This window comes from Fusarium sambucinum, chromosome II (assembly GCF_050947815.1).
Source record: "Fusarium sambucinum isolate potato_lamoka chromosome II, whole genome shotgun sequence".
In the NCBI taxonomy this organism is placed as follows: domain Eukaryota; kingdom Fungi; phylum Ascomycota; class Sordariomycetes; order Hypocreales; family Nectriaceae; genus Fusarium; species Fusarium sambucinum.
The window spans coordinates 8,711,740-8,982,201 of record NC_139293.1 but is presented as its reverse complement, the minus strand read 5'-3'; the positions used below and the strand labels follow the sequence as shown (position 1 = coordinate 8,982,201).

The 270,462-nt window shown below is 44.6% G+C and overlaps 93 protein-coding genes across 93 annotated transcripts; 35 read left to right on the top strand and 58 right to left on the bottom strand.

Annotated features, from left to right (window-relative positions):
* Window positions 1–584: 584 nt before the first annotated feature.
* FSST1_009886 (uncharacterized protein) lies at window positions 585–1,268 on the top strand (the record flags this gene model as incomplete). The annotated part of the gene is made up of 1 exon (XM_083226900.1): window positions 585–1,268. One exon carries the CDS (start codon window positions 585–587, stop codon window positions 1,266–1,268), a length of 684 nt encoding a protein of 227 aa, XP_083085847.1.
* Window positions 1,269–1,548: 280 nt separating this feature from the next.
* On the bottom strand, window positions 1,549–1,985 carry FSST1_009885 (uncharacterized protein; the record flags this gene model as incomplete). The annotated part of the gene is made up of 4 exons (XM_083226899.1): window positions 1,549–1,595; window positions 1,649–1,685; window positions 1,738–1,805; window positions 1,853–1,985. The coding sequence occupies 4 exons, from the start codon at window positions 1,983–1,985 to the stop codon at window positions 1,549–1,551; spliced, it is 285 nt and encodes a 94-aa protein (XP_083085846.1).
* Window positions 1,986–3,053: 1,068 nt separating this feature from the next.
* On the bottom strand, window positions 3,054–3,833 carry FSST1_009884 (uncharacterized protein; the record flags this gene model as incomplete). Its single annotated transcript, XM_083226898.1, has 1 exon — window positions 3,054–3,833. One exon carries the CDS (start codon window positions 3,831–3,833, stop codon window positions 3,054–3,056), a length of 780 nt encoding a protein of 259 aa, XP_083085845.1.
* A 933-nt stretch (window positions 3,834–4,766) lies between these two features.
* Window positions 4,767–5,342, bottom strand: FSST1_009883 (uncharacterized protein; the record flags this gene model as incomplete). The annotated part of the gene is made up of 1 exon (XM_083226897.1): window positions 4,767–5,342. The coding sequence occupies one exon, from the start codon at window positions 5,340–5,342 to the stop codon at window positions 4,767–4,769; it is 576 nt and encodes a 191-aa protein (XP_083085844.1).
* Window positions 5,343–6,043: 701 nt separating this feature from the next.
* FSST1_009882 (uncharacterized protein) lies at window positions 6,044–6,616 on the bottom strand (the record flags this gene model as incomplete). The annotated part of the gene is made up of 1 exon (XM_083226896.1): window positions 6,044–6,616. One exon carries the CDS (start codon window positions 6,614–6,616, stop codon window positions 6,044–6,046), a length of 573 nt encoding a protein of 190 aa, XP_083085843.1.
* A 1,266-nt stretch (window positions 6,617–7,882) lies between these two features.
* On the bottom strand, window positions 7,883–9,260 carry FSST1_009881 (HET domain-containing protein; the record flags this gene model as incomplete). The annotated part of the gene is made up of 2 exons (XM_083226895.1): window positions 7,883–8,997; window positions 9,062–9,260. 2 exons carry the CDS (start codon window positions 9,258–9,260, stop codon window positions 7,883–7,885), a joined length of 1,314 nt encoding a protein of 437 aa, XP_083085842.1.
* Window positions 9,261–9,850: 590 nt separating this feature from the next.
* FSST1_009880 (uncharacterized protein) lies at window positions 9,851–10,417 on the bottom strand (the record flags this gene model as incomplete). The annotated part of the gene is made up of 1 exon (XM_083226893.1): window positions 9,851–10,417. The coding sequence occupies one exon, from the start codon at window positions 10,415–10,417 to the stop codon at window positions 9,851–9,853; it is 567 nt and encodes a 188-aa protein (XP_083085841.1).
* A 265-nt stretch (window positions 10,418–10,682) lies between these two features.
* Window positions 10,683–11,521, bottom strand: FSST1_009879 (uncharacterized protein; the record flags this gene model as incomplete). The annotated part of the gene is made up of 2 exons (XM_083226892.1): window positions 10,683–11,203; window positions 11,254–11,521. The coding sequence occupies 2 exons, from the start codon at window positions 11,519–11,521 to the stop codon at window positions 10,683–10,685; spliced, it is 789 nt and encodes a 262-aa protein (XP_083085840.1).
* A 4,797-nt stretch (window positions 11,522–16,318) lies between these two features.
* On the top strand, window positions 16,319–18,845 carry FSST1_009878 (uncharacterized protein; the record flags this gene model as incomplete). The annotated part of the gene is made up of 3 exons (XM_083226891.1): window positions 16,319–16,818; window positions 16,867–17,087; window positions 17,140–18,845. 3 exons carry the CDS (start codon window positions 16,319–16,321, stop codon window positions 18,843–18,845), a joined length of 2,427 nt encoding a protein of 808 aa, XP_083085839.1.
* Window positions 18,846–19,149: 304 nt separating this feature from the next.
* FSST1_009877 (uncharacterized protein) lies at window positions 19,150–20,256 on the top strand (the record flags this gene model as incomplete). The annotated part of the gene is made up of 5 exons (XM_083226890.1): window positions 19,150–19,258; window positions 19,372–19,578; window positions 19,634–19,745; window positions 19,793–19,884; window positions 19,973–20,256. The coding sequence occupies 5 exons, from the start codon at window positions 19,150–19,152 to the stop codon at window positions 20,254–20,256; spliced, it is 804 nt and encodes a 267-aa protein (XP_083085838.1).
* A 730-nt stretch (window positions 20,257–20,986) lies between these two features.
* Window positions 20,987–25,610, top strand: FSST1_009876 (uncharacterized protein; the record flags this gene model as incomplete). Its single annotated transcript, XM_083226889.1, has 2 exons — window positions 20,987–21,945; window positions 21,998–25,610. 2 exons carry the CDS (start codon window positions 20,987–20,989, stop codon window positions 25,608–25,610), a joined length of 4,572 nt encoding a protein of 1,523 aa, XP_083085837.1.
* Window positions 25,611–25,747: 137 nt separating this feature from the next.
* FSST1_009875 (ferric reductase like transmembrane component-domain-containing protein) lies at window positions 25,748–28,233 on the bottom strand (the record flags this gene model as incomplete). Its single annotated transcript, XM_083226888.1, has 7 exons — window positions 25,748–26,729; window positions 26,775–26,896; window positions 26,946–27,007; window positions 27,058–27,287; window positions 27,344–27,649; window positions 27,698–27,738; window positions 27,787–28,233. 7 exons carry the CDS (start codon window positions 28,231–28,233, stop codon window positions 25,748–25,750), a joined length of 2,190 nt encoding a protein of 729 aa, XP_083085836.1.
* A 365-nt stretch (window positions 28,234–28,598) lies between these two features.
* On the bottom strand, window positions 28,599–29,261 carry FSST1_009874 (alkaline foam protein A precursor; the record flags this gene model as incomplete). Its single annotated transcript, XM_083226887.1, has 2 exons — window positions 28,599–28,876; window positions 28,931–29,261. 2 exons carry the CDS (start codon window positions 29,259–29,261, stop codon window positions 28,599–28,601), a joined length of 609 nt encoding a protein of 202 aa, XP_083085835.1.
* Window positions 29,262–30,226: 965 nt separating this feature from the next.
* On the bottom strand, window positions 30,227–31,168 carry FSST1_009873 (uncharacterized protein; the record flags this gene model as incomplete). The annotated part of the gene is made up of 1 exon (XM_083226886.1): window positions 30,227–31,168. One exon carries the CDS (start codon window positions 31,166–31,168, stop codon window positions 30,227–30,229), a length of 942 nt encoding a protein of 313 aa, XP_083085834.1.
* Window positions 31,169–33,281: 2,113 nt separating this feature from the next.
* On the bottom strand, window positions 33,282–35,009 carry FSST1_009872 (general substrate transporter; the record flags this gene model as incomplete). The annotated part of the gene is made up of 2 exons (XM_083226885.1): window positions 33,282–34,469; window positions 34,518–35,009. 2 exons carry the CDS (start codon window positions 35,007–35,009, stop codon window positions 33,282–33,284), a joined length of 1,680 nt encoding a protein of 559 aa, XP_083085833.1.
* Window positions 35,010–40,384: 5,375 nt separating this feature from the next.
* On the top strand, window positions 40,385–41,401 carry FSST1_009871 (NAD(P)-dependent alcohol dehydrogenase; the record flags this gene model as incomplete). Its single annotated transcript, XM_083226884.1, has 1 exon — window positions 40,385–41,401. The coding sequence occupies one exon, from the start codon at window positions 40,385–40,387 to the stop codon at window positions 41,399–41,401; it is 1,017 nt and encodes a 338-aa protein (XP_083085832.1).
* Window positions 41,402–41,890: 489 nt separating this feature from the next.
* FSST1_009870 (actin family protein) lies at window positions 41,891–43,266 on the bottom strand (the record flags this gene model as incomplete). The annotated part of the gene is made up of 2 exons (XM_083226882.1): window positions 41,891–42,789; window positions 42,834–43,266. 2 exons carry the CDS (start codon window positions 43,264–43,266, stop codon window positions 41,891–41,893), a joined length of 1,332 nt encoding a protein of 443 aa, XP_083085831.1.
* Window positions 43,267–44,200: 934 nt separating this feature from the next.
* FSST1_009869 (uncharacterized protein) lies at window positions 44,201–46,246 on the bottom strand (the record flags this gene model as incomplete). The annotated part of the gene is made up of 1 exon (XM_083226881.1): window positions 44,201–46,246. One exon carries the CDS (start codon window positions 46,244–46,246, stop codon window positions 44,201–44,203), a length of 2,046 nt encoding a protein of 681 aa, XP_083085830.1.
* Window positions 46,247–49,954: 3,708 nt separating this feature from the next.
* Window positions 49,955–52,432, bottom strand: FSST1_009868 (HET domain-containing protein; the record flags this gene model as incomplete). Its single annotated transcript, XM_083226880.1, has 1 exon — window positions 49,955–52,432. The coding sequence occupies one exon, from the start codon at window positions 52,430–52,432 to the stop codon at window positions 49,955–49,957; it is 2,478 nt and encodes an 825-aa protein (XP_083085829.1).
* Window positions 52,433–74,549: 22,117 nt separating this feature from the next.
* On the bottom strand, window positions 74,550–76,354 carry FSST1_009867 (glucosidase II beta subunit-like protein-domain-containing protein; the record flags this gene model as incomplete). The annotated part of the gene is made up of 3 exons (XM_083226879.1): window positions 74,550–75,214; window positions 75,262–76,212; window positions 76,261–76,354. 3 exons carry the CDS (start codon window positions 76,352–76,354, stop codon window positions 74,550–74,552), a joined length of 1,710 nt encoding a protein of 569 aa, XP_083085828.1.
* Window positions 76,355–76,673: 319 nt separating this feature from the next.
* FSST1_009866 (uncharacterized protein) lies at window positions 76,674–77,774 on the top strand (the record flags this gene model as incomplete). Its single annotated transcript, XM_083226878.1, has 1 exon — window positions 76,674–77,774. One exon carries the CDS (start codon window positions 76,674–76,676, stop codon window positions 77,772–77,774), a length of 1,101 nt encoding a protein of 366 aa, XP_083085827.1.
* A 243-nt stretch (window positions 77,775–78,017) lies between these two features.
* On the bottom strand, window positions 78,018–80,563 carry FSST1_009865 (uncharacterized protein; the record flags this gene model as incomplete). The annotated part of the gene is made up of 2 exons (XM_083226877.1): window positions 78,018–80,132; window positions 80,183–80,563. The coding sequence occupies 2 exons, from the start codon at window positions 80,561–80,563 to the stop codon at window positions 78,018–78,020; spliced, it is 2,496 nt and encodes an 831-aa protein (XP_083085826.1).
* Window positions 80,564–82,186: 1,623 nt separating this feature from the next.
* FSST1_009864 (uncharacterized protein) lies at window positions 82,187–84,412 on the bottom strand (the record flags this gene model as incomplete). The annotated part of the gene is made up of 1 exon (XM_083226876.1): window positions 82,187–84,412. One exon carries the CDS (start codon window positions 84,410–84,412, stop codon window positions 82,187–82,189), a length of 2,226 nt encoding a protein of 741 aa, XP_083085825.1.
* A 2,148-nt stretch (window positions 84,413–86,560) lies between these two features.
* On the top strand, window positions 86,561–87,881 carry FSST1_009863 (uncharacterized protein; the record flags this gene model as incomplete). The annotated part of the gene is made up of 2 exons (XM_083226875.1): window positions 86,561–86,874; window positions 86,945–87,881. The coding sequence occupies 2 exons, from the start codon at window positions 86,561–86,563 to the stop codon at window positions 87,879–87,881; spliced, it is 1,251 nt and encodes a 416-aa protein (XP_083085824.1).
* An 883-nt stretch (window positions 87,882–88,764) lies between these two features.
* On the top strand, window positions 88,765–89,928 carry FSST1_009862 (Aldo/keto reductase family-domain-containing protein; the record flags this gene model as incomplete). The annotated part of the gene is made up of 1 exon (XM_083226874.1): window positions 88,765–89,928. One exon carries the CDS (start codon window positions 88,765–88,767, stop codon window positions 89,926–89,928), a length of 1,164 nt encoding a protein of 387 aa, XP_083085823.1.
* A 1,155-nt stretch (window positions 89,929–91,083) lies between these two features.
* Window positions 91,084–92,042, bottom strand: FSST1_009861 (uncharacterized protein; the record flags this gene model as incomplete). The annotated part of the gene is made up of 2 exons (XM_083226873.1): window positions 91,084–91,469; window positions 91,973–92,042. The coding sequence occupies 2 exons, from the start codon at window positions 92,040–92,042 to the stop codon at window positions 91,084–91,086; spliced, it is 456 nt and encodes a 151-aa protein (XP_083085822.1).
* Window positions 92,043–92,083: 41 nt separating this feature from the next.
* On the top strand, window positions 92,084–94,256 carry FSST1_009860 (uncharacterized protein; the record flags this gene model as incomplete). The annotated part of the gene is made up of 2 exons (XM_083226870.1): window positions 92,084–92,906; window positions 92,956–94,256. 2 exons carry the CDS (start codon window positions 92,084–92,086, stop codon window positions 94,254–94,256), a joined length of 2,124 nt encoding a protein of 707 aa, XP_083085821.1.
* A 719-nt stretch (window positions 94,257–94,975) lies between these two features.
* FSST1_009859 (serine hydrolase domain-containing protein) lies at window positions 94,976–96,445 on the top strand (the record flags this gene model as incomplete). Its single annotated transcript, XM_083226869.1, has 4 exons — window positions 94,976–95,456; window positions 95,501–95,619; window positions 95,673–95,926; window positions 95,974–96,445. The coding sequence occupies 4 exons, from the start codon at window positions 94,976–94,978 to the stop codon at window positions 96,443–96,445; spliced, it is 1,326 nt and encodes a 441-aa protein (XP_083085820.1).
* A 679-nt stretch (window positions 96,446–97,124) lies between these two features.
* FSST1_009858 (armadillo-type protein) lies at window positions 97,125–104,549 on the bottom strand (the record flags this gene model as incomplete). The annotated part of the gene is made up of 4 exons (XM_083226868.1): window positions 97,125–97,559; window positions 97,612–102,087; window positions 102,136–104,425; window positions 104,485–104,549. The coding sequence occupies 4 exons, from the start codon at window positions 104,547–104,549 to the stop codon at window positions 97,125–97,127; spliced, it is 7,266 nt and encodes a 2,421-aa protein (XP_083085819.1).
* Window positions 104,550–105,260: 711 nt separating this feature from the next.
* FSST1_009857 (Rtf2 RING-finger-domain-containing protein) lies at window positions 105,261–106,037 on the top strand (the record flags this gene model as incomplete). The annotated part of the gene is made up of 1 exon (XM_083226867.1): window positions 105,261–106,037. The coding sequence occupies one exon, from the start codon at window positions 105,261–105,263 to the stop codon at window positions 106,035–106,037; it is 777 nt and encodes a 258-aa protein (XP_083085818.1).
* Window positions 106,038–106,272: 235 nt separating this feature from the next.
* FSST1_009856 (HAD family hydrolase) lies at window positions 106,273–107,004 on the bottom strand (the record flags this gene model as incomplete). The annotated part of the gene is made up of 1 exon (XM_083226866.1): window positions 106,273–107,004. One exon carries the CDS (start codon window positions 107,002–107,004, stop codon window positions 106,273–106,275), a length of 732 nt encoding a protein of 243 aa, XP_083085817.1.
* Window positions 107,005–110,201: 3,197 nt separating this feature from the next.
* Window positions 110,202–112,135, bottom strand: FSST1_009855 (uncharacterized protein; the record flags this gene model as incomplete). The annotated part of the gene is made up of 3 exons (XM_083226865.1): window positions 110,202–111,925; window positions 111,977–111,999; window positions 112,050–112,135. 3 exons carry the CDS (start codon window positions 112,133–112,135, stop codon window positions 110,202–110,204), a joined length of 1,833 nt encoding a protein of 610 aa, XP_083085816.1.
* Window positions 112,136–113,221: 1,086 nt separating this feature from the next.
* Window positions 113,222–115,163, top strand: FSST1_009854 (beta-lactamase/transpeptidase-like protein; the record flags this gene model as incomplete). The annotated part of the gene is made up of 3 exons (XM_083226864.1): window positions 113,222–113,723; window positions 113,776–114,157; window positions 114,203–115,163. 3 exons carry the CDS (start codon window positions 113,222–113,224, stop codon window positions 115,161–115,163), a joined length of 1,845 nt encoding a protein of 614 aa, XP_083085815.1.
* Window positions 115,164–115,345: 182 nt separating this feature from the next.
* Window positions 115,346–117,730, bottom strand: FSST1_009853 (transcription factor domain-containing protein; the record flags this gene model as incomplete). Its single annotated transcript, XM_083226863.1, has 5 exons — window positions 115,346–115,572; window positions 115,635–116,554; window positions 116,632–117,017; window positions 117,326–117,505; window positions 117,554–117,730. 5 exons carry the CDS (start codon window positions 117,728–117,730, stop codon window positions 115,346–115,348), a joined length of 1,890 nt encoding a protein of 629 aa, XP_083085814.1.
* A 303-nt stretch (window positions 117,731–118,033) lies between these two features.
* Window positions 118,034–118,909, bottom strand: FSST1_009852 (class I glutamine amidotransferase-like protein; the record flags this gene model as incomplete). The annotated part of the gene is made up of 1 exon (XM_083226862.1): window positions 118,034–118,909. The coding sequence occupies one exon, from the start codon at window positions 118,907–118,909 to the stop codon at window positions 118,034–118,036; it is 876 nt and encodes a 291-aa protein (XP_083085813.1).
* Window positions 118,910–119,733: 824 nt separating this feature from the next.
* Window positions 119,734–121,893, bottom strand: FSST1_009851 (uncharacterized protein; the record flags this gene model as incomplete). The annotated part of the gene is made up of 4 exons (XM_083226861.1): window positions 119,734–120,386; window positions 120,436–120,722; window positions 120,773–121,339; window positions 121,388–121,893. The coding sequence occupies 4 exons, from the start codon at window positions 121,891–121,893 to the stop codon at window positions 119,734–119,736; spliced, it is 2,013 nt and encodes a 670-aa protein (XP_083085812.1).
* A 982-nt stretch (window positions 121,894–122,875) lies between these two features.
* On the bottom strand, window positions 122,876–124,814 carry FSST1_009850 (amidase; the record flags this gene model as incomplete). Its single annotated transcript, XM_083226859.1, has 7 exons — window positions 122,876–122,994; window positions 123,052–123,340; window positions 123,390–123,527; window positions 123,579–123,628; window positions 123,684–124,326; window positions 124,379–124,501; window positions 124,551–124,814. The coding sequence occupies 7 exons, from the start codon at window positions 124,812–124,814 to the stop codon at window positions 122,876–122,878; spliced, it is 1,626 nt and encodes a 541-aa protein (XP_083085811.1).
* A 381-nt stretch (window positions 124,815–125,195) lies between these two features.
* Window positions 125,196–129,688, bottom strand: FSST1_009849 (uncharacterized protein; the record flags this gene model as incomplete). The annotated part of the gene is made up of 9 exons (XM_083226858.1): window positions 125,196–125,908; window positions 125,956–126,627; window positions 126,679–127,001; window positions 127,057–127,164; window positions 127,214–127,811; window positions 127,866–128,545; window positions 128,603–129,014; window positions 129,076–129,346; window positions 129,407–129,688. The coding sequence occupies 9 exons, from the start codon at window positions 129,686–129,688 to the stop codon at window positions 125,196–125,198; spliced, it is 4,059 nt and encodes a 1,352-aa protein (XP_083085810.1).
* A 1,256-nt stretch (window positions 129,689–130,944) lies between these two features.
* Window positions 130,945–132,948, top strand: FSST1_009848 (HET domain-containing protein; the record flags this gene model as incomplete). Its single annotated transcript, XM_083226857.1, has 1 exon — window positions 130,945–132,948. The coding sequence occupies one exon, from the start codon at window positions 130,945–130,947 to the stop codon at window positions 132,946–132,948; it is 2,004 nt and encodes a 667-aa protein (XP_083085809.1).
* A 478-nt stretch (window positions 132,949–133,426) lies between these two features.
* Window positions 133,427–133,912, top strand: FSST1_009847 (DUF1203 domain-containing protein; the record flags this gene model as incomplete). The annotated part of the gene is made up of 1 exon (XM_083226856.1): window positions 133,427–133,912. The coding sequence occupies one exon, from the start codon at window positions 133,427–133,429 to the stop codon at window positions 133,910–133,912; it is 486 nt and encodes a 161-aa protein (XP_083085808.1).
* Window positions 133,913–134,863: 951 nt separating this feature from the next.
* On the top strand, window positions 134,864–138,067 carry FSST1_009846 (uncharacterized protein; the record flags this gene model as incomplete). Its single annotated transcript, XM_083226855.1, has 5 exons — window positions 134,999–135,087; window positions 135,135–135,419; window positions 135,479–136,089; window positions 136,141–137,971; window positions 138,025–138,067. 5 exons carry the CDS (start codon window positions 134,999–135,001, stop codon window positions 138,065–138,067), a joined length of 2,859 nt encoding a protein of 952 aa, XP_083085807.1.
* Window positions 138,068–138,641: 574 nt separating this feature from the next.
* Window positions 138,642–141,060, bottom strand: FSST1_009845 (M28 family metallopeptidase; the record flags this gene model as incomplete). The annotated part of the gene is made up of 6 exons (XM_083226854.1): window positions 138,642–139,256; window positions 139,305–139,626; window positions 139,676–140,192; window positions 140,239–140,326; window positions 140,376–140,493; window positions 140,546–141,060. The coding sequence occupies 6 exons, from the start codon at window positions 141,058–141,060 to the stop codon at window positions 138,642–138,644; spliced, it is 2,175 nt and encodes a 724-aa protein (XP_083085806.1).
* A 1,881-nt stretch (window positions 141,061–142,941) lies between these two features.
* On the top strand, window positions 142,942–144,471 carry FSST1_009844 (Zn(II)2Cys6 transcription factor; the record flags this gene model as incomplete). Its single annotated transcript, XM_083226853.1, has 2 exons — window positions 142,942–144,279; window positions 144,355–144,471. The coding sequence occupies 2 exons, from the start codon at window positions 142,942–142,944 to the stop codon at window positions 144,469–144,471; spliced, it is 1,455 nt and encodes a 484-aa protein (XP_083085805.1).
* Window positions 144,472–146,842: 2,371 nt separating this feature from the next.
* FSST1_009843 (uncharacterized protein) lies at window positions 146,843–148,240 on the top strand (the record flags this gene model as incomplete). Its single annotated transcript, XM_083226852.1, has 2 exons — window positions 146,843–147,003; window positions 147,052–148,240. The coding sequence occupies 2 exons, from the start codon at window positions 146,843–146,845 to the stop codon at window positions 148,238–148,240; spliced, it is 1,350 nt and encodes a 449-aa protein (XP_083085804.1).
* A 501-nt stretch (window positions 148,241–148,741) lies between these two features.
* FSST1_009842 (general substrate transporter) lies at window positions 148,742–150,591 on the top strand (the record flags this gene model as incomplete). The annotated part of the gene is made up of 7 exons (XM_083226851.1): window positions 148,742–148,882; window positions 148,935–148,992; window positions 149,046–149,454; window positions 149,515–149,702; window positions 149,749–150,210; window positions 150,268–150,304; window positions 150,354–150,591. The coding sequence occupies 7 exons, from the start codon at window positions 148,742–148,744 to the stop codon at window positions 150,589–150,591; spliced, it is 1,533 nt and encodes a 510-aa protein (XP_083085803.1).
* A 290-nt stretch (window positions 150,592–150,881) lies between these two features.
* FSST1_009841 (uncharacterized protein) lies at window positions 150,882–151,869 on the bottom strand (the record flags this gene model as incomplete). Its single annotated transcript, XM_083226850.1, has 2 exons — window positions 150,882–151,166; window positions 151,216–151,869. 2 exons carry the CDS (start codon window positions 151,867–151,869, stop codon window positions 150,882–150,884), a joined length of 939 nt encoding a protein of 312 aa, XP_083085802.1.
* A 466-nt stretch (window positions 151,870–152,335) lies between these two features.
* FSST1_009840 (Isochorismatase-like protein) lies at window positions 152,336–152,953 on the bottom strand (the record flags this gene model as incomplete). Its single annotated transcript, XM_083226848.1, has 1 exon — window positions 152,336–152,953. One exon carries the CDS (start codon window positions 152,951–152,953, stop codon window positions 152,336–152,338), a length of 618 nt encoding a protein of 205 aa, XP_083085801.1.
* A 1,514-nt stretch (window positions 152,954–154,467) lies between these two features.
* On the bottom strand, window positions 154,468–155,053 carry FSST1_009839 (retropepsin-like aspartic protease; the record flags this gene model as incomplete). Its single annotated transcript, XM_083226847.1, has 2 exons — window positions 154,468–154,574; window positions 154,630–155,053. The coding sequence occupies 2 exons, from the start codon at window positions 155,051–155,053 to the stop codon at window positions 154,468–154,470; spliced, it is 531 nt and encodes a 176-aa protein (XP_083085800.1).
* A 1,882-nt stretch (window positions 155,054–156,935) lies between these two features.
* On the bottom strand, window positions 156,936–157,382 carry FSST1_009838 (uncharacterized protein; the record flags this gene model as incomplete). Its single annotated transcript, XM_083226846.1, has 1 exon — window positions 156,936–157,382. One exon carries the CDS (start codon window positions 157,380–157,382, stop codon window positions 156,936–156,938), a length of 447 nt encoding a protein of 148 aa, XP_083085799.1.
* Window positions 157,383–158,744: 1,362 nt separating this feature from the next.
* Window positions 158,745–159,751, bottom strand: FSST1_009837 (uncharacterized protein; the record flags this gene model as incomplete). Its single annotated transcript, XM_083226845.1, has 2 exons — window positions 158,745–159,601; window positions 159,655–159,751. The coding sequence occupies 2 exons, from the start codon at window positions 159,749–159,751 to the stop codon at window positions 158,745–158,747; spliced, it is 954 nt and encodes a 317-aa protein (XP_083085798.1).
* A 288-nt stretch (window positions 159,752–160,039) lies between these two features.
* FSST1_009836 (uncharacterized protein) lies at window positions 160,040–160,710 on the bottom strand (the record flags this gene model as incomplete). Its single annotated transcript, XM_083226844.1, has 3 exons — window positions 160,040–160,233; window positions 160,286–160,606; window positions 160,647–160,710. 3 exons carry the CDS (start codon window positions 160,708–160,710, stop codon window positions 160,040–160,042), a joined length of 579 nt encoding a protein of 192 aa, XP_083085797.1.
* Window positions 160,711–164,894: 4,184 nt separating this feature from the next.
* Window positions 164,895–166,161, bottom strand: FSST1_009835 (uncharacterized protein; the record flags this gene model as incomplete). Its single annotated transcript, XM_083226843.1, has 7 exons — window positions 164,895–165,075; window positions 165,129–165,420; window positions 165,478–165,729; window positions 165,779–165,869; window positions 165,951–165,976; window positions 166,032–166,075; window positions 166,145–166,161. 7 exons carry the CDS (start codon window positions 166,159–166,161, stop codon window positions 164,895–164,897), a joined length of 903 nt encoding a protein of 300 aa, XP_083085796.1.
* Window positions 166,162–169,073: 2,912 nt separating this feature from the next.
* On the bottom strand, window positions 169,074–170,842 carry FSST1_009834 (CFEM domain-containing protein; the record flags this gene model as incomplete). The annotated part of the gene is made up of 8 exons (XM_083226842.1): window positions 169,074–169,459; window positions 169,501–169,568; window positions 169,617–170,002; window positions 170,047–170,114; window positions 170,170–170,206; window positions 170,257–170,438; window positions 170,539–170,674; window positions 170,726–170,842. 8 exons carry the CDS (start codon window positions 170,840–170,842, stop codon window positions 169,074–169,076), a joined length of 1,380 nt encoding a protein of 459 aa, XP_083085795.1.
* A 1,052-nt stretch (window positions 170,843–171,894) lies between these two features.
* On the bottom strand, window positions 171,895–173,340 carry FSST1_009833 (uncharacterized protein; the record flags this gene model as incomplete). The annotated part of the gene is made up of 4 exons (XM_083226841.1): window positions 171,895–172,926; window positions 172,974–173,027; window positions 173,074–173,217; window positions 173,269–173,340. 4 exons carry the CDS (start codon window positions 173,338–173,340, stop codon window positions 171,895–171,897), a joined length of 1,302 nt encoding a protein of 433 aa, XP_083085794.1.
* Window positions 173,341–173,848: 508 nt separating this feature from the next.
* On the bottom strand, window positions 173,849–177,185 carry FSST1_009832 (E1-E2 ATPase-domain-containing protein; the record flags this gene model as incomplete). Its single annotated transcript, XM_083226840.1, has 2 exons — window positions 173,849–177,005; window positions 177,070–177,185. The coding sequence occupies 2 exons, from the start codon at window positions 177,183–177,185 to the stop codon at window positions 173,849–173,851; spliced, it is 3,273 nt and encodes a 1,090-aa protein (XP_083085793.1).
* A 1,036-nt stretch (window positions 177,186–178,221) lies between these two features.
* FSST1_009831 (cytochrome P450) lies at window positions 178,222–179,998 on the top strand (the record flags this gene model as incomplete). Its single annotated transcript, XM_083226839.1, has 6 exons — window positions 178,222–178,452; window positions 178,505–178,624; window positions 178,683–178,785; window positions 178,844–178,909; window positions 178,964–179,533; window positions 179,589–179,998. 6 exons carry the CDS (start codon window positions 178,222–178,224, stop codon window positions 179,996–179,998), a joined length of 1,500 nt encoding a protein of 499 aa, XP_083085792.1.
* Window positions 179,999–181,017: 1,019 nt separating this feature from the next.
* Window positions 181,018–182,875, top strand: FSST1_009830 (cytochrome P450; the record flags this gene model as incomplete). The annotated part of the gene is made up of 6 exons (XM_083226837.1): window positions 181,018–181,261; window positions 181,313–181,399; window positions 181,465–181,827; window positions 181,884–182,146; window positions 182,202–182,629; window positions 182,710–182,875. The coding sequence occupies 6 exons, from the start codon at window positions 181,018–181,020 to the stop codon at window positions 182,873–182,875; spliced, it is 1,551 nt and encodes a 516-aa protein (XP_083085791.1).
* An 834-nt stretch (window positions 182,876–183,709) lies between these two features.
* Window positions 183,710–185,266, bottom strand: FSST1_009829 (Pyoverdine/dityrosine biosynthesis protein-domain-containing protein; the record flags this gene model as incomplete). The annotated part of the gene is made up of 3 exons (XM_083226836.1): window positions 183,710–184,066; window positions 184,129–184,514; window positions 184,594–185,266. 3 exons carry the CDS (start codon window positions 185,264–185,266, stop codon window positions 183,710–183,712), a joined length of 1,416 nt encoding a protein of 471 aa, XP_083085790.1.
* Window positions 185,267–186,124: 858 nt separating this feature from the next.
* Window positions 186,125–190,127, bottom strand: FSST1_009828 (uncharacterized protein; the record flags this gene model as incomplete). Its single annotated transcript, XM_083226835.1, has 6 exons — window positions 186,125–188,380; window positions 188,448–188,866; window positions 188,938–189,160; window positions 189,231–189,659; window positions 189,724–189,776; window positions 189,881–190,127. 6 exons carry the CDS (start codon window positions 190,125–190,127, stop codon window positions 186,125–186,127), a joined length of 3,627 nt encoding a protein of 1,208 aa, XP_083085789.1.
* Window positions 190,128–191,288: 1,161 nt separating this feature from the next.
* FSST1_009827 (cytochrome P450) lies at window positions 191,289–193,216 on the bottom strand (the record flags this gene model as incomplete). The annotated part of the gene is made up of 4 exons (XM_083226834.1): window positions 191,289–191,522; window positions 191,582–192,056; window positions 192,105–192,886; window positions 192,950–193,216. 4 exons carry the CDS (start codon window positions 193,214–193,216, stop codon window positions 191,289–191,291), a joined length of 1,758 nt encoding a protein of 585 aa, XP_083085788.1.
* A 903-nt stretch (window positions 193,217–194,119) lies between these two features.
* On the bottom strand, window positions 194,120–195,855 carry FSST1_009826 (Zn(II)2Cys6 transcription factor domain-containing protein; the record flags this gene model as incomplete). Its single annotated transcript, XM_083226833.1, has 2 exons — window positions 194,120–195,598; window positions 195,730–195,855. The coding sequence occupies 2 exons, from the start codon at window positions 195,853–195,855 to the stop codon at window positions 194,120–194,122; spliced, it is 1,605 nt and encodes a 534-aa protein (XP_083085787.1).
* Window positions 195,856–197,204: 1,349 nt separating this feature from the next.
* On the top strand, window positions 197,205–198,469 carry FSST1_009825 (isoprenoid synthase domain-containing protein; the record flags this gene model as incomplete). Its single annotated transcript, XM_083226832.1, has 2 exons — window positions 197,205–197,464; window positions 197,524–198,469. The coding sequence occupies 2 exons, from the start codon at window positions 197,205–197,207 to the stop codon at window positions 198,467–198,469; spliced, it is 1,206 nt and encodes a 401-aa protein (XP_083085786.1).
* A 297-nt stretch (window positions 198,470–198,766) lies between these two features.
* On the bottom strand, window positions 198,767–199,177 carry FSST1_009824 (uncharacterized protein; the record flags this gene model as incomplete). Its single annotated transcript, XM_083226831.1, has 2 exons — window positions 198,767–198,994; window positions 199,046–199,177. The coding sequence occupies 2 exons, from the start codon at window positions 199,175–199,177 to the stop codon at window positions 198,767–198,769; spliced, it is 360 nt and encodes a 119-aa protein (XP_083085785.1).
* Window positions 199,178–199,549: 372 nt separating this feature from the next.
* Window positions 199,550–201,039, bottom strand: FSST1_009823 (uncharacterized protein; the record flags this gene model as incomplete). Its single annotated transcript, XM_083226830.1, has 3 exons — window positions 199,550–200,332; window positions 200,384–200,784; window positions 200,838–201,039. The coding sequence occupies 3 exons, from the start codon at window positions 201,037–201,039 to the stop codon at window positions 199,550–199,552; spliced, it is 1,386 nt and encodes a 461-aa protein (XP_083085784.1).
* A 2,235-nt stretch (window positions 201,040–203,274) lies between these two features.
* FSST1_009822 (transporter YIP1) lies at window positions 203,275–204,293 on the top strand (the record flags this gene model as incomplete). Its single annotated transcript, XM_083226829.1, has 2 exons — window positions 203,275–203,631; window positions 203,682–204,293. 2 exons carry the CDS (start codon window positions 203,275–203,277, stop codon window positions 204,291–204,293), a joined length of 969 nt encoding a protein of 322 aa, XP_083085783.1.
* Window positions 204,294–204,891: 598 nt separating this feature from the next.
* FSST1_009821 (regulator of chromosome condensation 1/beta-lactamase-inhibitor protein II) lies at window positions 204,892–206,737 on the bottom strand (the record flags this gene model as incomplete). The annotated part of the gene is made up of 2 exons (XM_083226828.1): window positions 204,892–205,169; window positions 205,225–206,737. 2 exons carry the CDS (start codon window positions 206,735–206,737, stop codon window positions 204,892–204,894), a joined length of 1,791 nt encoding a protein of 596 aa, XP_083085782.1.
* Window positions 206,738–207,554: 817 nt separating this feature from the next.
* FSST1_009820 (uncharacterized protein) lies at window positions 207,555–208,006 on the bottom strand (the record flags this gene model as incomplete). Its single annotated transcript, XM_083226826.1, has 3 exons — window positions 207,555–207,631; window positions 207,697–207,894; window positions 207,949–208,006. 3 exons carry the CDS (start codon window positions 208,004–208,006, stop codon window positions 207,555–207,557), a joined length of 333 nt encoding a protein of 110 aa, XP_083085781.1.
* Window positions 208,007–209,169: 1,163 nt separating this feature from the next.
* FSST1_009819 (uncharacterized protein) lies at window positions 209,170–210,441 on the bottom strand (the record flags this gene model as incomplete). Its single annotated transcript, XM_083226825.1, has 2 exons — window positions 209,170–209,287; window positions 209,348–210,441. 2 exons carry the CDS (start codon window positions 210,439–210,441, stop codon window positions 209,170–209,172), a joined length of 1,212 nt encoding a protein of 403 aa, XP_083085780.1.
* An 859-nt stretch (window positions 210,442–211,300) lies between these two features.
* On the top strand, window positions 211,301–212,535 carry FSST1_009818 (FAD-dependent oxidoreductase; the record flags this gene model as incomplete). Its single annotated transcript, XM_083226824.1, has 3 exons — window positions 211,301–211,353; window positions 211,405–212,030; window positions 212,078–212,535. 3 exons carry the CDS (start codon window positions 211,301–211,303, stop codon window positions 212,533–212,535), a joined length of 1,137 nt encoding a protein of 378 aa, XP_083085779.1.
* A 710-nt stretch (window positions 212,536–213,245) lies between these two features.
* Window positions 213,246–214,761, top strand: FSST1_009817 (class II fumarate hydratase; the record flags this gene model as incomplete). Its single annotated transcript, XM_083226823.1, has 2 exons — window positions 213,246–214,149; window positions 214,184–214,761. 2 exons carry the CDS (start codon window positions 213,246–213,248, stop codon window positions 214,759–214,761), a joined length of 1,482 nt encoding a protein of 493 aa, XP_083085778.1.
* A 190-nt stretch (window positions 214,762–214,951) lies between these two features.
* FSST1_009816 (uncharacterized protein) lies at window positions 214,952–215,789 on the bottom strand (the record flags this gene model as incomplete). Its single annotated transcript, XM_083226822.1, has 3 exons — window positions 214,952–215,422; window positions 215,482–215,518; window positions 215,575–215,789. The coding sequence occupies 3 exons, from the start codon at window positions 215,787–215,789 to the stop codon at window positions 214,952–214,954; spliced, it is 723 nt and encodes a 240-aa protein (XP_083085777.1).
* Window positions 215,790–216,133: 344 nt separating this feature from the next.
* Window positions 216,134–218,904, bottom strand: FSST1_009815 (uncharacterized protein; the record flags this gene model as incomplete). The annotated part of the gene is made up of 2 exons (XM_083226821.1): window positions 216,134–218,007; window positions 218,091–218,904. The coding sequence occupies 2 exons, from the start codon at window positions 218,902–218,904 to the stop codon at window positions 216,134–216,136; spliced, it is 2,688 nt and encodes an 895-aa protein (XP_083085776.1).
* A 375-nt stretch (window positions 218,905–219,279) lies between these two features.
* FSST1_009814 (uncharacterized protein) lies at window positions 219,280–219,544 on the top strand (the record flags this gene model as incomplete). Its single annotated transcript, XM_083226820.1, has 2 exons — window positions 219,280–219,348; window positions 219,404–219,544. The coding sequence occupies 2 exons, from the start codon at window positions 219,280–219,282 to the stop codon at window positions 219,542–219,544; spliced, it is 210 nt and encodes a 69-aa protein (XP_083085775.1).
* Window positions 219,545–220,592: 1,048 nt separating this feature from the next.
* FSST1_009813 (uncharacterized protein) lies at window positions 220,593–221,768 on the top strand (the record flags this gene model as incomplete). Its single annotated transcript, XM_083226819.1, has 1 exon — window positions 220,593–221,768. One exon carries the CDS (start codon window positions 220,593–220,595, stop codon window positions 221,766–221,768), a length of 1,176 nt encoding a protein of 391 aa, XP_083085774.1.
* Window positions 221,769–222,239: 471 nt separating this feature from the next.
* FSST1_009812 (uncharacterized protein) lies at window positions 222,240–223,759 on the bottom strand (the record flags this gene model as incomplete). The annotated part of the gene is made up of 2 exons (XM_083226818.1): window positions 222,240–223,444; window positions 223,519–223,759. 2 exons carry the CDS (start codon window positions 223,757–223,759, stop codon window positions 222,240–222,242), a joined length of 1,446 nt encoding a protein of 481 aa, XP_083085773.1.
* A 920-nt stretch (window positions 223,760–224,679) lies between these two features.
* On the top strand, window positions 224,680–224,941 carry FSST1_009811 (uncharacterized protein; the record flags this gene model as incomplete). The annotated part of the gene is made up of 2 exons (XM_083226817.1): window positions 224,680–224,708; window positions 224,761–224,941. The coding sequence occupies 2 exons, from the start codon at window positions 224,680–224,682 to the stop codon at window positions 224,939–224,941; spliced, it is 210 nt and encodes a 69-aa protein (XP_083085772.1).
* A 754-nt stretch (window positions 224,942–225,695) lies between these two features.
* On the top strand, window positions 225,696–227,312 carry FSST1_009810 (uncharacterized protein; the record flags this gene model as incomplete). Its single annotated transcript, XM_083226815.1, has 3 exons — window positions 225,696–225,858; window positions 225,931–227,196; window positions 227,272–227,312. The coding sequence occupies 3 exons, from the start codon at window positions 225,696–225,698 to the stop codon at window positions 227,310–227,312; spliced, it is 1,470 nt and encodes a 489-aa protein (XP_083085771.1).
* A 2,551-nt stretch (window positions 227,313–229,863) lies between these two features.
* FSST1_009809 (uncharacterized protein) lies at window positions 229,864–230,268 on the top strand (the record flags this gene model as incomplete). The annotated part of the gene is made up of 2 exons (XM_083226814.1): window positions 229,864–230,110; window positions 230,159–230,268. The coding sequence occupies 2 exons, from the start codon at window positions 229,864–229,866 to the stop codon at window positions 230,266–230,268; spliced, it is 357 nt and encodes a 118-aa protein (XP_083085770.1).
* A 462-nt stretch (window positions 230,269–230,730) lies between these two features.
* FSST1_009808 (uncharacterized protein) lies at window positions 230,731–232,782 on the bottom strand (the record flags this gene model as incomplete). The annotated part of the gene is made up of 1 exon (XM_083226813.1): window positions 230,731–232,782. The coding sequence occupies one exon, from the start codon at window positions 232,780–232,782 to the stop codon at window positions 230,731–230,733; it is 2,052 nt and encodes a 683-aa protein (XP_083085769.1).
* Window positions 232,783–233,337: 555 nt separating this feature from the next.
* On the bottom strand, window positions 233,338–234,606 carry FSST1_009807 (uncharacterized protein; the record flags this gene model as incomplete). Its single annotated transcript, XM_083226812.1, has 5 exons — window positions 233,338–233,782; window positions 233,838–233,998; window positions 234,054–234,121; window positions 234,175–234,405; window positions 234,453–234,606. 5 exons carry the CDS (start codon window positions 234,604–234,606, stop codon window positions 233,338–233,340), a joined length of 1,059 nt encoding a protein of 352 aa, XP_083085768.1.
* A 5,112-nt stretch (window positions 234,607–239,718) lies between these two features.
* FSST1_009806 (uncharacterized protein) lies at window positions 239,719–240,661 on the bottom strand (the record flags this gene model as incomplete). The annotated part of the gene is made up of 3 exons (XM_083226811.1): window positions 239,719–240,058; window positions 240,111–240,560; window positions 240,636–240,661. 3 exons carry the CDS (start codon window positions 240,659–240,661, stop codon window positions 239,719–239,721), a joined length of 816 nt encoding a protein of 271 aa, XP_083085767.1.
* An 874-nt stretch (window positions 240,662–241,535) lies between these two features.
* On the top strand, window positions 241,536–243,427 carry FSST1_009805 (uncharacterized protein; the record flags this gene model as incomplete). Its single annotated transcript, XM_083226810.1, has 6 exons — window positions 241,536–241,761; window positions 241,821–242,000; window positions 242,058–242,155; window positions 242,206–242,959; window positions 243,014–243,244; window positions 243,303–243,427. The coding sequence occupies 6 exons, from the start codon at window positions 241,536–241,538 to the stop codon at window positions 243,425–243,427; spliced, it is 1,614 nt and encodes a 537-aa protein (XP_083085766.1).
* A 1,126-nt stretch (window positions 243,428–244,553) lies between these two features.
* FSST1_009804 (uncharacterized protein) lies at window positions 244,554–245,559 on the top strand (the record flags this gene model as incomplete). The annotated part of the gene is made up of 3 exons (XM_083226809.1): window positions 244,554–244,606; window positions 244,656–245,387; window positions 245,532–245,559. The coding sequence occupies 3 exons, from the start codon at window positions 244,554–244,556 to the stop codon at window positions 245,557–245,559; spliced, it is 813 nt and encodes a 270-aa protein (XP_083085765.1).
* A 1,523-nt stretch (window positions 245,560–247,082) lies between these two features.
* FSST1_009803 (uncharacterized protein) lies at window positions 247,083–248,309 on the top strand (the record flags this gene model as incomplete). The annotated part of the gene is made up of 2 exons (XM_083226808.1): window positions 247,083–247,826; window positions 247,887–248,309. The coding sequence occupies 2 exons, from the start codon at window positions 247,083–247,085 to the stop codon at window positions 248,307–248,309; spliced, it is 1,167 nt and encodes a 388-aa protein (XP_083085764.1).
* Window positions 248,310–248,720: 411 nt separating this feature from the next.
* Window positions 248,721–249,233, top strand: FSST1_009802 (uncharacterized protein; the record flags this gene model as incomplete). The annotated part of the gene is made up of 1 exon (XM_083226807.1): window positions 248,721–249,233. The coding sequence occupies one exon, from the start codon at window positions 248,721–248,723 to the stop codon at window positions 249,231–249,233; it is 513 nt and encodes a 170-aa protein (XP_083085763.1).
* Window positions 249,234–249,413: 180 nt separating this feature from the next.
* FSST1_009801 (major facilitator superfamily domain-containing protein) lies at window positions 249,414–251,653 on the bottom strand (the record flags this gene model as incomplete). The annotated part of the gene is made up of 10 exons (XM_083226806.1): window positions 249,414–249,536; window positions 249,584–250,136; window positions 250,189–250,530; window positions 250,584–250,793; window positions 250,850–250,923; window positions 250,978–251,003; window positions 251,056–251,092; window positions 251,145–251,158; window positions 251,204–251,263; window positions 251,572–251,653. 10 exons carry the CDS (start codon window positions 251,651–251,653, stop codon window positions 249,414–249,416), a joined length of 1,521 nt encoding a protein of 506 aa, XP_083085762.1.
* Window positions 251,654–253,225: 1,572 nt separating this feature from the next.
* On the bottom strand, window positions 253,226–254,641 carry FSST1_009800 (uncharacterized protein; the record flags this gene model as incomplete). The annotated part of the gene is made up of 1 exon (XM_083226804.1): window positions 253,226–254,641. One exon carries the CDS (start codon window positions 254,639–254,641, stop codon window positions 253,226–253,228), a length of 1,416 nt encoding a protein of 471 aa, XP_083085761.1.
* Window positions 254,642–255,218: 577 nt separating this feature from the next.
* Window positions 255,219–256,556, top strand: FSST1_009799 (uncharacterized protein; the record flags this gene model as incomplete). The annotated part of the gene is made up of 1 exon (XM_083226803.1): window positions 255,219–256,556. One exon carries the CDS (start codon window positions 255,219–255,221, stop codon window positions 256,554–256,556), a length of 1,338 nt encoding a protein of 445 aa, XP_083085760.1.
* Window positions 256,557–257,053: 497 nt separating this feature from the next.
* On the top strand, window positions 257,054–257,392 carry FSST1_009798 (uncharacterized protein; the record flags this gene model as incomplete). The annotated part of the gene is made up of 1 exon (XM_083226802.1): window positions 257,054–257,392. One exon carries the CDS (start codon window positions 257,054–257,056, stop codon window positions 257,390–257,392), a length of 339 nt encoding a protein of 112 aa, XP_083085759.1.
* Window positions 257,393–262,065: 4,673 nt separating this feature from the next.
* On the bottom strand, window positions 262,066–263,343 carry FSST1_009797 (uncharacterized protein; the record flags this gene model as incomplete). The annotated part of the gene is made up of 1 exon (XM_083226801.1): window positions 262,066–263,343. One exon carries the CDS (start codon window positions 263,341–263,343, stop codon window positions 262,066–262,068), a length of 1,278 nt encoding a protein of 425 aa, XP_083085758.1.
* Window positions 263,344–264,459: 1,116 nt separating this feature from the next.
* On the bottom strand, window positions 264,460–266,803 carry FSST1_009796 (uncharacterized protein; the record flags this gene model as incomplete). The annotated part of the gene is made up of 3 exons (XM_083223902.1): window positions 264,460–264,741; window positions 264,790–265,507; window positions 265,572–266,803. 3 exons carry the CDS (start codon window positions 266,801–266,803, stop codon window positions 264,460–264,462), a joined length of 2,232 nt encoding a protein of 743 aa, XP_083085757.1.
* Window positions 266,804–266,968: 165 nt separating this feature from the next.
* FSST1_009795 (Endoribonuclease L-PSP/chorismate mutase-like protein) lies at window positions 266,969–267,448 on the bottom strand (the record flags this gene model as incomplete). Its single annotated transcript, XM_083226800.1, has 2 exons — window positions 266,969–267,282; window positions 267,337–267,448. 2 exons carry the CDS (start codon window positions 267,446–267,448, stop codon window positions 266,969–266,971), a joined length of 426 nt encoding a protein of 141 aa, XP_083085756.1.
* Window positions 267,449–268,179: 731 nt separating this feature from the next.
* On the bottom strand, window positions 268,180–269,554 carry FSST1_009794 (uncharacterized protein; the record flags this gene model as incomplete). The annotated part of the gene is made up of 3 exons (XM_083226799.1): window positions 268,180–268,712; window positions 268,757–269,266; window positions 269,326–269,554. The coding sequence occupies 3 exons, from the start codon at window positions 269,552–269,554 to the stop codon at window positions 268,180–268,182; spliced, it is 1,272 nt and encodes a 423-aa protein (XP_083085755.1).
* Between the last annotated feature and the right edge of the window lie 908 nt (window positions 269,555–270,462).

The following is a 270,462-nucleotide window of genomic DNA, read 5'->3' as shown; positions in this document are numbered from 1 at the left end:
TCCAAGGCGTTTATATATTCACCCACGACAAAAGCTAAATCCTGCCAACTCGCTCTTCAATAATGCGAATACTTCGGTCATTTGCTCAGCCATCGGTCTTTTTGCAAAAATCCCTCCATCTTACATGATCAATTGCGAGGTTTGCAACTAAGGATGCCGCTCGAATCCGACCTAACCAATCATCTTCTCATGTTATCGGCCGTGTCACTCCACCCGGCCGGTATAGTAGCGTCTCGGCCGATAGAGTATGGCACTGCCTCTCATGCGATTGGCTAAGGCATCGTAAGTATACACGCTTTACCAAAGTCATGCTAGTGCTGATTCCTAAGCCTCAGTGTGATTACTCATTGACCATATCATCTGTCCGGCCGATATGTCGGGTCCAGTCATATCGGCCGATACTTTGGGACAGAACGAAGAGGAGGTTTGCTATAAAGACAGTCACCACAAGTCCAGATGTTTTCCTTACTATCAATCCATTCTCACACATACACACTCCAATCAAGACTTCCAAAGTTCCAACAGTTAATTCTTTACAACAATACTCAGATACTTCACCCATAAACAACAATTTTACAATCACAATGCATTTCCTCATCATTGGCGCAACAGGCCGAAATGGCTCTTTGGCTGTCCAAGAAGCCCTCGCTCGAGGTCACACAGTCACAGCTCTCGTCCGCAACACAACAACCGCCAAACTTCCCTCTCACACAAATCTCACTCTTGTTCAAGGTGCTCCAACTTCAGAGTCAGACATTACCAAGGCCCTCACAACTCCTCAACCACCTCAAGTTGTCATCACTGCACTTGCACAAGTCCGCGTTACGGAGTCGCCTTTCGCTGCACTGCGTCCTGATACTACACCTGATTTTATGGCTGTCAGCATGACTGCTCTTATTGCTGCCATCAACAACTCGGTGTCGTCCACCAAGCCCAAGATTGTCGTTAATTCGGCACAGGGCGCTGGCTCTTCATGGCGTTCTATGAACCTTCCCGGAAAGATGCTGTTTAGCCATGGTAGTATGGGAATGGGGCTCAGTGATCACAACGAAGTCGATCGCCTTGTCAGGGAAAGTGGATTAGTGTTTGTCCTTTCACGACCGGTCATGCTTGCAGAGGGTGAGGCTCGACCAGTCAGGGTCTGGCCTGATGATGGAAAGGGTTGTGCTTGGATGCCCAAGATTACAAGGGAGAGTGTAGGAAACTGGCTCGTCGATGCAGCTGAGAGCAGCGAGTGGGATGGACGAGCACCTGTTCTTAGCAATTAGAACTGATGCGTAACCGCATCACGACGACTGTATGGGACATATAGAGTCTACGATGGAAGCTCATATAAGTATGTTTTGAAGAAACGAATCCTAACTTTTCTCTCATGACACGGTGCTAAGATAAATATAAGTGCAAGCACTGCAGGACAATAACCTGACTGTAAGATAAAAAATCCTACATAGCTATAGTTTAAAAAGAATTCTATGGCCCTCGGAATTTCCAGTTTCATGTATTAAATATCATTCGTAGTAATCCTAAATCCACTTGTTTTCCACTCTCCTACCAACAGTCGATTCTGTTGTAAGGAGGGCCCTGCCATTGACAATCTAGATACATTTATTAGTAAACATGATAAGACAGTAGTAGAACTTTTACTCACGTCCATTAGCAATACCTCCTTGGGCATTGGTCCAGTACTATAATAGCGGTCAGAAAACAAGATATAATGAGCATACGTGTATTACTCACAGCACATTCTGTACCCTGCTCGCGGGCATCTTCGGTGTTTCTCCATGTGCAAGACTCATGGGCAGTCCCTAGAATTGTTAGTTCTTGTTACGGATAAGTTTAATTCCACACATACAGCCAGTTCGGTATAGGTAGTGATATTCGTTGTTGGCAACCCAAGTTCCGTCGCCAGACTGGGCCCAGGCGCTAGTACCAACAGCGAGGGACAAGGCAGTGGCCAGAACCGAGAGAGTAGAACTGAATTGCATTTTGTATAGGGAGTTCGCAATGAGCTTTGTAAAGGTTGAGATTGTAGGCAATGAAGGTGAATGTGTTTGACATATGAAAAGAGAAGGTTGCTTATTTATATTTCTTACAGAACTTCGGTGGCAAGGAGAATAAAACTCACAACAGTTAGACTCGTTTTTAAGCGTGAGTTACTGACATGCTTAAACGGGTGTGTTCCGACATTCCTCTTTCAAGGATTATTCGAGTTTACTATTCGTGATTGCTAGACGTACTTTTGCAAATCGGAAGGATTCGAAATAGCCCGACAGAGAGCCACATTTCACGTAAATAGCGCGTATTCATTCTACAACGCTACCCTTTTCCATATAGCAAAACTACATCCGAGATTAATTTGAGCTAACACTAAGCCCATTAAGCATATATACATGGCAGAGAAACAAAAGAGCCGAGGTGGAAACCGTCTGGCTAAACTAGATATATCGATTTTCCCGTCGGGTAGGATCCAGTATCCCTGCAATCTGCATGCACCACAATAGATTTTTCGATGTCACGGTGTTTCTGATTGGCCCGGAACATATGTACCTTGCATCATTCACCGCCCGGTTCCTCCTAAGGATTCAATCGACTAGTCCAAGCCTCGGAAGGATTCTAAACCCTACGACCGTTTACCAGCTTACTATTCTGAACTAGAGAATCAGAGTCTAGATTCTCGAAAGGTGACATTCATCGCCACCGTCATTAGAATTATACCTTGCAATCATTTCGTCTAGTAACTCTACCTAGTGTAACGTCTCATGGAAAAATCCCTCTCGTTGCTTTCACTATAAACACCTGTCCTTAGCAACTAGAAATTACATGTGGGATATAATAAATTTAGGATAAAGGTTACACAGATAAAAACTGAAATTTTCGCTACCTACAGATCTTCCTTCTATTGAGCCCGCTCAAAGGACGGAAATCACATAAAACAAAAACAGAAAAGCCTGCCCAGTACTAAAAGTATATGAAAACTCCAAAATCTCAATCATGGCCCCCTTTTGCTCAGTTCGTCCTTCTCAGCCTCCCTCAAAATTGCTCCAGGATCCATGTTACACAGGTCTTGTCGTGCTTGCATCGTCGACGTCTGCTTCTCGCCTGTCTCGATTCTTTCGAATATGGATCTGACTGAGCTCCTGCACATGGTTATCAAGATAGTGAATCCTGATTCGTTCTGGATCAGCCAACTGGTTTCGGGTATCCCAGAACAATGGGGATATAGAACTCTTCCATGCCCAAACATGAACATAGAACCCAGCATTTGCCGCTGACCGCACAGCAGGAATCATGTCTGCGTCGCTTGATATAACTACAAAGACACACTGACCTGGAAAACTTTGAGCGTAGTTGGTCTGTAAGAACCTCCGGCTGTAGTTGTCTCTCAGAAAAGAATGAGTGTCGCTGACTCGGGCTTGCATGTCGGCGGTGAGTTGAGTGTCAGCTTCTTTCTCTTTGCCATTACCATTGCGTGGGCATTCAAAAACACTACGAATCTCACCTTTTTTGCAAAAGAGTTCGATCTGTGTATTGTTTTTGAGATCTGCACCGTAGATGTTGAGAAGTACCGACCCAAGGTTTGCAGTACCAATCAAGTCGAGATTCTGCATGATCATGTGACGAAGTGCTTTGATATCATAGTGCCACGGTCGCAAATGCCCCATGTCGTGATACTGGCAGAACGTATCGCCTCCAATAGTGAGGTTGGAGTGGTCGATGTAGACGTGTATGGGGTCCCCAGGGGACAAGTTTGGATGTCCAGCCGACATTGTGACGGTTGCTGGGGCAAAGAGTTCTCTTTCTGCTCGAGCTGTTGATCTGAGGTAATACTTCATGGCGTTTGTTTGTAGGTGGTGTTTCTGAATTGGATGAGATCAGATGGGAGAGGGGGAATATGCTGGATTTATATACTCATAAATTGACAAGGGAGTCTTCCCGCCAGGATTAGGATATCATTGGTATTGGAAGGCCTCCACCTTTTGTTAGACGAAACTTTAGATGTTTTGATCCTTTGCTGGTTTCAGATGTCTAACAATGCAGATTTCACGACAACGCCCCAAGACGTCTTTGTGTATCAATCGTCTAACCCAGCGTCAAAGGCTAGAACAATGGCTTTTTCCTTCTTGTGCTTAGATGGCCAAGACTACAATGGAGATTGTAAAGTGGCTTATCAATACATTTAAGAGCAGTAAGTGAGATGGATAATCACCTATACTTAGCAAGTAGACATTATGCGCGATTTATCATCGGTTTTAATCTTGAATTGTCGAATGTCTAATAGCTATAATATTGATTCTAATGACGCTATATAATTTGTTTCAAGTTACAGTGACAGCACTTGGGCCTATGTACTGATGCTATCGAACTGTGGGCAATCGACGGCATCACGCAAAGACGAGTCATAATTAGTAAGAGGTCTATCATACATTTAAAACGTGAGATACGATTCCGATGATTAAGCCTATTCAAAAAGAAAACTCGCCCAATTAAATTAAGCTGCCGCTCAGTAACAAAACTTCTCAGAAACTCCAAACTCCTCGATACAAACTACTTTCTCCTCACTCGTCGGATGCTCACAAGCATGAGTCATTTCCCTTCAAAGGTCATGGAATAGCATAATTTAAGACTCCCATCTCAACCCCATAACCAATCTAGCCAGTAAATCATTTCTACAATGCTTCCCATGTTTGCATAGCCGATTTCCGTATCTAACACGCCACAGACCTTTGCTGACCGTCAACATGACCTTGTCAAACAACCGCAAAGGTCTACTGCTTGAGTCGGTACAGGTACAAATCAAGCTCAAAAATCTTGACACGCCTCTCCTGTCGTGCGAGAATTCGAAACTCACTCGAGAGACGCTTCGACCAAGACCACACATGAACATGGAACCCACACTCTACTGCTTGCTTCACAGCGGGTATCATATCAGAATCTCCTGATACCAAAACAAAGACACACTTACCTTGCGAAGCAACAGTGGCCATGGCTTTCACAACCATATCGACACAGAGTTTAGTGTCGACTTGTTTCTCTTGGCCCATGGAGTTTCGTGAACAACGAAAGACAGTAACATTGCTCCGATTCTCTTGATCAAGATTCTCGATTTGTGGATTGCGGTGAAGAAATGAACCATAGAAATGAAGGTGTGGCGACTCAAAATTCACAGTTCCCCTCCGGTTAAGCTTTTGCATGATGATGCGGTGCAGTTCATTGACGTCGTATATCCAAAAATTGCGTGACCAAAGACAAACGGAGTTGTGCTCCTTTTTTCCTCCTTTAACCAGGTTTGAATCGTCAATGTAAATATGCACAGGGCAGAGAGCTTCGTTTTGGGAAGACATCGTGAGGTTGGTGGTCTGGATCTAGAGTGATCCTGCTGTTCTGATGGGAGATCTGATAGAGTATGTTGATGTCGAAGTAGAATTGTTCAATGTGGTGATAATTCCTCTACAGTACCCTTGAGATAGGACGGGAAATGTTGAATATATATACCAAGGCGTTGACAAGGATATATTCTAGCTAGGATCAGGATTAAATTGTTGTTCAAAGGGAACTGCGTCTCGTGTAAAAAACCTGTAAGCCATTTCACGAATCCGTCTAAGGTTCTTTTTAAAAATGAATATGCAATGCACTCTTGGGGACAATGCTTTCAGAATCCTTCATTCATCCACCCCTGACACTGTATCAAAGACTACAATAATAGTTCCATTTTCTTTCGAGACAATAATAAAGAGTCGTCCAGTTGCCTTTGCTAATACCGATGAGCTCAAAAATCTCCCGCTTGCCTCTTAGTATAAGCACCAAGCCACGAGAAACTGTATACAAAATACACAATTTTTAGGATAGAGGCTATGCAGACAAGAATCACAATTTTCACTATCTAAAGGCTGTTTTTCTGTCTATCAAGCCCGCTCGAATAACAGAAATCGCCAATAAAGAAACTAAAGAAAAAAACGCCGCCTGGTACACAAACTCCCAAAACTCCCGGATCTCAACACTGATCCAAATTCCGCTTGACTCGTACATGCTACAGCATTGCGACCTACATAGGAGATCTGGTGAGCTGATCCAGCCACGTGTCCAGTTCGTGAATCCTGATCTGCCCTACCCCATACAATGGTCTGTTCTCCAAATGTTCTTCGAGACGTCTGAAGCTCTGGGAGAGGGAACTCCGCCAAGACCAAATATGAACGTTGGATCCCAACTCTAGAGCCTTCACTGCAGCAGGGAAGAAATCGCCATCTCCTGAAACCAAGACGATGTCGCATGGCATTCCGGCATCAGACCAGATCTTGGCATGTGCGGTCATGTCGATAGCGAGTGTGACATCAGCTTCTTTCTCTCGTCCACGACTGTTCCGTGGACAATCATAGCCGTAAACGACATTTTCTGCTCGAAAATGGTTCAGCTGATCGTTACGGCGAAGATTAGCACCATAGACGTAGAATCTACGTGCTCCGAATATGTTGAAACCGCATTGTTTCATGATGATGCGGTTCAGTTCAGTGATGTCGTAGCTCCAGTCAACACAAGTCGTAGCGGCCAGACGATTGTGCAACTTCGTTCCTCCAATGGCAAGGTTGGAGTCGTCAATGTAAATGTTTTTGACAGACATTGTGGCGGTTGATGGTTGGGGAATAGAATGATCTTACCGTGTTTGTTGAGGGTTTGATGTGGTAATTCGAGGGATCGATAGAGTGTGTTTGTGAAGAATCTTCTGTAGTACACAAGTCCAAACAGGGAATGGTGGGAATGCTATATATACTCAGCCATGAACAGGGGCATACTCTAGCTGAGTTTAGGATCTCAGTAGTGTTGAAAGACCTCTATGTCTTGTGTAAGGCAACAACTAAAAGTTCCATGAATCCTTTGCTGGTTTCAGATGGTATTTAATGCATATTTAGAGGCAATGCCTTTAAGAGCCTTTGTCTATTCACCCCCTGATCCTGTGTCAAAGACTGTAACAATGGCCTTCACTTCCACTCGCGTCAACGACAAAGGATCAAGTTACCTTTGATGATACTTACAAGCTTCCTGTATACGTTGACTTACGAGGAAAAAAGCTGTGTTACTTGTTATTGCTATGCATGAACGGCTGTTGTTCTTGTAGTTGAAAGAAGAGTTCATGTGTCTCCCAAACAATTCCCCAAAATGTCCTTGCGAAATGAACTGTTTAGTCCAATTCCCGACCTTGTGTACTCTGCATTTAATAAGCACTAGGTACTAAAAAGGTTCTCGTTCTGGAACTATACTATCTCATGAAGAACCTCTTGTTGAAAGACCATGCGTTGGCACAACAGAAAAGAGTCAGATTGCGGACAAATTTGTCAGATTACATATTAAACAAGAATAACATTAGCTATCCAGTTCTCCAAAATACAAGGATCTAAAAATTCAAGCTCCTCTTTAATATCCTCCTGTCTGGAGGAAAATACACCAATTCGCTGATATACATTGTCACCATCCATGAACGACCTTGTCACTACAAGTCCTTCCAACCACGGGATATTTGTTCCGCTTTCGCGATCCTCGCGCACGAATAACAAAAATGAACCTTTCAGATATACAAGGTCAGACTTAGAATGGTCAAGGGAAATAGAAAAACATCTTCCACGCCATATGGGGCTATCCGAGTAAACCCCAAACAATGTCCCTTCCCAACCGGGCGTGTCGAAAATCTTTTCAAGTGGTAACGATATTAGAGGTGCTGTGATATGAATTTGTCGGTTTGTCCTTTTTGTGAAGTTTGGTATCTTGTTGTCCGATGGAAATCCGCGAATACATCTCATACACGGAGTCGAGTTCTGGTTGTCAAGAAATGGAATGTGGAAAATTCCCTGTGCTGAGGCCCAGGACCAACTGGGGAAGTCCTCAATCTTGGTTAGTTCGCCACCTTGCGGATCTTTCTTCCAAAGTAGGCTATCCGTGCATTATACTCGAATATTCCTGCCAAATAACGTACTTTATGGCGGTTCGATAGATATGTTGCAATTCCCTGGATAGCAGCCAGTCGATCCCTAGAGTTTGTGAGATTCATTTGGTTGTAGCAATAAATGAGGCGACTCCAGTGATAGCCAAGGGCCTCATCCTTGCTCGAGTCCAAGATCTGCCAGATTTCTGTCGATGTGTTGGGAGAGAAATTCATCTCGAAAGGACATTCACTATTAATACTATTAATGGTGGTCCCTTCTCTTTGGCAACCAGGGATAACAGGTTCATCATCATGCAAGACCTTCTGGCCCTCCCAGAAGAATCCTTTCTTGCACTCCCAAATCAAACCATTCCTGGTCCAGTGTAGTATTCGAGGAGATAAGATCCATTCTTGAAGACACCAGGCTCGCTCGAGCAGAGGATTTCGAAAGAGCCTCTGGGCATTATGTGGACACCCAAGGAGTTTGCCGCCAGGGTTGCTCCATTCTCTAAATGGAAAGTTGGCCACTGGTCGTTCGACCAGTATTCCTTCTGAGCTATCCTCTGCACTTGACGCTGCGATGCAGCAATAGGCATTGGAATAGTAATCACACATGTTGGCGGATTCTTTCAGCCAGTCTTCCGTTCCTCTGTCGTTGTCTGGTTGAATGATACATACTGCATCCACCCAAAGATACCGAATCTTCATTCGTCTTGTAATTCCAATGGCATCTTTTATAGTCCTGGGAAGTTCCTGTATAGACATCTGTGTCTTTCTCTGTTGAAAATTGTTTTGTGTTGTTCGTGCACTTCGGTTCCCATTTCCCCAACGATAGCTCAATATCAGGTACAGGGGCTTCATCTCATTCCTTAGATAGATTTTCTGGGACTCAACGAGTCGGGTAATGTCTTCAACATGTGTACCGACATCTATCAGTCGAGTTGGTAAGGCTGATGTACTAGATGTACACGATTCCAGTGAAATGCATTCCTCATGTTTCCCGGACATGGTACAGGCCGTCAGCCATTGATTGATGTTTTCGAAAAGGACATTAAGGTCATTTTCTATGGTATCTAGGGCTAGCCCTGTAACGTTCAGTCAGTATGAGTTCATCGCCAGTAATACCATCCTTTTTAAGGTATGCCATACGATTCACAGTTGGGAGTCTTTGTGCTGGCGGCTGTATGTTGCTATCCTCCAACAGGTCATACGTGCGACTCTTTTTATAACCGTATTTCTCCGATCCAAGCTCAATAAAATTAAATCGTGAGAGCTTCCAATGCATGGGGTCGTCGTTTGCAAAATCTACACCGTCGTAGATAAACACAACCCGCAAATTCTGACACATTGGGCATCCTTGGTCGCATGACCTCTCGAGTTAAGCAAATGTCCTGTGATGGTTAAATACAAAGTCCCCAATAATAAATTTATGAGTGTCGAATATATCCCAAGGTATCCCCCGGCACTTCTTGCAAAGCACTTCGCTAGGGGATCTCTTAGTCAGTGGAAGTTGGGAAGGAGTGAGAGACATTGCAAATCAAAATTGGCACATAAGACACCAGACTATTTAGGAAGTTGAGGATTCTGCAAAGGTTAAGGGACATTGAGAGATATATAAGATACACTCGCTATGCTACAGCATAGCCTCAAGACGATCACAACGTCAGCCTGCATATTCGCCCCACCCTGTGTGCCTGATCGTTGGTATAAAGCCCCCCAAGTACGTGGAGACATGAGGCAGAATTGTGGATTTTATCTTCATACAAATATGGTCTCTCGATTATCTGCCACGCATTTTAAACCTGAACAATCATTTGATAGATAGAACAGAAATTGGTTAATAAGATCGTATTCTGCAGCTTCTTTCACACAGCATACACTGGGCACTTCAAAGACCCTTTAAGCATTCTTTCACCTTGGCCTTGTTCATTACCCAAGTTACTCGACCTCGAACTGGACTGGCTCGACCGGACCAAGTCTAATTGGTGGACCACTTGCATCTTCGCAACCATGCCTCGCTTCACTCTGCCCAGGAGGTGCCATGACATCCTCCTTCTTTCCATAACGCCACCATTTAACCTCCTCATCCTCGCGAACTTCCAGTCGATACTTATGGCCTGGTGTAAAGGCTTTGTCACCCTCAATCGCATGCTCCCTCAGAAATCTATGCGAAATAGTTACGGGCGTTTCTGGTTCCAGGGTAACATAGTACTCGTCATCAGGGCCGCCGAGTTCGCAACTGAAGCCTGGTCGCTTTGGACCCTTTGTGACATCCATCTGAATAGGCGAATCTGTCGTGAGATCTGTGCATGAAAAGTTCTTGCGTCTCTGGGCTAGTGCCAAGTTGAAAACAGTATGCCAGGTAAATATGGTGATGGGTGAGGAAGCATGAGAAGTTACTGTGATTGAGAGAGTGGGTGGTGATTCAGAACGTCTTGTGAATTTTGGTGGGTCAATAGACATGCTGATCGAAAGCGTCGGGGGTCTGGAGGTAGGATCAGACATTTTGTAGAGTGAAAAGTAAGAAATAGATGAAAGGTAACAGTGAAATTTGGAGGGAGGTATAGGTGTGCGGCGTGGTCTTATATATCATGTTTGGTGACTCAGCCTTGTTACATGACATCATTCACGCTTATTGATCGTTCACATGTACACCTCGACGACAGTCCATAGGAGGAAATAACATGTATTGTCATAGAATGTAAAGATGTATGAATGCGAAAAACAGAACCCGAGAGATGACAACGTCCTTACCATTTATATACCCCATCTAAGCCTTTCGCTTCGAATCTGCCTTAGTAGGCGCATCAAAACTCTTTCCACAGATGATGGTCCAATGTAACTCATTAGCAAACCACGAATAATTATCCGCATTATCCAGCTTGTCCTCCCGGCTCAACTGCTGACTGTCATAAGGACCATAAGCATGGTCATCAGTCCCCAGTTTCGAAAGAATGCCCTTGACCAGATTATCATAGTGGGTATACTCGTGGATGAGAATGGATCCAAGACTCTCCATCTTGGATGATACACGATCATCAAACTTGTCGCACCTGACTGGGTCTACGCCATCGTAGCCCTTGCCGATTCCGCCGCTCTTAAAACCTTTGGGACACATGATGATCTCGGGGTTTTCACCACCTGCGTCTCGGGTTTCGGCTTGGGTATCGCCGTCGCACGAGAATTCACCGTCATCGGGATCCTGGTAGTCGGGCATAATCTTGAGCTTTCCGAGAAGTGCATTACCCTTTCCATCTTCATGGTCATCTCCCAGAATTGCATCAAAAACCTCTGCTCGGGTAATCAGCTAGTTTCACAGCCAAACTAATGGTATTACTTACTGTTGACAGTATCTCTATCGTCAGGATGAAACCACTTTGCAAAGATCTCATCGGAGATAGCACTTGGAGTCAAGGCATAGTACGCAAGCTGAAGTGCATCACGAGCTCCCTCGCTAGCTTGCTTCTTCTCTTGTTCTGAGAAGGCACCGTCGATGATTGGGGGGTCACGCTTGTCCAGGAACTTGGCAAAGGACTTGGAAGATCGAGGAGCCGGTGAGGCCAGAGCGAGTAGCCCGGTGGAAAGAAGAAGAAGAGCCGATTGCAACATCTTGGAGAGATTTGTGAGTTACTTGGAGAACTGAGAGCCGTCGATGCTATGATTTGATGATCCAAACAGAGGGCATTTTGGTCCTTTTTATAGATACGACTTTCACTTGTTTCCTCTCTATTCTTCATATGCAACATACCGTTGCTTCATGTTTCCTCACTTAGAATTCCACGGCACGTCTGACCATCGAGATCTCAGAATTACAGACGAGCAACTAGATCGTCATAACTGCTCGGTCCTTTGGATATCTCTGCTGACAGGATTCCGTTCCTCTATCTAAACGACGTCGTATCTTACCCATCCGATCCTTCCTAACCCGCAATATGTTTCACCTAATAGCCAGTCACGATGCGATTCATAAACAGCGCACGGAATATGCATGAGCCCGGTGCCGAAGGCTAAGTCTTGTGTGAGTGGGCTGGTTGGTTATGCTTATGAACAGCCTTGTGGAACAAATGCAGCGCATTGCTGCCAAGTAGAATTACCGGATTTTTTCAGCTTTGGGTGATCCTTTTCAAGACATTTCGGCGTATTCAATTGGGGGCTGATGATCTTTTGCCGAGATCTAATGTAGATCATTCCTGTTGGGCGCACCTGTAGGGATCTTTTGTTCCCAGGAAGGCTCAGTTTTGAAAAATGTTACCTTATTGATTCATAGACCCCACTACGATGGAGTGTCAGATGATATGAGTCTACCTACTTGTAACAAATATCAGACTTGTCAGCAAGGCAGAATGCGAGATGCAGAGATCGCCAGTCATGCGCCTAGTCGTAGCGCCCGAAAGTGGTGTCACGGGCCGCCAGGAACAAAACGCCCGGATCCAACGCTGTAACCTGTCAGCATGATATAAATCATCCGATAGGATCTCTTTGGAGCCTACAAAGGGTTGTTTCAGTTTCTATTGGTCTAAATCGATTAAATTTAAGGTATCTCTATTTAACACTTAAGAGTATATATAAATTATCCCTATTCGAAAGAAATTAAGGCTATACTATTAGGAATATTACGCCATGCTAATTATATCCTTATAGGTAGGTCTTGAAATTACTTACATGCTGGCCCTAGTAACTGGTCTTATAATAGAAGTAATGCAGATAGTTAGAAAATTAAGTATGATTTATTTACCCGATATCTTAGCCGCTTAAAACTAACATTCCAACTCCTACAAAGTTTAAACAACCCCTGCATTACTAACAATCCTGATAAGCTACATATAATAAGATGAAACACATCCTATTTTCTTCGGAGCTGCATCTTGACAGTTATGACTACCTCGTTTTCTCAGCAAATAGAGACTGCGCTTACCCCGACATTTACCACTTTACTCACATCATGAACTGCTTTGCTTGCAATTTAACTATTGACTCATCTAAGGTCCAATATCATGATTGTAGCTACGCTGAAATAAGTCTAGCTGCCGGAATCAATTGCTCGAGGTGTTCCGTTGTGTTTCAATGCATTAGAACTGTTGACGTCCGTGTCTCGGAGATTACAAAGGTTCGGGTATGGGCAGACTATTATTGCAAGCTGTACTTGCGAAAAGCCCTAGTTGATAACATCACGAATCTCTCACGATAGAAGCAGCGTTATTTAGTCAATTAACTAGATAATCTACACCAAGCCTTTAGCTTCAGGCTTCTTTATCTAGACTTCTTCTAGTCGCATATTTATAGTCTTAGGCTATAACTAGCATAATCTCTATAACTTAAAGGCTTTAGCTGCTATTATTACCTGCCTCTCTAACTAATTAAATTACTTATTATATAAGATAATTAGCTTATTAAATGCCTTAAGGAATTTATTTTACTATTTAAATAATTTAACCTTTTCTTTTAAGGTAATCTTTTTAAGCTATTATATTTCCTTTAACCTTTTTTTTATTTTAATTTTCTTTTTTTTTTCTTTTTACTTATCCTTTTTATATAAAATTAAGAGATTTAATTTATAAATAAAGGCTATTAATTTAACCTTTATAAAAATATCCTTTTTCTTTATTATATAAAGGTTTATTATCTTTATATATAGCTTAATATCTCTATTATAATTAACTATAGTCTTAATTATATTAAAATATAAGCTATTAAGGTAATAATTAAAATTAATAGCCTTTAGCTTAATAATTAATATTATATATAAGAATTATAATAAGTTAATTATATATAATAAGAGACTAGGATTAATTAACTTTAATTTTACTTAATTAAGTAATAATAAATAAATATTTTTAACTTTTAGCTTATTAATTAATTAAAACTATAAGAGAAAAAAGTTATTATTATCTTTAATATAATAAAAGTTTCCTTTATAACCTTTATTATAAGGTTTATATTAAAAAAGTTATATTATAGAAAAAACCTTATTTTAAGAGAACCTTAGATTTAATTATTATTAAAAATTTAATTTATATAAATAGATTAACCTTTATTAAAAACCTAGAGGAAATTAAGAAGGCCTAGGCAAAAGCTTAAGGATTATAAAAATAATAGTACTTGCAAAAAGGGTCTACCAGTCTAGACATATTCACTGAAAATGGTAAGTCATTTGGCATTCTACACATATACACTATGTCGCTGTTAAGCGTACCTCCACTATACCTTCCCATTTCTGACCTTCCCGATTGTTAATATTATACTAATAGTCAATTCTGCATTTGGAGATGGCAGTTTTCCATATAGTGACCGAATTAGAAGTCATGTCCCTAGAGCAACGGACTCTGATACCACTTTTGCAACGATCTAGTCATGAATTACGGAGTGTACAACCACTCATGATGCATCCCATCGTCAGATTCAACATGCCCATCATCCAGTTATGTACCCAAAAAGACTACTTGATCGTAACGGAGAAACTATCATCCTGCGAGAGAATATTCAGCCCGCCCTCTATGTTTGTTTGAGCCATTGCTGGGGAATCAACGTGGACGTGGCCAAGGCAACAACAAATAATGTGAATGACTTGAAGACAGACATTCCTTGGAAACAGCTCACAGCAACCTTTCGAGATGTCATAATGATCTACCGCCGTTTAGGAATCTTTTACCTGTGGATAGACTCTTCATGCATTATCTAGGACAGCAAGGATGACTGGAAGGACCAGGCTTCAAGTATAGCCGACATTTATGAGAATGCTCTCATTACAATCGCTGCTACCAAGTCTAAAACAGCACCGAAGACTGCTTTGCACAATGCGATCAAAAGTATTTAGCAAAGGTAGTACCAGGTCATCAAGGTATTTACGTCCGTCAAAGGCCCCCATTATTCCCGTCCCATTGGATTGAACTGGATCGGAGTCCCGACTGGCCGTTGATTAACCGCGCTTGGATCTACCAAGAGATGAGGCTATCACAAAGGGTTTTACATTTCTGTGCCAATGAAGTAGTATGGCGATGCCAGACAGTACATCAAAGCCAAAACAGAAGTCATGTCCAATATTTCGATGATAGTAGGAGAGCCAGAAATATATCGCACGAGCATGTACTGTACTTAAATCTCCAGGAGAATCCCAGATACCTCTGGTATCGCACTGTTCAAGAATATTCGCGCCTGCAACTAACCTTCGAAAGCGATACAATGACTGCCCCGGCCGGCCTATTAAACGCATAGAAATTATACGGCCCGGTGACCGGTATCTGGCTGGTTTGTGGGAGAAGACTCCTGTTCGACCTACTTTGGAGGGTCTGGCCGAGTCCAACATCCGGAAAACAAAGGAGTCTCCCATTTCCCTCGTGGTCCTGGGCCTCGGTTGGCTCTCAGGTTATGTGGCCTTGCCGTGTCGATGTAACCCTTGACTTTGTGCAGGTGGAGGAAGTTCAATGCATCACCACTGGTCCAAGCCATTTGGGCGAATTTTCAGAAGCCACTATCACCATACAAGCGCCTCTTATCGATGCAAAACTTGCTGTTGTCGCCGTGGAGAACGGCACCGGTTGATCTCAGCAACAAAGATATTATAAGGGTAGATCAACTCTATGTTCATAACTATATAGCCGACCGCCTCCCATATGGCGTGTCTGCATTAGATTTTAAGCCTGACCTATCTGGTTTCGTTGTCCCCATAGGCGTTAACACAGCCGAAGACTTCTTTGTCGCTATTTATGACCGGCAGAGACCTGGCAGTGAACAGTATGATAGAATTGGGTACGTATAGATAAGCCATTTATCCAAGAAGCGTCGATCGGAGGCCGTATGTAACCGTGACTGTGAGTTGTGGGCTCAGGTGTATAGAGATAGTGTCTATGTGAAGGAGCTACTTGAGGGCTTATCCACTTCTATAATAGTACTGGTTTAAGTTGCCAGAAACTTATATTCTCTTAAAGTAACTTTCCAATAATAATAAGTTCACCTTGTTATTGATAATTTTCGCGATGAATAAACCAGATAAACAGGGGATCGGCATATCTTACCTTTTATCTTGGCACCTGATTATCAGGATTCAGCTTAACTATCCAATTATCGTAATACAGGGCAAGAGTTCACTGTGAGGCCTCTAGGGGCTATGCTATGAATGAATGTTGAAAGCAGTGGACGATTCTCACTCCACGCTAGTGATGTGGCTGCTTACCCTCATACAGGTAACCTCCTTCTTGGATAAACTTGCAGTTTCAACTTCGCCGCAGGCTAAGGACCAACTAAGTAAGATCAGGCTCGGAGCCTGATTTTGAGAAGTCGGCCGCAACAGCAAGACATGAGGCCATTTTCTCACTTTTTCATGCTAGACTGCTAATCAAGACATAAACTTTAAATTCACTTACCAGTTGAAGACACAGCGTATACCTTGATCTGGCCCACTTCAACGATATGGCAACTCAACAAGGTTCAGCAAATGGCCGCCCTATTGCCGGCACAAAGTCTAAATCGTCCAAGACCCTGAAGCCTTGGATATACAAACAGCTTGAACTTTGGAGAGATGTATTGAACACTTTTCTGAGGGCCATCGGTCTTAGAATCATTTCTTTCCTTCTCAGACTTAACGCGGACGAGAAGCCTAAAGTTCTTATAAAGAACTCTCGATGGATTGCACTGGCGCGATGCGCTGTTCACGTCGTCCCAGCTTTACTGACTGTTGGACTGAGCGCTTTAAACTTCGTTGGGTTCTTCGTCGGCGGAGAGCTCCATGGTGCTCAAAATGATGATGAGTCCAAGTTGGGGGCGTTGCAAGTGGCGACCAAAGTCCAAGAACTTCTTATAGTAGCGAGTCTCAGTACTGTCATCTTCCATGCGTTAAGGTCGGAGGTCATTTTCGGTCCGGGTTTACCACTAGGCCTGCTTGTTTCAGGCTTTTCGTTCTCTTCTATCTCGTGAGTTCTCACATAGGTCACCCTAGTTAGCTTCTACTAACTAGTGAGATATGTCTTCTCGCCTGAGTTTCTGGGAGGGGTATGGCGGAGCTGGAAACAGATGCGTAACACTACGAATGAAGTTGGCACAAAGGTCAGAAGATATGGGCTTATTGCGTTACTTCTGGTTGGGTCTCTGCTCGCACTTGCGGCAGCTCCAGCCACAGCCGTTCTCATGATCCCCCGAGTAAAGGACTGGGAGGTAGGAGGCGGGGTCCATTGGCTCATAGGTGCGTATTTCCCCTTCGAAGCATGAGAACAGAGTTCTAAAACTTGAATCAGGAAATGATGAGTCTCTATGGCCCACGAACCTGACAGCGAGCCACTACCAAGGCATTAACTGCACAGAAGGTGCAGATCCATTCGTTAACCCAAGATGCCCCTCAACTGGTTTCAAGACCTTATTTAATCACTTCGAGAATCTCTGGCGTCTGCACGGAGACCACTTCAACAACGACCTACGCGATCCCTTTATCCGGAAAACTCTCTACTCTAAACCCGCACTTCACCGAGATGCCGACACCTGGGTTTTTACAACACATCATGCAACAGCTGTTCTATTGGACGCCGTGCGTGGAATTCACCTCAAGGCCCTTGACTATTTGTATAACTTCCATCCACTTTTAAACCCATGGCCTCAATACCTTGTCCTGGCGTCACGACAGCGATATGAGGTAGAGACCATGGTCCCAGCTGCAAGAGTGCTATGCAATCCGCATAGCATAATGGACTTGGAAGGGCGCAATATCACTGTTGGGTTCCCTCATTTCGACTTGATCAGCTCGTACATCAAAACGAATTTCACAATTGATGGTGGACCGTTCCCGGCTTTGGTTACATTGAATGTCACTAGACATATCACCAAACACCTGGTTCACAGAGGAATACTCAACAAAGAAAGTGATCCATTGAACAACTCGATCTTTACCGATACTCGCTCGATTATTGCCGCTCCGGTAGACCTATGGCCTAGCACCAATAGCTCCCTTGGTGTTGTAATTCTCCTAAAGGACGTTTGGAATCCTGCAGAAGGATTGAATCACAATGTTCTTGCCTGTTCGATCGACGCACGTTGGGTTAAGAGTAAAGCCGTTATATCCAGCATTTGGGGGGTCTGGATGCCACACGAGTACTACTTCGGTCGGGTTGTTAACCTGGTCGAGACAGAGTTAGAGGTCCAAGCCCAAATAGGTTCTTTGCCTTACGATCCACCTAAGAACGAAACATTGAGACCTATCAGGATGAGCACGGACTGGTACGATATGCTCTCGCCGACGATACCTGACCAATTACCTGCGAATGTATCCCAGCTTCCCTTTATTGGATCAAAGATGACCACGCTTGAAGCGTTTTTCAAGATCCAATATCATATAAACTTCTGGCGAAGGCAGTCTTTCGAAGTGGTCATCGCAACTGCGATAGTTGAAGGTCTTTCTCGTTGCGGCTTGGCAACAAATGATCGTAAGATTGACATTATTGATGGTGTGGAAACTGAAACCCTGGCTAGGCAGCTGGTCCATGCAGGTGGTCCCAAAGAGCCTTTTCAAAAACCAGATGTGTCGGAAAAGCTGAAGCCAATGAACGTTAAGGCCATCTTTAGAGGCTACGTTATGACCTGTGAGGGATGGTTCGATTGGTTGTCTAACATAGCACTACTTATCTATGCTGCTATCGCGCTTACACATTCTGCCTATGTCATATGCAAGGGCCAGACAAGTAATGCTTGGGACTCAGTCTTAGAGATGCTGGTCTTATGTCAGAGATCGCATCCACCTGCTACACTCAGTCTATCCAATACTTCAGTGGGTGTCGAGTCCTTCCAAACAGTCGAGACTTTAGTCTGGGTTGACTTTGTGGAAGATAGTTCAAACACGAGCACTGCCAATCAGATCGCTAGGGGCGAGTTACAGCTTAAGGTCGGGGATAACCTGGGTCCTAGGGATAATAGGTTGAAGCCGACGGCTGGTGTTATATATGGAACTATCTAGGCTCTACCTAGATCACTAGAATTCCGGCTTGATTATTTATCTATCATAGTACTATTTAGACGCTAGCCTTGAAGTTTAAGGCAGCAATATATTAAGACTACTATTTACTATATTTATTAATAGATAATAGTCAAAATTAAATTTCAAATAGATTTCCCGCGCCTCATCCATATGATATGACACATACAGTGTCAGCGCGGTAAACCATAGGATAAAAAGAGATGATATTTTTACACAGTGGCCTAATAGGCAGGCTTGGGCCTTTGCTGTTGGTTGCTTGCATGTCCTGAAACATATAGTGGCCATGTCCCTTGTAAATGTTGAACCAACATGCATAAACCCAAACCAACACAGGTCAGAGAGACCAGCACTGGGATCAGGCTGCAAGTCGACAAGGATCAGAATGGACAACTGTAAGTAGCCGACTATCTCCTCATGAATAGAGCCGGAAGACTGACAATGTTTACCAGTGGCACTGGAGTAGGAACCCACAAACTAAATAATACTTGACACTAACGCTGTACAGCTCAATACAACGCATGGTGTCTAAGAAATGGTGACCATCAAACCCCGAAACGCGGACACGAGAATTGGAATGCCAAAATCATCTGGAAAATGCGTATGGAACTTGAAGGTCAATGGGACCTCGTCGAAGAAGAAGTGCCAGAAGCTTTCGCAGCCATTTCTGATCGTGTCAATGACCTTTTGAACTCGTTCAAAATCAGTTTACATGGTAAGTTTGCACTACGGAGAGTATTTGAGACTGGCTGACATGATTTCTTTGACAGATTTACTACCTCAACGGCTTTCGGACGCCATTATCCAAACTGTTGACTTGCAGGTTGGTAACCTTGAGTACATGATGAGCAGAGAAGAAAGAAAATTCTTGGCGGAAATAAGGTAGGATCAGTCGGCAATTCTGTTACAAAATGCTAATATGGTTAAAGAGCTATACGTAGATACGCTTCCGAGTCGAATTACAACTCATACATCCTTCAAGATATGGTGCCTGTGTACCGATCTGCCGCTAGTGAATCCGGTAAGTACACTCCTTCCCCTATCCTTTGTCAATTGCAATCGGCTAAACTGAACAGGTACGGGTAAAGCGGCGCGTCAACGGTCTATAGTTCAAGGGCACATTGAACAAGGAGTCATCTTTCCAAAAATGGGCATCAACATCGCTGAAAGTATGGAATCTCTGATCAAAGCAACATCAAAGAGTCTCAAAATGATACTCACAGGTGCTATAGCTACAGTCCGGACGGATGTAGATATTGCATTGAGATCCCACTCCAGGTCGAGAGAACCTCTTGATAAGTTGAGACATGAGAGAATGAGAGAATTTGCGGACGAGATTAAGTCTTTGAGGGAGGGACATAAACGACTGCTACAGAGCGTTGAGGCAATTTGATCCATAGTACGTCAGTAGTTCCAGGGCTAGTTACATCATCATACCTTTCGATATCAATACTTCTATCGTTATTCACTCGGGCTCACAAATTAAAGTGAAGCTATTGTATTGGTTTAAGTCTCTCGAGATTCACCCGAGCATCAAGTTAGCTTACATGTACCACTTCCCGACAGCGCACAGTCATCGTTCGATTTCCCAGGGCTGTATATTATAGCCAGATGCCATAGTAATCGGGCGACCAATTACAATACCACAAAATGATTTCTATGCAGTGGGTAGACAGAATTGCGAATCTTGAGTGAACGTAAGCGCTGTGGTTTGAAACGAGACCTGAAACAAGACCGTACGCTTCTGCCTATTTCACTCATTCTGTACAGCCATAGCAAAGATCGTCCAAATATTCAACGTTATTGGTGGGCGTGGAGTAAGCCAAGCTTAGGCCAACCAACATGCATGCCAGCAGGCATTGATAAAGGCAAATATTCGCTCTGCCTACTGGAGCTTCCTACGTGAGCACTTCGTTTGGCCAGAGTAATTTGCCTTGTCATTCTAGCCGTGCTCCAAAGACCTATGTCGTTCCTCATTCCCCCTCCTCCAACCTTTGTCTGTACGCACGTCACTTGAACCAAGGACTAGCAACTCACTCTATTCAGCAGCCCTACATTATTTCACGAAATAAAAAAGAAGGACCCAAGTCAACCAGGCCGGCTGCCTTGTCTCACTCGCAGCCATGTCAGCACTCAGCGACCCACAAAGTTCGCTCCGTGCGAAGATAGATGCACAACTCAACAAATACGAATTAGGAGAAGAAGAGAAAGCCCAAGATACCTTCTTAGCTGATATTTGGCCAAAGCTCAAAGATGATTATGAGGGAATGGTTGAGAAGATGAAAACAAAATACGACAAGCTTCTCAAACTGGAAGACATTGATGGCATGATTGAAGGACGTGTCAAGTCCAATGATTCTATCAGAAAATCGATGATCCGCCGGAAAAATCAAAGGAAAGACAACTGGGACAGCTTCAGGGAGATGATGGACGAAGTGCATGACCTCGCAGCTATTCGCATAATAGTTGACTATCCGCATGATCTCACCAGGATCTCTCGCATCATCTCTGACTCTGCAACATTGTATCCCAAGGCAGAACCGAACCTTTTCCTGGCAGACCGCCCAGTTGGCACCTACTGGGCGGCTTGGTTTGGGGCACACGAATGCGAAAACCATCATGTCGAAGCACACTATCCTGATGATGATCCAGTCCGATATTACAACGAAGTTACCTTTGAGATCCAAATCACATGCCTCCCAGCTCACTTGCATAACAAAATTGCCCATTCCCTACAGTACAAGGGACAAGGCGGAAGACTTTCACGCGGAGACGAAATAGTCATTGATCTAACTCGAGGTCTTGGGCTATGTTATTCTCTATGCCTCTACTACAAGTCTGAAAAGCTACTTTCAGACAGGGACCAGTTGATGAATGAGCCGGTCTCAATTCTTGATCAACAGGCGCCCGGAACTGGCTTCGGACCCATGCCAATGAAACTTCCCAACATTCCTGGATTGAACGATCTCAATGTCAAAGAGCTTCCTTCACGGCTCTTTCGAGAGGCTATCAAGAATTCCTCCGCCATATCAGGGCAAGATACTTCCGTTACAATATGGGATTCTCTTGTCAACGAGCTAAGGTCATATTCCGTGTTTGTTCTCTCCTATACATTTAGCTGACAAGCGATGCAGTCGTGCAATTACAGATCGACAGAAGCAGCCTAGTCTTCCTTCAACAGAGGAACAACAACTCCTGGACAGTGTTATCTCGAAGTTACCATTTGAAAGAATGGGAGATCGGGAAGGGAACATCGAATGTGCCCTGGAAAGTACCTGCTCCTGGCTTCTCGACAATCCCACATACCGAGAATGGCTAATGGCCGAGGTCAGCACTGAACCTCGTCCTTTCTTTTGGATCAAGGGGAAGGCTGGTTCGGGCAAGTCAGTTATGATGAAGTTTCTGACAGAAAAGATGAAAGAGATATCGCAAGAAGACAATGTCATGTCGTTCTTCTTCAGTGCTCGTGGTGAAGAAAGAACAACTCAAGAGCTCTATCGCTCAATCCTGCACGACCTCTTCGAGTCCGAGCCTGACCTCAAGAAGAACGTCGACAGTTTAGGACATCAGAATCTGAAAAGAATCAGTCAATCGGGATGGGATATCAGAGACCTGAAACGAGTTCTCTCATGTTCGCTTACTAATCGACAGGCAAATGGTCGCCTGTATCTTCTTATCGACGCTTTGGATGAGTGTGACGAAGATGAGATACGAGACATGTTTAGATTCTTTGGGGCTCAGAAACCAGATACGCTTCGTATATGTCTTGCAAGCCGCCCATACCCCGAAATAGGTCTGGCAGGTTGTCATCACCTTGTATTAGAAGAGCAACAATATCACACTTCAGATATAAGGGCCTATATACACGATCAGCTCAAAATATTCGACATTTCGGAATCTGAAGCACAGTCAGTTAAAGACAAGGTTCTAAAGAAGTGTTCTGGGATCTTTCTTTGGGTAGTTTTGGTGATACCTCTACTTCAGAAGGTGACAGATAAAGGCGAGGGCGATTCGGTAATCTCATTGATGGAAGCGCTTGAACAGACTCCTAATGGCTTGAATGAGCTCTTTCGAGACATGATTCAAAGAGATGGCCAAGACCTCTCCACAGTTTGTTTGACCCTCCGATGGATACTATTTTCTCGTGGGCCCCTACATCCACAGGAGTTACGAACCGCTGTTCTCTTAGGCAAAGGCGAAGAACCTCAAAACGGCAACCCTGAGGTTCTGAGAAAATTTGTCTTGGGCGCATCAAGAGGCCTGGCAGAGATAACAAAGTCCTCGCGACCTACGGTGCAGTTTATTCATGAATCAGTCAGAGAGTTTCTTCTCAGGAACCACCACCTGTATAGTCAATCGTTGGAGGGCAGCTTTGAGGGCCAAAGCCATGACATTCTAGCAAATATTTGTTCATCGCAAATTCGGCAGTCAATTGGAAATGTCGAGAACCCAGCCGATCTTCCACCGGTATGGTACGCCAATCGTCCACTATTATGGTACGCCATGACATTCGTCTTCCGTCATGCCAATTTTGCACAGCAATTTGGTGTGAGACAAGACAAATTCTTGTCAGAGTTCCCCTTGCGATCCTGGATAGAGAGGACGGATTCTGCACCAGACACTACCCTCCTCTATATTCTTGCAGAACATGGAGCTGAACATCTTATTTCTATTCACCCTGACAGAGCCCGTCACCTCAAGGTGAAAGGTGGCAAGTATCATTACCCCTTCTTTGCAGCAGTGAACAGTTCCTTCACACTTGAATCAGCGAATGCCCTGTTTGGACTTCCCTCTGGTTTCAAGCAGCATCCAGTCAAATTGTTTGTAAAGGCGGATCTGATCTTATCCGACGGGTGTTGTTGCCCTATCATGCACTTCATCAGATTCGCGCAGTATCCACTACTTCGTCACATCCTGGAGTCACATGAATACGAAGCGCCTTGCTCTAAGCATGGATTAGAAACTGGCCTCTTTACCCGCAAAGTGCATGAGGAGGAGTTGATGTTAATTTGCTGTGAATTCGCAGAGAAACTCAACTTCTTGGGACGATATTTGCGTTTCAACACGGCTCATGACCTAAGCCCGACACCAAAGACACAGGAACACTCCTATTATCAATCCTTTTATAATGATGTTGAACAGAGTGACGTAATAAAGACAAGTGGTTATACTACAGAACAAAACTCAAAACCTAGGTTGTCACAGAATCTTCAACAGTCACTCAAATCTTCTCTCGATGTATTGCGCAGAACTTTCCGGAGAAGTGCATCATCCGAGCCGACCAGTTGTTTCCAGCACCATGTCCCAGAGATAAAAGGCTTGGGACAATTTCAACGAGTGGTCAGCCTCTATCCTGAGATCTTATACACCCCTCTAAAGTCCAGCGCAACGTTTCTCGATCTCGCAATCGAAATGGAGTTCCCCACATTGATCTCACTTATCATCTCTATGATTATTAATACAAAGAATGGCCGCGGAGCAATGAGTGCTGCAGTTTCTGCTGTGACTGCTCGGACTATTATTTTTGAATGGAGGTGCAACATTGTCCGCCGACTTGTCGATGCATCATTCAACCTTGATCTTCAAATACTCTTACAACACGCAAGTCAACCCTTACGTACATCAAAGTGTATGAACATGGACGACTGGAGAATGATGGAATTTCTTGTCAATGGCTTTGAAGTCCTTGAGATTGGTTCGAAAGTTAACGAGGAACAAACAACTCTTAACAGCCCTACCAAAGGAAAAGTAACTCGTGATTCCAGTACCATCGCACAACTGATGAAACATGGATTAAAGCTTTGCGACATTGATGGAAACGAATCAACTATCCTACACGTGCTCACGGATATAGAGCTACTTGCTCACATACTTGCCACGTATGACATCGATATCAATGCCAAGGATAGGAGGGGATATACAGCAATATTAGTTGCCGCCACGATGAAAGCCTTCGATCGAGTTACTGTGTTTCTTGATGCTGGAGCAGACATCAACGCTACCGATAACGATGGATCCACGCTTCTACATCATTGCATTGAAAACGAAGCCATCCTTGGTCGCATGCTTGACAAAAACATAGTTGACGTAAACGCTAAGAATCAACTCGGTAACACAGCATTGTACACGGCAGTCAAAGCAAAAGCATGCGGCATAGTCAAACGGCTTCTCAACGCCGGGGCATGCTCAAATATCAGGGACGTGGTTATGGCAATCAAGGTCGAATCTTACGAATGCATCGAGGCTCTCATTGGAAGCATTGGTCACACAGACAAAACACCGCTGCTTGTACACAGCATCGACAATTTGAAAGAAAAGATGTTTGACAAACTTCTTGCCGATGACACGTTGATGGAATCTACAAAGGAGGAGTTGGATGAACTTCTCAAAACTGTGGTAATTCGAGGCAACGTTCAGTTCGTGAAGAGAATAGTGAACTATCGCAGTATCACGATTGATCCGTCTTGGCTAAGGCCATTAGTGTCCTTGGAACCACAGCACTATTATTACAATTATCGCTCATGTGAAATACTACGGCACTGCCTCAATGAGATGAAAACGAGCATGAATGGAAAACTGCCCAGAAGCGGCCTCATTCCTCTTCAACTCGCCAGAGAACACAGAAGGCACGACATGGTGTTTCTGATGGAAGCATTTTTGCGAGATGAGCCTCTAACAAAAGCGGCAACTATAAAGGGGCTTAATAAGCTTGACCAGATCAGCAACCAAAAACGTTTTACATACTAGAGATGAGAAATGAAGAGGAATGTCCAATAAAATAACAAACACAAGCTCAATCCTTATACTCTCATGCTTGCAACCAGCAGACCCTTACAATATGCATATATAAACTGAATTCTAGATCTATCATACTGACGTCTATATCACCACTGAAAACTCTCCTCAAAATACTCCACCCCCCTAACTCCCCTATTCAACAATTCATACACTGTCCTTCTAGCATCATCAGCCATCTTCGCAGGTCCACAAGCGACAACCGCAAGACTCTCCCCATCCACGACATCGCTAGCCCTCGTCACCACCGCCGCAGCATCTATCCTTCCTCTCCGAAGAGTAACCTGCGACGGCCACTCCTGTAGTTCATCCTGAGGAGTATGCGTCGTGAGATGAATCTCTACACTCAGGTTTGCGCTACCCAAGGCATCTGCTATATCTGTCTTCAACACGTCCAGTGCGAATGCGGGTTCGCGGACGGCCCAGTGGATTTTGACTTTTCGTGGTGATGAAGGACTACTTGTCAAGAGTTGGAGGTATGATAGTGGGACGACGATACCACTGCCTCCAACGACAAATATGACGTTGTCGAATAGATGAAGAGGTTGAGTATGCCCGTACGGTCCGTCGACTAGGACGCGCTGGAGACTATTCTTCGGCCACACTGCAGAAGCTGTATCTCTTAGTCTTGACGTAAACCCATCATAAGGGCGAATCAAGAAGGTCATAGTCCTCGAATCAGAGAACATCTCTTGTGAAACGTCTGCATCAGAAGTCTGTTCAGAAGCACCCTCAAGAAGAGGAACCTGTTCCCCAAGAACCTTTGCCCCTCTCTGTCCTTCATCCGTCACTGCTGCAACGGTAAAAGGATGACTTTCCCAGCAACGCGGGCCATTCAAAACGTGGATATAATAAAACGTCCCTGGGGCTGGTTTGTAAAGACTATTCGACCATGGAATAACTAGTCGCACAATGTTGGAAGTAGGGTGGTAAATGGATGTGGCCCAGGTATCCCACAGCTTGGGGTTGAAAGCTGCGATGCGCAGAGCGCGTATGACACGGTCGGCCACCCAGATGAAGCAGGGTACCCAGAAGAAGACGTCGTATTCGCCTTGGAAGATTGAGACGTGACTGGTCTGTTAGTGGGTGCTGTTGGGAGCGGAAGACTGGACTTACGCGAGCATTGTGACGAGAAGGAAAATTGACATGATGATATGGACGACAAGGAACAGTTCGTATTGTTGACGACGGATCCAGTAAAATGAAGCGCCGACGAGAAGCGACATGACAATGGTTGCCTAAGACGTTCGTTAGTGGTTATAACATCACAGCTTTGATGGTACTCACAAGTTCACCAACCCACCAAAACATGTAGGACCACCAAAAGACATATTGCTCCCATCCACCCTCTACTAACGGTCAGTATTTAATCGTACTATTTCACAGAACAGGTACATACCAAGGTAAACCAAGATAGAATAACCGATAGAGTGAAGAATCGCTTGAACGGTAGCAATCCGAGCAACCCATCGATGAAAGTTGTTATACGTTCCAAAGTCCCAACCCGTCAACCACATGAGAAGGTTATTCCTCATTCCAAAAAGCCAGATAAGTGGAAAGTTGGCAAATGAGATGATGCCTGTTCTATCGGAGAAGTAGCGAAAGATTTGTTCTGCGGTGGATGGGAAACTACAAGGTATCAGCATGTCACTTTATCGTGGGGGAAAGTGAGGTCAGGCCCTTACTACATATTTATCGGCACGATCCTGTATCCGTGAATACTCAAGACAATATTGAGGATGAGAAACGCAAAGAGCGTAAGGGATTGTATCCTTGGGGGAACCGTTCCCCATCCAACTTTCTGAGAACATCGGCCTCCAAATGTAGCCGGAATTGCTATTCGGTTCAGAGTAGAAGTGTAGAGATTCCATAGTCGTCCTCCTGATTTGGATGAATGGTCGCGGACTATTTGTGAGTTGGCGATTTGTTGCATTAGATGGTTCAAGACGCCAATGGCGATGACGACGATCCAGAAGATGATCATGGCACGGCTGACAAATATTAGCAGTCTTCTCATCCTAAATGAGAGTCTTACTTACCCGTATAGATCATGGTGTGTATATGTATAAGCAACAGAGTCCTAAACACAATCAGTATCATCTTCCATTCGGTCATCAGTCCTTCTTACCATAGTATCCCACCACATCCCAAACCAAGTCTCGGAAGGAATAACAACCTCTCCAAAAGTGAAAGAGCTTTCCACCTCATTTCGTTCCAGTCGATGAATTTTTTCTTTATCCTCGGTTGTGTAATTCGAGATGATGCTAAAAGGCGGTAGAACAATATGCGCCTGTTCGACACACGTCTCATTCAACGGACCCAAGCCTGCCTCTCTAGCCTCAACCATACAATAAATATCGAGACATAAATACAACGAGAGAATAGCCTTGGGACTATAACATGTTTTCGTCATGAAATTCGTTTGGTTGTGCAGCATATCATCGAACTGCACCGCCTTTAGAGACGATGCGCATGAGTCGTAGCATACTCCCTCGGGAGATCTGTCTTCGGCTTGGGTGGATGGGGCGCATAATGAGAGTATTGTGAGCAAAGAGCTCAGAGATGTGATCCTCATGATGGCTGGTTGCCAAAGAGTGAAGGTGAAGAGGAACTCGTCGTGTGGCAGGCGGAGAGCCGGGGCCCAGGGGTTGGGTCGAGCTTTGGTCTTGTGAGAGATTTTTATCAGATGATCAGATAAGAATTGATGAGTCAAGATCAGTCACGTGCTATATAAGAGCTAACCAATCAATTGTTTGATCATGTTCCCTGTCAAATTGACCGATTGAGTCTAGCATAAGCCTGACCTTGTTGGGGATGGACTGGTCACAGTGGGTAGCAAAAATTAAAGAATAAAAGTGAAGAATTAATTGACAATGCTATTTACATGAATATCGTAATCTAAGCTGAAACAAATCATATGTACAGTGCAAACTCTATCTTTTAGTTGCTGTACTGAGAGTAAGTGCAGCTAACAGGCTTCTTAATCTCAACAACGCGGGCGCTGAAACCAAGGCACTCCTTCTCATTCCAACCAGGGTGCGAGGTACCGGTGGAGACCCAGACGCTCCAAGGGTCGCTGTCCTTCTGGCCGGGGCAGGCCACGAAAGAAGCGTTGTTGTTGCTGAAGACGAGGTTTCCAGACTTGTCAACCTTCCAGCCCTTGGTCTCTGAGTTGCGACCGTAGGAACCGGAGTCAGTGTATTGGAAAACACCTTGGCCTGGTACTTGTTAGCAGGGATTCCCCGGTTTTTAGTTAATTGTGATAAACTTACCCATTCCTGATCGGTCAGTGTAGGCAATCTGCTGCTTCTTGCCAGTGTTGTAGAGAACAAGCTCAGAAGCCTTGCTCAGGCGGAAAGTAGCAGTATCCTCCTTCTTGCCGCCAGCACACTTGGCGCCCTGCTTGCCCTTGGGCAGAAGGAGCTCAAAGCCGCTCTCAGTAGCGCTGATGCTGGCGAAGTGGATAGGGCTGGCGGAGCGGAGGGCCATGAGGCCGAAGGTCTTGGGGACGGGAGAGCTCTCGGTCTTGGCTTCGCTGGTCTTGCTGGGGGCAGCGACAGCGAGACCGCTGAGAGAGGCAATGAGAAGAGTCTTGAACTGCATGTTGATGGTTGGTGGTTGGTGAGTTGATAGAGTAATTAAGTGATTGTTGTTTGGTTGGTTGAGTGTTTGAGATGAGAGTGAATTGAATGTTGATGATGATTTAGAAAATGAGTGGTATATTCCAGATATTATATATTCTTGAATACGAGCTTCAAATAGATCGTCATGTTGATCAGTTGGGAAATGAGTTCTATCCCTGACATCATTTGCATGAAACTACAGGGTCCCCGCACTAAATGGTCTCTCTTTTCACAGCCTCCTATTGACGATTCTAGACTTCAAGACCCAGAATGGTCCATGGAATATTCTTAGATCTTGCTTGTCCCGCTCCCGGTCTGCCGAGGCTCCCGTTCTTCGCCACGTCCGAGCACAGCCTCTTTCTCCCTCCGGCTACCGTGACATAGTAAGAATGGGCTTGTAGCTGAAAGCTGAACAGAATACGAGACCTGAGTAGGTATCTTATGCACGTGGCTCAAATCAATACGGGCAGATCGACTGCCGACACCCGATTTCCATCCCTGCATAGAAACAATGTCCGCGAACAGGATAAATTGACCTTGTCTATTGTCCCAGTCATATAGTATCCACTTGACGTAGGCCCAGAGTCAATGCAACTGATTCTCCACAACAGCTCAGGCGAGTGCGATTGAAACTGATCATCCTCTCGTTATTGTAACGTTGCTAATAAGTAACAATTATTACACAGTAGTATCGTTCTGTCTAATTCGACTCGGCATAAAATTTCCATTTCGTCTATTCAGTTCCTCAAACTCAAAAAAAAAAAATACGAGGCGTAAATCTAGATGTCGATAGACCAGCCACGTCATTGCGCCAACTACCGATATGTACAGCTCAGACTAAAAATAGAATTGTTTATGAATTTCTAGACCCTCAATGACCTTCGTATTTTCTCAACCTATGTCTTTGACGTGTCTCAACCGCGACAAACAACTATTCTTTGACCGCTAGTTCTTGACAAACTCCTCAATAGTCTTTTCAAAAGCCTCAGGTTCTCTTCCCAAAAGTTCTTTCAACGTCGTCGTCACACCAGCCGTCTCTCCAGCCCGAATCGCTTCCCAAGCAGTAGCCCACGTTGTCGCCTTTTCCTCTGTTCCAAAATACTCCTTGATCTGAGGCAGATTGATATACTCTTCAACGCTGATCTCTTGAATCTCAAAGTCCTTGCCCGCAGCGCGCGAAAGGATCGCAACCGTATCAGTCAATGTAACCGACCTTGTTCCTGTCAAGGTGACAATCTTGTTGATATACCCAAATGACGAGGGAGATTCCACATATGAAGCGATCAATCGCGCAGTACCTTCTCCTAATTCATCTCTCTTGACCCAACTAACACCCGGTCCACTTCCATCGTGAGGAATAAGAACCTTGGAAGGCGGATTCTTCAAGTCGAGGAATGAAGTGTAGATAGGGAATGACTCGCTGTAAAGACCCTCACGAACACTCGTAAACGTAAACCCAGATTCCTTCTGCGCAAGCTCCTTCAAGTGCTTCTCACTATCAAGATGCGCACCCATGACTACCGCCTTGGTAGTTTCCTCTCCAATCGACGCAAACCCCAAAGATGAGTAGAATACGTGCTTTACTCCAGCTGTGACCGCCGCGTCGATGGCTTTGGTGTGTACTTTTGTTCTGTATTGGTGGACATGGCTAGGATACGAGATGAGGAAAAGTACATCGACACCGGAAAAGGCCGCCTCGAGATCTTCGGCGCTAGACTCGTATGAAGCTCGACGAACAGTCGTCCCCTTCTCGGTGTACTTCTTAGGTACTTTTTCGGGATAGCGGTTGATGAGGGTGACTTTGTCGTTGGGAACTTGAGACAAGAGATGAGTGTATGTGCTTGTGCCTAGAGCACCTGAAGCGGGGAAGATGCCGATTTGCGTCATGGTAGATTTCGATACGAGGTTTTCGTTCTTGGCTGTGGCGATTGATGGTGATGAAGTTGAGAGACAATACTTGGCGATTTTATGTATTATCTATGATGTTCCGTGGAGTTTTGTCCTTAGTAATCCGTCTTGACATGACGTGATGATATCTCCACTCCGGAAACTCCTTCAGTATCTTATCGTGACTCCGATAGCTCCTTTTCCCTCTGATTGGGCAATCCGAACTTGATTCCCAGCGTCAACATTTTGACTCTCGTCAGTCCTTTACATACCCTAAACAGACGCAAAACACAACTGAGGAGTGGGCATGGTTTATCATGGAATAAATCACTCAACACTATTCTTTTTACCGACACTGCAACTTCTTTACTACAGGAAGTCAAATCCTTGTGAATCCCTATTGTACGGTTTGAGCATGTGTAACTTAGTGCCGAGAGTCTAGAAAAGGATAAACATTAAGCTGACATCTCTACCTCCCGATCTAGATCCACTGCTTTTGAGGCTGATAAGGGAAGCTGAAAAACTGAGAAGGCTACAGGGGCTGTGTTGATGGCTTGCAGTAGCCCATCTGACCATTTCTATATTAAGCATCCTAATCGGATCTCGGTATCTGGACTACATCTCGGGCTAGGTCTATTGCAGGTAGCTCGGAATGCAAGGCATACCCTGCTTACAGTCGACAGCAGATGCAAAGTTCTCTGTGCCATAACCATTGCATGCAAATGCATCTCCCATTACTCTCGTTATCTTGGCTCTCATTGATTTCATCACAGTTCTTCAGACTACATCTCTGATTCATCTTCTCTGCCGTATCTTGGCGTTGTGTTCTCTCCCACTTGAGTTGATCCCTATCTTAGAAGCTTTGTGCAAAAACATGACAGTAATCACAGAAATATACACACATAGAATACCTTCGGACCACTTACTTACGAAGAGGATCATAGATATAGCATGCACCTCAGCTTAAAACAGCCCCAGCATCTAATCTAGAACCTTAGATGGAGAGATTACACACTTAAAAGGCAACCAAAATAACGACGACTGGGAAAATAAGACGGTTTCTCATTGCTCAAACTCATTCCGGTTTACCAAAAGAAGAGGTTTCATCCGCACTAAAAAGAGCCAAGTCTTCTGTCAAAACTGTCAACTTCACCAGTGAATAAAAGCCATCCGGTTGCAAGAACGATAGCATCACAAAATGAAGTCAAACCCCAGCACTGAACCATCACAGCCAAGATTAGATCAAGGTTTCAGTGACACTACACCATAATCTCTAATCAAGCATGACACTTGAAGCTCCTCTATGGCCAGATCTATCCGACACATCCGCACTCAAACCTTCCCAACCTTATCTCGTCCCAATCCACTGGATAAATCTTATTTTCACTTCAGTCTTTAAGCTTCACTTTAAACTGCATGTCTATCCGTTGGAGTCTATTTAAAAATTCTCTCCTTAGAATCTCAAACACGGTTATGCTCCTAGGGAGAAAACCCTCTGCTGTATCTATACTTTCAGTCAAAAGGCTCTCTGTATTAAAGTTTCAATTACAACCTCCTCTTTCAATATTAATTCTTGGAAATTTGAACGTTTAAATTAGACACTGAAAGAAAAGAATAAGACTTCTCTTGTGAATCTTGTTTCTCGTACCACTGGCGAGTGTCCAGCTGTCGGTCTGGACATCATTGCGGTAAGAGCAAATTTCTTGCGGGTACCAGTGATACTGGATTTGTCAAGTTAATTAGATTCCTTTCCCTTGGGCAATTGAAACATGTTAAATAATTAGCGTAATTAATTGAGCGCGCTGAATGCGTCTCATAGGTGAGCGTTGAGTATTGAGTGTGCCGACATTGGGCACTGTCTGCCAGCGGCATGGTCAATATCCAAGTCCAACCCAATGCACAAAAGAAAGTCAACAGTCACAGTAGAAGAGGCAGTGATTTAGATAACTTGTTCGTTTCATTCTGACTGAGATATATACACATTATTCTCATATACTTCCGCGTTCTCATCATCTTAGATCATAACACCATGACCTTCAAAACATTCAGGTATAATTAAAATAGAAAACTTTCCTCCACATCAAACAAATAACAAGACTGTGTGCAGACAAGCTTAGACGTGGTCGTCGTGCTCGGTCTTGGGGACGATCTTAACATCACCAGCACCCATGGTGTTGGCAAAGGTCTGATGAGGTCTCCACTTGGCAGAGGTTCGGGGAGTGGTCTCCTCCATCATCTTATCAACCTGCTCCAGAGACAGACCCTTGGTCTCGGGAACGAGGAAGTAAGTGTAGACGAAGGCGCAGGTGCAGAGACCACCCCAGATGAAGAAGACAGAGGACTTGAGGTTGCCTCGGTTCTCGCCGACCATGTAGGGGGTGATGACAGCAATGATGGTGTTCCAGAGCCAGTTGGAGGCGGTGGAGAGACCGACACCACGAGATCGGATGGGGATGGGGAAGATCTCGCCGATGACGATCCAGGCACCAGGGCCCCAGGTGGAGGCGAACCAGAAGATGAAGATGGCAATGAAAGCAATCTGGGCGTTGACAGCGCTGATGTTGTTGGCAATCATACGGTCGGGGTCGGCCTCAGTGGGGGAAGCGTGGGTGTGGTTGAAACCGACGGTAACACCAATGATGGCGACGAGGAACTGGCAGACAAGCATACCAAGGGCACCGATGAGGAGGATGGATCGGCGACCGAATCGCTCAACAGTCCAGAAAGACAGAGGAGTAGAGCAGACGTTGACGAGGGTAAAGACGAGAGAGATGAGGAAGACGTTGTCAATAGCACCGGTGGACTTGAGGAAGGGAGTAGAGTAGTAGAAGATGAAGTTGACACCAGTCCACTGCTGCATCATCTGCATAGAAGTACCGAGAATGGTTCGGCGGAGGTTGGACTTGCCATCCCAGAGAGAACCCTTGAAGCAGTTGGCCCAAGAGCCGAACCAAGAAGTGGAGGGAATGATTTGGCGCTCGTACTCCTCGTTGGCGATAATCTCGGCAATCTCAGACTGGACGTACTTGGAGTCCTTGGGTTGACCACGGACACGGGCGAGAGCGTCGACAGCCTTTTCGATTTGACCGCGCTTGACAAAGTATCGGGGAGAGTCGGGGAGGAAGAAGAGACCGACAGCGAGGATGACAGCCCAGGGGAACTGGATACCGATGGGGATCTGGTAAGACTTCATGGAGTCCATGTTCTCGGTTCCGTAGACGATGCAGGCGGCAAGGAGGAGACCGATGGTAATACAGAATTGGTAACCGGCGACGAGAGCACCACGGACACTCTTGGGGCACTAGACGCTGTTAGAATTGAGACGTGAGTAATTGAGGATGTGACTTACAATCTCGGACATGTAGAGAATGACGATGGCGGACTCGAAACCAACACCGAGACCAGCAACGAGACGACCAACGACGATACAGGCAAGGGGATCACCGTGACCAGTGATCATCTGGATGGCGACACCGATAGAGTAGATAGCACAGCCCATAATGACAGTCCACTTGCGACCCATGCGGTCGGCAAGATCACCAGCGATCAGGGCACCGAAGAAGGTACCGCAAGAGAGAATAGAGACGATGAGAGACTGGTTGCTCTCGGAGAGCTTGGTAGCATTGGCACCCTCGACCTGTCTGATGAAGTAGCTGGAGCCGTTGACACCGTTGATGTAACCGGAATCATAACCGAAGAAGATACCACCGAAAGAAGCGAAGGCGCACAGGAGGTAAGCCTTCCAGGTGATGGGAGCCTCGATCTGCTCGACATTTTCGGCAGTTTGGAGAGCGACAGAGCCGTGTCGCTCGTCGGCGTGGTGGGAGTCTTCAACACCCATTTTGTTGGTTGTTATTGTTGTTGTGTGGCTGGTTTGTTTTAGTTCTGGCCAGGCAGAAGGGGGTAATAAATAGTTGTTGTTGATGTGAGGAGAGAGAGGGGAGGGGAAGAGAGAAGAGAGATTGTTGTGATGAGATGGAATGAAACAGTTGTACGAGGAGGGGGCAGAAGAGGTCTATTTAATCTCTGACGAGAAAAAGAAGAAACCCAGAGTCTGATCGTGTGCAAAGTCTAGTCTGATTTTGGTTTGTGTCTATTACCGATGGCATGAGTTAGCATGGGTAGAGGGAGCATGGGGCAAGGTTCGGAAGCTGCAGCCAAAAGCATTTTGTTACCAACTGGTTGACGGTGTCAAAGGACTAAACTAAGCCAATATTGACTCAAGTGGTACACTTGCAAGCTTTTTGATTTGCTAACAAGGTTACAGATTTACCTACTTAGCTACTCTGGTACACCCTCTCTCTGTCTATTCACGAGCAATTCCAGATGCAGACAGTAACAACTTTTGGGAGTGTTGTTCTGCCTCTCTGCCTCGGAGCATGCAAAAGTTGTTAGTGCTTGGACCCGTTATTTTGGCCCCTAGCAATAAGTCCCCGGGGGCCCATGGGGCACGGTAAATGGGGTAGCAGGGATGCTTTGGGGAGGCCATGGGACCTTTTTAGACAAGACACGCCCTCTGCTAAAGTGCGGAGGAGGCCGTAGAGACAGGGTGTGAAGGTAATAAAATAAAACATGGCAAAACACGATGGTGATGGAGACAAGTGACGGCCATGACCGTTGAATAGCATTCCCATTCATGAATAGATGCATTTCAGTACTCTGTATTGTCATCAATATTCACTGTATACTACATATTGACACGGCAACAGAAATAACAACATTTATTCTCTGTACAACAGTGATAATATGCAGTCTCCCATTCCCAAATGAATCACTTGTCCAAAGACTCCTTCAATCAATGATGATTCCTTTCTGATTTCTAATTAAAAAGAAAAACTTGCACTCGCACGCGCCCAGCCTAGAATCTCTCACATCTGGGGAAGAATCGCGTCTAGATCCATCGGCCCCCTCCAGCTCGTCTTTTACTACGAAGTAAGGCCGAAGCAAATAAAAGAGCTGGAGCTCAGTTAGTGGGCAGGCGTTGGTCCCATAACGGTCTGAACCGGGGGTGTGGTGGTGGGGAAAGGTGAACAGCCCAGAATGGGACATGTCCCAGAGAAGCGCCGCAAGTAAGGCCGGCCGTTTATTTCCTTTGGTTCTGCACGGGACTTGCAGAGTGTACTGACTTTTATTCCATCAAGAGTTCTAGAGGACTCTAATTCGAGTCAAGGTCTGACGGACGGATACGGGAACGAGAACCCAAGCTGACGGTTTACTTGTTAATGAATTATTGAACTAATTAGTCAATGAATCACTGAGTACTCAGTAAATGGATCTTGAACATCACCTCGTAAGTTCCAGATTGGGTATGCATGCGTTGTGCTGATCTGTGGTAGCATCAGAAATGCCATGCCATTTCCAGTAAGCATACACATACTATTCATCCCGCATTTTAACCAGACTCGTTAACATACTGCATTCAGCCAGTCACGAGCAATTCCTTCACTCCAACTTTTTTGGCCGACGCGGGGAAATAAAGACAAGACAGACAATACGTGGAGTGTTAGTAGTCAACCCCTTTGCTGGATCCTCCTAATGGCACATTCTCGGTGATACTTTGCAAACGGTAGCGCTACGCCCCTGTTGAAAAGGGAGACATGGGTCGTAATTGACCGAGTTCAACACCGTCAACTCTGGAGACTTTTGGTCTTTGGGGTAATAGTCTCTTCCTCATTGACCTCTCTTCCGGGGAAACTAGGGAAACCCGGTTGTTCATCACCTGTCAGTTCAACAACACCAGACGCTCTCCTCTTTCCCCTCCCCCAGAATATACCAACAGAGTGACTCCGAGTCAACCACCGAGGAATGTTTCTGCTCCCCAGAGTACTCCGGATTTTCCAACAACGCGGGGGAAAAGACGAGAGAAAGGCCGAGTTGGATTTATTTGACCGAAAATAATGTCGCTGATTGATTTGAACTTCCAATTGTGGTTATTTGATGATATCGCCAACTTCAATCCTCAACCAACAAGTAAATACTGATTGACTGCCTGTAAGCCACCATCGTCACGACCACCGCGAATCGCATCGCATTTCTTGTCATGCATAATTTCCGGGCCGAAACGTCAGGGGCCTGCCAGCCTGGTAATTCAGTCCCAGCCCAAAAGCCAAGGCCTGGCCTGTGTGTGACACCACTTGACGATGAATCAATTACTACACACGATTACCGGGAATTGGTCTAGTCTCTGGGCGCATGCACTTACCTTACGGATACTCGGATACTCACAGAATGGATTTCTTGGTAAAAAAAAAACGCCGTTTCCGTAGCTTAGCCGCTGGGTAACGTCTTTGCTGAACCAACAGTCAAAACGGATACAAACGGGTTCTTATAAATTAATTACGTGAAGGATTCCTTCTGCTGACTTGACTAATCTCCGTGCTGAGCATGAGAGTCACAAATAAAAAGTAAAGCGTTTCGGAAAGGGGCGCCTATGTTGCACAGAATTGGTAACACATATCATCTTGTACGTGTGACTCTAGACTCATGTGTACGACTCTCTAAAAATAATACGATTTATCGTCGCCAATGTTTTGGTCTATCGGATCAGCAGTCACAGATCGGATATCGCCTTTTTTTTTTCTCCCCTTTTCTCGCCACCGGGTGCACGTCCTGAACCACGGTCCCGGAATCGATCCATTCTATCAGGTAGTATGGAAGACTCCGGAGTGGCCATGGTCACGAGGATGTCTGACTCTACGGATATTCGCTACTGTATTTGAGATAGAGTAATGAACAAAGTTGTCAAGCCATGACCAAGCAGACCATTGTGGTTCCTCTATTGCTTAGCCGAACTGTACCCAGATTCTTGACTCTCTGGACAGACAAAAGACACACACCCCCAGCTTCCCCTTACCTTACCCGTAGACTGCTGACTCTAATTGGTTCTCGTGGTAAGGTGGTTTGCAGAAACGGATTGAGAACCAAGTGGGTCTCGGCCGGACTCACTCTGAAGCCATCGTGTCAGAAAAATACGCCTAAACCGGGGGTGTAACTGTACTCGTGATGATCCTGAGAAGAAAACTCTTCGGCCGAGATTCAGCTCCTTTTCCTTTTCTTTTTTACAAATTTTATGACAAGCCGTGTTCCGAGAATACACGCGTTGAAACGGATGACAACTTCCAAATGCAGTTGTCCTTCCGTTGTCGTTGATGATCGGATCTTGAATGTGGTAGCATTCCAGTATGTCACCAGATGAAGGGAGTCCTACTGTTCTCGGTCGGACTATCAATTTGCCTCTTACCTGCAGACCGTAGGCATGCTAGATGTAGTCTTTCGTCTACAGGTCATGATTTGCGTCTCGGTCCCAAGCTCAAGCTTACCTTTTCGCTGATCATCCATCCCACCACAAAGATGGTTCCCCGCATGCAACAATCGCCAATGAAACGTCCATTCTTGGATAGCAACGTTGTTTATTCACACACAAAGTTCAATGCCAAGAAGATCAATTAATACACACACATGATCATTCTGAGCTTGATTGGTATCTCAGCCGTAGTCAAATCATAATTGATCTTGACATTAAATGTAAACATCAGAGGCTTTTGTTGCCAAGGCGCCAAGATCATCATGTAACGATCGCTGCAGTCAGCTTTGGTGGTTGATGAGCATGGTTTACCCTCTTTTTGATGTGTGTCTTGTGATGCTTTTCTTCTCTTTATGGTTTGGTCAAAAATAAGGATAAAGTGTAACTTTGACTTTAATAACGGCGATCACTTCATAGCCCAAGCTCATCGTGTGTTTATTTTGTTTACTTGCTTGGTGGTATTCGCTTTCGTTTACGTGTTGGTCAATCACAACCGACATTTTGAACAATGGCATGATTAAACATGGCCATTCAATTACTACGACATCCCATGACTCAACATGCGATGCTTACAAAAAGACAACAAATCATCAGTCTCTAGTCGTGATGATTGAACGCGACGAGTTAATTGCATGGAATCTACCCTAGATCATTCACTGATTACCACTGGGCTCCAATTTATTAGTGCGCTCACTCCAGCATCCATCCAAAACTCCATACCCCAGAATTTGCGTCAAGCGAGAGACGATCCATATCATGGACCACCGACAGGGACGGGACTCCAGTAAAATAATAACACCGAGATCTTTCACAGAACCCTTTTTTTATCAGATCTCTGACATGTCTGACCCGACAGTTTGTTCACCCACCGAGATCATGCCGAACGTCTGTGGTTTAAAGTTGACGAGCCCCGCGTTGATCAATCAATGGGTCTGAGATGGGACGAGATGAGATGGGTTTATCTGGGGAGATGTGAGTTGATCAAGGGATAACAGATAACGATTGCGATAATAGGCCGAGTATCAACAGCCATTCAGTTATGGTAAATCGACTATCCACATCGACTACCGCTCTCCCCCTCGAAAACACGCCCATCCACTGAAGCCATCGTCAGATGACGTGACTCTCAGCAAACCTGCGCTCCAGACGCGTCTACAGTTAAAGTACCATCGGCCGAATTGACGCGACAACGGAGAACATACGCGCGACAACTCCTCGGCCGACAAAGAGTGCTTGACAAGTGTCAACTCAATATCCTTCAATCGCGGGCGCAACCTCTTTTGCAAGACAACTCCGGGCGCATTGATCAGCTATTGCGACCTAGACAGTTACATCCAAGCTTGACTCGCCGATACCGATACCACCCTGCGTTACGAGTTTATTGATGAGCCCAAATTGATGAACGCATTGGAAAATAAGAGACATGTCTTCAAGTGAAGGCATGTGTCAATTGAAACTGGTCGGAATGGGGTATCTACGCGACAAGATTGAGACATGGCACGTCATGACAGCCTCAATGATGACATTCAACAAATGGACTTTAACGAATGCAACCGGTCGAGATAATAATTGATGGGTTCGGCGTCAAAGTATGATGGTTTTTGTTCGAGAAAATATTAATAAAAATGTTATAATCACAAGAAATCGGCAGTTCAATTGACGCCGGAAAACACTGCTCATTCTGGTCTGTTCGGCACGTATCTCGGTGTCTCCACCGCATTCGCAATTTTTCGCCTCTTTTTTTCTTCCCGTATTCCAAGACGTCATTAGCGATTTTCCATTGATATCATTGTCTAATTCCCATGTGAATTTGTTTCATTGACTTTACAAACTCATCGTCGACATAACTTGACCACTACATCAAATCCTACACTCAATACCACACAGAATCTGTACTACTACACCACCGCAACATGGCTGAACAAATGCAAGCCTGGCAAGCCGCCAGCCCAGGAACTTTCGAATCCGTCTTCAAACACCACACCACAATCCCTAAACCAACTCCCGAATCCCTCAAACCAGGCCAAATCCTCGTTCAAGTCTCCCGCGCAGCTCTCAACCCTGCAGACTACAAGATCGTCGAACTAGGCCTTGCCTCGCGCGCAATCACATCCTACCCCAAGACTCCAGGCATGGATCTTAGCGGTCGCGTTGTAGCTGTCGCATCAGATGTCGCCGACACCAAAGAGGGCGATTATGTTCTTGCGCGCGCAAACCCGCTCAAGGCATTTGGATCCCTATCCCAATTCACGGTCGTCGATAAGGAAGGATACAGCGTTATTCCTCAAGATATGGACTTGGATCAAGCTTCTGGTGTGGGAACTGCGGGATTGACTGCGTATCAAACCATTCAGCCGTATGTCAAGAGCGGCGACAAGCTCTTTATAAATGGTGGTTCAGGCGGTGTTGGACTTTGGGGTATTCAGATTGGCAAAGCGCTAGGATGCCATGTTACTGTCTCTTGCTCAACAGGTAAAGCAGATCTGTGCAAGAGTCTGGGTGCCGACGATATCATCGATTACAAGACAAGCGACGTCATGGCCGAACTACGCAAGCGCGGACAAGTCTTCAGTCTCTGCGTCGACAACGTAGGAAACTCACCACCCAACTTATACGGAGCGTCAAACGATTACCTCCTCCCTGGAAGCAGCTACGTTTTCGTCGGCGGACACGTCTCAGCTCAGAGTGTCCTTAGTCTGACTGCTGGTATCGTGCGTCCTGCGTTCTTGGGCGGTGTCAAGGCCAAGTTTGTGAGTTACATGACTGTGAACAAGACAAAGGACCTAAACCAGTTGAGGGATTGGTTGGCGGAGGGTAAAGTCAAGACTGTTATTGATTCGACGTTTGGGTTGAAGGAGGCGGATAAGGCGTTTGAGAGCTTGAAGAAGGGGTCTAGTGGGGGTAAGATTATTGTCAGGGTTGAGGAGTAAATTAATTGTGATACCTATTGATGAGGTGGTGTCTATGTAGTATACATCTCTCTAATAATTGAAGTTGATACAAATGCCGTTTGTCCTGTGATGTACTCGAAGCAGTTGCCGTACTTGTCGCAGCCTCTTGACGCCCATTGATAGGTAAACACCAATACAAAAGGCTTGGACAAGACAAGGTGTAATGTGCGGGATCGGACCGGTCCGAATGCTCATCGCACGTCCATGAGTTGACATCCCGTGTATACGTGGCGCATACTGCCGACACTCAAATCTTGCGCAGGCCGGGTCGGGCCATTTGATGTACGCCGTACCTGACCTTGTTCCTGGATGACGTGAGCCGGGGGCTTTACGCCCGAGAGCAAATGTGTATCTCAAGCACCAGTCAACAACCTGCCGAGCCCGTGAAACATGTTGTCGTATCGCGCAGAGAACTTTTGTCCCAGCCCCGTCAGTCTGATAAGAGATCCTTCCAATCTCACCTTCGACTCACGTCCCCAACCCAGTAACAAACTTCCGAGCAACCCACGCAGCACCATGTTCCTCATACTCCTTCTTTGTAACCGCCAACCTCTCAATGTGTGGATGACTTGCCAGATTGGCACCGCCGTACCACGTCTGTGTAATCGGGTCTGCAGGTCTAGCGACTCTCACTATACAATCGTCCGGAACGCGCTGCACGACTTCTTTCTGGACTCGCTGGATAAACCCATCAAAGAGCGAGTTTCCACCCACAACGACAATGTTGGCCAAGAGACTGGGCCAAAGACCGATGGGGAGTTCGTTGAGGGATTCCTGAACCAATTCAGCCAGACCGGGTTGCCTAATCCCGATATCTGATGGATTGAAGAGTATTTCAGGAACCGTGAATCTCTCGTTTCGTAACGTTATAACGTCTTCTTCGGATTGGTTGGCTATCTTCTTCGCTTTCGAATGTCGCGAGGGTTCGTAGTCGCATAATCTTCCCTTGAAATGGGTATGAAAGTCGGGTAGGATGTAATCTTTGGCGATACCACCTCCAGATAAATAATCCGGTCGTCGATCACCTCTTGCGCCCTTCCATGACTTTTCTAGATCGGTCTTAAAGTCGGGTGAAATGTAGCAAGAAAGCTCCTTCATCTCGTTTACGATGTATGTGTCGTTACGCATATCGAAATGGCGAAGGGAGATTAATCGTGTTAGGTAGTTGGTGAGGACCTTGCCGCCGACGTCTAATCGCTTGACGGCCGAGTGTAGAGGTTGGCCGCGGAGGAGTGGTGTGATGGTCGTGTGCGAGTATCCGGAATCGATCACCATGACGGCTTCGGCGGGGGTATTACTCGCGGTAGGGTCATCTTGGGGAGTTCGGAAGATGTTTTGGATGTCGTGGTATGCATTGAACGTTGGTCCTGTCCGGTCAGTGGTGAAGTGTAGACAAGCCAAAGCGACTCACCTATGCCGCGATAATAACTCTCAAACCCGTACTCTTCAAAAACAATCTGATCGCAATTGTTCTGGAGTATAGGCAATCCATTTGGCGGTTCAGCGAGTATTAATCTCGACTCAGCTGGATCAATCCCAAAAGCCTTATTCTCAAAAATCTCACGATCCCAAATCTCTTTTTGCGCCTCCCAATTGACTATGAACCCCTTCTCCATGGGCCGTCGGAATTGTATCTCTCCGAAATCGCGACATTTCTCAATCTCGGAAGCGACGTAGACTTTGCGGGCGCGGTCGCGGGCGATGACGTTTGGGATGATGCGAGGATCGTCGAACTTGCCGTCGCGTACGATACCGGCTTTGATGGTAGAGGCACCGTTGTCGAGAACGAGTGTTGATGGTGGGCCTTTGGGAGGCGCGGGTTTGGGTTTGCGTCCTCCGGCCATGGCGGGTTTATGGGTGTGATTGAGAAAATGGGTGATGATTTTTGGAGGTTTAGCTGTGATGTGATTTCAGGTGGGGATGTGTTATGTAAGCCATCATGAATTGTGGTCATGATACGAATACAGACCGAATGGCAGTTGCCGTATGTCATGGAGTCCCAAGATCATGAATGCAGTTGTTTACTATACTCAATCGCCTTGTCATGATGTTGATCTGAATAGATATCTTGGGGGGTATTGTTCCAAGTCGTGTCTCCTTTGAAGCTCCATGTTTGACTCAACCCAAGCCCCTCACCCTGTACTCATCTTATCATGGGCCATGAGCTTCACTCTGCCAGGGGGTGAAGCAACAGAGATAAAGGGGCGTAGAGACTTGCACTGCAATTTTAACCTCTCCCCAGGCACTGCAACAAAGGAAACATTCTGACTCTTGGAGCAATGGGAATGTAGGGAGTGTCGTATGGTGTCCACTCACTACGGCCTCCAATGACCTCACGAATCAACAACCCAGCATTGTCGACGACTCGTGCTTATACTGCAAATTTAACCCTCCCAACATGTATTGCAAGTCTTCAACAAAGAACATACTATCCCCCATCAAGCAATGGGGACCAACGTCAACTGCTGCGCCCACCATCATCACCACCCTCACCGCAGTTTTCACCTTTCACTGCAAATTTAACGCCCTCCGGAACGTTGACGAATGCACTAGACATGTATCTAGAACAGGGATCCGTGAATTTTGCACTGCAATTTTAACCTCCTCAACAACATATAGTGGCCATACCAAAGTCCCAACCGCCTTTCACTGCAATTTTAATACCAATGGAGGAATTCTTATAGCTGCCTATCAGTCATGCTGACATAGTGGAACTCCATTATTCTTCACTGCAAACTGACTCCCTTTGAGGTGTATCTAAACACTAATACCTTGTACCTAAACTAGCTCAATTGTCCTAACATCCTTTACCTTGGACCAATATTGATCATACGGAAGACTTACAATCCCAATGCGTTTATATTCTTCAAACTCACCATAACAACGTCCACAATGTTCCAATACACATGCAACCCCCATTTTGACTTTATGCCAAGGATTGAGTCCTGATTCCACGTCATATATTGTCCCAATTAAGAGACAAAGTCGAGGGTGAGTGCTAATCGGGTTGGTAGGCTTTGGGCCATCCAATCTGACATCATGCTCATACTTGTGGGTGTCTTGGTGGTTGGATCCCTCCGTGGTGTGCTTATTGTGAGGGTATCTCAGATTCAACTGAGACAAGTCTACCATTCTAAACAAGCCCTTGAGAGTTAAGCGTGCTTCTATGATCTGACCAGAAGTCTCTGATCCTTTTGATCTCGAATGGAAGTTTTCAACTTGTATCATTGATTCCCAGGGGCTTCGTTGGAAAAGTAAATCTACGAGGCCGTTGTTAGACGCCCAGGACCAAGAGGGTAGAACTCGCTCTGAATTTTGACTCAATTTGTCAATGACTGAATCATCGGTATGGATGTCGTAGGTGCTGACGGCCATCCAGGTCAGTCCTTCGGCAATACTAGACTCCCAGATGCCTGCAAGATACTTCTGTTGACATGTATCAGATATCAGTGTAGCAACCCCTGACAACGCTGGGAGTCTGTCCGATCCAATTGAAAATTCCTTCATTGAATATTCACTGACAAAATAGTACCACATCTCCGTAAGTTGTTCAGTATTAAACGTCTTGATGTTCTTGAACATAAAAAAGTCGTCATGTGCTGAGACAAAGTGGTCAGGATGGATTTCACTTGTGTAACCACCAGAACATTCCCAAAATATACAGTTCGCACCAAAGTGAAGGATTCTCTCGGATAACAGTCTTTCTTGAGTAGTCCATCCCCGAGTGAGTAATGCTGAATGTACGGTTTCTGATCCTGGTTTGGGACGAAGCGGTTGGATCGTAGATTCTTTAAATCCTGTCCAGTACGATTTCTGTCTGATGACCACAGGTTCCGGGCTAAACTCAAGGCCAGGTCGTTCAAGGAATAGACCTCTGCTAGATGATTCGGATCCCGTTGCTGCAATGGTCAAAACTGCGTTCTGATAATAACTGGCAAATCTGACAGCTTCAGTGGACCAATCCTCCATATGCTGAACATCATTAATCTTCTCTTTCTGCAATACGCATAAAGCATCCACCCATAGATATTTCAGGCCTAGACCGCGGGTGATGACAATAGCATCTTGAATCGTCTTGGAAAGCCGGTCCCATGGCAGTAGTGTCCTCATATCATTCAGGTTAGATGCTGTTGTCTTTGCAAAGTTTGCATGGTCAATCCCCCATGCATAACTTAGAGCAGCGTACTCTATGTCCCGGGTATCATGGTCTGGAATATGCAATCTAGGCATTGTTTCCCCAACGTCAATCAGCCTTGTTGGCAGAACGTTTGTCCTATTGGATGCAGAGTTACCACATCCAATATGACCGCTGCGACATACAAGCAGCCACTCCTTGGCTAATTGAATGGTTCTTTGTAATCCATGGGGCGTGCTTGGATCTAGAATGGCGTATTGAGGGTCTTCCTTTTGTGCATCATGATTTCCAACTACTGGTAAAAAATGAGTCCTCCCATTCCCGTTTTCTCCGACATTAATGTAAAGCTGAATATCTCTAGGGTAGAGGTTGCGGAAAGGTAATTCATCTCTCTTTTCCATATCACGGACCATTTTGCAATATTCATGATACTGAACATCGTATGGATCAATAAAGCGAAGCGGTGAAGCGGATATTGTAATAGGATAATCTTGGTGTTCCCATGAGATTGTCCCAAAGTAGAAGCAAGATTGGTAAATGATCTGACACAGAGAACAGCCATTTCGTGCTTGGGATCGAAGTGAATGGATGTTTGGGGCCACTTTGAGGCTGGAAGACCAGTCAGCATCCTCAACTTCTCCAATACTCTGCACAAAGCCAGAGCAAGGGGCGCACAATGTTTCAGCCATTTAGAATTTAGAGGTAAAGAATGTAAAGTATTTAGTAAATGAAGTCTTAGGTCAGTCTGTTTTCATTGGATTGTAAACAGATTGATCATTTTGAGGCCTGCCATGTATGACGTGTTCAAGTTACTGTGAAACCCTGTAGCCTGTATGGCATGCAGTGATAAAGTGATCTAGAAGTATTACTGGCTCCATGAATTGAGACATACGATCAGTTGCCTGCCTTGCCTGCAAGGAGATGGCCTGTCTCATGTGCTTACAGGAGAGATGACTACAATCAGTTAGCCTAGTCTTTCGAGCACGCTTAAAAGAGAAATAGATCGTCATCGTCTCATTACTGGTCAATCACTGTTTGTTGGATCCACCGATTTGATTTTTGGCCGTCACCGGTTAAACAGTTATGGCTCTTCTGAATTTTGTCGACAGTAATGGCCTGCAATTCTCATCACGACTTGCATCGCATCAATTTTTGTCCGGACAGCACTTGAGAGGGGTTAAATTTGCAGTGAACGAAATGACAGGATGACAAAATCTTTTTTCTTCACAGAGCCTTATGGGACAGGCATTCGCCCTCCCAAACAGGCTGCGAAATACAGAACATCACGTAGGGGCTTAATGAGGTCACGGCCTTTACTGCGATTTTAATTCTTACCAAGAGCTGGCTAAAACAAGATATTAGTGCACTGCTACTGATGCTATATAGCAAGGGAATGTTGGAACAAGACTTGAGAAACTCACGTCTTGATCAACACTCAGAGTTGACAATTTTAAGCTTGTAATTAAGCTATAAACTTGTATTTAGGTCTTACTGCCTTTTGTCACTGCGATTTCAACACCTTCTGAAGTATGGTGGCCGTGCCAAAAGTCCTGGCTTGACCCTTCACTGCAAATTTAACGCCCTCTGGGACATTGAGTGAATGCATAAAAACATGCCACATAGGAGCAGGGAATCAATTTACAAAATTAATAAATAAACAGTTACACTGCAATTTTAACCTCCTCCCAGAGTTATTTAGAACGAGAGATCAACAAAGCGGCGAGTACCTCCATTACTGTTATGAGGCCACTAATTTTCACTGACACATGTCTGGCCCTACTGCTCTATTGGAGAGATGCCTTCTTCATTATAGTATTTGGAGACGATGCAATTGCAGTGATCACTTCCACAAGTTCATAAAACATAGAATTTACATCAATTTATGTCTAGACATGGAGACCTTGGGAGGGGGTTAAATTTGCAGTGAAGTAGCAATAGTCCCCAGATTTATTTTAAGGCCAGCAATAACTGCCTTTTCGTACATAGTTACACTGCATTTTTAACCCCCTCGAAAGCACGGCAACAGAATGATATAGGCATAGTACTAGGGGCTTAAGAGAGTTAACTGCGCTCCGCCCACAATGCAATTTTAACACCGTCCAAGGCCTATCTTTACTACCCCGTTAGAGAAATCCTATTTTTATTGTGCTATAATTAGGTAAATTGATCATTTTGAGGCCTGCCATGTATGACGTACTCAAGGAACTGTAAAATCCTATATGGAATGTCGGTAGGTGTCAGCAAATGCAGCACCGTGATTGGTGGAGCTTATAGTCACGTGTAAGGCTGCTCTGTTGAATAAAACAGAGCTGATTTCCCCTCTTTAGATAGTGAAATTCAAGGCTCGTTAAAACCTCTTTGGGATGCTCTATTTTGGGAAAAATAGCTGCTGACAACAGTAGGTAATTTTCGTGTTAATACGAGATCTTGGCTGCATTTCATGGAATGCAGTGATGGAGTAACTTAAAAGGCTTTGAGCATTAGCATTGGCTCTATGGAATGGACAGACGATCAATTCCCTGAAATGGAAAATAGATCAGCGTTGTCGTGTTACTCGCTCTATTATTGGTCTATTATTGCTTGCTGACTCCACCGACTTGATGAACTGCTGTCACCGGTTTTACAGTTTGGCTCTTTCGAACTTTTTTCGCATCAATTCATGTCTACGCAGCTACAGGGTAGGCAGGTTTGAGTTGGCCATTTTGAGGGACCTTGGTAAACAGCCTATTACTGGTCAATCACTGTTTGTTGGATCCACCGACTTGATTTTTCGTTTTCACCGGTTTCACAGTTTGGCTCTTCAAGTCAAGTAATGAGCCTAGGGAGTCAGAAAAAACAGCGGAAGGGCTTACACCAGAAACCGCCCATTACCCACCCACATCTTTCCGCACTTCTTTCTGACCACCTAGATGGGCTACAATTCCGCTCACAACTGGTAAGCAAAGCGGTAAACTTACTGACCCATGTAAAAAACCCGAGTCTACAGAGTACTGCACACAATTGAGACAGTTATGCACCTTGGGGACCGCAGAAGAGTAACCAATGTAGTGTCTAGTAACGATGTGGCCAATACCTTTACTTCAATCTTAACCCGTCCCAAGGCAACATGGAGTTTCTTTGCCAACACCAGATCTTGGATACACTCTGTCACGCGATAGTAGATTCACAATCGAGAAACCTTTGCGTATGAGTTATTGGCCTCAAGAACTGAACATACAGTTACCTCTGGCGACAAAAGACAACGATTCCCAAGTAGCCCTGGTTGTCCTTGAGACAGGGCCACTGACACACGACCTGCATCAATTGCCAATTCAGCCTTCCCAAAAGAACCACGACATAATGGTTGCACAGAATTCCAACCTCCATTACTCACCCTAGTTTACTTCTTCACTGCAAATTTAACCCCCTCCTAGGTTTGAATGACGGAACGATGGACTGCCTTGGAATTCGCCTATATGCACAATAATTTGCACTGCAATTTTAACCTCTTCCAAGGTTGATTAAGAGGGCAGAGCTAGTTGGTTCAAAGCCTGAGATCTGGTCAACCTTGGGAAGAGATTAAACTTGCAGTGAAAGGTGCCTCATTTCCTCATTTCCTCATCGAAACTGGCTGTGTGTCCACTTCCCAAGACCTGGTGGTGATCTTCCTCGGTTATGTTCAGAAAGAGCATACCGAGTCGTGGGACAAACAACCCTCTTCTACAGCGATCCGTGTTTCTTCACTCCGGCGCGAACTCGCCCAGGGATCGCGACAGAATGGCTAGCCTGTATTTTTCAGTCTTGAGAAAGTAAGCCTTGGAGTCTGCCCGTGGCGAGTCTACACTGCAAATTTAACCCTCTCAGAGGTTTGAACAAAGCGATACACTTTGTTTACCGTCTTCCCTTATACCTACCTTCACTGCACTTTTAGCCCTCTCTGGAGCATGGCAACGAAACGTCGTGCAAAACTTTCATTGGCTGAATATTAAGTGACGCCGGTGGCAGTGTCTAGGTGCGTGTTCACTGCAATCGTAACCCTCTCCAAAGCTTAGGATTAATACATTTGTCCTTCATTACAATGTCACCCAACTCCATGAACGCATCAAGACATTGAACAAGCCAGTTTTGCACTCTGCAGCCGTGTTAGTTGCACTGCAACTTTAACCTCTTCAAAGGTCAAACAAGAAGGAAAAAGCTTTGCTGAAGGGGCATAGAACAATTGAGCGACCAAGAGAATGTTGGGCAAGATCTCGTTTGCCATTAAGCCCCAGGTTTCTGGTCAAATTTACCCGAACTCTTGTTCTCTTTTTGCCAGCGAGTTTTCTTATATCCCATACAGGTAGCTGTTTGCACACCGATGATCTTCCAAAGCCAACTCATACTTGATATATTATCTCTCGGGATATTTCCATATTTCATCATCGCATAGTGATCAGCTTCCATTCTAGATCCCCCATCTTTGCCCATTCCTCCTCTGAGATCTCACCTACGCCTATCCTATACGCCAATCCTTCTTTCCACTCTAGAGCCAGAAGCATCAACTTTGCTTTTCGTTTCCCATCTATACCAGCATCAAACACAGTTCCCTTATCTCTGTATACAGCCGCAAACTCTACAAAAAAGGTCCCAGGAAGTTGAGGGTCTCCGGGAAGCACAATCTCATACGAACTCACGTCGCGTTCTCCGCCCAACCAAGCTTCAGAGTGAACTTGGTTACCAAAGTGAACTTGGTTACCAAAGTGAACTTGGTTACCAAAGTGAACTTGGTTACCAAAGTGAACTTGGTTACCAAAAGGCCACTCACCCGTCCCTGTTATCTTGAACTTTACTGGAACCTCGTAAGTAACCTCCTTTTGTTCTGTATCATCTGAGACGTTGGATTCTGATGGAGAGCCTCCTGTAGGCCTGACTCTTAAGGTTGCGACACTTGCCCAGAAAATCAACGTCCCAGGCACCAGATTAGAGTTTTGTGCTAGATTCTGCACGTGTTGATCAGGAATATCTCGTTCCGGTCCTTGCCACCGGAGTCGCTTGGCTTTCGCTGTTGCCTTTGTCATCCTGTCTTTTGATGGATCCTCTTGAATCGCCGTGACGTTTTCTTCCCCTGTCACGGCGTAGAATTGCGTGATTGCCGGATGAGGAGTAGAAGGTTCCGAAAATCCTCTTCCAAGACTTCTGTAGTTCCAAAAGTCCAACTCTCTACCGGACTCCTCTTGGTTATCCCAGGCAGCCCAGCTCCATGACGGGAACTCGATATTCTTGATATCCTTGCCAGAAATCGTCATCTCTTGGCTTGCAAAGTTGCGGATATGCTTAGACTCATACATCCAACCTAAAGATGCCGAGAAGAAGGCTTTGGGATGGCCCCAGAGGTACTCGTCTTTCTGAGTTCTAGAAAACACTGAAATTATCCCCTGGAAAGCGTTGATCAGGTCGGATTTGAAGGAGAGGTTTCGTCGTCTGTAGGCCTGCAAGTAGTGGCAGTACAGACTAAAGTACTCGGATGCCTTGATCCAGCTCTTGGGGAGACCTTTTTCCAGTTCGAATGGCATAATCTCAAGTTCATTTGAGTGAGCTTCTTCCAGTGCCAACTCCTCGGACCAGGTGTTGTTGTTACATCTCCAGAACACCTGATTCTCGGTAAAGACGAGTAATCGGTTGGAGAAACATAGTTCCTGCATTGTCCAGGCTCGGTGTATCCATGTTGAACTCTGGATACTCGGGCCGTCAGTCTCTTTGTTGTTGGTCTCTTGTGATCGATATGCCCCGACTATAGTTAAAAACGTGTGGCCCTTCAGATGTAACACCTCTTGGAGAAAGTCGGAAGATCTAGAGTTCACTCCCGGGAGACCTGCAGCGGCACTGTCCCCATGAGCAGCGACCAGCGTCAATATAGCTCCAGCATATATCTGATCCATCTTTTCTATTTGCGATATTTTCATAGTTGGATCATCTTGGACGATACATAACGCATCAACCCAGAGAAATCGCTCGTTTAATCCCGCCGTGGCAGAAATTGCGTCGCGGACTGTTTTCGGAATGTATTCAGTGTTGAGGGATCCAGGAGTAAGAAGCAGGTTAGTATTGTTTGACATGTGCATAAGGACCTTTGAGGTGCCCCAGACATAGCTCAAGGCAACATAGCTGCAGTCAGGTGGTGTCTTGATAATGCAAGCCTTATGTACATCTATGACGAATGCTGGCATGACTTTTGGAACGCTGTCTGAGGATTGAGTGCTGTGAGAGCACGTGCCGTTGTGATTGTCTTTGCAGAGCTTGAACCATTTTCTCAAAAGTTCAAAGTCCACCTTGTCAGGAATAATACGGCCTCCAACGAGAGATTGATCGCTTGCGGGAGAAGCATGGCGGAGCGACTGAAGATCCAAGACTCTATTAACCTGCCAGGTTCCTGGTATGTGGTTCTGGGGACCATCTTCATCATTATGCCTGTATTGGATAGTCGCAGTAGTTGTGTGAGTATGTCGAGGTTTCTTATCAGCAGGCAGTGACGAGATGACTAGACTCTTTCTAGCACGCAAAGTGACGTGACCAGAAGACGAAGGATAAAGGCGTCGGATATGTCGATCTATGAGTCTGCAAAGCATGCATTGGTTCGTGCGAAGGGATATTTCGTGATTTGTGCCGAGCTTTGCATCAAACTCTGATAGCTCGCTTGAACCTGAGCCAGACTCGGTACACCATCCAGTCGAGTTGGAATCCAAGTCACTTAAGCCCTCTTCCAACGCAGAACCCGAATCGTCAAAGCCGACTTCTGATCCCGAATCCGAGTTATCACAATCACCATTGCAAGGTTTTGCTTGGAGGGCAATGTTATCAAAGTCGATATGGGAGCATACGGAGCACAAATTGTGCGTCATGGCACTCACTAAGGCCATGCTAGAGGGAATGCATAAATTACTCAAAGCATTTTGTTCTTCTTCAGCGGTATATGATAGATAAGCAGAACTATCATAACCCCACAGTAGGTACTGTTTGCTTGCATATTAGGTGTCAATTGGGCAGCACTATTAATATATGGAGAAGCAATGTATTCTGGATTACTACACTACTTGTTGAATGCATTAAAAGAATTAATTTGATTGAGGCTTTCAAGATCAATGATGCCTGTAGCTTGGACTCAACCGGATATCTGACAGACAGCCCTGTCTCGGGCAACCAGCTGTAGATACCATCATCAGGTGCCAAACAATAAACACAAATATTGCCTCAAGTTTTCACAGTTCAATCATTCTCCTATATCTCAACCGACTTGCACTGAGCTCTAACCAACTGCATTGCATCATATGGCATGTAGATCGACAACGAAGTCGGCAGATGCACTGTACTTTTAACCTTCCCATAAGGAAATGTAGACGAGACAGACGTCGTGACTGGATACAGAGACACACAATGTTATTTGTACTATGCTATATCTATTGTAACTTGGACTAATAGAGTAGCTTACATTGCTGGCTCGGTAATTATCCATGAAGTTATCCAAGATAGATAGGATATTATTTAAAAAGAATGAACATAGAATAGAAGGAAGAATAATTAGTATATAAGACCGAGTATCTCAGACCATTTATTCTACTGTTTTGGTAGAGAGTTATACTTCTATTCTAATCTGGCAACAAATATAATGTCAAATCCCCTACCATCCCTTAGCCCTAACGACATAGTATTTAATTCCGTAGAAATATATAGTAGTACCTTCAATCGCCAGCTTGAATATTACCACCAGGGTAAGCACCGACATCAGCCAGTACAACAAGAATAACAAATGCGGTGTCAGGTTGAGAGTTTTCGTCTCCCGTATCTCGAGACTCCGTTCGGTGTCTAGGCCATTCGTTCTCCTACGATGGTAAGCGACAATAAAAGGGTCCAGATAAGACGGTACTTACTCATTGGCTGCGACTCGGTGCGTGCGCTCTGTGTGTTGACGGACGTATTGATCATTTCGTCTCGACATGTCGGCTGGGAAATAAAGGGCCATAGTCTTTGATGTGGATTGTTTTCAGTTGATAGAGGAGAAAACGAGTCAAGGCCCAAGTCACACGCTGAAAGGAGTAATACAGTCGTAGTAGGGTAGCTGCTAGATAGTCTCGTATTCCAATGTGAAGATAGGTCTTCTTTTCAGTAACAGTTTTTTCTTGAGCTACCTTAAATCTTGGGGCCTCTCTAATATACTCTTAGTCTCGAAGGCCAGAAGCAAGCGGGGTCGCCATTGGCTGTTGAACCTAAACGCCATATCAGTTAGTTCTAGCCAATTGAGTGTCATAGAATAAATCACGACTCATTCAAACGGCTCGGCGATGCCGTCCAGAACGACACCGACGGCAAGTCTTTACTACAATTTAACAGAAAAAAAGAAAAAGAAACCAACAGCTCTATTATATTAGGCTGTATTTATATAATTAATTATTAGTCTATAACTATGCAGCTGGGCTATTACTTATAATATCTCGTCCAGTGCCCGATAAATATTGGACTATTATATATTGACGCCTTGTAAAGTTTATTTCCATTGTTCTAGAATATTTTCCCTTTTCCCGTCTCTATGCTAGTCTAGCCTTAAGCTATATTGACTTTTAAAGACTGGAATGCACCTGCTACATCGTACTAGTCGAGTAGGACTCTCAGACTCTGGCTCGACTTCATCAACCCCACTGCTCTCATTATCCTCATCCACCTCACTGACCTGGCTGATTTCGTTGATCTAGTTGACATGGCCAGCGTCGTTGACCTGGGTGGTTTGATGGGACTGGTTGGCTTAGTTGACCTCATCAGCATATTTACGCTTCATAAACGCAGGGTTGCTTGTTACTTGATAAAGCGGGTTCACAGCTTCTGGCGCAACGACGCTCATTCGATTCCCTCCAGACCTTCCTACTTAAAGTCTTGAGATTGATTAATATCTGTTGTCAGCAGCTATTTTCACCAGATAGGGCATAGAAAAGAGGATTAAAAGAGCCTTATTTTTTTTATAAAAGGAGAGGAATTAGCTTACTATTTTAGGTAATAGAGCAGCTAAATTATATAATATAAGCTTAGTTAATTAAGGCTATATAAATATTAATATACCCCCTATTTAAATGCTAATATTATAAGTATTTAAATAAATAATAAAGCTTTAAAATACTTTAAAATGCATTTAATAGAGTATTTAGCTAATTATAATATAAATAAAATAAATGCCTATTAAGTAATAATAAAGTAAATAACCTTATAATTATAAAATATAGTATTATAATATAGCTATAAGTATATACCTTTTATATAAAAAATTCCTTTTTTCTTTTTTTTCTTTAATTATATTTTTATAATAATAAGCCTACTATAATACCTTATATTACTTAATAAAGTATATACTTAAAGTTTATAATATTAATATATTATAGGCTAAAATTTAATTATTTGCCTATACCTCTAGCACTCTTATTATTTATTGCCCTATAAGTTAAAGCTCTTTAAGCTTATAATATCTTATAATAGTTAACTCTTAAGTAACTTAATAAAAAGCAGAGGAATACTATATATATAGCTACTATATATATTATATAAGCAGTATATTAATAGTTAATATAGCTTATTAATATCCCTGCTGCTACTACTAAGACTATTACTATTGCCTCTGCTTATAAGCTTTAATATTATAATCTAAGCTTAATTTATATAATCTAATACTTTAAATAGCCTTTATTCCTTATTTATTATACTTTTTAAGGCATTAGCCTCTTATTAACTTTATTAGTAAGCAGTTTTTTATGCCTTATTTAAGGTGCTTTTATAGTCTCCTTATAGAAACTAAGGAAAACCTGCTCTATTATTATACTATTTTTAGTAATTCCTAGCACTATATACTATATTTTTTAAGTAACTATAGTTATAAGGCTATATAAATATGCTTTATTTTCTTTAATTAAGCTTCTTATTAACTTAAATTATACTCTTAAGCCTTTTTAGCTTAATCTTTTAGTCTATTAGTTAACTAATATAGCTAATAAGGTAAAGGGTAATATCCTTACCCTAGATAAGCTTAATAAGCTTAATAATATAAATAAAGCTTTCTTTTTCTTTTTCTTTATTTAATTAAGCTTGCCTTATTAATATATAAGCTAATTTAATAATATAAAAGGAAAAAAAGCTTAAGAAAAGTATTAAGGGGCTTTTGCCTTTATTTAAAAAGAGGTCTATCTCTCTATATTACTTTAATATAATAAAGCAGGCCTCTGCTATTCTAGGCCTTTTAGGCTATAAAGTTTTCTTTTTTTCTACTAAGGCTATTGCCCTTATTACTTAGATATAAGTTTAATACTATATTCCTTAAGTATTATATATAAGCTAATATTATAAATAGCCTTACTAATAATATTATCCTTAGTATTTCTTTTTATATTATTATAGCTAGAGTTATAGCTTTACTATAACCTTAGCTATAGCTATAAATACCTATTAGGTATATTAATTTTCCTTTTTCTATATACTTTAGCGCTTAATTTTTATATATATATTATATTAAGGCATCTAGGCTATCTTTTCCCCTTAGTATAAGGGAAGTAAATAAATATATCTTTTTATATACTTTAGTATTTTTTATTTTCTATTTCCCTGCTTTATAATAACCTATAATATATTTAAAAGCTCTTTAAAGTACTTAAATTATTATTATAATAATATTTTTATAAGGCTATTTGCTAGTATATTAGCTATTAGTAAATATATAACTTTAAATAACTTTTTTAAATACTTTTGCCTTAACTATATACTTTAAATATTAATATAATAAAGCCTTATAGTTATTTAAAAGCTTTAATTAATTATAAGTCTAATAGTTTACTGATTATTATACTTAATATTATAAGGTAACTCTAGATTAAAGTATAAATCTTAGAAAAGGCACTTTATTTTTATTATTTCCTTTACTATATACTTTAAAGTAAGCAGCTTAGCTTTAGTAATTAAAGTTATTACTATTAATTACTTTAATATCTTCTAATAAATTACTCCTTTAAATAAGCTTATAAAATAGCCTTATAATAACTTCTATATACTTATATTATTAGTAAATAAAGTATTACTTATAATAATAAAAGCTTATAGCTTATTATATTTATTATAAATTAAGCTATTAAATCTTATAAAGTAAAGATAATAAATTATTTAAAAAGTAGCTTTTTTATAATAAGCACTTAAATTAATAAGGAATTATAATAGTAAGCTAGCTATAAAGGCAGTATTAAGTTATAATATAATTACTATATAAAGTAAGGATTTAATAATTTCTTAATATTTCTTTATTTTATTAGGTAGTATTTAATCTTTATAAGGTAAAAGCTTTATTTATAAGATTAAGGTTAAAAGGAAACTATTCTAAGTATTTTAGTTAAATTTAATTACTATTTTCTTAATATATAAATTATAATATAGAGAGATAATATAATTTAGCTAATCTCTAATAATCTTAATACTAAGAAACTACTTAGCTTTTAAGTTATATATAAATTTAAATCTCTTACTTTCTTTTAGGTATTTAATAAGCTTTAAAGCAGTATTTAAGTTATTTTTATAATAAAAGATTAGGATATTATTAATAAAGAAGATTAAATATATCTCCCTCTTTAGGTTATAAAAAAGGCAAGATTTTTCTATATTCTATTTAAGTCTAAATTTATATAATTTAGCAGTAAATATATTAAACTAGAGCTTAAGTAAATCTCTAAGCCTATAGAGAGCTTAATTAATCTTAAGGATAAAATTATATTCTTTAAATCCTAGGGAAAAGCAGTAAAATATATAAAAGCTACTCTATTGCCTCTATATATTTATAAATATATTCTTAATATCTAATTACTTAATTTTAAGATTAAATTAAATAGCTAAAGCTATTATTAGGTAAAAAGAGTGCATTATAAGTATTACTATATATATACTTTTAAGTATTATATCTTAGAAGTTTCTATATATTATAATCTATACTTTATAGTGCAGTAAAAACCTATTTTAGTTATATTTATATATAAGTATTTACTTTATTAGTAAAGGCTTAATTATAGCTTTTTCCTATTTAACCTTCCTTTAGGTCTTTTTCTTAAGGAGCTTTATAATCTCTATATATACTGCTTACTTAAATAGTATAGTAAATTAATACTTCTTAAGCTATTTCTATATCTTTAATATAAATAAAAGGCTATTCTAATAATATTTCTTATTATCCTTAGGAATAGCTATTATTATAATCCCTACTTAAAGATTATTTTCTTTTTTATTAGCTATATAAAAAATTATAATAAATACTATTTTAAGCTTATTAAAATCTTTATATATTTCTTCTAGCTAATTAAGTATAAAGAAAATATTAAATAAGTCTTTATAAAGCTTATATAATTATTAATTAAAGGTAATATTATACTTTTACTTTTTAGCTTTTTAAACCTATATACTTTAATATATTAATTCTTAAGCTAAAGTATAATTTGCCTTATTTCTTAATCCCTTTAGCTAACCTTATAATTAAGCTAAAGGCTATTTTAAATAATTATAATTTCCTTTTAAATTAGGTATAACCTATGCTTTAAAAGGCTTAATTAAGTTATTTAAAGCTTATATTATTATTAATAGTAATAACTTTCCTATTATTATCTGCAGGCTATATTTAATACTTAATAAAGATTTAGCTTTAGCTTTACCTATTCTTTAAGTATTCCTATTTAAATCTCCTGCTTTTTTATAAATAGGTAAAATATTACTTACTTATAATAATAAGCCTACTATATTAGCTCCCTTATTTATTTATTTACCCCTAAGGAAGTTATTATTTATCCTAGCTTATAATATATCTATTAATATTAAATACTACTTTAAAAAGCTAACTTTTTTAGTATTTTTACTCTTATAAATATTACTTATATCCCTATACTATATACTAGGCTTTAAAGTCTATTAAGGCATTTAAAGTCCTATTAATACTTAATTTATTATATATATAGATAGGTAATTTATACTTAATTTAATAGTAACTATACTCTCTTTAAGCAGCTATTTATATAAATTATATATTTCTATCCTTAAGTTTAAGCCTATTAACTATTCTTAAATTAGCTAATTATATATATCTAAGAGGATATTATATTTTAATGCTATAATTAACTTAATCTAATCTTCTAGTTCTACTAATAGAAGCTTTATTATACTTAATTTATTAGGTTAATAGAAGGTTATTTTATTAAATATTATATTCTTTAATATAATTACCTTTTTAAGCTAAGGCACTTAAATTTAGTATATATTATATATTATATAGCCTATAAGATACCTAATATATACTTTAAGGCTTATTTTAAATACCCTCTTTTACTTATTAGCTTTCCTCTCCTTCTTTAATAAATAGGCCCTATAACTATATATATAAATGCCTATTTAATTAAGGCAGAGATTAGCTATATACTCCCTTATTAGTAATAAAGTATAATTTTTAAATTAAAACTCTAAAGCTTCTAATAAAGATATACTATTATTAGCTTACTAAAGGCTTTAATTAAGTAAGTAAACTGCTATTATAATACTCTTAGGCTATAGCTCTAATAGAAGCCCTACTCTATTTAATATAGTATTTAACTTTATTATTATAATCTTATTAGCTATTTTAATTACTCTATTTAACTTATAAATATATAATAAAGGATATTTAAGAATTATCCCTTTAAGGTATACCTAAGCTTAAAATACTATATTCTCTAATATATAGATTATAGCTATTTTATTATTATAGTAAATAATATAAATAATAAGGCTAAATTATTATTTAATTTACTTATTATAGAATTAAAGTGCCTTAAGAATAAAAGCTATACTCTTATTTAAAAGAGGTAAAGTATATAAATAACTGCTATATTTATCTTTAATTATTAGTAGCTATTAACTTCTATTATAGCCTTTTTTATAATCTTAAAGATCTTAAAAGATATATTAAAATAGTCTAGGTAAATATTATTTAAGGGGTTTTTTACTAATTATTTAGATTACTTTTACTTAGGCATAGATTTTATAATTAATATCTTTTATCTTATTAATTTAAATACTATAAGTATTATTTATAAGCTTCTCTAGAGTATCTTTATTAAAATAACTTACTCTTAAATATTAAAGTAAGCTTAAGTTAATATATAATTATACTTAATTTTATATATATTAGGTATAATTATATTATTAGGTATATATAATAATAAAGAATACTAGTAATTACTTAATTAGAATATTATTATAGAATACTATTTAGCTATTATTAAAATAAAAGTAAATAGGTTTATATTAAAAGAATACTAAATTAAAGTAATAATTAAGATTAATAATAATAATACTATTTTCTAGTATATTAAAGTATAGTATATAGTTAAATCCTATATACTAGAGCTTTTTTTTTTATAATAATACCTCTAATATAATATTTATATAAAGTCTATTAATAACTTAAATATTTTTAAGAATAATACTCTTAGTATACTTTCTATTAATACTATTAAGCGCTTTAATAATTACCCTTTAGCTATAACTAATAATTAGGAATAATAATACTTTTACTTAGACTATTTTACTTTTATTAAAAGGTATAAAAGTATAAGTAATAAGCTTATTAATTAAGTTAATAAAATATATAGAGCTATAAGTATTAAAAATAGTACTCTTAGAGAGAGGTCTTTAGCTATAGCTATTTAAGTAAATAGAGAAATTATACTCTTTAAAGAGATCTAGATTAAAAGTAATAAAATATTAAGGCACCTTATTCTAATTAATATTACTTATAAAGCTAAATTAGCCTAAGTTATTACTTAGGCTAAGGATTATTATTCCCTTTTTTATAAGCTTTACTTTAAGGTTATAATACCTAGTTAATATTACTTTCTAAATTTTAAAAGCTTTTTCTTTAATTATTCTTTTAAAAAGCCTTATTTTCTTATAAAAAAGTACCTTTTTTAAAATATTATAATCCTCTATATACTAAAAATAATCTTATAAGTAAAGGTATTTTATTTAAAATTAAGGCTTCCTGCCCTTATTCTCTTTAGGGTTAAATATATTACTAAGTATAGTAAATATAGTATTATATATAGCACTTAAAGCTTACTTAATAATAATATTAAGCTTATTTATATATTAATTAATTAATTTAATATTAACTTTATTTTTACTAGAATTAATAGTATAAAGTATCTATTATACTTAGCTAGATATAATTTAAGCTTAAATTACTATAAGGAAATTAAAAGTAGCTTAATTTCCTTAGACTTTAAGAGCTTTATATTATATAATATAATAATAGACTATATACTATTTATTAAGCTATTTATTAGGATTAATATATATACTCTTTGCCTCTTTTATATATATATTATATACTTTATAAGTATAAATAATAATACTTATAGCTTAAAGGGTAAAATGCTTTTTAAGTCCTTTTATAATATAATATAGAGTATAACCTTTAAGGTACTTTTTTTTTATTCTTTTAAATATAGTATTAAATACTTCTTTATTAACTATTAACTATAAAAAGGTATAAACCTTCTTATTTTTAATTTTTTAAGTAAAATACTTATTTTACTTAAGTATATTAGTCTTTTAAAGTATAATATATTTATAATTAACTTTATTAAAAATAAGCTTAAGAAGCTTTAGATTATTCTTAAGAAAATCTATATTATCTAGATAGGCAGTATAAAGCTCTATAATATTAATAGCCTTTATTATATACTTAATAAAGTATTTATCCTTATAATTAGTAATTAAAATAGCCTTAGGGGGCTTTATTTAATTAGCTTTTTTATTAAGGAGGCTTAGGTTAATATATACCTAGGTATTAGTAGTATTAAATTTAATTTAAATATATTAAAGCTAATATTGCTATTAAATACCCTTTTTAAGGTATAATACTTCCTTAAGCTTAGAATTAAGGGTAATAAATTAGATAGCTATAGTTAAAAATAGCAATATAAAGAAAAATTATACTCTATTAAGAGAAAAAGTATTAAAAAGGATAAATTTAATACTTAAGATAAGCTAAAAATAATAATTTATAATTAAATTAAAAGTTAAAGTAATATAAGTTTCTAGAATTGCTTTTACCTAGGCTTATAATTATTATTAGTAGCTATTTTTATTAGATAGGGCATAGAAAAGAGGATTAAAAAAGCCTTATTTTTTCTATAAAAGGAGAGGAATTAGCTCGCTGTTTTAGGTAATAGAGCAGCCAAATTACGTGACGCAAGCTCAGCCAATCAGGGCTATGCAAATGTCAACAACATCTCACAATAAAACGGTTCATCCAGTCTTCTGACAGGGACACAGTTGGTCAACTTGCACTGCAGTTTTAACCTTCCCTACCTAAAGTAGAAAAAGTCAAGGAAAGTTATATCATACCAGTCAGCCCATATTACTATTTTTCTCTAGAATTCTACTTTTTCTATTTTCCTTAATGTTAACTTTCTAAAGGAATTCCTCAAGTTCTTTTCTCTAGAGGTTAAACAGCTGTATCCTGGGCTACCTCTAGGAGTTCTTCCCAAGTCCGGGTAAAACAACAGATTAATGCATTGCCAGTGTCAGTAACAGTGTTCAAGTAAGGATGCACTACTATCCATTAGCATACGACACATTCCAACATGACTGTCTCTGGTCTGCTGCCTGAAAAACCTCAACTTACTGTACTGCAATTTTGAAACTCTCCCGGGTTTCTATGGCAAGACACCAGCGAATAATATCCATTTGCTTTGTTTCTTCAATCCCCTCCCATCGAGGTATACAAAAGTTGAGCAATCGTATCCCACCACTATAGAGAACGGATCGATTGTCGGACTTGTGCGTCTTGCACTGCAATTTTGACATCTCTGGAGAAGGAGGAAAGCTATACTGCTGCTGGATACAGGGACGAAGAATAATGGAATGCCCAAGACAAGATTTACACCAGGATCACCTTCACTGCGATCTTAACGTCCTCCAAGAGTAGATCGAGACAAGGGAAATAATGTTTGTTGCTGGATACAAAGGCGCACGACACATGTGCTGAATGACATGACTCACTGCACCTAACTTGGACCAACAGAACCTACAATATAGTAGAATACATTGCTGATTATTGTGAAAGTCAACCTTGGGCATCGTTGAGGAAGCCAACTCGGAAGCCCAACATATCGTGGCATTCCATGGTTGGAAGGCATATACATAGGTTGGGTGATTTTCATAGGTGCCCAACTGAATCATTGGACAATGCAATGATGAGTTGTTCAGACCCAACGTTCACTGCAATTTTAACCCCCTCCCAAGTATCCCGAGGTTGACAAGATACCAAATCAACATATTCCAAGGTGGTTAGAACGTTCACTGTAATTTGAACCCCTCTGAAGTTTGACCAAGAAGGAAATCTGCCCTACTGCTGGACACGAACGTTGAATAATGGGATGCCCAAAGTAACATAGAACCGGTTGAAAATGGCATTTCACTACAAGTTTAACCTCCTCCCACGTTTCCACATTGCAATGAGAGTTGCAGCTTATTTTACTGCAATTTTGGTCTCCTTCTGGAGTTTTAACGGAAGAGTGGTCCTCTAACCATGGGATACCACGAGATGGTGTCCCTTCCAGATCGGCTTCATAAGCATTTCTCAAAGCTAACGTTCTTGAAGCAAAAGCAATAGGGACCAACCTATTGTACCTGAGTTATGTCAGTTCAAGCTAGTTACAGTGAGGACATGCTATCCAGAACGTGTGATGATGTGCGCCTCGCAGGCAGGTAGCAACGGTGTTTCTCTCGTCTTGATCTTCGTTTTGGGGAGATTAACATTGCAGTGCAGCTCGTTTGGAGTGAGGCCTGCTAATTGAAGCGGGCAGGCTATTCTTTTATTTGACCCTTAGAGGGAACTTAAATTACAGTGAATCTCCTGCCGTATACTCTCACTGGAATATGGAAACCTGGGAAGGGGTTAAAACTGCAGTGAAGGTTTGCTGACTCTGTTTTTTTGGGAGTCAGCATACTGACTCTATTATCGGGGAGGAAGCATACTAGCTCTGTTATCGGGGAGCATAACACCGGATTGGCATTGAATCGGAGCTGTTTCTTTTAAATCTCGATATTTTTAACTATCAGAGGATTCGAAATGGTATTAGAAGCTGCTTGAGAATCATTTCTTGTCAAAGTTGGTCGTGCCTGTTCCCAGCTCTGCGTGGTAATTCTTACTTGTATACTTACTATGTACACCAAAGAGCATCCACTGCGGCTCGCTAAAAGATCGCAGCAGCGTAACTGGCTGTGGAGAAAGCCAGCCTTGCCCCAGAGAGACCACTTGCTCACATATATCAGTTGAGATGGATGTGACTGGTTGTGTCAACGTTGCGCTACGGTGCATGTACTGCAATTTTAACCCCCTCCCAGGTTTCCATATCCCAGTGAGAGCTTACTGCAGCTGAGCCCCCTCTGAGGATTGAAACTGCAGATGTACAGTGGCCGTGCAAAAGTCCTGCCTAACTCTAGATTGATACGTGCTAACGTTACTGATAAACGTTGGAGGATATTACGTGGGATATTATATATTAGCCTATAAGGCTTAAGCCTCTTAGTTTAAGCCCTGCCCTTAGAACTAATTAAAGAATAATCCTCTTTTTACTATATAAATATAGTTATCCTTTATAATTTATATTATTTCTTTTATAATAGCTAATACTTTAAAAGAAACTATATACTTAATAGTAAATATAAAGTAATAATAATTTAATAGTAATAATATAATAATATTATAAGGCTTAATATTATATTTAAACTTTATATTAAAATATAAGCTTTAAATAAATAATAAAAACTCTTCTTTATATAAAATAGCTATATTTTAATAAAACTTTTATATATATATAAGAATAATAAAAGAAGATACTATTAAGCTAATAGGCTTAAATATTAACCAGTTTAATTATATTTAATTAAACTGCTTTATTATATTACTATAAGGAGCTTAAGCCCCTCTAGGTATAGTAAGTCTTTTAAGCCTCTTACCTTTATATTCTTATAATTATTCCCCCTTTAATAGGGCTTAGTCTTTAAGCTAATTATAGTTATAGGGGACTTTAACTACTATACCTCTCTTAACCTTGCAAGACCTATAAAGATAATATATAATATTAGCTCTTAAAGGCAAGGATTTAAACTTATAACCTTTATAAATTTAATATTTATTTATATCTTTAAGACTTTTAATTATTTTATAAAGAAATAAAATAGCTTAAATAGTAAATATTTAATAATTTAATAATATTATAAAGCTATAAAGCTATACTTTTAAATAAGCTTTTAATAAAACTCTATATTAAAATAAAGCTATATAAAATAATAAGATAATAGTAAATACTTTCTTTTTCTTTATATAATAAAATTATTAATAAAGAAAAGTAAAAATAATAATAAAAAAGTAAATTATTTTACTTTTAATTATTTATTTAATATATTAAGTTAACTTAGATTATAGTTATAATATTAATATTATATTATTATACTATTTAACCTTATAACTATAGCCTTATAGCTAGGCAATATATAAGGTAATTTTACTATATATATAATAAGATTATTAAAATACTATATATTAGCCTAGCCTTATTTTAAGATTTATATAACCTTATAATAATAAAGCTAAAATATATCTCTATAGATTAAAAACCTTTAATTAAAAATAATATAATACTAGCTATATTTAGCTATAAAGTCTTATAATTCTTTAATATTCTTATTCTTTAAAAAGACTTATAGTAGATTTAATAGGAAAAGTAATAGCTTTATATATTATATTATAAAATTAAGAAAATAAATACCTTTATAATAAAAGAGACTATATTTTATAATATAATAAGTTAATATAAGCTATAGTTAATAAAACTAAAGATATTTATTTAGACTATTAAAGATAAGTATAAGTATTTTATATAATAAGAAACTCTATTTAAATTAAAGTTAAAAGAAGATATTTATATATATAATTAAGAGTTTAATATAAAGTTAAAATATTAAAGTAAAATAAATAAATTTATTTAATATTATAGTTAATTAAACTAAGTTATATAATTAAACCTCTTACTATATTATATAATTATTTTAATCTTTATATAATTATACTATTAATAATTTTAATAAAGGCAAATTTAATATACCTATTAAAATATAGCTACTCTATAATAAGTAAATATAAGGCTTATTTTAATAAAAGGAATAGCCTTTTACTAATAATAAAGTTATATAAGATTAAATAAACTTAATTAAGGTTAATATATTTTATTTACTTAGAAAAAGAGGAAATTATATAGCTATATATTAATTTAAATATAATAGAGTTAATATATATATTAATTTTCTATATAATAGTTTAATAATTAAGAGTCTTAAAGTTATACTTCTTTAAAATAACTATAATTACTAAGAAATAAGCCTTTAATTAATAATTAATAGCTTAATTAACTAAATTAATATATAATAAAATATCCTATAATACTAATAAAAACTATCTCTTTAATAGCTTAAATAACTAGAATTCCTTTAAATAAGTATATATTTTAAAGACCTTAAGTAAAAAGGCATTTTACTTATATAAATTAAGTAATCTTTATTAAAATTATTAATAGTATAATTATATAAGGATTAAGATAATTATATAATATAGTAAGAGGTTTAATTATATAACTTAGTTTAATTAACTATAGTATTAAATAAATTTATTTTACTTTAATATTTTAACTTTATATTAAACTCTTAACTATATATATAAATTTCTTTCTCTATAGACTTTAACTTAAATAGAGTTTCTTATTATTTAAAATACTTATACTTATCTTTAATAGTTTAAATAAGTACTTTTAACTTTATTAATTATAGCTTATATTAACCTATTATATCATAAAATATAATCTCTTTTATTATAAAGGTATTTATTTTCTTAATTTTATAATATAATATATAAAGCTATTACCTTTCCTATTAAATCTACTATAAGTCTCTTTAAAGAATAAGAATATTAGAGAATTATAAGACTTTATAGCTAAATATAGCTAATATTATATTATTTTTAATTAAAGGTTTTTAATCTATAGAGATATATTTTAGCTTTATTATTATAAGGTTATATAAATCTTAAAATAAAGCTAGGCTAATATATAATACCTTAATAATCTTACTATATATATAGTAAAATTGCCTTATATATTACCTAGCTATAAGGCTATAGTTATAAGGTTAAATAGTATAATAATATAATATTAATATTATAACTATAATCTAAGTTAACTTAATATATTAAATAAATAATTAAAAGTAAAATAATTTACTTTTTTATTATTATTTTTACTTTTCTTTATTAATAATTTTATTATATAAAGAAAAAGAAAATATTTACTATTATCTTATTATTTTATATAGCTTTATTTTAATATAGAGTTTTATTAAAAGCTTATTTAAAAGTATAGCCTTATAGCCTTATAATATTATTAAATTATTAAATATTTACTATTTAAGCTATTTTATTTCTTTATAAAATAATTAAAAGTCTTAAAGATATAAATAAATTAAGTAATTTAAATTAATTTAAAGTCTTATAAATCCTTAAACTAATATAATTAATAATTAAGGTATTTTAATCTAGTAATTTATAAAGTAAAAGGGTAAAAGGAATTATATTCTCTTTTAATAACCTTATAAAAGATAATAAAGAAACCTATAAGGCTAAAATAATAATCTATTAAAGTAACCTTAATTAATATAATAAAGAAATAAATAGAATTTATAATATACTTAATTAACTAATTAAAAAGATATACTTATATTATATAGAAACTTACTTTTTAGCTATAAATAACTCTATATAGTATAATAATATCTCCTTCTTTTTTTAAAACTTAAAAGCTATATATAGTATTAATAAAGCTATATAATATAAATAAGCCTAGAATAGCTATTTTAAAGCGCTAAAGATATTATAATAAGCTTAAATTAACTAGGAAAATTAAATTACTATATAGGAAAAGGCTATTAGAATTAAAAAGCTTAAAAAAGTAATAAAAGCTTAATACTTAAATATATAGTTTATAGACCTTTAAAATATATTAAATCTTTACTTTAAGCTTTTCTTATAAGTAAAATAAAGCTAAAATAAAAATAAAATTAAAGTAAGAATTTATATACCTTTTATATTCTTAGCTCTATTTAAATAAAAGATTTAAAATAGTAAAAAGAAAGTTAAAAAGCTAATTATAGAATATATAGTAAAAAAAAGCTTTAAATTTACTTTTTAAGCCTTATTTTTATAAAAGAGAAAGTAAAGTAAATTAATTATAATAGAATTATAAGAGAGTTCTATAAAGAAGCCTTAATAGTCTATTAAGTTATAAAATAAGTATATTTTATATAAAAGGAATTACTTAAACTTTAATATATAATCCTATTAAGTAGCTTTCCTTAAAAATATATTAAAGAAAATCTAAGTATTAGAAAGATAATAAGATTTATTTAATAAAAAACTTAAAAGTAAAAAGAAAATATAAAATCTCTTTAAAAGGCTATAATAAAAAGCTATTAAGAAAATAAAAACATTAAAATAATTATTAATATAACTAATTGCAGTTTTTAAAGAGATAGCTATTTTCCTTATAATAAATAGTAAATACCCTTTAAGGAATTTAATAATCTTAGACTTTAATATTACTAGTTATATCTTTAATATAGTTAATTAATTTATTAAGTTAAAGAATATAATATAAGGAAAAAGAGTCTTTATAAGATTAAAGTAACTATTAATTAAAAGTATTAAAATAGTAATTATTATAGTTTAAGATATATAAAAAGAGCTTTAAATTATTACTTTAAAAGGTATTTCCTATTACTTAAAGATAAGTATTAATTTAGTATTTTTTTATAAGCTAAAGTAACTTAATTATTAATAAGATTAGTAAAATAATTAAGATATAATTTAATATATAAATAGCTAAGCTTTATATAAGCTAAGCTAGAAATTTAATTAATATATTATTAAATATAATCTTAAAAATATATATTAAGCTACTTTTTATATAAAGTACTATTAATATAACTTATAAATTATAAGAAAGCTAAATTATATTCTTATATTTACTTAATATTATAAATTAGGTTATTTAAGGCTATAAAGCCTTAAATATCTTATTAATTATACCTTTAAAGTAAAAATAAAAGGATTAATAACTATTAAATATAATATATATAGAAAGGTAAAAATAAAATACTAAGAGTATTATAAACTATATAAATATAGCTTAAAACCTAGAGAAAGATTTTCCTTTAATTTTTATAACTTCTTAATTAAAATAAATAGTTATATATCCCTAAGTATTTAAATCTATAGAGAGATAGGTTATTACTAGGATTATTACTTTATTAACTAATATAATAAAAACCTATTATTAATACTTAAGAACTTTATATAAATACTTTAAATAATATATAACTTAATAATTTAAGTTATTTAAATAGATAATAAGCTTTAAAAAGGCAATTTAAGTAAGAGCTAGCTTATATAAAAGAGTATATAAGTTAATAAAAATATACTATATATTTAATAATAGAATAGCTTTAGTAAATATTCTAAGGGGATAATAAAAGAGAAAATAAAGCTCTTAAAGATAAATAATAATCTCTTAATAGAATTATAGCTTAAAATTATAAAAATAGCAGTTTATCTATTTAATTAAATACTTAAGTAAAGTCTTAACTAGAAAATACTATATAAATACTTCTATTTAAGTATATAAACCTTATAAATAGAAAACTAGCTTTAAATTAGCTATATAAAGATTATTAAATATAAAGTATTTATTATAATAAATTTAATATAATAAAAAGAAAACTACTTTCTCTTAAAAATAAGCCTAAAAGTATAAATAGGCTACCTAGTTAAATATAACTCTTAAAATATCTTTTAAATTTAAAACCTAATTATAAATAAAATATATATTACTAGAGATATTATTTTTAATAAAAAAGAGATATTTAATATTAATAAGAAATAAATAAAAGAATTAATAATTAAATAGACCTTTAAAGAAATTTAATAAAGAATAGAATTACTTTTAGGTATTAAGTAATTTAATTAAGTTATAGACTTAGTCTAAGGCTTAAATAAGCTTAAAATATATAATTTAAGTCTTAATAAGTAAATTAAAGATTTCCTTATAATAAAAAATACTTAGGAAAAATATTAATCTATAGGAAAATATACTTAAGCTTAATTTAAGCTTTTTTTATTACTATTAAATAGCCTATTATTAAGCTTTTTTATATATATTAAAATGCAGATTTATAATAAAGATAAGAGAAAAGTATTAAGAAATAACTTAATAATACTTAATTAAGCCTTCTTTATAAATATATAAATAGTATTAATTATAAAAAAAGATAAAGTATTTCTAATAAAAGTAATAAAGAGAAAAGCTATTTATAGAAAATTAAAGCTTAAAAAAGATTTATAAATAAGTAATTTAGATTTTAATTTTAATAGATAAAAGTATTATAAAAAAAACCTATTAAAGGTATTAAGCTTTTAAAATAGTTTAAAAGGATATAAATTTAAAGAAACGTTTAAGAAAGTATAAAAAAATTACTTAGAGAATTATAAATAAATAAGCTTTTAATTTAAAATATTAAAGTATAATTTATATATAAGTAACTTATAAATCCTAGACTATATATTAGTATTTACTTATAAATTTAATAAATATAAATATCTTTAGAAATATAAAGTAAGACTTATTATATAAAGAAATTAATAATAAAAATTATTAATTAAAAAAACCTATATTATAATACTTATAGGAAAATTATTTAAAATACTTTTTATAATTACTATTAAATATAACTTTAAATTACTATAATATAATATAGTTAATATATTTATTAATATAAAATTACTAAATAATATCTTTATAAGGCTTTTTTTTAGCTTTAAAAATAATAAATAAAGAGATTAAATCTTATTTTTATATAAAGTATTATATAGACTTAGAATTATATTTTTATTTATAGTAAATAGAGCTTAAAAAGATATTTAAAACCTTAGAATATAAATCTTTTCTTATAGAATTATATTATTATTAAAAGGATAATATTTCTATCTTTTTTTATATTAATAATATTATTATTATAGTTAATAGAAAGGATAAAAAAGCTATAATATAAATTATTTAATTACTTAAATAAAGATATAAGTTAATTAAGGAAAGTAAATTATAAAAATTCCTAGGAATAAAGATTATTTAAGATTAAAGCTTAAAAAGTATCTAGGTTATATAAATAATATATCTAGAGAAGATATATAAACTTTATATTATAAAAATATTAAATACCTCTTTAATAATTAAAGATAAGCTTTTTTTAAATAAGGTAATTATAATATAATAAAGTATAAATTAATATAAAAAAGTAATTAATTTAATATTATATATAAATATAATTAGCTAATTAAATATCTTCTTTATAATATTAAAATTAATAAGGTTTATAAATAACCTTAGTAAAATATATATTAAAGCAGTAAATTAAGTCTTTAATTACTTATATATAACTTATTATTATAAACTATACTTTAAAAATAAAAATAACTTTCTAGTTTATAGTAATACCTTATTTATAAATAATTTAATTAATTATAAAAGCTTATAAGGATTTATAATAAAGCTATTTAAAAGCTTAATTAAATAGTAAATAGATAAATAAAATATAATAATAATATTAATAATTAAAGTAAAACTGCTAGTAATTTTATAAGTAGTAAAGGAAGATCTTTTTTAATAAAGATTTCTTTAAAGTCTTTAAATTAAATTATAAAATATTAATTTATAACTTATTTATAATAATAAATAGATAATTAATATATTAAAGAATTTAATTTAAAAGTTAAAGATTAAATTAAAGTATATAAATATATATAATTATTAGCTTAAAAAGAGAATTTAATATAATAAAATCTCTATAAGCTATAGGGAAAGTATAAAGCTAATTGCTAATAGTTTAATTTCCCCTCAGTTTAAAATACAGTTTAAAATTTTAGCATCTTAGTGCAAGTTTAGCAATAGAATTTTAAGGCAGTATATTATATAACTGTATTAATTCCTACGGAGCTTTTGCCTCCGGGTTAGCCTGTATTTTAACTTTCTTTATCCCCCGTTAACCCTATTAACCCTGCATATAGCTTCCGTTACTTATGAGTCCTGCGGATTGGTTAGCTGTATAACGCGGCTAGTAGTGGATAGACCAGGGATTAACTGACTACCTTGGTATTTAGATAAGTTTAGAGGTGCTCAGTGGGTTATAGGAGGAAGAAGCTACTATATATATAGAAGCTTCTTTTATTGCCCTCTTATTATAGAGTTTAAGTTATATTAATTATAGTCTTATTAAGAAAGTTAATTATTAAGAGATATTTAGGTTTAATATATTAGGTTTTTAATTTATATAGATTCTTTAATTTTAAATTTATAAGAAAAACCTTAAGAAGACTTAGGCTCTATAGAGTATAAAGTAAAAAATAAAATAAAAATAGTTTAATAAAAGCTCTATAAGGTTATAATCTTAGAGAAAATTATAAGTAATTTAGCCTAATAAATATTAAATAATATATTTTAAAAAGATAAAAAGAGAATTTAAAAGAAAAATTATTATTAGAAATCTTTAAAGAACTTTAAATTTAATAAAATAAGCTTTATTTATATATTTATAAGCTTAAAATTATAAAAATTAATATTAAAATATATATAAGTTTATAATATTACTTTATTTTCTATTAAATTACTTTAAAAGATAAAAATAAACTATTTAAAGTTAAAATCTATTATTATTAATTAAAAATTTACTTTTATATTATAAAACTTAAAAATTAAGCTTATTTAAGTTAAATAATAATTAGAAAAAGCTAAAGGAAAATCCCTATTTATAATACCTTTAAGGATAACCTTTATAGTAATATAATACTTAGTTAACTCTTATAAAATTCTAAATTAATTAATATAATTTAAAAGTATAAACTAAAGCTTAAAAATAATTTATTAACTTTATATTTTTAAAGTAATCTCTAGAATAAGCTATATAATAGTTAAGAAAGAAAAAAGCTATAAAATAGACTAAGAATAAGGCTAATAAGCTTAAAATTAATAAAAAAAAAGTATAAAATTAATTAAATAAGCTTTTATATTAATTAATAGAATCCTTTAGTTTTATATTTCTTATAATAACCTTTATTAAATTACTTTTAATAAACTCTATTATTAATATAAAATATTATATAATAAAGATAATATAAATAAGGTATTAATTAATATTTAATTTTCCTAAGATTTAAAAGTTAAAAATAAGCTTTAAAATAGTAAAATAAAGATTAAACTTATAATTTATTTTACTTTTCTTTAATCTTAAATACTTTTTTTTATTTTTTATTTTATACTCTATAGAGCCTAAGTCTTCTTAAGGTTTTTCTTATAAATTTAAAACTAAAGGATTTATATAGATTAAGAACCTAATATATTAAACCTAAATATCTCTTAATAATTAACTTTCTTAAATACCTTTTTTATATAATCTTTATAAATCTTTTTTAACTTTCTAGCTTTACTTTTTTATAAGGCCTTTTACTTTCTATTACTAGAATAAAAAAAAGGCTATTTAATAATCTCTTCCTTATCTTTAAATTAGAATTAGTAATATAAAATATAGTTTTAAAGCTTATACTTAAAGGAAATAAATAAAGTTAATAATATATTTAACTTATAATCTAGAGAAATTTAATTAATATTATTACTATAATAAAGGCTATTTAATATTAGTAAATAAGCCTTAAAATATAATTTCTAAGTATAATTTAATTTATAATATTATAAAACTTAAAAAATAAGAAAAAGCTAGAAAATTATATTATATTAAAGAAAACTAATTAATAAATAAAGTAATAATATAGCTAAAAGAAGCTAAAATAGCTAAAATTAATCTCTAAGATAAGAAATTATATATTAACTATAAGAATAATAATAAAAAAAGAAAAAAGAAGAAATTAAAATATAAATTAAAAGGCCTTTTATACTTATTAAAAAAAAAAAGTATACTTTATAATAATTATAATTTATAGTTAAAATTACTAGGTAAATATATTCTTAAAATATATTAATAGTTAATTTATTTTAAAAAGAAGAAATTAAAAGATATTAAAATATATAAAAATTAAAGCTATTTATAAATTAATTTTAATAATTAAATTAATCTAAAGGAATATATTAAAATATAGCTACCTTATAATAAGTAAATATAAAGCCTATTTTAATAAAAGGAATAGCTTTCTATTAATAATAAAGTTATATAAAATTAAATAGACTTAATTAAAGTTAATATATTTTACTTACTTAAAAAGAAGGGAAATTATATAGCTATATATTAATTTAAATATAATAGAGTTAATATATATATTAATTTTTTATATAATAGTTTAATAATACCTATTGCAATAATAAGGCTATAAGTATTAACTATTAAGCTTTTCCTTGAAAAGCTACTTATACAGGGATTAAACGCAGAACCTTTGCATAAAGAAGATCTGAGATATAATTAAATAACTATAAGAACAGCGAGAGAAAGTGCCGCTAAGCTAATAGACCTAAAAGTCAACCAGTTCAATCACATCTAATTAAACTGCCTTCTCATATTACTACAGGAGCCTAGGCCCCTCTGGGCACAGTAGGTCTTCTGGGCCTCTTGCCTCTATATCCTTACAATACGACTGTGGATCCCCTTTCTACTGCACTGCAAATTTAACCCCTCCCGACCGGTTCCTCGCCTCTCTTGCAGACTGAGTAGACCAGGTTCACTAACCCCACTCAATCAAGATGTGCACACATAGACACTTTCTCTGTAGACATAGACAGATCTCTATTCTTTCTAATCAACAAACAAACATCTCGCTATCTATCACCTTTTCCTCACCTATAGCTCATCTCTAAATCGAGGCTTCTTAGGCTGCGTCCCAACATCCCACTTCGAAAAGTCACACGCAGCAGGCGTACCAACCTCCATCCTATAAACACATTTCTCACTCTCACTCACCCTCCAAAGCGCTTCCGTCTCAGCACAACCAAGCCAAACATCAGTTCTTCTTTGAGGTCCATTCCAGCACTGTTGACCATCCTCATACCGAAGAACAATCCTCTCACCCTTTCCGAGACTTTTACCATCGATTCGTTCTTCCTCGTCGGCCATCTCGCGATCGATGCGCTTGAAGTTACCCATGTTGCTTGACCCGTGTCCCTTTTTGGAATTTTGCTTGGTTCGGTCTAGCCAGCATTGTTCGTAGGTGTATTCGCCTGCTTCGAGAGAAACACACTTTCCTTTGAGGGCGCGGAAGATGTCGTCTGGGCCGTAGTCTGTGTTGAGGTCGGTTTGTTCAATTGAGAGGGAGGTTTGTTTGTCGGTTAGGTCGCGGTTGGCGGCTTCGAGGGCTTCGCGGGCGGCGCGGGCGAGGGTGGATTCTTTGCCGGGGGTGGTATTGTCGGCGAGCATGCCGTTGGTGATGGCCCAAACACGAATGGAGTCGAGAGTACCGTGGATCAAAGAGCGGACGGGGGCAGGAAGGTAAGCCTCAAAGTTGTAGACTGGAGATGTTAGCAAAGCGGTGTGCATGATGTGGCGATTGACTTACGGATATCAGTATCACTTCCCTCACCCTCCTCAAACTCACTCCAATTAATCCCATTACTCTCACTATCCTCCTTGAGAACACTCAAGATATCCTCATCAGGAACGACCTCATCAACAGCCGCCGCCTGACGAGCAGAGTAATCCTCGTACGACCGAATAGCCGCCTTGACACCCTCATCGTTGAAGTTGGGGTTATACTCTGTCTTGAACTTTGTGAGAAGCTCCTCGAGCTCACCGACTCGCTCCTTGAGAACATCACGTTGGTTGACGACATTGTCGAGAGCATCGCGAAGCTCATTGATGCGTGTCTTGGCCAATCCGGTGAGAACACCAAGCTTTCCACCGCCGTTTTCGCCACCTCCGCGAACAATCTTGCCCTTATCTTGTTGTTCGGCTTCTCGGTGCTTCTGTGCAAGATCCTCCTTCTTTGCTTCGAGGGTGGCAATCTCCTTGTTGAGGTCGGCAACCTTGTTCTCGACCTTTTGTCGAAGATCCTTTGCCTCGTTGACCATAACAGATCTCTTCTTGGCAGCATTTTGCATAGCCTTTTTCTTCTCGTCTTCTAGTCTTCTGTACTCCTTGCCGATCTCTGCACACTTGTTCTCACACTTGACACCACCGACACCAGCGTACTCCTCTGAACCATCGCAACAGAGCTCGTAGTCGCACACGCCATCGTTGACGTAGAGAAAAGGCACATACATGCCAATATGGCCCTTGTTGGCACACCAAAATCCAGGAAGAGCATTAGTCGTGTTGGTATTGCCAGAGGAGGATCCGTCGAGAGGTTGTTCGGGGGAAAGAGGATCGATGTTGGCACAGGCAGCGGTACCAGGTTCGTCAGAGCCGTCGGGGCAGTCGCACGTGTTATCGTTGATTCGATCGAGACTGAGCTTGATAGCAGCATTGGCGATACAAGAAAACTCCTCTTTGCCTTCGTAGTGAGAAACGACTAGATCTGTTAGCTTTTGGGGATAGCTTCAGAAACAAAAGAGCGTACATTCAGGGCCGACACCTCTGGGCACGCCGCCAGCAGCTGCCAGTGTAAAGGCGTATATAGCGCTAAGAAGCGCTACAGATTTCGGATGTTGCATTTTTGTCGTTCGATTGGTTTGTGTTTGTGGGAGTGTAGAAAGAGAGAGAGTCGGTATGATGAAAGGTAAATGGCCAGGTCAGCTACTTTCGATGAACCGGGGTGAGAGGTCTCCACTGAAATAACTCCTTGAGCTTCTGACGCTTCTGGGGAGAGGCCCCTGGACGGTAAATTCTCGGTAAGACTACAAGGGAACGGAATTTGATCCGCGGGGTGAGGGCACTAGAGGTGGGGGATGAGAAAAAAAGATAAGAAAATGCCCCTCCACGCATCATCTTCACTTACTCACTCACTTACTGTCTACCAATACGAATATCATCATGGCCGCTACTCCAACAGAAGAAGAGGCCCGACAAGCCCTCGAAACTCTCATCACAACTGCATCAACTCTGATCCAACAACTCCAATCAATTCTAACTTCCATCCAACGAAACCCAACAACCCCCTCAACCACCACCGCCGAAACAACCGACATCGACGCTCTCTCTCTAGCCCGCGACTGCTCCTCCCTCATCCGCGCCCACGGCACAAAGATCTCCTTGCTCATCATCAACGAACCATTCACACCCAGCGCTCTCATCACTGTCGTCCGCGAACTCGTCAAAGGTCCCATTCCAGGCCTCGCTTCCGCCGTCCAAGCCTGCGAGACGAAACTCTACACCTCTGTTGTCCGAAAAGAACTAGCATACCGTGCTCAAAAGGTTCTAACAGAGTTATTAAACCTTTTGAACCGTGTTCCAAAGGATGGAAAGATTCTTTCTGGTGTGGGGAGAGATAGTGGTTCGGGAAGTCTTGCGCTGACGGGTATGTTGTGGTCTGCGTGCGATGAAGTCGTTGCGTTGGCAAACATGGGCGTTGGAGGTTTCTTTGTTAAGAAAGCTGAGGAGTGGAGAGATACACTCAAGGATGTCATGGAGGAATTGAAGGAGTGGGGAGAAGAAGAGGATGATGAGGATGAAGATGAAGTGGATGATCTCGCGGAAAAGATGAACGACGCCTCTCTTTCCAACCAAGAAATCCTTGACGAAATGATGAACTCTTCATCTACAATTCCTCGCTCCGATCCCGATAAAATCCGCCCTCGTCTTGATTCAACACTCAAGCGTTTACGAATGGTTGTTCTTCTATACCAAGCCCTTTCAAAGCGCCGTTTCAAGAAACTGCCCAAGGATACTACAAAGGGAGATATGCCAGCTAAGCTCGACAGCACTGCGAACGTGTTGGCGGGATTGCCGGACAAGTTTGGTGATTTGGCAGAAGCGTTTTACGAATTGGATGGCGAGGAGATTGATAAGCTTATGGAGGAGTGCTTTGAGAGTGCCGTTGGTGTGAGTGAGGTTCTCAAGGTTGGTTGGGAGGGGGAGAGTGATGAGTTTAGTGAGTGGATGGAAAAGTTCAAGGTTGAAGTCAAGAAGGCTTAGAGACGATACGAAAAGATCAATTGAAGTACAATTACAAGGCACGACAATCACTCAGATAGAAACGAAATGTTTAAATAATTCCCATCATGGCATATGTATGCCCGCTATTTGTAACCATTACTACATACAGCGCTGCCTTATAAAAAGTACAAACTGCTCAATCTTCATACGTGCTTCCGTCTCGCTCCATGTCCTAAACATCTGTACAAATAGACTCCCCCTCTCCCATGTTACAGCTCTCAACTAAACATCCTTCTGCTCTGTGGCAGGTTGGTGTGTGCGTATCGGCAGCTGTGAGTGTCCGAGTTGCTTATCCTCGTGTTCTGCCTCATCTGCTGGGGCTGGAGTTTCTGGTGTGATCATGACTGCTGGTGTGGCTAGACCACTGCTGGGAATAACTTCGATCTGAGCATGTGATACACCCTCAACGTGTTCTGCCTCTGCATCTTCCTTATCATCCTCTTTCACTTGTGATAATGGTCGGGAATATCCTGTTCCGTCGGGGGACTCTCCTTCGTCATGGCGCAATGAACCGCTGTCGAGATCAGCACCAACCATCTGGGCCAAGCTGCTAAAGTTGAACATGGGTTCCGAGCCTGCGCTTCCACCATCGCGTTCTCCATCATCACTGTAGGCGAGGCTCAGTCCACTAGACCGAGGACCTTCATCATTGCCAGTGCCAAGGTAGTCAGGTCCGGTGTATGTACCAACGGGACTATCGTTGACAGAAGATCCCGCTGAAGAAGCATTGCTCATTTGTCTCAAATGTGAACCCCCTCGCGAAGGACCAGACGGTAGAGGCAGAGAACTTGACGATGAAGCTGGTCCAGCTTGCGCATCTGATGTGCTTCGATCAACCCCCTTGCCCTTTCCAGTGTTGTCGTTCGCCTTTGGCTCGGCGGGTGAGTCCGGGTTACTCGACGCTTGCGAAGCTCTCGACATGGTCGCTTCCACACGTAGATTGCTGGCGGTACTATTACCACGTCGACGCCCCAGCCCACCGAGAGACAAACTGCTAGCGCTGGCTCCGCTGGCGCTTCCGCTATAAGGATTGCCACCCTTCTTGGCCGCTTTGCGCTCCTCCTTTTCTCGTCTCTTGGTCTCTTTTCGGATGGCCTTGTCCTCCTTTCGCTTTCGTTCCTCTTCAGACGCAAGGGATAGACGGACTGCTTCCATGAACATCATATCCTCAAGTTCCTCCATACGGTTCCTTCGTCCTGTGCCATTCCGCGAAGAGCCTCTAGCTCCGGGTTCTGGTCCCTCATCTTGTGCGCCGTCCTGAGTCTGGGTCTGCCCACTGGAACCAGCATTGCTACCGTCGGTTTCGAGGTTTCGTGTGTTTCTTCGACCGAGCCTGGGTGCTCTGAGTATGGTTCTTTGCTCATTTCCACCCATGAGGAAAGCAGCTGTGTGGAGAGCGGTCGCCGCAGCCGCTCTGCGTGCTTGGTGGTTCCGTGCTGCTGCAAGCTTCGCTGCCCAATCGGGACGCACACGATCAGTCGTTATAACATTCGGCGCGTTCGCAGACAAACTATGTGCGCGTCGACGGCCGGGTATAGGAGGAGTCTGAAGAGTACTGCTTAACGAGGTCTGCGAGGACATGGCTGTGTTGTGTGAAGGGTTGCCCGAGAATACAAGGCCCCGTCGGAAAGGGGGAGGCTCGTAGGTGACACCGAATTCAGGCTGTTGACAGTAAGGACAGGCGGACGGCTCTGAAATGAGCATCTCGGGAGGATCGTCAGCGTTGAGTCCTTCGTTGGGGTCTCGAGCTTCGCCGTTGGGATGATGCTCGGGGAGATGGGGATCAGTGCGCTTGATCTGAACAAAGCATTCACTGCAGATAGGCTGGTCACAACATCTGGTGTGGTTCAAGTAAGGTGGGTATGTCAAGAAGCAGATAGGACACTCATCAGCATCCTTGTACAAGAATACCTCAAGAGGCTGGCCGTTGACAAAAGGATCGTAGGGTAGAGAAAGCTCCTTGGGACTCAAGTCGGTTGACGAAGCATTTCTTGAGCCTCCACTGAGGGCAGCTGCAAGAGCTTTGGCTCGGGGCTTGAAAGATGTCTTGCCCGGTCCTGCGCTGGCTGGCGAAGGAAGAGCCGATCCCGTATTTGAACCGCTACGATCTGATGCCGCAGAAAGCGTCCTGGGCCCCATTGGGACAGTCAGATTCTGTAGGTTGTTGTTGGATGCGGACGGGGTCTCTGCTGGTGGTTGAGGGATAAGCTCTGGGTCGGGCGGCGCATCGGCGGGAGGAATAGGAAGACCACGAGCAGCAGCAACAAGTTGATGCTCAGCCCAACTTGAGGACCAATCGTTCAAGCCTCGCCAGAAAGGTGCAAGCTTTCTTTCGATCTGTACCATGTCAGCTTATTGAGACAAAGGATAGGAGCAGAAAAGCGTACCTGTAGCTGTCTTACGACAGGCTTACTAAAGTCCTCAGTACCAGTATAGGTACCCAACGTTACCAGATAGCCTCCATCGACATGCTCTTCGCGTATGCTCCTTTCCCGTTCTTTTGCTCGGGCCACACGCTCTCTTTCTAACCTCCTCGCCTCGCGCTCCTGCTTAGTTTCGCGACGTTCAAAGGGGGCATCGGGTTGCTCGCGGTTGCGGGAAGAGCTTGGGCCGAGGCCAAAGATGTTGATTTCGGCTCTGCTGATACGGCGACTTGATCTGTTATCTGGGCGTTGTAGATGATCGCGAATAGAAGGATCGAGGGGCTGGGAATAACGTCGAGAGGCGTCGCCTTCGGGGCGAGACTCTTTTGTGTTTGAGTTACCCATGTTGAGTTGTGAAGGACGATACCAGGTGGTATGGCGCGATCGCGCACTTGGGTTGGTCTTATCTGGCGTCTAGCCTAGACCGAGGGTTGTCGACGTAATCGATGGAGATGCCGGGATACGATGTAAAGAAAAAGAAGATGCAGTTGAAACAGATTGATAAATTGCGTGCATGCGTTGTGTTGTGTTGGTCGTAAGTTGCGCGATATCGAGGCAACTCAATATTGAGCTTGTTGATATGGACTCAAAACGGTTACCGGATGTCCCGCGATAGCTTAGAGTGGGAATGGAAACGGGGGAGGGGCGTCAGACGACTGGGGTCAGTCCAGGTCAGTCAAGGACTCTTGACCACAGAGGGCATCTCGCGGGAACCTATCAGGTATAATCTGTAGAGCTGCGCTGGTGCTGATGAGATGCGTTGGCCCTGAGGATGATGACAGTTGAGCGATAACGGATGTTTTGTTGATGATGATTGGGGAAAAAAGAAGCAAATAGTAACCGTAACAATGCAGTGGAGGTTGGGGGAGAAGAAGAGGTCGGGTGGGTAAGCACCTGCCTCATGCGCTGTAACAAACCCCCCAAGAACAGAAGGTCCAGGGCTGTAGCGCCTCGGGTAACATAAAGTTGGCCTAAGCTTTAGTGACTAAAAATAAGCCCCCAAGATATCACTCTATAGTGGTACTGACTGACTTGTTAATTTCGTCTCTTCCAAGATTCAAAAAGAGTCTGGACCTGACTTGAACTCGGATACTGGAGCCCGTGAGCCAGGCGGGCGGGTAAATGCTTAGGTACCCTCCTAACGCTGAATCCGATCCAATAGCGGGGTAGCGTGAAGCTATTTCCTTGCTGACAGCGGAAAATTAATAACAAGACAAGGAGTCAAAGCCGAAGGAATGGATTCATGCTACTATTTACAGAAGAGAAGAAAAAAGAGGCATTAATTTCTTTTGCATATGATGAGGTGTCCACGTCAAAGGAAGTCATCTCAATGGTCCTGGGCCTGTACAAGCGTCGTAAGCTATGGAGTTAAAGTAAGCTACTAAACTTTCTGGCGTGGAACTTTTTTTCTGGTATGATATCGTGGTCATATTCATCCATGCTAACGTTAGCAGGGAAGTAAACCAATTTCCAGCTACACGAGGCTTATCTACAAGCATCATTTTAGCCAATTTCCTGTCACGATAAGAGCAATACTCTTCTTTTTCTCGAGTATTTCTTTGACTGATCTACAGAGTCAACGATCTGCAAAGTCAACCCTGACTCGCAATTCCCAATCAACGTCATGAGCCGTCATTGGAACATAAAAGACATGGGTCTACTAGGATCCTTGAACCTAGACAGATCAGGAAAAAACAAGGTGCGATCAATCTTCCTTGTTTCATCTTCACCTTGGCTCTTGGTTTCTCACCGAAATTTTGGAGATTGATGAACAAATGTGAGGGTGAAATAGATGGTGTTGACGTTGCTTTGCATGAGAAACAAAGATCTGAGCAGTTTTGCTTCTACAACTTGATGGCTGAATTAATTCATGGGTGATGTTGTCAAGTACTAGCATGATAGATCGTGACTTGCTCTAATTGTGATTTCTATCTCTATACTCTTCATATCATCATTCATTATAACCTTCTACCTCGTCGGCGCCCAAGCCTGCAACCAATCCCTCATCCTATCCAAACTCCCCTTCTCAGTCTCCGCAGCAGCAATACACCACTCAACATCCCAAACTCCCTCACTAGCCATCATCTCGGCCAACTTTCTCCCCCTCTGACTCCCCTCATCCGTACAAAAGTACAACACCTTGCTCATATCCATAACATCACCCAGCAGCGGCTTCACCAACGGCAACACCTCCCTCGCACTCGAAGGTTTAGGTTCAAGACCTGCATTGACGCGCCCTGTTTTACACCACTCATTCGCGCAGTGCGTCTTTCCACAACCAGTCATGAGTTGACCCAAGTAACGTCTTTCGATACGGCGTTTGAGGGCTTTGCCTTCGGGGTCGTGCATACTGACATACAATGGTCCGAAACAAATTGAACATAGACCAATGTTGTTGGAGGCTTGGTCTTCGGTTGGGGATTGGCGGACTTGGCCTCTTGATCCGACGCCAAACATTGTTCTTCCGCAGTTTGCGTTGCGACATATTGGTGGTGTGAGACGGGATACTTTGTCGAGTTCGTGGTGTTTGAGATGTGTCTCCATGTCTTTTAGACGGACGATTTTATCGCATAGGTGACATTCTGTTGTGCGTGTGCCGTCTGCTAATTCGTGAGCTGTTAAGCCAGACATGAGGACTTCTGGACTGGGGTTGAATGGGTCTCCTTCTTGAGGGACTTCGAGATGGCAGAAACGACAGAGGATTATTTTGCCGGGACACACGCTTGTGGAGTGTCTCGCTAAGTCAGGTAAGGAGTTTGTCGTAAATTCGCAATTGAGGCATTGCCGTTCTGTGTGAAAGACGTAGTCGTGCTTCTCCTTGCTTGTTGTCGAGTTACCAAATGCATCGTCTTTTTCGCAATGCCAATGTGCCTCCCATTCTGGGGAACCCTTCTTGAAGACGCTTTTGCAGCCGGGACAGACAATGTTATTTCTTCGACAGAAGTTCTCGTGGAGCATCATTGTTCGTTTGGGTATAAATTGAAGACAGTTGCCACACTGCTCTTCATCAGGTGAGTGCTCTTGGCCGTTGGTTCCGTTGGACACCCCGTTCGGCTCTTCGTCCGGTAGATACACTTTCGCTCGTAACGTGTATTGTAACGTCTTTTCCGACCCGTCCATAGCATCTGGATGTTTATATGCATGTACTGATATCGCAATACTTTCCGCGCCCTCGAATTCGACATTGGTTGGACTTATCACGATCCTCTTGACGCCGTTAACTGCAGGTGAGAAGTCACCAAAGACATGAACATCCTCCCGAGGCAGAGCTCTTTGTCGAGAACTCTTTGGTGAAACAAACAAATCGAGCGCATAGTCGTCTTCGTCGGTATTCAATTCGATGGCCAGGGGTTGTGATTTGTTCCATGAAGGAAGCGAGTACTGGACGTATCCACCTTCAAGAACTTGCCCATCAACAGCCTTCCAGACATCAATCTCGCCGCCCGTCGAACTGCCTGTAGATCCTTTCTGATCGGATATAATTCGTCGCAGTGTTTCTCGCGCCTGCTCCTCATCCAAAGCTTCGATATCGACTTCGAGGTCTGTATCCACCACGCAAATGCCGTCTCCTTCAGGCGCAACTTTATCCACGAGAAGCTTGAACTCCTGCCCGTGAGCGCCCTTGACCGCTATCATTGAACCTTTGCTGAGCGTTGTAAAGTTTTCTCGTAGTTGTCGTTCAAGTATCGCTTTCCAGTCGTCGGGATTGTAGCCTGCTTCCAAAGGTCTAAATCGCACGTATGTACCCTTAGGTAATTGTCGCGCCTCAACCTTGATTTGAACGCCGTCGAGTTCGATCTGGTCCTGCTCCAAGTCTATTACTTCCTTTGAGGACGTGTATTCATCTTCTTGTATACCCAAAGCTTCTGTCAACCATGGACTTAAGCCCATTGTGCCCTCGGTCGCGGAAAACTCCCTGATACCCGCAAACACAGCATTTTTATTCTTGGGGTTCACGAGTCGGAATATTAGCGGGTTCGGTAGTTGTTGTGCGCTATCGGCGTCGGTTGATGTGTAGGACCATGGGTCTGATCGCGTGGTAGTCGAAGGTAGAGATCGTGCGGCGGCGAGGAGTTGTTCGAGAGCTGATTGAGGGAGGAGGATCTTGTCGCCTCGGAGATTCTTTGTCGCGATTATAGAGGGGTTCACGACTGGTAATGCGCTTGACCAGCGCAAGGGTGTTGGTTCTTCCATGATGGGAGTTGTGAAGTTTGGTAAGGGTGAAATAGACGATGCGAATTGATCAGTGGTGATTGATTTGGTGGGGTTGGCTAGACGCAATTACGTAGTGGGTTAAGTCATGGAAGGGTAGCAAATGAGAATACGTCAGATTAAAAGTATGATTGAGATATTCTACAGTACCTATAGAAGAAACATATTAAGAATGTGAACAAGCAAATAAACAGACAGTAACAGGCTCAAACGGCAATGCTCAGTCAGCCAATTTGTGACGTTCTTCTAGCATCGTCTGGAAAGACGCATCAGAATTGAGCTGCCTGTTTGCTTTACTAAGCTGTTATCGATAACGGACAATGGATCCTCCGATACACGCTTACCCCAGATTTTGAGGAACGGGAAGATGAGAACGCAAACTATTTGACCAGAGACAAGCTGTTATCATGCAAGCACATTATTAATGACTTTCTTATCTCTTGTTTCAAGCACCGAGTGTCAATCTAAGCATTGGCCTCGAGCACAGACTATATTTGAGCTTGAAAACATGGTTAAAATTAGACTACAAACTAGAAGTGAGACACGGCACTTAAAACATGGCATGTTCCCAGACCCCATCCAGGGTAGGAGATAGCATCGCCAGCTATACATGCCACCTATCTAACTGTCTACCTGTATCGAAATGAATAGTGGCAGTCTAGAATAATAGACTATCTACTCGTAATCTTATAAGTTCAGTATTATACGGATACGCAAAGATCCATGCTCGCAACTCACAGTCTTGGCATTTTGATCTCATGTCGATCGCAACATAGAAACGATACAAGTTGATTGATCCTCATGGGCTTTGCACACCGCTATTGTTGCATATATGTCACCTCTGTATCTCATTGCGTGGAGAGCATAAACAGGAGTGAAACACGCATTGTATTGTTTTCTTTTTCTGCATATTACCCCCACAAAGAGGGTTGCATACATACATAGTCAAGAGCTGAAGCGGCATTCCATCCCCGGAAACACAGACAGAAACAAGGTCTAAAAATACGCCACCAAAATAGAATGACGGTGATGATGGCGGATTGGCAGGACAAGTTTCAGAGCTCATCATTGATAATTACAAAAAACAAAAAATAAAGTGAAGCTATAGGTAAGGCTTACTTGGCGCGGTCTCTCGGACCCCGAGCTTGTTGAGCTGTTGTAATTGATCTACATGTTGATCAGGACAGCTTTATAATTCAGGGTGTATGTGCGCTCTACGGCACAGCACATCCTATGCAGCTGTAACAATGCATCTCATTTAGCCGTAGAATATCTCTCTTCTCAATTACCTCCGCTGGCTACTAACTCAGGTAGGAGAAAGGGGGAGACAAGAGTGCTGTATTCTTGGCGCATTTGATCAACAAAACACCGACCACCCTTGTCAGGACCCTACATGACAGAGCTCCTCACCTCGCACCACCAATACAACCCCCTGGTCATAATCTTAGCTCCCGTGGTATTGAATGGTGCGCCTCTGCGATAAGATCCTAAATCTTGGTGATGCCATATTGTCAAAGAGATACTCTCAACAGTCCAGTCTCCAATCCCAATCCCCCACCCCATTTTCACGGGCCGATTTCCTATAGCCTATGTTATTTCCCCCCTCCAAATAGTACGACACAAAAGACCAGATATTATTTTACGGCTTTCCGGTTCAGCCGGTAATTTACTCTGTTGAGAAGCATGTTACCCCCACTCTGCATCTGCCCATCTGATCTCGGGGCGATTGAACATCATATCCTCATCAAGCTTCTTGTGTAATAAATAGTATCAAGAGGTTTGAAGCTTGATACAACGTGCTGTAGATCATTGGACAAATCGATACGCACACCCCTTTTTGAGATTAGATGTGACTTGTCTTTCTTAGCTGTTGCACTTGAAGTTTGTTAACCTCGCCAATCCAATCTCATCTCAGACCATCTTGGCTGTGTGTCTCCCCCATGCCATTCCCATCCCACCCAAACAGATCAATTGTCCCCCGGATGAAGCTCCTTTCCTTTTTAGTTACTGGCATGTCTTGTCGTCCTATATAGATATCCTCAATCCAACCTCCCAAAATGTTGTTCCCTTCTCATCTTGATTCTTCCTTTGATACAGTACCATTACTTTATATACTCATGCCAGCCTGACATGAGCCAAGTTATCGTCGACCACCACACGCGCGCAGAGATCATCCAGATCCAAGGTCCGACTCTTTTTGACACACTTTACAATTCTTTGATCCTTAGACATACACTTCCTTACCTTCCTGTGTCTGGTCTTCTTAACCTCGCTGCTACTTGTCGTGATATTCGGTACTTGCTTCACGAGACGCCAGGTGTCTTTCGACATTTGGACCTTACGAGAGTCAAGACTGCGCATTGTCAAGATACACCAGACAAATCGGAGAGGGATCTTGCGGTTTGGCATAATGTCAATCTTTCGGATTACTTGACTGAAGATGAGTGAGTCCATACCCACATCAATCCTGGTCCTGCGACCACTTTAGCCGGTACAGCAGCTTACATGTCACAGCTTCTACGCAGGTCCCTTGAGGGGCATCTTCTCTACTTTACGACAACGCGACATTCTCGTCCATGTCCAATCCCTAATCCTCGACGGTCTATCCGTCACGGCCGAGCTATGCCACGACATCATCAATGACCCCAACTACAGCGTACGCATGCTTTCCATTAGAGGTGCCCAGAACCTGAATCATGGAAAGCTGCGCGCTGCACTAGCATACGCCTGTCGCAGCTCGCGCCCAGAAAACACCCCGCGTCTTAAAGCTCTGTACGTCTTTGGCGACCACAAAGATGAACAGACCGACGCAGACGCATGGTGGTCTCGAAAAGGCCGCGTGCTCGAATCTACAAATGACATGGATGATTGGGCTCAGTGCATGCTGGCCTGTCAAGGCATTATTTCCTTTGACGCAGTCCTCTGTCAAGGTCCACGACACGCAAACTCACCAGCATTTGGTAAAACATTTGTACGATCACCATGCAACCCAGCTGTAGCTACATTTGCGATCAGCGGTTGCGCAGGCTGTGGTGAAGCTCCAGAGGGTGTAATGACAGCTCAGACGCGCTACACTTGTCTCCCGCTACTAAGTCCCCCGCCGATCCTGGCGTCATCCGTGCAGGCGGCCACGACGCCACGACCAGGCCATGAGGAATTTGTACCACGCTGTGCGGGATGTTTGAGTGATCGATTTTGTGTTACGTGTAACAAATGGTGGTGCGAAGCGTGTTACCAACCTTTTGGAGGTGGTGGTTGCGCTCCAGCAGCTAAAAGGCATGTTTCGAGAAGTTGTTGGGAATGTGGTATGAATTGTGATGAGTGCATTGAGAAGACACAAAAGGTGTGCAAGAAGTGCTGTGGTGGGTATTGTCTTGTTCACAATGAAGGATCTTCGAGTTCTTTTTGTGATTGGTGTTTTTCTTCTGGTCGTGGTCTGCGACGTGTGTGAATCGCAACACCACCACCACACACCGGATGCTCATCTGACTGAAAGGTCTTCACATGTTTTGCGAGGCGTTACTATGAGCTATTGTTTGTTTTTGGAGTTTAGCGTTTTTATGTATGTAACAAGGAATGAAACTCGACTCTGCTCTTTAGATACTCAACTCAAAATCACCACTTTTCTCATCACTTTTCCGTATCCCGCTTAGTAATCTTGTCAAGTCGATCTCTGGTGGTGCCGAATATGGGGCGATGGCATCTGCATCTCAGACCATGAATGATCCTTGCCAGACCGGAAAGAGAGAAAGTCCGACTCATGGAAGGAATAGAATCAAGATGGAACTAGTCAGTCATGACGATTGGAGATTCATCATGACTCCAATCGACATGTCTCATCGGTATCTCTCAACAATGCCATGTCTGCCATGTACAATGTCAACACAATGTTACAGTGACACAAATAACGCAATTGAATGCTTAAATTGCGCACTCGACCCTTTCAGGTTTGGTCTGGACCCGTCGGCAGTACTCATCATGATTCATCAATTAATCTGCCATCGTGCTTGTCAATGATAGATCGCTCGATTGAGGACCCCTAAGGAAATTACCGACATATGGACCCTCGTTTATTTTTTGAAGATGTCAATAATGATAAGAAGAGATTTCTTCTCTCTAGATCTAGATTTTTAATCATCTTGATCTCTCGATAATACCGCTCTGAACCGAGCTTTGCGCTGCCCCTCCACCAGAAAAAGAGCTTCCCCCACTATCCCGAAAGTTGCGCCGCGCCTAAAAAATAAATTCGGACCCTGACGATCTCTACCTTTACTTCTCTGTCTCTCTCTACACATCATTTCTTTACTCACAATACTCGGTACTCGATACTAGAAATGGCCCAACGAAAACCTCTCTCCGAGGTCCTCCCTCCTCTCATCCTCGGTACAGCCACCTTCAACGTCCAATACCATCCCGACCCTACAAAAATGCCCTACACAGACATCGTAGGCCGCGCTCTCGCCCACAACATCCTCGCTTTCGATACATCTCCTTACTACGGCCCCTCCGAGATTCTCCTCGGTGATGCGCTGCGAAAATTGACCCCGCCCCCGCCGCGCGAAGGTTACTTCATCATCACAAAAGCCGGTCGCATCGCAGGTGACGAGTTCGACTACTCTCCCGCTTGGATCAACTACAGTGTTTGTCGCAGCCTCGAGAGATTGAGCACACCATACCTCGATCTTGTCTACACCCACGACGTCGAGTTCGTTTCGCCTGAAGAGGTTCTTGCCGCTGTTACCGAACTTCGACGATTGAGAGACCTGGGTCTTATTCGATATGTTGGTATTAGCGGATACCCTGTTGAGACCCTTGCTTCGCTTGCCGAGATGATCTTGCGAGAGACAGGAGAGCCTTTGGATGCTGTCATGTCGTACAGTAACTTTTGCGTACAAAACAACAAGCTTGGAAACCAGGCGCTACTGGATCGCTTCAAGGCTGCTGGTGTTGATTGTCTTCCCAATGCTAGCATACTCGGCATGGGACTCTTGACAACACGAGGTATTGATAATAGCCCTATGCGCGCTTGGCATCCATCTCCCCCAGAACTGCGCGATCTTTGCGCTCAGCTTTCCACCATCGCGCAAGAAGAAGGCGAACATCTAGAAGAAGTAGCTATCCGATGGGCTCTCGAGAACTGGGCGCGCGTAGGTTCACAGTTTGGAACACACCTCAACCCCAGCGATACAGGTCGTTTGGGCGTTAGTGTGATGGGTGTGTCAAGCGTGGATGAACTTGAAGAGACGTGGGCTTTGTGGATGAGTGTGGTGGGACTTGTAGGCGATGAAGAAGCTAAACAGCGCAAAGCCAAGATTGAGAGGATTGTGAAAGAAAAGATGTGGCCTACATTGGGAAGCTGGAGGAACCACACTTGGGAGAGCGGTGGTCCTGGGTTTGCGAATACGAGACCGATAGAGGATATGGGTGTTGTGCCGAGGGATGAAACGGCTAGGAGATGGGGGTTGATAGCTGCCCCGTTGGATATGCCAAAGATTTAATGGATTATGAAATAAATAGAATAGACATGATTTACGTTGAGTGGACATCGACTGTTCATATGCACATAGGTAACGTGCTTGGCAAGTTGCTCGTCTGTCGTGTGTGTGTTGATCCTAGAGTCAATTGGAGATTTCAACAGGATCAAGATAAGAGAAGCCAAGCGAGAATGCATCTTGGCACCACTTCATCTAGCATTCAATCTTGCCTTAGCGTCGCGCTATGCTACAACTGCCGTGCAGATCTACCCAGATCTACATTTCAGCGTCTCAATCGAGACATGTGAATGGATATTGAGGTGAATTAGGCACGATCATTGTGGGAGAGTGCCATGTTTTGACATGACTAGGCGACAAAAGAAGACTGTTGACTCACTCTCAGAAGTATAGGCACGTTTTCGCGGAGCAGGCGAACAGAGACTCCCCATTACGACAAAGTAATCTCTTGTCTTTCTTACAGAAACCCTTGATTGTCTATATTTACCAACCAAGCCGCTTTACAAAAAGGCCTCACTAAACATCAACATGGAACGTTTTAAGGAGATAGAGAAACACCATCAAGAAAACGGCCTCCAATGCAACACCGCTATAGCGCCGCGTAAATTAATCCCCCGTGCGTACAGGGCCCTTTACCCAGGGCCAGGTTCGTGGTGCGTTGTCGCACACTAGACCGAAGAGAATAAACAGCACACACGGGAGCCAAGGGATCTTTGCGATTCGATCTGAGCGTTCTCCTGGGTTAGGGCTGCCACGTCGTGGTATATGTCCCAGTATTCGGCATCCATAGAAATGTATCTTTTGATGCGCTCTCGTGCTTCTTCGAGCCTGGCACGAGAACCACTGTCACAACCACTCCCAGCCGACATCTGCGTTAGCAGACTGGCAAGAGGCGGAGGGGGGGATTAAATCTGGTCTCCTATGACCTTTTGGCCTGTGTCTTGGTTCGTCTAGTTTCAAGCTCTGTTGATGAAGATAGGGTTCTCCCAGATGTGAGATGGATGGCCCGCTGCTGCTGTTTTGTCTTTGAGGAGCAGTATTCCATCATCTGTCGACATGTCACACTGCCGGCAAGGAGGCCCATTCAGGTCGAATATCGAAACGTCGAATATCGAAACGTCGAATTTCGAAACGTCGAATATCGATACAGCACCGATCTGCCTATAGGAAGAACCATATAGCCGTCACAGCCAACATATGACAAGCTGGCCACACCTTGTAGTGAGGGCCCTGAACGGACGTTACATGCCCTGTCTTCTTGGCCTTTTCGAGCTCGGATTTCGTCATGGGCTCAGTTGGGTTCATGAGTCTCTTGAGTTCAACTTGAATAGAGACCTTGCTTCCATCGATGCGACTGTTGTTAGGGTCGAGAAGCTTACTATTGCGCCAGTCAAAGGCGGTCAGGACACCTCTTCGATGAACACCAAAGTTAAGTGTAGCTTCCTGTGATGTGCCCTCTATCGCCTGAGAGGATGATCCCGCCTGGACACTGTCGGGGATTCCTTCTCGTGAACCAGGTTTAAAGAGCTGACTTGAGAGTGTAGCACCTTCCTCCTAGACAGTCTTGGCCACCACCACCACCACCACGATCATTCTTTATTATTTAATAATATTTTCTTTTGATGCCTGAGCACATCTTGAATGCCATCCCATGACATGTTCTGCCCATGTCGTTTTCGTCTCGAACCAACAACGTTTATCCACGCCTTCATTTATTTACAGTCCCAGCTTCTCAAGTTGTACACCTTCATTAAGCCGAATCAATTATTCCTACGCTTGATTGAGAGCTGATTAGTCTGTCTAAATATGCGACATGGCTTACAACGAGATTGCCAAATATGCATCCGACCAAGTTGGGACACTGTTTGCTCATAAGGCTGCTCAAAGTGTAGTATCCGCATGCCCGGTAGGAGCTGGACTGAGACACACTCTATGCCCTGCAGGTAATTATCACCCCTGAGACATTCTTTTAAGGTGCAACGCCTGTCAACAAACATGTAAACCGTTGGTGGCTTCACTTTAAGCTTGCGGTAATAACAAAATAATTTACAAGAGTTCCAAACGAGGACTGTTGGTGGGATATCCTCCTTCCAGTCATCAAATACAGCTGCTGATCCCATGTTTTGTTATTCATCCAAGCTCCTACTGTCTATCTTTCACAATGAAGTGGCGGTCTTTTCTCGCTTTCGGGAGCGCAGTCCAGGTTGCTACTGGTCTGAAGCTCATTGACGAGTCTGAGGACAATGGAGTCGTTTGTTATACCTACCTGTCAACCTATCTTGCTGCTGTAGACGTTGGGCCAGCACCGGCCCTTCCCACAACACGAGGCATTCTCCCTCCATACTTCACTAATCGGTCTACGTCTGCCATACCCACCTTCACACTTTCAGAAGATCGAGAATCTTCCATTATTGTGCAGGATCCTGACTCTACAGTCGCTCTGTTTACGTCGTCGAACGCTGCCATTCCGACCGAGCTCCCTCTGCTCACCTCGTCAGACTTTGTCATACCAACAGAGTTCACTGACTTAGTCTCTCCTACTGTAGCCATCTCGAGCGATGTCGCTACGACAAGCTCTGAAGCTGAAGTAACAGGCCAGGCTGTTATTTTCTTCATTACATCAGACACTACCAATGAAAGACGGAGACTAGTTAAGAGAGACGTCCCTGGAGGCTTCGTCAATGCAGTTAGCCCCGTAGATATCTGCACCGATGCCGATGCCTTCCAACTTGCAGACGAACAACTCTTGGACAATGGAAGCCCTGTCTACTACAATGGTGAACCATATAAGCCATTTGGCAGCGATGGTACACCCCCCGATGGTGCAATCACAAAGAAATTCTCCAACTCGAATGGGAATCTCGTGTTTACCAGCAAATCATTACCCAGGACCGGCTTCTGCCAGGATGATAGCGGGCAAGTATACATCACGTTTGGGTCACGCCCTACAGGATGCGACCCTGTCTTGCTACAGGTTTACACTGGCAAGTAACGATCAATTGTCTTTGATGGCCCAGCACTAACTCTCAGTAGTTGAGCAATGTCGAAATGGCGAAATACCCGGGCCCGATCAATCGCCTTTTATCAGTAGCGACGCGGCTCAATCTCCTGTCACCACGTCGACCGACATTGGTGGTTCGATTGTGTCTCCTGAACCTCAAGAGTCGACATCAACCGTACTTGCCGAGCCCACCGATGGATCGTCCTCCAGTGACACGTCCTTTGTCGTGACAGAATCACAATTGACAGTCACCACAGACGAAGCAGCAATTGTCACTGCAGACTCGTCATCCACAGATCTTCCCTCACCATCTTCTTTGTTTACACCCACTCTTTCCCTAACTTCATCAGAAATAAGCACAATTGCATCCCAGTCTACCCCATTGCTTCCAACCTCTTCGACAGACTCTACTGTTATCATCTCATCTACAGATGTATCCCCTTTGTCCGAGTCATCGGTTCAGCCTTCTTCCTCCACTATCTTCTCTACAGACAGCACAGCAACAGACCTCCTCGTTGAAGAGACCACCACGTCCATCTCAACAACGATATTAATTGAGGAGTCTGAAACTTCGATGCAGCTTGAAACCACAGCTACTTCTGGAGATGTTACAGAGACAGAAGAAACCACAACTACTACTGAAGAAGCAACAACTACTGTCGCCATAACCACTACAGGCTGTGACAGCGTAACGGCCCTCACAACGGTAGGCCTATTAAACCCAACGCCTATTTTTGACGATTCTGTTAATCAAGATGGCGGCGCTGCCACTGTTGACTTGCCGTTTGATGTCGCGGGCAGCGGTTTCAGCACAGTCTACGTTAGCACATACGGTGTAGTAACTGTGGGCTCCAGCTCCATTGATGTTACTTATTTCAATTCACGGATTCCGACTGAAGGCCTCCCACCGGTAGCTATCTGCCCTTACTGGGACGACTCACTTTTGTTACCGGCAAACAGTGATGCAATTGTGTATGAAGTCTTCAACGGTCAGCATGGCAGGCAGGCTACATTCGAGTGGCTTGTCTCCAGTGGTTCCGGCGGCGGTGCAAACCATTTCACTGCTACCTTTTATGAAGACTTTCCAGACATATTCAGGTTCTCATACTACACTACAGTTGACCAGGGCTTGGGTGCGACATTAGGGTCGCAGGACATAAACAGTGGGACTTCCCTCGAGATTTCCTATAATACGGATAGCAGTGCTCCAGATGGCACTTCTGTGTTTTTCCGTCCCAGCCGTGGCATCGTTCAGACACGACCATTTGACAACACTGAGTGTGGAAAGGGAGACCCTGCTGATGGATCATCACTGTTTGCTAGAGACCCTTAATATTCAAGGTGGATGTTTATTAGTTTCATCAACCTTTCTCTTTTGTTGTTTTCTAGCTTTAAGACTGCCTCGTGGCTGACAGAAGAGAATACAAGGAATAATCGGAAACTTGTTAGAGTGGAATGGGAGCATGAAGGCGTGTGCGCTAATGCGGTCGAGGAAGCGTTGGAACAAGACAGGGAATTGATGATGTTGATTGTAATATATCGCAAAGGCCCAACATAGCGGGTAGCAGAGAAACTGACCTCTAAGCTTTGGAAAATAAAGATAAACAACATGATAAGTCTGGTCAAGTAGCAGAGCCTCAGGGTATCATAAAAATTGACCGTTGGAAGCATAAGGGACGAAAATAGTAAGGCACTTTATGCTTATTAGGCTATAGTTCTTAGACTACTTATTTTTATACCCTAAGACTTAGGAGGCCATTTTTTCTGCTACCCAGTAGCAGAGATTGACATCTTGGCATCGTATCTCGCATTTGACCTTGCATTAGCGTGCCACACCAACTACAAGTGCCTTGCAGATCATCAGATCTACGGCCCAAGATCTCAATTGAGACCTATCAGTAGATACCTATTCAACTGAATTGATCGTATTTCGTATTCCGACCTCAAGAACATTCGACAATTGACTCAGGGAATGAACTTATAAGAGTTCAATCCAGACGGCCATGACAAAAGACAAATGCACCTCAAATCTTCATTTTCCCAAGTCCAACCATGATATTTTACTACCTGTCCATTATTTGTCTCTCCCTCACAGCCCAAGCGCATCTCAAATGCCATCCCGAAGGACCCATTCTCCCCAAACCAACATCCCTCGCCACCTCCCCCATCTTCAAAGCCTCAGCAGCCAACTTGACAAAGACCCTTAACGCAGCTGTATCTGGTTCCATCAACGCAGGATGGGAAATAAACAACGTATCGCTCTCTCTCGCTGTAGTTAGCAGAGACAGCGACAAACCAATTTGGGAATACCATCATCTTGCATCCGCCAACACAAGAGGCACTAAAGAGATCAATCGCGATTCCCAGTATCTTGTCGGGTCAATATCCAAGGTGTTTACTACTTATTTACTTTTGAAGAGTGGAGTGAATTTAGATGCGTCGATTACGGAGTTTCTTCCGGAGCTTAGGGAGTCGTGGAAGGATGTGAGTTTGAGAATGTTGGCTTCGTATTTGGGTGGTGTACCTGCGAACTGTAAGTATCGCTCTGATGCAAGGCCTGTATTAACGTAATTCTAGATGGATTCTCCGAGTTTTACTTTCTCAAACAAGTCTTTCAAGAATACGGTTTCCCGCCAATTGAAGATGATGAGTATCCGCCATGTGGTGTCGCGACAACAAGGCTTGCACTGGACAAGGTAACACGACCACGCAGATCAGATGAATACAGCAGTATTGACGACCGGCAGAGATTATTAATGAAATGAAGAGGTCTTACCCTCAGACGACACCCAACGAAAGACCCGCCTATTCCAACATGGCCTTTGTCCTCATCGGCATGGTCCTCGAGGGTTTTACAGGCAAGACCTTTGAACGGCTACTACAAGAGATAGTAACAGCTCCACTGAATATGAACAACACTTTAGCATCGCCTGGCAACGACGATAATGCAGTCATTCCACCTGGTGAAAGCAGCTGGGGATCAGATTATGGGATCAACACCCCGTAAGTACAACCCTCCAACCCAATGCGCATGCCCTAACAATTAGCAGAGCAGGTGGTCTCGTATCATCTCTATCAGATCTTTCCAAATTCTCCCAAGCTCTTCTTTCAAGGACTCTGAACATGACATCCGCCGAGATCAACGGCTGGTTCAAACCCACAGCCTTTGCAGGAAATGCGTATACCATGAGTGGTATGCCTTGGGAGATCCTGCGCTTACCGAATCTTACACCAAATAATCCTCACACAATCACTGTGTACAGCAAAACGGGCGGTGCGCAGAACTACAGAAGCCAACTCAGTTTCGTGGACGAGTACGGTCTAGTGATTATCGTTCTTACAGCAGGACCAATGAATGCAGCGCCTATTCTCGCTGATGCTTTACTATCTACTTTTGTAGATGCTGCTGATCAAGTATCCAGGGTACAAGCAACTAGATATGAGGGCCTTTACACTAATAAATGTGAAGATGGTGTTATTGTTGAAGCAGAGTTGAGACAAGATGGGGACTCAATGGTATAACTTCCCTACGTCGCAACGGCACAGACATCGTATCTTCACTTGTGGATATATGGGGGTTTACACTAGGCGACTTTCTTCCAGAGATTGACCCAAAGATTCGAGTCTTTCCCAGCGATCTCCGCGAGACTGAGGGTAATGTTACGAGAGAGGTATGGCATCTCTGGCCAGAACTTGATATAGGGTATTAGACAGATTTACCAGGGGTCATGATTGAAGAGATGAACTGCGTCGGATGGACGATTCAGGATTGGGTTCATTATGGTGGTGAGCCATTGGATAGAGTCTTGATGTATGTTGACCAGGAAGGGAGTGTGGTAGGCTTTGAGGTACCTTTTTTACGGTCGGGAATTATGTATCCTGTGAGATCTTAATGCCCGTACTGGCGTGGTCAACGAAACAAGGCACTCATCGTCTGTCTTGTAGTCACGGTGAATAGTCCCATTTCACGTTGCGACAAATGATCAAAATGCTGTCCATCGAGTGGGTTCATCGTACTTCATACTCGTACAAATTACTTCTGAACAAATGATATACTGCTGCACTACACCCCTCCTGATATCATCAAATTAAAAGAACCGCCTATGCCCCAAACTCCCGCCGACCTCTATGAAGAAAAGTAAAAACAAGCAATCCTACCACCCATCCACTCATCGCTTTCAACCGCTGGTGCATACGCTGTCTACCAGAAACTACACCATCCGATATAGTGCTGACACAGATTCTCCAGTTTCGTCGCCTCCATAATAAGCTTATTAACCTGGTTGATAACGTCCAACTCCTCGTTATTCTTAAAATCACGACCTGTGAGTTTCTGCTGAACACGATCCAGGACTTCAACGGCTCGGGCATTCTGGCTTTCGACTTCTGGTGCGCCTCCGTTGGTTTCGGGGACACCGGCTGAACTGTTTGTTCGAGCGCGGGCGCGTGATTGGATGGATGGTTCGGGGGCGTTGAGGAGTTCAGAGGGTGCTACGTCGCTGTCGAGGATGGATTGGCGACGGGCGCGGACACCGCCGGGGACGGGCATGGCAGTATCTCTGTCGTTGCGGAAGTTGGGGCCTGCTGGGGAGGGGGCGTTTGTTAGACGCCATGTGAGGAGAGGGTCGTGGATGAACTGTGATTGTTAGTATCTGTAGTAACTGAGTAGAGGTATTGTGTAAGCTTACCGCTTCAAGTACAGCCATGACGCTTTCCTTGTTGTCTCTCAATACCCTCATCACATTCTCACATGTGATTCTGAAGCTACCCTCAATATTGCTGACCTCCATGGCATAAGTCAACATTCGTGTCAGACGGAAAGGAACCCGCTCGGGGTACTTTTCACGCTTCATCGCCACCTCGAAACAATCACCGAAATCGATGTGGATGATCTTTCCAGTGACTCGGTCAAGCATCAAGTTGGACGGATGACGATCACCCAATCCAAGAATGTATCCCACCATGGACATGACACCCAGTGAACGAGTGTAGTTTGTTCGCCTCTCGAGCCAGGCTTCTGAAGACTTTGACTTGAGCCATAATACACGGTAAAGATCCTGACCAGTCGTGTTATCCAGCGCATAACCAAAGACTTCTACCTTTTGCATCAGGGTAAGGTTGTCGTAATCTGGCGCCATTTGAAGCATGATGCGATGCTCAATGTTGAGAAGAATCTTGCGACTCTCGCGGTATTCCCTGATAAGGACGTGGAGAGTGTCACTGTTGGGAACCCATCCGAGTAGACCGCTGTTCTGCGATAGAGGAATGGCTGGGTAGCGCTGGATGTTGAGGTGTCGCTTAAAGCATTCCGAGTCATGCGAGAGGAGGGTATTGCAGAGGCCAAACAGCTGCATGACTCTCTCATCCTGACGAATATCTTCGTGACCCTTGAGAAGGAAGGCGTACGACTTTCCGTCGCTGCCGTTGACGTTGAGCTTTCGCGGTCGCTGTTTGGAGTTGATGACACTGAACGTCGTGTCGAAGGACATGATCCGCACGATGGGTTGTCCACTCTTGTATGTTCCAGGCACAGCGAGGTCGAGGTTCTTTGCGTTGAGCAATTTGGGCGAGCAGTAAGTAAGCTCTAGAGTGGTGACCTGAGGAAGCTGCCTGCTGATTCTACGGAAGACCTGGTAGTAGAGATCCCATGCCTGGTTCAGGTCGTTCACGTCTTGACTTGTCTCATATTGTCGGCACCAGTCTTGAGCCTCCTTAAGGTCTCGACCAAATGCTTGCGCGAATGAAATCTCTCGAAGAGTCTCAGGTCCGCGCTCGAGAAGTTCGTGTAGAGGCTCCAGAGTAGCAAACATGCCTTCAATGTTGTGGTCGCCAAAGTACAAGCGCGAAGCTTCTTCTAGTCCCTCATGCCAAAGCTCATGCCACAAGACAGCCACGCGAATGAGTTCATGACTGACAATGTCTGCCTGAGCGACCAGGTTTGCGCTATGTTGTCGCATGCTATCCATAATTTGAGCTGCGGAACGAGATCGTCTTGTGTTCTGCCAGGACTTCATGGCGACAGTAAGAGGATACACCAAAGCTTGGGGATGAGCTCGTCCGACATCGGCAAGCAAGTTATGCACCGACTGCTGAACGCGTTTGTTAGGCTGATTGATTCTGGCAATCAATTGGGGAATGACTTCGAGCCAAGTGTCGACGCTGACATTAGCAAAGCCGTCTGTGACTGCTGAAGTAACATCCGCACTACCTCCATGGGTGAACCAGAGAGTAAGCAGACGAAGAGTGTCCTGAAGAGAGCTTCCCTCAGACAGTGCGATTGACTTGAAGAAGCCATTGACAGCTGGCACAACATGATCAATCACCATGGATTGATCCGCCCTCGATAAGTGTCCTTCGTTCTGGGCTGTGAGAGTCTGCACGATCTCAAAGTTTGCTAGCGCCCAAGCGTGCCAGGCCTTGTACCAACGAGGGTTGTACTTGGTTGCCTGTGAGTAAGAGGTGAGGATATCCTGGACCTGTGTGTATTGCCAGTCATCCTTGTTGAGAGCAATGAGCCACTCTCCCTGTCGCAAGTAGCACTTGGCTAACAAGACTGTCTGGTCATACAGCGCTCGCTGGGTCTGAGGGCTCATAAGAGTAGGATCCATTGGGTTCTGGAAGCCGTAATCGCCTGTGATGTTGACTTCACCACCCGCTTGAGCATTCAGTTGGGCCTTGGAAAGATCAAGTCTCTGCGCAGAATCATTAGTAAACTTGCTCAAGCAGTACAGTGTCTTTTCAGGGATGTTGGTCTTGTTGACAGCTTGTTGTCCAGTCTCCCATTGGTACTTGAGTACAGCGTAAATGACCTGTGGAGCCGGTGCGCCCCTAGAACCGGGCTGTCGCTGATCATTCCAGTAGGGTATCATAGACTCCAAAGGAGCGTCGGTTCCAATGAGTTGTTTGAGTGACTTTTCGGCGAGACCCATTCGACCAGACTTGCGACAAAGGTTGGCGAATTTGATCCACATGTGCATGTTCTCAGTTGGTGCAATCACTATAGCACGCAGCCTGAGCATACGCTGCCAAACCTCGACGTTCCTTTGACAACCCTTGAGTCGAGTCTCCCATGTTCGTCTCATAATAGCTTGCTTCTTCTCATCGCATTGCTTATACACGATGAGTTCTTCCAATTCGGCAAGCATTTGGACACGAACGACAACTTGGTAAGCCCGGTTGTAAGACTCGCTGACTAGTGCGCTCAATTCTGTATCCAGTCCTTCACGAGCCTGCGTGACACAAGCTATGGCCTCGCGGAACTGGTTTCGGTGGAGGGCAAGAATTGCACCAAAGAATGAGCGGTCAGGTGAGTACCTCTTGAGCGACGAGAGGTAGTTGTCCATAGAATCCCATTTGTTGAGACCCCAGGCAGCAGCCGTGGCCAACGGCGCAATCATCCTCTGGACTTCTGGCGTAGAGTTGGCCCAGGTGCTGCCAGTCAGTGACGCAAGTGCCTCCCACTCTCCCAAAGCATGCAAACAGCGCATCTTACCCATGACAATGTCGACAGGAATTGCTTGATCCTCGGGTACTTCTTCCTCACGCTTGTTGTAGAACGCAAGCGCTTCTTCCCAGCGCTCCAACTTCTCGAACCAGGTTTCTCGAAGCTGAATGCCTTCCTTATATAGTTGAGCTTTGCGAAGAATACCAATGGCAGCATCAGACTGTTGGAGCTGATTGTTGATAACGATCAGAGCCTCGACAGCACCACTGCTCTGATCCTGAAGGAACTCGAGTTCCTTGTAATGCAAAGCCTTTGCGTATGCGTGACAACGAGCAGCCTCCCTACCCAGGACTCGGATGTCAATCGGCAACGCCTTGTCGTCATGCTCCATGAATTCGGCGAGGTTGAGTAGGAGACCCAACAGATCGGGTGGGACGTTCTCGGACTTGATAGCGCTCTCAATGTTCTGGATGAGCTCATCTTGGAACTGCTCGTACAGTTCACTCCAGCAGGATACAAAGGCGGAGTTGAACAGCTCGCGAGCAAGGGGGAGGTACACACTGGCGAGACTGGCGCAAGCTCGGAGGGCGTGGTTTGGTGATTCTGTAAGCAGGGTGGTACTAAATCGTCGCAGCCACTCTTGCCAATCCTCCTTCGTCGACTTGCCCTTGGTATCCCAGGCAGCCTTGAGGTGAATGGCGTTCATCTCCAACTTCTTTGTACCTTGGTCCGCAAAGGTGGCCTCGTCGGCTCCATCACCGAAACCGGCCCCCGAGCTCAGATCTTGTGGTAAAACCTCTCCCTTCTGGAGCTTGCTCACAAGCAGCTCGTAGTTGGAGTGTTGGATCTGGTGCTGGTTGATAGTCTTGTTGACGGTTCCCATAAAGTGTAGGTAGTCCTTGCCCAATTGCTGGATGAGAGCGCATAGGGTATCGAGAGCAGCGGTTCGTAGCACAGGCTCGCCCATATCCAACACACGTGTAAGAGGATGGATGATCTTTGCAGCGTAGTCATTAAGGTTGACTTGTCGGGAGATCTTGCCAATGGTGTCGATGGCCTGCTTTCTGATAAATGTAGGCTGGCCCTGTTTCTCGAATGTGCGGACGATAACTGGAATGATGAGGTGCATGTACTCCTCGGCACTGGCACCAAACACCAAGAAAGCATGCATGACTCTCTCAGATGGGGTGCGCTTGACAGAGTTGTCTTTGTCCAGGACTCCTAGCATCAACGGTAATAGACCAGCTAGGTAGATCTTGAATTCGCCCTCAAGCGACCTGGAGATAGCCTCAACAAGAGACAGAATGGTAGTCTGTAGTGACGGGGACGTGTGCCAATACTCTTGAAGGATTTCGACAATGGAAGGCAGGTAGTTTCGGATGTGTTGTCGGACAATGCTCACGAGAGTAGCCAATTGATTGAAGTAAGATTCGAGTCGTGTGGAGGTAGCTGATCGAATGACTTGAAGGAATGCCGGGATAATTCGGTCGAGGAAAGACACACATTCCAAACCCAGAGTGCGGAAGATGTTCATAATCGCTTCAATTACAGCGGCGTGGTGCTGAACGAGGGACGAATCCTTCAAGATTTGGAGTAGGGCATTGATGACAACAGTAGGGAAGTACTCCTTGTTCGACGGTGTCAGGCCGGTCATCATGAGGGAGATATCGGTTAATTGCGTAGCCTCGCCATTTCGCGAGTCGGGAGTTCGTTCTTCGGCCTGAGTTGATGTTAGTTGTTGTCTAGCCATTCTTCATCGAGCACTCACCTGGTGTTTGTAAGGATCCAGCGCACCCAGAATACCCATAAGCTTGATGGTTTCTTGTCTCAATGGCACTCGCTGTCCTTCGGTTCTGATGATGCTCTGCAAGATTTCCAGAAGTTGAGGGTACTCGATGTATGGTAGAATGACGTATCCCGAGTTACTCGCAAGCTGTCCCAGTGCGTGCAAAGCGGCCTCTCTCTTCGCATTGGAGCTCTGGTCCTGTAGCGCATCAAGAATAAGAGGCATCAATCGGTCCTTGTATGGCATCATGTCTTCACCACCAACAGTGGCAAGCTCGCCGATAGCCTTGAGGATAGTGGCAGCCACCGACGGGTTGGGGTCTTTCGCTTTCGGCAAGAGAACCGAAATCATAGGCTCGACGTATGGCTTGATGAGTGATTGGGCATTCTGTACCAAAAGACTCAGCAGCTTAGCGCTTTCCTCCTTGTTACGGGCCACGTCGGAGAACTCCAGTTCGGTGAGCATCTGGATGAGCGTCTTTCGTAGCGAAGGAATAACGTAGGCTGGGTTGTATCTTGCCAAGCGGCCGATGATAGAAATGGCGACCTCTCTAATAGAGAAGACCTCGTCATTTAGCGCGAAGAACAGAATACGAATGTTCTCGGCCTTAGCTAAGTGTCGATCGAATCGTTCATCGAGAGCAGCCAGGACCGTCCTTCTTATGTTTGGTTCAGGATCTGAGACTCCGACAGTGAGAAGTTTCTCTATAACGTCGCCGACTACCTGGAGTGCATGATAACTGGTCTGGTTGACAATGGGATCGCGGACGTAGAGTTGGCAACATGTCAAGGCTGCCGCCTCTCGGATTTCTGGGTCTTCGTCCTCGACGTACTTGATTGCGACATCTCGGACAAACTCGTTCAGAACATGGCCAGAGAAATCGAAGCTACCGAGAGTGTTAAGCGCCAGCTTGACCTCGGCCCTGCGGTGATCGTAAGCTAGAGGATCCTTCGCGTCCTTGGGAATGATTGGAACAGAGGTGAGAGTATTTGGGTGGGGTGCACCAAGAGGCTTGAAGGGTTCGCCGCATAGCACCACGCTGAGCATATCAAGTAATCGCTCTTGAATTGTGGGCTTGACCGGAGGGATGTAGAAAGCCATATCAACAAGGGCTTGTGTGAGTTTCGGTGTGAGGTCGCATGCAAAGATGGGATCCAACAGTGCCTCCATGTACTTGCTGAGCGTCTGACCTACAGCCACGGCGAGACGACTGATACAGTCAAATACTGGATCGACTGACCCTCTCTTCCGGGACTGCACGCTGAGACCTTCGCGGACGTAGATCAAAACACCATCCAGGTAGGGAGCAATGGCGCTCTTGACCGAGTTGGCAATGTTACCGATTGCCAGGAACGCATCATTTCGTTCCTTGTCCTTCTTAAGCATACCCGACAAGTACACCATAAACTTGTGTAGCCATGTGTGCGCGAAATCGGCGGGAGAATAACTGGCAAGGTCGGGGATCAAAAGGACCACTGTCTTTCTGATGGTCGGGTCTCTGTGGTCCTTGTGCTTGAAGACAATATCACACGCTTGTTGGTAATGCTCCTGCATGTACATGGCGCCCTGCTCGAGAAGCTCCTTCAAGACGAGTAATGAACCGTGGATGGATTCAACGGTGTTGACCTTGAGACCCTGCTTCGCTTCGTTGTAAATATTGCTCATCCACCGCTGCTTCATCTCTTGGTCTCGTTCGCGTAGGATTCGGAAGCAGGCGCTAACTGTTTCCGCGGATGTCGCCCGGATAAGCTGTCGAGAGTCTCTAAGTCCTATCCAGATCCAGTCGAAGATTGTCGGGATGTATTGATACATGAGTGTTGGTGCGCTGCGAGCCAATTCACGCAGGACGAGAACCGCACTGTATCGTCGCTCCTCCACGCGGTCGTTCTGTAGCCATTCGAGAGCGGTATTAACCTCTGAATCGACTACCTCTGATATCATCGATCCGCCAGGTCGACATAATTTTCCAAGCGCGATTGCGGCCGGTTGCATGGGGTTGATGTCCTTTCCACGTAGGATCGTCTTAAGATTCTGGATAAAACGCGTGTATTTAACGGCGACGTCGACACCCTCAAAGTCGATGAGCGCATCTAGGGCGTAGATACCACCGAGTCGCTCGGAAGAGTCGCTTCCATGTGTGATGAGCTGTGTTATTTTATTGTTGACTGCATTGTAAAAAGACTGGAACAATTCGGGGCTGAGGTCTCGATGGCAGATAACTACGAGCTCGCGAAGCTGCACGGCGGATCGTTTTCGAACATCGTCGCTAACCCTGTGGAGATGTTAGGTTAGTTCGTCTGCCCTCGTCACCGTTGCTATGGTGGAACATACTTTGACCTGAGGCCGCGGGAGACTTGCTCCAGCCGCTCCAAGGCGATCTGTTGTGCTTGTGCCATATTGCCGTCGCGGCACTTTGATGAAGTCGATCAAGATCGCATGTACCTCGATATCGAGAGCCCGAGGGCAGGAAGTCGAAGAGGGTTTCAAGGTAGGAGTGGGGAGTTTGGATCGAGCTCGAGCCCAAGCGCGCGGTCGTGTACGTGTCGTTCGTTTGGGGAAGCGACTGGTGTATTAATAGATGTATACCGGAGGTTAGTCCTGTAGAGTAAATAATACCCCCAAAAAGGCGCAACGGAAAGAAGATATTATGAACGGCGCATAGCACCGGTGTGGAGGTCAAGTTGGATGTTGATGAGCTTGGGTCGGGCGGAGGTCATTGGTGATGAATGTTTAGGAATTGGCGGGCAAGCAGTAGAGTGCTGCCAAAGTCACGTTACAGTGCTGATTGGGTAATGACATGCCAAAACACGCTAGGCATCACAGTGCGTAGTTATGACACACGGTCTATGTACTTTGAGCTTGTTTAGTGCCAAATGATTCTTATCGATAAGCATCTTTCATCTGACTTAGGAATCGCCTCAAAGCAATTCCTAACTTTATCCACCTTTGATCATCCTACCATACATACCCCAACACTCCGACTCGCCGATAATAGTCATTGCGATTCCTGATTCACTGCGCCGACAATACCACCGAACGCAACACCTCTTCACTTCTGCTTAACCCCCTTTGTCACAACTTGACCGACCCCATCACGATTAACAATCATGGGTAACGACGGCGGCTCCATCCCCAAGCGTCACGAGCTTGTCAAGAATGCGGCGCGCGCTCCCACAACTTCCGAACTCAAAGCGACCACCCTTGAAGCTCTCGCTCATGCTTGGTCTCACTGCGCGCTCAGCGGCGAACCTCTCGATCTCGATACCCTTGTCTCCGACTGGCGCGGTCGTCTGTACAATTACGAAGCAATCCTAAATGGTCTCATGCCATCTGACGAACCTACCGACATCACACCCGCTAGTCTGGGTATCAAGTCATTGCGCGACGTGGCAAAGCTCAAGGTTTCCAAGGACGGCGACAAGTTGGTGTGCCCCATCTCCATGAAGGAGCTAGGTACTTCTGTCAAGACTGTTTATCTGGTACCTTGCGGGCATGTTTTTGCGGATGTGGCGATTAAGGAGATCAAGGAGAAGACTTGCCCCGAATGTGGCACCGAGTTCGACCAAGACAACATCATTCCGCTTATTGCGCATACAAAAGAAGACGTTGAGAGATTGGAAAAGAGGGTCGAGAACCTCAAGAGCCAGGGATTGACACATACATTAAAGAAGGACAAGTCGGAAAAGAAGAAGAAGCGCAAGGGAGACGATGTGAAGGAAGAGGATAAGGCATCCAATGTCGCGAAGAAGGAGGATGCCAGGATTAGCGGTATCAACAATTCTTTTGCTGCGTCACTGACGGCAAAGGTAATGGCTGAGCAGGATGAACGGAATAAGAGGCGAAAGTTAGTGGCAGAGTCGAGAAGAGAGGCTGCCAGAGGTTGATGAACAGGATGCAGTTGACTACATAGCACGCGATAATGATACCCTTGCCATACGACATGACAATTGAAGTTAACTGAACTAGGATCCTTTGGTAGTTGGATTTCATGATCTCGCGGCCCTGGAGCTTGCATGTTGAAATAACGTGCAAAGCCTCGTCCAAGAGCGTAGGGACCTTTGAGAAGGACACTATATCATCGGAGGCAGGATTGTCGGGCCCTTGGGAGGGAAGGTAGCATCAGTGACTATCGATATCCAAGTGACCAAGAAGCTGGCTCATGTGGGTGATGACGGGTACTTCCTGTCCGTTGATAGCTCGGGACGTTTCTTGAGACATCGGCGCGTATAGAACAGGTGTTAGATGTGCATTGAAAGCACCCTGTATGTTAGACTCTGGGGAATCGCCGACCATGTATGTGTTGTCCAATACCCCTCCAAGCTGACCGACAGCATATCGAAAGATGCGACTATCTGGTTTTGGATGCCCAGCTTCCTCCGAAGTGATGATACGACCAACCAAGTGGTGTATGCCTATTGCCTTGGCCTTGGCTGTTTGGTCTTCGATCTGCCCGTTCGTGAGGATCGCGGTGGAAAAACCATGCTCTCGCAATCGAGCCAGGGTTTCGATGATTCCGGGGATAGCTCTTCGACTCGATCTGTAAACAGGCTGATATATAGCACGGATGGCGTTTGCATCCTCTGGGGTCGGCTCTGGCAGCTCGAGGGACTCGAAGAACAATTTGACTTTCTCGTTGTCTTTGTCCTCGTAGGTGATCAGCTTCTGCAGATATCTGTCGTAGACGTTCTGAAGAGAGTCATTGTAATGGTCGATTAGCTTCTGGAGTGAGATGTCTTCAAGACCAGGATACTGTTGCTGAATGGCAGAAATGGCACAGCGCAAAGAATGATAGTGATCAAAGAGAGTGTTGTCAAGATCAAAAAGGATTAATTTGGTGGATAGCTTCTCCATGTCGAAGATCAGTCGCCAGGTTAATAGTTTCTGTGGTCCAAGTGCCGGGTCAGGTTGTTGTTCGGGGTGACAGGAAGGCGACAAACCAAGGTGCGTCGAAGGCTGCAATTTAAATGTAATGGATTGCGCACGCTATACAGTTTAACAGTAACCCAAAATAAGTTTTATTTATTACCACCAAAGCTTTCTCTTCTGTTGAGCCCTAACGTAAGGTTATATGCAAGGTATAAATTTCCCTTTCTGCTGGTTTCCCTCTTCTCCTTTCATCATCACCACACCCAAACCGCATACCAGTGAGTAACTCCCATAATAACAATTTCCAAAGTTTTCATAAGTCTGACAATTGATAACAGTCTTCGACATGATTGATCCCGCAGCATCTCATCACACCGTCAGTCGTTGGAAACTCAACCTGGGCGCCCGATGGTACTCGATCCAGTCCGAAACCCTACACATTCCCGATCGTTTCGGTTTCTTCACCCCAGGGGGGCCACCTCCGAGCCGAGTATTTGAAGTGGAAATGTTTATCACGCTATTGGTCTGTCAATTTTTGTCTGTTATTTCGGCCGCAATAGTCTTCCTTGCCTTTCTGCACATCGGGATATCTCAAGCTTTGAAGGAGTCGGTTTTCATATTGGGATATCAGTTCACATTGTTCGGCATCGTTTGGGCAATCGCATGCTTTCGTCCTCGCCGTGGTTGTAAAGCCTGGGGGACATGGCAATACAGCGATGATGATACTGCTCCCATTTGGAAGGAAATCTTGCAGTGCTTCTCTACTGGTTGGGACTGCACAATGCTTTTGAAGTGGGTTGCTCATTCGATCGCTTTTTCTGTAGGGTATTGGTGGACTGGTTGGCCCTGGCTGTGGCAGAACGTGGTGACCATCGTGGATGAGGCAAGGAAGATGTTGTGTGGTTATTGATGAAAGGGAGAGAAACAGACCGGAAGGAAGCCAGCAAAGAAAGGGATTCATCATACCTTGTGCCAAAACCTTACCAGGAGAACGGCAAGGAAGAGACAGGTCGTGTAAGCATTGGACTTATGATTTTGGACTCTGTTGAGAAATAACCATCGAGAAACAGCGTAGGACTCAAGGTCAATATTCAGCCCAATCAGCAATTTCCTCTCCATGTCATCGCAGCTAGGCCATGAACACAGTGAGAAAAAGAAATGTTCGCAGATTATCCATCTGGAACAAGCCCCCGGATGCGAACCAAGTCACAAGCCAACGCCCCAGATGCGAGTCATCCCCAGACACGAACCCTCAGATGTGAGCCATTCTCTCAAATCACAAGCCCCAGGTGCGAGCGAATCCCCAGGTACGAACAAAAAAGTGAAAAGAGAGTTGGAGAGGAGACCATTACAGTCTCTCACCCCCTTCTGTCCTTCGTTCCGAGGAACGTTGTGCAGAACAGTACTCAATCGTCAATCCCGAAACGAGAGTACGCACCAACTGCCCTGAACTCGAGCTTCGAATCAGGCTGCAATAGCAACTGCAGGCCGTAAACAGCCTGCCCTTCAAGACCATTACAGTCATATCAGGGAACACCCTTCATCACGCTTACGCGTGGGAGTCGGGCGATCCATAGCGTTCTCGAAAATAGCGTTCGACCTCAAAGCCGGCAGCGACTCCACAGATGTTCAACGGGAATGCGACGAGCCATGACAGCCAATAGGCAGCTTCGTTTCGGGCTGCCAGCTGTCAGTGATACTGAAAAGAGTAGGGGAGTTATGAATCAATAGCGCGGAAAGGAGAAGAGAAATTGTGAATGGGTGGGTGATGTTGATAGGAGAAGGACAGTGAAGAAAGACTGAGTTACTCACCAACGAAGTTTGTCAGCCCACATTTCTCCCGGATCACAAATGTGAGGGGATCGAGAAGGAATTTCGCCAGTCCAATGACTGCGATTCTGATGACGGTTGTCATCAAGGACATGTTGGTGATCTTTCGTAGTGTTTTTGGATTCTGGTTCGAGTTGAAGAAGAAGAAGAAGAAAAGAAGAACATCAGAACTGGGGACGGCACAAAATTTATGAGGGTGTCATTTCTGTTTGGAAAGGAAGGAAGCAAGGTGGTCTAGGAAGGAAAGCGTTGTGGTCGAAGGAAGGAAGGGAAGAAAGCGGGCTGGTCGGATGAAAGAAGGAAGTCGCGCTGGTCGGATGAAGGAAGCCGCGCTGAGCAAAGGAAGGAAGAACTGCGAGTTTCAGCAGCTCAAATGCAAGTGACAGTTTTGATGCTCGATGGCGGTGACTGGTCGCGTTAATAAAAACTAAATGGCAGAGCATGTTGTATCCAGAAATTGCAAAAAACAAGGAGCAGTCGAATGGGTGAAGTGTGGTTTTTAGGTTCGGTTTTTTAAGAGATTTATAGGTTATAGGAGCGGATACCACTCGACCACTCCTCGTCAAAGCTATTAAAGTTGAATCAATATATAAGGTACCCCGAGTCGAAAAAACAAGGAATCATTGGTATTTCAACCAGATTGCTAGAGCTGCACAATGGTGAACCGCAGCGATATCACACGGACTATCATGGCTGTGACGAGAAGCATCGTAACAACGACCAAACCACAACATAAGGTGCCAGCCATTGGGAACAGACATTTATTAGCAAGAAAACAAAGAATAAAAGATTGGACAACTTGTTTTCCTCATATTGGCAGCAACTTCTCCGTCCATGGTTGAGTGTTTCTTTGCTGTCATGGTGGGCGAAAACGCTACTGGACAGTAGAAAGATCGACTACAGAAGTAAACAGCCCAAGATGTCTGATCTAAGTAGCATAAATAATCCATAAACGTTACCCCTTATGCTTCTATCGGCCAACTCTTTCAATACCCTGAGGCAACGTACAATTCGCAATAATTGCCACAGTCATCACATCCGCTCATTCTTAGATTCTCAGCAATCTCGGCGACTCAAATAACCATAAATGATTACAAGTATATGACTGTAGCTCAGATAGTGACCAAGTGTTGATTTTGCCAGCTGGTGTAGGGTAAGCTCACTGTGAACAAAAACATCAAAGTGGTGAACTCATGAGAGTTCGTAGAAACTCATTTCTATTCACAATTAATATGCAAAAGTACGCAGGGGCGGATCACCAACACGACACGAATGACGAAATAAATCAACAAGTAAAGTCTATAAACTTCCTGGGTATCGTACATAATGCATCATATTCAATCGTGTATCCATCAAAACCTCACGAACTCCCTCGTAACCTTCCACTGCTTCTCTCCAGGATCAGGATATCTGAAAAACGTGACAAGAATCCCCTCCATCTCAGCAGGTCCGAAAATCGCATTCTTGATACGTCGCACATCTGGAATATTAAACGGTGGTTCGAGATTAACCGACTTGAGCGCAGCAACATCAAGCTGAGGTAAACTGTCAGTCACCGAAGCAGGTGCCGTGATCTCTTGTCCAGAAGCAGGCGATGATCCACTGGACGCTAGACCAAACGGTGACCCAGAGAAAAACTCCTCCGGTGTTGGGTCGCTAAAAGATACTGGGGGTGCAGGTAAACTCGGAGGTTTGGACGTGTCGATCTTTATCTCGATGTCTTTGCTGACGAGGAGCTCGAACATGGCTTCTGCTTCGGCGGACATTTCGCTAAGTGTGCTGGGACTTGGTATGTTCCTTGGACTACCCATCATCAAATCTGGATTCATGGATGTGGTGTCAAAATCGGATTCTTCTATTTCGATACTTCGTGCTGCGATGACGGATGTTTCGCGGGTATGCCAGAGGTTTTCTCTGCGATTGCGCATTTGGTCTCGTGTGAGAAGCTTAAGTGCTGCGCGACGAAGGAGGGGATGGCGACATTTGATTGCGGTCCAGTAAACAGGAGGAATGATCTCTGTTTCAAAGCTGAAGGGTTCTAGTTTGGAGTTGGCGGGTGTTGAGTTGAGGATGGTGGATGCTAGTGAGATAATGGCTGCGAAATTGGATGTGTAATTGTCGTAGCACATCTCGCCCGTATCTAAAGCGATGGAGATGTAAATTAGAGTGGACTGGTGGTAGATTCGGATAATATTGAGCGAGTTTTCTAAAGCAGGGGAATGTGGTGTCATTGATGTGATGACAGTAAAAGCAGCGTGCCATCGATTTAGCTGGGACAAAAGTCGTTGTTGCTCATGCTGGAAACGGACAATCTCTTGGGGATCTGTGTCGGGATCGAAGATAATACCGCGAGCAGCAAAAGTAAACTGCAAAGTATCGTCGAGCATTAGATACAAAGCGTATCGCGCTTCTTCAAGGCTGCTAAACATGACGGGCATGTCTGTCCAGCTTCGTAGATGTGCTGGGATAGGCGCGGGACGACTGCCGAAGAGAAAACTCGAGAGACTGAGACGAGCGTAGATGGGCACAAGGACGTGCTTGATCATTTCCATGGAGGGAGATCGACCATCGTTTAGAGTGGAGAGGATTTGTCGGCCTTGACAAATGTGCATTTGTGCAGCTGTGTCACGATCAATGAGAAACTCGACACAGATGAACAAGACGCAGACGAGGAGGGGTACAAGAGAAGGATCATCCCTCTGGCCCCAGTTGCGTAGCGAGGTAATCGCATTTCCGTACTCGCGAAATGCAAAACGCGTGTCGACTTCGCGATTCGTTCTACTCCGAGTTTCTACGGCTTCGTGTAGACTGCTGATGGCGAGGATGGTGTGTCGCACTGCTGGTTCCGAGGTACTCATCTTGAGAACCACGCCACCCCAGAAGCTCGCGTCTATGGCACCGGAGAGAATCTTGGCGGTACGGAGACGGTAATGATCAAAGGCGTGGACTTCTTGAGGGGACTCAAAGCCTGATGATGGGCTGAGAGACATGGGTTCTGGCGAAGAGTTGGGGGATGGACGGTAGCCATCGCATTGACGACCTGTCTTGATACATCGTAGACAATAAGGCTTGGCTTCTGCAAGGCTGTTAGTCCTAGAAGACCTGGGGAATCAATTGAGGGATGTACCATCGCATTTCACTTTACGAATTCTGCGTCATTGTTAGTACATGTCTGAGCTGAAAGGGCTGAGGAGACGAACTTGCAGGTGATGCAGCCAGTCCGCACTTTTTTGCTCCCCTTGCGACCCGAGGGTTTGGGCGGTGACTGTGATGGGACCGAGTACATGGTATGATAGGAGCTAGTTGTTAGTTTGCTCTAGGGCTGACTTAAGGCTGGGGAAGAAGAGAAAAGTCCGAGATCAAGAGTCCGAGCCTGAAGGAATGAGAGGATGCTGGTTAGTGGGAGGTGGGCGGATGATTGATATGTGATTTCATCTGTGCTGTAGCTGCAGTGCATTTCAGTAGGGATCGTCAGAGGGGACACAGCCGTGGGGCTGATCTGGCAGTGCTGGTGAGTTGATTGGGTTATTTGGGTGGAAGGATCGTGGCGCAGCAGCTAAAGAAAGGAATGAGGATGCTCAGCCTGGATGGATAATGATATTAATAATGATACATGAAGAAGATCAGCGTCATGATAGAGTCTAGAGATCATTCTACTCATCACGATATGTCTCCCACGAGTTGTCAATCGGTAACTGTTGCAGAGGTAGAGCAACCGTTGAATGATGGGAAGTCTCCACACTTGCGAGATCTTATAGAGAGAGTTTGGGCTCAAGCATGCTTATACCCTTGATATAACTTTGAAGCAACCTTGGGGTCCTACAAGTAGTAACGAATAAAATAACAATTATATCACAAGGCTTCAACGGCTTTCAACCGCCAGCGAGTAGGAAACCTGATTAATTGATCCCGCAACGTCTCAGCCTTACACTTCTCCACTCCCTAAAGTACCCACTGAAGTTTAGCGACGTGACAGCGCTAAATCCATCGTCAATCCTTCAAAAACTATCCGATTGGTTCACTCGGACTTGAATCCTCGGACACTAAGAACCCAACGCCAAGTCATTCTCGCATTACAGTGTCCGAGATTAAAGCCAACTCTAGCCTGTTATACTGACGCTGTGCTTTTTAAAACAGCATTTAGCATTGAACATATCGAGGCTGAGTAGGATGACAGGTACGAGGAACGATGTTCCTGGACTAAACTTGGATGTAGATGGCTCAAGATGGATTAGTGATAATATTGCTATTGATCCTTCAGCTACTGATGCTGTGTATATAAGTCAACGTGCAGGTCGAGCTTCGACCAACACGCCACCATTCTCTCACTACTCACAATTCCATCTTTATCTCAACCATTTCTGCTAATTCCATGCCTTCTCTATCTAAAATCGCAGCTGTGGCGGCAGGTGCTCTCACCCTCGTCGACGCCAAAGCATGTCCCCCCCTCGGCGCAGTTTTTCCACCACCACAAGCACCCGGAGAGAGTCCTCTCGTTCAAAAAGCCGCAGCAGCACTCAAAACCGGTCTCGAAGCAAAAATAGCTTCTCAATTCAACAACTCTGGTCTAGCTATCGGTGTCAAATCAATTCATGAGGAGGATCCTTTGTTTACTTATCACTTCACCCCGCCTAACCCAGGCGAAGGTTCTGATAAGGTTGACGAGGATACTGTTTTTCGCATTGCGAGTGGTTCAAAGCTGTTTACTGCTTTGGCGGCGCGTGTAAATGAGAAGATTGACTTACAGGCTTCTGTATTGAAGTATCTTCCTGAACTTAACAAGACGGCTGGTGATGATGATATTCTGTCGCTGAAGTGGGAGGATATCACTGTTGGGTCTCTGGCCAGTCATCTATCAGGTGTTGGTGTTGATAGTAAGTTGCGTTTCTTCACAAAAACATGCTCATTGTACTAATTCTGTTACAGTGGCTCAAGATCTGGCAATCGTTGGTGCCAAACCCTGGGCACCATTCGGCTTGCCTGATATTCCCAAGGGCAAAGGCCCTAACTGTTCAGGTCTCCCTGGCACTATCCCCTGCACCAGGGACGATCTTCTCGAGCAGGTCAACCTTCGACCTCCTGTCTACGCTCCTTTCACGAACCCTGTCTACTCAAACGTAGGCCATGCTCTTCTCGGACTTGTCCTAGAGGCGGCCGAAGACATGCCTTTTGAAGACATCATCAAGCGAGACATCCTCGATGTTGTAGGCATGAAGAGTACTTATGTCGACAAGATTCCTCCCACAAAGGATCTTTTCATCCCTGAGAAGGAACCTACTTGGAATGCTACTCTGGCCGTCTTTGACTCGTAAGCTTTGATACTAAAGTTGTCTGTTCTGACTAACCTGTTTAGTGCTGGTGGCATGTTCTCATCTGTATCTGATATGCTCCTCCTCGCCGAAGGTATCCTCAACAACAAGTTTCTCTCTCCAGCCGAGACTCGCAAGTGGATGAAGCCCGAGGCCAACACTGCCTCTTGGGGCTACCAAGTCGGTGGACCTTGGGAAATACTTCGAAGTGACAACATCACCTCTGACGGTCGCCTCATCGACATTTACACCAAGAGTGGTGACTTGGGTCTCTACCACTCTCAGACCGTCCTCATTCCTGACTACGACATTGTTATCTCCATCATGTCCGGCGGTCTCGAAGCCAGTGCAAACCCTTACGTAACAAGCACGATTCTCAGCGCCGTTATCCAACACCTTCTTCCCGCTATCGAAAAGGTTGGCCGTGATGAAGCAAAGGATAGCGTTGCCGGAACATACGAGGATAAGGAGACCAACTCAACCATTACCTTCGCCCAAGATAGTGGTCCTGGTTTCAAGATCAAGAGCTGGCAGATGCGCGGCTTCGACGTCCTCAACAACATCGGAAACTACAACTTCAACGCCCTCGAGTCAGGCGCTTCTACTAAAACTCCCTACGTCGACGCCCGCATGTATCCCAGCAACCTCGCCAAAAAGGGCGAAACAGCCTGGCGCGCCGTATTTGACAGGACTGATTCCAACACTAACGCCGAGTTTGAGAAGGATTTGTTCTTCAAGGATGGTACATGCCAGACGTGGTTCCAGCAGGATCGCATGGTGTATAACTACCTCCCCTTGGACTTGTTTGTGTTTGTTGAGGGTGAAGATGGTGTTAGTGAGGCTGTTAAGAGTCCTGCGTTTAACATTACTTTGACAAAGGTGCGTCAACCTGCCGAGAAGAAGACTACGGGGGAGGGGGAGACCAATGCTGCTGGAGAGAGAGAGCGTTTTGGAGTAGCTGGTCTTGCGGTCTTTGTGATGGCTGTGACGATGAATTTGTTCTAATAATTTACTCATAGATTTAAGATGTTTTACTTTGCTTTTTAAGTAAAATTAATAATTATATGTCAATATATTTACCAAAGCTGTACTTCCTTTGCCAACTTCCAGGGGGGCTATAGTCATCCAATCGATATGAATGACACTTTGTTATCCTAATTTTAATACCATTTCGTCTTGACAAGATCTTATTCTGGTGACTGTATAGGCAGATTATTAAATGAGTCAAAGTCTAAGCTATCTGCCCATAACCATAGCTGACTGGCATCGACAAGTCCTTGATCTACAAGGGCAGACATATCGCCATTCCAATTAAACGCATTGGAGGCCCCAGAGCTTTCTTCCGTATAGTCATTTCGAGCGTCTCTGCTGAGGATCTCCGTGTTTCCTTGTGTGGAAATGTGTTGCATGAAGACTATCATCGTTTGTCAGTTCAAAAGTCGCACCCATATATGTTTGGGTTGATGCTCTACTTACCTTCTTGTATCGGTTCCAGGACTCGATCGCTCCTCTTCTCACTAGGACCAAGAATTGCGTTATTATTTGAGCCTGATTCTATTATTCTGCCGGTTGATGAGGAACTCTGGTCAGAAGGTGCAGCCTTTTGGATTGTTTGAGAGGCACTGAGGCCTGGGTAGCTTGTTCTTCCAGTGATCAAATCGTTCTCCTGTCGCAATACAACTTCAACTAGGCTATCAATGATACCGAGGCTCTGCTCTGCCATGAGTTGGCCACTATAGACAGCGGATCTAGTCGTCTGCCGACACATGCGCGTAATGTGCATAACGCCCGTTTTTGCACGCGACCCCATCTCCGTCAGAGGTTGCGATAGACAAATGGCACAAAGAACTACCCCCGCCGTAAACATAATGATACCTACGTGTACATCTGCATGGGTTCTTCTGCAAGCATCTAAGATGCGAGGATGTTGAGAAAGTTCAGATATGTCTATAGCTGAGGTGAAGATTTGCTCGAGAGATATGCTTCTCTTGGGCAAGATGTCGTGGATCATGTTCATTTTGTTGAAAACGGCTGTGCGATGTAGAATTATTTGTAAATTGTCGTAAGTGAGTTGTAGACTCATGGCGTGGATCTCAGTTAGCTCAACCTCATTCGGGTCTGCTGAACTGTGCTGGCCGCCAAGAGTGAGAATTCCGGGTAGGCCGCGTCGCCATTGTAGCATTCGTTGATGTATTGTGTCTATCGACTCAAGAGTGTTTGGATGTCTCTTGCGACCAATAAATGCACCCATGATTCTGTAGAGACGGAACTTGTGTTGGTGATAGAGGATAGCTGGTACATGAGTGTAGCCGTTGAACTCAATATCTGAGATCATCTCGACCTGGCAGTCAGAGTCGTCGATGATACAAGGTCGCCCGAAAGCAACGGCGGCGTATCTTTCGTAAATACCATGGTAAGCTTGTGATTGTACGGCATCGATATCACGTCTACCATCAGTTGGTGTCTGACTCACTTATCGAAAACCTCCAAGGTCCACCAAGTACGCCTCTTTTCCTCCCGAGCTAGTTGACACGTTTCATTCCAGAAGCTCTCACGATGCAGGCCAATTACTTGAGCAATCTTGACTCCCATTCCGCAAATACCTAGGCCAGTTGTCGGGCGCGTGTAGAAAATAAAGCTGCCAAGAAGGACACATATTTGAACAGACTCAATTGTTGAGCATCCAATGATGCGTAAGAAATTTGTCTCAATAACATTGATGAGATCTTGGGAGAGTTGCTGGTATTCAGGACTCGTCTCATCGTCAGGATCCTGAAGTGCAGCGTAGTGCGCCCCAAGCGCTACTGTGAGCAGCCATGTCCAGTAGAATGTTGTATCTTGGTATTTGACATGTCTCTGCTGTAACATTTCAGTATATCGGTGACGAAATAAATCTTCGTGGAAGACCATCATGAACCAATTAACAGAAGAGAAAAAACTATCAACCAAGATTAGTAGGATAGTCTCTGAAGGTAGTTCCACGCCTGCTAGATTCCTCCAATGTCTTGGCCCAGCGAGCGTTGCACTTTCATCGATGAGCTTCTTCCCACCAGGAAGTGAAGATGTGTCATGATGCAGATCTTGACCAGAGGCATTCCTGCGTATCATCTGCCATTGTATAAGCCTCAGTCCACTCTTCGACTTTATTCAAGTAGTCCTGGACTCACAAGAGCACTCAAGTCAACGATGCTGGACTCTGGAAGGATAGGCGATCCGGCCTGAGACACTGGAGTCTGTCCATGTCTTCTTATGAAATCCGTCTGTTCGGACGAGGAGGGAGCCCAATCGCGTGGAACACATTCAGCACCGGCGCGAAGACAATGTACACAAGGCCTCTCTGCATCACACTGCAGTTTGATCAGAGACGCAACGGGTAAGACTTTTAGACAACGTACCCCTAGCTTTCGTTTACGACAACGCTCGCAAGCGGACGAAGTTTTTTGACGTTTTCTGAGAGATGTAGACATGACACGAGCTTGTGTATGGACTGAATTGGCAGTGATGGCTCCGACGGAGTGCTCCGTCGGATGCGCCGTGGGGTTGAAGTCCGTCGGAAGCTCCAAACCCCTCATTTTCCCCATGCCTTTACAGATAGCAACGAATGCGGCAGCAAGCTAACGATGGAACCTATGCCGTTTACGTATATGATGACCAAACTGCCAAGTGGCAATTGAAAGCGTTTGCTGGCTTTGCGAGCAACAACTTGTATATGGGTACAATGACAGTTAAATACGAAAACAAACTTAGCACAATTCGCGAGAAATGGAAACAATCGTAAACTAATTAGTACACCACTAATGTTATTTGCAATTTTGTATCTAGGTACAAGTTTCTTATCATAGTTGTACAATTCTGTTTCTCCCTTTTGATGGGCCTTATTTGTTGATCTCCTCCAACAGAGTCTTGGCTGCCAGCTTACCCAAATTATTCGAGGCTAACGGCGAATCACCAGTTAACAAAAGACGATCGCGGTGACATTCACCCGAGATAGTCTTGTTGATAGGTGTGACTCCAAGCTTCTTAAGCCTATCACCGACCAGCCACTCCATCTTGCCGGGAATGTAGCCAATGTCGATGTTCGCACCTTCGTCCAGTGAGTCAGGGAAGACGTCAACGCTATATCCCTCGTAGATAAACTTGGATCCCTCAGGCTTTCCAACATCAGCGGCAAGAATACTAGCAGGACCATGGCAAAGAGTGATGAAGAAGCGGTTGTTGGCATCAGCCCAGCGGAGGACGTCTCCAACTGTCTTGCTGAAAGGTATACCGTTGAGTACACCATGACCGCCAGGGATGAAGACTGCGATGTAGGGTGTATCTTGAGTAAACCCATCTCCCCAAACTTCGGAAAGATTAAGAGGACTGCGAAGCTTTTGCTTATACTTGTTGTGAATTGACTTGACTGCCTCGTCCTCCTTGGGGAAAGCCCACATCTCGAACTTGACGGGATCTCCTGAGAGTGTGGCTACATCAATGTTGAAACCTGCAGCATCGAGGTGGTACATTGGTAGAAGCATCTCAACTGGGTGGTTGCCAGTGGAAAAGAACTTTCCGTCTGCCATCTTGAGATAACGCTCCTGGGTGCCGATCATGAGGATCTTCCACTTGCCGGCGGTGTACTTGTTCGGATAGTCGGCGCCGTCAAAGTCCGTCTTTGAGGTGACGTACTGCGTGAGGGAGAATGGTGAAGGGAAGTAGGCGTCGTCTTCCGCCTCGTCACGGACGGGTGCCTTGTCTTTTTGGTCTGACATTGTGTAGATTTGTATAGGAGACGTTGTTTAAAAATACTATTGAAGACTGATTGAAGACAAGCTTGGTGATACTTGTGATACGAACTGAAGCTGCGGGGGAGGGTTTACTTATAGACGTTGCGTTAAGGTTCTGCGTACCATTCAGCTGGCTTGGCTACTGGGCAGCAGAAAAACATGGTTTCCTGAGTCTTACTGTATAAAAATAAATAGTCTAAGAACCATAGCTTAACGGTCATAGAGTGACCTAATGATTTTGTCTCTTTTGCTTCTAGCAGTCAATCTTTCTGATACCCTGAGGGGAAGCTCTACGTGAGTGGCGTACCGGTCTCCTCTCAAACATTAAGGTTTAACTGGATGTCTAGGTTCCTCAGCGGCTCAGACTAGACTTGAAAGGGCAGCTAGAGCTGCAGCAGAGTCTTAGCTATTGGGCAGACCTATCTACCGGCTCCGTCGGAGCTGTGATAAGCTTTCCGACGGAACCAATGTCAGAGCTATGAGCCTGATGACTTCAACGGATACGAATCATCTAGCTTGGACTCTGTATTGTGTCCCAAGCTCCCCACATCAACACAGGAAACCATTTTACATGTGACGAAACTTCCCAGGTAATTCTGTTAACACAGCATGACAAGCCGATTGATGATTGAACCCTCGAGTTGCGGAAGCTTCTACTCTAGAAGAACCGAGACTACAAAAAGATACAATAAGAATACTTTTTGTTCAATACAATTAAAAGTGTATCTTTTGACTTAAGCCAAAGACTCATACAGCTATTTATACAACCAAGGTCCAGCCCGGTAATTAAACATGTAATTCTTTCGTCATCACTGCTGTCCATTAAATCCCGTAAATCCATTCCCCAGAGTATCAAAGCCAGGATACATCTGACTCCAGTTCATATAATCAGTCTGAGGCGTCATTCCATTTGCCGGAAGCATTTGGTCTGCCATCATCTGGGGATATACCACGCCATTATTCCAAGCTTGTACATCTGTACCATTCGCCATAGTCAGCATGGAAGGCTGCATAAGATCATCAAATCCAGGACCCATCGTAGTTGGCGTTATAATCTCAAGGACTGTCTCGGGTACTTGACTCCCTCGACCTGCAGCACCACTTCGAACAGTCCTTAGACTATCTCTGTGGCCAAGACTACCGCTCTCATCAGAGCCATCGTCGAGGATAACACCAGAGTCAGGTCTGGGCATGATGTCTCTGCTCTTTCGCTGCATGATGCTTTGTGGTGCTTGGGACCTAATGATTTCGTTCTTCTTGTTACTTCGGTTTGTGTAGGGCATGCTTTGCGCGTTAGCGATACAGTGGTCCAAAGTCTCAACGAAGCATTGGTAGAATTTCGTAGACAGAGTTTCGAGTGTAGCAGGGTTGGAGATCTTGTCGACGAGGGAGAGTTTGAGTTGATCAAATGCTTTCTGGTAGTTGGCTGCTACTTCGAAGTGTTCGATAACAGGAGTGTATTCTGGTCTCGTTAGTCCACTACCTGTGGAAACTAGCAGCGAGACACTTACCATAAGGGCGGACTTCACCATCATCATCGTCCGGGAAGACAATGTTCCAGATCTCCCTCCATTGAACTTCAGGAGATGTACCACTCGCTCGTTTCCGGCTCAGCAGCTTGGTCGCAGTCTGAGGATCGATTCCGCTCTCGGCATCTGCATCGGCGATATCGCACATGTGCTCTTTCGGTAGACGCTGATGATCGCGTAGTTCCTTTCGCGTGGGAAAATCACGACTACATCGATCGCAGACATAAGCCGAGGGATCATCGCGTTTGTGTTGCTTAACGATATGCTGTCTATCGTAAAATGTTAGTAAGATACAAATAAAAACTCTTGGTCAACCCACCTAAGCTCAGCAAATTTGGGAAAGTAAGTCATCGCGCAGCTGTGATGATCCCTCACGTTGAACCGATGAGGATTCCTTTTTCGGAAAGGACAGCTCAAACGCAAATTCTCATCATCCTTGGGGTTCGGGCGGGAGCGTTTGGTGGGTAGATAGCCCGAGCCTTCACCATCGCTGAACTCATCGCCATCATCTTCACGCTTGCCTTGCTTCTTGCGTTTGTTACGTCGATCATTGTTAGAAGCGTCTTGTGATGGTGTGGAGGATGAGCTTGATCTTGACATGGTGTAAGATGCTTGGCCGTCTGATGCGGATTGCCACATGTGCTGGCTTATGTCTTGGGCAAAGTTTGATACAAGACTTTGGATTTTGTCTTGAGCAATTGAAGTGTCGTTGAGATCGACGCCGTAGATGACCTGCAGAGCGTAGTTGAGGACGAGATTGGCATCCTCGGTGGTGACATCTTCGGACTCTTCTTCATTTTCATCACAATCTGGAATATCGTCTGTGTGACTGGACTCTGTAGGTGTGAGAACCCTTTCCTCCTTGATGAAGGAATCGGTGCTAGGGCTAAGAGAGTAAGCGACGTGACGGTTCATGAAAAGTAAATAGACTTACCTCGCAGGTCGAAGTTCCTGGACAGGTTGTCTCTGAAACTCATCAATGCCACGAATCTTAATGTCAAACTCAGGATATCCGGTGATGATAGCATCTTCATCCTCATTCACAAAAGTCGAACAAGTTCCATTTGATGGGTTATGTCGATGACAAATACGACTTGCAGGTCTTGATCCTCCATCAAGTGTCGTAGCAGCAAACTGCTCATTGATGGAACTAGCATACGTAGTACTTATCGGACTCGCCAAGGTCGAAAGAGAATGAGTAGTCGCTGAATCGGGAACATTGGCAGACGAGACACTGCTCATGGATGACTCTGTAGGTGAGCGAAGACGAAACGCGCCGGGATTAAAATGTAGACTCTCTGGGACCTTCTTTCCATGTCGTCTATTAAGAATTGGGAATTTAGAAAGCGGTGCATCGCTGTGTCGACCTTCTTTCGCGCGAAAGGGCAGATGGTGAAGACCAGCTTCGCCAATCTGGTTATTGTTGCTGTGATCGGTCATAGCGATGTTAAAATATGGGGATGGGAAATTCTAGTTGCTCAAAGATTAGTTGAAGGTCTTTTGGTAGTATCCTCGTCAATGTTTGACACCATCGGTTTCGGGTAGATTTGGCAGGGTGCGCTTACAAGGGTGAATTAATGGGTTTATTATGCGGACGAAAAATAGGGAGTAATTAATGTAGATGAATCAATTAGATTGAAACAATACGCGAGTAAAAAAAAAGAGCGTGGGTGTTTGAGAGTAATTAAGACAAGAGAAAAGAGCCCAGAGAAAGTGAGGAATTAATAACTTGACAGAGTTTAATTTAGAAAAGAATGACGGGGGAGAGTAAGCAGAGTATATAATAATGGAAACAAGAAAAAGGGAGTGAGTGTCCGTTTCATCTCTGTCAATCTTTGTCTCTCCCTGGCTCTTTCGCACAGGTTGCCTCGCCTGAAGATTGCATCCAGACTAAAGTCCTTGATCCTTTTGAAGAGTTGTTACTGGTTCGAGTGTTGGGATGGTCCACCACGCTGGTATGAAAGTGGTAAGACTCGTCTCTGATCCCTGGACGGGCGGTAGTTGACAGCTGTCCTGATTCGCTCGTGATGGCCGCTGTTGCATGGACTGTGTTTGTTTGAGAGGGCGTTTTCAGGCACCAGAATTCTAGGCGGAATTGATGGTTTTATTGGTTAGCCCTACAGTTCGCTTGAGTTTCAACGAGGAGATGATCACCCCACGGGTTATGATGATGTGCTTTTCGATGTCAACATACACAAGGGTAACAGCGATTGGATGTTGTAAAGAGCTGATCACTATCCATGGAAGAATACATCTTTATTTATCCGGTTATCATTTGCAAGATTGAAGAGTTTAAATTATCCCATCAATCATCACTCAATAGTATGCGCGAAGCGGCTTACCCTATAACTTAGACCCTCCCTGCGGTCCTTCTAGGGGTCATTCACTGAACCCTTCCCAGTACAGAATTTGGAAGATGTCACTAGGAGACATTAAGAAGCTTATCGACAACTACAGAAACCTGCAATAGCTTCTCGTCTTCAAATGGACGTCCAACAATCTGTAAAGTCGCCTTCTGGCTTGCGAATACACTCGGATCATCTAAGCGCAGTACTCAATTAATGACCACCCGTGACAAACAAAATGAAATGTACTTACATATCTCATAGTTGGGCTTATCATAAGGGTTACTGTCAAGCGGCTGGTAGTCAGCATCAACACGATCGTGTTCGGCATTGATTTGGAATCCTTTGATCGGCAGAATGGCAGAAGGATAGTCAACAAGGTTGAATAATGCAGTGTAGCCCCAATACGAGTTAAAGTCGTGGGGGTGTCCTACAGCAGGTGCTGGAGGACAAATCAATGCATCTATAGCCTTGCCGTTCTTGGTAGTGTTGTTCCAGGCAGCTAGGAACGCTTCTTTGTACTCTCGTACCTTTCCACTCAACTATGGCCATATTAGTTAACACGTAGATAAAAAGTCGGGCGATCTGTACCTGGAGTATCTCCGACGCTGGGAGTTGTCGGACATTAAAGGTCTTGAGTAAATCAGCGAAAGCTGGAATGGGTGGCTCGCCTGAGAGAGCAAGAGCAGCAAGGGTCTGGTCAGCGCCTCCCTGGTAGTAAATATCAAACTAGAAGAGTTATAAGTAATCGAGACATATTCTACTGATTGATTGTCTTACTGTGGTCTTCAACGCTTGCCAGCAATCAAATGGTGGCTCAAAGTCTACGACTGCGTAAACGTGTCAGCTCACAATGATTAGTCGGTAAAGGTTCTTCAAACTCACCATCATGGCCAGCTTTCTCGAGCACCTTTCGGGTATGCTCCAGTGCCCGAAGAACAGGTGGTTGAGGCATCACAACTCCGTCCCACTTCATGAGACCAATTCTCAAACTTTCTTGTGCCGGCTCTGGCGTTTTCCATGGGACAGGCGTGCAAGTCACGTCGTATCTGTTGAACGGGTGCGCATTGATGACCTTGGTGAGCAACTCCATATCTTCGATAGAATGGCAAATCGGCCCAAACGATACCTGCACCAGACTCTGTCCAAGGTCTGGCATACCGCCCTTTGGAATTCTCGCAGCCGTTGGCTTAAGCGCGTAAAGACCGTTGAAAGCAGCAGGAACGCGGATGGATCCTCCCAAGTCGGTTGATGGGGTGAAGGGAGTTCCTCTCATGGCTACAAGAACTGCATCGCCCCCTGAACTCCCTCCGGCGTTTAGGTCTGTATTTGTTGGGTTTAGAGTGCGTCCCCAAAGGTTACTGACAGTCTCTATAGCCATCGCTGATTGGGGCATGGTTGTTTTGCAGAAGAATATGGCGCCTGCGTTGCGTAAAGCCGCGACGACGTTTGAGTCTTGCTGGGCGATGTTGTCTTTGAGAGAGACCCATGCCATGGTTGTAGCATGTCTTTTCAAGCCATGAATATCCTGCACATAACATTTGAGTGTCTGTATGAATGAGGAAAAGTGTGAAACGTACCTTGAGAGCAACAGGAAGTCCGTGTAAAGGACCTTTCAGAACCTCACCTCGGTCAATAGCATCATCGAGCGCCTTCGCCTGCTCGAGACCTTCTTCGTAGAAGAAGTCAGTCAGACAATTGATCTGTCGCAGGTTAGCTGAGATCAAAAAGGCATGTGTGCATTGGCCTGACCAATTGATGGGCGATTGCTGCGCGTCCGGCAAACGCTTCCAGGACTTGCACGGCAGTTAACTGGCGCAACCTAAGTCGCTGTACAAGCTGAGTGGCTCCCAGCTCTGTAATCTCGAGCTGCTCTTCGGTCAGTAACCCGCAGATGCGCGGTACATCGGTAACATCCTTGAGTGAACTATACTTCTGAGCATCTAAATGCCAGCGGGCCGGGATAGAGTGCAAGACACTAGCCTGTGATTCTTTTGCAATGGCTTCCCACGACATTTTGAAGTGTTGGGTACTGTTGTGATCTTCTGAGCCGCATGTATGAGTTACGGCACGCACCTTGTATTTATGTATTTATCACAATTTCGCGAGTCATGCCTTGGCCAGTCTTCAACGTTACGTATTTGTTCTCACGAGCGGGCCTTGGTGGGTGGTGGGCCTGATTTAGTAATCATGCGATGAGGAACGATAACGTTTCAATATGATGGCTTAGTAACTTGTTTAGCCTACGGCGAGCATGGGATACAACAAGTCGAATAATACATAGGTTCTGATAATATTAGGGCTGCTAATGTGGAAAGAAGAAATGTGTTATTGTAAAGTGGCTACTTGAAGCTTAAAACAGTATCTCAGACTTGGATAGAGTTCAGTTGTCGTTACTTAATAGTATCCATGAAAAGGCTTCCCAGACCCCTCCTCTGAATTTCCATCCCCTGCCTCAAGCAATGATCCATCCCCGTCGCTCTTTGATCTCTTCTTTGATCCCAATGATACCCTAGATGACTCCATAGAATCTTCTCGGCTTTCGCCAGATCCAGCTACCTTTTCTTCCGACCTGCCTGCGAAAGACAATCTTGAAATTGACTTGTGAAGCGAGCGTTTCCGAAACATTGTCAGCATCGACGACTTGGGTACTTCGGTAGTCGGCGATAACCCCTCCGTATCAGCCAGTTCAAATACATCCTCGCCATCATCTTCATCCTCGAGAGCTGCGCGAGGTGACAATGGATCATCCTGGTAGAAGAGCTCTCTTGGAAATCCACTGATGGACATAGACGGGTTAACAGACCTTTGGGATGGGTGTGAGTGACTGTAGCCTCCAGGCTGCAGACATAACGAAAGTCGCGTCAAACTTGTCTCGTGACTACCATCAATAACAAGGTGGGATCGAAGTTTGAAAATACCAGTGTAGCACATACTCTGGATAGTGTCAATGGGGATTACAACGTCGTGTTGCTTCATAATGGAAGTGCCGTAGTCTTCCTCCAAGACGAAGAAAGGTATAAAGGAGCTGCCGCGGATGTGGTCTTTGAGAATCTGACCCAGTCCCTTGATATCTCGACTGCCTTCGTCAAAGCGGCAGATGATGTTGCCTGTCACCAGTCAGTTGGTTGTACCAGATAAAGTCTCTTCAACATACCAGAACATTTGTACAAACCCGTCTCTCTGTTGCAAGAGTCAACACCTGTTCGTTCGAAATAGAAACAGCTTGCTACGAGCTTGTGTGCGGTCATCCTGACAGTGTGTTCATCACTCATCATATTGATGGCATTCCTCTCAATGGTCTCGATCTCGTCGATGTCATCAAAGTCTGGTCGCTTATCTGCCCACCCAATGTCGATTCGCACATGACGATGTTCATTTGATGGAGGTGATGTCTGTGTAACATAACTGTTCCACATATCTTCACTGCTTTTCTGGTCATCAATGATAGGGTTTATGATCTTCCACATCGAGCTGAAGCTGCCCGAAGGCCGCAGCGGAGAAGATGGACTTTTCGGTGATAGTGCTGAGGGCTTCTGGCCGTAAGTGCGTTTCTCCTTGTGGGTCAACCGATAATTGGTATGGCCGGTTCCAAGCGATAGTACAAGGTCTGGAGGAGGTTGATTGATCTCACCCCACACGCGTTTGCGTTCGTTGTCAGCGATAAAGACCGGGCAAACGTGATGAACGGCTCCATCAGTGTACTGTATGCCAGTGTTTGTGTGAACAAACGGTTTGAAGTACCGAGGCGCTGCAGCAGTTGCACGTGCAGCTTCCCATGTCTTGAGCTCCCACTCAGGGTCTTGCGGGCGAACAAATTTGTAAGGCACTGAATAGTTAGTCTTAAGAACCAAATAAAGTCAGGCTAGCCATGACTTACTAGAGTCATGGTCACTTTCAGTGTTGTAGTTGGATAGAATAGCTGGTCTATTCTCGCTGGCTACGGTTGTAGTCACGGCAACTCGTATGGACGTTGAGTGATCGGGCTTGGATCCACCGTAAAGATTAGAGTGCTGATCGAAAGCTGATTTCAGTCCCTTTTCCAGGGGCTTCGTCTTGTACCGACTTCGCGTACTGACTGATGACAAACTCTTGACTATTCGTGGAGAGAATGCCTGTTTGCAAAGACTCCTGAAGTGTTCCCTGCAATCAGCTACACTCCAACGCTTCACCCCGAGACCCAAAGCGATTATCCCACCGGTACTACATTTGGTCTGTCAGTATTTTTGTTTCTGGCACCGAAGTGAGGCAGACTGACCCCGAACCGACGATCATGTCGAAGAAATTCTGTACTGGAATCTGGTTACCAAGTACCTTCTGGATTTCTTGGAGGATGACGATTTCATCGATCGCCCTCACCCCACCTCTGAGACTCTGTTAGTAGGTATGGGAAGCTAACGGTTGTACGGACTTACCCATCCAAGCATAGAATCCTCACACCAGCTTCGTCGGGCTTGAATCTGATGCGAGCTGGTTGTGGCCATATCGTCTCTTTGGGGTGAAGAGGACAAGAATGCATGTGGTACAAACCTTGTCCAACACTATGGCCATGGGTCTGAACGCAGGCTTTGCAGAGAACGTGTCCGCAAGGGAGGGCGTTGTCCGGCACCTTTCTCACACAGCAAAGGCAGGTGAGATTGCTTTTGAAGTTGGAGACAGAGCCATCAATTCGAGCGACCCTATAGAACTGCGCCATGACATCGATAAGGACTCGTGGTATATTGTCTTCCTGATCAGATCTGCACAAACGCTCATTGAGGTCCTTGATGTGCTTGTCGATTTGGTTGATCCAGTCAGGAAAGAACTCTTCCACAATAAATGTAGTCTCGTACGGGCCGCGAGCAAAGATCTTACCATTGCTCGCCTGATGTCCTTTGGTGTGAGAGTTTCTAACATTTTGGCATGTTTCTCCGTCACGACTGAATGAACATGGGAGCCAGCGATCGCAAAAACGGTGAAGAGCCTCATTGAGCGATTCGCGATACGTACTGCGCAGTAGATCAGAGTACGAGCCTGAAGAGTGTCAGTATCAGGCCCATTTTCATGAAAAATAGAAAGAAGTCTTACCCTGAATGCTGTCTCTAGTAGCAGCAAGCATGATACAAGACGCTAGGGGACGACTAAGAGCAGCGAAAAAGTTTCGATGGCTTCGACGACGTCCCGGTTGATTGTAGACAGTGAGAATGAGGTTGAGAATATGCCCACCGAAGTTTCGAGGCAGAGGAGCGTGCTTCAGTGCTTCATTGTTGAAGTCAAAGGGCTCATCGAGACTTGTCGAAAAGTGATCATAAGCTGAATTGACATACTGCGGCAGTGTTTCAGCATTTAGAAGCATCCGGACTTGCTTCTTCCGAATACGTGAGGTTTTGCATCTGTCGGATATGATCTCATAAAGTTTGCCGATTTGCTCATCGATTTGCATATATCGACCTTTGGTTGGAATTCTTACCACTGTGACAGAAGAGTAGTATTCTTCGAGGAGTCCCTTGGTAGTCCTGATGTACTTTCCTGCGTCGGCTAGTCTGGCCAATATGGCTTTGAGGGCTGGCACTTGGTGTACGGAATTCTCGTAGTCATTGAGTAATCCCTGAGTGGCTGTAAAGGGATCCCACTGCTCATCATTGATATTGATGTCAGTGCCGTTGACAACGATGACAACATGCGGAAGACTTGGCTGGTTGATGGACTTTTCGATTGACATTGCGGCCCAGTTGACAAGCTGTGTCAAGACCTCGGTTTGAAAGGTTCTGGTGCGTAAACGGTTAGCCGTGGACAGCAACTATGAGATTCTGAATTTGACGTACCTGACTTCACGAAGGACAAAGACAACCACATCAGAGAAGGTATACAGGATTCGAGGAAACAGACTAGTCACTGCATACTCGCGCGACTGCATCTTCGGGTTATCGGCCCAAGTGATTTTCTTGCGAAGGAGGTTTTTGACAGTCTTTCCGGATCTCTTGGCACTCTCAATCTTCTCCCGACACGCTAGTCCTCGAGGTGCGTGTTCCCCACCCGTCATTCCTTCACAGTCTGCGTAAAGGAAGGGACTCTGAGCGTGGTACGTGCCAGGATCTTCGTATAGGTGTACGTCGCCTGTTGTGGCAACGTTGTCACCCACGAGGCCGGGGACAGGAGCAAGAATATCGCTCGAGTTAATCTGTTTAGCTTGTTGACGGTCTATAAGCATCTTGATTACAGTGCTCTTACCAGCACCTGAGAAAACACTAGTCAGCAGTTGGATTGTAAATATGGTCTAGCCATATCATAGACATACCTGTCTGCCCAACGAAAGAGACCAATTGAGGGAAACGCTCAGTGAATGCGCCTATCTGGCTCTCACGTAGGATATCGACGAGACGGTTAGAGTAATGCAGATAAGGTTGGCCGTACTCCTTGGTTATTCCAAACCAGGTTGTATTGATATCATTTGTGTGTCGCTGATGCTGCTCCTCGGCAGTGGGCTGGCCGAAAATTCGCTGCAGTCGGTCAACAATATCTTCGTCAACCTTTTCATGTTCGCGCCCATCTATGCCGACCTTTCCTGGCTAAAGAAGAGAGTCAGAAGTGCTTTGTAAGGACCTCCAGAGGTCATAAAGACTACTTACTCTATGGGGCCTTTCTTTGGGCCAGCATTCATCACAAAAGAAGTCGTCGCATTGTACGCACTTCCAAGCTTTGGATGGGCCATTGCACACGCAACATTGATTGAGTACAGAGGGTGTCTGCCGCGGCAATGGCAACCCCGAACTTGGAGGTTTTATGACATTTGCGCCCGTGTATTGCTGATAGTAGTAATCAGGCTTTGGAGGTACACGAGGCTGGTAGTCATTGGCATTAGTCACGAGGACCTCGGGCAACGGAGAATAATACTCGGCAAACGATGCCATGAGAAAATGAAGTATACACTAGTGACCGTAGGTGGAAAGAACACTTTGGCAAGGAAGGTGACAATCGGACGGCCATGGTGAGATATTTAAGGAATTCTGCCTCATCTGTTGCATGAACGAGGCTCTGAGAGTCTCGGGACCATCTCGCAACCAGTTCAGACTACGAGGCGTTCACTAGAACACCTGGGCATGCACGATGAGGGGTTGTGCAACATACACAGTGCGACGTCCTGTCGCAGCCTCAACTTGATATCTGTGTCCCAATGGAAAATTGAGCAATCCAGAAACTACTGATGGACTGGAGAAACACGACTTTATTCAACTATGCATTGAAAAAATAGAACGGATTTCAAGTCTATCAATTAGAATTCTAACCCTGAGAATATGGGCAGCAGGTTTCCAATTCACAGAACGATCGACGTGGTGTCCAAAAGCCTCGTCGGTCCATGGCGTTTCAGCTCTGCAAGCCACGCATCTAGCCGGGCGCCTCCCTTCAACCTAGTGAACTCTGTCTTTCAGCCTCTACAAATGCTCTTCTCGCTTCACGCTACTGTAAATCGACGAATCTAGCCCCTCAATAGCCATAAAACCGGTGAATTATGCCAACTTGGCCATCAGGTTCGTGGCTGTTCCTAGCAAGAGAAAGCTGAACGGAACAGCGGCTCTTTTACCACGCTGAGGCACATCGTAATCACTGTAACGGACAGGGCTGGCGGGAACGCCACCATACCCATTAAGCATAGGCCAGATGTCTTTGAGATCGTTCTCGCCAACAGTCGTGAGGCTCCATTAGCTGAAATTACCCCCACAAGGCGTAATTTTAATTCAATAGTTTGTGATAACCCCGCATTTATCACCAACAGTGTCTCCCAAGGCTCTCTAAGCGATCACGTTTCTTTTGTGCCACGCCAACCTCTGTAAAATTAGCACTGAGACAGGTCTACGGATGCAGTTGGGGATAGAGAGTGGCCTATAGCGACACCACACGACTCAAAATTGCGGCGACTTGTCTCTCATGTCAGGAACTTTGATTTGTTAACATAAATTGCACTTTTGCCTGAATCATTGCCATAGCTACATGGCTGATGATTACGTTCTGATATGCATCTAATAGTCCGCACGCCCACGCGAAATTCGTCATTGGAGGTCTTATTTCCCACCACCCTTTTCAACACTATAGCTACAGCTCTCTATCCCTTTAACACAAGTTATTTAAGCTTAAAAGGTTACGACTCTGATTTGTCTTCTTTCACATCATGGCAGTCATGCTATGCGCTGAATGCACAGCATTCAAGGAAACTCTCGAGAGTCTTACCGAACACTCCTCAGAGGGCGTCCATCGGGCACAGTTCCGTAACTTTGCCGCCTTGGAGAAATCATCGTTTATGGGTTGTACGCTATGTCAAATTATCCATCAAACATGGCATCACAAGAGATATTCTAAAAGATACAAGAAAGATCCGCTTATCAATGTCGCAGCATATCGCAGGAATTATGGGACCTGGACACGAGAAATATTCATCGACCATGAGGGTTCTATATTTTGCGGTTTTAGCTTAGCTGACTTCAAGCACAGTGAAGTTGGCGAAGAACAATTTAGCCAATACCAAACGGCATGGCGTGAAATAGCCCGTATCAGTTCACCTGATAGAATAGGTCAAATTATCCCTCTGGCTTCCATGTGGATTCGAAACTGTCGCCAAGACCACCAGAATTGCATATCATACTATGCTAGGAGGGAGACCAAAGTAATTCCGACGAGGCTTATCGATGTTGGCGCGGACGACCCCGGCCGGCCACCAAGTCTTTTCATACCTCTACCCCACCAAGACAGCATGGAGTATATTGCTTTGAGCTATGCATGGGGATCCGGTCATTTCATCAAGACAACGTCCTCGAATCTCGAAGCTATGAAACAGCACCTACCATGGACTCAACTACCCAAGACAATTCAGGATGCTATTATAGTCACGAGACGTCTTGGCGTCAGGTACCTTTGGGTGGATGCTCTATGCATTTTACAAAGTGAGGGACCGGGCGATATGAAGCACAAGGAAGACTGGTCATATGAAACAGCTCGATTTGGAAAGTATTACGAAAATGCTTTGTTGACCATAGCTGCAACTGGAGCTAGCTCTTCCGACCAGGGGTTATTTTCACCTAGTCCAATCTCTCGCCTTGAGCCACAGTCTTTTACATTTCGATCGGAACATCACATGGACTGTACTGTTCGATCGATGATCCCGAGTTGGCTTTCCGAGATTATTTCTGGACCTCTATCGTATCGGGGATGGGCCATGCAGGAACGTCTCCTATCAAGAAGGGTTCTGCACTTTGCTGAAAACATGATATTATGGGAGTGTCATGATTGCCGAGCGACTGGACATGATCCAGAAGGAATGAACCCGAGGGGTCCAGATGATGATACGTACCTTTTTAAGGAGTTCATGGCGAAGTGTCGTGATCTGTATGCCAAACGCTTGCAACCCAGCGATTTCATGGATGAATGGTACCAATTTGTCAGTCTATATTCGAAATGCCACTTCACTTTTGTTGCAGATAGATTGCCCGCACTCTCTGGTATCACCGCTATGATTCAACAACATACCCAACAGAGATATGTTGCAGGGCTATGGGAGTCGGATATTTCTCAGGGCCTGGCGTGGCACAGTTACGGTGCCTTTCGTTTTGACACATCACACCTTGTGAATCCTCAAATCCCCGTTGACCCAGCAAAGGATCACTCACAAATGATGTTACCTTCTTGGTCCTGGGCAGCGTGCGAAGGCGCCGTTTTCTACCCCCGTTATGATGGATGGCGATCACTTGTCGAAGTGGAGTCCTGTCAAGTGAACTCACAAGGCTCGAATACTTCAGGGCAGTTGCGTAGTGCAAGACTAACACTTCGTGGCGTTCTAGCAATGATCAATCTGAATGACTTGGGATTTGAGCCTTATACAAATACTGACATGCCGGACAATGTTTTGACTCGTTATCCAGACAAGGGCTTCCTCACGGAGGAATGTGTCTGTATGGATTCGAGAATGGACTCCCAACTAAGACACGCATCCCACCCCTGTCTGCTTCTTGGATATGTTGATGAACTAGATGCGGATCAAGCAGGGGCTCTTATCTTGAAGGCTACTGGTCAATGCATAGGTCTTGTAAAGGAGTACAGGAGGATTGGGTATATATCACTTGCTATGCACGAGTTTTCCTCTCTCTTCACCGATAAGGAGACAACTATTAGCATGATATGAACAACATCTTAGTCTAGTTTATACTATCCTTTTTTCACATTTACCATAGACATGCTCCTTCATCCATGGACTACTACGCTTAGGCAGAGGCGACTATACCTAGTATATCTTTGGCATAACAAAAAGTCATCAACGAGCTATTACAATTGGTTTACCTGGAAAGATACGGTATAAAATTTCCAGCCGTTCGCTATCTATTCTGAGATAAAGTGATCAATAAGCTTCCGCGGTTATATCCACTATTTCCGTGTTGCTTTTGAAGTGTTGTTGTGTCGAGGGTATCTCGACTCATCATTGGCCACTTCGAGAGCAATGCTTAGCAATACATCAACATCAAATGTAGAGATTGGAGATATATAAATCGCAGTATCTCTTCGAATATTTTATCATAAACTCACATTATCACTCCTCTTCATCAGTATACCAAGATCAACCCTTTTCGCCAATTCATCAAGGCTCTACACCATCATCTATAAATATGTCCACCGAGCCACCTTCGCAGCTTCGCACCGGCCTTCAGCCAGTCCAGCTGAAGTATGTTCCTCTGCCCGCTCCACTCCCATCATTGGGCGATAATCCCATCACAATGACTGCTGCCGAGGACATGCGTGCACCCTGTCGCCGTTGCCTCCTCGACGCCAGCCCAGGAGAGCAACTCCATCTCATCGGCTATGACCCTTTCCCTGTCAACAGCATCACACCTTACCGAGGGACGTATGCCATTTTTGTCCATGCTCATGAGTGTACTCCTTTCACTGGTACAACTTTGCCGGACAGGCAGTTGAAGAGACTGCAAACCGCGAGGGCATTCGACGAGAACCACATGCTGGTAGCATCGGAGATTATCAAAGAAGGTGAATTTGAGAAAGTTGTTGGGGCAATGTTGGCGGATGAGAAAGCGAGCTATGTCAACGTATACAACGCGAAGCCGGGTTGCTTTGCAGTCCAGGTTAAGAGGGCCTAAAAGGAGAGGGAGTTCGACCTGTTTTGGCATGCGACAAGGAGGATGTTTGCCCGAAGGTTTTACCTCCATTGTATGATAAGTTCAGATTAGACTAGCATATATTTACTTGGCCTGAGTATATGTTGAACAGTTGGTCATTTTGTATTACAAGTCAACCAGAGTCTTCCAAAATGTTACTATAATATGAATGACACCCGTCTTCTCAAATGCCATAAATCCAGTACCTTCGTGACAGCCAACATACTCAGCAGAAATGCCCGAACCCTTCATTATCCAATTGAGTCATCTTGCCCGCAACATGACCCATCTCTCCTCCAGACCCGTAGGTCTACATCCACCGCTTCCGGATCTTGATATCACAACCATTGAGTTACTATTGAACCCAATTGTGGTTCTGACTGCCTATCTATAGGCAACTGGATTTTGGATTTACACTGCACTGGAACTCTTCTTATTTTCTCGCACGAGGCAACATAACTATCTCTTAACTCACAATCTGATTTTCGGAAACACAGTCCTTAACAGGATTCTGAAGAATTTACAATATGCTCGTACAAGTTTGTAGCAATATTAGACACTACTAGGCTCTGATTGTTTAATATTTGAACATTGCTGCATCGATATATCCCTGTTACCAAATATACAGGCCCTGCACGTGCCATACTTGGCATCCCTCAAAGTGGCTTGCAGCCTGATCAGTGATTTGACCATTCAGCAATCTCCATGATTTTCAAGCCCCTAACTCTTTTTCAGCTCCTCCTTCATCTTCCCCGCACTTCGATTTCATCGTCTCTCATCACTGTCGAAGAACAGAAATTAATTTACTTTGCCTATCTTGACTCAATTGCCATAGCCATCTCGTCGGTGTCTAGCTCCGCATTGGCTGGAGGCTTACCGTTTCTTTTCCGTTCGAGGGCTATCTGACTAGCTTGAACGCAGCTAACTACTCCAATGGATCGTCCAATGATACGTGTCCTGTCTTTGGGTGAGTTGAGTTCACACGATATGTAAAGCGTTGTATTCACAACAGCCCTAGATGGTGGAGGGATACGCGGCTTGTCTAGTCTCTTAATTTTAGAGAATGTAATGGAACAACTGCGTCAGGAGAACGGTCTTGACCAGGTCCCAAGACCCTGCGAGTGGTTCGATCTTATCGGCGGTACAAGCACTGGAGGGTTAGTCTCTCATTCCCCTCTACTCTGACATAACTAATAGGGTCTAGAATTATTGCCATTATGCTAGGAAAATTAGGAATGACTGTTGATGAATGCATTAGAGCTTATAAGAAGGTTGCCCAACAAGCTTTCACGCCTAAATCTCGGTCGATCATCCCAGGACCACCGAGTGGTGTGTTCTCTGCCAAGCAGCTAGAAGCAGCAATAAAGCAGACAGTTAGGGAGCATTGCATAGATCCCGTGTGCGTGGAACAACGAAAAAGAGGACAGGTCACCGCTGAGACATGTCCTCACGGCGAAATGCAGTTTCGCGGTGCTTCGTCCACGAAGACGTAAGTTCCGTGGTATAGCCCTCCGCGCAGGAGGTGATAATGGCTAATTTCCCCTGAAGAGTTGTGCTAGCTATCACAAAGGACAATGTCGATACCCTTCCAACTTTGTTCAAGACATACGACACATCGGCATCTCTCGACGGATGTACCATTTGGCAAGTAGCGCGAGCGACGTCTGCAGCGACTACATTCTTCAAACCAATCAGAGTTGGTCGGGATGAAATTGAGTTCATCGATGCAGGGTTCGGATACAATAACCCGTGTGAAGTTCTCATCAGAGAAGCCAAGAACCAGTTTCCTGACCGCCATGAGATACGAGTTCTGAGCATCGGTACAGGCCTCGGAGATGTTGTGAGTATCAAAGACACAAGGATGTCTATCCTGAAGGCTTTGAAGAAGATGGCAACTACTTCTAAGAAAGTTGCATTGAGCTTAGACGAGCAATTTGGCGCGAGCGGAACGTATTATCGATTCAATGTCGAACGCGGGCTTGAAGACATTTCACTTGCTGATTGGGGCAAATCGAGCACTATCTCTTCACACACACATAATTATCTGAACGAGAACAAACGAGAGATGTCCAAGTTCGTCCAGTCTTTAAAACAGACGACCACAGTGGCAGAGACTGCCATAGAGACTCACGAAAGCCCAGTCCCTCAGGAGATAGGCAGTTAGTTTGGCCAAGGTCCAGAATGGAGCATATAGCTAATTTTGTTCAAAGATACAATTGTACATTCGATTCCATTTGACAACAACAGTAGTTTCACTGGACGTAAGGCAATTATCAACACGATCACAAACAAGCTCTTCAAGACAGATGGCTGCAACAGGGTTGCGCTTCTCGGACTCGGTGGTGTCGGCAAGACGCAGATAGCCCTGCATATGGCTCACTGGGCAAAGAATAACCTGGAAGGCTACTCCGTCTTCTGGATGCCCGCTTTCAGTATGGCAGGTTTTGAACAAGAATGTGTCCAACTCGTGAAAAGGTTGCGAATTCCATGCACTGCAAATCAAGACGCTAAAGAAGTGGTTCAACAGTACCTTAATTCTGGGTCTGTCGGAAAATGGTTCATGATTGTCGACAATGCAGATGATACGGAGGTTGTCAGCTGTTCATTATCTTCAAACAAAGGAATCTTCGATTTCTTACCGAAACATATTGATGGGCGGATCCTGCTCACGACCCGGTCCAGAAACGTTGCACTGCAATTCACAAAAGAGCTGGTGACCCTATCGAACATGGAACCCAAAGAAGCCTCCGATTTACTGAAAACATTACTGCTACCTGAGAACAATGAGACGCATGATGAAGAAATTGTCACCAGACTGTTGGAAGTCCTCACCTACCTCCCTTTGGCTATTGCGCAGGCCTCAGCGTACATTAACATGTATGAGGTATCTCTTGTCGAATACATTGACCTTTGTAATAACACGGACCAACAAAACATTATGGAACTGTTCGAACATTCATGTGAAGACAAAACCTTCAATCGCAAGTCACAGAGTGCTGTGGCCACTACTTGGTTTGTCTCTTTTGATCGCATCAGGACCTCCCACCCGTCAGCAGCTGATCTACTTTCCTTCATGGCATTCATCGAACCTCGGGCGATTCCACGATCTATTCTTCCAACCTTCAAGACAGAACAGCAAGCGTTGCGTGCTATTAGCACACTGAAAGGGCACGGCTTCTTGAGTCAACGGGGTCTTGCTCCATTATATGACATGCACAGGCTTGTTCACTTGGCGACGCGAAAATGGATAGAGCAAGCGGGCGATATAACGAGAGTTCAACAGATGGTACTTCAACGTGTCTCTGACGTTTTTCCAACCCACGACTGGCGGTACCACGAGCTGTGGCGGCAGTATCTGCCCCACGCACTGAGGCTCCTAAGCAACCCAAATGAAATTGACCCGAAATTTATCTTTTCCTTAGGTTTGGGTGTTGCCTTATGTCTACACCGTGATTTGCGGAGAAATGAGGCTGTGGTTATGCTGGAGCATATCGTCATTTTGGCTCAGACAACATTATCTCAAAGCCATGAACTTCGACGAAGATCAACCCGATGGCTTGCAATAGCTTATGAAACAAATGGACAACCGAAGAGAGCTGTCGAGATACTCGAGAATCTCGTTGAGGCTGAGGCACGGACACTGCCCGAAGATAACCTAGGCAGACAATCATCACAGCAAGCGCTTGGAAATGCGTACCTCGGTACTGGCCAGGTAAATGAGGCAGTGGCAATTCTAAAGTCTGTAGCACAGATTCAAGATAGGTCATTAGCTCCTGATGATGTGTATCGACTATATTCACAGCATTTACTCGCGGACGCATATCTTCTAGGCAACCAGCCAAAAGAGGCGATGAACATTTTAGAGCCTCTCGTCAAGGTTCAATATAGGATTTTCGGCAACGATAACCCAGATCAATTAACAACACAGTATCAGCTTGCACGGGCATACAGAGATACAAGCCAGTCAGCGAAGGCAATGGAAATCATTGAGCCTATCGTGGAGGCACAAAAGAAGCTTCTCGCTGAAGATGACTCGAGATTGTTAGCATCAGAACGCCTGCTTGCAATAGTATACATCGATACAAACCAGTCAGCGAAGGCAGTGGATATCTTAGAGTCTGTGGTAAAACTCTATGAGCGGACCCGGGCTGTAGATGACAATGACGTGCTTACATCACGGCAGACGCTTGCGGAGGCATACTATTCTTGTGGTCAAACGGACCAAGCGATCGGGATAATAAGAGATGTCATCGCGATTAGGACAAAGATATCAGATAAGAATGATCCAAACTTACAGGACGCAAATGACCTACTACAAGCATGTTATGACAGATTGGAGGACTCGAGTTGTGTACTTCAATAGAGTTTAATCGTTGAACTGTTGATTTAAGAATCTCAAAAATATAATTAGATATTCCATACACAACAGCATGATCGTAAAACCACAAAGGAAACCATTACAACACAATTCTTTTGAGAATCATAAAGAAGCGGCTTGAGAACCCAAATTGGGACGGGATCTTCTAATAAACGGGAAAGTGATGTCTTGATAGAGTTTTATAACAATACAAAACATAGCTTGTGAGGCCTTCTCATGCAAAGTCGAGCTATGTTACACCAGCAACACAAAGCCCCGTCGTATGACTATTAAACCTAAGTAATAAAGTCATCAATATTCATCATAAATTATGTCCTGTAGTCATCGTTCAGTCTATGCCCCAACCTTGAGAATCTCAGCTGCCCTCAAAACAGCCTCAGCACTCTTCTCAACCCACTCCTCAGCCTGGGTCAAGTTACCCTGATCCAAACTATCTTGCACAGCCGGGAAAACGTCCGCTCCATAACCACTATCCAGACCCGGTGCACTAACAACGTTGTAGAACGAGAACCGTCCTGGCAACAGACCAGCGCTCGCAAAACCACGGCTGAACTCTCTGAACTTGGTGTTGACAACTCCCAGAAGCACACTGTCGTTGAGAGCAAGGGCTTGCTTAGCTAGAGCATCGATGCGCTTACAGGCAGCTTCGAAAGCAGATACTGCGTCGTCAAGGGGGCTAAGATCGACAGCGTAGTCGGGGAAACGGTCTTCGAGCTTTTCTTCCAGGTCTTCGAAAATGTCACGGAGAGCAGAGCCGGCATGGGGCATGTCCCATGGGATCAAAGGATCATCGGCAATATGGTAAGTAAGTAGAGTTACGAACTGACCCATCGCGGCGTGGAGATGAAAGCCAGGGTCTGCGTAGTTAGTCATCCAGTGATGAGTGTCGTAGAGACTATGGTACGCGTAGACGGGGTCCTTGGGGCCAGGACCACCAGCAATATCGAGCTATCAAGCATTAGAACAAGGTCACAATATGACAGACGGACTTCTTACCGAGGTGATACCGTTGTGATAGAAAGCAGCGTAGTCGCTACCACTGCCCATAGCAGGTAGAACTCCCTCAGTAGCATTGAACCACGCATCGTACAATGTTGGTCCGGCACCATATCCCTCAGGGAAAATGATCTTCTTCATTGTTTCGATAGCAATGGTCTGGATTTCTCCAGATCCGACAATCTCTGCGCGTGGACCAGATACTGCTGTGTCGAGGTTGATGTAGGCGACTGTCTTTTCCTTTAGCTCAGGGAGATGGTCCTCAACCCACTCTGTGCTGCCCATGAGGCCAAACTCTTCAGCGTCCCAGGAAGCGAGAATACTGAATCATGTTAGAATCCGGAAGCAAGATCGGTGTAAAGGGGACTTACATCGTTCGGCGGGGCTTCCAGCCCTTCTCGACAAGCTTTCCAAAGGCCTTGGCCATCTCGATGAGAAGAGATCCGCCAGAGACAGCGTCAGCAGCGCCACCACCAGTCCAACCATCGCGATGGTTTCCAATGATGACATATTCATCAGCGTTAGTTCCGTTGATAGAAGCAATCACATCCCAAGCCGGTTCAAGTCTGGCGTCCATGATGTTGACAAGGTTCAGCGTAGCTCCGGGGGCAGGACCACTGTGGTAAGTCACGTTTGAGAAAGCACCCTTGTAGTTAGTTCGGTTGACTTGCTCAGCTGAGAGACCGTGCCCGTCCAGAGCGTGGAGAAGTTGAAGACCGTCTCGGGGGCTAATGGGGATGGAGGGAATCTTAGGACCGTAGGAGGTGATGTCACCGCGGGGAGCGTCCTTGGTTGATGCGTAGCCAATTGTTGAGGGGTCACCGAATGAGAGAGATCCCCAACGGGTGCTACCTCTTTGGATGGAAGAGGGGTGGCGAGCAGGGCCATCTAGTATTGTTAGGGTGATAGATAGACTGGGACGTAGTTCACAAACCTGGGTATGGGAGATAGCCGTTCTCTTCGGTAATCTCGCCGTCCTCGAGAGGATCAGTGTACAGGATCGTGCCAATCATACCGTGGGCCTAGACTTTGTTAGCCTAGTGAACTTCAATATCTTAGAATTACACTGACCTCGGCATTCTTGATCTTGACACCACGGTTCGCGCCACCATATTGTGCTAGAGCAATCTTGCCCTCAAGCTCAACGCCGAGATCCTTGAGCTTCTTGTAGTCCTCACGAGAACCACGTCTGTACATACAGTTAGCTCCAGTCATAAGACTCTGGTATCTGACTCCCTTACCCTACGTAGACGTATTCAGCATTGACCTTTCCACTACCCGAGAGTGCGTGATACGCCGGCTTCTCATTTGGGTTGCTTGTCTGAGCATCAACATCAAGAGCATCCTCAAGTCTCTGAACTTCATGCGCTGATCCATCCGCGCGGTTCAACGTGAGGGTACTCTCAATTGGCTCCGTGTACCAAATCCAGTACTCATCAATCCAAGACTCCCAGCCGTTCTCGATCCACTTCTGCTGCGTCCACTCAGCCTGAGATCGGTTGTGGCCTGCTAGACGGTATCCTGAGGAGTAGTAAAGTGACCAGTCAGAGATGCTATTGTTGTCAAACGAGTTGACAAGCATGGTCTCTGTCTCCGTGAGAACAGGTGGAAATGGTACGACTTCTCGCTTAACATGTCGGCTGTGAGAAGTACGGGCATTTCGCTTTGAGCGGAGATGAGCCAGTTCGTCTTTGTCTGGAAGACAGGCGTAGACACACGCCGCGGCGACGAGATATGATGCCAGAGTCCTCGACATGATGAAATATCACGATTGTCAAGATCCGTGACGAGGCATTGTTGCTCCACAGGAAGTATCTAGCTATTTATACAAATATCCCTCTTACGTATAACCGACTTGGCCCGTCACTATCCAACAAGCGGGGAAGAGCAACTTACACGATAAGCTAGGGCTTACACCGCTTGACACTTCTCCAAAAGAGGAATGTGAAGCTTCGAGATGCGGAGAAATGTTCGATAAGCTTGGTGCGTCATTGCTTGGCATCGCGTTATAGGTCTGCTCACCTTCCCACTTGGGGAACGATCCGCGCAACGTCGCATTTGGAAGGATGAAAAATGATGAGAGGCGGGGTTGGTAAAGAACTTTTGGTTGATATAACCGGTAGTCCCGCGAGGTTATTATGTTTAAGCTTGTTTTTGGGTTTGTTTCAAGCGGGGAAACTCACTATCAGTTGAATTTATCTAGGAGGGACAGAAGATATTGGTGATCTACCATGACTAGCAACTAGGGACACTGATTCGACAATAAATGAATTTCACAATTGATATCTTCTAACATCAAGATACGACAACCTAGGATAGTATCTTGGAAGTTAACAACGTCAATATAAAGATAGGACCTAGGGTAAATACACAGAGCCTGCCGTTCTGTTCGACGGTAGCAGCACTATCCAAGGTCAATTACTACACCGTTCAGTAGCTCAGTAGCGAATGTGATAACTCTACAGATTATTCATGTAATGGCTTGAGTTGAAGCCTCTCAAAGGCTGTAAATGCACTGGACGCACGAAAGGTCGATGTTGAACAATACTGTATCGACTCATGAATTCGGTAGCATCTGTGGAGTCAAGCCACCAACAAATAAGCTCATGATGCTTGACCGGATATTATACGGCAATAAAGATGGCTTCTCTGCTGATTAAGCAAGCTACCTACTTGTGTTTTTACACTCGTAGAGATGCAAATGCATATTTTGTTTCAGGTCCAGGGTAACCTTAGCGGCCATCGAATTCCGTGAGTTAATACAATGAATAATGAGACGCCACAGACCTGTTCCCTCAGCTATTATAGAAAGTCCGAGTATGAAATAGATCTGTAGACAACAGAGACTACAGTGATGCTATTGTGCCAGCGAACAAAGGACCTACAACGCAGTAAGAATCATGCCTCGGGCCAAGTATTACTCTGGTCAAAGGAATATTTAGTTGGGCAATATCCACTTTGCTTCTTCATATTTCAGTCATAAAACATAAATGAGGTATTGTTCGAAGTAGCTATTCAGGATTGGTTATATGCATCGTTCCGGTTTTACCAAGAATTTGTGACTTCTGGGTCTTGAACCTGACATATTCGTTTATACACTGCTCTTGGTGGTTTCACTCATGGAAATCTACACTAGAAGTACCGTTGGGTAATTTTATCGTTTCGAAAAGAACGATGAGTTAGGAAAGCCAACAAAAATTCCATTGAGCAGGAAAAATCATATTGAAAGTGGCCTAGATAGGGCGTTTCTGCCTTCTTTATACCATGCTGGTGTCAGATAACAATGATGGAGCTGTCGTTCTACGATCCCAGGATAGCATTTTGAATAGGGCACAAGTATTTGGTACAATTGCCAATATCTACTGTCGCGAGTTGCCAGGTCGGTCCAAGTGTTTATGTTGTGTCTAAATACTTTGGCTATGCGAAGGTGGAAGGTACCCTATATAAACTGTAGAAAATAGGTTAGTAGCTTTTCAACATTCATTTAATCCGAGATGGTAGGGATGGCGGATAATCCAAATTCCGGGAGTCCGTCTTGACAGGTAGGGAACATCGTTAATCGGTGGAATGACTGCCCGTCCCCTTATTTTCGCGCGTCCTCATCTTACTAAAGACTGGGTCCAATCGAAACAGCACAATGAGATTTCCAACGGCTTGCTCGAGATGCAGAAACAGACGCAAAAAGTGTTTCCAAACAAAACCCGGGGGTCCGTGTGATGCCTGCGCTAAGAAGCGCCATCACCAGTGCTCACTCGTCGAGGCTCCTCTACCGCTATCGCGTATCTCTTCTTTAGTCGAACGCAATGATCTGCACCCACAATCTTATCTCTCACATGACCTTATTGAAGACCTTGTGGAGAATTATATTCACTATATACTTGACAGACCTCATACTCTGTTCCATCTACCCACCTTGCGGGCTGCGGTTAGAGATGGTCAGTTGGGAGATGGCTTGCTCTTCGCTATACTCGCATTTGGCTGTCGGTTCCATAATAAGCCTGAGACAGCCTCTCTTGGGCCTACTTTTATGCAAAAGTCAAAACAGATATTGAAGCAAGATATGGAAAACATTTGTCTTGAGAATATCCAGACCTGCGTCCTGCTTGCAAATTTGTCATCGTCGTCAAAGAATCCAGAATCAGAAGCGCTATTCGTCACCCTTGGCATTCGTATGGCTGAAATCCTTGGTCTAGATCGTTCGGATCCGGCTGACTCAGAGGTTCTACGCGAGACAAAATGCAGGGTGTGGTGGACTTTGTTCATGGCAGACCGCTGGAGTTCTATAGGCCGTGGCCTCCGTCGCGCCATGCCTGATTTTGATCAGGAGACTCCCCTGCCAATGGATGAAGATGTTTTCCATCATATGGATGTTGACCAAGGTAGTGAGAGACGTCCCCCGCGTCCACGTGTACTGGGACTCTGGGCGTACAACATCATGCTTGCACGACAGTTGGGGCCTATCCAAACATTGAACAAACAATGGGGTCAAGAGGGCATCTCTGAAGATTACGTTATGCAACGCGTCGCGGATCTAGCACAAGGCCTACGGCTTTGGGAAGCAGGACTCCCTGAAGGGAAGAAAGCGACAGAGGAGAACCTTCGAGCACATAGTGCCAAAGGCCTCGGAGGACCATTCCTCGCCATACATACAGGCTACCACCAGCATTTCGTACTTTTGCTTTTTAGATTCTTAGATCTCAATCGGACCCAGACACCGGAGACGATCGAGTACGCCGAGCTTTGCAAGCATCACGCAAGTTCGATAAGTCACCTCGTCAAGCTCTCTCGCCAAGTTCCCAATTGTGAATTGGTGTTTGGAGGAGTGGGTTACATGACAGCTGCCTCTTCTGCAGTTCTACTGCATACGCTTGTGTTTGGTCAGCAAGATGACACGGCTGGTATCCGAGCCCAGTTAGAGTCTAACTATGAAGCCATCCATGAGCTTCAAAAGTACTGGCCTTCGATTCAGAACTCAGTAAGTAGAGAAGCCCCAAATCAGTGGTTAAGTTCTGACATAGATAAGATAAAACGTCTTGAAGTATTCCAAAAGACTTGCACAAGACCCGGCGCGATGCAAACTTACAAGTTCGATAAGTGGATGGTGAGATTTTTGGTAGAACACCATCTGCCACTAGATGAGCCTGAAGGTAGCTTATCTCAGGTATAACAAACATTAAGGAAAGAAGCTAAAAACAGATTCTAGAGTAAATTCTCGCGACGATCGTTATTCATATGGTATTTCTTGGCGGTGTTGTTTTGTAAGCATGTTTGTTCCGATATTTTGTTGAATTGGTCTTAGTGGTGGCTTGTAAAATGGTGGGATATGAGACAGCAGGGTGTCTAAACCGTCAAGCAGTCTCAAGCCATACTTATAGAGCTCAAGTCATTGTATATAAAAGGCACTAGAAACTGGACTGCCTGTCATCAGATATTTGTCGCCTATTTATTAAGTTGAAGTTTTACACGATTACGTTCCGCCCACAAAACGCGTAAAGAATACGCGTATAGACTCAATCCATTCATGCTAACCCAAGGACTATATACTTAAGCATTCGCCTTCCAAAATTACTTCTGATGGAAACCCACGCATTGATCAAGAACACAATCTTGCCCCTTTGCCCGTCTCCAAGCCTGAGTGTTTCCTGGTATTCCCACAAGTGTCAGCTTGTCCTAGGGTAGTTCTCATAAGTGGAGTCAACGTCGGGATATGCTTCTTACTCCGACGGCGGGGAAGCGTCGGGAAAAGCGTCAAAACCAACACCCCTGCAACCTTGTGATTGTGGATGTCAATCTTAGTCTGACAGTGGAAAACGTCGGAAAAAGAGCCAAACCCGACGCCATGTGATTGTGGGGATCAACGTCGGGGAAAGCCTCAAAACCGCGGCTCTTGTGAATGTGGCGGCATGGTATGGGAGTATTCAGCTTTGACACTGCGGTAAATCTGCAAATGGTTTTATTTTTCTAAAGTTCCTTTCTTTACCCCAGACGATTCTTCAATTCTGTCAAGAGTGATCTGCAGATTGAAGTCTAGACTGTCTGTATGAAGTGAATGCGCGGCGCAGAGACAAACCCTGTAGTGTAACTCTTTGGGTATGCATATGAAGACACAAGTGTCAGCTACGACATGGAATTTTTACTATCAAGCAATAAGTCCTCAACTGGAACGAAATTCCACATATAGTAGTCTTTCTGAAGGGGCATTGTTCAAAGAGGGTGAATCTATGGATAGCTGCTACTGGGAAAGTATTGCCGCTACGCCCCTGTCCAAGTAGATCATCTCATTTTTTCACAACAGCGCCATAAGGCTACCGATAATGATAATCAGATCGTCCGGTTTCAAGCCGTACATACATCTATTGGTGCATTTATTTATATAAGACGGGGATCTGCCTCTTAAGTCAGGGAGGGTCATATCATGCTCAGCCTTATGTGCACATAAGCGAGTACGAAACGCACTCCTGGAAGCAGGGTCCCCGCTCCAATGAGGTCTGGGGGACATGGCGCAAAGACTAACAACCCACACAGCGCGCCCGTTCAGAAATTCCAGCCGCACTCTAGCTACGTGCTTGCTTCTGGTGCTTCCCAGTGCCGTCTGCAAGCAAGGATTAAATCCTGGGGAGCTGGGGCCAGGAACAAAATTGGACTTGTATGGAATGTACGGTAGGTTGGGGTCCTAAATGCAATGCTACCCTTGTTTTTCTCGCTGATCGCTACTCACAATATGGAAGATGTCCTTACCATCAACCCTCCTCTTCTGTCCTTTTAACAAATTAAATCACCAAGTCAACTTTGGCTACGGAGTATCTCACTGCATATAACATGACCTGTTCATCCATGCCACACGTACATAAGCGGCAAATCTTAGTATATGCACGGCCGTTGACACGAGTAAGGAAAGCCCTTGTTGGCTCTGAAACGTCTAGCTCGTATAAGAAGGAACTAGAGAAAAAGCCGTCATAATAAAAAATGCAACTCCAGTGTACATAGTATGTTACAGTGCATCTCGGAATTAACCGCAGCACTGACTTGCCCTGTATAGAATGATCCCTGCCCTGGTAGATCGCTTAGTCTATTCCTAACCTAAACCGTCCAGATTGGAAAATTCGTTCCGACTCTTTGACAGTTGCGAATTTCATTCATGACGACTTAGGTCGAGCAAAATAAACCGGCATCCTAGTTTGGTGTAGTAAAGAACATTCTACATGCGCCACAATTAGCGGCTTTGAACTAAACAAGGCTAACATCATCCAATTAATTTGATGCCTTAGATTCAAGGATAGAACGGTATGTGTTAGCTTCTCGTATATATTAAAGAGCACTCTTTCCTTCTCAATCACTTCTAGAGCCTGATCATTATTTATGATAACAGTCTTATAATCTATAGGCTTCATTGTAGCTGTTTGACTGTTACAAGATTTACATCTCATCCCATCTACCACAAGGTATGTATTCAACGTATAACCCAGGACTTTCTAAAACTTACCTTCATCAGAACCAACGTCCGAGATCAGACTTGTGCCAAGCGTGTATTTGCCGCTATGCATCCCTCATATAGATCTGTCAAGCCTCGATCTCTATCGTCTTCACCAGACTCTACGTCATCAGAGGGGCCAAGAAAGGCCAATAGAGCCTGTGAAAAATGCACACGCACCAAGAAGAAATGCGACAAAGCGTCACCTAGCTGTTCACGGTGTAGGAGGTATGCAATGACCTGTCCATCTTGGACTTCCGATAACTAACTTCTTAGACTTAGGAATAAGTGCTGCTATGACTATATCTTCACCCCTTCAGTCACTGCTGTGATAAGTCCTGAAAGCTTGGCAAACTCCCCCCCTGGGAGTGGACTCATGCAGGACACGTTCACGCCATTCCTTGACATTTCCAGCTCTATGATCTTAAGCCTACTATCACCGAACCATTCTGTTCAGCACTACTTGGAAACTATAAATCCATACCTCACTATAGTTCATCCAGAACTCTGGGCTATCCGCACTAATAATTTCGGATTCGACTCCATTGCCGACCAGGAGCTTCAAAACCCTGCTACTGCCCTTTTGGCTGTATGTATGCAACTACTTTCTCGCAACGATGATTCAGTGGAATCGATGAGTATCAAAGAAGAGGGTATTGACATGCCAACTTATCGGGCTGCCAAGCAAATCTTAAGCATCTTGCGGACCCTTGATACACCAAGTATCGAGCTTATTCAATGCTCTCTTTTGCTTGCATTCTATGAGTATAGCCATGAGGATCTAGCACGTGCTTATGTCAGTATTGGAGATGCTAATACTATGGCTTCAATCCTGCAGGTGGGCCCTGGAAAATACCTTGAGGTTGAGCAGGAGTCCTATATTCCGTATGAGGAAGAAGAACGTCGCTGTGTTTACTGGAGTCTCTTTGTGCTCGATTGCCTGATCCAAACGGATTATTCTTTTACTCATATGTCGGATCAGATACCATGTCCAGTCGTATCTCCTCCCACCGCCGATGACCTTCTACCGACGAATCAATTACCTTGGTACGACGAGGAACAGTCTACCTGTTATGTCACTCAAAGATATCCTGCAGATACCGCGTTCTCAGTCCCTGTCGGGATTTTCCAGAGGAACTGCCAGTACGCTATGCTCTATGCTCGAACATCTCATCCAGGTCGATCCGCCTACAAGTTTGCGTGTTCTACTACCACCCCATTATCCTCAAAACGATATCATTCACCTATGAAGTGGTCCATTTCTTCCCCCCCGCTACTTTCCGAGAATTTTATATCAGAAGAGGAACCTGATTGGTTTGGATGTCTGAGTCCATTTGGCGACGATACATCTCTTCTATCATTTCAAAAGGACATTGACGACTTGATATTGCAGAATGATGAGAAATTGGAGAAACATATATTGCATTCAAGAGAAAGCACTGTGCAATTTAGTGTCAGTTTATAATAGCAGCGTGACTTATAATAAGAAAAGTATGTTCCTATTAAGTGTCTACCATGATGATGCGCGTGACATCACACAGTATACTTGCACCCCATCCATTTCGACTACCAGTTCCTTGTTGTATAAAGACATCAAGGAGGCTAGAACATCCAGTGACGAAATGGAACATGCTGAGAGAGCTTACGGGACAACAATGTACTGCATAAGCTTAGTACCATCTTCCCCCCACCAAAACGAGGCGATCAGAAGCTGAAATGTAACGCTCTGCTGGTGCATTCGCCACCTGGCCAATAGCCGGCGGAAAAATGTTGGACTATGCAACTAGAGAATCTTCAGGAGACAGGCTAAATCTGGGGGCGGCCGCTACTAGGCATGCATTAAGTTTCTGGGCCTAGGCCTTAGTAGTGGATCCCTGCCTTGCAATATACATAAATAAACTGCAAAGCCTCGTTTCAATTAACGACTTTTCCCAATTCAACGCCATTCGAGTAATTCCTGCCCATTATGCTCTTCAAATCGAAGAAAGCGAACCTGTGGTTCTGTTCTCTTATTGCTTGCACTTGCATGGCTGTAAATGGTTATGATTCCTCTACTTTCAACGCAGCGCAGGGATCAGTTCATTTCATGAACTACTTTGGCAATCCCGTATATTCCCATCCCACCAATATATCCTTGACTTGAACTAATTAACGACCAGTCTCCAAGTACTATTGGTTCGGTAAATACCGCCATGGCTGTTTGTGGTATCATAGCAGGTAATTCCCCATGGTTCAGGGCCATCGGATTAATTCTAACATTCGTCTTTCAGGCGTTTTCTTCTCAGCCCCAAATTCCGACCGATTCGGCCGTAGGTCGACTATGTGGATTGGTGCCATATTTGTTATTATCTCAACTTTTATTTCAACATTTACACCTCCTGTCATTGGTGGCTTCATCGCTAGTCGTGCCATCACGGGTTTTGGTCAGGGATTGATGATGCCGGCTGGACCGGTTTATGTCAATGAAATAGCACCGGCTAATCTTAGAGGTACTATCATGAGCTTTTGGCAGCTCTCCTTTGCTGTAGGATCTTTCGTCGCATATTGGATCAACTACGGGTGCTCCGAAAATACGGAGAGTCTCGGAGATTGGGATTGGAAGATTGTTATGATCCTTCAAATATTCTTCCCTATTATCATCATATCGGGACTTTTCTTCTGTCCTGAGACTCCAAGATGGTATGTCATTGGGTACCCTACTATCTGATGATCTGTTATGTGATGCTTATGAGACTACAGGTATATCCAGAATGACAGACTTGAAGAAGCTTACCAAGTCCTCCTGGAAGTTCGTGAGAACCCAGATGTCATTGCCAAAGAGATGGAGGAGATACATCAAGCCATTTCATTTGAAAAACAACAGACAAACGGCACTTGGGCCCGATACAAGTTGCTGTGGACGGATAAATCTGTGAGAAAGCGCATTTGTAAGTTTTCTTTGTCCTATACATGCACATCATCTGACTTGACTAGTCCTCGCGGCTGGCATCAATATTGGACAACAGCTTACCGGCAACAACTCCCTCGCAACCTACTCTACCATCATTTACAAAAAGGTCTTTACTTCAAACAGCCAGATACAGCTTATCAACGCTTTGGCTGGAACGTTTAATATTCTTTTTACTCTGAATGCCACATGGATGACGGATTACCTGGGACGAAGGCCCCTCCTTCTCATTGGTGTTGCTGGTCTGGCAGTCTGCATGTTTTCAGTCGCTGCCGTAGTTACCGAGACCCCAACTCTCGAAGATGGATCCAAGTCTTCCAGCGTGGGTATCGCGACTGTCTTCTTGATGTTTTTGTTTGCTTTCTTCTTCAAGCCTTCTTGGGGTGCGACCGTGTGGATATGGACTTCAGAGATCTTTTCCATGAACGTTCGTGCGCAAGCTGTTGCCATGACCACTCAATGCCAGTCCATCGCAAGTATCATCCTACGTTAGTTCTCTCTCTCGCTGTAATCAAAGTGTTGATCCACTCTAACAAATATTGCAGAACAAATTTTCCCCATCTTTCTATCTAATCAAGGATTGTAGGTTACTCCAACCCTTGCTGGAATCTCAATGCTAACTTTTTGGTAGCTACGCTATGTACATGTTTGGTGCTATTAATGTGGTTCTCTTCGTTTTCGTTTGGTTTTGTATCCCGGAAACCAAGGGTGTGTCTCTGGAGCATATGGATGCCCTGTTTGGTGGCGTAGATCACACGGAGGGGGGAGCTTTCATGGTCACTGAGAAAACTGTCGACGATGGCAAAGTTTCTGGCCAGGTCTTAGATATCTCTGAGGTCCCTCGGGCTAAGTCTGGTAGTCCAGTGTGATGACCCCAATGTATTCAAGACGTAGAATAGCAAGGGCTAAATAGTTATCTCTTAGTTGAGTCAATAAAGGCTTTATGAAAAGATAGTCTGTAACTGAATAGGTAGTTCACCTGTCTAGAAACCCAACTGTTACAGGTAGCATTATAAAATACAAATAAAATCTTCTTCTTCATATTGACTACTTAGTATTGGCTAGAAGCATTTCCCAAACAATCTGCCACTTCCAGACTTTCAACCTGGCATATTCGTTGATACATTCCTCTAAGGAATCCTGGTCGTGGAAACTTGGACTAGGAGTTTGCAGTCTTTCTTCTTTTTGTGCCTTGTCTTTTCCTTTTTCTCACTCCTGCTTTTGTATCTTTCGTCGTCTTCGTCGCCGCAATTAAAACCACACGCGATTGACCCATCGTAGCTCCCTTCTTGTTCGCTTGCTGTTTCACAATATTTTGGCTTCCAACACTAGTACTCGCAGTCTTCTTCTTCTTCTTGTTTTTCTTCTTGGGAGGCTCTTGGGGTCCGGTACTCTTGGGGAGCCTTTCGTCTTTTGACGCAACGTTTAGCTCGATTCGCGCGTGCTACTCACTTATCATGTGCTGATCTTGCTTCATAGGCTAAGTCTTATACCTTGAGGAGTTCCATATGTTTCAAGTCTTTTTCATTCTTAGTGATACGCCATGTTATGGTAATTGTAGGAATTTTGTATCTTGTCGTCCATAAAGATATTTCATCGTGTGGCCAAATTTCGTACATGAACTCACAGGCGTCCCCTTTAACGGTGGGATGGACAACTATTATACTCCCTACAGCTTTGTTGCCCAGTTGGCCTTTAATAATCGGCTCCTCGACAGTCTGATAGTATGTCCGTCCACTTGGGTTGAATCGCTGAGGCGGAGGCTGGGACAGGACAGTCACGCAATCTCCTTGCGAGATGTACCAAGCGAAAATGACAGAAGCCCCATGGAGGTATCTGGCAGAAGCCTTGCGCTTTCTAGGAAGCCCCGAGTCTGAAGGGTTGATAAGTTGTCCCAACGCAGTTGTTAACGTTTGGTAGTTGTGCTGATCGGCCCATTGTTGGGCTGTTTCACGCAACATGCCGCTCCATAAGACTTGACGGTTTGGGACACATGAACTTTGGAATTGCTGACATATATCTTTAGCGTCTTGTTTAGTGAGCCAGAGCTCTGTAAGTTGTCGTATCGTCGGCGGTAATGACTCCGGCCGAAGACTGTGAACATTACGTTGTGCTGTGTCCTTCTTGGAAGTTATCTTTTTTGTCATTGTTTAAAAATGATTCAAGTGCGTTACTCCTACATTTCGGCCAACAACAAGTCTTTTATAAAGATAGTGATGTCAGGATGCCATCATTGAAGTGATAGGTATTGTAACGGGTCTATTGAACCTTGATCTCCAATTTGGCTAATACATCAACACCAGCGACTCACACGGAGGCAGTGATTGGTCGTAAACTGACAAAGAGCGGGGATATCTTTACATCCAATCGTGGTCATCGCTGAGAGATGTGATGTTCGAACGATAAGGAATCATAGTTTAAACAACTCGGTAAGACTCAGCGACAGCTTTAGACGTTAAGATAATTTTAATACCAAACTGTCTATTAAAATTTGAACTGGTGCGGCTCTTCTCCTTTCCATTCAGTTTCTAACTATGTAGCTATTAATGCACCCCATTCTCATAGATTGCTGGCCGTCTACTACATTGTATAAGTGCCCGAGCCTCCCATTGCTCAAACCTTGGTCGATGCCTCAAAGGTTTGTTGGAACTCGGCACTGCTTTGCACATGGCCTCTCATTGGCACAATCTTGTCCAAGATGACTCTGTGACGTTCTTCATCCGCATCCGCGCAAGCATCGCTAATCACCGTCGTTGCGAACTCAGCATCAGTCGTTGTGATCGCCGTTCTCAGTACACATCCTGAAGTGGTTAATCCCGTGAGAATAAGGGATTTAATTCCCTTCTCCTTCAAATGCTCTAGTAGCCCAGGTGACTTGAGAGCCGAAATGTGTGCTGGGTCTCGTTGAAAATAAGCTTCAGATTTGTCTTGCAGCTCAGTTGGTTCAGGGTTTGTCAGAGTCTTCATGATCTCTATAAGACCTTGGATACGCTCCACATCTTTGATGACGGAGATAAGAGTGCTGTTGGCATCGATGAGACAGTGGATCACTGCGATGCCTTGGGATTTAGCCCATTTTCGGAATTGGACTGTGACGTTGCGGGCAGCGGTAGCGTTGGGACCCGCAGCTCTCTCTTCAAATAGAGAATACCAGTCTAACAGAAGTAGAGCCGTCTCTGAAGGCTGGTAGGCGTATGGGGAAGAAGCATCTGTGGTGGTGGTGGTTGACATATTGACTTGGAAGATGTTGATGATGTGTTTGACTTGAGTGATTTCGAACAGTATCTATCCAAACAGCGATACGTTCTGGCTTTGTACTTTAGGATAGATCTCAAGTTCATTAAAATTCCGATTTGATGTCTTATTTTGCTCGAGAATTTAACAAGATCGGATTTTATTATCGGTGATAATTTTGGATTTCTCATATCTCCAGTCGGTGCCGAATCGGCAATGGATGACCTCCTATCACCATATAGCGAGAGATAACACATCAAAGAGTGGGTTTGAACTCGGATGAAGCGACATAAATCTGTCAGTGTTGCGAGCTTACACTTGAGGGAAGTTCGAATCCCCAAGGGCCTGTCGGAACGGAATGGCGAGCCCTACGGAGATTACATTATCAGTGTCCAATATGATCATTACGTGCTTTGCTCAGTTTACACTTTATCATACTGTAAACAAATATTTGTTTGCGTCAAATTAAATATGTTCCTAACCACCTATCAACCACTGTTCCAGTGACGTTTTACCACTACTAAAAACCCTCTCGTCCCATTTCCTAAAGTCCTTTTCAAGAGACAGTAGCTCACATTGCAGGTAAAGAAGATTACGGGCGCTTATCTCGATGAACCTTCGAAATATAAGGAGCTCTTGATCTGCATCTGAGGTCATCCATGATGACAAGGCTGCGAAGCCAATGGCGTCATGTTGAAGATTTTGGCGAACGCCTCTCTCTACATCAGGGAGTTGAGGCATTGATATTGAATACTTAGTATCTGCTCCCTTTTCGGTGTAAAAGGTTTTATTTCGCTGATAGTGAGAGGGGGAAGTTGACAATCGCCAGCTTGGTTGCCTTCTTCATCATCGGGTTGTGGGTAGCACAGCACAGCCTGAAAGCCGCTGTGACATGCCACTAGTTTGCCTAACATTGCACAAGCACAGCCCCCGAGTAATTTCATTTAATTTTGGTCGCGACGGCAGCCCGGTAAGTACCAGTGCATAGCGACCATGACTCCAGCGTTTCGCATCGTTTCGACGGTGGCCATATAGAATACTCATCGAATCAAGAAGATACTGTTAAAGGTAAAAATGATTATAGATATGACGAGGCGTTCAAATTCAGGAAAAGTCTTGATGGAGAAATTAGATGTTGATTATTAATGTGTACGGTCTTTGATTGCATTAATTCGCAACTCAACGCATTTAAGAAGAAACTAAGGACCATAATCTTAATCACATAGTCCATCAAATCCTAAATTAATCTTATAATGCTGAGAAATTGACTTTCTATATATTTGAACGCCATCGCCCTCTAAGGCTGACTCAAAAATAAAGACAATTGTCCATAGATACCATCATGAGCTCTTCTTATGACACACAATCGGATCCCACCAACGGAGTTTTGGACATTGGGGTAATGTCTTTAGAGATGGCACAGGTAAAGTGGCTATGGCATCCTGTTTTGACCGGTGCTTGGCTCGAAAACCTTCCCAGAGCTCTTGTCTCCGATGTTCAGCAGCCCAAGCCTACACTTGTTCTGTCGAGGGTAGTTCATTGATCGCGTCCCTGATACGGTCGCGCCGAACCCTCTCAGCTTTGACGGCTTGGGCGCTGAAGGCATTGGGAGAATTCACTATTGAAACAGCGTTAGCAGAGCTCAATTTCAAATACAGTAATGAGGAACTCACAGTCATTGTAGCATAACCTCTCAAGCCTGAGCAGCTCTGGGCTATACTTGCCGATCAACTTGATATTGTAGAGTTCCGACAAGTCGGGTAACGAGTTAAAGTTCACAACGAAGTGACTGAATTCTTTAAACACTCCAAACTCAAAAACGAAGTCGGCGCTAAGCACCACATCCACCGACAGATCTTCCAGGACGTAGACGTCGCTGCGGACCATCTGCCCCGAGTCGCCAAACACCCACTCAGCATCGTGGACCACTCCCGTAGTGAAGGCTGTTGATCCGTCACCAAATTCAAGCTCAAGCTGATGCTCCGCGCCTTGATGGACATCAAAATTATTCCGTCTTGCGTAGTCAGCCGATATGAGCATGACATCGGATCCGGTGTCTGGCAGAGCAAGGACAGATGAGTCATTAATGGAACTCATCTCCGAGAAGATTAAGCCGGTATCTGCTTGCTTCTTTCCGGGTGGTTGTCGTGATGCGATGGGTAAACTTCGTAAGTGTCTCGGTAGCATCTAGAAAACGCCTCGAGAGGATGAGGTCACTCTTGCACCCTGGAATAACCCAGAATTCCAGCATGTACTCATTGGCCTCTCCCAAGAAGGAGAAGGGGATTTTGACAGATCCCGATGATAACACCTGCTTGCCGGTTGGTAGGCGGATTGCTAATTGTGTTCCCTCACTGGGTACAAGCCCAGCCTTTTCAGCTAAATGCGATGAGATCAAGTTACATTGGGCGCCAGTATCCGGCAGGGCGTCCACATGATATTTTCCAACTTTCGCCTTGACCGAACGATCCTTGAGATTATAAGAGTAGGGACAAGAGGGGTCCCTAAACCACAGATTATTTGATATAAGACGCGACAGGACACGAAACAGACGCCGGTCATCCAGAAAATCTCCAGTAGACGTGACCCTTACCACAGTTTGCCCTGTGTTCGGGTTGCAGGTCCATCCCACGCCGTAGTCGCGCATTCTGAACACAGTAGTCACCTGAGCAACCTTTGCGAATGCATCGGGCTCATGTGGCGAATGCGCTCTTGGATGCCACTCGCTTGAGGCGGGTTGTATTTGGTCGCGAGGTTCTTCTGGAGCCTCAACTGCTACTTAGCTAAAATGGTAATCAGACGCTCAGTGTCTCCGCGTAGGACGTGTTAGATCCATTTGACATTATATAATGAACAAGGAAGATCATTGAGTGGAGGGAAGAATTTGAACTCCTTTTCAATACAGCCTCTGCGCTGACGTGGCATCTCCCTCAACCTATTAAATAGTGGTTGCGGCCAATGTAGAGGCGCTGCACTGACACATCAGGCTCTTCGCCGGGCTTTCTTTGTGTAACCAGCTGATGGCGTTGATCCTCAAGTAGGCTTATTTGTAAACGATCCGTGCAGCATTTTGATTTGATGTGTAAATGATTACAAGAGGCGGTGTTAGTAATGTTATTTTCCAATGTAACTAGTAACTCCGTGACATGATCGTAATTAACATTGTTTCTAAGTTTATTTTAAGCAACTAAAAACTCTTATACAGGTGAGAAGTCATCACTAATGCATGTGTGAAATGTCTACTAGGAGTCAAGAAGTTCTTTTGACGTTAACTTTACGGTTCTAGTCTGATGTTAGCCTTTGTAGTATGCAGTTCGTTGAAAATTGTATCTCGAACTTATCTGTCTACTAACTCGGCCTGCAATGCTCTGTGATTAAATGATGTAACTATACTTACGAAGATATGTATGTATTTCTCCAAGTTCAAGGATTGTTTGAATATCTGCAATGTCTGTTCAACAATTAAATGTGCTAGAGCCACTTCTTGAAGGTAAGCAGAGCATGCGGTCATGAAGGGTTCGTTGCGAATGAAAATATCGAAGTATAGCAATTCATAGAAGCAACATACTTCTCGCCATCATTGCAGTATGTGCTCACTAGCCTAAAGTAACAGGTATAAAGTTCCAACCGGCAGAGGGAAACTGTGGCCTCAGATGAATTCACTTGTTCTTCTGGTATATACTCACCCTTTTGATGGCCAGCTGCAAAACATTGTCGGGATCACAAAATATGGGAAGTGAATAACTCAATAGTCATAGGCAGTAGAATGGTAACAATTTCATTGTGTTCGTAATATCAATAGCTAACGACAAACCGAAATCAACACGTGGATACACATAACCATAGTACTTTCAACATATACCAATCGTCGAGATACTGAGCTGCTATCACTGATTTGATCTGATACAAACTGTTAGACACGCCATAACATGAATATCAGACCCACTAACCTAGTTGTATTGCATCTCGATGTCAATACTTAGCACTTTGTGCCGGTGCAAACCCACTCTTCACCCTGCTTTCTGCACTTGCACCAAGCTTGACGCTTCTCAAAGTGAGTCTCATCCATAAGACTGCGGCCACACTTTCGGCCACTGCAGATCCACTCTCCGGCAACCTTCTTGCAAGAGCACTGACGCTTCTCAAGCTCAAGGTCCATGGATCGCTTGTCGTAGCACTTCTTGCCGGTGCAAATCCAGTCATCACCGATCTTCTTACAGGTGCATTGTCGCTTCTCGAGAGCAGCATCGTCTCGCTCGAGGAGGGCGGTCTCGTCACGCTTGCTGGGGCACTTGGGACCGGAGCAGATCCACTCATCACCGACCTTCTTGCAAGAACATTGGCGACGCTCGAGCTCGCCCTCGGGAGAGGGGTTGGCCATGGCGAAGGCGGAGAGGAAAGCGATAGCGATGGGAGCGAACTTCATTTTGGCGGCTGAAGATGTGTAGAGAAATATATGATGTAGTTGAACCGTTGTGTTTGAGTCTGAGTGTGAGTGCTGAAGAAGTTGATGGAATACGGGAGAAATGCCTTTCCTTTATACACGAAAGTCTACAGTAGTATCAAGTTGAGTATATCTTCAAACCGCCACTCATATTATGATAGTAACAGCAAAAGATCCCAAACATCAAACCCTTGGACTCAGCTTGTAACCATTCCGGAAGTCGGTCCAGTGATAAGTAGGACCTTTTGCACTGTCTGAACATGGGGGCTCTTCCTTCAAGACATGTACACTAAGCCAAAAGTAGAAGGTGAGGCAATCATAAGCCGTCACCCCCTCAATCTGTCCTACCATTACCGCGTTCTTGGGGCCTGTCATTAGTCGATCAGCGTCGTATCGGATACAAGAAATTCTTAATTGGATTGATCGAGACTAAGCCCACTGATCTTGGTCGAGATGGGTCCTAGTGGGATTTATGTTTGCCAAGAGAATCCTTCAACGAAACGAGAATAGGCCGGTTCACGGTAAACGAACATCGACTACATAAGTTCTGCTGACGGATTCCTTATTGTAGTCTCATGGAGCGAATTGAGAAGGTAACACTCAACTTGACAGGACCACTTGACAGGATCGCCTGCCTGTCATTGTTTGCGTGGCAAACTGACTGCATATAGCTTCAACGACGTGTCGTACAACAATAAATATCATTTTATCACGGTGTAAGAGAGATACAAAGTAATGCTATGCAGAATGATTAATACATAGTACAATTAATCTAAACATTTCCCTTGTTTTATTTATTTTTCTTTTGTTTTTTAATTGGGAGCAGAGCCTCATGACTGCCAAGAGCTATAGAACTATTGAATCGAAGTCGATCTTATCGCTTATCTAAACGCGATCCGTATCACATAGCTTCCTTCTATGGCTAGACAATTCGATCAGGATTCAAGTACAACCATATATCCTCAACAAATAGGGTTGCTGGTGGCAATTGACGCTAACGAGCCTGTCGATATGAAACGGACCGTCGGGTCAACATCAACAGGAGGGGTTCCAAGAATCAAGGCATACCGCGGCTTTGTTACACAACTGCCTGACGACGAAGGCAACACTGCAAACTTCAATATGGTATTATAAGAAGATGAGAACAGCTCTTTTTTGACCGTGTCGGAACGCATTGTACATAATTAGTGCCCCAGTTTGTGGTGAGCTGTTAGTCAAACATGTTCAACCCGGCACCATCCTTTCATGTTCAACAAGAGGTAGTATTGAGAAGATGAATACTGTGAACAAATATTTGTTTGCATCAAATTAAATAGGTTCCTAACCACCTATTAACTACTGGTCTTAACCACTTGCACGAACCGGTGGAAGGGACAAATTATGGTTCTTGATGATAATATCCCACAGCGGTGACAGCTCCCCATGGGGAAGCTTATCGTCCTCCTTGATGCGTCTAATGTCATGAAAGAATCCCCCTTCCTGAGCACTTGGGTTCCTTGGTATCGTTTGCATATCTGGAAAGTTAAAGAATGCGACAATCGAAACCTTGACTTCATCTCCACTGATATCCACATCGTGAAAGGTAGGCAGGAACTCATTTGCCCATCGGTAGAGTGTTGAACCACCCATCATGATAGTGCCCTTGTGACCAGGAAAACGGACAGTACCATCAAGATCGTAGACACGGAGTCCTGGCCCGTTGGTGATGAGTGCAGAAAGAAGGTTGCCATCTGGGTGAAGTCCAATACCACCTGGTGCACCAGCATGAGGCGTATACTTGATAGCTCGGTAACGGACAGTGCATCGCTGCACGAGATCTGGGTCGATACCGACTGCCATACTAGTCTCGACCAAAGCACTGTCCAAGAAGGACTTCAGACAGTGCATTGAGTCGCGGATTCTTGGGTCATGTAGGGCTTGAAGACCAGTGAGGCCATCCTTGAGATCTCCGTCGAACTTTGCAATGTCCGATTCAGAGTCTAGGAATGGGTGACCAATACCGTGACTGGCGAACCAGCAAGACTTTCGCCATACCACCTTCTTGTCTGTTCCTTCGTAGGAGAGAGAGTGTTCAAGGTCAGTCAGGTAGGACCCAAGGTCTTGCATGGCTTGCTCGATACGGACATCCTCCTGCGGTGACCATGCGACTACATGCTCTTTGCCAGCCCTGAAGGCCTTTTGGATTTCCGCGGAGCTCTCAGCTGCAGTGACAATGTGAGCATGCGGGATTCAACGTGCAAGGTCTGTTACATACCATCTTTCACAGACGGGATATTCTCATGGTTTGAGATTGGCTCGTCAAGACGAACATGATGGTTTAGGGTAGTAGAAATTAAGTTTGAGACGGACATGATTACTTTTGAGGCTAAAGGACGAGAGAATATGGTAGAGGCGAATGAGTGAATTAGTAGACCATTTGGTCATCGAACCTTGTTTATGTAGCTGTGAACCTGACTCCATTACACTGCATCACATACATGTTTTGTCTTGGACAATGTCTCACTATATTAGTATCCCTTCCGATTGACTTTTAACCCCATCGTCACACCGCGACGATCACGGAACCACTAATGACGCCACAACTGAACCTTGGCCTTCGGGATCGGCCGTTACCATGGTAGCGGTAGCACATCCCGTCTCTACCGCGCCTCTGAAATCTCACCAACTACCGTGTCGATGCTGTCCATTGACAAGGATCGTATATGCACATCCTTGCTCATAAACAACTTTGCCAGTTTTGGACAATGGGCCTCCATTCCTGCAGCTAGCTGTTCCTTGGAAGGTGGTTGATCGTTTTCTGACATTCCGTATTGGAGAAGCCAGACCTGTTTGTCTGAGTTCGTCAGAGTCAGCTTTGAGCTGGTAATCGTGACACAAATACTTACCACTTCTGAGACTCATCTCCCATTCCCATCGGTGGATATCGTCCATATTTGAGAATCGATCCCAATCTCCAGGTGCTGCTAGGATGATGATCTGGGATACTGTGGTAAAGGTCTGGGCTATTCTCCTTGTCACCTCTTTGGGTTCCGCGCTCCTGATTATTTGGTGCTGGTCGAGCCATATACGGCGACTCCTTTTCTGGATCATCTCGGCGACCAAACGTGCCATCACTCTGCCTCGTTCATAGAGATCTGGTGATAGCCATCTGTAAAAGATCATATAATCATATTCGTATGCCTTTCTCACATTGATGCCTTTTTCTTCTGTTAGTCGTGTCGTGATTTCCATGGGATTGGGACTGACTTGGAAAATATTTCGTAGAGGGAATATGGGCCCCCACGGCAATAGCTGACTCGACACTTAACATCGTGACAGTCGCGACGTCTGACAAATACTGACAGTAATGATTGTATCAAAGTAGATGTGTTTTCAAGCTTCAAATAAAACTAACATAAAAATCCGCTTTAGTACGTAGCCGTCCGGTGGGTTCCTGGCTTCTTTCTTATACCCAAGTCTCCTTCAACCCTTGCTTGACCAAGTAGACGACCACTGAGTGAGATCGTAGTACGTATGTAATCTGACTGGCCTTCCAATAAAGTAGCCGAGAATGTAGATGCGTTCCGGCACCATCTCAATACCAGCTCCACCAAGCTTGATCTGGCCGTCCACAATTGCAGATCCAAGGGAACACGGCATTTTCTTGTTACGTGACATCATTCCAACCCCTCGTCTCCCTCACTATGACCCCTACTAGTAGTAGCGGCGGTCAAGACCCGTAACCTTGCAGTGTCTCAGTTGCACACGACCATATTCTTCTTCCAGCTTGATAGTATCTAATTTTCGGACGCTAGAGACGCCACTTTCAGCTTTAGGGATGAACCTTATGCTTGAATGCAGGTCTTTTCCGAATTGGTGTTAGACATTGTAGCGGATCTGCTCCGGCTCCCCAGTACCCATGTATTGGCTCTCGAACACAAGCCAATAGATCTTGAACGGCTAGATGGTAGTTACCGTCGCTTGCTGGTTACAAGTAATGATCGGCAAATCTGCCCTGAATGGCTGGCTGAGGGGTTGATCGATCTTGTGTAGCCCCGGCACTTGCCAATGGGATGTCTCCAGGGTACACAAACTCCGGCACGCAACCTGCTCGGCTAAGACATAATTTTCGTGGCTACCCTGAACGTAAACATCGACCTCAGCGCGCTTTTCTCTGGAACCAGCATGCGTATGTGTGATGAGTTCAATATTAAGATACTGAGGACAGATCGCCACAACTGGATATCTTGTTATCGGTTTTTTGGCACTACTTTAACGTCTCGCTGATCGTGGACGTGAAAGTCTCTCATTTTAAGACCATACATAAAAGCTAGATTCTAGCAATTCTTCTAGCTGATTAGAAGTGAAACCGATTGTGAATATGCATTACTCTTTATCATATAACCGCTACAAAAGTCTTAGGGATCTAGTCTGTCTTGTGCATTTTGAGAAACTCAGTCTTTTGGAGGGATGTTTGTTGCAAGAGCCCATGGATGTTTGATTTAAATATTGACCTTATTGCACAATACAATACGAAGACCGAACAGGACTCGAGTCTAGCTCGGGGTTTAACAGTATTTTAATAGGCTGGTTCTGGAGTGCGCTTCGTAGGTAGTCTCCAGTACCCTGTCTGAATACCACACAATATATATCCCGTTCATTTTGTATAGTAATGTGATGGTGTCCGATAGAAATTTGAGAACCCGTCGACCCATTATAGCGATACTGCTGAGGTAGCCATATGAGAGGCTTGCCATCGAAAGTTATCCACTCATAATAATCACTGAATCCATACTTGTCAAGACTTGGTGTGATTACAGGTAGATTCAGAACGACTCCTTCGTCCATTTTCAATGTCTTTCTTTTTCCAGTCTGCAAAACAACAACAGGGTTGTTCAAGAGATAGTCTATGCATAGAACTCCCTTATCTGTCCACAGGGCCGTGTCGTCAATAAAGGAGAGATTAGGCGTGTGGATATCGATCAAAGCACAGTGAACGCCTGCTTCCAGACCTGAGAGAAGTAATTCTTCAAATTCGATAAGACTTGATATCATCCATTTCCCATTCGGTGATACAGAAAGAGACTTATCTCGTACCATAACCCGACGTCTCGGGAGATCCAGTTTGGGAAATAGCTCTTGGCCGTTTTCGATGTGATGGCGGACAAATCTGCTGTAGCGGACAGATCTATCGTTCCTGGAATCATCGCAAAAATCCCATCGAGCTCCTAGCCAAGTTCCAGCAAAGCATACTTCAGAAGGGAACCATCCCACCGTGCCAGGAGACTCAATGGATAGTTGCAATTGTGCCGTATGAACATTCCACACCAGTACCTTCGATTCCTAAATCATGGCCACCCATTGATCGTCAAAACAGCTACTGGGAGAGATCGATATATGTTTGCCCAAGTCCCTAATGTAAATTATATGCTGTAACGATTTTTTTCCCAGATCCCAAATGTAAAGTTTGTACGGGCTACTACCAGCTAAAAGTTGACCTTCAGGTGACAATGCCAAAGAACAAACATATATATTAAAATTCTTTGGTATGCTTAATCGAGTGATAACTCCTGTGATGAGGTTCCGGATGTCAATCTACATCGTCGCCCTGTTGAGATAGGCGATTGTAACCTCATTGTTGGAGATGCACGTTTCCCTCCTTCCTTTGTCGTCGGAAGGACGTTCATGAGCCAGAATGGCCTGCACATCCAATAGATAGGCTGAGGTATTCGAATGAACTGCGATTCTAGTATTATCATAAGAAACCTTAATTCTTTGCAAGACATTGGATGGCTGTGAGATAAGGATTTATTGCCATAAATCTCGCTAATCACGATCCCACAGGTAGAGCATCTTGCCGTCTATCGTAGCCATCCAAGATTCAGTGTGTGAATACGCAAGACAATCGGCGTGTTTCGGCACACTCCATGAATCTGCAAATGCCTCTTGCATGCCTTTGTATATCGCATGCACCCAGGATTCACGGTGCGAGGGCCGGAACGAATCGCAATCTTGCCCCATGTACCACCTCGTACATGTTTCCTTTAACACGTCCCAAAACAACAGACCCGAATTGCCATAGCAAATAACAGCCAGGTGCGTGTTTGAGATAAAATTTGGGAACCGTCCATGCGCCGCCCTGTCTGTTCCGGACATGGGAAGAAGATAATGGAAAAAAACCGAGGCCATCATATCGCCTACCCGTCTGCAAGTCAAATACAGCAAAGATAGATGTATGTTCAAACGTGTCATAGTGCTGGATTAGTGATAGAAGAGCCCCGTCAGAAGAAAACGACATGCTGCAATGCACCAACTTGAGCGTTTCATTAGGAGTCCACGATTGAGTCATGTTCCCTTCACGATCATAGACATGTAACTTGTTATCATAACAAACTGCCAGCCATTGGTTATCAGCGCAAACTCCATGACCAGAGCTGTTGTACCATCAAGTTTCATGGTCCAAAGGGTATTCTCGGAGTTCAGCTCGCGAACCTCAAGCGCCTCTTGCACAAGCTGTTGTTTATCACTAGAATAACGCCTGACGATAGAGGCCAATTACTGAAGCTTTGGCGAAGGTGTCAGTAACACCCTATCACCGTACTTCCCTATCTCTCGTACAGAGCCGTCGCTGCTTTTCCATGTGACTAAACGGGAGTCCGTTGTATTCATGACCAGCTATTGGTCCACATGAGAGAAATTCATAGTGCGAATCTTGGCTCCTGGGGAAGTCTCAAAAACAGCCAAGATTGGGCTCCAATTGTCATCTGTTTTTGGTCTTCTCGCAATGAAGCATGGGATATACTCTTCGAACATATTGCGAATGAGACTTCTCTGAGGACTGAAGAGCAAACCGGAAGCGTAGATTTGTAATGGATGGGTCTCGACTACAGGACCAAAAAGAAATAAATATCGACGAGTATCTTCTATCAGACCTAGAAGACCTGTCTCGGAGGAGCACTGCTCACATAGAATGATTAGAATAGACTGGTCAAGTAACTAGGGCAATGAACATACGGCTGGTAGGTTTTCAAGGAACAACAATGCTTTCCCTACAGCCGATTGGTTACGGCACAGACTTAGTGCTTCCAACTAGAACAGCAATTTCTCTCAAAAGGATGAATGTACGATCTTAATAAAAGACAGTCCTATGCCAACCCCATCCTGAATTGACATTTGATAGGTGTCTCGTATATGATCTGGCCAGAATACAAGTGCATATACCAAACTGCCCAAAGGATCAGGTTCAGGACGATTGCGAATAGCGTCTTCCAAGGATACTCTAGGATAGATCAAATTATACATATCCTTGTGCAGAGATTCGAGAATATCAATGGATCTTTAGAAGATAGTATAATAGTAATATAAAAGGCTAGACTGGAAAAATAATTATAATAATAAATTAAAACTTAATATAAGAATTTAATATTATAATACTTTATATATCTGCTAATATAAATTTAATATAGACTAATTTATCCTTTAGGAATTATAACTATTATATATATCAGGCAATCTTTAATGCCCATTAATAACACATCTTGACATGTTCAGCAAGTAAACCCCCGCAAAGATTAGCAGCAGTCCGCAGGCTAATGATAATACTTGAACCAACCCAGAGGAATATAACCCGCCGAACAGGGCAAGAGATGCACAGAGGGTTGCAGTCGTGAAAAAAACGTAGTATACAGGATTGACGCTGTAAACGACGGTATGAGCAATCATCATAGCTTACAAGAATAGCACACTCACATGTTTGAGGGAAAGAGGGTCAGAGCCATGTTGAAGTAGTTCATCTGTATCAAGATGCAGACCGTCATTATAACCATGAACGCATACGTTGCCGGGTGCGTGAACTGGTTGTCTCCGGCAAGTGAAAGTTTCAATGCGATTCCAAACGCTTTAGTGGACATGACTGAAACCGAGCCGACAGCAGCACATATGGAGAGGTAAACCAAAGGGTTTGTTTTTCCATAAAGTGGTACATATTTACGGATCATGACGGCTGTCAAGGCGATTACTGCAATGACATACAGAAGGAAGCCTGACAAATTTGGTCAGCGGGTCTTTTGCTCGGGAAAAGCGCGTTATCAAAGCTCACTCGGTCGGGTAGCATTGCTAAGAACCTCATCAATGGTTCGGATGCCTTCGTTTGGCGGGGCATGGAGAACGATCAGTAGAGCGCCCTGAAGACAGATTGCGCTTCCGATCTTCCCTAAAATCCCTAACTCTTCTTGGAGAAAATATGATCCCAGAACGGCACCTGTCAAGACAGAAAAGGCTCCCAGCGGGGTGACGAGAATAGCTGGCGCGAATGCATATGCAGCAAGATTGCCAACTTCCCCAAAGATCACTGTATGCCATGTCAGTATGGTTTCATGTAGCTCACACCATTCTCATACATGTTATGATACCGACCCACCACATCGGGCTCCTTAGGTATGCAAAGCGGTCTCCTGCAAATCCATACTGCTCTGTCGCTTCAATGAGGCCCTACAACAGTAGCATGTCAGTGTCCGAGGCTCCCCGATCTTCGCGGCTTCGGGCATTGTGGATGGAACAGGCATACGCCACCTTTTTAGTTATGACAAAACTGATGCCTTTCAGGCAACCATGTTAGCTATCAGAATCTGGGATGGTCAAAGAGCTTCATACCAATGGCTATGCTTGACCCAATTGCGAGTCCAAGACCTATGTACCTACGTCGGCAGGTTTGTCAGTGTAGTTCTCGTGAAACTTCATGAAGCCTGTCATCAAGCGCAACCTACTTCTCTTCCAGCACCATGTCGATAGGCCAGGACAGATTATAACAAATGTGATTGGAATGATGTTAGGTTAAACTTACGATGACCCAGTATAAGATTTGTTTTCGCGCAGCGAAAAAGAAGCGAGAACCTAGCCTCATCTCGTCACCCTGAGAAAACCTCATCAAACGCCACCCCACCTTTAGTCAACAACTGTGTTGCACGGAGCCGCGCGTTCCGAGAAATCCGATTATCCGTAACTACTGGGACGCGAGGGCTCCGTTATGGAGTCAAAAGAAGGATTGAGGACCTACCCGTGGAAGGATTTCGATGTCTGGAATTAGTTCTCCCATTGTGCTGTCTCCAATGATTGCCACCAGGTGTGTGCTGTTTTTTTTTTTACTATTGTCAGCTCTTTCCTGTCATCAATCTGCTTTGATTCAGGAATGAACGCCGCATGACGGGCCGTTGGAACACGAAAGCCCCGAGACGCCCACGGTACTAAACCTGGGAGTGAACTGCCAAGCCACTGTCCCCCGTCAATCTTGATCTTATAGGACTGGAACCGAGTCATGGCAATGCCGACTCGTGTCCGAGTGGCAGAGGCCTCAAGGCCAGTAATAATATTGCTAGGGGATCCATGTTGCTAACATCGTGTTGCTTATAGTATTAGCAATATGTTATGATTCGTGCCCGTAATAGCGCTATAAGGCTTCTACAGGCAGCTGTAAGCACTACCATAATTGCTCACATAGTGATTATGGCCTGATCTTTTGCCCTGTGGCTTAACGGCTTATGCAACTGTTATATAATAGTGTTAAAGAATGCATTATTATAAAGAGCTATAGAGGATAAATAAATAAAGAGTAAAAAATTTAAATACTAGCTATTTAAATAATTTAAAGTTTTACTCTATAGATTTAAATTTAAATATTTTAAAACTTAGTTTTAAAAATAATAAAAGTAAAAATAATAATACTAAGATTTAATTTATATTTTTTAAAGAAATATTATTAATATTATATATAAACTTATTTAAGTATTTATTAATAATTATATAATATATTATTTTAAAATTCTATTATTAAAAATCTATTAAATAATAATAATAATAATAATAATAATAATAATAATAATAATAATAATAATAATAATAATAATAATAATAATAATAATAATAATAATAATAATAGGGCTTAGTCGTGATACACTCCTCGCTCTATATTCCTCAAAGATTTTTGAAGTACCTGTCGTTCAGGTGCAGCGCGTTGATACTTGTTTCTAGTGAACTGATATCGAGATCTGGGTACAAGATCCCAAGCCCGGCTGTATGGAGATCTGCCAATGGTATGGTGCATGGGCCATCTCGAATTCTGACGTTGGACAAATTGATGTCGAGCAAACCTTGTGATATATATCTGCCATTGCCACCCAAAGGGTTAGTTTGTCCACTTCGCCGGAGTACTTCATCGTCTTCCTTGCGACGAGCGTGTTCCGATCTTTTTATCAACCACTTGTCACTTACAAAGTGGCTTTTCGAAAACTTGGTGGTATCAACAGCACAAATGGACATTTTGTCTGGTGTCAATCCAAGGTCAAGGCACCGTGGGTTTGCCATGTGGATAGTGAACATCAAGGAGCTGTTCCACGACACTAGTGTGTCGTTTTCACTGCCCTCGATTGATGCTTCAAGATGGGCATACAGCCTTTCTGAAGCCTCCTGTATTTCCAGAAAGAGAAGACTCTTCTGTCCCCAAGCCTCTTGACCGGCGATCATGTCGTTTCTGTTGGTTCTCTGGGACTTTGGGTTGTATGATCTGAATATGTATCTGAGAGGGTCATCTGCTGGTGGTTGGTGTTATTTGAAGTAAGTCGAATCAGGTAGTTCGACAAATAGTGTTGATGCTCCAGGAGCCTCTGTCAAAAATTGTGCCCAGAAGAGGGTCCAGCTCTGGCTGATATATTTCTTTTCAACTTTTGTAAGAAACTCTTGTTTGACTTCGACTTCTCCATCGCAGCTGACCGTTCCTTCGACTGCTTATAAATCGATTCCAACCGTTCCGATGACATTTCTGATCTCAACAACTGTTTAGAGGACAGTCCAGATGCTTCTAAAACCCAACCCTGTCCTCTTTGAAAAGAGTGTATCCTGGTGCATCTCCAGGCATGGCCCCTAGAACAAAAGGATGGTCCATAGTGTAATAGCAGACCGATGTTGCTTTTCTTGTGTTGAAGTTATGTCAAGGTTGTATGATGGTGGAAGAGTGATAAGAAACTTGGATAGAAACATCCTCAATTTTGTGTTCACAAGTCGCCTGGCTTTTTCTATTTCTCTTTTGTTATGTGTTATTTACACGCATTGCACTAACCAAAGAATCTCTCTTAGGCTACATATAATATTAACCAAGCAGTTTATGCGGGTGTGTCTAGAGGTCTGATATCTTGGTTCACGCAGCCTCACCACAGAAGATAGGGTTCTTAGAGCAACCTTATTCTCAACAAAAGTAGAAGCGGGGGTAACTGTTGGTCAACTCGTTTCCTAAAAAGAAGAAAGATGATACCTTCGCATTGCCAAGCGTGTTGTCAAGGTTGCATGGACACTGGTACCGAGTTGACGCTTGATAGAAATATTAGATCGGCTTCAGTTGGTGAATAGCCTTAGAGTTCACTGGCGTGTTGTCAGATCTACTTTGAGTACTTATGTCCAGTTGATAACCACAACAGGAGTATAGTTCGAAGGTCACATGACCCGCGTATTCATACCGAGACAGCGTTTGGCCTCGGGCTCCCTTGTCGTTGACTTGAACTTTCCAGATTCCTCCATTCCCCAGTCACCCCTGCACACGGAACTTATCACCAAGTGTGACTATAGGTCCTTGCTTACCATAAGGACTGTTTCAAATGGTCGAACCAGGCGTCTTGAGTACTTATAGTTTCCAACAAGCTTTACTGCCTATCTTTTATATCCATCCTCTCCCGACCCTACTGACCCCGAGGTACGTTCATCACAAATGTCACCCTTCTGCTTCCCCGACTTGGTAGTTTCTGTCAAAGTCAAAACTGCCCCCGAATCATTGAGTTCCACATCATCCCCGACCAACGTGGTTCCATCAGTACGCATGGTATTTCCCCCGGCATTTGTGATTTTGATGGTCTTAAGCCCTCTTTGGACAAACACGCCGTCACCACCGCTTGACTTACTTGGAAGCAACTTCAATGATCGTGCTCGAGCTACAATGGTACGGAAGACTGGCTGCATGTGCGGCATGCATGCGACGAGGATGCCCACACCACACTCGATGTTGGACCAGACAATAAATCCTTGAGAGTCGGCTGTATCTATGTAAGAATGTGTGTTTGATTCGTGGGTTAGTACGTACATGTTGAGTTCAATGACCTATTGAAACCGATCAAGTATGGGATACGAATACAACTGGCTACTATAAGGCTATACTGTTGTTAGTGAAGTAACTCATACGATTAGAAAGACACTTACAATATTCCAACACCAAAAATAAGCATCACACCCACTTTCTTTTTTGGCTTGAGACCCAAATGATACAGCTGAGTTAAAGGAAGAACGAACATCCAGACATCCAAAGCGATATTAATAGCGGCGTGCGAGAATATGATCGCGGGGATGTTCAAGGTAGTGCCCTTTGGTGGGAAATCCTTCCATCCCTCCCATAGTAAGTATACGGGTTGTCGTTGAAGTGCGCCGCATATACTGAAGATGATAGTAGTAAGAATATTGAAGCCGATTGTCCACTTTACCAAGGTTCTGAATCTTTGATCGGGAAAGGTACGTAGGAAAAAGAAAAGGATTGACAATTTGACGAGGCACAGACTCAAGACGTATGCATATTGGACAATGAGGAGATACTAAGTTTGTTAGAACTTGTCAGGTTCTCATTCAAGGGACTTACGATGTAGAAGGTCGTTATGTTATTGTCATCGAACAGCCAAACATTATGACCCAAACCTTTAAAGGTCACTTCAGCGAGACTTGTCAGTTTGTTACTTAGTAAAATACTGGATGAATGACCTACTCAAGCCCATCATGATACATTGGAGAACTGTAAAGATCTGATCGAGTTAGCATGGCTTGGCTTCCAAGGCACCGTGTGCGAACTCACTGCTGCTGCGATGATGGTAATGTCATCAGCTCCCCATGATTGGGTTCGCTGCATTTTGACTACAATTCGTGAGACAACCAAAACGACAACGATACCGAGAATAGTGTACACAAGGCTCCTGATCTTCTGGTCGTTGTCAAGTTCGGGTCTGCCACATGTTGCTTGTTCAATCTTGAGAAAGTCTACTCGTGGCAAACAAATGAGCGGTTAGCTCCGGCTTCCGGAATAGAAACGCATGTCGGCGTAAATATCATGGCAGCTTGGATGAAGAGGTCACTTTACCAAATAGATCTCTCATGCTGCATTGGATGAGCGTACACCCAGCAGCTTCATTGCTGATCACTGCATTATGGCATAATATGTTCTTGTTTCCTTCTGAAAATGTCGGCTCATCTACCAATTGAGCAAAGCATTTGAGCTAAGCCCCTTAATAAATTGCCAGAGTTGGGAAGATCAATGAGATACTTACAGCACATTCCGGAGCATCTTCCAGATTTGTAGCAGTTGTCGGCTCCGTCGCTAAAACAAGGTTGAAAGACAACAAAATCGAAAGGATGAATAACTGAAGTGTTGTAGATGCTTTCATCGTGGTCAGGTAACCGTATACTGAGGTCAATGATAGTGGTTCATATCCTTGTCAATCGTAGCAAGATTATCGTGACCTAGAAAAGGATGGAAGAGGAGCTCGCATCATTATGACGGTTTGCCTCTTTAAAGACTGCAGGAACACAAGCCATGGTTCCTGGGGCGTTACGGCACAGAGCGTGCTAGTCATGCATACCTTGTCCATCGGTCGAGACAACCGGCAAGTCGCCTTTCTCTACCAATGATAATTCACTATTCTCAAAAAAGGTTAAACGAAGCCGGCACCAATAGACGATCTAGTTGTTCCTGGCTAGTTTTGGATGTGGTAGCATTCCAGTGTCTCCAGATTCAGTCAATCTAACCTTCGCAAGCCAGCTTGGAATGCTTCTCTTTTATCTTCTTATTTTTTTCCTATTACCTCTATACATGGCATACTTACTAAAGGATAGACTAGGTTGTATTAAGTTTACAAAAACATATATATAGAGTATTTGAGTTCATCATTCTTAAGCATGACAAGCTCATTGTAGGAAAAATAGAGATACTAATTAGCGCAGAAGTACAAATACAGCACTTTTTTTCATTATATGCTTGGGTAGGGTAGCTATACGAGATAATATTTAGTAGAATATTATCATTCTCTGTTATTCAAATGTTTCCGCTGTAACCGGCCGACTAACCGGATCATTCAGATATCAAATTATTGTGCAGGATAGGGCCGTGAAAACAGGTTGGGCATGACTGCATGGTTAATCCAATTTGGAAATTATGACTTGCCTTCTCCTTTCTTAGACTGAGTCCTTGAATTTTCACAACGTCAGTGGTAAGACATGTTCCATGGGCGTTTGCCACGGATTGTTGGAAGAAGGCGTTGAGCAGATAATTCGAATATAAAACAAACAAAAAGTAAAACTAGCATAGAAGTGCCCGTTTCTGTGTTGAACAGTCTCTCCAGTAACTCTGGCCTAACTGATGAGGAGCGAGATAACGAGGCTTACTTCCCACCCATAAGTTTAACCAATATCCAACCATTCCCTCCTAACAAAAATATCCTCAGGCTTTAGCCTCAGAAACATCGACTTTATGCATTTCTTGAGAGAACTTGCACGTAGTCTTGTTGCATGAACAATTGTGACCGTATAGGCAAGCAACATCACGACACTGTAAGCCAGCATTACACACTCCCATCCGGATCTCCCGCCGAAAAACCAACTTTTCGTCCTCTGACAGTGGACCATGGGAATACTTACAGGAAGTTTTTGAGCACGACCCAAGCAGGTGGTGTAACCGACAATATCGCATGCCGACCTTGCCAACCTTGTGTTTCCAGCTGTCAAAAGCTTGTTGATTGGCTGTTCGAAGAGGGTCATCGATTCTATGTCCGGCAGAGTTCAACCGTACTGTTTTGGCTACTTTGGAGTTTTGAGAGCCTGAATCCCCCTTTGACCCTACTGTGGACGCCCAGGTCGAAGACGTCGAAACGGATGCCAGTTGCTGTGGCGTTACTGCAATGTTCTGCGCCGGCGCGACTTGGAAAACATCTTCCATCTTGAAACATTTGAACGGCAGATCACGGAATTCCCACCCAACGCTAAAACCATGAAGAAGAGTAACTCGATCAACCACGGAATCGTCATGGACATAGTCCTCTAACAGTCGCACATAAGAATTGTCATGACAAGCCCCAAAGATGATATGACGGCAAGTAGGATTTCGGACAAATTGCTTCAAAGAACCTGCCCTTGCGTGAGCCAAGCTAGTTACAAAGATGTGAAAGGAGATGTGGCGCTTACCTTGAATCTTCTTATCTGCCCGATCCTTACCACTTCCAACTAGAACAAAATCGGTATTCTCGGATGCCTGCGTGAAGTCCTTTGCGAACTCCACGAGATCGCGGGGCGCCTTAATAATGCCAGATGCAACGAGAAACTGGGACAAGCTATGCTCATTGGCATACGCCTTGATGAAAATGGGGTAATTGGCCTCTTCAGGCTTGTTTGTTTGAAGAAAGCTGCGAACTCCATCGCGTAAATCAAGTGACGCCTTTTTACCACCGTCACCGGTAGCGTAGTACTTGTCTTTGAACTTAAACCAGTCAACAAATAGTGATGTCAAAGATCTAGATTGCATACAATATATGAATCGGCATCAGCGTCGATTAAAACTAGAACAAATGAACTGTGCTCCTATAACTGGTCAGGTCAAGCGAAATATGTCAAGACTGAATCGTACCATGGATTGTTGTAACACCTCATATTTGGCGCGAGACTTTTCTGCGTCCTGTTGGGAAGAACGCCTCGCAGTCTTCTCAGCCTCAAGATCGCGGACCACGTCATCATACCGGCCAACCAAGTCTTGAAGTTGAGTACTCAGGCGCTATAACGCATAAGTATTGTGTCAAGTCATTTTGGGATAAGAAGAATTCACCTGCAACCGGGCCAACTGCCCCTCTTCTGCAACTTGAAACGCTGCGAAGTCTTCCGCAAGTTTCCCACTCATTGTTGTTGGCCGCCTACGAAATATTTTTGAACTGCAGGCAGCCTCGCGAATTGAATCAGAATCAGATCATCCTTCGCACGTGATCAACGGCGGAAAATTTGAAAATCCTTATTATGCAGACAATAATAAGCCATCTAACTCTATATGTTGTTATCGCATCGCTGCCTGCTAGATATATTGGGTAAGTTAATCAATTATTTCCTATTAGTTGTTTAAGAATAACAAGACCTAGTAGAAATATTCAGGAGCTACAGCAGCTATAATATTACTTCATCGATAAGTTATCAGCTGGGATCCAAAGGACTAGTTATAGACACTTCACGCTGTCTGTTTTCCCTAGCGCCACCACTCAATCCGCCAATTTGTGTTACTGATTTTAAGTTAGATCCTTTGGGGATTAACAATTAACATCGTGTATCTAATCTAGCTTTATATACTCTAACATAGAAGATTATTCTGCTAGATCACTCAAGGAAAAAGGTTGTCGTCCAAGACAGTGCTTACATGTTCATCCTTCCATGTTCTGCAACGGCACATACCCACCTTCTTCCACCTTGCCTCTACGTCCCATCATCTCCCTCACCCATCCAACAACACCCCGTCCCAACATCCATCTCTCCGCCGTGGTCTCCTTACCATCTTTCTTCGCCATCTCATCCATCCAAACAGGCCTTGTCCATGAATTAAGCATCAGACTACTAACCACCACCGTCACACTACTAAACGCCATCGCAAGACTGGCCATGATGGGGTGGACGCTAAGACCAAGAGGAAGGAAAAAGCCCATCGCGATCGGGAGACCAACAGCGTTATACATGCATGCCCATCCGAGGTTGAGCTTGATTCGACGGAAGATGGTGTGTGTCAGGGCCAAAGCGGCGGGGATGATCATGAGCTCTGTTGGCCTCATAAGTACGACATCTGCTGCCTCCATCGCTACATCTGTGCCACTTGCCATAGCAATGCCCACGTCAGCTGTAGCAAGGGCTGGGGAGTCATTGATGCCGTCGCCAACCATACCGACAACTTCACCAGATTGCTGGATCTCCTGTACGATAGCTTGTTTTTGATCGGGACTAACGCCAGCGAAAACATTTTCGGCATCAATACCAACAACGGAGGCGACGGCGAGTGCAGTAGACCGTTGATCGCCTGTCACGATAGAGGTTTTAATGCCCATACGGTGCAGAACGGCAATAGTGGCTGCAGCATCCTCCTTGATCTTGTCAGAAAGACAGACATAGCCTGTGTAGAGACCATCGATGGCAACGAAGATGTTGGTGGTTCCAGCGCTGTTGGCAGTGCTCTTGGCTTGAGATTTGCCTGTCCCGGCCGACAAGTTGAGCTTTTCTGCAGCCTCAACAGCGTCCTCGGGGACATCGATACCGTTGTCTTGCAAGAAGACGAGGTTACCGACCTGGACCATGTATCGGGTGCGGTTTGTGGAAGCTGGCTCGACAGTGACAGTGACACCCTTGCCAACAACGGCTTTGAAGTCTCCGACGCTGCCATCAATAGTTCCCTCGGGACCCATACCCAGCTCGGTCTTTGCAGCGCCGAGGATAGCCTTGCCGACGGGGTGTTCGCTACCCATCTCTGCTAGACCTACGATGGACCACCACAGTCGCTTAGTGGCATCACTTCCGGCCCATCGTGGAACAAGATCTGTGCTGGCGACACTCATTTTTCCGTAGGTGATTGTGCCAGTTTTGTCAAGGACAATTTGGGTGACCTTGGTAATACGTTCCAAAGCAGCACCTCCTTTGATCAGAATTCCGTTCTCGGCTCCAACTCCCGTACCGACCATGACAGCTGTAGGTGTAGCGAGCCCAAGAGCACAGGGACAAGCAAAGACGATGACAGAAATACACAACTTGACACATACCACAATCTTGCCGCCGCTGTTATCTTCAAGAAAGATCTCAGGAGGATGGGATAAAGCGTGACATAGGACCATCCATACAAGGAAGGTACTCATTCCAAGGATAAGAATCATGGGAACGAAGTAGCCGGCTAGCTTATCAGCAAGCTCTTGAATTGGGGCGCGAGCTGTTTGCGCATCTTGGACTAGCTTGACGATCTGGCTTAGTTGGGTAGCATGGCCAGCCCGAGTAACGCGTAGATCAACGCGTCCGTCACCGTTGACAGTGCCGGCAATCATGTTATCACCTATAAGCTTATGTACAGGCATAGCTTCACCTGTAACCATGCTTTCGTCAACGAATGTGGTACCGCGGACAAGTATACCATCGGCAGGAATCTTGTCGCCAGGCCGGATGACCACAATGTCGTCAACCTCGAGCAGCTCTGTCGGGATAACCTTTTCCTCCCAAGCAGAGCCTCCAGCTGTAGGAGTCCGAGGTGTCCTGGGCGTTGAAGGCTCTTCAGATGACTTTGCCCAGCTCTCAGCCGCCTTTTCCACGGCGATGGGATCAGCATAAATGGTAGCCGTTGACGGGGCTAGTGACATAAGGCGAGATAATGCCTTGGAGGTCTGTCCCTTCGCGCGGTTCTCCAGCCAGCGAGATAATGTGATGAATGTGATCAGCATAGTGCTTGTGTCAAAGATTGTTGAAGGTTTCGAATGAGGCTCAAGAAGGACTGAGATCAACATGGAGAAAACGCTAAAGAGGAAAGCACATGTCGTGCCAAGAACGACGAGGACATCCATTGTCGGCGATCCATGCTTGAGAGATTTGTACCCAGAGATATAGAACCTCTTGCCGATGCCGAATTGGACGGGTAATGTGATAATGAGACACACGCAGTCACCGAGGAAAAGACCAGGAATAAGTTCCAATCTTCCAATGTCAATCGCTGGGAAAGCCATAGGAATGATCATTCCAATGAGGAGGACGGGAATAGCAAATGAGAGTGAGATCTTGAATGCCCTCCTCCATTCGGTAATTTCGCGTGTTTTGGCCAGTGACTCCAGCTGCGCGTTGTTATCTTCGCCACTTGCAACAAGAGCGTTCAAACCCTGCGCTTCTATAGCCTCGACAACACCACGAAGCCCTATAGTCCTGGGTTGGTGAACGACTGTTAGACGGTCCGTACTTAAGCTGAGAGATACGGATCGAATGCCTGGAACAGCGATGAGGCCTTCTTCCAATGACTGAGCAGTAGTCGCATCTTTACAGCCGAAGATTTTGAATTGAGCCGTTGCGGTGTCTTCGCCTTGGAAACTCAAGTCGCGCTGTGTGGATAGAATGGTAGCATCAAATCCGCGATCCTCAACAATCTCGGCTATTTGCTCGGCAGAAATCTTTGTCTCATCGTGCGTGATAACGGCCCGCTCCGCCAAAAGGCTAATATTAAATTTGAGAACGCCGGCCACGCCAGTAAAACCTCCTTCAATAGCGGATGTGCAGGCACCACAGGTCATTCCCTCCACCGCTAGAGTTGTCGTCGCAGTGGTTGTCGCAGGCTCGGATTGACTCGCAGCGCTCTCGTCAGAGAAGTTGGTGTTGGGATTGGGAATGTCTGTTGATAGAACTTCGGCGTCAAACCCACGGTCCTCAATTATCTCCTGTATCTTCTCGGCGGGCATAATTCGTGGGTCATGCGTGACGACAGCGCGCTCCATTACAAGACTGACGGAGACTGTTCCGATACCATCGACGCCTTTGAAGCCGGATTCGACGGCTGATGTGCAAGAACCGCATCTAGACATCATAATATTAGCTATCAAGAACGGAATAAATGAAGGGATAAAAGGCGCTGACTCACGTCATACCGCCGACCTGCAGCGTGGTTGTTGCCATATGCGCGCTCGTGGAAAGTCTGCTGGTACTGGCATTTCTGTCATGGCCATCTTCCGGCAGGCGCATATACGGTTGGCCCATTGCAGCGACTGCGACTGCGAGCAGTTCGCTTTGGATCTTGGTGCTGGATATTTGAGTTCGATTGATGATGATTAGTCGTCAAAGAGGCAGTGAAATGTCCAGGAATCCTTCTCGCCAGGACGTAGTGGATGGCTCAAATGCTGTAGGCCACTACCAGTTTAGACGCTAAAGTGATCTTCAAACTAATTAAATCACGGCATTTAGTCTTAGTATGGTGTGTTGGCAATTGCCGAAAGTCGGGCTAAAAGAAGACCAGCTTCTTCAGGCGCGAAAATGAGGAATGGAAGGATGCGGTTGTGAAAAGGTAAGACAGAAAACAAAAGAGATGGAAAAGAAAGGGAAAACAGAAAGACCCATGTTGGGACCTAAGCGGGAGGGACAAAGGCCTGCAAGTAAATTGTCACTGCACAGTTTCCCATGCGGCATGGTTGGACAATATTGCTGATTCTGAGTGATAAAACAAAAGGTCACACACAAGCTGTCTGACAATGGACAATCATGGCGGGTGTAGCTAGACCCTGAGAGGCCACTGAGGTACCTTGTCTGTTCCCCTGTCTCTGTATCCACATCTCACCTCGGACCCTTGTGACGTTAGTACTAAGTGAGTTAGGTAGGTAGATAACGGCACCTGGCCTGAAGCGGCAACTCCCCGTTGACCCATGTTGCTTACTCTTGGTGGCTTTGTTCCCGTCCTACCCGGCATGAACACATACCACCAATAACGACAACGAACTCTGCCTTACATGTGCCGTAGTGAGTGAGATGGGATATTCCTCCTTCTGGTCATACCCCGGAGCAAGTAAGACACGGCTGAGCATGCCCACTAATTCCCTTTGTGAAGCATTAAGGCTTATTACATTAAATAATGTCCCAATTGGATGACTGATATTTGTGATGCTTCGTACGGTTGTTCAACGTTGTACGATATTGGTACTCACTGCATGTTTGTCAAAGGTAAGTCAATATAAATATCCCTTACACGAGGGTTTCTCATCTTGTGTCAACTTGCTAAGACAGTTTCACGACATTCTAGACAATGGATTTCAGCAAGAATATCACCTCACTAGGTGTGGGCGAGTATACTCCTGAAGGCGCTGGACTTGTCGCTGCCGGTGCCGTCATTTTCGTTCTATCATGTCTAGTACTACTTTCGCCAAGAGACAAGATCCCGGTCATCAACAAATATTCTTGGGATTTTATGTCGATCAAGGCTCAAATTGCCTTTGTCACTAATGCGGATGGCCTCATTAAAGAAGGCTTTGCCAAGGTGCGACAACGCCACGTCTTGTTTAGAGAAAGAGATGCTAACCACAAAATAGTTCAAAAACCCTTTTCGCATGATCACATTGGTGGGAGACAGATTAATTCTTCCTGCCGACCATTTCGACTGGATTAGACGCCATGGTCCCCAACTTGATCATCAACCGTTAGTGCGCAAGGTAAGAGAAATTGGTTTTCAGGTTATTCCATGAACCATTGACTGATGGCAATGTCTAGGACTTCTTTGCAGGTTATGCTGGATTCAATGGCACGGCAGCTATTTCCGACCCCAACAAGCTTTTGGCCAACGTCATCAAGAAGAAGCTCGTCCAGAATCCTCGTAAGTCCAGTCATACTCATCGCCCTTGCTGCATTCGCACTAACTCGAGGCTTTCTAGATGTTAGCAAGCTCCACAACAATGTGCAGGAAGATATCTTGGCAGTTTGGCCTGAAGAGCGTGATGGTAAGTATTGAGCATGTAGCTTCTGCACTGTGAACATCAACTGATTGCCAATAGTTTGGAAGGCAGTCGACTGGGCTAAGGATGGTCTCAGCCTCATCAGCCGAATGTCCGCGTCCGTCTTTGTTGGCGAAGAGCTATCACGCGACGAGACATGGCAACAAGTCAGTACTAACTACGGAATGACCGTGTTCCTCGCGGCTCGTTCGCTACGAATGTTTCCGCGATTCATGAGACCTCTTGTACAATGGTTCCTCCCAGCCTGCAGAAACTGCAGAGCAGAAGTCAAGCGCGCGCGAGATGTTTTAGAAAAGAACATCGCCAAGAGAGTTGCTAATGGTGAAGAGCATGACGATTCTATAACCTGGTTCCATGATATCGCGGCTGGTAAGAGTTATGATCCTGTTGCCGCTCAGCTTGGAATGTCTATGGCTGCTGTGGTGACTACTTCGGAGTTGTTGAAACAGACCATCATTGAGATTTGCGCTCACGATTTGATTGCTCCCCTCCGAGAGGAGATTGAAGCTGTGGTTCATGAGCATGGATGGTCTCCTGCTGCGTTGACGAATATGCGTTTGCTCGACAGTGTTATCAAGGAGACACAAAGAATGAACTCTGCTGTCATTGGTAAGTCGAAACCACGCTCTCCAGCATTACATATCAGGGTGCTAACATATTACAGTCAATCTCGACCGTCAGGTCCTATCACCAGTCACTCTACCCAACGGCCAGTACCTCCCCAAAGGCACAGCTCTCTCAATCTACATGTCCCGTCTCCGCAGCCCTGAGGTATATGATAACCCAGACAGCTTTGATGCATACCGATATTTGAAGCTTCGTGGGCAAGGTGGAAAGTGGACATACGCTAGTTCTGCTACTTCTACGAGTGAAGATCATTTCGTATTTGGTATTGGTAAACCCATTTGCCCAGGTCGGTTCTTTGCTGTTGCAGAGGTGAAGACGGCGATTGCTACCATCTTGCTCGACTATGATGTGCGATTAGCTGAGGGATACACACCCAAGCTGATGCCGTTTGGCTTTGAGTTGTTTGCCGATCCGGGAGTAAAACTGGAGGTCAAGCGAAGATCTTAGATTTATTAGTCAAGTCATAAATACTACACAAGATCTACACAATGTAATTTTCTGATCAAAAAGCTACCACTGTTCTTGATGCACTCGTACATTCTTTTCGTGAATATCATTTTCTTTCTGAGAGTTTATTGTTTTGAATCATCTCGTTTCTTCTTGAAATGATGGAAAGCCTTAGTCGTACAAATTAACACACGACGTCTTGTAGATTGTTACGCCATGTTCAACAGCTCATAATTCTTGGCAAGATCCAAAAGTAAACTAAAAAGTCTTTATCATTCAAGTAGACCCGAAATTGATACAAGAGTAACTAATAATCCAATAGAAAGAAAAGACCTGCAGGCACCGATACTTTCTTACAGATCTTGTCCTACTCAACAGGGTATGTCAAAAGGGCAGTAAGCCAATAAAGATGCATTGTCGACTGAGTCATGCACCCATCGCATAGAGTACGAGTATTCAACCTAAATTGTGAAAATGGTGTTTGAGATTCCCACATGAAACCAGCGTTTGATACCAGCTTCCATCTGTCACAAGACATGCTTTCCTTATCAATGATCATTTGTCATTGCCCTTTGAGAAGAAAAACTTAAATGATGAGGGATAAAGACTCAGTGTCTTACAGGTCCTCACTCTATGCTAATTTAAGCAATCCTACGTATTACAGTGTCACTAGGACCGTCTCTTTGTCTTTCTTTTTATTCTTTTTTTAGCGCACGAGTAAGCAGAGTGTGGACAAGCCGGCGGTGTCCAAAAATGGTCAAACACCGCTATAGCGTAGTCCGAGAATTGCACGAACACAAACGTAGTTAGAGGCAGTGCTTAGTCCCACTTTCGGGACTTTGCCGCATATTGAAAGCTATGGGTAGCGCTTAGTAGATTCTCTAGGTCATCTCAGTAGAGACACAATCGATATATAGACTCCGTTAACATTACCGTTGTGTTATGTCCCATTTGTGCTGTGACTTCTCGTGCTTGGTTCCATTGTCTCAAGATCATCATCGGGGCATGTTTTCCTAAAAATGGATGACTTTAATATTATCGCTCTCAAGCGGTTTGTGAGTCCGTCGGCGCTGCTTAGTCTCGCTGGTCTCTGGCTCGGTTACCGTGTCGCTCTAGCGCTATACAACATCTCTCCTCTCCACCCACTCTCCAAGTTCCCTGGTCCAAAGATTGCCGCTGCCTCATACGTCTATGAGGCTTACTATGATTGGATCCTCCAAGGCCGGTATGGCAGGAGGATAGAAAAGATGCATGAGAAATATGGTAAGTACAGGGCCAACGCCAGACAAAGCTGTGATATGCTAACAACCATAGGCCCAATCGTTCGCGTCAGCCCTGATGAACTTCACTGCAGTGACCCCTACTTTGCAGATGAGATCTACACTGGAAAGCCAGGCCGAAGTAAGTCTCCTAATTGCAGCTTTCTGGTCTCGAGGGGGGCACCTCTGCTCACATGTCTCTTCTAGTCCGCGACAAATGGCAGCATCACCTCAAGATTGCAGGTGCTGGCCCAGCCTCACAAGCGACCGGCACAGCTGGACCCCACGAGCTCCACCGCAAGCGCAGGGCTGCCCATGCTCGTTTCTTCTCACGTGGACAGGTCCTCAAGCTCGAAGAGGAAGTATTCAAGTTCGCTGAGCTCTTCATCCAGAAAATGCTACGCTGGACAGGAAAAGAGGCCTTTGAAGTTAAGGGTGCATTCAACTGCTACACTGCCGACGTTTTCTCCCAATACGCATTCGGAGAGCCCATGGGCTTTATCGCGCAGGAGGGCTGGGAACCTAACTTTGGAACTTGGACTTCATCCTTCTTGAAAACTACTTACATGAGTACACAGCCCTTGCTACTCTTTTCCTTTACAGTCATGCTAACAGACTATGAACAGTGCGCCATAATGCGCTGGCTAGACGTCTAGCTGATGTCCTCCCCATATTCGCTGACTACATGGGCGAGGATGTCAAGAGGATTATGCACCAGATGAATCACGTCATTCCAGCATACATCAAGACTGCGCTGGCAAACCCTGATGGGGGCCGTGTCTTTAACGAGATTCTCAACTCCAACGTTTTGCCTGAAGAGGAGAAGAGCATGTTTCGTCTCTCGGGCGAGGGATTTGTCTTTCTACTCGCTGGAACAGAAACCACTGCGGTCAGTTCGCTCATGACAATGAACAGGTTGAATGTTCCTAACTAACTCAACAAAGGCTATCCTTACTGTTATGACATTTCATATGCTTCACCAGCCCAAGATCTACGCTCGTCTGATGAAAGACCTCGAAGGTATTGATCCTAAAAATCTCAAATGGGCGCAGCTTGAGCAGAGACCCTACCTCTGGGCTCTTGTCCAAGAGTCTTTGAGACACCAGCCTGGCGCGGCAGGTCGATCAGCTCGTATTGCACGCGAGGAGGAGCTCTTCTATAAGAGTCAAGATGACAAGACGCAATATGTGATCCCGCGAGGCACGCCTGTGAGCATGACAGCCATGATTAACCACTGGGATACACGCCTGTTTCCTAACCCTGACGCGTTCGATCCTGAGAGATGGCTTCTGCCCGACGGCAAGCCTGATTATGCGCTGCAGAAATTCCTCATCTCATTTTCAAAGGGATCTAGAGTCTGCGTCGGCGAGAGGTTAGTTTGATTTATTATTTCCTATTGTCCATTATAGGACATGTCTACGTCAGAGCTCTCATGCTAACAAGTATCTTCAGTCTTGCGCTGTGTGAGGTCTATATCATGGCCGCTCTGATGGCTTTCAGAATTATTCCTAAAGCCGAGCTTTTTGAGACTACGATTGAGGACCTTACGTATGACCATGACTTGGTTGTGTTGCAGACCAAGAAGGGGCATATTTCGACTCGCATCAAGATCTCATGATGAACAACAGAGTGTTAAGAGGTAGATTTGTTTTGTCCTGGCTAAGAGAGTGTTGCAGCAGTTGCCACGATTCTCGGTAGTTAGTGGAAGAGAACTTGGAATTGTAAAAAAGAACGAGAATACGCTAGCGCTAGAGAATTAAAGAAACACGATAGATTCAACTTATTAGTACAAGGAAAATAGTGAATTTTGGTAATGTAGGGTTTATTGACGTTAGACCTCAAGCTATCAAGGCATGGTCATATTCAGTATATCTTCTCAAAACTGAAATGATGGTAAAAACGCCATTTTTCTCCATATCACCAGTGATTTGCTAAAGGTTGACTCAAACGAACATGCATGAAAGCTTCAAGTGTATGGCTGATGAGGGTTTCGTATCTTTATTGACTGACTTGGTTCCTGGTTGGTTTTGTACAAACGTCCGTGGAACGTGCTGCAGAAGACATCTCACAAGATTTGCAGTTTAGCTACAGACGGCTACGTTTCTGTACCACGAACTGCCAGGCTGTGTAGACTTAGTTCCAGCCTCTTAAACTTCTGAGTATTTTTAGTCACTATCTCCTGCTTGTTGCCTATATGAATGACAAGGAAATTCTAGAAAGTGCTTAAGTACTGCAGTTGAGATGTGACATAAGATACATCGGTGCGTCTCATACTTAACACTTTCAAGTCAGTTAATATCTTGTTTCATTCTTTGTAAGTTCCCAAAAGTCTATAAAATTGTCCTGCATTATGTAGTTCGTAAAAGATGGTATCCCCCACATCAAGCTGTAGTAGCCATCAAAGCCTTAACGTCCGCCACAACTCGACCTGCCCAACCGCCTGATGGGCTTGTTATGCGCGTATCCTTTGTCTGTGGGCCTGTGGTTCCTGCTTGACAACTATACGAGGCTTCGCGCTCTCCGTCAAGTACGGTCTCTGACGGGCGACCTCTCTGAAGTAACTAGGCCTTCCATCCTCCTCGACCAGTTCCAACAACCGATCTGCTTTGAAGTCAACCGCAAGACCGCTGAGCCACTCTCCGTCTTCCATCAACGCAACGCTACAATGCCATGGCGTGGTAAAGCCGCTCTTAGTGTTGAGCAGGCTGATTGAGATCTTATGCTCTCCTGTAGACTGATGGATACTTAGACGCAAATGTTCCGGGAAGCGCGCTTTAACGGCTCCTGCAAAGGACTGATCAAAGAGATCCTGTTAGCTACATGGTCCTGACGAGGCATCGGAATGACTAGAGAAGTGGGGAAGAGACTTACATATCCTCTGATCAAGAGCTGCTTGGCGAGATACTTGACGTCCTTCCTGTATTTGGCAGAACTCTTGGCCGGACCATAGATGTGCTGCAAGTCTGACTTGAGGAAGCGGCAGTACCCCTTATAAGTCCCGAGAGTATCCATATTAGTGGCGATCTCGTGGTCGATATCGAGATCACCGTCCCGGCCGTACTTGTTGAATAGGGTTCGACGGAAGTTGGTTGCGTTGGCAACGTACGTGAGCTCATTAAGGTCATTGGGGAGGTTCTTTACAGCGACCAAGTCTTGAAGACGGGAGAACGCGAGATTAGAAAAGCCCTTGCTCTGGGCCATGGCTCGTAGTGCTGAACCGTAGCGCCAGGTCTCAAGGTCAGAGATGCCCAGTAAGTCTAAATAAAAAAACGTGTCAGTGATATGTCCATACATCGTCCACTTTACTTGGAGTGCGGGATGCAGAGGATGACGAACCATTGTAAACGAGGCCATCTGAGATGATTGTCAACTGGGCACCCGGCTCGTAGAAACCAGCAATAGTGGTACACATGGTGTTCAGTCTAGCGAGCGATACTTCTTCGGCTTTGTCGGGGAGGTTACCCAGCACTTTTTCGATCTTGTTGGCCGACTTGAACGGGAATGCTGGCAGACACATAACCACCTTTTGCCGTGTTGTGACGAAGCGTGAGATGACGGCAAGGAATTTGGGTTTGCCTTTGTTGTGGAGCTCGGCGGTGCTGTCGAACTTGTTGAGAGAGTATTCCAGAATGACATCTAAGATCCTCTCCGATATCTCAGAGACTTTGGACTCGGTGGGGTCTTCAGCCTTCTCATCTGTGGTAGGAGGGCCTGTCATCTCGGTGCCGAGACTAGAGCTGGAAGATCTCGTTGACATTGTGTCGTCGAACGAGACCTCTGATGGGGCTGTGGTGATCTCTGGTGTCTTCAACTTCGAGACGTCGGATCTAGAGATATCGGCATGGTCTGATGAAACACCTGCAATATTGGTAGAGGGTTCAGGGTCAACAATGGTGACATTGTAGGGCATTGTGTTGGTTTCTTCCGTAGTAATCATAGTCTGGGATGCTTTGAGTTCTTTCATATTGTCCTGTGCAGTTTCCAGTTCATCCACAATCTGATGAGGCATTGTCGAATTTTGCCTGCTATGGGACTCAGTTGAGGGATCAGTAGTGATGGATACTGTTGATGTCCTGATTTAAGATGTGGGAGGGATTCTGATGCTCAATATTGACGGACGCAGAGACTAGTGTGAATCACTGGGTCGTACTTGTACTAGGTGGGAAAAGCACTGATACAAAAACAAATGATATGTGATTCCGTAATACAAAGTAAGATTCACGGGACCATGTAACAGTGATTATGTGTTGTGAAGTACCTGAATGAAACACCTCCGGCCGGAAACTGTCCCAATTTTTTGAGGCTGTGAGAGCTTGGGGCTGAGACTTTGGCAAGGATGACATTCAGCTGACGGGTCCGGTACCTTCCCATAGGATCATTACCCAGTTGGGTAAGGGTCTCAGCTGACGTGTGCACTAGGAGTATTTCCTTTTGGAGGTGAACTGGATCTGGGCATTTCACTTACACCGAGCATGCAGTCAACATCGTCGGTTATGAACTTGTACACGTATCCGAGAGCACTGATCTGCTCTTATCCATTCTTACGAAACATGTGGTCCGTCGTCAATGTTTACGCACTTGCAATTTGGTAGCACAAGGTCTTGGAGGTTGGTACTTTCGGTACAACTGCGACTAGACAGAGAAGAGTGAAGTGAAGGGTGCAGCAAGCGTTGTCATGATCATGAATTCTCCATGCAGCTGGAGAAGATGCAATCAATACCAGAAATGAGCTTCATAAAACCAGAGTAAAACAAAACGATAGACGACAATATTTTATTTATAGCAGAATGTCATTGAAATTCGCGCAGTACTATTAAGGAGACCAAAATATCCTATTCATGAGTTCCCTATGTTTCCTTCCCATTCCCTATCCCAGAAACTCTGCAAACTGCATAAACTCTTCATCATTCTTCATCGATTCCAGTTCCTCAGGCAAGGTTCCCAATAGCAACTCAACACCGCCATCCTCTCTAATCGGCAAAATAAACAAACTCCTAAAGGCCTTGTTCAGCCAATCCATCTGTACTCTCACTGCATCAGGTGCATCCAAGATGCCACCTCCAAAGGCCCCGATATCCTTCGCTTGGAAGAGCATCATGTTGTTGTAAAGCGAGTGTGGACCGTCTTGAATACCTTGGCCTAGGAATGCCGTTGTGTGGTTTCCGGGGCTATTGTCCTGAATGGTATGTAGTAGACCAAAGGCATCATGAACAAGCTCTTGATCAATTCGAGTGCGCGCCTCACGGCAGATTTGGGCAATCTTGTAAAGAGATGTCTCCGAAGAGCAGAGTTCCGAGACGGACATGTGCTGTCGGTTCATGATGACGCTGTTGGCCATGTACGTTGGCGGAAGGTGTGCACTGAAGTAGGGTCGGACGTCAGTAGGCATCTCGATGATGGATGTGTCATCAGGAGATGAGTTCTCCGGACGAAGACGAGCCCGGACGGCAGCACGCCAGAAGAAGGCTTGTAGTACATCAGGGAGGGATAGCGATCCTGACCCGCTTTGACTCTCTGGATCAGCGACCTCAACAAGCTCGACGCTCTTCTGCAGTCCCTTCAGTTTCTCGGCTGAGATAAGGAAGGTTGACGCGTCTAGAGTGCGACCATCGGCACGGGCCTTGGGTGGCCAGTGCTCACAAGGAGGTAGACGAGGCGGATCCGGCAGATTACGAGATGAAGGGACCTTCTCAATCTTAGGCTTCTTGGCATGTCCTTCGACTTCGGCTACATTTTTGCGCTTCAGAGCCGGGTCGGAATATGGCAAGAAACCCCAAACCTTTGGGTCGATTTCGTGTGCTGGCTTCGCGAAACCTTCAACTTCGTACAAGACAGATAGCATATCACGATTGAGACTTTCTGGGTGTAGCCACTCGGACGTAGCAGACTGGTTGCCCTGGACAAACTGACAGCTTTCTGCCCAGACCTTCAGTGCGATCAAGAGGCCAATACCGTCAAGCGCGTGATGATGAACATTGAAGGCCAGCACGCAACCACCCTCGATAAAGTTGGCCTGAATATTGCACACATCCGCGGGCAGACTGGGAAAGGAGGGACATGTAGTCAGGAGCTCGTCAGGGTAAGCCGAGGTCAAGAATCCATTGGCCTTCTGCTCGGCATAGGGTGGCAGGACAGACGAAAGGTCGTTGAAGCGTAATTGTCTCGGTTCTTCCGAGGCAGTGATACCAAGGGCCGTTGAGGGTACTGGAGGTAGACTGAGACGAAGATCTCCCTTCTTGTAGCCAATCTCATGCTCTGAGCAGGGAATAACCTTGCCCGCGAGATCCGGCACAATCACCATGGCGCGAGCTAGACCTTTCTGGAGCACTTTATACGCTTGCTCGAAGGAAACGTCTGGACAAAGGGGTATGAAGATATTAATACCCTCGTACATGTTTCCACCAAAAAGGTCCATTGGACCCAGCTTTGATGACTGAACAGCCTTGTGCCGGTTGACGAGTGAACTGATCTTGGCTTCTTTAGGGTCCTGTTGTTGCGGCTCAGTCGGTGATGAGGTAGTAGTGCCGTTCGTTGTCATTGCTCTTCTCTCAGCAGCCAATCGTACGACGGTTGCGGCGATGGCCTCAATTGTCGGGCCAGCATAGAAGTTTCTGGGGGAGAATTTTCCGCCTAGATCTGTAGCTGCCGCAATTGTCTTTGTAGCGCGGAACACAAGAAGTGAGTCAAACCCAAGAGTGAACAGATCAGCATCCAGAGGAGCGTCTTTGGCTGCGGACACGATTGAAGCCAGTATATGACGAACAGCGCGAGTGGTCGAGTCCAAGGATGCTGTGTCGATAGTAAGTAGCCCAAGTGTCGCAGCTCCATCATTACTGTCATCCTCTCCTCGTGACTGGTAGAAACGCTCGATGTAGTCGGCGTACAACGCCATGGTAGCTCTACGCTTAATGGTGCGCTTATCGGTACGGATGAATGGCTTGTCGGCTTCGGAAAAGGCTATGTAGTCCCGATGCAACTGGTCTTTGTGTAGAGACAGAGAGTTGGCTCTTTCGATGACCGCCCAGATGCTGTTGAAGAGCGCTTCAGCGTTGTCATCGTCTCTTTTAATAGTTGGGTCTTTCAACTCAATAAGCAGGCCAGCTTGTGGTTTTCCCGATCCAATCTGTGGAAGTTCCAGTCAGTATTCTTGATCGGTGAGTTGCTAAGCTTCCGAAAGGTTGTGGACTTACCATCACACAGCCATCAACAGCCGGGTGCGTTGTGACAAGGGCCTCTGTATCCAGAGGCGAGATCTTGTATCCATTCGAAAGGACCACAACATCATCGCTGCGACCATGAGAGGCCCAGAATCCCGGCTTAGTCGGGTGAGGAACATACAGATCCTTGAAGTTGAAACTGTCCACATCTTGGAAGGTTTGAAAGAGACCCTGGAAAAGGTCCGAATGCTCGTTGCGATGAATCCACTGCTCGTAAAGACCAGGCTCGACCATCTTGAAGTCAAAGCCTGACCAAGGATGGAACGCAAACCAGTGCCAGTCTTGTCTGTCTACCCACAAGTTGCCGATAAACAGACCTTCCGATGTACCAGTCAGGTTCAAGACGCGAACATGCTCGTTAGCTTTGGAGCCTAAGACACTGCTCACGGGCCCTGGAATGGTCAAATGTGTTAGCATACTGATAGACTTGGAAAGCATCAATATCTTGGGGCGGATGTCTTACCTCCGGATGCACAGATGAATTTCGACCGACTCAATTTTGGCAAGATGTCGGGTGCTTCGCCAAGCTCGTCAGTAAGCGAAGGGATCATGCTCCAGATGTCAATCTTGATGTGATCCGCCAGAGATGAGATGAGTTCCAGGTTGGGTATCACATCTCGTGGACCAAGGACGCAGTGTAGCCCAAATAGTGGTGCTATAACAACGTCCATCAAAATACCCGCTCCCTTGATTCATGTTAGCATCAAAGCGACTCCTTCAATCAGACTTGATTGATTGGGATGGAAGGTTTCTTACATGGCTCATCGGGAATGTTGAGTATAATGTGTCACCGTCATCCCATCCTTTCGCCCAAGGCTCCATGCCTTCATGAGGAGGCAGAAGCCGGACAGCGTCAACTGTACCAATCAGACCGTGTGTCCACTTGATGGGTTTTGACAGGCCAGTTGAGCCTGAAGTATGCAGAATGCAGAATGTGTCGTCAATTGCTTCTTCCCAGGTCTTTGTGTAAGGAAATGGCTTATTGTTTTCCATCAAGCTCTCATCTTCAGGAAGAAGCTCGCTCAGTAATGGCAGTTCCATGACTTGCATGGAACGTTGCTGTAAGAAGTCTTCCACTAACTGTGTGGGCCTCTCGCCGGCAGGCTTAACCCAGATATTACAATCTGCCGCATCGAGAACGGCTACAGCGCCCTCAATGCTATTCTTGGGAGAGAGGAACAAGGCCTGTAGGAATATGAATGGTCAGTCTAACGAAATTATGATACGCATCTAATGAGGAAAGACTAACAGTGTAGTTGGCTTTGATACAGGCGAATGTCAACAGGATCTGACGGAGATCATCTAGATATCGTGTCGTTAGTCAAATGTTTCGGCCATAAGGTTCATAGTTGCCAAAATGACAGTTCAAGCACCCAAAGACTTGGCTTTTAGAGGAACAAACTTACGAGGTCCGATATAACCGACGGAGCGGATCTCAGAGGTCTCTCCTAACTCTCGCTGAAGTAACCATGCTGTCTTGTCTACTGCCCTCGTAAAGGCACGAGCAGATACATGGCGGAAGCCCTGCGATAGGTCCGAAGACTTGGCCCATGAGTAGATGATACGGTCTGGCTCAGCAGAAGCAAGATCGTCCAGAATCTGAGGAATCAATCTGTTCCCAATGGTAGCTCGCTTTGTCTTACCGACAGCCATGGCTGTTAGTATGAGTGTGAGTAAGACCGGCCTACAGGTCAAGTAGATTTAAGTTTGTATGAGCTGGTAAGACAAATTGAGTTGCGACAACGAAAGAACGTCTCAAGTTGGACAAAACATAAACTCGTAACACCAGAAGCTAAGAAGCTGGGAATATGTTTAAGACTCGAATCAAGCACGTATGTATGGGTTCAATATCGTGCGTATATGAACGACACGGGTTCTGCTTGGAGAGATAGGACGTCTTATTTTCTTACTAACACTATATTCACCGAAATGTCAGGCTGACTGGCTGAATCCCGAAAGAGTAGTTCACGTACCTGTTGCTGACAGCCCCGAGGGATCAGGACCATTACCCAGGTTGGTTAGTCCCCCTGACAGGGGCTGAATACCGGCAAACTAGGATGATTTCCTCTTTCAGCTATAGTTCCATCTGAGTAAGTCCGGGATACTCGGATTCACAGCCCCGCACATGCCTACTACAGGGGGGATCAAGTTGTCCGACTCCCCGAGTAGTGACTCAGGATTACCCTGTATTTGTAATGGATTGAGTCAGGAAGTTGATGTCTTCATAACGCAAGTTCCAAAATCACGGATTGGAGTCAGATAAAATAAGACAAAAAAGGGGACACTAGCTAGTTAAGCCTAAAAATACAGGTCATAGTATTGTTTTCATCGTTGTCAGCTGCAGAGTGAGGATGTCGCTCTACAGGAAAAAAAAAGCTTGATTTGCTGAGTTGTAAATAATTGACCCGCAGCCAATGAGTAAAACTCGCAGCTTGAAGTCTCGTCATTCTCGCTAGCACTTCCAGTTGTACTTCGGACGACTTTTATCATCACCTAACATACTTATTCTCATATTAGATAAACATACATGGTGTCCTGTAAAAGAGGTTCTCACCGTTCGGCTTCCACCTCTTTTGCGGAGTGCACGATACGTGAATCCCCAGCATCACTAACCACGTTTCTGACTGTAAAAGACAAAACAAGCACATATTTTAGTAAAGTTCAATTTATTTATCTATCGTTCTGTATTTTAACCGAAACCGAACTTTCTATTCAACATTTTCATTCATAAGATCTATCTGTACAGATCAAAACCCAATAACTCAACATGCAATGAATGAATTGCTAAAAACGGCACAAGTCCAATGCCAATTTTTAGCGTCTAATAAAGCGCAGATCGTAAGCCGGTGGCGTTAACATGAACTGTTCCGAGCCGGTAGATGCCCTAATCTTAGCCTGGTCCTGCGTCTCACCCGGCTCAGCCACAACCTCCCACCGGTAGTTCAGAATCAGATGCGCCAAGAAGCACACCATTGTCACTTCGGCAAAGCGCTTTCCAATGCACTGACGTGAGCCGGCAGAGTAACCGATGAAGTCCTCGTAGGAGACCTGCGCAGGTAGTAATATTAGTAACTGATTCAAAATAATTTAGTGAGGGATAAACTTACGGCCACCTTTTTGTTACCATTCGCATCTTCAGTCTCACGGATGTGACGTGCTGGGTTGTATGTCGCTGGGTCCTCCCACTTGAATGGGTTGACTCCAAATGCCGCTGTATCGAGATGCACACGTGTACCCGCAGGAATGGAGATAGTGTGTTGTTGCACCTTGGCTTCAGCTGGGTTGTCGCCCTCCCAAGTTGTGTAGCTAAGTGTAGTGTTACGTGAGGCCACGCGTGTCATCTGCATAGCTAAATCGCGCATGCGGAGTGATTCGACGGTAGATGCAAGGATCAGGGGGAGGTTAGACATTTCCTCATAGTCGAGATACCTCAGTGGCTTCTCGTCCACGCCTTCGGCTTCGTCCAGGAGGATGGTGTTCACCTTGCTGACCTCCTCATAGAGCTTTTCTTGCCAGTCGGTGTTCTTGGCGAGCAGTGACAAGACCCAAGTCAGAGTGTGCGAGGATGTTTCATGACCAGTTCTAAATTATGTTAGCAAGAGCATATTGTCGATTGCCTTGTAAACTTACACCATGAAGGAGAAAATGTTGCCTTGGACTTCCTTGTCTGACAGTCCGACATTGGCCGCTAGGTATCCCTTCTCAAGCCTCTCAGCCTTTTCCACGTCATTCTGTGAATCAACCAGCGCATCAATGAGGTTTCTGTACTTTCTTGTTCGGCCTTCAACCTCAGTCGTGTTCTCCCTTTCCTCAATTCTTCGCCTTGTGTCAGCCTGCGCATTCTTGATATGTGAGACTAAAGACCGCTGCGCCCAGCCAGCACGACGTAAGTACGACGAGGGACTCCATTCCAAGAACCACAGAGGGAAAATAGTCTGCACGAATGGTGAATCCCACACCACTTTTAGCGTCTCGGTGAACGGCATTAACTCGTCATTTTGGCGTTGTGTCTCCTTTGCTGGATCCCAGGGGATGTCAATGTTAAACCAGGAAGCACCAATGGCACCAAGTGTGACCTTCAGCATGGTTGATTTCATGTCTCGTACGACGGGTGGATTCTCTGAGTTGGCAGCTACTGGATAGATGTCCTCTTCACGTAGCAAAGTGCGCCACATGTTACGCATGTTGTACCATCCGTTCTCCATGAGCTCGTTGTTAAACACTGCCTTGACAACACGCTTGTGTCTCTCATGCTGGGCCCCATTCTGTGCTGAGGCAAGTTGAAGCCCAAAGGTGTTCAGCATGCGATAGCGAATTTTCTCAAGAGGCTTGAGGAAGATGTCGCCGTTGCGGCCAATCTCACGAAAGATCTTTGGTGATCCAAATAGGTAGGCAATGCCATTAGGTGACGTCTAGTAATGAGATTCACCCATGTCAGTCCATGATCTTTCCGTAAGAAGGGAAGCGTCACTTACTGCTTCGGTTATCACAATCATATCTGACTTTGCTTGGGCAAATTTCTTAAAAGGGTCCTTCAGAGTAAGCTTCTCCATGGGTACCAGGACTGGTATGCGAGGATACCATGAGCGTACGACGGACTCGAACAGCATAACACCGCTGTGAATCGCAGGGTGACCATTGCGGCGAACCTTGAGGACTGTGCGCATGTACGTCAGGAGCCAACGCAGCAGTAAAACGACTGAAACGCCGACGGCGCTAACGATCAGGATAGGAAAGGCCATGATGAAATGAAGAATGAGACTTGTCTCGGTGAAAGTAAGGAGGAATTGAATCAGACCGTCAGAAGTGATCAACCAGAGTCAATCTCTCCGAGGTTTTGTAGGAAGCTTTGGATCGTCCAAACGATCGTTTGGGACAGCAACTCGATCTGCAATTCAGTCGAGTCCAATCAGTATGAGATATGGGGGATACAGGATCTAGAGTTACCCAAGTCGAACTCGAGTCTTTGTACTTGCAACTTATATCGATGTACAACTGGATCGATCAATCCTTCGTGAAGCGCTGATAAATACGGACATACTCAAAACAGTGCTGTGTCTAAGCCTTGTCAGCCTGTACTGTGCTTATGCTGGTTCCAGCTGTAAGCTATCTCACCACTCGGCAGTGCGGAGGTATACCCGGAGCGGCAAGATGGGTGAGACACGGAGGGGTCAAAGTAACGGTCCGGAAGTCAGCCCAAAGCGGCAAGTGTCCTTCACAGTCAACTGTCAGTTCCGCAGCTCGTCAGCGGGGATACACATCTGATTCCCGAAAACCACTATCTAGGTTGTATTCCGTCTTACTGCAGTATCTCAACTCAAGGCAGACGCTGATAGTCATTCAAAGCCACACTGGTAAGAAGCCTGATGTGTTCAGGTACCGGACTCGAGAACTTGACTCGGGGGATGAACTCGGAGGGTATAGCCGTAGATCTTATTGTAGGTGGTTCGTTGATATTGTATACAGTTTTACTTGCTCGTATGGCTATAATATACCACTATCTCACTCTATGCTGGAAATGACTTTGAATATTTAACTCGTGTTTCTTTTACTAAACATGCCTATTTTTTGCTTCTCTAATCCAGGCTGGTCCTTCCAGCCATTTGTAATAAACTCCGTATACCTAATGATAGCGGAACAAGGCCTTAGGGAAATCCGCGAAATGACAGGGAGATGGCAAGCTTGTTGGATCTCCTCCGCAGAGCCTGAACCAGCCTCTCATGCCAAGGCCAACCGTTGGCGCTTATTGTTCCCTCTGCAATGTTGATCAGATTACCGAGCCTTGTGACGCGGGACTTGATCAAGCTAATAACAAGTTCCTGCTCATCCTCGTCGTCGATCTGCCATGCACCCACCCCACGCTGCAGCCCCTGGGACGAGGTAGACATGGATGATTCCAGCTCCGTGCGCGATGATGTTAAAGTAGCTTGAATATCCACGGCAGAAGCATTTCCATTGGAGCTGACTGTATTCATGTCATCGTCGTTTTTGTTACAGACGAATCGCTCGACCGCCTCCAGACTGGTCAGTATGCGATCACATATGGTAATGATCAGCATAACAAAGTCTGGACGAGACCAGCAGCTGCCACATCGGGTAAGTGAGTCGCAGCGCATAAGTACCGTCTTCTGACGTTTGAGGATTGTTTGTTGTGTCATAAGCGGTGTTGGTGAATTGTATGCTGACCCTGAACCCGACTCCGACCATGATGGCCCAGACGAGTATGAAGATCCCGCTGACGAGGACTTGGGACTTGATGTCGCTGATGGGCCAGCGATAGGGTCTCCCCACACAAGCTGAACTTGTAAGGCCTCGTAGATGGTAACGGCTGTCATCATGCAGCCGCAAGATGACGTGGGGATGGACGTGGGGTTAAAGACGGGATCCGAGTCTGACGGTGATGAGGAATGAGTTGTAATAGGCCGAGACTCATTTGTGACTTTGTTGTTGTCTCGGGATTTGTTGGGAGCCATTGTTGCAGTGATGCGTGACTCATCCATCAGAAAGTCCATCTGGTCAACTCCGAATTCGAAGATGCTATCTGCCGATGACGACGAGTAAACAGATGTGTGATTGTTCTGCTTACTGCTGTCTCCTCGAGCAGTCAATGCTTCAGCGGTAATACCGCGGCCTGTATGCATTTTCTCAGCAGGTATAGGCATACTGCTAAAGAAATCCCTGGCGGATGTCTCGAACTGCGGAAAGACAGCTGGGATTTGTCCAAGGGGGTCTGGAAAGAGAGCATCGCTGAAAATTAGTTGTTGCGCCTCTTCTAAACTCATATCTGGCGCTGTCGTGTTGTTGTTGCTGTCCTGGAGTGATGGCTTTGAGACTGTTGTGGCCCTCACTTGCTGTTTGGGTGATGATGGTTGTGTTGATAATGGTGATGATTGTCGTATTGTCTGCATTCTAGACCAGCGTTTGTGTATTCTTGCCTGATTTGACTGCTTGTTGACGACTATACTGTTGTCGCCGTCTTCATCCTCATTGTCGTTGCGTGTTTTTGAACCACCACCAGCGACGCTGGATCTGCGCCGTCTTGGTCTTGAGACAACCAAGTACTCGCATTTTTGGTTCTTTGCAACGCAGAGCATACAGCCATTCTCGCCACTGACACATTTGGACTAAAAGCAAAACGTCAATGAGTTTCATGTTTATCAAGTGAGATTGGAAATTGAAGGGAAAAGGTCTCTACGGTTTATCAAGAAAGACTCTCCGAATAGACAATGTGATAAATGTTCGCGATACTACCTACCTTCTGCATGCGGCATCTCTCACAAGCGGTCCGCATTGACATCCTGTCCTTGTCAAAGGGCGGGGCAATCTCCACGCTGAGGAGACGGTCTCCATCGCCAGACGTTTGCCGCAAGGTACTAAACATGGTGGTGATCTGCAGTTTAGATTTCCTGGATACTCCAGAGGTAGTACAAGTATATAGCAAACAAACAGAATCAGTAATTTGACAGGCAGGGGCATCTAGCCAGGCCGGATTTATAAATATATACCGAAGGATGGGTAGCGAGAAATCTCATGTCCGCCTTTTCGCTTTTTTTTCTCCCTGTGCTACCTACCTTCCCCATGCTGTCTCCCCTGGATTTTTAGCCGAGCTTACAATAGCGAGCCCGCGTACTGGCTGACTGGCTTGCATGTTCTGAAGGATCATGAAATAAGTCTCAGGGCAGTTCACGCCGTTTAACGATAGCACCAAGTGATCCTCCACTGTATCGTACAGCCCACAAGGGTTCACTATAAATGCGCATCTTTGCCACGGCGGAACTTTATACAGCCAATGGAAGACGGAGATGATACCAGGTTGATCAGTGAATTCAGCTAAATTCACTGGCTTATCTGTTTCATCCCAGGATCTACATTCTAGGCCTTTGGGGGGGCTCTACTGGGTAGCAGAATAAATGGCGTCCTAAGTCTAGGGGTGTAAAAATAAGTAGTCCAAGAACTATACCTTAAGAAGCATAAAGTGTCTTACTATTTTCGTCTCTTATAGTTCCAGCGGTTAATTTTTCCGATACCCTGAGGGGGGCCATACTTGTATGTTGTCCTCACCTTCCAATTTCCCTTCGGCATCCGGAAATCGAAGCCAAAAGGGCACTAGTCTACCTAAGTTCCTAAGGGTTGCGGGTCCATCCGCATAAATTCCCCTATCTCCATCCTGCATCTCAGTAAGCACTAGGCCATAAGTACAATACTGTCCGCATCCTTCTGAACCACGATCTGCCTGCCTATCTGAGGCTATACGAGAACACACTTTCGTAGTGCTTTGTCAGGGTGACTGATCTTTTATCGGACCCTGCAGAATGGAAACAGATCCCCTGCTCACGTCAGCTGACCGGAGCCCTCATTCTTACCATCCTGCGGCATTTGTTTTGTCCGGCACCAATGGTGAACAACCGGATCTAGGCTCGAAAGGAGTAGTTCGTGCTTGGATATACGGCCAGGGCGTGTCGGTGGCTTGTTGCACATGCCAGCACATAAACGGTTTCACAGCCCTACCATTCCTCCTCCGTGGAGGCGGCATCTTTCCCAATCCAGACATAAGAGCTAGACCTGTATGGGTAGATTCTACTGCAACATACGCAAGCTTCAAATGTAATAAAGACGTGGCGATGTATTGTGCAGTACTCTTAGACAGCAACATATTTAACAAACATTTATAAACTTTATTTGAAATCCCTATTCAGTATAAAACAATCAATCCTGATAAAAGAGTTCATCATGGTCAAATTCGACAGTGGTTCCGAGTCCGAGATAACAGCCGGAGACGACATTTATATCGATGACATACATGAAGTCAAACCCAAAATGAAGAACGGAAACGGTGTCTACAACGAACCCAAACATGACCAATTCCAGGATCGTGATGAGATGGAGGTTCTCATCCTTCCTGATCTATTCTCCTCCTTTATGTCGGTCCCAGCCCGTGAGAACCCCAACTATGCCAGTGTCAAAATAGACGCTGATGCTTGGATTTGCTCGTAAGTTAATTCCTTCAACTCAAACAATTATTCCTTGAGACTAACGATGGCTATTAAAGCGTGATCAACGCCGATGCCGATTGGACCAACAAAAACAAGCGTGTTGACTTTACATATCTTGCCAACATCTGGGCCCCTGACTGCAGTGCCTTTGCCTTGCGCACGTCAGCCGATTGGAACTCATGGGCCTTCCTCTTCGACGACCAGTTCGATGAAGGTCACTTGTCCAATGACCTGGAGGGCGCCATAAATGAGATTGCCAGAACACGTGAGATCATGGAGGGTACTGCCCCAAGGTATACCGTCGACTCAGAGCACCCTATTCGCTATGTCTTCCAGACATTGTGTGATCGCATCAAGCAAAGTCCAGAGGGTATGTATGTGGGAAAGCCAACATCAGAGCGATTCTACAAGCGTTGGAAGTGGGCACATGAGCTCTACTGGGATGGACTGGTCGACCAGGTTCGGACCAATGTTGAGGGCCGACAATACACACGTCATCCAGAAGAGTACATGGCCATGCGCCGTGGCTCTCTCGGTGCCTATCCTGCTCTTGTTAACAATGAGTGGGCCTACGGTATTGATTTGCCCGAGGAGGTAGCAGACCATCCTTCTGTGTTTGAGATCATGGTCATCATCAGCGACCAGATCCTATTAGTCAACGACATCCTCTCCTACGAGAAGGACCTTCGTCTTGGTGTGGATCACAATATGGTCCGTCTACTCAAGGCCAAGGGGTTGACAACCCAACAGGCCATAACTGAGGTCGGAATTCTGATCAACAACTGCTACAAACGTTATTACAGAGCACTATCAAAGATGCCTTGCTTCGGTGAGGAGGCTGACCGTGCACTACTCGGCTTTCTTGAGGTCGAGAAGAACCATGCCCTTGGTAGTTTGCTTTGGAGCTACAAGACGGGTCGTTATTTCAAGAGTAAGGAGGATGGCGCTCGGGTTAGAAAGACGCGAGAATTGTTGATACCAAAGAATCTGGCGGTGTTGTAAGATTTTGAGCAAGTTGAGATACGATGGTGGATTTCCTACAGTTTAGTCTAGATTTCAGCATTTTCATTTAGATAATCTAAGAGCACAGTATGGTTGTCATCAATGAATTTTCTCTTCCCGTCCTTCACTTGTCTCTGGCGACCAACCTATCGCGTATGTTAATGCTCCCGTGCAGAAGGTGAGCATTTCACGCATCAGATGATTTCAACGTACACATCCTAGTAGTAGGCCTCTTGCTTGGTATGGTCATGAACGAAACCGGAGACATACTAAACGCCCATGCTCAACCTCTCAATATTAACGTTTTGCACTCGCCATCATAGCTGCACGAGCATTCTCAACAAACTCCTTAAACCCTCCAGCAAGTTTATCACAATCCTTCAACTGCTCTTCAATGTTTTCATTGATCATTTCCGCATCAGCTGGCCATTCGTCTGTGGCAGGGTTGTAGGTCTCTGGCAAATGCTTTCCTGCTTCTTTTACAGCGACCATGAGTTCTTCATAGACACAGCTTTGAAGCTCTGCCTGTTCCCAGCGTCAGAGGTTATCATCTAGAGAGTTGGGTGGGTGATGGACCTTTGCTATTCGTGCGTAATTCGCTATGAAGCGCATGGCTTCAAAGGCAGGTATTCCATTCAAAACATTGTTAAAGTCTTTCGCAACGGAGGCGCCGCTTGTCTTCTGACTATTTTTGTTCGGTGTCGTCATTTGCTTGACTCACTAGGTGTATGATTCAGTAGTTGATGTTTGGTGAAGTCAGGTTGGTGTTCCAGAGTCATATTTTAGTGTTGAAACTTCTCACGTGTTGTCTCAGCCTCACTAGGCTGACTCCCTAGCCAAAGCCTCACAAGATCATCCGGCAATAGATGCCGACGATTGCCCTGGACACTACACTCCCCACCATTTCAAATGTAGTGAAGAGATCATTACTCAATTCATGCAAGTGTCAACCTTCAAATAAACGAATTATTAAAAGATGTATTCTCAGTGTCCGATCCAAGTTTTAGGGCAAAAAGAATTATATTCTAGATGAAATATTAAATAGCTATGTACAGAATAGTAGGGCCAAGAGATAAGCCATTAAGAAATAGGGCTGGACTTGGTGGGGTTGCAGGCCTTGTTGACAAAGTTGGATGTGCACTCAGGACCATCATTGCGCTCAAGCCAGTAAGCTGGCAGATCAAAGAAGCAAATAGGGATGTTGTTGAATCCCAAGTTTTCCAAGTTAAGACCCTCGGCTCCACTGGTAGCACAGTCGAGAATGGCACGGTAGTAAGGATCTCTGTTACCAAGGCCGTACTTGGCCATGTTGGCGTAGATGTCCTCAGCAGCCTCGTCGTACTTCTCACCATAGACACCGTGCTCATCAAGTCGGGCAATGTAGAAGCAGTAGCTCTCGCTATCCCTCAAGTTCATCCATTGACGACCAGTAGCATAACCGCAGTCCTCCTGGCTTCCAATACGCTTGTCGGCAACGAGGCGGAGGTTGGCAGCCTTCATGACGTTGTTGGCGATCTTGGGCTTGATGTTTCCAGAGATGGCGTTGATGAGACTCTGAACGGGCTCACTTCTATCACTGAGAAGGAACCAGCCACCGTTGAAGAACTTGGTAATGGGCGAGTGGATCCAGGGACCGTACTTGCTGGAGGCGGGAAGGGTGTTAAATACGTCTGGGGACTCGTCTTTCAGGAGTGTACCTGTAGCCAGCCTCATGGTCTTCTTGAGCTTTTCGGACGTGGCTTTAAAGATGGCGCCTAGGGCAGATGAGATAGTAGCCTGGTCAATCTCCTCCGGCTTTGTCTCTTCAGCAATGATATCGAACACGCCACCCATGATGTCAAAACCAGTAGAGATGCTCTCTCCCTATTAAAGTCAGTATCTTTCCGTACCACGCTTAAGAATCGGACAACTTACAGCTCCGGGAACCAGACCACCAATAGTACTTCCCAGACCAACGGCAGCAGAGAGCCACTTCAAGACATCCTCGGTCTTGTCTTCGTTGCCTTGAAAATCTGTAACCATCTGGCCGATCTCGAGGTTGGTGACGAGAGTCTCCTCAAGCAGTTTACCGTGAAGCATTTGGAACTTGCTGTGCATGCCCTTGATAGCTTGTAGGATCCAGTAGGAGGTTCTACCGATGGGATCCTTCAAGGGATCTCCACTCGTGCCGAATTTGTCAAAGTGCTCCTCACAACTTGGGGCACCCTGGGGCAAGCAATCGGTGCTGTCGATAAGGCCACAGCCAGACATGCCGAGGTTTCCGCTGCCATTGTTAATTGCGTGCTCCAGATTGAAGAGCCAGTTGACCTCATGTTCTGTTAATGTTAGTTGGGTTGGGAATAGCACAAGGATTGATGATGAAGCATACCCCATTGTCCCATGATCTGGATGTCGAGCTCATCACCGGCACCAGTCTCTTCCCAGACTTGAGAAGCGCCCTCAGGAGTGTCGAGAAGCCATGCTTTATCTTTGCAAAGACCATCTTTGGTGTCCCATGGGTGGTCACGCTTGGAGATGGGTGAGGCGTTGACAGCAGCCGCGAGGGCCAAGAAAGCAGTAGAAGACTTCATGGTGTAGTTATAAATGAGTGAATGAGTAAGTCAATGAATGGATGAATGAGCGAATGAGTGAGTGAGTGAGTGATGATGCTCATTCTTGGTGGCTACACGACCAACTTTATATCAGATTTGAAGGCCATGGCAGTACTACAGAAATTCAGGACGATTGTCTGTAACATGCTAATTTAGATTTGCAGCCTTGGTGAATCCTACAAGCAAGGGCATTATATTGGTCTATGTTGCAATGAGTGCGTCGATGGTTTAGATAAGCGCCTAGATAAGAATATTCGCATTGGATACTGTTTCCCAGGGCTGTGATCGACGAGAAAGTCTTGATCGGGAAGAAGGATTTTGTGGGGTTAGATGAGCTTAATGTTACATCACATGATGAGGTTGCCGTTGGGGCGGATACACGAGAGTTTCTGAGATTGACGCTGATCCTATGATAAAGCACCTTCTAGTTATGATAGAGCTGAGATATTATCACAAGTGACAAAGGCTCATAGCTGTGTTGCACAGATTGTCGCACTGGTTTGATCCTATGCCCTTGGGATTATGGGTAAGACATTTACGTGCATCGGCTGTACCCAGAGTTTCTTTAAAAGGGCTGAAAGCCGTTGAAACAAATCTAAGCTAGTGAAGTCTACACAAAGGCACATCCATAATTTGCTCCCGGTATTGCATTCAAGGCTGATGGGGAAGGTTAAAATTGCAGTGAAGACCGCAGAAGTGTGGCTTAGGCACAACGTAACAGCTTGGGAGAGGTTAAAAAAGCAGTGAAGTACCCGATTCGGTTGGCATTTAAGTCTCTAAGTCGACGTCCAGCCTATCCATCGATATTAAAGTCAGGAGAGAGCCAGCCCACGGGGTATCATTCGCATGAAATAATCTAATTTAAGCTTACATCTCAATTATTTGAGTACAGTTAGCGGCTGATAGTGGTTGGATGAGTGCTCGTAATGTCACCTATCAGAACTGACCATTCCCCTGATCTACCAGAACAAAGAGCCCCAGCTTCGAACTAGACCAGAATAAGAAGAGAAAAGGTCCCGGCAGTGTTACAGATGGCCCTGGCGACTTTTTGTTAGTGCTGCATCCTTCCATAACTCAGCCCTTTTTGAGTGTAGAATAGTTGGCATTCGGCAGATGAATTGACAGGTTGAGTTTCCCGATTTCTCTCGGACGAAAGTCAGCCTTGGTATGATCCTGGTGTCACTGAGATCGTTATAGACCGTCGGCCCGTCCAGTCGAGACACTACTACTACCTGGAAACATCATAGTTCACTGTGTCTGTCTTCGGACTTGGCGGTTCCCGAGCTCGACTAGCGACTGGATGTGCCGACGCGTATCGTTCGTGACTCGAGATCCATGTTGTGGCTGTTACGGTAGATCTAACACAGCATTTCGCAGCCACTTTGTAGATGTGAATGAGAAACAACCCTTGTCATCAGTCAATAACTGTTCTTTTTGTTAGTGAATAGGTTGCCTCTCTCAGCAGCACCTACTCAGGCAAGAGTTTTAACAAACCCCGTCTTTCAACAAGCAAACCTGTACTTATAGAATCACAGCAATGCCTTCCGTAGTTGTGGCTGTGCAGAATGCCGCAGCGTGTACCATCTTCTGAACAGGCAACAGGATATGAAACTTGACGCTTGATATCTGCTGAGGTTAGCGTCACTCAGATAAGCTGATAAGAAACTGTCTCCACCCGCACTGCGAAACTCTGTTACCCTGTACCTCGAGGTTCGACTACGCAAAATAACAGGAGACTCGTGTTAAACGTCATTCAAGAAGTTTTACTGTTCTTGGATGTGAAGTCAAATGATTTTGTGTTTTTGATAGCGTTTCCCTCTTTCAGCCGTCATTTGTGCTGATGCTGGTGGTTGACCTGTTACGTTTGAGCTACTTACTTTGCAACAAATCACATATGTTAACCTGAATTAGGATATTTTATCAGAATCACAGCAAACACGAAATAAATTCACAACTTCCTCTCAATCATGTAATCGTAGTCAATGTTTAGTACTTTATCAACTTATTAACTGATCAAAGATTTCTGACGCGCTGCGATTGATCCTCCACCATTCCCAAGTGTGGCGCCCACAGCCACACCGGTTATCAACGCCACACCCCTTCCAAAGCTCTCCGTCATCTCCAAGCTGTCCTCAAGGCTCAAGCCCAGCACCAAAAAACCAGCAGCACCAAACGCCTCCCTTCTCTCCTCTCCTCCCAACAACCGCACTCAAAATGTCAAACTACTACTCTTCGCAACAACCTCAATACCCCCAAGGCGGCGCTCCAACCGCTGCTCAAAACCTCCAGTTCTTTCCCTCCCAGTACACCACCACTTCAGGCACACCACAACAGGGTGGTGCTGGTGGCTACGGATATGGTGCCAACACAGGCGGTTATGGCGTAGGCGCGCCTGCGCAAAACTTTGCGAATCCCGCGTCTTTTGGTGCGCCGGCTGGGGTCAGTGGGAGGATGGGTGAGCAGGGTGGTTTGAGAACGGGTTGGGTAGCTGCTTTTTCGTCGGAGGGGTATGAGGGTGAACCGCCTTTGCTGGAGGAGTTGGGCGTTAACTTTGGACATATTCAAGCAAAGGTAACACAACCCAGCTGTGACACTGCGTAAAAATGCTAATGGAGATACAGACACTTGCCGTGTTGAACCCCTTTCGACGAATCGATGCGCATATCATGGACGATTCCGACCTCGCAGGACCACTCATCTTTTTCCTCCTCTTCGGCTTCATCCTTCTCTTCTCAGGCCAAGTCCACTTTGGCTACATCTACGGCCTCGCAGCCCTCGGCTCTATTTCTCTACACCTCATCCTCTCCCTCATGTCACCCTCCGAACTCGACGAAGGCGCACAAGCAGTCAACAACTTCCCCCAATACAGCAGCGATCCTTCTGCTCCTCCGCAACCGCAAGGCCAACAGGGCGGCCATTTCTCCTCGACCTTGACATACCCCCGAAGCGCTAGCGTGCTAGGATACTGCCTTTTGCCTCTTGTAGCAACGAGCTTGTTCGGCATCGTTATGCGCATGGACACACCCATCGGAATCGTCGCTACCACTGCGGCTATTGTCTGGTGTACTTATAGCGCTAGCGGTATGTTTTGCGCGGTTGGACAGATGAAGCGCATGCGAGTACTCGTCGCTTATCCTCTTGCTCTGTTCTACGTTGGATTCGGCATCATGGGTATTTTCAGTAGTCGAGGAAGCGGATCTTTCTCCAACGCTGCTGCTAAGCTTAATGCTTGAACGACAAACACAATTTCGATAGTCAATACAATCACGACAAAGCTTATGCGCAAAACTATTGTGCCGGGAAACACGACGATGAAGTACATGACGCCCTCAGCGGCAGAGATACGATGAACGAGCGCAAGGTGTGGACAGGCAAAGGCGTTCGGCAAGACAATGGAGATAAGATACGCAAGTTACATGGATTCGGGAACATGTTCCCTTTTGTACTAGAATAATACGTCACGAATAAAAGAACGAGGAAGCGGTAGTGATGAAGCGTTGAGAAAAGATACTCTCAAAAACCAAGTTTTCAAGTTATGCAAAGAACATCGTAACAACCATCTATATATGCCACACAAGCATCGAAAAAAAAGACTATATGCAACCTCCTTAATCGTGAAAAGCCTTTTTTTGAGTAACAGTGAGAAATCCGCCCATACGATTTCCCAGAACCATTTCAGTGGTCCGCCTCTTTCAAATGGCGGGCTTTTAAAAAAAATACAAATTTGTTGGAAAAAGGGCTGCCTTGCAGCAGCAGCGAGATTAAGTTGGGCTAAATAAGAGAAATTCCAGCTTTGTTCGCAAAAATCCGTCGTAGCATTTCGTTGCTCATTTAAGCCTTGTCGTCAGCACCGTTTGTGGCACCGTTTGTTTGGGGGACATCTTCAGCCTCGCCGATGAGGACGGAGTATTGGCCACCAGCTCCTGCGCCAATGATCTTCTTGTCGCGGATGGCGGTATTGTCGACCAATGTAGGAATGTGGATGTCGTCGATCGTGCCCTGGCCGGTTTGGTAGTTGCTGGAGAAGCCCCAGGAGTAGACCTTGCCGTCGGAGGCGATGGCGAAGTTGTTATCGGTACCAGCGGCGACGGAGACGATGTCCTTGACGTCTGGGAGATGTTAGTGTTTGTATTGAAAGGGTGAGTTGGCGTTTTTGGAACTTACCGGGCTGGATAGTAGGCTTGAACAGGATACGGGCATTGCCTCGCTCATCGTAGATGGCGTTGTCCTCAGACAGCTTGTCGAACTCAAAGCCAACTTGGTAACCATCGACACGACCCCAGGTCAAGAGATCACCCTTATCGGAGCAAGCAAGGGAGTGGTGCTCGCCACCATCAATCTCTGTGATGTTGTAGTCGTCAAGGTATGTGAGCTTGGCAGGTCGGAGAATAACAGCGTCATCCTCGCCAGCATTTGACTCAACACCGATCTCGCCAAAGTTGTTGAGACCCCAACCGTAGACAACACCCTCCTTGTCAATGGCAAAGCTGTGGTATGAACCACAAGCGATCTTGGCAATCTTTCCGCGAGGCAGACCGACACCCTGGGGGATAAGAGAGGACATCTTGTTGCGCTCGATAATACGTCGACCGAGCTGGTTCTGCTGACCACAGCCCCAGGCGACAACGTTGCCCTTGTGGTCGAGAGCAAGAATGTGGTTGGAGCCTGCGGAAAGGGCCTTGATGTTCTTCAGGTCCTTGATGAGGATGGGAGTGTCCTGGACCTTGATGGTCTCTGAGAAACCGAGAATACCATCGCTGGATCGGAAGGTTCCCCAGCCGTAGACGCGACCGTCTTCTGTGAGGGTGAAGCTGGCGCTGTCGCTAGCAACGACCTGAACAAACTTGGTGCCAGGAGCAAAGAACTCGTCGGAAACGGCGGTCGGTGTGCTCTCCTTGGGGTTGATTCCAGTATCATCCTCGTCTTCTGAGTCGGAGTCCTCGGCGTTGTCCATATCGCGAAGGCCACCATCCCAGTTTGTGTCTCGTCCGAGAGCGCCCTGATCGTTGACACCCCATGTCAGGATCTTGTTGTCGTGTGTCAACGCGACAGCGTGCATACCACCGCAGGAGATCTGAACGACGCCAGTAGTGGCAGCGGCGAGGTTATCATTGAGTCGGGGGCGCTTGACATCGATGGGCTTCTTGTTGTTGACGCGCTTGCTTCCGAGACCAAGCTCACCTGATGATCCTTCACCAAACACGTAAACATCGAGAATCTTGGTAGGGGCATCGTTGATCTTCTTTCCAATGCCGGGAAACTTCTTCTTGGGCTCGGCCTTCTTGACGGCAGCAGGACGAGCGACCTTGGCCTTGGCTGCAGGCTTCTTCTCCTCAGGCTCTTCGGACTCGGCCTTGGCCTTGGCTGTGGTTTTCGCCTTGGATGCAGCGGGTTTGGCGGTCTTTGCCTTTGCTGCTGGCTTGGCTGCGGGCTTGACGACGCGCTCTGTGGTCTTTGTCTTCTTGGTCTTGCGGGTGACTTCCTCCTCTTCGTCTTGCTCTACCTCAGACTCTTCTGCGCGAGTGCGCTTCTTGGACGCGCCATTCGTAGCAGGCTCGGCCTTCTTGGCGGCAGCTTTCGTAGGCTTCGCATCCTTCTTTGCAGCAGCAGCTGTGGTGGTGGTAGTAGTCGACTTCTTAGTCGCAGCCGTTCTGGCGACAGCGGTTCTTGGTGCCATATCGCGTGAAGATTTGTTGTGATGACGGAAGATTTGGGACACGCGCAGGATATGGGAATATTTTGCGCTTCAGGTAGCTCAATCAATGATGGCGATTGAGAAATAGGGTCAGGTTGCGCGAGGATAGGGGGCGAAATGTGATGGATGTGTTGTGATGATGAAAATCAAGCTCTGAGAAAAAAAAAGCTGATTTTAGGAGCGCGCGATGGGTGGGTTTTTTCTAGCAGGAAGTGATCTGACCGCGCTGGGGGTGTGATCATTTGCGGGCATGACAGGGGATGATGCTTGTTGAAGTTTGCGTCACCGCCTGAAAGCTTGAGCTAATTTGGTTGATTTGTCCGGCAGAATATTGTTAGCGCAATTGACAATAGATGAGCTTCGATTCACCGCTTTTGAGCTATCAGTCGAGGTGTTCGATACGCGATTCACACCGGTCGCGTGTTTTTTAGTTAGCGAATGAACAATAGAGTCGCACAGCACAGACAATGGATATGGTTGTCTTCAACAATTGACCCATTCCACCAACAAACGAACCAAAATATAGATGCACGTCACTGTTTTCTCACCATTTTCTTACCACGTGGCCCATTGTTGTTCACACACGCGTTCAAATAACACGACCACAATAGTTCTTGGCTAACAATACACGCACTCAACGATTGATGGTTGTCATGAATATTCTTTAATTGTCTTTGTTTATCTGGTATCTTTTGTCCCGCCGACTCAACCCAAAGTCGTCATAATACCCCAACGCCGTCCCAGTGATTCATTAATGTATTGTGTTTTCCTTAATCCCCATATCGTAGTGACAAAACATTTATTTCTTGGTAGTAAAGTCGATCTCGTTGGCAGGGTTAAAGCCGCCATCAGCAGCCTTCTCGCAAGTGCAGCCACCTAATCCATAATCGTTAGCAAGACGGTTGTTGACACAGAAACCCCAAGAGGCTGTTTGTACATACCAGCAGGACGAGATCCGCAAGCGCATGTGGCGCCGCTGGGAGAGGCGTTCTCAGAAGCAGCACGGTCGCAGGTGCATTCGCCAGCGGGGCGGGCACGGCATGAGCATCGAGGACCGTTGACGGTGTTCTCGACGGGAGCCTTGGCGCATGTGCACTGGAGAGCGGACTTTTGACCGCATGAGCAAGTGGCCTTTTGAGCTGGAGAATTGTTAGCTTTGTGTTGTGGTGATGCTGGGGGATGATGTCACATACCACAGGCACATTCGCTACCGTCGGTGCGGCAGCAGGTGGAGGGAGCGTTGACAACCATTTTGATGGATTGGAGTGTTGTAAAGTTGATGTTTGAGTTTGTTGGTAATTTGAAGAGTTGAGAGTTTGGTAGAAGAGTGAATTGGTTGTAATGTGCTTGATTCTGTTCCTTGTCTTCTGGATGCGGCGGCTCGTCGTATTTGTACTTTATCGCTTTCAGAATGCTGGATCCACTTTATCTACAGCTCCAGAGCTACGGATCCTCGGGCTGGTAATCATCGTGTCTATGATTGGTCGCAGCCTGCTGACAAAGTCTCATTAGCCAATGAACGATTGCTTATTCTTTCTTTGACGATTCTCGCCTCCCGGAACATGCCACGCTGAATACGATCCATGTCATGCGCCTGTCAGCTAACGAGCTAGAACACACTAACAAATCTCAGCAGTTTCGCTCACTCCGTCATTGGTTGATCAACTTCTCGATATCTGAAACAAGAAGTCCGCCTTTTTCGTGGCCCATCTTTATATGCTTGCTCATCAAAGAGTTGGACTATGGAGTGGAAGGCTGTCACACAGCTGCGAGGTGAAAGTGAGATAACTGGATGAGTATCTGCCTAGCTTCCGAAATAAGTTGAACTTGTTCTGCTTCTGGTTTGTTTGGAAAGTAGCTCTCTGTAGAATTCGATAGATGGGTTAGAAATCTGAGCCAAGGACTAGCCACGAGCCGTCAGTCTATTGTTGAGGCATTGACTACACTCCAATTGACGCTATATCCCTATACCATAATTATTTTATCAGCTTCATCACTTTTGTATCAACTGTCCTTGAATCTCAAAGACTCAAGAGGAGACAATGCACACCCTCTAGTGTAGTACGCTTATATTTGTCCAAGAGACGACGGACGTAACGGAGCTTTCCACCATGGGCTGCACATAATAGAGATTAATCTCTGGCGCATCAAGGTTTCAATTCATGAGAGCGTCGAGGTTTGTGCTGTAGATATCTCTGATAGAAACGCATTCTTGCAAGGTCTAGTACTATAATGTCCCGACGGCAGTGGTGTTCTCTCACTTGAAGATATCTGACAGTAGGTTTCGAATAATAACCCCCAATATAATTCGGTCATAGGCTGGTAAAGAGTCCCAGGTGTCTGCTATCAATGATTTCAAGCACCGCACCAAAACCATATACTTCAATCCCCGATTAGGCCTCAATGTTCCATTGTCATGTGATTGAGGCTGGAGGCGTAGGGTTATCTATCGCTTCGTTGAGTTTCGAGAAAGGAAGGGTGTTGATAGCAGTCTCTCCAAGTCTCTGTCCTTCTGTTTCTGATCTAGTTTCTCTATTGTTTATTAGCATGTGTTATCCAAAAGAAACACGAGGTTATAAAAGTCTCTCTTACTGTTTTGTTGATTCCCAGTGTTTGAGAAATGCTTTGGTACATGCAGCAGCGGATGCAGCAGCAAAGACCTGCCAAGTGTCGTTCTTGTGACAGTCGGCATAATTAGACACACCCCTGATGACAACAGTCGGGAAGATTTCCCAAACCCCAGCACTCTCCATTTCGAACCCTATAGCGTCTGTGCTAGCAGCGAGTCGGTCGCGATATTCCCCTGATTTTATCATCGAATCGCCTGAACCGAACTTTCCGAAGTGAATCATTGGAAGAAAAGTTTCACTATTGAGGCCGACAGGCATTCCCTCGTTGTCGTTGTTGTTTTCAACCTCACACAGTCGACCGCGTGAGACGCGCTGTTGGAGATCACATTTGAGCTCTTTGCAACTTGAACGAAGAGCAATATTGCATACAGGGTCTGACATTCTGTTGCATGCAGCACAGATAGTACATTCTGTAGGATCTTGGTGTTTGTGGCGATAATCTGTTGGGAAGAGATTGTCGGGCAAACCCTCCGGGTGATCAGTCGTGTTGTAGGTTTCCCCCAGCACCTCCTGAAGATGCTCCTGAGTTGCGATCTGTAGTCTTTCGTGATGTATCATTGACTTCAGCTTTGCCAAAAGGGATCTTATTTCAAGACTCGGTCTTCCAAGACTCTCCTCTGGAGTATCTTTCGTTTTGAATTTGTCAGGAAATCGTCTGCCGAGATCGTATTGCACAACACCAGTGCTGATGATCACGTCTCCAAGCAGGATCTCCTCTTTCATTTTACCATAGAATGGTACTCCACCACAAGTCCCTACAACAAGTGCCAAAGCGATACTCGGGTAACTCATACGGCAGAAGGCTGCAGCATTGCCCGCTGCAGCCTTGCCCGTACCAGGAAGATGTGCCAGGACCACATTGTGTTGCCCAATAACGCCATATGAGTATGCGTTCGGGTCATGAGCGGCCTTTCCGAAAGATTGGTTCTCTTTATCTTCGTCCCAATGGTGATCAAATAGGGCAACAACAGCGTCGGCCTCAAGCGGTAGGGCGCAGATAATTGCGATCTCGAATTCGTCCCGGGATTTCGGGCGGAGTGGCTCTCTTTGCGACATCGTCTTGTGCGAAATGATAGATTCCTGCGGTGGTGATGCTTGAGGGAATTTGATGAATTATGCTTGAGCAGTAACAGATCCCTGTATGTGTTGTTGGTTGGGCAGACCTGCATGATGATAAACATGAAGTATTATTGGAAACATTTCTGATTGAACTTTTATTCTTCTACAACCAGTCAACCTAGAGTAGGAAGCTTGAAGAGAAACCAGCACTTTTAATTGAGAATATTTATTGTTATCTCACTGTGGTAAACTTGTGAAATGGGCGAGTTTAACATTTCTTTTTGTAGGATCTATATATGTAGATACGTCAAGCTTAGTCATCTAAAACAGCGGTCCTATAGTTTAGTGGTAATGACGTTGGATTTTGATACCAGTCAAAAACTTTCCGAAGACCCCGGTTCGAACCCGGGTAGGACCTCACTTTTTGCTTTTATACAACCTCGCACGGGATGAGAAAGACCGTGCTTGGGGTTATCTCACGACAGACTCGATACCTTTCCATGTCATTTTTTGGCCGGCCTGATAAATGCTCTCTAACATTTTGCGCGTATACGCGTTGATGACGAGTCGTTGCTACCATTTAACATACGAGGCCGACCTCGGAGGGCGCGGTTCAATCAGTTCGTTGGATTGGCAAATGATGATGCATGTTTAAAGATGGATCTGTCATACCGGCTCTCTCTTCAAAGATACTTCATTCTTTGTAGTCTTGGAATGCTTTCAAGTGTGACCTGACAGGCTGCTTCTGCGCCATTTTTAATAGCCGAATCTCGAGTGACACGGACTCACCTTTATTTAACTAGCACGACCCCATCTCCGAAGCCTTTCCCCAGATTTACTCCAACAAGCTTGCATAATGTCTACTCTTAACTCACCTCAGACTACAGAGTCCACCATCGTGGTGATCGGGTACGTACCCATTCTTCCGTCCCGCATACCTCTATGAACTAACATCTGCAGTGCCGGGATCATCGGTTTGACCAGCGCCCTCAAGATACAACAATTAATATCAGAGTCTCCATCTGCTGCGTCAAAATCTGTGCTTCTTGTAGCTAAAGAATGGCCAACTTCAATTCCCGGAGCTCCAATTGCCCACTCGGCTGACTATGCTTCCATGTGGGCTGGCGCTCATGTCAGGCCGATACCCGCATCAACGCCACAGCTAAGTCGTGAAGCGAATTGGGTGAAAACTACTGTCGCTGAGCTGGAGAAGTATCGCCAGAGTGAACCTGGAGTTGGAATTCGTCGTCTTCCAGGAATTGAGTACCTCGAGGATCCACCGGCTGAGTATATGAAGCAAGATGCGCTGAGTTTCACTACCGAGACTGGATTGCCGGGATACCGCAAGTTCGAGGCTCATGAACTTCCAGAGGGCATAAAACTTGGATTTGAGTATGAGACGTATTGTATCAATGCGCCCTTGTACAGTGCCAATCTGCTTCGGAAGTTCATTATTCAAGGCGGCAAGACTGTCCAACGGGACCTCAAGAGTGAATGGGAAGCTTTCATCTTGGCGCCGAATGTGAAGCTTGTGGTAAACGCCAGCGGAATGGGCTTTGGTGACACGAAATGTTTCCCTATCAGAGGTACGTTGCGCGGTTGAACCATATTGACAATTGCTAAAGATAAACAGGTCAAACGGTATTGACGAACCTCACTGCCGCCGACAAAACTATTACCACACAGAAGAAAGACGGTACATGGAGCTTCATCATCCCCAGATCATTCAATGGTGGAACTGTCATCGGTGGTACCAAAGAAATGGGCAACTGGGATCTCGAATCATCTCAAGAAACGCGGAATAAATTACTAAAAGCTGCTCAATCCATCATACCCCAAGCTTGTGACAAGGAACAAGACGTTGGTTCACTAAAAGTGATCAAGGATGTCGTCGGAAGAAGACCAGCTCGCGAGGGAGGCATGAGGGTCGAAACAGAAGCAAAGGATACCACTTGGGGAGTCAAGTATGTTGTTCACGCTTATGGAGCTGGCGGACGTGGTTATGAGCTTTCCTGGGGCGTGGCGGGTGAAGTTGCGGAGCTTGTGAAGGAAGTACTTGAGTCACAATCGGGGATGAAAGCAAAGCTGTAGACAAAGCCCCTCAGGATATTAGGAAAATTGTCCGTTGGGAACATAAGAGATGGAATTCTTAGGTCAGCTTATTCAGGTTTCTTAGGTTGTTTATTTTTGTACCCTAAAGCTCAGAGACTCCCTTCTGCTGCCCACTAGGTCCCTGACTTTGGCTGAACTTGCCATAGGATATTGTTTCCAAGATATTACTCAGGGTACTTCTTCGTCCTCGTGGAACAATTATCTCCGTTGGCTGTCAGAACTTAGTTCCACTGATGAGACGGGTGTGATTGGCACTATATTTCTAACACAAATGGTTATGAATTCAATTTATCTCGGTATATAAAAAGTAAGACAGCCATGGGCATCAATTATTCTGGCTTGCTTTTATGTCGAAGGCCACTAGCTGTGTCATGCTTGTAACTTTGAAACGCGTGAACTCAGAACAAGCAAGCATGGTGGTGATTTGACGGGTCCAGCCGGTTCTCGGAAGTTAAAGTATTGCCGAAACTTAGCATGCGGAATAGGACAATAACGGGATAAGCCCGTATGCCGAAGCTCGGAATAGCGGCATAATGGTTCAAATAACGTTCATGAAGCTATACATTTGTACATTGTATTTTTAGTGCTACATCATCACTAATATTTAGTCTCAACGTCCTTTCACTACCTTATGCAAAAGCTGGCACATTCCAAGTAGTCCCTCAGCCATATATAATATTTAGGTCGGCATGTCGGATAACGTGCAGGTGGAAGTATCCCCGGAGAGTAAAGAAACACAGCAGCCACCCTCGGAAGTGAAATCCCGTTTCGAGAACGATGGTTTCGGGCAAGTTGAGATCCCAGCAGATAAGTACTGGGGTGCCCAAACCCAACGGGCCATCGCCGTCTTCTCCACCGGCCGCGAGAAGTTTCCACCCTGTCTTATACGCACATTTGCACTGCAAAAGACCGCTGCTGCCCGAGCGAACCAGCGATTAGGATGTCTCGATGATAGACTCACGTCAGCTATTGTAAAGGCGGCTGTTGAGGTCCGCGATGGGTGTTTCGATGGTCATTTCCCTTTGACGGTTTGGCAAACTGGCTCTGGAACTCAGACAAACATGAATGTCAATGAGGTTATCGCAAATAGGGCCAATCAGATCATCTCCGAGGCCGAGGGAGCAAGCACGTCGATATTGGGTTCGAAATGCCCCGTGCATCCAAACGACCATGTCAACCGATCTCAGTCCTCCAACGATAGCTTTCCGACAGTCATGCATATCGTGACTCTGACTGAACTGCTCGATACACTCATTCCATCTCTCTCTGTGTTGGAGACCGCATTGAACCGCAAGGCTGTTGAGTTCGAATGCTTCATCAAGATCGGTCGGACACATCTTATGGACGCTGTTCCTATGACGATGGGTCAGTCATTTGACGCATTTGCACGTCAGATTGGCCACCACATTGACCGCGTACGGAACACATTTGATAGGCTGCGCGAACTTCCCCAGGGTGGTACAGCTGTGGGTTCTGGGGTCAACGTGCCGCCAGGTTTTGACTCGTTGTTTTGTGAGGAGCTAAACGTCACTATCAGCCAACGTTCTAGAGGAGAATTGTCGTACGAAAAGGTCGAATTCGTCCCAGCAGCTAGTAAGTTTGAGTCTGGGTTGTCATGACACTTTAGTGGACGTCAGTGGTGTGCTTAACGGCTTGGCCACCTCTCTGCTCAAGATGGCAACGGATCTACGCTTCCTTGGCTCTGGACCAAGATGTGGTCTCGCTGAGCTTGTGATACCTCATGACGGTCTCACATCCTCTATCATGCCCGGAAAACGCAACCCGACATTGGCCGAGGTGATGAGCCAGATTGCCTTTCAGGTCATGGGCAACCACACTACGGTTAGCATGGCTGGTGCAGCAGGGGGACACTTTGAGCTCAACGTGGCAAAGCCTGTGATTATTTACAATGTTCTCCAGAGCATAGAGCTGTTAGCGCAAGGTGTGGGATCATTCACAAGGGGTTTGGTTGAGGGCTTGAAAGTAGATGAAAAGGTTCTCAAACGTAACGTGGACAACTCACTACTGCTGGTGATGGCTCTGAACCCAGTGATCGGGTACGATGCCGTCTGTAGTATTGTGAACCTGGCGATGAAGGAAGATCTCACACCTAAAGAAGCGGCATTGAATCTTGAGTTGGTGACGGAAGAGGTTTATGATGCAACTGTAAACCCGGCTCAGATGATTGGACTGGCCTTGGACTAAGAGCTAAAACAAACGTTGAACAAGTAGCTTGGCAGGCGAGAGTATAGAGCAAGGTATCTTTAATTGAGTGTTTTGACACATATTCCGCATATTGTTTCCTTCAACTTGACCATAACTATTAAAACTATTAAAATTAACATCCCTATCTCACTATAACGAAGCCCACCCATGCTACGTACCTTCAGTCTTGCTAGTATATACTTCCATGCCGGTGGGCTATTCCACGAGGAACCTTCATGAATTCACACTTGCGACCCTTGACATAATGCTGCGGGCTCGTGCTTATCTCCCAGTCACCCCATTTCTTTACCTCCGAGCGATCCAGTAGAGTAATCACCATCTTGTCCCTCTGCTTGCCCAGTTCACGCATAGGCTTCATCCACTCTTTGTTATACTCATCCCCCCTGTGAAAAATAACCTGTTTAAGACCGGGACACCACTCCGGATGCTTACAAAACTCTTCTAGTGCTTCCTTAGTGACTTTCGGGCCGTAACCCAAGGGCGTGATCTCGAGAAGTCTTAGATCGGGACAGTTGGAGACCAAGGCGAGGAAACCCTCGTCACCGACTTTGGTAGTGCTCTGGAGAATGACGGTTCTGAGATTTGGGAGACCTTTTGCTAGACGAACCACGGCTTCATCGGTGAGTTCTTTGGCATCATTCTTTGCATCGTAGCTAACGTCGGCGTAGTTGAAAATGAAATGCCAGATCTTTCACGGACTTGACGTGGTAGGGCCAAGATATCGTCAATATGATCACTAATGATGTCACGTTAGCAATGGATGGTGGTAACGAACAGGAAGAATTGGCTTACTCAGTCAAGACAAACATTGATCCGAAGCTGATCGTTCTGGTGGATGTCCCGATAAGTTTATCATATTCACCGTCCCAATTATTTACGCTGCTTAGGAAATTGGCGTCCTTGATGCCTTTGACGACGGGTTTTAGAAGCCTCTTCTTTGGGGCGACTGTGCCGGGAGCCGGGGCATCAGCGGCTGAGTTTGATTTTTCAGATCTAATAGGAGGCATGGTAAGGGATTAAAGTGCTCTGCGTGTTGAAGATAGCTAATATAGAGGACTGAATAGTGGGAGGTTGTATGAGGCGAGTTTAGACGCGACGCGACGTAACCGTGGGGAACTACCTATTTATAGAGACTGGCTGACGTAATTAAAGTCTAAGTGGTGATACATTCCATCATTGACCATGAATTACGCCTCAGCTACCACGTGATTGGAACAATCATAGCAAGATACCCCTCCCCCTTCTCTAGCGTAACTTTAATATATCGTAGACCTCTATACACTATATATCCTTTACATCTATGGATCAACAGTGAGAACGATTACACGGTACAGCGGCCAATCCGGTATCCCTATAGAACCGTTGTCCACGTAACTGCTCTACTCCGTAGCAGTGTTAAAACGCCCAGTGGAAGGTGTTCTTTATTTACAAGACGCAAGCCTCCATAGTCGCGGCGCAATACATCCCGATACATTTGCAATGCCCACCAAGCCTCTTTAGTCTTGCTATCTGTATCATTCGTAGCGACTCCCAATTCGCCATTCAGAGCCTGCGAAACATCAGGGTCCATCTCCGGGTTAATGGCGAATGGAACAGCCTGTAGGGCCAAGTAGGCCTGCTTCAAGGCACTGCTCGTAAGCTCCCTGTGCTTTGCATACTCTTCAATGCTGAAGAACCTTTCGAGTTCTTCAGCCGTTAGAAGGTCCTTGAAGGTTTCAGGGCCGACGGTTCCGATACTCCATGATGCATTGACAGCTGCATTGATGCGGCTGTCCACATTTTCTAGGTCGTCGAAGGACTTCATGTACCGCTTGTATCTTTCGTTTTCCGCGTTAAAGAAATCTTGGATAATTGACTCAGGAGACCTTTTTGCAATGCTCTCCCGAACCGTCAGTATAGGCACGAATGGATTCCGTAGACCGAGGCCTCCCAGACGCTCCGGTAAATGGACGAAGGCATCGGGCACATCTGCCCCAAAACGATCTTTTATCATGCGCTTGACGTAGTCGACGGCCCCATGGCTGTTTTGTAAGGACTCCGATGTCTCGTCGAATAGGAATTTCTGCATCATCTGATAAGTCTCCAAGATGCTGTCAACATGGTGCAGTCCAAAGCAGTACGCTGGTTCGCCAAAGGTATGGCTAAAGAACCGCCCCATGCAGCTGTTCCATGTTTGCACCCACTCTAGTACGCTTTTGCACCCATTCAATTGCTTCTTCAGCTGTTTCAAATGTCGGTCAACTTCCTCGCGGTCGATCCTCCAAATTCCTGACTGAGGGTCAAGTGACAAATGTCCCACTTTGACTGGGCCCTCGGGCAAGCTGTCTGCAACATCCGCATCTCTTTCGCTATCATCCCCTGTGATGTATACAGAGCCAGTCTTACTCCGATTGAACGTGAGACCGAGGATGTTGGCATATTCATTCATAGCAGCCCAAGCCCTCTTGCAATGAAGTGGCTCACCACAAAGCCAAAGGTCATCGTGGAGTCGGTAAAGCAGCATGCCATCCTGTTGATTGACAACAACATCCATGACAAAGAGAACAAGCTCGCCAAGCAGCTTCTCAGGAGCATGGGCCATGGGCACACCACGGCGGCGCACTCTGGGGCTGCCCGTCAACGGAGAGTCTGGAGATGATTGCACGTTGAGAGGCGCTTGAAGGACCTTCTTGAAGAAGGAGATGGCATCTTCCGTGTAGCCAAAGAATCGCATCACGGCAAAGATAGTAGTGTGAGACAGGCCCGTAGCGAACCACTCCAAGTCAGTCTGTACTAATGCCACTTCATCCTTCAATGTTTTGTGTATGGTAGTCTCCGTTGCGAGTGTTTGTAGCAGGCGCTGTTTAATGTTGGGCTTCTTGGAATTCTCTTGTCCGTCCGTTGGATCGGTATAACCACTGGAACCAATCGTCTCAACACTCTCCGGTAGTTGGGACATGAAGAACGTGTTTATATACTGCCCCCTTCTCTCGTTTTTGACATTCGAATTGGTAGTGGCTCCAGAGGACAGGTAGTACGTGCGGCGCAACTTCTCATCGTGACAAGGCTCTGATTCGGTGTGCCATCTCCAGAACGTATCGTCTTGGAGAACGAAGCTATTCAGCGCCGCTTTGAGAGCAACGCAGCACTGAATACCAACATAGTGGATGAGGATTGCTTGCAACACATCCTCGTCCATCCATATTCTGTATTTGCCGTTCAGTTGCTGTCTTGGAAGAACAGGAACTGTACGTTATCATTAGCCATCCGTCATTTGGTCATAGATGGGGTCTTGTTCAAAGTTGAAGGTAATGAGCTAGAGCACTTACTGCCATGCTCACCAGCATCCCATTCCCAGCTGTCAATATTGGAAAATCGCATATTTAAAACATCAGCTATCTCCCCCAAAACCACCGGTTGTTCGAGAAAATCACGAAGAATCGCCTGTTTCTGGTCGCTCAGCAGATCCTCGGCGAGAAGCCCATTGATGCACCACTTGAGTGTCGTCGAGTCAAATGGTGCTTTTTCGCCAAAGATCTGTTTGCAAGAGTCACCGATGGTTTTTCTAAGAGCTTTGAGTGACTTGGCACTCTCCTCATTTTCTCCCTTGAAAAGCTCATTGAGGTAGAGATCGATCTCAACTTCATCGGTCTCCAGTGAGTCGAAAACCACCTGCTCAAACTTGTCGCACAGCTCCTGTAGCCTCTCCTTCTGTCGATCCAAGACCTCAAAGGACTCCTCCTCTGGAGATGAGCCGTCGCTGACGGAGGCAGCCATCCATTCCGTTATCAGCCGAGCGTAGAGATGACCCAGTGCTAATTTCCGACTTGGCACTTCCAGGTGCAACCGAAGAAGGACTTCATGGGCTTGCATAAAGTCGCTCGGTACAGACACATCATATTTTGACTGAGTCAGCCAGTGCTTGATGTTCTTTACTGCAGGGCTCTGAAACGCCTCAGCGTTAAGACTCCGGACCCCCTTGAGGAGAAGATTAATTCTTGCAAGTTGATCTTTTTCTTGATTAGCATTTTCCAAGATTTTATCCTTTCGTGCTTCGTGGATGGTGCGCTGCTTTTCTAGTTCATTGATCTTAGTGCGTGTAATCCCTTCAAGGGTTTGCGAAAGTGCCGAAAAGGATGCCATTTTTGCTGCTATCTGCGGAGCTGCGGGCTGTTGGTAAAAGTGGTTCAAACAAAACAAATCAAGAACAACGTTGGTAGTAGCTATGGCAATGCAGAGAAGGAGAGGAAATGCACTTTGTATTTAGTGTAGTTGGTCTAGTTATTATTTAGAAGGAATACCTAAATCGGCGCTTTCTAATTACAGTAACAAATAGAGAGCGGTGTGAGACTAGACTAGGCAGCCAGTCTTGGCAGACTAATTACTATGTGGATAATTTCACAGTGATGAGAATTAGTAAATATAGCCATTGCCCCTGGCATGACTATCATGATCGCCATGTTCTATGGGCGCAAAGAACAGCCTCTGCGACACGCGGCTTGATTCCTAGGGAACACCATGGCTGACGCATTGGGAGGTCTTCTGAACTTCGGTATTGGCCACATTCGTATTATTGAACCGTGGAAGGTATGTGTTTGTCGTCATTGACTCAGTGATTGTTCTTTACTAACCGTTTTTCAAGGGAACTGTTCTCTGCCTCGGTGGAGCTACTGTTCTCTGGGGCATTGTCAACTTCTTTTTTCTTTTTGACACGCTAAACAGTGCTTGGTTCCTGTGCAAAGATGCAAACTATAAGTCACGCTCCAACCAAAATGCAAAGTGAGAGGATTTGTCAACGGCAAAACGAATTAGCAAATTATTTAATTGAGGAAAGGCCAATCTCAGTGTTTCACTTGCCATTGGATTTTATTGTGAAGGACACAAGGACTATCAAGATAATGTACCTGCTTCCTGGTAGCCTCTGAGCTATCTTCTTCTTCAACCACTATGGCGGCCTCATGAAAATCATGTCTCCAACACTGAGGTTGCTTATATCACTGAAGAGCACTACGGTCCTGTAATAAAGATTGCTAAGCTGGATAAGGACCTTCAAGCCTGGTATCACATAACCAATAGTCATCCAGACATCAATCTATATATCAGCGCCCGTTCCACGTGGGGGTTGGAAGAAATGGTCATTGGGCAAAATGTGAATGAACTTATCGTGGTAAGCCCAGAGGCTCCGCAGCATTCCACAAATGTGTAGTGTCAATATTATAGCTTAATGCTGTTACGAGCAGTGTCTAAAATAGCAGCCCACGGAAAACTCACCGAAGGCTTTGAAAAGGTGTACACCTCAGAATGTGAATGAATGGTTCGATTTCAAGCCGAAATATGTATATATTGGAATTTCAAGTCGCGTCTGTCATTCACACACGTAAGACGAGAATAAGCAATGCGTCAGTCGTCTGAGTGCTATTAGCGCCAGAATGCTCACTTGACCAACCACCTGATGAAATGTCAGCCAGGTCCACAACCGTGACGGTGTCCGATATAAAGTACTCATGTGCAAAGCTGGGACTCAGCCTGTGAATGCTTTCCAATTACGTCTTGTTCACCATGGAATATCGGTCACGCAAACATGGCGAATGGCATGCGTCATTTCAAGCCTCCACAGGCTTCCACAATTGTGTAGAGTTGTAGCATTGTGGCTGCATGTCGCCGGGATTGCTACTCCAACTCGCTTATTCGATTGATATAATTGGCTGTTGATCATAATCACAACTGTGCTGCGACTGAACAGTGAAACTGCAACTTGGGTCCGTATATCTATTCAACAGCCGTTAACTGATGAAATTCGCCATCTAACATTGAGAGCAACTTCAATCAACATGCCTCTATGCGACTGTATTTACTCTTCAAACCCTTCACCAGGTCAGCGCCCGGATTTAATGACTAAATCACCTATGCGCAAGCTGCCAATACGACATAGCTCACCCAGGTCCAGCCGTCCTCCCCCACATATTTTGGCATCGAGAGGAACCAAACGGATCAGAGCAGACCTATGCAGGTCATCTGTTGACAACCAATCCAATGCATTAGTACAATACCATGTTACCACACCCTCTTCTTCGGAAGATGAGCCTGGTTGGCAATCTATTTATGAGGCCAATTCCAATTACTATGAAAACTCATCCTCCGAGGACGAGACTGAACCCTGGTACCATAAACGTCCCAGCCAGGAATTCAAACTTCATCAACCCCCGTTGGAGCCACAAAACCATGACCTCCAGGTCCACAGACTCAAGCTACAGCCACTATCAACTAAAGAGTTTAAGCGTTGGAGCGCTGGAGTGGAATACACTGCTCCATCAGATGACCGACTACCTCCGCGAAAACGTTTCAAGGCGTCGCATTTGCAATCAAGCCACCCGCGACACGAGGAGGCCGACAGTATCAGTGATCAGAAATTCGTCTTGGTCTCTCACCCTGTGCGATCGAGAGGTTTCTACCACCTAGCATGCCCTTACAACATCTACGCTCCAGCCAGATTTCAACGATGCCTCCAATGCCATCTGCAGTCGATAGAAGACGTCACCAAGCATCTTCTACGAGAACACTCTCGACACCATCACTGTTATATATGTAACAAAGAATTTGAGACGGTGATACACCGCGATAACCATATTATAGACAACATATGCATGAAGCGTGATCCAGACCCAATAGCTGGGCTGAATGAAGATCAGAAAGCTATGTTGATCAGCAGGGATCGGTATTATCGGGGTGAGAAGAAACGTTGGTGTCGTATCTGGTCCATCGTCTTCCCTGCCTCTAAGCCGCCTCAATCCCCGTACCTAGATCGAGGCTGCGGACTTGTCGTCTCTATGGCACGCGACTTTTGGGAATTGAATGGTCGCCAATGCGTTGCCGACTATCTGAAGGATGAGGGTTTTGATGGAGAAAGGAATGAGAACTCCCATGATATCTTATTCGAGGTAGCACTGGACGATTTGTTGAAGGAAATTGTGAAGGAGCATGAGCCTTTGACTAAATGGCGTGATTAGTTTAATTGAGAGATATTTTATAGGTTCCAATATCTCCTAGTAAGATAAACTTCCCTCAATAATAAAGTATTATTATTATATTGATGGACTGAGGGCTTGTGGTTTGATGATAGCCGGCATCGTGTACGAAAACTACGACAGTGGTTAGCTATGTGCAACCAAAGACCACGATTGACTGTGCTGGTAGTTTGTCTTGGTACGTTGCGCGATGATGGCTTTGGCTTGTGTTTAACTGAGGTTGAAAGAGGAAGTAAGGGATGATGAAAAACACATTACGATATTAATTCATTATATTATAGTAGATGTCGTTTCACTAAACAACTCAGAAGTGATTGAATCTCCAGCAAATTGAATCCTGTATTCGTCTAAAACCATGAGAGAAAAAAATATATATATGCATAAAAATAATCGTACAAGAAGGGGTATAATAAACAAGCAAGTCTATAATCCAACTACTGGCAACTGTCGTTTCTATTGCGTGCCAGTGATAAAAAACGCCTCCCAGTCGTCGTCGTCCTCTGCAGGATACTGATTGGTGGTTGGTAAAGAAGGGCTAGGATAGTGCTGAGGTTGAGATGGCATATGGGTACTGACACCGCTATGTGGATGCAATGGCGCAATGGAGGGTCCGAAATGGCTGACTTCATTTCCAGTAGACAGCAAATCATTCGGTAAAGCAAAGTCATAACTTGCAGCGAGCTGATGCGGCTGGTGGAAAGGGTTGGTGTCTGCAAAAGATGTCGAGTATTGCTCGATATTTTGTGGTAGGTTGAGCAAATCTGGCTGGTGAGATAGCGGCTGTGCTGGTTGGTACTGGACTTGTGGCGGGATAGAAATGCTATCCTGGGGCTCGGCCGTGGTTGATGAAGAACCAGGATAAATTCCGTTCAAGGCTTGGCTGATGATAGATCCGATGTCATCCCCAGTCAAGAATACACTGGAAAAGCAAGAATTGAAAGCCGATCGGAAGATATGTTCAGCTTGCGAGCGAGAGACAAAATCATCCCGGTATGGTGATGCTGGAAGGTCTGTGTCTGGGAAACACTTCTTCCAAATCATGTACCACTTCTGAACGTCGTTAGACCCTGAACGAAGTTCTAGCCTAAGTTCTTTGAGCTCACTGGGCAAAAATACCCCAGTCTGTTCAATAGTGGCCAGGATTCTGCAGGTTGCCAGATGATCACGGAGCCTACCGTCAGCGCCCAGCCCGTAAAATTGGTCGCGGCACCGCGGGCAATACAGAGCAACCTTGTTAGGTTGGGTACCCGGCTCGATTGTGACTTCCTTGACCAGATGCTGCCTTTCTATGTGTGTAGTGACATCCGAAACACTACGGTGCATGCGAATGCTTTTACAATCCGGATACCGATCTGGATCGCGCTTGTTGAAAGGGCATTCCCACATTTGGCCGCGTGGGTTCTCCGGCGGAGGGTATCTGGGTCCGTCGGGTGGAGGGACTTTGTTGTTTCCCTGGCTATTTCCGTCACCCGTACCGCTACCGGATCCGTTGGTAGGGGTTTTGTTTGGGCGCTGCTTCTTCCCGTTCCGACCAGGCTGGTTTGCACCGTCTGGGGGGCGCTTTTGACTCGAGGGTTCGCCAGTACCAACAGTGTTGTATTGACCATCGCTGAGTAGGATCAACTCCGCTGCAGGCGTGATGATCTGCGTGTCTAACCCTGAGTTGATATGTGTTAGTTCTCGTAGGAAGGCACTCGGGTAGTAGGTATGTTGTTGGAGTAAGCTGCAGTACCATTTTCATCAACACCCGACAACGAATCAAGTTTAGGGTAAGCACCATCGCTGTTGGTGTCACTATTGTCTAGTGTAAGAGTAAAAAGTCGTTTAGCGATTGTAGTAACTTCGGATTTATCGTGGTTGCATTTAGGTTTAATCATATGTAATAGGAGTTGCCGTTTAGTAAGGCTTTTGTGGGATGGTGCATTTATTGGTAAAGGTTTGTGCCGGTGCACAAACCTAAAGGGGTGAAACATGATGCAGTTGGCCGTTGGCTACAATGAGATATCACAAACAAACACAGATCGTTCGTAAAAGAAAAAGGGATAACCAACTTGATAGGAGGTCGTGGGGCATATAACCAACCTCAGGCGAAATCTGGTTTTTGCCTGTTGCAGAGAATAACCTTACTGCGCAATTGAGGAGAAGGCAGACAGACAGCGCCTCTGCGACAAAACTACAAAGCCAGGCCTGACAAAAGAGGCGCTCTACGCAGGTGTGGACGATGGGAGGTACATTTCATCCCTCCCGAACCATCAAGATGATAATTGATCATATGAATAGCACGATATGGAACTCCAAGGCGAATATTGAGGGTTAAAAGCGTTATAATACGCATTGTTATCCTCAATGAATACCCCTTCGTTCTAACAAAGAACGAGTTTCGAGGCGTTGAGTAGAACATCAAGCCGGAACAATAGCGGGTGGTTCGCTTCCAAGGAGGCCTCTTGGTTCGCCTGGTGCTCTCCGCAATTGTGGAAGATGGGGAACCTGCGTCCATCTTTTTTTGTAGAAACCCCCGTGTTTAACAAGTTGATTTGTCAAAACATGCTGCAGCCGAGTTACGTGGCCTATCAAGGCTGTCATCCAGCCGCCACTTACGGGTTTTGTCTCAGAATATCGTCCGCAACTGTGGTGAGCCATGGTTATCAACACGCAGGGCAGATTCCTCACCCATCTACTCGAAGGGCAATGCTGCGTGCTGAGCCATATTCAATTGTTCAAGTCCACGATCGCGGAGTCTACCATGGCTGGCCACAATTGCGAGGGGAAAGGGGACGCAATTGTGGGAGATGGGAGCTACAAATATATTCAACATCTTCGTGCTATTGTTTCCAAGAAGTTACACATTTGTTAAAACAATCGAAACGATCAAAGCCATCACAAACTCACCACCATGCTTGCATCTACCCAGACTTCCAAGAGGTCTGTCTCAAACACTGATTGTCTAGTGGCCTAAAAACTAATCCACCAACAGGGATTCGCTTAGGTCGCCCGCGGATCAAGAATACAATGGCCGCATTCAAGACTGGATGGCGGATAGGGGCCTCGATATCCAAGGCAGGCTGCTGGCCGGTGGCCGCAGCGGAGTACAGCCCGCAAGCCCACCACCCTCAAAGAAGGAATCAGCCGAGACAGGGCACAAGGCGCACATTTAGGCGGATTTAAATCTAAGTACTGAAGAAAATTATGTTCTGTTCTGTATTTATTGATAATTTTACTATCGCGACTATTCGCGGATTGTGGGTTGATGACCGGGAGTCAATGCATTCATTTTAAAGAATATTATTGAATTGATAGTATAGTGTAATATTCCACCAAATTGGTGGACGGGAGTAAACAGGCTAAGGCACGTCACTAGGCTTTGCCGTGTCAATCACTTCTATATGTCGTCTAGTCTAGATAAGACGCTGTAATTGATTTGGTCAAGTCTCAAGTTGCCTTAACCATACACCGCTAGCGGTGGCTGCCTTAGCCGTCTTACGTTTCTCGACCGGAGTATAATGGTAATTTATTTCATGGCGGAAACCTCTAGGATTCCTTGTCGTTCGTACCCTGTCGTAACAGGCTGTATACTGGGTATCAAGTCTCACTTCCCGTGACGTGGATTTGCCACCCCTCCGTGTGTATGTATATTATGGTAAGTACTCTTGTCGCCGGCCCCGTCTGCCTTGCGATGTTTTTTTTCCCTCTCATTTTCAACCTGACCCCCTTCTTGCTTCTTCATTATCTGATCAATCTTAGATTCGTATCATCCCTACCTATTACTTTGTTTGATGCATTGCCACTGTGACAGGCACATCTACCTTGACCGCCAGTCTGATATCACGGACGCCGACCTGCCAAAAGACCTTTGCGAAAGACTACTTACACGCGGACAGTGACATTAAGATATCACGGAAGCGACCGAACATGATCAGTAATGTGCCTCCCACGCTGTCCAGTTCAAATGTTCAAGTCAACGACAACATATCGCAACGCTTCAATGCAGCGTCGACCAGACAAACAACATCAAGCTTACGAGCCTCCGATTCCCAAACAAATAGACACAAGAAACTAAGCCTACTGGCCCCAAGTGAGATAATTGTTGAACCTCTGAACCTCTGAACAAGTGAAGGAAGCTGACATTAATCTACGTTTCTCGTAGAACCGCCAGAAGTCTACAAAGAAGAGCCATCCGATATTCGTGTGTTCGACAGTACATGGCTTTGTCAAAGCCCACCCCAGGTAGGGTCGCTTGATAGAGCGTTGTTGCAGAAGGAAGAGGTATCTGAAACACCGGGATCATCACTCCGATATATGTCAGGTAAGAAGATTGGGAGTGAATATCGTTCGGATCCTGACAGGCCCTCATTTGACATATTCGAGCAATGTTCGAGTTGGCCGCAATCAGATAGCAGAACATGCATCCCTTCACCAAACCCGAATAAAAGGCCAGCCAAGCGAGGTGAGGGTTGTGGAGTGCCCCAGAAAAGGAGCCGCACATCTGAACATGACGAAAATACTGCTGAACTCAATGAGGACGTAGATCCTCGTTTGGGTGGTGACGATGTCGAGAATAGGAAAGGAGAGACATTTGCATGTCCATACTACAGGAAGGACCCTGAGCGCCATTTGGAGTGCATCAATCTCCGAATGGCCCGTATCTCAGACGTTAAGCAACATCTAAAAAGAAAACATACAGCTCGTTACAATTGCCTAAGGTGCTCTGAAGGGTTCTCATCACAAAAGGTCTACGACCACCATATTAGACAAGAGAATTGCTGCCAGGATTCGGCAGCGAATATTGACTGCGTCTCACCAGCTGCACAAGATGCTATCAAAGTGCGCTTCGAGAGGAGCCTATCATCGAAAGAACAGTGGTACAAAATCTGGGAGGTTCTGTTTGGGAAACAGAATCCCACAATGGACCCCTATCTTGACAATATTTTCAAGGAAGTCACTGGGATAATTCGCAGTGTTTGGAAGAAAGAGGGGGACCAAATCATCTCCAGTTCTATAAGAGGAAGAGAGTTACCCAGTTGCAATGATCAGCTTCACTCACTGCTACTCGAATTCCTCAATAAGGTTGAAACCCGTTTCGAGCAGAAACCTTCGGAAACAAATTCAAGAGAATCAACCTTGAATTCTGATATCTCCCTCGTAGAGAATATGGTTCGAACAAACTCTGAACCCAACTTTCTTCCTGCAACTACGAATCCCTTCTCAAGCGATGGCATTTTCCCGTCTTACGCTCTTCCCTCTGAAATGTCAAGTTCGCCTGTCAACTTCTCGAGCGCAGAGCCCGAAGGGGCCTTTCAGACTATTAAGAACATGTTCAACTTCTCAATCGGATCGCCGATGCCGCAGGTCGAATACCCAATGGAATTTTCAACAGCAGATCTGCAAATGCTTGGCGAAGCAGAACCATGGAGTTTCGTCGACATTCTCCATGACGATTCGGCAGACACTTCTTTGCCATTACTTCAGTTAACCGAAAACCCGTAAGTCGCTGAGGGTGAACCGCATCTCAACAACCCAAACAACTAAATAACAAAGGTACAAAACTTTGTAAAAAGCAAGACGCTCGTCTATTGCAGATATTGATGTTCTGGCGATCCTTTCAGAATGCCTCAAACTACGGATAAATTTATTCTTCAACCTGAATCTCATGGCGACGGACGGGAACAACATCAACTGGAGTGGAGGGAGCCGCAAGTTGAACTTGTTGGGGAGTCTATTGGAACCGTTATGCTGAACCTTTCCTTTTTTAGGTTTCTAATAAATCAAAGACGACGCCAGAAGCTCCGATGGTATAGTTTGTAATCACACCACAATCAGAGAAATCACTACCGGGCTCCCATATCTCGTTCCGAAGCCCAACGAAAAGCATTTTTATCGAATTTGCTGTGCTAGACGCAGTATTCTCCTCACTACATTGGCCAAACACCGACTCTTTTATCATGTCAGCCATCGAAAGTTGTATTTTGGCACCAATGTCTAAATCAACTTCCATCTCGACATGATTTGTCTCTACCATCGACACCAATGCCACGGCATCATGTTTGATCAGTTCAAGGAGTGGAATAACACCATTGGAAAGGATTGCCTGAACTTGTGGGCGGACGCCATCATCATGGTCCCTGATATTTGGGCCAGGAACGTGCGAGACCTGCAAGGCAGCGTTGTCTATTCCTATGAGGGAGATTCAACAATTTGGGTGTTAACAAAATCTAACTGGCACACGAATATGGGGCATTGACCAGGTTTGGTTATGTTGAAACATTCCCAAGAATACGTGGGCTGTTGAAACAGGGCATGTTCAGTTCACTGTGACCCTGGCATTTACTGCAAACGCGGTCACTGCAAAGGACAACAGAATCAGAGCAACTGACAAAGAATGAACGGTCAACATTTCATTGGCACAGCAAGAGGTCATTTCACTACCTAAATATCGCTGGGGCTATCGAGTCGACAGTGGAAGTGAACATCGGTCAGGAAGAGAAGGGCAAAATGCTGTTCCACGTGATACAAGAAGAGAGACGATAATCAAAGCGGTGGCTTATCAAGCCCATCCTGAAGAATACACCGATAAACCTTTGGGATGATACAATGTCGCATCAGATCTATCCCTTGCAGAAAATACCGTTAAACCTCTGCTCAATCCCGCCACATCTACTGGTATTTTATCTCTCGATGGGACTCAACTTCTAGCCACCGTCACCGGCCATGTTAAAAGACAAGGTACTCAATTTCAACATCGATGCAGATATGCTGGAGCGGGCAAATAATAATGGCTATACCTTCGACGAAACTGAAGGTGTGGCGAGCAATGCTTGTAAGCCTTGTGCTTGAGGACAGTACGAGGGCGAGTGGAACAGAGTCAATCGCGAATGGGAGGAGGGTGGGATAAATGGAAGAGCAAATAATGTGGTAAGACTATGGTCGGATATGATGAACTGTGGTAAAGAGAAGGACAAGGTTTTGATCGGAACAAGGCCTGATGGTTTGCTTGGACGATATGAAGATATGCTTCCAGTTCCTCCACGGATAGCTTCAGATGTGTAGGATATTTTGACTGCTTTGGACACTTGTGTGAAATAGATCTTTATTGTGCTTGTTCTTTCTAAACTTGCTATATGGTCCACCGTATTAACATATGGACTTTAGTAGCTTAACGACTCCATTTTAAGCTTGTCAATGGTCAGATGGCTGAGTTAGCTTCAGATCCACTAAGCTACCGAATTTCATCTCGTCGAGATAGATGTCTTTGGTTCAAGTCAATTTGAGTAACGATCCATAGTGAGGGATACGGTAGATAGAAAGAAAACGACTCGGAACAAGCGGCATTCGTATTTTTGGTATATGTAGCTATCACGAGGTTCCATGTTTGTAGCATACTGCAACACTAAAACCAGATTATTGTCGGCAAATGCGGGGTGATGATGACATACCGCAGGGTCCGAGTTTTGAGGCGGAGCTCAGTCTCACTCTATATCATGATGCTGGCGTCGATCAATTGGGTTCAGCTATATCGTAAATAGAATAGCCGCGAGTTCCGAAATACGATGATGTGGTCAGATTATTAAGACATATCATGTATAGATTTCCAATCGTTTTTTCTGTACAGTAATGTTAGCGATCGCCGTGATGGTTGCAGTGATAGCTACCCTTTTTCTCGTATTTCGACGTCAGCACGCTACAAAAGCACACTACAGAAGCACACTACAGAAGCACATGACATAGTTGCATATCACAAGTCCCGCTGATCAGCGTAATGCTGCAGTAAGATATCTAGTAGAACGATAAAGATAGGCATGGCTGATAATACCATTTTTTACTATTGTGAGCTTATACTCGTATTACTAGTGCTGATAATTGCAGCTTGTATGCAGTGATTGCTCGATTGAGCACTTATATGCGAATCGGCAGTTCCAGAAGCATGATACATATTACTATAACAAATGTAACGTAGCCATTTCTTGTATTTATAAAGTCCTGTCTTGGCCACAATCACATCCAGATATCATCGATAACATCTTGAAAGCAAACCTTCCAACCTCTCAAAATAACCAGCATCTCAATATTTAATACCAACAATATGCTTTTCACCACCGTTCTCGTCACTGCTGCCCTGGCAATGGGCGCCACCGCCGAGCCTCAAAGCGATGAACTACCCTTCAACATCATCGGCTCCCGCATTTGGAGTTCTCCAGATTGTGGAAACAACGAGAACATCGGAAACCTTGGCGAATTGACCACACACCGCGACGAGCTTGGCCAATGCTTCAAGTTCAGTGACAAGGTCAAGTCTGTCAGTCAGACTGAACACGTCAAGGGCTGCAAACGTAAGTCCCTCCACCTTTATAATGAATCACTAACTGACAAGGGACTAGTTTTGGTTTTCCAAGACACGCATTGCAGGCATGGAGAGAAGAGCCCTAAGGACTTTCAATGTCTCAAGGCCCCGACCCATTTTAATAGTTACAAAACTGTGTGCAAGTAGAGAGTACAAGGGAACTGGAAGGAAGATTGCCGCTTATGGGCGTGAATTAATATGGTGGGTGGTATAGATGATAAGATGGTTATTTAATGGGTTAATGGATTTAGCATTAGTTTTTTAGAATGGATATTCAAGAGTTATTTATGTATTTTGAGACTTTCTATTATTTGGGAAGAAATAAGATACTCCAAAACAATAAACGCTCAGTAAAAAACAGTATCATAGGGCCGCAAGGGCATGTTCTCAAACAAGATATCGTCACAAGTTATACCAGCTGGGAAAGCCTTACATCTCGCTTCTAAACGTCATTCCCAAAGTGCTTATTTTTCTGTAAAAGAAATCACTATAAATACAAGCGTTCTTTTAAAACATCCATCCTCTCATAAATAAAGTCATATGTCTCAGCTATCGAAAGAGTGTCGATGAAACTTGCTATCATCAGGTATATAAATCGATAAACACTTCTCAGACTAGATGAAATCTCGTAATTGGTACTCCTCTTTTCTTCAAAGCCGCCTCAGACAAACGCGGATTATTTAGTGTAATCTCTTCCGTACTTGGATGCGTCCAATATTGCCATCCTTCCTCTTTATCAGAAGACTCAGTATAAGCTTCTTGATAATCTCCCTCGAGAGGGACTCCTTCTAGTCGGGGGTCCGCATAGCGTAAAGGCTGTCCGTCTTTGTAGAATACCAAGTAATTTCGCTTTGATGCCCATAACGGTTGCCAACCGTAGAAGTCACTGCCAAGAAACGCCTCTTCTTTCGAAAACCCTGGATGGTATCCTGGACCGATCACTTGATATGTGTTGGGATTGGATTGGGGCCGCAGTATTATCAGTGATCTTGAGCCAAGGAAACAAGCCACTTTATCACCACTTTGACTGGCCATCGGAACACGAACGAAACTTCCGCTGCATGTCCTTGAACAGCCGGTCAATGTTCCTGAATCCGTCGAATCGAGGTATGATGCGTCAGCTTCTCGTGGGTTTTCATTATCGTGTTCATCAACGAAGATACCGGACAACCATTGCCGTATTCTCCATCTCCAGTCTTTGAGAAAGTGTCTTCCGCGATCCCTAGGGCGCTCAAATCTGACGGTACTATAGTCTCTGACATCTCCATAGGTGAGCATCATAATCAGCTTGTCAAGGCATTCATCGTCGTTATGTAAATCTGTGTTTGACAGAGCTTGGAAGACATTGACGATTGATCGAATCCGTACGGCATGCTTCCATCCTCCATCGCAGTCTATGAGTATAGGGTCATGGCCTAGCTCGTCACATAGCATACCAGCTACCTCCAAAACACCAGGCTCTACCATATATGCCGAGCATAAGGATGCACCCGCAGCATTGCTGTCAATGTAGAGCCTATTCAATGGCATTTCCAAATCTGCTACCCAGCTTGGGCAGGAAGCTCCGTTGCACATGTTTAGAAAGTCGAGATTTCCCTTCTGGACGATATGATTCAGACAGACCAACTCGAATACCTCTTTAGTAGACTTTGTATAGTCTGTTTTGACGTGCTTGCTGGTTGTTGGGGCGATTAATCCCCGAACAGCATATACTCGATCACGACTATCGGAGCATTGGAATGATGCTGCTTCCGATATCGATGCCACCCAGTCGTTATAATCCCTGTCGCGGTCTGTATCGGGTGACAGAGCCTTCCAGGCAAAGTTTTCCAGATTAGTATTCCAACAAGCTGGATGTTGAATGGCGTTTGAAGGCGGAGTTTTCAATCCAGCTATTAGGCAAATGGCGTCCCTAAGTTTCATCCACGGAATTTCTTCCCCTCCTAGCTTAACGATACAGGATTCTTGCTTTGCCAAACGAGCCTCCTGAAAAGTCCAGAGACGCTTGTTCCAATTCAGGTCTAACAATTGTTCCACAGCTTGCCACTGGGAAAGACTGAGCGGGATATGCTTATCTTTGATAAGACGCTCATCTGCGCCAGGTTTGAACTCGAAGGATATCGCTTCCGAATTAGAATCCACTGAAAGCAATTGGCTTGCTGCCCACCGGACTGTTTCCATGGCCATGATGCTCCAAGTAGTCTCAGCACTTAGCCAGATAATGACGCTTCTAGCAGTGCGATAGATCCAATGCATATTATCTACCTGCGTAGAACGTTCCGAAAGGTCTTTCTGATTTATACAAACAGAATCGCACCAGAGAATACGCTTGTCGCTAGGGTGTCTTAGGGCTCGTAGAGCTGATGCCAGGTTTGTTCCGATGTTGATATGTCCCGCCTCAGATTCAACCACTTCTTCTTCATTCGCCCGTAGTTCATTTGTAAGTGTGATGGATTCGGGATGGGCTTGGGAACCCCAACAGTAGGATAGCGCTTCAAAGTCAAATATGTTCTCCTCCGTAAAAGGATTTATCACTCTGTGCAACATGGTCCCAACCAGCGGAGCGTCAGATGAGCCGGGATGCAGTTCTAAAAACCGAAACTCCTGCTGGTCTGTTTCGCTTTCACCAATAGCCAACGGAACGTACTGAAATGAAGGCATGGCTTGAAATGGCCTGTCGACGGCTTAGTTGCGGAAAATAAAAAAAGAACGATGTTTGAGACGATAAATGTAAGAATCCTGAACCGGGATTAAATAGAAAGTGGAGGTAGCCTATCGAGGCTGTGCTTGTACCCTGGGACTTTCGGCTTGTCATACGCAGACCCGGCTGAGGTAGGCAACGGAAAGGCTAGCCTGTAAGCTGTAAGGAACAGAATCTAATTGGCCAGTTCAAGAAAGCTCTGATTGGCCCTAAGACATGGTTCCTGTTTTTCCTGTAAATTAGCCTCAACATAGGTACCCAACGACGGCGTTACTTCACTAAGACTACGATTATCTCGAGCTGCCACTGAGAAAAGGGCTAAGCTACAAGTTCTGTTCTTGCATTAGACAAGATTCTTCCTGGATATAAGAATACTAACCGTAAAAACGTAGTGATGTTCTACGGGACGGTATTCCAATAGATGTAAGTATGTCAAGATAACAGCTAGACGCGTGATTAGGAGACAAGCGGGACTGGGCCCTATTCACAATGTGAATGATTGGTACGTATACTGTCTAGTTCGGGTACGATCTGAGGGGAAAGTACCCTTGGGGCATAGGATCAATGTGCCACAACTTTGACGACATGTTGTTAAAACAGCTTGACCATTCCTTCTTCAGACCATCAGGCAAATCCCAATGCAGAACATCATCTTTAAGTCTCATCCGAACCAGGTGTCGTAGTTCTCCAGCCTGATCACCGTCCTTGAAGCAATCTCGTCTGTGTAGTATGAAGAGATTGTTGATGAAGTGAATATCACCTGGCTGAGTCTTGATTTCCAATTGCACCCGTCTAGCAGCATTCTCGATATCATCCAGAGCTTGATGTTGTTGTTTAGAAATAGCCGGAAGGCTAGGGGAACGTGGGTGGATTGCATTTCCAACAAGCGGAATGCGTCCAAAGTTGACAATGAATCTCTTATCGTGATAGAAGAATATCGGTCTGGGACAGGCCTCCTGGCTTGGAGATGTTAGCATGGATCAAAGAAGAACGGATGTGCTAGTGGCGTTCTGACCTTGGAAATACCCAATCCGACTGAGACAGAAGACGGATTGATTCACCATTCAGAATGTTGTAAACGGCGTAACCCGAAGCAATGATGCATCGCCCCCCCGAGGCAGCGGAACTTCTTGTTAACCAGCTGATAATATCTCCTGCCTCTTCATTGTGAAATGTCTAGAGGATCACTGTCAGAGGCTAGGTAGGCAAGTGAGAACCATATCAGACGTACGATTTCTGATGTCGAGTGTCGATGATGCTGGCTGGTGAGTTCAGAGGAGTTATCTGCCACGATATGGACTAGATGGCAGGATTAGATACCTATCTGAAAAGAGTGGTAATGCAATACTGACCCAGCATGTTTCCCTTTTCATCTTGTCGGCCACAGCTGTTGGCAATATAAGATTGAATACCAAGGTACATCATGGTCAAATCCACCGAAGAGTGGTCCTGTGGATCTAACCCTCGAATCAAACCAAAACCTTTACCTTCGTATATATCGAGACGGATAGTGTCCAGCTTCTTCCCCAACATTGGCAGTGGGAAGTTTTCGCGGCAGATCAAATCTCCGTCTAAACCAAGAGCTACCGACGATTAGAAGCTGTCGACTCCGCGCTCATTTGGAATATACCTTTGAAGTGAAAAAGAGCATCCTTGACTTCTTGTATTTCAAAATCATCGAGATGGTGTACAAACTGAGCTTCATTCGCAAACTGATGACCATCCCAAGTTCCAGGGAGATTGATCGAAGAAGGGAATCTTTCAAAATTGGTAGTTGGATTCATCTTGGAGGAGGCATTGAAGGATGAGACAATCACGGCCCAACATAGCCAGAAAAAGGGGACAGAGATGATGAATATATATCAGAAAGCTTGGTCGGAAGGCTATCGTGGGATCTGTTCAATTTAACACGTATATGGGCAGAGTAAGCGACATGATTCCCTTCTCATCCTTGTGTACGACTGTAGAATTGGACTTGATTCTATTCAGATAGCAATGTAATGATTCATCACACAAGGCCTCACCGACATCGCACAGCTCTAGGACCCAGGGTAACGACAAAAGCAATTCTCCATTTCGGCCACTTTACTACACTCTTGCATCAGATTTCAGCCAGTTTATGCAGTGCAGGGAAGGGAAAGAGAGAAGAGACAACCAATGTGCATTTACCATGCTGCAAATGTTTTCTCATAACAGGGACCAGGGACTGGGCATACTCACTAGCATGGAGACTTGTTGTCTTGGCATTTCTTGTACTGGAGGAAGAAGTGGGCTTCTATAGACTTTATATCGTGTAGGAACAATGTTACTTCGTGAGACCTATTTTTTTCGAATTGGAAACTTGAAGCTTCAGAGCGAAAGAAAAAGTATATCAGACTTTGGAAAGCGTCTAGACCTATTAAATAAACATTTTCTCATGCTTGTAGAGCTTGTTTACTGGAAACTATATCCGTCCACCAAATTTGTCTCGCCATTCTAAACGTATGCCAATCGACATGAAAATGTCCATTGGCGTGACTTGCATGTCATAAAGCCTTCGTATTCCCTGCCGATCTTTTGATAACAACAGCTGAGCAAAGATCTAGAGCGATATATTCTCCGTGTTACCGGAGGTGCTCCGACGGCCATTAGGCATTCCCTTCTATTACTAATTCGGCTGGCTGTTACGCGGTAATAGACCCTATTACCCGCATAAGCTCTGCATTAGTCTCGAGAAGTCAGAAACGCGCTACCCAATTTCATGAGTTGATATGCTATAGACTCTCTGACCCACAGCAACAGGAACAATAAAGATTCCGCACTCCCCAGGAGGAGGTACATGTTATCTCTGCCATAAGGGCTAATGGACTTGCACTTTTGCAGTATTAGTTCTCGGCCAGTCTATGCAGTACTCAGGGCTGCGGAGGACACAATAGCATGAAAAAGAAAAGAAGAAATGGCGTCATCATGCTCATGGGCTACGCCACATACCAGTTTCAGACTAAAGGATAGATTGTCTTTATTTCAGTCATTCGATACATCATAAGCATACACTCGCTCATTGTTTCGTAATTCTCCTCGTCGTAGGCACTTTGATGGTTTTGTTCTATTATCTTAGTACTTCTGTAGAAGCCTAATGAATCTGTAACTCCTCCATCTGTGACTTCAGCTTGACGGAAGACTAAGATCGTTCTTCAAATTATAGAAGTAGCGATGCCATAAAAGAAATCAAAACCGGTCTTGTATATTGCTAGCTCACCGGTTATACCGCCGGTTGGAGAATTGCTTTGCCCAGCAGGGATTTCCGCAGATGGCATCCTTCCCGAGGGCTTCCCCTTCGGTCTCAGCCTCCTGTGCCTCCATTACCGATCATGAGCCAGATTGCGATCACCATCATAGTCCGATCCATTGTTATTCATAAACTACTGGGATAAAATGTGGTGTGGGTACCGAGTAACGCGATGAGCATCAAACTAATGATGCAGGCTGAGCTTCCGATCCTTCGGACATGCCTTGGAAGTGAGAAAATAGGATGTGGCCGTTGGACGGAGCTGCTCAAAGCTGACCGCTTACTCATTTGCTACGATGCGTCTCTTGTAAGGCTTCTTGGGAGCGTGCATTGTTACGCATGGAAGTTATCTCTATGCTCTCAGACCATACTACTTTAGGCGTACGAAAAGCGTACCATGGACGTCCCTGCTGATCTTGTCTTTTCGATCATCTAATGCAACTTGTCGTGTAACTAAGAACAAAACGCTAGGGACGCAGTTGTAATTTCTGCACCAGTGACATTGCGTCTCGATACCCTTTGCCCATGCTGCCTTAAAGGTCCCTAGGTATAGCCTTGATTTGACTGAAGATCCTACAGAGTGAGACATTGTAAGCCGACCAGACCCGGAGAGAACATTGCTGATTTATTGATTACGACAGTGAAGGCGTTGATGTGGGGTATACAAAGGTTGCCTCTGTGGTGTTGAGCGAAATAGCTGATATTGCGGTGAGACGCGATGCTAGTAGGAAATGACGATCGGATATCACAGGTCATGTTCGTTGATGTAGTGGCCATACGAAGACAAGTTTATCCTTGCAAGAATAATGAATGAGTTGATTCTGACGACTGCATGACTCCTGTCACTACTCACGTCATCTCGTCGTCAGTAGCAAAAATAAACGAAATCCGATAAGTTGTAACACCTAACTCAAAATGCTTCACAGGCCCAAAGACGTTCCCATGCATTCGGAAGCACCTCATTCTGTAGCTTCTTGAAAAAGGCATCCACAGCGACCGTTTCCTCACCCTCCAACATAATCATGCCATCATTAACCCCGTGCCAACCTTCAATAGGAAGCTTGATCTTGTCCAATCCAATGCCATGGAAGTACCGGCCCTTGAATGTCTTTTCACCACTAGACAGTAAGCGGTTAATAGTTTTACTTTTAGAGGGGTTATTATAATCTTTACCCATGTGCGACACTATCTCTAGCCGCTATTGGTCTAGTAAATACGAGCTGAGTGTATTGACAAGGGTTTAAATGCAGTCAGCAGAAACTTGCCTATGTTATAGGTTAGCTCCCTCAGCCTTGTGGCGCCACTGTTAGCACACTGCTCACGCATTGTTGCATTATTGGTCTTCACTGTGAATCATGCATCTCCTTCAGGATTGTCAGCAGAAAATTACCTACATCATAGGTTAGGTACCTGAACCTTTCTTGGCGAAAGGGGGCCTCATCTTTTGCAGCAGGCTGACCGTCTTTTACCCCGCAAACATAGGTAAGATTTTACTTCCTTCAAACTAAATCGTCTTCATGTTCCTTTATCCAGGACCACTCAATCTTTTCTGACCGACGATTGTATCTCTTCAGCATGGAAACTGACCCGGGAGAATGTGCCCAATGTGGAAAGCTGACAACCATGTGCTGCGCTGGATGCACTGGAGCACCGGAATATGAACCTGGTGATGCCATGACTATTTTATACTGTGGTCGTGATTGTCAAACGAAGGCCTGGAGCGTCCATGAGTCGAAATGCCGCATCATGAAGCGACGAAAGAAATTATTGCGTGCAGCCAGCATACTTCAAACAGCCTTGTTGACGTACCGGAATATTTGGTACGACTATGATCTCACGAAAATCGAAAAAATAGGCGGGACACTGTATTTGTATCAAAATGAGAGAGCCGACACCGCTCGTGTCAAACGGGGACCCTTCCCGGTACATCTAACGACCAATGAACATCATAAACAGGTAGCTCTGACGATTAATCAGGGCATAATAGCCCTGGCGCTATTGAGTGGTCTAGCTAAAAAACTTATTAGAGGTAAGCATTCTCGGGTATTTATAAGATATGAAATGTTTCTCACATTTAACAGAATTTTATTCGCCTATGGTTGCAACGACTTTAGAGGTATTCGATGTAAACCTGGAAACGGTACCACTTGTACCGTATCTACTTCCTGATGGCGGAGCTACCCAACCACACACATCGATCAAGGTTAATATGCTTTCCCCCACGGAGACATGGGTCATCGATACGACAGGCTGTCAATATGGATTTCGGGAGACCCTGGTTCCATACGGCAAGTACATGGCAACCAGAGACTGCAAATTGAGACAAGATTTAGAAAATGAGTCATTGTACACTTGGTTCGAAACAAGAGACTTGGATTCTTGGCCGAAGTCGAAGAAGTCCCTGGGTGAATCACCAGCACAAACACAAGACCGAGAGGAGGAAAGAAAGGCTCGTTTACACTTTGCCAATTTTGTTAAGAAAGATGTGAGCGTAGATATCCTTGATGGCTCTCCCGCTGAGTTTAAGGAAAAGGTCATAAGTTTTAGGTATATGCTAAGCAAGCATATGATGGGCTTATATATCTCTTGATTTTAGACTGTGTCGGGATACATTATGGATCTTTAAGTTGCTTTAACACTGTATGTTTTAGTTTATTATATAGTTGCTATTGCTATAATATTTCCATATATGAAGATGTGACCGTCATGGTATTATAAACATTTATGACTAAAATGCAGGAGATAAAATTACCAAGTTACTTTATATTCCTTGGGTTATACTTCTTAGGCGACTTATTTTAGTAACCTAAGGCTTAGGAGGCTAATATTTCTATTACCCACTATCTGGATAATGCAAAATGGATATCTCGAAAAGCCAGCTTTATTTACAAAAGCTGACTGAGTATTAAAATAGACATTAAAAAGTTAAGACCTGAAAAAGTTAAGAAAGAAAACTCAATATACACCCCTAGATGATAACTTGAAAAAATAAGATAAATAATAGATTTCATGTCTAGCATCTAAGTATAAATGATTGAAAAAAAGAATGAAAAATACATATGAGAGCGGGTGGGGGTCATGTTAGTATTGCAGTGCGCCTCGAGGGTCCTATTGTTTCCGGGATGCCTTCTGACGTTTCTCCCGGTTTATATCTTGGACACAGTTACAGCTCATCAGCGCTGGAACGATGCGCCCACCAGAGCCTGAACCATTCTACTGCCGGTAAAGTTAGGGTCGATAAGACAAAGATAAAGACCCCAATTTCGCCGTATCGTGCTCACCAAAAGAGGCCATATGTCCGGCGACGACGAAGAAACGGTCCCGTGACTAGCTACGGCGGACCTTCTACTACAGTCTTCCATGAGAAAATTCATGGAGCGGAATGAATACTCTGTTGCAACCCGAGAATCCCGACAAATGAAAAGGATGATCCAGCTTGTTCGTCGTGCCAGTAAGAACCCTTTAGACCCAGACTCGGCAGACGATTAGCGAAACCCGCCGGAGGCTGAGTTCAATAATAAGATTGATGACTACTTTGGGCGGACTGTATTTGAGCGTGCATTATGGTCCCGTTCCCGAGAGCAATCGGCTGAAGAAGGCCGAAACTATGAATCGGCTGGTTCCCATCTCATTGGTCCCAGAAAGGGCAAAGATCGACCTGAGGATGAAGCTGTCGCAAAGCTAAATCCCCCAGAGGAGGAAGCCGAGTTAGGCTTTGGCGATCTAGAAGATGGACAGCACGAAGGAGTCGGCCCCAGAATATTTCATTTGTCCAATCGTCCAGGAATGAACCAGGCTTTATAGCAGCAGTTCGAAGTAACATTGTTCGACCTGTCAAGCACCATATGCCACCTCCACTGGCATGAAGGAGCATCTGCTTCTCGTTGTTGCTTGATAGTTTGCGGATAGCTGCTACTTCCCAAGGTGTAAGGGCACCGGGGCTCTGACGTTCTTTAGGGATCCATGTACTTTTTGTGGGTTAGCACTGGTCACAGGCGGTGATTTGGGGGTCTCAATCACCTTTGTCGACCAACTACGCCCCCGACCTTTGGGTTTTCAAACCCTGCTAGGAGATATGGCAACACTTTTTTGCTTGGCCACACTGTGTCGTCATCAACGAAACACAAGATATCACCAGTGGCCTCTCGTGCCGCAAGAGCCATCTGTGTCCGTCTTCCAGGCTTCGGAACAGTCATAATTGTAATTGGCACATCGTTAGTCTCGTTAAGAACAGGAGATACAAGGGCTTCGACTCGTGAAACATCGCGAGGAATCGTAACAACAATGATCTCCTTAGGCTGGCTGGCAAGGCAAGAGCGCAGCGTGTTTGTAAATTCGTCTGGTGTATCAATGGTAACTATCAAGATGCTCACGGTGTTGGTCAAAAACGTTGGCTTTTCGAGGGGTACTGGAGGGCTGTATTTCTTCATCCGCCTCCTCGTTAGTATGGAGTCGTACTGAGTCCACAGCCTTTGTAGTGTCAGCCGTGGTAGCATAGAGGCAGAAAAGAGGAAGTTCAAGAGGCCGGAATTTTCTGGCACTTACCACATTCCCAGAAGAATAGCTGACATCTTGTTTTGATTTCTGACGTAGAGCGTATGATGAATAGTTGTTAATGATAAAGACTCAAGTTGGAATGTCGGCGGCGGAGTAGGAATAAATACTAGTGAGACGAAGGCTCAGTAATGGAAAAATTGCCATTATCTTCTACCTGACACAGGACTTCTCCCAGGTTTCGAGATTATCCAAGTACAGAGCAAATTGATTGCTAACGCCAACGTCGATTGAACCTCAAACCCAAGGGCTAACCCCCACGAGTTGGATCCAATCCATCATGATGTATCTTCAGGTTACAATGATGCTGCATGTTGGTTAACCATGGTGTTGGTTCTGTTCTGATATTGCTCTACCAGAATGAAGGGGAGATATAACAGACAAGGGCCATCTCAAAGACCCACTGCCAATGTTGCGCCGAGGAAGAGGCGGCCCGAGTTCCTACAGAATCCCCAACTTTGCTCAATGCCTTGAGTATGTGATTGTGATTGATCAACTGCCGAGATGACCTGACATCGCTGGTGCAACCTCGGAGGATGCTGATCTTAACTTAAACTAGAAGATATTGGTGATGTTAGTACATGAGGAGCGAGATATGTATTTAGCCAATATCGTACCCTGACATGTCCGGGGTAAGTCACGAGGACACAACCAACAGAAGGCCAACGCATATGCGAGATAATGCCTTTACATGACTTGATCTAGGTCATGATTGGTTGAGGATAAGGACGCGCGGCCAAGCTCAACCAACAGACGATTTCACAAAAGAACAAGGTTCCAAGTTGAGTGTCTGGCAAGTTTTCCAACTTCTCAACGTATCGATGAAAGATCTTCAGGATCTTCAGGATCTCTAACCATTTACATTCTATTATCTGCGCAAAGGCTGTCAGTATGAGTCGCTCAGCGGTCGACGAACCATCGTCAAGCGCGCAAGAACGCGACTTCAACAACATTGTTACCAACCTTGCCAACCAAGACACGGTGCCATGGTATCGGAAGCCAAACCTACGCAACCTCTACTTTATGCTTATACCGACATGTATGGGCATCCAGATGACCTCCGGCTTCCATTCACAGATGGTCAACGCTATGCAGATATTGCCTTCATGGATTGATTGTATGTCATGACATTGGCCTTCGTGCGACACGTTAGACTGACAATTAATGTGTTGGTAGATTTTGACAATCCTCAAGGATCCCTCAAGGGTATCATTGCAGCTGCCTACCCTCTAGGTGCTATTTTATCGCTTCCATTGATACCTATCATCAATGACCGACTCGGGAGACGTTGGTCCATTTTCATAGGATCATTCATCATGGTTATTGCTTCTTTGGTACAAGGATTTGCTAATTCTGGTACGTAATGTCCACATGGGCAAGCCCTGAGAAAACGAACTGATATAACATTCACAGCTGGTTCTTATATCGCTGCTCGCTTAATCCTTGGCTTCGGCATCCCGCCATGTTTGGTATCAGGCTCATCCTTGATCGGAGAACTGGGATACCCAAAAGTATGAATGAACTCTACAATATCTACCGAAATCGGACTAACGATTATTAGGAACGAGCAGTTTTGACATCGCTTTTCAGTGTTTCGTATTTCTTCGGTCAGATCTCTGCGGCCGGCATATGCTTTGGAACCAACGGGATAACGACCAATTGGGGGTGGCGTATTCCTTCACTACTCCAGATTGTACCTCCAATGCTTCAACTCTGCTTCGTCTTCTTTGTTCCTGAAAGTCCACGGTGGCTTGTTGCCAGGGACCGGAGTCAAGAAGCGATGGAGACGCTGGTGAAATATCATGCCGAAGGCCGAGAGTCTGAGTTCGTAAAGGCTGAGATGGCACAGATCCAGTCGACATTGCGCATCGAGATGCAGAGTACCAAGAGGTCATGGCTTGATCTTGGAGCAACTGCTGGTATGCGAAAACGTTTGTTGACTACCTGCATGTTGGGACTGTTTACGCAGTGGTCTGGCTCGACCCTAATCTCATACTACCTTGGCGACCTGCTTCAAATTATCGGCAAGGACTCTTCTCATTTCAAGCAGACCATCAATGTCAGCATATCTTGCTGGAGTCTTGTGTGCTCTTTCACTGCTTCAATGCTTGTCCGTCGCTTCAAACGAAGGCACATGTATCTAGCCTGTACAGCTAGTCTACTTGTCGTCTTCTCAAGTTACACTATTAGCATGGAGAGAGCTATCACAGCAAAGGAGAATGGGCAAGTAAATAATGCTGCCGGAACAGCTAGTATTTTCCTACTGTTTGCATACTCTCCCGCCTACTGTCTCGCGCTCAATACTGTTACCTATAGTAAGTGGGACAATCTTACCTATGATGCGGCCGAGTGTTAACGATGGAAATTAGCATACTTGGTTGAGATCTGGCCCTACGCTGAGAGATCTCGTGGCATAGCCATTTTCCAACTCTTTTCGCGCTGTGCTGAGTTCTTCACGACCTTTGTGAATCCTATTGGGCTTGCAAATATAAGTTGGCGGTATTTTCTTACTTACTGCTGCTTTCTCGCTTTTGAAGTTGTTTTTGTGTACTTTTACTTCCCAGAGACTTCTGGTAGAACTCTTGAAGAAGCAACATTTTGTAAGTCCATGAAGCCCCATCCCCCGTATTTCAGGCTGTTAACAGTGTGGTGCACTAGTATTCGAGGATGAGAAGTCATCGGCTGAAAAGGCTATCCTTGAAGTGGAGAACTCAACGGCCACCGAACTCATGCAACGAGACTCTATGGAACGTAGAGCAGAAGGGCCTCAGATGAAGAGTTAACTGTAACTACCTGTTCAGTTTTCAAATTGTATGAAGTATAAATGATATTCATGGACAGGCCATAAATAGTCTAATGGATTAAACAATATAGTTGATACTTTTGAAAAGCACTCTTTTCTCACATAAAGTTACCTATACGTTACATATTGACTATGGGCATAGAGACAATAGAAATCTAGACAACTTTCCGCAAAGAAGCTGGGGTGCTGGATTTATCCTTGAACCCTTCGTATAACTATCTGCCAAGCTCAATACACACCAGTTTGGGTAATAACCTGTTACTTTCAAGCCCGCAGGTCAGGGTTCATGACTCCAGGTAGCACGGATCGCTGCACAACTACCCCCCACGTTGTTTGCTGAATACTAGAAACTGTAACCATAAAGAAGACATGCCGCCAATGATATGAAAGCCAGCGAATGAGAGATACTATCGGGGCGGCCGCCCAGGGGAATTCTCTATATGTGACAGAGCAAATACATACATATGCATGTTAATGCTTGCATAGTCACGCTGCTCGTGGGGGTTACAGGTTGCGGCATTGCATATTGCTGTGCCGTTAGCTCCGTTGCGGTGGGTAGAATGCAAGAAGCTGGAGGACTTGATGGGGTCATAGACTCATTCTCGCATAAGAGTGTCCTGAACCTTCCTGATCTGTACAATACCCTGATATGTAGATGCTTGATCAAAACGTCATCTCCAAAGACCAACATCTCAATGTCTCTTGCTACCAGTGAAATGTAGGTTCTATGAGGTATTAATTATGAAAAGGGCAACTGACCTGCTGTAACTTTAACCACTCCTGTCAAGTGTCTGTTAAATACGTGTCTATCCTGGTTAGAGTAATATCAGGAGGCCTCGTGATAGCCTTTAGTGGTGGTTACACCTGTATACTTGCGTATAGATCTCTGGAGAGGTAATATCATGGAGGAAAGAAGGCCCGGAGAACCGATGAAATGATACACTCTGTCCTTTCCAGTAGCCGTTGTTGAAGTATATAAGGTTTGTGAGAATTGGAACGGATCAGACGAGCTCCCAAGCATCAGCCTCTCGCACTCAATACACGTTGTACTTATCTCGACCAAAACGATCTTACTTAATCTAAGCTTAGATATACCAACACAGACCATGGGTCTTACAGAGGAACAGAAGCAGCATTTTATCGAGAATGGCTGGTTAAAGTACGTTCCCCCCGTGGCCTTAGCGAAGCGGGCATCTGATACCAGACAGAATTGAAGGTGCTTTCACTGCAGATCAGGCTGCACCTTTGATGACAGATATTCAAGAGCGCCTCGGTGTAGACTTGAATGATAAGACAATATGGAAACAGTGGCGGACCAATCTCAAGCCTACTGAATGGGTTCGGGCATCCGAGTTCGCCCCGAAAGCCTGGGAAGCTATCTGCGAGCTCTCTGGTGGAGAGGACCGCATGGACCCTGAAGGCTGTTTCTGGAGCAATGGTTTCATTGTCAACCTTGGCGATGCTGCCTATGAGGGTAAAGAAACACCACTAGAGGATCTGGACGTCTTTCATGTGGACGGCCAGTTCTTTGTCCATTATCTTGACAGCACCGACCAGGCTATTCTCTGTGTACCACTTTGGACAGATGTACTCCCAGGTGGTGGTCCTACGGTCCTTTGCCCAGGGAGTGTGGCCACTATTGCCAAATGGTTGTATGATCATCCCCAGGGCTGCAATCCAGACATGGTCCCACGAAGCGATCCAAGGTTCGATGACACTTACGGGAGCCATTTTGGTTGGGCCAATGAAGTTGCACGGGCAAATGGCCGTTTCGACTTGGCGACAGGCAAGGTCGGTGATGTATTCCTGTTACATCCGTTCTTGATCCACTCCACCACATGCAATGAGAAGCGTCTTTTCCGCGCCATTACAAACTCCAAGACGAGCTTGAAGGAGCCTTATCGTCTTTATCGCACAGACGGCAACTACAGCGTTCTTGAGTAGAGCATTAGGCACGGTTTGATGAAGAAGAACGTGACGGAGAACGATTTGATGAACTGGCATATCACCGCCCCTCGGGAAGGATTCAAGCCGGGTCTCATTAATAGAAAAGTCCCGACAAAGGCTGACGTGACGCCGGTCAGTCACCTTGGGTCAATGGCAGTTATGTAAACTTTACTACTGGAGGATATGCGACTAATTCCAATTGGCAACACTTCCACCGGCAGCGATTCGTGGACATAACACAAAATCAAGGGAAATTAAATTAATTCCTCAGGATCAAGGATGGTGTTGCCAGACATGTGACATCCTCTTTCCTCAATGGAAGATTGTTCAATGTCGCATTTACACGTATTTTTCAGTGTGAAAGAAAGTCTTGCAGAGATCAAGATGCTCATTTCGAAACTAAATCATGGGTGGACAAATATGAGGCACTTAAATCGAAACTGGCTTTTGATATCGATGGCAATGGGATCAGTGGCAAATTTTATAAGTCACTGGCTTCAAGATCAGTGCCACTAAAGCAGACGCTTCTTCGAGAATGGCATGATGACCGTCTTGTACCGTGGCTACACTACGTACCTGTTAGTCAGAGTATGGAGGAGCTTCCTGAGTTAGTCTCTTATCTAACACTAACAGAGTCTGGTCAAATGATTGCCAAGGAGATAGCAAGGAACGGCCGGGAGTGGTATACAAAAGCCTTTCGTGAAACCGATCTTGGTCTGTATATATACAGGTTATTGTTGGAGATGACAAGGCTTCAAGACCCAGAGCGCACTCCAGATAGCTAGACTAGTTACTTCACATGACAATTCCGAGCATGTAGTTCACAATCTTGGTGGTATGTCTAAGCACAGCCACATAGAAACCTGTCGTCCTACTCATCCACACTACCAAAGGGTTGGACCGACTTCCAGCCTCGATGACAATGCAAGCCTCCACAGTTTAAGGCGCCGAAAACAGCATCCTGCCTACTCGCACTTGGCAGGGCTGATGCAAAAGCTTCTTTTACCTAGAGGTAATTTGTCTGGCCAATAGTAGGTGGGCCGGATGACTAGAATCAAGCATATCTAGTCTAGGCTTCAAATTACCTAAACCCCATCTGCAACACAGTGCGGTAAGGCTGATCCTCTACTATTTGAGAGATTAATTTGCGCCTGATAAGTTATTCATCTTGGTGACGTGGCTGGTTATCGTTCAAGCAGGAAAATCAATGACACGTTGCTTTTGATAACAATTTTAATAAAGAGAAAAAAAGAAAACAAATTCGCAAGCCAGTACAGTTCCTGTCCTGGTTACCGATAAATTGTCAGCTGAAACAAGCAATATTAGCGGTCTCCACAAAGCCACACTGATTTAGGGGGTTCGCAGTCATCGCAAATAAATTAATTCATCCGCCGTTGTGAGACGGGGATACCCATGGTTGAGAGGCTGTGTTTCTTTTTCTATTTTTCTTTCGTCTATTAATATTCCTCTGACCCTTCCCAATATGAGGTTGATTTGTCTGCGACAATAACAAAATTTCTGTTATAAGGACTGGCTTTCCCATTGGGAATAGAGCAGTCGTCAAAGACGTTGACAGAGTCAGTTTGTCAGCCCTAGTCCCCTTACGCTCTACGTTACTTACCACTGTCGTAGACTTTCTGCCATATTCTTATCTGGAGATCAGCTCTTATCTCTTATCGTCACTCGCCATGGACGTCAAGGCCCCCCCTCGACCGGCCATGGCATTTGACATTAAAGACAGGAGAACGCACAAATTCCTCTTGGTTCAACTTCTCGTCATAATATCCTTCGCCTTTCACACTACGACTCTTCTGTCTCTATCCAAAGTAAAAGACCAGCTAATACCATCTCGTCCACGCCTTACGATAAATTTATCAGCTGCTATCAGCCAAGTCAACGACACATCGGCGTTTCCCCCGGCTATCGCAACGAATGAGACAGAAAGTCTCGGGAACTCTGCAGCTTTGTTATGTGGCGACGTCTGGCTAGCTCTGAGTCTCATGGCTGGAACGGATGCCTTCTGGGTAGTGGCAACTTTCAACCACACTCTCATGAAGAACTGGCACTACTTTGTCAGTATGCGAATGATGGCATTGGCATCCATTCTATCGTTCTGTCTGTATATACCATCGAATTGGGGCGACAAGGCCACTCGACTTCAGGATTACTCTTTTGCCTTATGCTTGTCGTGTTTGACATACTTCTTCTTCAACTATGCACTATCGCGAGCACATCGACGTCCGCCGACCACTCTTATCAATGCCCAATTCGGAACACTTCGACACTACAGCGATAAGATGAGTCGTTCGTCGTTCGGATGGAGCCGTGCATTACAGATCTCTGCGATTATATGTTCATTCCCTACTATTCTTACTGCGATTATGCCTTTGGGATGTGTAACTGTCATCCCATTATTGACTATCCCATTTGAGGTAAGTCAATTTACTATCAACAGAACTCAGTGTCCGAGATACTGACTTGTTTGTCTCCAGTCAATTCTACTTTCTTCAAAAGGGTTGGGAAGAAGTCCAGAGTTCATACTCAGCGGTGGCATCTTCATCCACGCAGTATGCTTCACACACTGGGGTCTCTCACAAGTCACTTCAAGTCGGCGACTTGTTCTCCCGTCGTGGGCGTTTCTGACCCTCGTAGTGGCAGGACGCCTAGCCCTGGACCTGCATCTACAATCCTCATCACTCAAACACCCAGAGTTTTTGTGGGTGCGCAAAGAGGTTCTTATCTCCACAAAAAGTCTTTTGAGAATTTGTGCTTTTTGCCTGATAGCGGAGGAGTTTGGGTTACTGGTGGTATCTTACTGCAAGTTGTTCATCATACCTGTGTTTTACTCGATTAGTTTATTAGGTGTGGCGACGCCAGCAGCATACAGTATCGTCACGAAAAAGATCAAATGTTGATACAAACTAATACATACTTCAAATTGAGACATTTGTTCATGGAGTGTCCCATAACATCCATTAATCTCCAAAGCAAAACCCGCCAAGTTCTAAATAATTCTCCAGGCTTCAGGGTAGCAGGAGAATTGGAGGTTGGGAGCATGAGGGACTAAACAAGTAGGCCAATTTATACTACTTCATTATGTCTTTCTACACTCTCATTTTCCTACCCTAAGCTTGAAAAACAATTGTTACTAAAATCGTCGATCTAGACTGTGGGTTAATTAAACATCAATGAAACTATCGAGTGTGGCGTGCAACTACTGACGCTAGTTGCAGGGGTCTTTCATATATGAGGTCCGATTTCCCCTGAACACCCGCCCTTCGAACATTTATTTCTGGAATTCTCAATTGAAAAGGCTGACACTGAAAATGCCATCCACAAAGACCATTGCTGTCGCTGTCGCGGCCCTGGCTGCTTCAGGTGTTGGCGCAAGCAACTGCAAGCCTTCTCCCACGACGTCCACAGGGATTAGCGCAACAACTACGTCCGATGCTTCGGCTACAACATCCGCCTGCGACAATTACGAACTAAAAACCGAATCGGAAATCGAAACAGAAGGACTCAACTGCGATGCTCGCGGAGCGTTTAAAGATGGCAACAGCTATACTATCCCAAGTTGGACGGTGTATGATTGCGCTACTAGTTGTTTCAATTATGATCAGTTTGCGTGTCAGCTGATCAACTTCACGCCTGGGGAGGAACCAGGGATTCAGGGCTCTTGTACGCTTTATCCAGACAATGAGATTACTCCGGCGCCTAGAAGAGGAATATCCGGGTATTATGATAAGAAGTGCTTCAGGTGCAGTCCCAGTGGTGGGGGTAGGGGCGGCAGAGGGGGATCTCGAGGAGGGAGTCGACGAAGTTATAGAGGACGTGTTTGAGTCAGTCCTCCGTATACAAATACTTCCCAGGTGTAATGTGGGTGATTTAATTGGTGCGGTACTTTATGTTAATGTACAGCAGTTTTAAGTTGTTTATTTCGCTACTCTGGAGCTTCTGGATTGACGGTTCTTGTCTATAGTCTCAGTTATTTGTCACCCTCGCTGTTATCGTCGTTTTGTCTAAGCCCTTCCATTTACCTTTTCAGGTTGACTCATGGTAGAGTAATTAACCTGAGTCGGCACCAAAGACGAAGCACTCGTATGTTCACCAGCAGGATACTTTTCATCTGTATAACGATCAAGCTACTCTCATTAGCACAACCCCACATCAAATTCACAATATAACTTACCCATCGAACCACAAACAACCATCCAGCAAGTGCTGTACTGACACAAATCATCCCGATATATCCATTTCTCCAATACGGGGCATCGTCAGCTGGGAAAAGCACAATGCCCCAGAACGTCCATAAAAGACCATCTACAGCCGTCATGGACGCCAGAGTTACGCTTCGTGCTGCATCATCTGCCGTTCTTGCCAGAATGTTGCTCGCCCAGCCATACGTCAGAGGAGCTATGCCGTACGCCGAAGCCGAAAGGTACAGCGCGGTCAGGTTGCCTGGCACACTCATGTTCGGGATCAAAAGCACGATGCTGCAAACGATCTGGATTATGCAGAGTATGAAGCCGAGGGACATGCGTTGGTTGTATCTGTCAAAGACAAACGAGATGGAGAACTCGGCGACGATACCGACGGCATGGGTTGGGATGGGTATAGTGTTGACTTCGGTTTGAGTAAAGCCATCAATGTCTTTGCGGTACTTCAGGTAAAGTAGCATAAGTCCTTGGACGACGTATGACTGTAGAGCTGAACCAAGAACGGACAAGACACAAAAGACGTATCTGTAAAATTTATCAGCATCAGTGACACAACATTGACCAAGTATTGACTCACACTAAAGGGTTTCCCAGGACTCTCTCGATGAGGCTCCAGGCTTGGATGCTGTGGCCGTCCTCTCTCTTGGGTGGTAATCGATCCAGAGCTAGTTGTCTTTCCTTCTCGCTCAGATATGAAGCGTCGGTATACTCTGGGACATCCGGAAAGAAGAAGAAACCAAAGACAGCAACAGGTAGCGTGATAATGCCGTCAATCAGAAACACCCACTGCCAACCTGCAAGCCCAGCATGGCCTTCCATAGACTGGTGGATAGCAGCCATCATGGCACCGGCAAACATTTTTCCGACTTGACCGCCAACAGTGAACATGGCTGTTCGCTTGCCGATTTCATCCGATTTGCTGTAAGGGTGTCAGAACTACAATGGTCTGTTCGGGAGATACACAAGACTTACTACCATGAACCCATGATGTAGATTGATCCAGCGTAGGTACTGGCTTCAGCTACACCCATGAGGAATCGAACGGCACACAGTTGAGAGTATGTCCTGCAAGCTGCACTCGCCATGGTCAGGCCAGCCCAGGTGACAACCATTGAAGAAAGCCATATTCGAGGTCTGATCTTGTGGATGATGATACTGCTTGGTATCTGTCCTACCAGCATTCTACGAGTCTGTTAGTTTAATTGACTTGAAAATTGATTGAGGGGTTTATCGCATACCCCGCTGAAGTCATTGATAGTAGAACATTGTACTGGTTGCCATGGAGGTCAAGAGCCTCTTTCAAGCCAGCTACCTATCCCACGGTCGGTCAGTCAAACGCTTGTTTATGCTTCGGTTATAAACGTACATATGCATTGGCAAAGGCCTGTCTATCTAGAGCACTAGTTAAAATCTGAGTTCTCGAGGTTGTGATGGCAGGGCTTACCAAGGTGGTTAAAGAAGAAACTGAAACAGCAAAATGTCTACCTTGGTTAGTCCACAGACAGAGATGAAACAGGAAAGACTATTTCTCACGAGAATAAAAAAATCTAGGGATTATCAGCAACATCCAAACACAAGCGGGAGTAACGCACCGAGTTTTCGTATCAGCTTCTTCTCCTCTTTACTCGTATCGCCCCAAAGATAATCAACCACTACCAAAACAAATTAGTTACATCAACACAAAAGACTTGGATAAGAACTTTACTTTTCTATTTCCGGGGATCAATTGCCGAGGATTGTGGAAAATAGAAAATGTGTGCGTCAGGACATGATCATAGATAGATTCTTCATGTTAATAATCCCGCATCTTCTATTGGACAGAAGCTACTCGGTTGTCAAGGGTCCATCAAGGTTCCCAAACTAAGCGATATTGGACCCTGAATTTTATTGATAAGATAAAAAGAATTGACTGATAATACCTCATTAAAGTAGAGATTCTGTTTTTCATCTTGAATAAAACAAGGATTCCGGAGAGGATCTAAAGGTGGCGAGTGTTCGACAGTGATGAAAATTGGACTATGCCCCGTATGGCTCACGATCATAATGAGCAATTTTGGAAGAAAAAGCCACTTAATCTGACCCTGCCATCAGGGTACCAGAAAAGTTGGCCGCTGGAAGCATAAGAGACGAAATTAGCAGGTCACTTTATGCTCCTTAGGCTATAGTCTTTAGACTACTTATTTTTATACCCTAAGACTTAGGAGGCCAACTTTTCTGCTACCCACTAGCCTGCATATGTTGTTGAGGAAATGTCTCCCACTGCCAACCCCGATTCAGCAGCCATCCTTTCATCCTGACCGCGCCGGATCTTGAGTGGCGGTTCTGGGAGACGATAGGAATCTACGTCGTGTGTGGACTAATTTAAGTACTATCACCGAATATATCGGAGGGTCTTGTACCAAACTAGGACTCTTGGACTGTTAAAATTGGCGAGGTTCAAACTACGTAGGAATGGTAGTCACCCTCGTGGGACGTGGTTTTTAGCCTACAACGATGTTTTTAAGGGATGCCAGAACAAAATATGTACTCTGCGAGAGCGCCCTGTCGCCGTTACTTCGACCATGATAGCAGAGATATGGTACGCCTGTAGGATTTGACGACATGATGATTCTTTCTACGTGGAGTCGACGATCAACTGCTTTATCACGAGGCGGCCAAGACGAAACGCTCGCAATATCCTTGAGGCCGGCCTATGTTTCTATGACATAAGATCTATTGATCTCTGTAATTCTCTCGCGCAGGTTCTCAGACACTAGAAATTGTCACTAATCGGTATCGGGGACCCTCTTCAATTCGTGGGCACCTATAATACGAGTAGGAGGTGAAGACATAGACGGTTTAAGAGTCGGATCTCAATAACATAACCTGACCCCTGTGTTCCATCTTTTACGTTCTATGCAGTCACTTCTCGTCCCGTAGCTATGGGACATGCCTGGCTCCACTTCCGCGACTTCGACGCATACCTAATCTCAACGAATACCGCAATGGCCTTTCCACTGCGCGACAGAAGACACGGCGGTGTGCTAAAGTCACAGTGGACAAGGTTGGAGTTGGCCCGAGATCATGAACCCCATCGATATCGCTTATCTCGCTGTCATGGTGTTCCTAAGCCGATAAACACACCATCGTTCCCTGTGCTGCTATGAAGACCGGTCCTGGACTGATTCAATGCCACTCCAGGCCTTTGGAAAGATTAGTCACAGGAACAGGCAATTAAGTCAAGCTGGATTGTAATCTTAGGTTATTCCTGCTATACTTAAAACTCTTTCTGCTCAACAGATAATGTCTATCTTGCTACTACCATGAGCTTCATCGACATTACCTATCGTGCTGCTGTAAAACCCTTGCTTGTTACCGTCGTTCGATGTCCACAGGAGTCAAAGTCCTTAACTTCTGTTGGCCTTCGCATGTATACGACTCGCCATTGGTATACCAAGAAGGTAGGAGAGGAGTCGGAGTTGTTGATAGACCGGTACCGGTAAGGCGAAGTAGTGATCTCAGCCGTTATCACTGATGGCTTTGCATATCAAATCAAGATGGGAGAAGGATAGTATGACTGGACTCGCAGAAGAAGTGATCGTCTATGTTGTCATGTCAGGACGATAACCCATTCCTCAGAGAGGCGCATCGTCTTGTACCAATTGCGCCAATTTCCTCCGCGCATCGTCGCCCAACATTGTTCTCCTATTGGCTCGTGCGCATGGAGGGTAGGTATACCAGCTGTGATGGGAGTTCGTCTCAATACATTTCGCCTTGAGGAAACTGCTTGACGGGAAGTTTGGTCGTTCGATGGTCTCTTGAGGGTAAAGGCGAGTGTCGTCGAAAAACGCCCAAGCCCGCTGCCGAGCGATATCTTTTTGGAGCATGTTGTCAAAAGATCCAGAAAGCTGTTTGTACATATTAGAGTCGTCGGCAAGGGTTTTGATGTCGTGAGGAAGGTGGCGAGGGACCTTAATAGGGACTGGGTATGCGATAACGTAGGTGTGGCGACTAAGTCTCGGTTCTTCGAAAAGTAACCACGACGGTATGCCCGTGTGCTTCGTACCACCATCAAACCAGGTATCTTGAATTTGAAAACAAAGGGCATCTCTGTCGTCCTCTTTGCCCATGTCAAAACGGGGAAATTCCGTGAGACGATCAAGCCCGAGTAAAGCGAACCAATGCGCAAAGTCGGGAAACGTTTCCCACCAGTTGGCATCGTATAGATCTAATTCATGTGCGTATGTGTTTCCATCGAAGTGAAACGTGTCGGGAAATTGTAGCTCAGTTTCAAGGGAAGTTCCGCCCGGGGTAACCGGAATCTTAGCAAAGCTGCACTGCGCAAACATCGCCCCATATAGAGTGCGATAGTACTCGCGGACACATAAAATACAGTCTGACTCCCTCTGGCTGATCAAACGCGTTGGCACTTGTGTCTCACAAGAAAAGAGACTGATAGCCCTAGCCATCAGCTCATGCCTAATGAATGCTTTGAAGACCCTTTTCTTTTCCAATGTTGTGAGGTCTGCGAGGTTGAATCGCGGTGTCACCGCCACACCTCTGAACATAAGATGCCCGTTGGCTGATGGTCGCTGCATCTGGGGCAGGCAAAGGTAATCTTGTGGAGGAAAGGAGGCGGTGGCTTTGGTGATATAGTCCTCTGCCAGAAGCAAAATTCTATTGTGCAGTTCGTTCAGTTGACTCGCAACGTCGTCGGACTTAAGCTGGCTAGGATGGGGAAGCTGGCCCATAGACCAATCATGTAAAACTGTACGTGCGCTCATTAAGTTTTTTTCGTCTGGAACCTCTTGGCTAGTTCGACAGAAGCGTGGAATTAGAATAATCGCCATAACGTCTTGCATCATGTCTTCGTCATAGTCGATGATATGTCGTTGGATGTATCTCTTGTCCGCAAGGTATTGTTGAAGCATGGACGGCGAGGCTTGGATTAATCGCGATATAGTTATCGTGCAATTAGTCGACATTATGATATGGAGACGCAGCTCCGCAGGGAGCTGGACGAAAGGATCCGATACAGAGAGTGACATCATATTGTCAGTCAGTCGTCGTTTGCGTTTTGGGGAGAGTCGAGTTGTTATTTGTTTCCGCAATCTGTTGACGATAGCAGTGTGAGAGAAGGAATTAGGCTGATAAATAGTTGGGAATATGCGTCTGAATGGAAGTTGATCAGATTGGCAGGCTTTAGACTGGGCTGTAGAAGATGTTGGGAAGAAGTTGCTGCTGTCTTTAGCGTGACAGAAGCTTCCTTTCTAAGTCACCTCTATCATAATGTTTATGCCGTAAGAGTTACGCCGTGGAAGAAACCTTGTTATTGAGAACCTTGGATTTGAATATTGTTAAAATTTGATCTGCGCAGACAGATTAACCTTTGTTGAAAACCTAGAGGAAATTGAGAAGGCCTGGGCGAAAGCATAAGTGATCATAAAAACATATTTCCAGTGATGAACCTTGACATAAGAAGTGGAGCTGTAACTTTGAGATTCGTGTATATATATACCTACTAGTCACGATTGCCCCCTCCAATTCCTTTCCCTCTTCCTGTTAACGCTACCGACAAATCATAAACGCTGTTCTCAACAACGCGAACGACGACATACAAACGACAAAATGACAATATCTGGATCGGATCCTTTTCTCACCCTGCCCCCGGAGCTATGTATCCAGATTTTTGTCTCAACCGACAGTCTTTCGACGGTGTCGCACTTTATTAAAGCATCCCCGGTAATGCTCAGACAGTGGCTTGTGAACAACATGCAAATTATACGGAAAATCATCAACTACGACAACAACATGATGCAAGATGCCATGGGTGTTATTCTTTTTCCACAGGTGATATCCAGTGAAGGCGGACTTTTATATGACCGCCCTGCGACCGTCATACGCACACACGTTCGCAAATGGTCAAAGTCTCAACTCCCAGACCTCCTTATGAAGAACGACGATAGTCTAGCACGACAGCTGTGCAAATTACACAGACGAATTATACTTCTTACTGAGGACTATATCACTAAGGCCACTGCTTACTTTCCACCTCGAGAATACCTCTGTCTACCACAGATGCAGGGCCTGCCTGGAGAACACCTTTTATTCAAAGGGGCTAAAGTCACACCGAGGTTTGATTCTGCAAATCTGACGCCGTTGGAAAGAAAGAGATTTGTGAAAGCGTTTCTGATGTACCACCTAATGGCGAAGACTAGCCATCTTGGTCAACTTCCCGGTGGCCTGCCACGACGCAGAGTCAATCAAGTGGAGGAAGAGGCTATTCTCTGTGTCATCGGTTATATGGAGAATCTATATGGCGCAATGTTTGCACAGTGCACTGATGCCTGGCTTCCAACTATTTCATCAGTCACGTCACCTGAAGACGGGCTACTATATCCCGATAACTTGGGGTTTGACACGGAGGTGTATGGGGAGAACGTTTTCACTGGTTCCAACCGATACTGGTACCGCCATACATACGGTAAAGAGTTCGAAAGACTTGGGCCCGGTCGTCTTTTTGATTTCTTTCGCTATGACTTGTCCAAATCGGAAGAAAGAGATAACCTCAAGCTCGAATTGCAAAAAGCCATAGCTTGGAACCATAACCACTGGCATGGCTGGAAAGAAACTCTTAACATCTTCTTAGACCCTGGTAAGTTTTACAAGGATGATTGCGAATCATTTATGTACGAGCATTTGTCTGTGGAACTTAGCATCTCATCGGGGATGGGTGGACGTTCATGGAAGATTTGTGGACAGCGAGCTTGGGTATTTTTCGATGATGATCGATTTTACCCTCAAGGGACTACAGAACGACCAACCTTCCCGTCGCACGCTTTCCTCGCGGAACAGGATAGGTTAGTTTCTCTTAAATATCGGGGCCAGCTATACAGGTGGGATAAGAAGAGGGCTTTACGACGATCACAAAAGTGGCATGACGGAATTATAGTCTGCACTGATTAAAGTGATGGCGATTGAGAATACCTTCCTACTTTACCGGCTAGGTTACAGTATAGACAGCAATGCGTTCTCGGTGAAACTGTGTGAGGAGAAGAGACAACGGAGTTAGAGACATTATTATAGCAACTGAGGTTTAGTTGAATACTTACTAAAGTTTACTAAAATATCCTGATTGTTTAGGCATCTTATACATAAACGTTAGCTAATAAGTAAACAGTTGTGGTCGAGGGACTCTAAATTGATACCGACCTAATTTAGAATGTGAATATTGACATAGAGTATGTCCCTTCGCGCCGATCATCCTCAGTAGTTGCTGCTTTCACCTCAGGAATAGCTCTGGTGCTAATCCCGCATTTGTCAATGATGCTAGAACTTGGCCATCTCAATCTACGTTCAACAACCAACACGGCAACTTGGCTGATCTTCAAACCAACAAGAGTCTATGCAAGACAAAAGATTGAAGATAAAATAAACATCGAGATTATCACCTCTACACCAGCATGACAGCCAGAAACCTCAATAAGACCTGGCGCGATATTGTCTTTGAACAGTACGAAGCCGATTATGCATCTAATGTCCCCTTTCTAATTCGCTACTTGATCTACGGCGACCAGTGGAAAACAGATATCTTAATTGAAATTCTCAACAAGATTGACGAGCCAGTTTTTCGTCAGGCTCTCCTCCGTGCCGCCAGTTCTAGAAGGCTTGAGAAGGATCCGGAATACCAAGACGATCTGATCAAGGTCCGAGCACGTGATCCGCCTTCTACTCAAAGCAAAAATAGCGCTGACTCCCAAGATAACTATGCTACTGCTAGTAGTAGAGTGGGTTATCAGTGAGAGGCTTGGACTTGCATTTGCTAGTAAAGTATAGAAACCAATAAAGCTTTCAAGGTACCTAAAGATTTATTACTGGATATGAGATATAAAGATATCCTAAAGATTAGGGGTGCTTCTGCTATACTGGATATATCTTTTTTTTTTATTCTTTTTTTTTATAATTCTTAAGCTTTTACCTAGGCCTTTTTAATTTTCTCTAGGTTTTTAATAAAGGTTAATCTATCTATATAAATTAAATTTTTAATAATAATTAAATCTAAGATTCTCTTAAAATAAGGTTTTTTTTATAATATAACTCTTTTAATATAAACCTTATAATAAAGGCTATAACTTATAAAAAAAGCTTTTATTATATTAAAAATAATAATAATTTCTTTTTTTTATAATTTTAATTAATTAATAAATTAATATTATTTAATTAAATAAAATTAATTATTAATTAATTAATCTTAGTCTTATTATATATAATTAATTTATTATAATTCTTATATATAATATTAATTATTATTATTAAGCTAAAGGCTATTAATTTTAATTATTATTTTAATAGCTTATATTTTAATATAATTAAAATTATAATTAAATATAATAAAAATATTAAATTATATATAAAGATAATAAACCTTAATATAATAAAAAAGAAAAATACCTTTATAAAAATTAAGCTAATAGCCTTTATTTATAAATTAAATTTTCTAATTTTATATAAAAATAATAAAAAGGAAAAGCTAAAGAAAATATAATAGCTTAAAAAGGTTATCTTAAAGGAAAAAATTAAATTATTTAAATAATAAAATAAGTTCTTTAAAGTATTTAATAAGCTAATTATTTTATATAATAAATAATTTAATTAATTAAAAAGGCAAATAATAATTATAGCTAAAGCCTTTAAGTTATAATATACTAATTATAGCCTAAGATTATAAATATATAACTAGAAGAAGTCTAGATAAAGAAGCCTAAAGCTAAAGGCTTAATGCAGATTATCTAGTTAATTAACTAAATAATGCTGCTTCTATTATAAGAGATTTATAATATTATTAACTAGGGTCTAGATATATCTTAACCTAGCCCTACTCTTGGGGCCCTATTAAATGTTACGTGTTGATTTCTGTACTTTACTACCAAATGCAAGCATTGAATATTGCAAACTCGACGATTTCTGCATTAGTTTGCATCATGTTAACCTTTCTGCCCTGTCGGGGGCATGCATATGAGAAAGGCTAGGCTGTAATTGACTGGTTATATTTCTGGAAATAACATATTCTCTGACAACCTCGACCTTCTACATATCTCTCATGTCGTTGGTTGTCTCCGGGCGCGGTGAAATAATTAGTCCAATTCTCGAGAAGCCAGCTGTGTGTCTCTGGCAGTTTCTTCTTCAAAATTATCCCCCCCCCCCTCTCTCCACGATGTTCTCCAAGAGTGTCACCGTCCAACCTCGATGAAGGTCGGGGTTATGGTTAGAGTAAGAGACAGTTTCTAACCATCTTGCGCCGACATGTCTAGCAGCACACGTCAAATCAGGAGCAGGCGTGGCCATAGACACGGATAGACGAAGTGACTGCGTGGGCCCTAGAAACGAAACATTTAGGTTAGTTTATGATATTTAGGTCACAATCTTGGATCGTTTATGATTCCACCATGATTTTTATGATCCTTAAGTTTTCGCCTAGGCCTTCTCAATTTCCTCTAGGTTTTCAACAAAGGTTAATCTGTCCGCGCAGATCAAATTTCAACAATGTTCAAATCAAAGGTTCTCAATGATTCCACCATAGACTTCTATTCTTCGTTTTGACTCGATGCGTCGACGGTTGATTATGTACATTATCCTCGCAGTGTTAGAGATGACTTTTTCTTTAAACACATTACCTGCTTGTGTCCTAGCAGGTATCGGCACGGCAGCGTTCCATGATAGCCAATCCAGTGGAGGGTCGTCATAAAGTCAGACCCTATAGAGGGTTCCCACTCAACGGCATATAAAGCCGTTTCCTGCGCCATTATGGCCATTTCTCTGCAGTTTTGCTCACGGTCCTCAATGGGGAGAGTATGGCCAGCCAGGAACCGCTGTAACCATTCCACGAGTTCGTATGGGCGCCATACAGGGTGAGGGGCTCTGGGATCCCACTCTCGAACCCTGTTCATATACTCTTCGGCCAGGGTATTCTGCCAATTTTGCATCAGCTTGTGCTGGCCTCGGCTCTTCTCAAAGCGAACCCTCCCACGCGTCCGCATCGCATTATGCTTGGCTGCATAATCTTCTGTAGTAACGCTTTTCCAAAGCCGGGGAACCCTGAGGGAAGCAGCCCTGGCTAGGACCTGTCGTCGTAGAGTCAGACCCTACATAAAGGGATCCCAGCGGTGATGACTGTTCCTTGGAAGAGGCGGATTCGGGAGGGGGAGTTGGTAGAGGGTCTTCAGATGATGATGGCGATGTCGATGGTGATGGGGGCAAGATGAGTGATATCGACGGAGTTCGTGGCGGCGGTGCTGTCGATAGGGTCTATCAGGTGGGTTAGTCGTAACGTTTAGGATAGAAGATAAATAACCGAAGACTCTAGACTAAAGACTTTGGAATAAAAATCATAAACTGTCTTACTAATTTCGTCTGATAGTTAGATGGATAGCGATGGTGTTGTGGTAATGACGATGATAATGGAGATATTGAAGTGTAGGTCTGGAGAATGCGCGTCACGGCTAGCGCTACTGACGGTCGAGTGCGTCGTGGATAATGATCATTGTGATCTCGATGACAAAGTTGAAAAAGAAAAGGACCAAGCTGACTATAGCGAAAAAGAAAAAAAGAGCGTAGAGTAGAAATAGAGAGAGAGGGGGGAGTGGCAAAACATCAAGCTGGAAATAAGGAAGGTGCGCCTGCTGATACTACCTAACCCGGCATGTACCTGCCTCTTAGTATACATCCAATTCTCACCTATACTTACCTCTTTTAATTTCATTTTAAAATGGTGTGTCCTTCTATTCGACGTCCCCCTTGCGTCCTCTGTCGTCGAGCAGACGGATACGGGATCCGTCCTCTGCCCTGAGACTTCACACTCTCAGAAATACGATACGCTCGAAATCCGCGCCGACACATGAAACGAGCAGGTGACCTGCACCAGTTGGTGCAAGACAGACAGAACCCCGTTGAGTAAGTAATTAGAAATACCTATAACAGAAGAACCCCACAGCTAACCACACTACTGCAGTCAAGCTGAGAAGCACAATCGGCTTCTGAGGAAGTGGTCTCTCCAGCAGCGAAGGTTGCATAAGTATTACGCTCCGACGCCAATGCAAGCTGGTTCAGCGTTAGTAGAATCAGCTAGCAAGAACTTACTGGGATGCCATCAGTGACCGGTTCCCTGCTGCCCCAAACCGCCGCCGACCGGAACTCCACGGCACCGACGATCAACTCGCTTATCACATAAGGAGGCTAAGACGAACTCAACCATGCAGGAGGCCAGTGGGCGATAAGCAAAGATCAACTCCTGAATCTATCCCTCTTCCCGACTCCCCTCCTGAATGGTATTCGAAAAGAGATGGATGACTTTACAGCAAACGCCTGTCCCAGGGTCAGATATTTCTCTTTTCGGTGGCCAACCTTGCAGCAGTGGGGGTGACAGCCCTTGGATATGTGGCACCACCGGCGCCAAGGAATCCGGGCACGAGCTAGTGCTTGGTGCTCTTCAGATCGACCAGTTAGCCGATTTGGTCACCATGGCGGCATATACTACACGGCAGCCATGAGCCTGGCAGACCTGAAGTCGTTCGGCAAGAACCGACAGAGTTGGTACAAGCCCGTTCTCGCGCCATGCACGATATTACAGGCGGCCGGGTATCCATCCACCATGTCGTTCTGGAAGCCCTGCACGGGGTCCGTCCCCTATCCTATCTGGGGGTGGCCGATACCATTTACAGTGGGTCGAAAACTCTCTGTTGAGCTTCTCCTGGTGGATGGAGGAGGACTGGCGGGAGATGATGGCCTGGGTGGCAGAAGAAACTGCTACCTATGCTCTTCAGTAAGTATTACAATGATAAACAATAGTTTTGGCATAACGACCAACTGTATTATAGGCAGGCAGAGGTGCACAACTGGCTCCTCGTGGAATGTCCGTATGGTTACTATAACCATCGGTCACGTGCTACCCATGAGGGATACACGGAGAGGGCGCGCCTGGATGCCATCCATTAGACGTTGGTGGCCGACCTCTGGGATCGTCCGCTGTAGGAGTCCCCCGTGTTGATTAAACCTCCCCGGTGCTGTTGGTGTTGAGCTGTCGTTCTTATACCTGCTAGGACACAAGCGGTTATATACTTAGGGAAAAAGTCATCCCTAACACTGCGAGGATAACGTACATAACCCACCGATGACGCATCTAGTCGAAGGTCTCGAGGCCTACGTTGGATGGCTCCCTTTGACATATTGGTTGTCGAATCGGGTATGTCGATGAAGAATCCAAGACTTGGGTAAAAACATGAATGGTCTAAAACTCTGATAAGCTTCATAAGCTAATCTAGTCGTTTGTCTTTAGGCCTGTACAATTACTTCCCAACCGGGGTTGGGTGACAAAACTCCTGGAAAACAACATTGCGAGGGTGGATAAGGAGTAGCTGGCTATAGGAGATCATTTAGCTATCGTCGCAGAAGAATTAGTTTAATGAGTCTATACTCTATACTACCATGAATCAGTTTTGACGTCTGTCTTGCGGTCCACGCGGATCGTATAGTCCGTGCCCTTGACGCTCTCCAATGTCACCTTGACATCCCAGCCTGGAATCTCCAACGAGCTAACAGGCGCATATGCAATGGACTGACTTCCCTCCAACGTCAAAGACAGGGTAGCATCATTCTTGTCTTCAAATTTCCCAACGCAGCCCATAGAATCGGGCGTCGCATCAATCACCTCAAGGGCGCCGTTTCCGATCCTTGTGCCGACCGTGTAGAGAAGAACACCAGGGGCACAGACATTTCCGTCCAATCCAGTAGCAATACGGACCTCAGCAACGAGAGCACTAATCTCGCTCTGAGCAATAATGACGGCCTTCTTTCCATCCATGTTGTACGCCAGCGGTGTGAGGACGTGAGTTGTGTTTCCAGCCTCCAAAACGCAGTCAACGGCCTTGTCCTCGATCCAACCCAGTCGGTACTTATCCCAGGCAAAGAAGTCAGGTGCCATGCCACTGTGCATGCCCATGGCACCCCATTCTCCAACATACTGGTTCTGGTATCCGTTAAAAGCGTAGTAATCTGACATGCAAAAGACATGACCTGTCTCGTGGACTAAAGTCATGGATAGAAGATCCCAGTCGGTGGCAGCCATGAGCACGGTCTTTTTGTAGGTTACTTTCTTGCCGTGGCGTGTGGAGATGGGTTCAAAGCGCGTGATGGAACGTGACAGTGAGCTTGCCGCACGCCCAGTAGGTACCATGTACAGGAAGTCAGCCTCAGGTGCAGCGCGGGTGCCGTTGGCGGTGAAGACATCGAGGGCGTCGTTGATATAGTTATCCTGCCAGAAACCGCCCTGCATCCACCCGTACGAGGCGGCTTCTTTGGGCATGCGGTAGTACTTGGACGTATCGGCCTTGACGTTCAACTTGAGCTTGCCGTAACTAGCCTGGTTGTACCACTCAACCGCTTCCGGTACCAGTCTATCGTGCATTGTCTTGGGAGAACTGTCATCCTCTGCATCTGAGAAGTCGACGAAGATCATGAGAGCATTCACTTCTCCTATGGCAGGGACACAGTTTTCGAACTTGTCAAAGCCCATTGGAAACATGAAGCCCTTTGCAGATGGTAATTTGCAGGTTGGATTCCATGTGTAGTCTCCACGTACGGGCTCTGTCCCGTTTGTTGTGTCATTGCCGGACAATAATGAGTCGTCCACATCGCGTGGAATTACATGGGCAGCAGCCTGCCAGGCGGAAGATAAAACGAGAGTGGTTAATGCCAACATGATAACGAATGTTGCTATTGTTAACGAGGGTAATAGCCGGTAAAGTAAAAAAGGAAAGAGAAAAATGCAGATGATATGTATCACTCTATATACCAGCAACCGAAAACCTCCTGATCAGACTGCCGAGACTGGCATTGCTTCCCCAAAGAGGACGCGGGCCGTCTTTAACTCCACAGCTGTCTCGTAAAAGCTCATATTATCCAATGGGAGTGATCGAAGAGTGGACGGATCAGGGATCTGAGATGTGCCAAGGCGCCTGTCAATGCAACATTTCCACCAACTGAAGGCTTCTAGAAGCTCAAGGTACTATTTATAAAACGGCAATGTCATGCTCCCAATATCCGGCGTCGTATTTGATCTAGCCGAATTTTCAAGGGGGACCAGGATCGGTAGTGGACAACTCTCGATACCGAACTCGCTACTCTAAGTAAACATCCTTCCAGCACCCATCATCAGCAACAAATCCAAGATACCCCATCATGTCTCTACAACATCCAACGACCGTGGCTCCGGAACACTTCATCCACTCAGTGATTCCAGTCTCCTCTCCACGACCCTGCATCAAGCAAAGTACGCAGTGAGAAAAGGTGTCGTCCAAAGACAACGATCGTTTCAACAGCGATAAACCGAAGAAAAAGGGCAACAAGAGCCAATCCTAAAAGTATTAGTAGAGGCGTCACATCGTCGAACGTCACTGCGAAGAAGAGATGTTAGTAGTAAGAGTCCCAAGTCGAGGATAGATAAATCGTCCAATTGTTGTAGGCCACTAGGCCCTTTTGTCCCCCTCATGAAATATACTTCGTAGCCACACGAAGGCACAATGCCAGTATGTACGCCATGACGGCAGAGAGAAAAGAGAAGTGAAAGCAAATAACCACCGGATGCTTCCTTTCCATATCATGACGGGGCGTTACTATACATGCAAACAAAGAGAAACAGAGAGAAGGAAAATGAAGAAGGCATATACGTCTTCTTAGCCACCCATTCCATAGCCGATCCATCTAGATATCCATGCCTCGTGACCACAAATAAAAACAACTCCAGCATGAAACAATATGCACAATGAACGGGTATCAGTATAGAGACGGATGAGATTGGTTACCAAGGGCGAAACAATCAACAGGGACCAATGTGCTTCTCATGAACATGACGAATATACTCCCGCTGCATTCTAAAAGACGAGTAATCACCTTGGAGAATCACCTCAAGAATGTTGCCTTTGTTAGGATTGCGCGCGATGTCACTCATCCTGTCACGTAAGAGATTGAAAGCGTCCTTGAAACGGTTCAAGATGGCTGGGGTGTTGGATGAACCACCAGAAATGTCGTTGGCAGAATTGTTGGGATCAATGATGGAGAGACGGTCGTAGTTCTTGTATGTCAGACTGTTGACGTGAGACTGGTCAAGGTTAGCAGTGGTTGGGATTGTCGATGAATGCCGACGTACCTTGCGGACGTAGCCAACTGGTCTCGTAAGAGAGATGGCGTTGCGTTCGTGATGGAAGTCGTAACCGTAAAGCTCAAAGAACTCGAGGAGCATCTCGCCGAGATGATGCTCTGGGACCAGACTTCTACTTTGAACCTGTGGCATAAGCTGCAACATACTGACGACCAAGCAAATAACGGAGAAGCCACCGATTCCACCATTCACAGGTTCATTGAGACCGCGCATGAGAAGGAAGTGTTTGATCACAGTGACGAGGATAGGCATAGCAGGATACTGGTCCTTCCATTGGAGGAAAGTCTCGATCGCGTTGACACCACCCAAGTTCTCGAATGAAACATCAACCTTGAGGCCGGTCTGCTTGTCAACATATTTGACCAAAGGGATTCTAGCGTGGGCGATAACCTCAATAGAATGCTGTTCGGCAACTTGTTGGGCGACGAGGAACTTTTGGAACTTGTATAACCAGCTCTTGGCAGAGAGGTATGTTGGGGGTCCGCCCCGCATGAAGCTTGCTGAGCAGACGACCAAGTCCATGTCTGCAGTGGGAAGATAAAGGCCAGACATGAAGGAACCGAAGGGATGAACAGAAGCACTGGCAAAGTTTCGACCATCGCGGCGCATAGCCTTGCGGAGGTTATCGACGAGGTTGTCACGAATGCGTTGTTCGAAATCGCGGGGTCTGACGTATTCGTAAAAGTCCATAACCTCTTTGTGTAGTCTGCAGAGGTTAGCATAGGCGACGAGAAACTGCGACAAGCAGCATGCGATGAGAGAAAACTTACCGGAATCCCATGTTAGTAGTAGCAGAGTGATCAACAGTGTCCCAAGGACAGGGATCCTCAGTAGCCTTCGGTTGCCAGCTGGGTAGCAGTGCACCCTTGGAGGGCTTTGTAGTGGCCTTCTTCAATTGACCGTAATCGGGGGGCTTGATAACGTCGTCGGCAGTACGTTTGCGGGAGCCCAGGCCATCATTTGCGAGTCTTCTAGCCTCCATGATATCGTCCATGGGCGTTCGCGCGTTGTTGCGATCGGCTCTGGGTCCAGAGGGTGCGTTCGGGGGAGGAGGCGGCGGTTGTTCGATGGTGGGAGGAGGCTCACGCGGAGGAGGGGGTGGCGCTTCTCTTTCTTCTTCTTCCTCGTCGCTGGTCTCTTCGTCTTCGGTAAGATCAAAAGAGATGAAGTCCTCTGCTTCAGTTGACGCAGCCAATTTGCCGGTTTGGTCCTCGAGTCGCGCTTTTCGGATAAGCTTTACCATATCTTTCTTCTTTCGCGTGCTTTCATCGGGGCAGGGAAGAGCTGTGTATGGATCAGGATTAGACCACTTAGGTGCAGCATCACCAGATGCATCAGCCTCATCACCATCATCATCATTCGTAGTTCTGGCACGCTTCTTGGAAGGGCCTTCATCCTCTTCATCGTCAGAGATGTCCATCTCGAGCTCGTCATCATCAGACAGCTCATCAACGTCGCGGAACTTGGCAATACCATCTTCGCCTAGACGCTCCTCGGGCATGTTTTGCGTCGCGCCTGAAACTAAAGCGCGCTCGGAGGGGTGAGGCGGGGGTTGCCAGCGCCTTCCTCCTCTACCCCGACCTCGGCCTCTACCACCATCGCGACGCGGACCTCTTCTATCGGACGGCGGGCCACGATAATCAGCGGGGAAATCTGGCATTCCAGCTGGTTTATCCATGCGAAATGTGAAGTCCCCCTGGGGCACGCGCGGACGATACGAGTCACCTCCCGAGTTTCGGAAGTCATCGCGATGTGGCGGCGGTCGAGGTGGGAGATCATGCCTGTCGCCAGGTCGATATGAATCCGAGTCTCCATAAGGACGATCTCTGTTATCGCGGCGACGCGGCGCTCTGGGTTTGTTGGGCTTGTTGCGCATCATTAATTTTCGCTCTCGTCTTGTGAGGTCTTTGTGTGGGCGGGATAAAACGATGATGTCGCGAGAAAAAAGAACCTTTCTCGCGACCTTGCCGGGTTTGCCCGCGCTAAACTGTATTTGGAACATTGTGACTCGGTCATGTTAGTCAGCATAATTCACTGACGTAGATGTTGTGCGAGGGAAGGTGTTTATATATTGTTGTTGTGCAAACTCTGTGTAGGAGTGTTTGTATTTATGCATTTAGTTATTCAGTTATTCTGAAGCTTGTCTTTAAGTTCTGAATCATTGCTTCTAAGCTTTGGTTGCGCTCGAGTCAATTGCGACCACCTCAATCTCAACCTTCATTTCAGGTGCCCCCAATTGTGCGACACCAAGTTGAGTCCAGATGACCTTGTGGTTTGGCATCCACTTCTTGTAGTTCTCTGCCATTCTTTGACCAACTTCAGGTGTGATTTCTGTGTGGTACGAATTGACGCGGTAGACCTGCTCCCAGCCTTTTCCACCTCCCGCCTTGAGAGCTGTCTCCACGTTGTGGAATGCCTGGTCAATTTGTTCGAGCTGGGACTCTGGGAATGTGAATTCTCCATCCTTGAATGTCCATCCACCTGAAAAATAATTAGCTATTCGTGAGTTTACAAGTTATCGTATTTAGAACTCACCCTGTCCACTAATCTCGATGCGATCGCCAACACGGACCGCTTGACTGTAACCTAGCAGATTGGTGAGGTACTCGCCAGCGCCTTCATAAGAGGAATAATTGAGGTGAGACATGGTTGCAAAATGTTATCGGAGAGATTTTATATGCTTGAATTGAATTGAGATTGATGAATGATGGTCTACTGGTGAAGTGTACTGACTTTATTATTTATAACGTAGCATGAATCCTGGCGCCATCATCGAGAAGTAAGGCTTGCATGCTGACGCTGACACTTCATGCTTACATCAAGCATAACAGGAAGCACAACATGAAGCATAACAACTAGAATAACGTTATAGATAACGTTATTGACATTATTCGGCTCAACTATCTCCCATTTGTCGTTTACATCGGACGTTGAATTTGTCCTTAGATGAAGCGACGAGTATTACCCTGGAGCGTGAATCCTTCGACCAAGACATGGCCCACACATACGCGCCAAGTCGGTTCAACACAAGAGCAAATCTGACAAATAATCGGAAGTCGGGGCAATTCCATCCAGGAACGAGCCGGGCCAATAGATATGCTTAAATGGCCTTGTTCTCTTAGCTCCCCCGCCTCAATTCTCGAGTCAGGTAGCTTTGCTGCATCATTGATCCTCGGGGTATTAGAAAAGTTGAGCGCCGGAAACATAACAGACGAAATTAGCAGATCACTTTATGCTTCTTAGGTAATGGTTCTTAGACTACTTATTTTTATACCCTAAGACTTAGCAGGCCGTTTTTTTCTGCTACCAAGTAGCCTGCGATCTAGAGAATGACAGTCACGTGAATATACACGTGACGCCATGTACGTTCGACCAAGATCAATAAACACCGTACGCTGCAGCAATTTCCCGATAAATCTTCATGCCATCCTCTGAAGTCTCGGGCTCCTGTATTCCCATTAATTCTCTTTTAGCAATGGAATGGACCTGTCGGGTGACAATGTCCATAATCCCCATATTGACAGGCATAGGTTTACTGCCTTTGTAGCCGTAGGCTTCGGAGTAGGACTTCACGCCTGCAAATTCGCCACAAATAGTCGATAGTTCCTCGGAAATGACGAAGAAGGGTTTTCCACATCTGGCGTAGTAGTAGGCGTCAGTGGGACATTCGTGTGGCGTTTTGCCCGTAACCCGCTCGAAGGTTGAGAAGTCAAGGACCTGGACGTTGAAAGTGACTGGGACAGTCTTTGAGAAGCTGCGTTTCGGGGGGAGTGCGACGATTCCTTGACATATTCGCCCGCCAGCGAGTATACGCATTTCATGGCAGGGGTCGGACACACCTCCGCGAAGTCTCGAGGCTGTTTGGATGAAGGCATTGTCGGGGAGCCCATATGATTTCAAGGTACGATCATCTATCTCCCATTAGCAAGTTGAAGGATAAAACCCAATTACTCACCCTCAAGCTGACGTCTTCCATGGCTGAAGCGAAGCAGATACGCAGGTACCTTCTCTTGGGCCTCAAACCGGGCCTTGAGGTCGGCGATAGTATCCATACGAGACGCCTTGAGAGAAGTACTCCCCCCCTTGTTGGGTGAATTGATAATGAGAGTGATTGCCTCTTCATTTTCGATCTCACGAAACCTGATTTCTTCGTTCTTGATCTCTTCGTTCTTGATCTCGTCGAGACGAGCTATCTCGAATTGAATACCTCCAGTGACATCCTCTCCGGTCACCTGCTTCTCGATGGAGTGACGCGAGCCTGGAGGCAAAGCCATAAACTGGCGGACCCTTCCCGGCTCCACCGCGATGCCATCGATCCAATACTGATCAGGAACGACGAGATAGTCTTGCCTCTTGGCGGCATTGGAAGCTTTGGGCTCTCCTGAGACAACATTGATACCGCCTACAAAAACACGAATGGCATATCGCTTGATCGACTCAAAACTGATCCACAGAGCTTCGAGTTCTAGTAAATAAGGAGAGTTAGACAGCAGTCTGTGACAGATGCGGGTAGAGTTAACTTACCGTACATGGGGATGAAGATGCCACCCTTTTCGACCGTGCTGAGAGGAAGCTTTTCAGCATAGTCCTCGACCTTGTGCATAGGAAATTCGCCCAGGTCCGGTGGAAGATAGTTGTCTGTCTTACCATCCGGAACAAGGACAGTTCTCTTGAATGCAATCTGTAGGTCATCGATTTTGACCTTGCTGGTGACTTCAATTACAGGAGACCATGGTGTGAGATGTTCCGACATCCTGAAGGATGAACCAGATTTCGAAAGCCGTGATTCTCGTCTGTAGACAATGATGTGGTATGCTGGAGTGCGTGGGAAGAAAATTGACGGCAGAAAATTGTGCGGGGCAAACACTGGTAGAAATGGTCAACTGACGTGCGGGAGCCTGGATCCTACCTATTTTCGAGAGTGACAAACAGCTGTCACAGAGGATTGCATCGGTGGTGCAGATTTGTTACTCGCTCCCGCGAATAAATTGTGTAAGAAGATACTGCGTTTGGCCAACAAGATCATAATTGAATTAACCCGCTTTAGCCAGCTATGCAGTCATCATCCTCATCTTCGCTTCTCTGGATGTTTTCTTTATCGGATTAGAAAGTGTCGACGATGAAATAGGTCGTTCTTTCATGGGAACCTACACCATACCTACTCGATGTATCATACAATACTTCCAGAAACATGCAGCAATGTAACGCGTTTATTGGAGCCTAATCCCGAGCATGTATCTCAGGTGCATACTATGTAGATTTGAGATGAATGCATTCCCCAACGCGATTTTGATGTTTCCCAAAATCAGCTACTGATGGTGAGGGCGTGAAAAAAAGCGCCACGTCTTCTTAACACCCAATTCTGGCTCACAACTTCATCAATAGCACCGGCCGCGTGGCCTAATGGCTAAGGCGCTAGATTTCGGTCTCCATCTTCTGAATACTCTAGAGATTCCAGGTTCGACTCCTGGCGTGGTCGCACTAAGATGTTAAACTTTCTTTTTGTGCTTCATCCATCTTTTATTGTCAATTATTTCGGCGTCAGGTAATTGAAAACAGTGTGTATCCGCTCCTCTATAGTTACATTAAGTACCTAGGTACCTGCCTATATGCAGGGTGACCACAAGTTATCACTTTTTGCTTGCGCAGCCTGCTTTTCAG